At 45.1% G+C, this 288,358-nt stretch overlaps 7 protein-coding genes across 7 annotated transcripts; 3 read left to right on the forward strand and 4 right to left on the reverse strand.

Annotated features, from left to right (window-relative positions):
* Positions 1–2,914: 2,914 nt before the first annotated feature.
* On the reverse strand, positions 2,915–242,259 carry LOC131282248 (Krueppel-like factor 7). The gene is made up of 4 exons (XM_058311660.1): positions 242,136–242,259; positions 23,000–23,960; positions 22,787–22,930; positions 2,915–3,098 (listed from the first exon to the last, which is right to left on the reverse strand). The coding sequence occupies exons 1-4, from the start codon at positions 242,235–242,237 to the stop codon at positions 2,923–2,925; spliced, it is 1,383 nt and encodes a 460-aa protein (XP_058167643.1). The 5' UTR covers positions 242,238–242,259; the 3' UTR covers positions 2,915–2,922.
* On the forward strand, positions 91,316–91,881 carry LOC131282249 (cuticle protein CP14.6-like). Its single transcript, XM_058311661.1, has 2 exons — positions 91,316–91,330; positions 91,450–91,881. Exons 1-2 carry the CDS (start codon positions 91,316–91,318, stop codon positions 91,879–91,881), a joined length of 447 nt encoding a protein of 148 aa, XP_058167644.1.
* Positions 242,260–254,625: 12,366 nt separating the features above from the next.
* Positions 254,626–255,626, reverse strand: LOC131294208 (serine protease easter-like). Its single transcript, XM_058322253.1, has 2 exons — positions 255,301–255,626; positions 254,626–255,226 (listed from the first exon to the last, which is right to left on the reverse strand). Exons 1-2 carry the CDS (start codon positions 255,624–255,626, stop codon positions 254,626–254,628), a joined length of 927 nt encoding a protein of 308 aa, XP_058178236.1.
* A 2,462-nt stretch (positions 255,627–258,088) lies between these two features.
* On the forward strand, positions 258,089–261,515 carry LOC131294209 (protein artichoke-like). Its single transcript, XM_058322254.1, has 3 exons — positions 258,089–258,108; positions 258,200–260,049; positions 260,155–261,515. The coding sequence occupies exons 1-3, from the start codon at positions 258,089–258,091 to the stop codon at positions 261,513–261,515; spliced, it is 3,231 nt and encodes a 1,076-aa protein (XP_058178237.1).
* A 1,334-nt stretch (positions 261,516–262,849) lies between these two features.
* LOC131294210 (CUB and peptidase domain-containing protein 1-like) lies at positions 262,850–264,782 on the reverse strand. Its single transcript, XM_058322256.1, has 4 exons — positions 264,689–264,782; positions 264,453–264,617; positions 263,535–264,387; positions 262,850–263,462 (listed from the first exon to the last, which is right to left on the reverse strand). The coding sequence occupies exons 1-4, from the start codon at positions 264,780–264,782 to the stop codon at positions 262,865–262,867; spliced, it is 1,710 nt and encodes a 569-aa protein (XP_058178239.1). The 3' UTR covers positions 262,850–262,864.
* A 954-nt stretch (positions 264,783–265,736) lies between these two features.
* Positions 265,737–269,164, reverse strand: LOC131283153 (BTB/POZ domain-containing protein Tiwaz). Its single transcript, XM_058312732.1, has 3 exons — positions 268,788–269,164; positions 266,260–266,465; positions 265,737–266,167 (listed from the first exon to the last, which is right to left on the reverse strand). Exons 1-3 carry the CDS (start codon positions 269,150–269,152, stop codon positions 265,737–265,739), a joined length of 1,002 nt encoding a protein of 333 aa, XP_058168715.1. The 5' UTR covers positions 269,153–269,164.
* Positions 269,165–269,232: 68 nt separating this feature from the next.
* Positions 269,233–272,892, forward strand: LOC131294211 (leucine-rich repeat transmembrane neuronal protein 4-like). Its single transcript, XM_058322257.1, has 3 exons — positions 269,233–269,423; positions 271,710–271,853; positions 272,391–272,892. The coding sequence occupies exons 1-3, from the start codon at positions 269,233–269,235 to the stop codon at positions 272,890–272,892; spliced, it is 837 nt and encodes a 278-aa protein (XP_058178240.1).
* The last annotated feature ends 15,466 nt before the right edge of the window (positions 272,893–288,358 follow it).

Genomic DNA, 288,358 nt, shown 5'->3' on the forward strand with positions numbered 1-288,358 from the left:
AACATTGCAGATTTCGTCTACTGTTTTGTTGCCGGTTTTTCCGCTCCTTTTCGGATTTATAAGTTTGTTTATTTTTATTCTCCTCTCGCATGTTTTCGTTCCGTCGCTTAGTTCGATTTGCGTCCGAGTAGCATTCCTGCTGTTACTCACTGCGTACTGGCCGAGAATTATGCTAAATTGGATCTAAAATAGCTTACTCTACGTATGTGCTACATGTTACCAAAATGTGTTTTTCTTTGTTCCGGCCGTGTTTAGGTTTCATTTATTTTCGAGTTCGAACTTTATTTCCGCATACTCATGGTTTCCCGGCGTCGTGATGATTCGTTTGTGTACAAAAATGGATGTTTTTGTTCATTTATTTAGCTAGTGGTAAGAGACTGTTTTGCTTTCAATGACAACTCTCATTCCCTTGACGCAACGGTTAGGATGATACTGTATGCTGTTCATGTAGTTATTTCTTACCGAAACTTTGACAAAATTCTTCTTTCTATTTCTCTAAACCATTGAGCTTCGCGTGCACGTAAATTACGCAAACCAACCTTTTTTCAAACATAACTTACAAGATTGGCTTTTGTCCAAACGGTGTCGAACAATCCACTTTTCAGAAAGATTTGCTTCATGACATGATAGTTCGATGAGAGATGCAGTTATGTATGGAAGTTGTAGAAGTAGATACGCATTTTCTAAGCCTATACAGGATGGTCCTAAATGGAGTATGTGTGTGTGTGTGAGTGTGTTTTTTTTAAGGGAGACAATTTTCGCGGGATACGTATTTAGTTTTACTGGCGGTTTTAGTCCTGCTCGGGCGTGCAGCAGATTCGACAAATAAGGGAACGGCCGGGTGAACGGGGAAGGGAGTGGCAAAAGACGTCGGGATACAACAATTGCTTTAATGATTTCATGATATAATTTATGATATTTTAATGGGTTTCCATTTTTGTCTTTTGTCTGCTCATGGAAGATACTTATAAGTGAGCGAACGGGATTTTGATTGTAGCGATTTGCTTTTTGATTCAGACACAAAATAGTTTAACGTTTCAACATGTATAAGTCAGAATAGATAAATGTGAAGCGGTTAGAAGTAACGCCATAAGCAATCGCTTCCCAGGCAGATGGACAAAAATTGAAAAACTTTCGCAGCACGCAGTTTATACATCGTTGCAGTTTTATAGTAAAGATTTAAACCAAAACATTTAAGCTGACTTTACTTATTTAAAAAATACTTTACCTCCTTCAAGTAACATTCGAACACAAGCGATGCTGAAGGAATTGAGTAAGCGAGCTTGCAGTTTACCGATCGAAACTTACGGTGTACAATCAGAGCTAATGTACAGAAATGCGCGCTTCTGACGCTGATAATTCAGTCGGTCTGTTAATTTGTTCTTTTTACAAAATTTATTATCCTTCCCTGCAATTAAAGTCACGCTGTTGCACTTGAACGGTATTTCTCTCTCTCTATCTCTCTCTTATTGGCAGTGATGTAACTTGACTCTCTTGTTTGTGTTTTCCTTTTGCGTCCCGCTTGAGTTCGATTTTCTTCTCCCTGGCATTTTCCGGCAATCGAGCAATGAAGTAGAGTTAAATTATAAAATGGAATTATTTTAATCATAAGAAAAATCCATCGATCAGTAACCTTAACCTACAAAATGGTACGGTTGGTATGTAAAAACTTATACGAAATTGTCACTATACGTAAAACATCGTTATACTACTAGCCATGGCCACGTTGTTAGAAACGGAAATGCTTAAAATGGTAATACGAGCTACTTGTGCCAAATGCTAACATTAACTAGAAATACTCATTGTTTGCCTCAACCTCTGGAAATGCTTTTGGCGCACGATCCCAACAGTTGGGCCGATACTATCGAGTTTACCTAAATATGTTCAACCGAATAATTGTTTTAAGCTTATACCTATACTAGGAGAATTATTCGCTAAGAAACAAAACAATATTCGAAAGGGTTTCTTAACGCAAAGGACGATCAAAATTAATACAAACATACTCTACTATAACGAAGTAAACATTAACACGAACACAACGCGGCTGGTCGTGGTCGGTGAACGGAAAAAAACTTTTACAACTCTACAAATGCGCTTCTTGTGCGTTAGTTTTATGCTACCCGGTAGAAGAAACATGCTTTGGACTGCTGCTTTCTAATCTGACTCTCTGGAGCGGTTTTTCGTTTGGTTTGCAACGGCGAGTGTTTCGTGAACGGCTGCATTTACTTCCATCCCTCTGGCTCAACGGTTTTTGGTGCCGTTTTACTTATTTGTGTGTGTGTGTGTTTTTTTGTTTTTGTATTCCAAATGTTCATTATCACTTTCTCTCGACGTTTTGTTTCCTTCAACCGAGCGCCCAACTGTGTCCAGGGCTCGGTTTGCGTGAGATTGAGCGATTGCTATGTCAAAGATGACGCTGGCGATGAAGTCGATCGAGATGATAATCGTGACGATGATTATGTTTGTGATGGGTGTTTGTTTTTTTTTTGTAATTATAAAAGTATGATTATGAAGTGGGAGCCCAGTAAAGTGGGGTAGGGGGTGAGGCGAAAATGGGGACTGCTTTCGTGAGCAATTTCGAATTACACTTATGCTGTGTTTCGTGTGGTTTAATGTTGTTTTTAAATCGAAGGGGTATTTTTCTTCTTTACCCTTCCTTTACCTTAAATTGTGACTACCTTTTCCTGTTTTTTTTTTTCAATTTTTTTCTTCGATTCGTACGTTTTACTATCGCATTAAAATTTCCCCACCCGGGATCCCTCCGACGGGTTGGTCTACAAATTAGACTACAACGTTGATCTTACTTAGTTTTCCGACTGCAACAAGCGGAAGTGCACCGACTATAAAGCTCTCCTGGTTTGCTGTCCTCCTCGCTAGCGATTCCCCCCTCCCCGCCCGCGTTGCGTTCCGGGACGGGTCTTCTTAGGTGTGCCGCTTCATGTGCAGCGCCAGATGGTCGGAGCGCGAAAAGCACCGATCGCAGTGCCGGCACTTGAACGGTTTCGCCCCGGTATGCTTCCGGTAGTGGCGGGTCAGCTCGTCACTTCGCGCAAAGCGCCACTCGCAGCCCTCCCAGGAGCACTTGTACGGCTTTTCTCCTGTGCGGGGTCGAAGAGAGAGAAAGAGAGAAGAGATCGATCGATTAGAAAAAAGACATAACGAACAAGCCATGATGGAGGAGGATTTAGTTTTTGAGAAGGTTGTGATGGGATTTTTGTCACATTTTCACATTCGTGCCTTTCGTGCTTGCGGAGAAAATCCCTTGTCCCTTCAAAACGCTAATGGAGCGCCGTGACGTCCCACTGGGTTTAGTATTCCGGGCACGTTTTCCCGGGGCTGCTGCCGGTGCAGGGCTAATGTTGCTGTGGTCAGCGCTTCGATATTTTTCGCTTGCTCGCGCGGTAAAGCATTAGCCTGCAAACAGTTCAAATTTATTCTGCCCGATGGGCGAAAGCTTGCGAATCGGATGGGAGGAAACGAAAAATATTGTGGGGTCATCGCTGGGAATAATTAGATTTTTTTTCCGTTTGGAAACTTTCCAACATGATCGTTTTGATGAGTCGTGGCGATCGAAAAGGATAGCCAAAAGCTCTCATAAAAGTGCATTATGCTTCATCGTACGAGAAATTTATCAAATGAATTTCAATGTTATGCCAGAGACATCTGAAACGAGCTAAACGTAAACAACATGAAGTTAAATAAATTATTTAAAATAGTGTTGAAATTAAAAAATAGGGTGGTATTTGCTTGTGTGATATTTAAGTGTACGTTTTTGGCATATTTACTGCTTTTAAAGGTGTGAAAAAATATTTAAATTTTCATTCGACTATCCTAAAAAGACATGGAAATAATTAAAGGTTCAAATTTTTGGTTCACTCAAGAGACCGGTTTTTGTTAACGAAGACTCTAAGTACGTAAAAGCGAGTATATCAGGTTAAGACAAAACACCGCCTTATACACGGCACGTTTACGATGGGGCACGTTTCCGGATTATGCCCCGTCTCCCACATCCCACCGGTTAGATTCGCAACGGAAATGGTGTGACTGTTTGCAAGGAAACGAACGCATTAGGTCGGAAAATTTGCGGTAATTTATTTATTTCCTCCAGCATCCTTGAGCATGTCGGGGTTCAATTGTGTGTTCCTTCATTCGGTCATATATCCAGTTCCGGCGGATTCGAGGCAACCTCGGGTGAGTGATGGTTTGCCTGATGATCGACCCGGCAGAAAGGCAAACTTCCAACTTCAACTAAATGACTTCTTGCATACATTCGCCATTCGCCATTCGCCAAAATGCTGGAATGCCTCGAATGGCAACCCACCTTCGAACCCGTAGGGCGAGTTAATATTTCCGTCCGAGTGTTTTGCGCTCGGTGGGACGGTGAAAAATAATTCCGATCCCTTGCCATCCTTTAACGGCCGACACTCCCAGCCCAGGAAGGTCGGTTAAAAACCGGGAAGCATCACTAATGGTGCATAATTCATTTTAATTGCAAGATGAAGACATTTCACGGAACCATCCCAGTATGATGCCTTGCGGCGAAGGGCGGTGGGTCTTAGGAAGGATAAAAAGAATGTATGTGTTGCAATATACGAAGTGTGCCCGTGGACGGCGAAAGGTGTACATTTTTCAAACAGAACGTTCAACCGAAGATCCTGGCTCCGTCTGGCTGGCTGCTGCTTGCCTTTCATAGGGAGCGAGTGTGGAAGTCGTAAATTTGTCTCCATTCAATCTTTCCTGCCCGTCAATTCGCTCAGTTATGGTTATGTACGGGAAGCTAAGCTGTGTCGGTTTGAAAACAATGAACTCTTGTAATGCGCTCGGTAATGTTTGTTTAAGGGCGGTAAATGTTATTAACGGGACTTGAGCTCGGGAGGTTCATTAATACAAACATCATCAAGTCTAACGTGGTTCAAGACGCAAGAAACATAAATGTTAATATTGATGAAATAAATTTTCTTGCATCCCTTCATTCAAACGCTATCGTGTTTTGGTAAGGTGATGTATCTGTTTGGAACATTTGCAATTAACACTACAATCCAAATTGGGGTCATTAACATTTGATTTTAATATCTTGAAAACGGTTGAATATTTATTCAAAAATATAAGGCATTTATTAGAATCCAAAGCTTCATCTAAAACCAAAATTTTAGATTTTTCTGCTCGACCAGTTCCGAGAATCAACTTGACTATCCCTAGAATGCTTTTTATGGCTCATTTTGAACCCTATTTGTAAAACGCTGTAACTTCATTATTTTCAAAGATTTTTAAAATCCGTAAACTGTTGCTTTTTAGTATATTTGTTAACTATCTTTCCACGTTGTTTTTCGATGCATTCCTTCATCATTCCGCTAGCTCTCTGTTCCGCAGAAGCAAACACAGAACAAAGCACAGGACAGAAGCAACCCATGGAAAATGTTAAAATCCACATCTTCAAGGTTAATTGGTGGCGTCATATTTTATCTTAAAAATATAAAATTATTTTTAAAGGTGGCCTAATATATGTTTTGGAAAAATTAAAGTTGAAAAGCATTAAAATTCGATTCACATCGATCTTTTTTCGATCATCGAGCTAGCGGAATGACGAAGGGGTACATAAAAAAATTAAAAACGCAAAAAGAAAGTAAACAAATATTCTAAATAGAAATAGTTTATGGATTTGAAAAACCTTTAAAAATAGTGAAATTATAGCGCTATAACGTAAATGAGGGGTCAAAATGACCCCTAAAAAGCATTCTGGCAAATTTCCAAAGCAATGTAATCTAGTATTAAAGATTCATATCAACTCATTTGTAAGGAAATTGATATTTCACATCCGACAAACTTTCGGATAAAAACATACCAATTTAATGTAGATGCATTCAATGGGCATCCGGTTGAAAAAGACCAACTTTTCCCGCACTCATCTGCGATTCTTCGTCCACTTCCGATTAGCAACGGATCCAAAGCTTCCCTCAACACACGCATCATCCCGCTGCGCTTCCGTCCGAACACGCATGTTAATTGCTTCCTTAAATCTTTCCTTCCCATCGGGCAGCCCACGCGATCCTGCCAAATCCCATTATCCTAACTAATTACGTGTTTTCATTTGCAGATACACGGCATAAAGCACGTCCCTTTCGCCTCGTACCCCTACCAGGGCGAGTGAAAGAGCGGTGCCCTAAGTGAAACCGGGTCCGTGGAGTGGAAAAATCTACTACCCGGAACCCGTAGTGCTCGGTTTTTTTTTTGTTCTCCCGCGACGGTATAAGGACACAAAATGGTGGTTAGTTTGGAAGTGGTGCAAAAACAAAAAAAAAACAAGGGGACACCAGAAGGATTATGGAAGGATCGGAAGAGTAAGAGCGCTGGGAAGGATACGCGTGGTGCGATAAAAGCATTTTATCACCTTCCCATCGGCGATCGTCCCCTTTCGGATAGGTGACCGCAGGTTTCGGTCGGGAAATTGACGTGACCAACACAAAAAAGGAAACGAAAGGAAGGAAAGAAACCGTCATGGTGGAAAACACAAGCAAACCAAATCCAGCATCCCGTGCTCCAACACGGTGGAAGTCCCTTCCATTTGACCGGCCAGCCCCTATTTGTACCATTGCTGTGCGTGCGGGCAGTGTCCTGGGAAAACCGCCGGCCCCACCCCTTCTACCGGCAACCCGGAGGATAAAAGTCACCGACGTGGAAATGGAAAGGCGCGCGCGCGCCAGATACATATATTTACATTTAGAAAGTTACCCTTTAACTAAATTATAGACATTAGAATTTATCTGATAACGAGCCGAGTGATCCCGATGCTGAGTACACCGGGTAAGGTCGGCTGTTGTCTGGGAAAATCCCTCCCCCCACCCCCCAAACCCGGTGAAGTTAATGTTTATGGATGAACGCCGCGTAGTGGAACATCTGGGCGCTTTCGGAGTCGTACTTCGAATAAGGCAGCTCGACATCGCGCCGTAAGTGTGTGTAATGCGCGACTTGTTCTTCCGCAAAAGCTTGAGCACTTCACTACTTACGAAGGATCGGAAACGGCGACCGGAAAAGTAAAAGTTCACCGGCGGCCAAAAGAAAAAGGGCGAACCAAGCTGAAAACGCATAATGTAATTACGCTCACTCGGGAAAACCGAACTCGGAAAAGACAGCGAATCTTGCGAACGGCGTATTGCTGTACAGTCACCGTTCGTTAAAGTAACGCTTCTTTACTTCACTTTGGATTTAGTGAAATTGTTCGGTAAGGTGGAATTGCAAGAAAGCAGCCACTTTCGTACTGCTTTTTCTTCCCTCCTGTTTATTGTTGCCTTCTCGCGTTGCTACGAGCAACTCTTCATCAGTTCGTTTCGGGCGTCTTTGTTTTGGATCAGTTTTTCCCCCGATGGTAGGGGGGATGCTTCGCCTTTTCCCTCCTCGAGTCGACGGTATATACGTGTCCGGAATGCAATTCTGGCCGTCGTAAACTTTTGCTGAATTGTAAAACAAGAAATTACGGTACTTTTCCAATTCTCTTTTCCCAATGCCCGACCGCGCTTCGTTACGCGAGTCTCCGAAGCCCGGAACGAGGAGTTCATTGACAATTGAACCGCACATTAGAAACTGTCGGAAAAGTGCCTGGGATTGGTTTATAGTGCTTTAAGTGAGAGTTTTCGATACGTTCAGGTTACACTGAAATGCATTAGTTATTTGGTTAGTTGTGAAACGAACTTTGTCGGCTCGTAGAGGTGAATGAAAATCTAAAGGTGGTGTGGCTTAAGAAATTATTTTACAATTATATTGGCATGTTTTCTCTATCCGCAAAGCATCCAAAAACAATCACTAAAACTTTTAATAAAGCTGCGTTAAAATATGCTGAAGAGGAAGCTAAACGCAAACGGCGACAAATTACAAGCTATTTTCTTCATTAGATACACCAATCAACGCAAACTACATATAAGCCAATTTAAAATTTTAGAGAAACCTTGGATAAACTTCATTAGATATCGAGGACTTCATTCAGAAAATAGGCTAACATTCAAAACACACATTGAAAATTTGTTTAACAAATATAAAAAAAAAAAATCTATAATGTTTCTTGAACCAAAAATCCAAAATAAACTTAAAAAATGAAACTTTACTTCAGAATTATAGTTTGCCCAATTATAATCTATACCTCACCAGGATGGTCCAATTGTGCTCATATTCAGAAACCTAAATTACAACGAATTCAAAACAAACTCCTTAAGGCTATACTTAGAGTTTCTCTTTGAAACAGAACGTCTTCACTTTACTGCATCAAGACTGTAATATGAACACCTTATTCCGAACTTTAGCAAACCTCTGAACCAGCATCATCAATAGATGTGCAGCCAGCATCTATCAAATGATAAGAGATCGTCAGTCCGTAAATCATCAGATCTAGGTTATTAGTCAGTAAGTGTTAATTAGTGCGTAGAATTTATTGATAAAAGCAGACTACTTATCAGCGTAGGTATAGAGTGAATTTAACAAAATTATTGTACTCAAGGGTTTTTTATTTCATTATATTTTTCTTCCCTCATACTTACGTTATGTAAGTTATTTGTTATTAGTTGTTTATTATTTCTTTTGTTGTCTCATAAACAAAACTTACATTATATTATTTCAAAAATATTACTAAGCAAAATCAGCTGTAAAATGTAAATCTTTCTAGAAAAATGGGTTACGGACATTAAACGAATTTATTACACATGAGTTTTTTGTAGTCATGAAAGACAGATTTCAAATCATAAATAAGCCACAACTCTTTCGAGTTAAAACATAAAATCAAAAACAATCCACTTTGTTGCAAACTTGTTTTCAAATTCACAACCAGCCCTGTTGTTTGGATTGCACACAACGAGATCATATGATTGAGTGTGTTACGCCTTGACGAGTTCTAATTATTTTTGGAATCTGTCAAGTCAACATTGGCCGGATTTGGCTACTTACACTGCTGGCCAAGGTTTGATTTGGGTTTTCCAAAAATGGGTCTATTCTGTTGTGCTTACCACTCATACTCATGGCATGGGATGTCGTAACCACTAACATCTACTTATAACAAGATGCTTCTCCGCAATCAGCGCTGATTGATATGGGGAATCCCGAACAACAACACAAAACAGGGTTTATTTTTGCTTTCCGGGAACCATCGAATCGATTTGCCGAACCTCTGCCCTTGAATTACGCGCATGTACACCACGGAGCAGGGAACATTGCTTTGCTAACCATCAGACTCGCCGATAACCTTTGGGCTGAGATGAGGGTGATAGTGGCTTGAGACGTTAGCAGCAGCACACGGTCGGCCGTCGGTTCAATTAACAGCTCGGGGCTTTCCCCGTTCAGTCGAGACCGATATTCCACTTGAAGAGCACATTCGAAGGGCGTCATTATGGTGTTGAAGATTTTGATAATTTGTTGGTGAGATTAAGATTTATTAGTTTACCCCGAAAAAGAAGAAACAAAAAAAAATGTTAATACGGTTTTTGTTCCTTTTCTAGTCTAATCTCGGCTCTCAGCTGTCAGAAGCCGGCGGGTTCAGCGAGTCGTCAACTGAAATTTAACTGTACCGCTCAAACGCAACCCGGAACGGGTTGTATTCTCAGCTCGGTTTCCATCCTTCCGGGCGATGTCGTCACGAGCCCGCCGGACTTTCGTCCATCGACCGAGCGGAAGGTTCTCTTCGCGCAGTCCAGCGTGGCCTTCTTGCCGGTGGCCTTTTTCGAGCAGTTCCCCCAGCTGGAACAGCTGACGGCCTCGACAGTTGCGTTGCAGAGCGTACCCGCCGGCAGCTTCGACAAGGCAACCCGGCTGACCAACCTGGACCTTTCGGTCAACGCGCTGTCGAGTCTTCCGGCGGGGCTGTTCGGCAAGCTGGTCGCCCTCGAGCAGCTGAACCTTTTCAACAATTCGCTGGCGGTGTTCGACGGCGCCCTGTTGCCCGACGGTGCGCCCTTGCGTGGCTTGAACCTGTCCGACAATATGCTTAAGGAGGTGCGCTGGGAGTCGCTGAAGCGGCTGCCAGCACTCGAAACGCTCGACGTGAGCTGGAATCGGCTGAAGGTGGTTTCGGTGACCAAGTCACTGCGGTGGCTTATGGCGAGCAACAACCAGGCCAGGACGATCGAGACGGACGCGAACAATTTCATTTTCGTCCTCGAGCGGCTCGACCTGAGCCACAACGAGTTCGAGCAGGTGGCCGTCCTGTCCCGCTTCGTGAAGGTGACGCACCTCGAGCTCTCGCACAACTGGCTGACGTCCATCGATTTCGGGCTGTTCCGAAACATGAAAGGCCTGGTGGAGCTGAGCTTGGCGCACAACCGACTGCTTACGGTGACGACGACCGGAAACCCGCCGACGCCACCGGCCATGCTGGACGTGTTGGATCTATCCAACAACTACCTCACCGTTTTGCCCGCCGCCAATGCGAGCGGAGTCTCGTCCGCCCAGAGGCTGCACCTCGAGGGTAACGGTTTGGTGAACCTCGAGCTGCACGAGAACGTGCTCAACTGGCCCCGCCTGAAGTCGATCACGCTCGGTAGCAACGACTGGCACTGCGAGTTCGTGGAGAAGATCGGGGCCACGCTGGCGAAGCGCAAGATTGCCGTGGCGGGCGATGCTGCCGAGTGTTCGCACCCCTTCCACCAGAAGAAGGGACAGTTTTGCTGTGCGGAGTTTAAAAATCCCTACCTCGACCGGTTGGTTCGGGCAAGGCAGGCGCTGTTGAAGAACAAGTTGGACTATGAGGATAACAGCTTTCTGTTACATTTGCTGCTGGACCGCGAGGAGCGCCTGCGAAAAAACGTAACAAACCTAGAAGCGTCCAATCAACGGCTTACCACGGCGTTGGAGGAGGAGAAAGCGAAAAACAAAGGCGTTCAGGAGGGAACCAGGCGGGAGGGTTCGGGCACGGATGCGACGGCGGGCTGGAGCAAGGAAAAGGCGGACCTTCAGGCGACACTAGCCCGGACTCAGGGCGAAGTGACCGTCCTGAAGACTCAGCTGGCCAGATGCAGCTCCACCGTCAACCCACGCACGGGTCAACCGGTGATTATTCAATAATTTAAATTGAATAATTGCTAAAAGAATACCCACGAAAAAATAAGTTAAACCAGACTTTGCTTCTTAAACAAAGTCATACAAGGGTTATCCAATGGTTTTAGCTAAATATTTCCAACAAATTATGTTGATCAAAGAGAACAGATCGTTTTTATTAGATGTACAGGCTAGTCCCGGTTTTCGTCACCAAATGGGACTTTGACAGTGACGAAAACCGGCGACGATTATTCCTACGTTTATAATACCTACTCAACACTTAACACAACTCAAAATAAACGTTATTTCTTTTCTCATCTGAATTTTCAGCAGGAAGAGATGATGATGTTCTTCAAACAAAATCAAAGTTTGTGTGCTTTGCCACCAAATCAAAGGCTATAGGTCGTTTTATACTCCGTTTTACTTCTCTGGTTTCCATGCCGTGCAATAGAAATACATTTCTGATTGAACAGAAGTAGTCTGAAGCAGGAAACTGATACTGTCATACAAACAGTATTAAACTCCTGGTTACAGCTTTACGCAAGGTCTTGCGTTTGCGTTTTTGAACTGTCAAACGAGCACAGTTTTATGCCCCAAAAAATACTTTAACTTTTAAAAATCCCAATTATATGAGTTGTCATATCGTCAAATTCTACTTGGAACAATATTTACTATTGACATATAAAAACGCAAGAGTCTGCGGCAAGAGTCAAACTCGTTTGATTTTTAGTACAGGAAACGCATGGTCTTGCGTCGTTGGCGACAGCCCCTATTCTCCCATGCGAAAAAACGCAAACGCAAGACCTTGCGTAAAGCTGTGACCAGGGGTTAACAGATTGACTACTAAGCGTTTTTAGCGCACTTTTTTAGTACAATCGTTTTTGTGAAAAATTTGTTCATAACATTTACTTAAAAGACGGGTTTCGAAGGACAAGCAAAGACTTAGCTTCCCAAAGAATTCGTTCTTTTATATTATGATAGTTTTTTATGTTGCATTTTCATTTATTTACGGGGCAAAGCATTTTTAGAACTAAAATTGCTGTCATCCGCTTTTTGAGTGACATGATAGTAAAAGTGTTAAATCGGTTGAGTGAAGAACAAGGCGTTATATTATCTAACTTCGAACGATTTGTCAAACGGCGCAAACCGAGGCCAACGAAAACCGGGACCAGCCTGTATAAAGATTTAATATTCTTGATTGAAGATTTTGTCTATCATATTGAAAATCGTAGGAAATCCAACTATTCCACAAAATAAATTTGAATCAAAATTTGTTTTCTTCAGCGATCTAACCAACGATCATTAGGAACATGATATTAATTTAGCAGCGAAAGCGCAACTGCACTGAGGCTGGTGCGGCATTTGTAAATGTGGTCGTGAAAAATTTCCCCCGTTTAAGCTTATGATTGCAATCGTTTCGCGCGCTCTCATCACCTTGCAACCGAAGGTACACACCCGGAAAACAGGGCCGTCCGTGGCCGTACCCACGCGATCCCGCATTTACGATACCAACGTTTTCACTTCGACCGTGAAATGCGAGAAAACGGCGACCGGCGGGAGCGTCGGTGAAATATGATTATCCATTAAAAATGTGATAAATTTTATAGACTCCCGCTCGGAGGCAGGGACCCTGGGGGGAGGGTTTGTTGGCGAATCCTCGGGAGGATTTCTGCAATGCCGGGCGGAAAAGGATGGTGATGATGATGTACCAGCGCCACGACTTAGCGCAACTCCATTAACTCCGACACTTTGTGTCGTGTCGGTCGGGAGAAAAGCGTGGTGGACGTCGTATAGAAGAGGTGGAAAAGTTTCATTAAATAGCTATACACACAACAATTTCTCACTATTAATCTCAGCAAATGAACCTTCGCTCGCGGGATGCGAGATTTCATTACCCCATACCTTCATCGGTTAGCCGATCCTATTGCCTATTTGCAAGCGGAAAACTTCGTTATCAATGGTGCGATTGTGATTGAGATGCGGAAACAGTAAAGTTGTTCACATTTCCGGTTAGTTGTAAATTCAAAACCTGCTCAAAAAGCATCCCGTAACCGATTTCCTTTGCTTGAAACAAATCCTCCCCAAACACTAAAGTCGGATCTTGTTAGTCTAACAAATGAAGGAAAATTGCTGACGGTTTATTGAACCCTTCGAATAGCGGCGCTTGTACATAAATTATGAAACCATTGTTTCCACCGCCGGAGAAAGGACCACTTCCACTTCGAGCGAAAGTCGCACGCCACGCCACGGGCCCGTCATTGGAAGAATTATGTTCAAAAAGGATCCCGTTTCACCCGCGGGCACAAAATGCTCCGACTAAAAGCGTTCCTTAAGAGCCGCCGTCGTGAACGACGTCGGCCAAAGTCGGACGTCTTCTGGCAGGAAAATCTCGAAGCGAAAGCGTGGATTTTGCGTGACACCCCGGGTGGAATATAAATACCCGGGAAGAGGAACTCACGGACGCGGGATTATGCTCCCGGTTTGGGAGGAAGGAAAAACGTGCAAGATTTAGTCGGCTGCCTGCACGGGAAGTGGGATTTTTTTTCTCTCGTGCATGACAAAACTTGAAAGTGGTGTTACGCGGCTTTGCGATGCCTTTGAATTGCGTCGTAGTATATCGTTGAAAATCTTCATGCCCAAGTCCAAGTATGATAACCTGCTTGAAGAAGTTCTGAATTACGTAACGTTGGCGAAGACTTATTACTTGAAAGATGAGCGATAGTAGACTCCTTTTGAATTATCAAACGAGTCTGGGTACCCGGTTGATCAAAACGCATCTTATCGGACAAACCACCGCAAAACTAATAGTGGATTCCGATAAGACGGATTTAGGTCATTGGCTTTTCCCATTGCAGCATTTCCCGACGATGGGAGAGGAAACATTACCACCGATGCCCGGACATTACTCGAGCAGTAACAGCAGGAAATCTACTTGCGACGCCAAATTGAAAAGCTTCCACCCGGCGGTCGCCGGACAAAAGCTGACAGATCCTGGCATTTTCCCCCTCCCTCCATCCCTCCCCGGTTCCGAGTCGACCGGAACGGCTTTTCTCCGGGCCCCGGGAGGGGAAAGTTTCCGTGTCGTATCTCCTGACAGCATCGGTAAATCTCCTTAGAGTTGCCTGCTTTTGTCACCATCATTAATCGAGTTGGCAATCCCGCATCGCCCCCTAACAAGCCAGACCCCTCCCAGCGGTGCACAGACAGAAGTCTGGTGCACTTTACCGGACGCCCGGGTACGATGACGCTTCCGCTGCGCCAGAGCCCCGGCCATCGGCGACGAACCGGGAAGGCGCATTATGGAAGAAGTTAATCTCTTCTTTATGGGTCTGTTTTTCGAATCGTAATCCTTTGGGACACACTTTGGGTGGGAACGAGGGGGGTTGTCCAGGCCAAGTGGACCGCCCTTTGTAAGCCGTTTGCTGCGTACTGGTGGAATTCGGGATGGTTTGTTCGCTCGACCGTTGGAATGTTTCCAGGAAGCACAGCGCAGTTTGGCAATTGGGCCGAAAAAGCGATGCTAAGTAATAACTTCCCATTAGCTGTTTTATGATTTAAATAATTTAAGGTGAGCAAGCTTAATTTTTGACAAAAATTCCCTGGTTCCGACAAAGAGTTGAGGGTCTTAAATTCTTCAATTACAAAGTGAGAGTGAGTGGGTTTGAAGGAACCCGAAACAGCTGGAGCGTGAAGTAATCCCCAACGAACGGTGCACTTCATTTGTAGACGAATTCTTCCCCGGGGACCGGGTCGTTTGCCAACACTTCATTAATCCTTTCGCCGATTGATAACGCCAGTACCATTGGAAGGATAATTGCTAATTAATTTTTAATTAACATACTATTCCGGGGTGGCTCTTCGGGAAAGCGCTCGCTTGTGAACGATAAAGTCGTTCGTTTCGTGCAGATCGGGAAAGAAAGTACCATTGAATAGTTGATTTTATATCTCGATCCAACCCTTTCCCGAAGGACCTTCCATCATTGGGATGGACGGTTTTTTTTTCTGTTGGTCGTTTTGAATCGAGTTGAATTCCGTTAAAAAACGAGTGGCTCACCCCACCTCCGACGTTCCGGCCGCTTGCTGTGAAACGAATCGTTTTAATCGCTAATTGAAATCCTTCCCCGGGCCTGATGCCGCGACCCGGGGTTCGGTTTTGGCTTTCGAGTAATAATTAGCGTACCGTTGCTTTTCCCGCCGATGGTCCAGTTTCTTTTTAAACGTTCGGCGGATATTTGCCCGCGATAAACCCGCGTGAAACCGGAGGATAAAGCGCTCCGGAGCGTGGTTCAGTAAATCCGGAAAAGTCGATGCCCAAACGCTAGTACCTCCTTCCTCCCTCGAACCAAAACAAAAAAAAAAACAAACCTCCTGTAGGTGGTCTGCTACTGATTTTCGTAGGCATCTGCCCCGGGCATGCGTTCCGCTAGCGCCACATCAATGACGCACTCCAGAGGGCGAAAGGGAGGACGGCCCGAGCCGTACACTTGTTTCGCCGAGTGCGCGCCAAACTCCAGCAATGGCAACGGAATGGAATGGAATGGAATGGCATGGTACGGAATGGAATGATATGAAAAGCATTCCTTCGGGCTTCCCCTGCTCGCTTCCCCAACCCACCCTCCGCCCCTCGGAAGGGCCGGTGTAATACATTCCACCCCGTGCGCCGGTCGAGAAAAGCCAGGCTACCAGGTCCGTTGCCGTCTAATGAAAAATTCAAAATATTCCTCCTCATTGCGCCAACCGGGGGCACACGGGTTTGCCGGGTTTCGGTTCTTCCGGAGCGGACGGTTTGGCGTCGGGGAATGCGTGGCAAGCGGCGAAGTTCCCGCTGGTAGTGACTTCAAACGGTGCGGGCATGTTTTTGGGTGAGTTTTTGGCAGCTTGCGAAAAATCACGCAGGAATGACACAATGTTTTGGGCCAAAAGTGAGCCGCGGTTGGTAAAGTTGGTAAGAATTTCCTGCACGGTGGAGGACAATCATTCCCAGCCACTGAATGACGTGCAGATATATAGAACTACATTCGAAATAATGGTTTTATATTTTCGGGAGATGATAGTTGATCACATCTGCCTTAATTTTTACTTTAACGCGTTGACTGCCATGTAGGTGACAGCAGAAAACATTTCTATAAAGTTTTTGGCCCATAAATAAATAAAAATGCAACATAAAAATTATAGTAATATTTATTACCAATTCTTAGAGAAGCTAAGTTTTTGCTTAGCCTACAAAAGTTGTTGGTTTAATAAATGTAATAAACAAATTTCATTAAAAAAGATTGTACTAAAACTTGTGCTTAAAACGCTTGGCACTTAACACGTTGACTGCCAAGCGTTTTTAGCACACCTTTTTAGTACAATCTTTTTTAATATAATTTGTTAGTAACATTTATTAAACCAACGAGGCTAAGCAAAAACTTACCTTCTCAAAGAATTGATATAAAATATTACTATAGTTTTTATGTTGCATTTTCATTTATTTATAAGTCAAAAACTTGTTAGAACTGAATTTTGCTGTCACCCACTTTTGGGTGATAGTAATTATATATTATCTACGAGAAGTGGTAATTGGAACAACGTGTATCCATCATAGAGTTTAAAAAATTGCTGTTATATTGTTACTGTTCTACCTTTAAAGTAAAATAAAGTTTGGTTTTGAGTCGGCCTCGTTTTTTTATTTAATTTATTCATAAATCTTTCTGCGAAACAAAAGTTTTGTGTGAACATGCATTGAGCTACTTTCGTCGTTTTCTCCGACGTACCTAATTGCTTTATCCTCCATTTCTAGACAAATACTCTGGGCCGCGCTCATGGAACTGGCATTTCAAAGAAATTTGTACCTTCAAATAATTTCCTCCAGCGGGTGGGCCCTAAATCCGCCCACCGAAAGCCGCGGCTCCGGCACGTAAACATCGGCCTCCCCCTACCCTATTCCGATACGCTCCCGAACGCCGAGCGAACGGAAAACACATGCCCGCGCACCGTTGCGCCAGGCGCTCTGCATGGTCCGGCGCCGATCCGGAAATATGTTTCCCTCCGGGATGTAAATGGCATTTTATGTTTTATGTTTAAAAATTTCTGAGGTTAAATTGTTTCTGCGGTTCGACCGTACCGAGAGACCGGCCGGCGACCGGATGCTGCCGGTGAATGTTCCACCGAAAGTTCCACCATTATTGCACCGTGCCCCCGATTAGCGCCGGGAGGCGGTGTCTTTTGGGGGTGGTGGCTTTTTCCACCCGAGCCGGGGTTGGTTTTTGGGGGCCGACTCCGACAATGGAGTCTGCCAACGACGAGCGCCTATTCTATTAGGCCCAAAAGAGCACCGTTTCGTGCCTTCGAATTTCTGGCCCTACTCCGCGTGGTTCTGTATTTCTTCCGAACGGTTTCCTGTAAGTTATTTTTCCATTCTTTCTTTCTTCGGTTTTGGTTCATTTTACTTTACTGCGCCACGAAGAACCTTCATCATCTCACAGACCTTCCAGGGAGGGGGGGAGGAAGTAGCAAGCGGAGCACCGGTTCCGTCCGAAATGATGATACACTTTTCCAACACACGCCCGGTTCGGTTTGGTGCTGCCGGGCGTACAAACATGCTGCCACATAAAATATGATTTTAATAAGCTCCAGCCAAAAGCACGATGAACTGGACGCGCGAGGCGCCGGCGAGTGGCTCGCGATTGTGCCGTGGCAAAGGAAAATGTATGCCCTACCGGTAGCATCCAGCACCAAAAAACACGCGCCCAACACGCGGTAGAGGAGTGTGGAATTTATTGAAAATCTTCTCGCCGACGGAAGGAAAGGCACGTGCCGAGTGATGCTGCGTCTGGTGGAAGAAAATAATTCACCGTAAATAACTCGCCCGCCCTGGGGCGAACGTGGTGCGTTCCGTGGTGCGGACTTTTATTAAAAACATACTTTGGCGAGAAAGTTTGCCAAGCTGTAGAGACTAAAACAGAATATGTATATTTCGCTTGTTTGAAGATTCGAAGACCAGCAAATTGTTAATTACTAGCTACATTTCACGATCGGTCGGAAGAGGCGAGAAACCGATGTTTGGGTTATTTATAGACCACTCTCTAAGGCAGTCAGCGCTCTCGTTTGGTCCCGAAATCCGAATCATAACTTCGGAACCACACCAAAAAAATAATCTTCCAACTTCGAACGGAAACTGTGCGCCGGCTTATTGATTCCTTTGAACCACGCCATGGAAAAGCCAGGCAGATCGAGCAACATGAAAGCATCGCTTAAAATAACATGTACTTCAAACAGGGCTCCTTTTCACCCTTGGCGAATCGCTCTCGTGTTTTTGTTTTGTTTTTTTTTCTTCTTTTGCCCATTCACATCACGCTGGTCTCGGGAGGACTTTACGGGGATAATTATCGTTGCCCCACCGGCGGCATCCGTCTCCTCCCCAACAGTTGCAGTTCACTGTTCTTCCGTGCTTATCGTGGCGAAGTGGATACACTTCACTTTAAACAACTTACCACCCCTCCCAAATCCCGTAGTCGAGCGTCGTCGGTTGAGGACATACTCCGAGCCGCGCGGTCGGAAGGCAAAACGTTAAAAGTAGCCGCCTTTTAAAGGAGCCTCTTGACGCGCCGGGATGAAGCACCATCCGGCACGAATGGTTGCCCGGAAGCTTGAAGTACGAGGCCGAGAGGTGGAAAACCGGGGGGGGAACGCAAACTTCTTGACTAGCTGCTGGGTGGGAGCAGCACCAGGTCCTCGGGGCAGCCGGAACGCGCACGGAACGCAGAGCGCACATTACGAGCGCTGAAGTACCCCGAAAGTGGCTCCATAAGAGTGATTTAGAGATAAGGCATGAGTCAAAAATTATGAGGATAAATATTTTGCTCCTTTGGCAGCCTCGGAGAGTTCACCCCCCGTTCCAGCCAGGGGCGGGGGGATGGGCGGGGAAAGGGCGGATCGCGTCCTCGCCATTTTGTCGGGGCCCGTGTTAATCAGCGCACCTCGGGGGAAACATATCCTTTTTCGAGTGCGAGGTCTAGCGAGGTTTGCCTGCTTCCCCCGCATTGTCGCTCGGCGATGTTCGCCCTTTCCGCGCGCGATAGGCTCGAGGATTAAACAGAAATTATCATTTAACGGCGTTTCGGGGACCCATTATTCACGCAACCAGACACACGTCCCGGACACGGCTGATGGCTACATCCTGATCGAGTTGCCGGCCAAAGGGGATTCAACCGTGAATAGTGGAAAGGTCCGTCGATGTCGGGAAAAGGTTTGTGCGCGTGCTTCCTCGCTTGTTTTGGAAACTAGAACTACGTGAGCTGGCTGTGAGCACGCAATAGAACTTATATCTGGTACGAAGGAATAAAGCAAACATGGTCCAATTGCTCCCTAAAGCGTTATCAAGAAGGAAAAAGGTTGGAGAAGTTCGTCCGATACAACCTTAATCTAGGAAATTTTATAATTTTATCAAAGAAAGACATTTTAAACCTTTGACTAATTGCAAAACATTGGCTTTAATTGTTTTTTTCCATGGTGCAAATAATCTTTCACACTACAGCTACTAAAACAACTTAAATTTCTTAAAAGTAAAAACCAAGACCAGTAAAAAGAGAGGTCGATGCAAAGCTATTCTCTGCACCCCCATTGTTTTGACAGTTAGTTTGAAAAGTCTTCACAAACATTCTTGTATTATGTGGGAGGTCTTCGCAAGAATCTCTTAGACAAAATAGGTAGCCGGAAATTATGGATCTTAGTGTTTCAGTTATCACTCATGGTCTCGTGGATAGTGCCATGATATAATATCCCGAGTAGTCAAAAGAGCTTCTCGGTGCGAAGTCTTGAGATATGGATCCTGTTGGTCGCCGTGATATGGCCGCAATCAAGTGTGAAGGCCTTGGTCACGAGCAACACTCCACTCAACGCCTCAATTACTTGTTCAGTCAGTGGAATATTCTAAATTTTCTGTTTTAAACAAATATTTCAAGCAGCTCATGAAAGGTAAACAAAGTTCAAAACAAAAGTCAAAAATATTCTCACGGTTTTGGCGCTTTACTCGGTATATTTTGACCTCTTTTTCCGTCGATATTGGGATAAACATTCTACGCATCCCTTTTTATCAGAAAAGTTATAAAGAAATGTTTCTAGTAAGTCGGTTACCTGAAAGAAAGAAACGATAAATGTGCAACACGGATGTTTTATTTACGTGTTGCTATGCAACGTCTGGACTTGGCGCAACAAGGAACAAAGCAACCGTACTGTTATTACAACCGTCCTTGGGAAACTCTAGTTATTCCTTCTCAAGGCGAACCCAAATTACTTCGCCAAGAGAGCTAATAAATTGCAGGGTGAATAAATGCCACATTGCCTCCGCCGTGAGGAAGCTTTTCCCGGGAAACTCCTCCGCCCACCGAAGGTACCAGCATTGTTCGCAAACTGCAACCATGGCATCTTTTCCGAAACGACCGGTGCCACTGTGTGATTGACTGACCGTCGATGTCCCCCCCCACCAGCACCGACGGTGATGATCAACGGACGGAGCTTGAGCGGGCAACTGCTACGGCCATGTTCCGAAAAGTCCAAGGGCACGCCGAACAAGAGACTACGACGAGTCGTAAAAGTTAATCCGGAAAGAAAGACACTCTGCATACGGGTCCAACCTCGCCACGGTCACAGGGTGGTTCCCGCACCGACAGGGAATGGGCCAAAGTTGGGCGGTAAATTAGTAAACCAGGTCACATAAACCTTGCCCGTCCGTTGCAGGACGAAGGCAGCCGGGACACACATACGCACGGCTGATCGCACACACACAAACACACACGCTGGTGCTCGGAAAACTTGCTCTAATTTATTCCAACTTGAATCAACTTTCCCCCGAAGTTTACTTTTCTTTCCGCCGAGCGAAAAGCGGACCCGATGTTTTACGGCAAAAGGATAAATAAGCAGATCCGGCTCCGGTGACCGCACAAAAGCGACCGAAAAACATTCGGATGAGCCATTTAAGGCGGTCTTAAAGGAAAACTTTGTCAACAAGCGGCAATAAGATTGATTTGAATAATTAAATCATGGCACTGTAATAAATACCATAGGTTGTGTCTGCCCGTGCGCGTCGCCGGTCGAAGGAACCCGGCTCAGACCAGACCGGATCCTGCCCTGCTGCGGTGTTGTGGTGAGCCAGCCAAGTCTTTAAGGATCGCCCGTGCGAACGACAACCGGCTGCCCGGCTTCGGTAAGTTTTACTTTTGAATATGAATCATTGATTAGCGAGCGCACGGAAGCGTGGGTCGGGTTTCGAACAGTAAGCCGATCGTTAAGTGGAGCCCCGGACGAGTTCACCGAAACCGCACGAGATAGATAAGATGAGGTAATTTAATTGCCGTGCATTCACCGACTTGAAGGAACGGAAAGAAGTTGGCGATCGTTGAGGATTAAATGAATCGCACGAATTTCCTCCACTCCAGGGAAAACTGCGCCACATAAAACATTTACTGATGATTTGTTTGTTTCAATAGTTTGGATTCAAAGGATACGGTTCAGTTCATTTCCAATCAACGAAGTAGTTTAAGATGTGTATAAACAAACGATTAAAACGAAGACGGCATGAGAAGTCAATGTAATTTAAGCCATAAAACTGCACAAAGTTTGAGCAAATGCTAAGATAAAGCTCTGCTTTAACTAAGCTAAGGTTTAACAGCTATGCTCTGTGAAACAATTGTAACAGGATACTAAAGAAAGTTCTCAATTACCATTGCAAGCAAATAGATTGAAACAAAGTGTATAGCTTCTTGGACTCGGGATGTGGATAAATATTTTCAATGCAATAAGGCTCCTCCCAAATCATTATCCATAATGATAATTGATCGTTCTAAAATTTTCTAATCTCGTGAGTTTTATCCAAATCCGGCGGCAATAACTCGTTAACTGTGTATATAAAGTAACATAATACAAAGGAAAAATAGGAAATAAAAAAACGCAAAAATGATTTTGTTTCGAAGCTGACTTATTTCAATTGCTGAGAGTATGGAGATACCAAGATACTTTAAGACCATTTGAGTAGAAAATTAATTTCAATTACAATTAAAGAAAATATGAAAATGTTTAACACAGTATGACAATAAAATTTCAAATATTTTATCTATAACCATTTCTTTATGTTACTTTACTAATTTTAAGTAGAATCTCCTTTCAAATGGAATCCTCCTTTCAGAATAGTACATTCTGAAAACATCAAATCATCGTTTAAGTTATCCGGCACTCTTTCGGTTTCTTTTTAATCATCTGACCCTTTGTAGGAAGTGTATGCCGACCCCTGCTATATAGCGATTTGAAAGGCAAACAATTATTCGTAAACATCATTGGAATTTCATTTTCGAAATAAATAATATAAAAATGAAAATAGTTAAACCATTATGTAAAAAAAGTCTAGTCGGATAAACCCAACGAAAATATTATTAAATTGTAATGCGTGTAACTCAAGGTCGTAACGTAAAAAAATGTTATTACGTTATTTATTAAATTTTTATTAAATACACATTCATATCAGCAAATCTGTTTTATTGCCAATTTTAAGAAACAGTCCTGTACCTTAAATTGGTTTATTTTCTCCATTTTTGAACTTACTACCATCAAGATCAAGAGACATAACGAAGAAGAAGAGAACTATGTCCGGTTCCGTTCAATCAGAAAATTTTACACGTTATTTTCGCATGTGCATGGCGTGAGTAAAGTTTTCAATATTCCATAAGACGTAAACGCCCATCACAACCTTCAAGCGAAATAGTGGATTGAATCAAACAAACTTTAAATTAAAGCCACTTACCTGTGTGCGTTCGCTGGTGCGCCTTGAGGTGCGAGCTTTTCGTGTAGACCTTTTTGCAGCCGAGAAATTGACACTTGTGTATCCGTCGCTTCGAGTCCGGACTGTGGTCCTGCTGCCGGTGGTGATGCTTGGAGGTTGGTTGTGCTGCAACGGGAGGAGGGAGGGGTAAGAAAAGGGCCCGTCTTCGGGGAGCTGCTGCTCGGGGAAGCTTACCCGTTGCGTTGGGTGAGGCGGGCGAGTGTCGTTGCGCGATGGCCGCGTGCAGCTGGGGGCTGACCTGTATCACCCGCGTTACGCCCGCGACCACGTTCTTGCCGTTCGCCCCGGTTACGCCCGCCGTCGTCGTCAGCCGGACCACGTGCGGGCCCGCGGACACTCGCAAAATCTGGCCACCCTGGCGATCGAGCAGCGCAATCTCCGAGCCGGGTTCCTTCTTGATCGTGGCCAGCGGTAAACTGCTGCCGGTGCTGTTGATCGTGGTGCCGTTCGGGGAGGTGTCCTTGCTGAGGTGTGACTCGGGTGAGGAGGGGGGCGTTAAGGTGGGCAGCAGGTCACTCGTGGCCCTCGCCACGAGCCTCAGCTCGATGCCGTTCGTCGCATGGTGGAGGTGGCTATGGTGGTGGCTGTGGTGGTGACTATGGCGATGGTGGTGATGGTGACTGCTACCGTTTCGACCGGGACTTCCGTTCGTGGTGGGATTCAGGTTGATGCGTGTCGTACCGGCCGGACCGGTGGGTGAGGCGGTGGACCCGTTGCTCGATTTACTGCAGTACTTTTCGCTCGGCTCGTCCTGGCTGTCGGACTCGTCGGGGTCGTCGTCCGGGTCGTCGATCGGTTCCTTTTTCACCATCACGGAGCAGCTCAGCAGGCTGCCACTCCCGGACTGCCAGGGGCTGGCGGTGGTGGACGATGGCGCATGCACTCCATCCGACGACGACGACGACGACGAGGAGGAGGAGGAGGACGAGGAGGATGAGCTGGACTCGGAACGCGAATCCGAGCCGCGGTCGTTCAGGTTGAGCTCGTCGAAGCAGTACGGTTCCACCTCGACCTTCCACGAGCAGGGCAGGGGTCCGGGCGCCGTGAACAGGTCCCAGCGTGTGTCAGCCGGTAGCTTGGTGTACTTCTGCAGCTTCGGTTCGTCCTTCAGGTATCGCTCCATTTCGTAGCAGGTCTGTGGAGAAAGCAAGCGGGAAACCGATGTAACCGGTGAATCAAAACAGCGCATATTAAATGTCAAACAACAGCGTCATTCCCGGTGCATCCCACCGACGCCGGAAGGAAAACTATTTCCACCGGGTATCTTTTTTTTCCAGCTCCACCAAAAGTGTGTGGGGAAAAACACAAACGGTGTGAGTGAGATAGATTTGAAATGAAAATACTTTCGAACAAACTTTCCCCATCGTGCAATCGAGGAGACACCCGTAAGCCATCGTCGGAAAGGATATACGGTATGTTTGACGCACGTTTTTTTTCTATTTTTATTTTCCTCCTACAATCCATCTGCGATACGATGCGGAAAGATTGGAAATGTGCACCGGAATGTCACTTATGCTCGCGCGCGTAACGCTTCCCGCCGTTCGGCAAGGATATATTATCGTGTAATCGTGAGTCGAAAAGTTTTCCGCATGGGAAGGCACCCGCACCCGAAAGCAAAACAAAAAAAAAACAACCCAGATGAAAACAAATGTAAGCAGGATCTCTTTTTTCTCTAGTCCCCCTCCAACCCCGCACCCTTTTCCATCCCTTCCGCGGGGCAATGTGAGGAACTCTTCGGCGCTTGGCACCACCTCATTGAAAAGTCGAAAATGCGGAAAAACTGTCGCATTCGAGTCCCGCCACCGGCTTCTCCTTTCCCGGAAGTGCTTGAATTTTGTCCCTCTGCCCCTCTCACTCACCCCCCCTCCTCAGTGTATCCGGAAATATCTGGTTTCCGGGTGGAAAACTGTGCACCCCGTGGCTTGAGTGATAAACTTTTCCGATTTTCATCTTTCACACTCCCGCGCGAACGGTGCGTCACGGGATGGCGAATGAAAATGCTTGTGTTTTCCCGAACATTCGTTCCCTCCTCCACCATCTGCCTTATCGTTTTCGATGGGTGGAGGGGGAGGGGGCGGGGGAGGGAGGGATGGCAAATGAAGCAATAACAGGAATCAAATTCACACCGACCGAGCCGTCGCTTCGGCGTGTCAACTGTAATGGATATATTTATTCATCTGTTTCGTTGACTGTTCTTTCTACCTTTTTTTTTATTATTATTTTGCTTTTCTTTTGCCGTCCTTTGTTTCCGTTGGAAAGTCGCTTTAGCGTAAAGTGTTTCCCCGTGGGAAATCTTACGCAGCGCTAGTGTTTTAATAATGCTTGCACAAGCAAACCGTAAAGCAATGCTCGGGCAAAGGAATGCTGCGTTTGGAGAGGTAGAGAGGGAGGAAAGACCGGTGGCTGGAGGGGGAGGGGGGGACGGAAGTACAAAATAAAAACAATATCAAAATTAAAAACAAGATATGAATACAATTTATGCAGATGAAAAGCTCCAGTACGCGACACGGGACGGGAAATGGAAAATTTTACCGGAGGACAGAGATGCTGTAAGCGAAATGCCGATGAACAGAGTCCTTTCCTCGCGCCCTTCCCCTGTTCTCCATATATTTTCCTGGCGTACCTTTCGCAGGGTGGGAGGGGGGCATGCGGGGATTAAGAAGCCGGCGGCCGTGGAATGCGGAAGAAAAATCAACGAAACAGCCCAAAGGCACGCAGCAGAAGTAGCAGACGCTCACGCTTACACCGGCTCTCCGCGTTTGCCGCGAGCAAGGAAAATCTGTAAACTTCTTAATTACGAAATACTTTTTACTTAAGCACGGCCTCCGGCCGAGTTCCCTGCCCGTTTTCCCCCTGCGGAGGGAGGGAGGAGTCAGCCAGCCCGGCCTGCCGTAATGGGGTGGTGGATTTTTGGCGCATGTTTTTTGCTCCCGGCTCCCGTCGGTCCGTGCGAGATGTACGGAAAACTCCGTACCCCCCCCTCACAGCCTCCGGGATTTCCTTCGTTTCGCAGCGAAACGTCACGGCCGCCGGAGACAACAATAAAACTTTTGCCGTGGCAAATCCATCGTCGAACCGCGGATTTCCGAGCCGGCTCCACACGCCGCACGAAGTACGTGGAAAATTATGTATATTTAAATTTATTTAATGGGAAAATTTACGTTTAATAAAATCTCCCACTCCACCCCCCACCCCCTCCCCTCGAACTGCGGTGGCATTCTGTGGCCCTGAGGGAGCCGGGGGAATTCACCGGCGAGTGTTTCACCGTGCTTGACAGTTGACATTTCCAACCGTCGTGGAGCCATTTCGGTGACTTTTTGAAGAATGCGAAATTAGTCCACTTGCGAAAAGGGAGAAAGGTCGTGGCGCAGTGGCGGGGCTAAATGGGTGTGAAAATTATTCCGTTCGGCTAGCAGGTAGCATAAGGTGGGAAGCGATGTGAGATTTCTTATGCGGTTTTTATGTGCCTCTTAGTAGGGGATTATTTGCGGTTGGATTCATCGGGCTTCGCGCCGTTTTTTGGTTGGAGTTTTTTGTTTGTTTCTTTTTATTTCATACGTAGGAGTGGCCAAAAAAAACCAGCAGTTAAAGGGGGTTGGTTTCGGGGTGGAAAATTGTGTACACGCGCGCGGATCAACCTGTTGCTTTCAATTTGCGTGGATTACAGTTCCAAAGTCGGGCCCGTCAATTTGGAATGGAATGAATTTGAATGGGGTGGTTTTTACTAAACCGCCGCGGAATTGCCTTACGTTGCCTTGGCAATGGAGGCAAAGGATAATGATGATGCTGGTGATGATGATTACGCTAGCTTTGATATCATTTTTGATGAGAATATAAACAAGTATTCGATAAGCAGTTGAAAGCGAACCAGTGACGCAGTTTATTTACAATTAAATGTGTTTTAGCACAAACGGAACGCTACTATAAAATCCTCGACTTTCCCCATAATTAAAAGGTGTCGCTTGGAACCCCTCGGACCTCCTTCCTCCGGCTCGTTGTAAATAAATAACCATTCGATTGTAACTGTGAGCCAATCAACGGGATGATTTAACACATGACTACCACCGGAATGATGACAGTTATTTATTATTTATTGGGATCCCGTTTGTTGTACCGGAAGTGAAAACGGCCCCCCCGGAAGCCCGGCAGGTATCTGTCGTTTGTTAGCTTTTCACCTAGCCTTCCATTCCCCGCCGAAGGTGGGGTGGGTTTGGTTTTGCCTTTGTTTGGAAACGATTTTTCCTTTTGCACACTTTCCGGGCTTTGAGAGGGACTCGACTTTTATACCTGCCGGCCCCCCCTCCCAGGAAAGGAAGTATACTTTCCCCGAGCCTTCGCGATGGGATGAAAATGGGGAAAAACACGGAACGCCTCAAGACGGTCGGACGGTCCACACCGTAAGCCCATAAATCTCTCTTGCCTCGGCGACAGTTGTGAAAAGCGGAGGAACGACCGAACCGATCCCGTCCGGTCGGCAAAGGGAAGCGACATTCTTTTGGGGAGGGGAGAAAGGAAAATTATACCTTCTCTCCATCGCTTCGCTTCGGTGCGTAAAACCCCGAGAGGGTGGTTGGGGATTCGGGAGACGGGGGGAGAGAGGTTTGGTATTGAAAATGTCGCCACGCCATCGATGACGTTCAGGGAAAGCAGCACGGATCGGATCGGGGAATGCCCAGGGGGGCGAGGAGGAAAATTCTTAATCCTGCTCGCTAATCGACCTCTTCGACATTCCTTCGTCGTCGCCGGCGGCGGCGGCAGCGGCTTTGTGCCTGGTGGCTGCGGTATGCTCGGGCTCGGGCGCCGTTCAAAGCTGAACACTTAACAGATTGACTTATTTATAAACCATTTGCGATGAAGTGGCTTTCTCGAGGTTCCTTTTTTCTATTTTTTTCTTGTTGTCGCTGCTGTGTGCGTGTTGTATTTATGCTTCGCTGCTGCCGGTGGCGGAAAGCGTTACGGAAGAAATATGACGGAACCGAGCGACCGTCAACACGAACAGGTGGATTATTTGCCGGATCGGTTAATGGGTTGTCGTGGCGTAGAAAATTACGATGATTTGGCAAGAATGGGACAACGGCGGGTGACAGGTAGGAAAAGGGAAGAGGGGGGGATAAAAAAAGGAAAAACCCACCCGTCCTTGGGACCAGTTTTTCCGATCGGCACACGCACTCCAAAACCTCTACACACACACATACCCCAAAATGCCTTCGTGAACAGCATAAAGGAGTGAAAAGTGGCGCGCGGGCTTAGAGTAATTTAGGGTAAATGATGTCTGAAATTTGATTTATGCCTCCGGAACACCCGGAGGCCCATTTCGTCTGTCAGCGTTCAGTGCGTGGTGGGTGGGTGGGGAGAGGGGCGGGGTTTTGGCTGTACCCGGTGGGGATGATTTATCGGATACGGAGCCAGCGTTCCGTGACGCGCGTATGTCATTCATTATTTATTGGGTATCACCCTAAACACCTTCCGAGGTGACGATTATCGACAAATGGTCGCGCCGGGAAAAAGCTACACCGGAAGTGTAGGTGTGTTGAAGAAGGCTGGGTACGGGTGCACTGGGATGGGCGTAATTGATTCATTATGCTGACAAGAGGAAAATATTAGCAGCATTAGTCGTTCCAGTTGGATAGTTTAAGTTGGAAATAAATGGCGTTCATCGTCCTGCGGAAATTATAATCATTTTTATTCGCTTTTAGCTAAATTCACAATTGTTTGAAACTTTTATTCTCTTACAATTGTAGACTGCTGATTGTGCGTGTTTTAAAAGAGGACAATATTTCAACATCAACCATCAGCATATTCGCAAATAACCTTCAGCGAAGCGTATTTCGTTTCTTCAGCTCGCCATATTTCATTCCATTTTATTACGACACTTTGCCTTCAAAGTAATGCCTCCCTGCCTCTTGGAGGTGCGGGACACCTCCCCCAAATGTACATACTCCACTCGGCAAGCCTTTTTACCGACACAAACATTTACTGACACCTTTCCATGCCACGGGGAACTTCATTTGCGTGACACAACCATGTCAAAGTCCCAATCATCTTCCGGTTTACATTCCACTGGCAAAAAAAAAAAAAAATACACAACAAAATGGAAACACGCATCACTCGTACGAACTGTGAGAGTTTTTCCTCTCTTATGCCTCCTTCCCGCCCCTTAGCCGTTGATGCCACTTTGGTGAAATGGGCGCCACCTTCGGCGGGCGTAATGTGTTTTTCATCGTCAAATTTATGATTCAATTTCATGATGGATTTAAAAGCTCAATTTATGCGGTGTTTTTGGGGGGCATCCCACCACCACCATCACCACGATTGTACCGTACGCTAGGAGGCATATACACTTAGTCAATCAATTAGTTTGAGTGGTCCCCGTTTTGTTGGTCGATTTTAAACGGGCGAAAGTTTTGCCCAAGAAAGGATGCAAGCCCCCTGGGAAAGGATTATCGGAAGTGAAATGGGGGGAAAGGGGGGAAATGGTTTAAAGTTGAGACGTTTATTTGGGTGATAAAAAAAGAAATCAGAAAGGATAATTTTCGATCCTTTAAACGGGCGCATATAAAATAAGTTTCGTCGTTCATTTAAACGAACGTATAATGGTCGATTAATTTGGGAAAAGCTCATATGTAAACTGCAGAAATGGGTGTAATGAATCTGTATGGAGATAATGAAATCAGTGTCGCGCTAACTCCAATGTTGATGAAACAGTCTGATAAATTTCTACATCAACACTTGTTAAATTGTAAGCTCCAGTAGAACAGCGTTCACCTTCAAGTTTCATCGTACCTTCAAGCATTCCATTGCATTGTCCTTCACACCGGAAAACATCTGTTTTGAAGTAAAAAAAACCCTTTAATACCCTTTATCTCCCATTCCAGCGTGGAGGGGTTTTCCGAACGAGATTGCGTCTCCGTCTACAGTTGCGGTTTTGAAAGGGATTACACAGTTCGGTCATGTCCCTCCCGGGAAAAACTCTCCCCCCCACGTGCCATATACACCTTTGCTTCGAGGGCGCACATTTTGTGCTGACCCTTATATATTCCGCAAACGGCTTCTGCCGAATGAACTCCCCATCGGCTTGGATAACAAATGCGACAATCGGTCGACAGGTCGCTGTCGAAGGATTCGCCTCCCTCGGTTGGGCTTTTGTGGGTTGGCCAAAGCAAGCAATTGCACTCCGACGGTAGCTTGCGGTACTGTTTCGTCCCGATTCCCCACGGTGTGCATGTGTGTCTGTGTGTGTGGTGAAAATGTGCGGAAAGCCTGTGGTCCTGTGTGTCAATCGTGTACTCACACACGGTGGAATTGGAATGGCCACATCACAGCAGGAGCAGCACCGTTGGCAATGACGCTCCGTTGGTGCTTCGTTTCGAGTTTTCCGTGCCACGGCCCACCTTCCGGTCAGTTTTCTCGTCTCCCCCCCGCTTACGGATCGAGATGAAGAATGATTCACGCAAATCCATGGTTCACCAGGACACATTAGTGCCCAACCTCCATCGTTCCGGAGCGTTGACGAAGCTGTGGCAAATGTTTGCATTGCCATTCCGGCTGTAAATGAGAACATACGATACCGGCTGGATGCTTTTCGGGACTCTCGTCGGGTAATTGGGGAAAGTAATTTGCAAGGTTTTACCGGTCACTCGACCACCACAACACCCGGCGCCCGCGTCTTTACCACCCTCAATTTCCCCCTATTTCCACCCTTGACGTCGTGGTGTTCCACCGAAAAAAGGCCGACGAGGCCGAGGCAAAAGTTGAGGTTCCGGTTGAGATCTACATTCGGAATACATGCGGGGTGTTTTCCGATCGGATTAAAATGCCGTTCGAATGTTCTCTGGCATCCCGGCATCATTCTGCCGGCAGACATCAATCATTTTTATGGATCGTGCATTTCTCTTGACGGTATTTTGAGGAAGGCGACACTTTACGATCGGACGATTATCTGGATTGGGGGCAAAAAACTGGAGCGGACAAGATAATCCACACCATGACACCGTTTTGTTTCTCACAATAGTTTTAGCTCGCATAACTCCACCCCGATGGTATCGTTGTGCGTTGTCATTTTCGGCTAAAATATTCCTTATTCCAAACGGGTAAAATAAAACATCCATTTGGAATAATAATTTTCACCCCAAAAAAGAAAAAAAACGAAACGCGAAATGCTTTTTACTCCCAGCGACTCGGACGAGCGAAGGGTGTGAAAAGTGTGCAAACGCTAAGCAGCCTGCAAAAAAAGGAAGTGAGGCTCATTTACGGGTTTTATAGCTCACTCGCATACTAAGTGTTCCCCAGGCTCCTTTCGGGTCGGAGGAAGAAAAAATGTTAAGGATCCGGCGAGAAGACGCTGTCAGAAGAAATGGGACTTGTGCCCGGTGCAAAATAAAAAAATGTGGTGGCAAACGAAACGATCGCCATTCGAAACAACGAATACACAGGCACACAGGGAACAAGCAAACATACACGACATCCGGGTGGAGAGATAAAATTTATGCATGTCATTAAAGTGATGAACGAAAACGAGCCCAACGCGAGCTTTTTTTTACGATCTTCCCCCGAAAACGGAGGGCCCCATAGAATGGGGTGGAAGAAAAAAATAACTACGAGTCCTACGCACACACACACTCACATACCCATAGCCTCAGGTCACCCTTGGCGCGCGAAATGCGGTGGCATCTTTCTTATTGATTTTTGATGGTCCACTTTTTCGTACCCTCTTTGCGCACACGGTTGAAGGATAATGACGGCCCCGCCGGAGACGGGGGTCGGGTACGCCATGGAAACGGAAGCGGAAGCCCGAAGGCGAACACCTCCTCCCTCGATTAGATGGCTGGCAAAATGAAGAAAGAACCGATGGAAAGTCGAGGGTAGAATTTTGATAAACCTGCTAGTCGTTTCCGTTGCTTCGGGGCAGGGATGGCGGAAGGTGGAACCACAACGATGGCCCTGGCCGCCGGCGTCTTCGGGAAAGGACATTTTAAAGCAATCGATTACGTGCGACACGCCGACCAATACGAAATGAAGGAATCGAACACAAATGCCCACAAACACAAAACGGGAAGAGATTGATTTGCACGAAAATGGAGGATGTTTGGTTAGTTTGTCTAAAACGTGGGACCAAACAACAACAACAACAACAGTCTCCAGACCAGAAAGGGGACCGTGAGGTGTGACAATCGGTGACAATTTCAAAGTTTTTCCTTCTTTTCTCACCCCCTGCTCGAAAGCACGATGGCGGCAGACAAACCTGAAGCGATAAATTTTCCTCAACATCACTCCGGCGTCCGTCGAAGGACAAGAGCATTCCGGGTGCGCGTCCCCGAAATTGCGAAATGTGATCCGGGAGAATCTGAAGAACTTTTTCCCCGGGTATAATTTATTTACTTTCGTCCGGGTCTATTTGCTTTGCGTTTCCATTGGCGGCTCGAGAGCCGGGTCGGAACAAAAATAAAAACCCGCCAGAAGCGCCAGGGCATAGGCTTACCCTACGCGATGTTTGTCAGCTTGTTGTCTGTGGCATGTCGGTGGCGGGGGAGAAGACGAGAGAGAAAAAAAACAACAAATAACATCCTTCAAGGGTCCCGGTTGATAAATTTGGTGTCAGAATGGGCATTGAGTCTCGTCTGAATGAAGGTGTCTGGTAAAGATTGAGATTAATTACTTTGTTGCGCAGTCTCTTCCTGAGGAGTATTGATCATTCGGGCACCGAGCGAGCGAGTTTTAAAAAGTGTTTGCCTAAAAAGGTATTTATTCCGGTACGAAAGGAAGCTTAAAGTTTTCATTCGCACTTTTCAGCGCAAGCTAACGATTTTACCTTTGTCTATGTGCGGCTCAACAAAAGTGGGTGACGCTGGGTGTGACACCATATTTCAAACAAATGGCCACTTCTACCGTTTCACTTTTAATTATTACCCCACCGGGCGGGAGGGGTGCACTTGCTTGATTAGAAAACCAAAGCCCACGGCCGAAAAAACAGCCAGACCTGCTGCACTGCGACAAATATTTCTTCCATCGGGTCAATTCATCAACGCAACTCTGACAGGCAGTCGATTTGAACCGCACAGGGAGGAAGATCCGTTTCGCACGGGAAAGGACAAACCCCGAAAGCGTAAAATGAAAAACTGCTCGCTTCCCAAATTACACCAACGTTCGCCAAATACTGGTGGGAGCCAGACGGGTGCCGCGGGAAAATCCTCGCTTCGACACCCGCTTCCCGTGGCCGTGCCGAGGGAACCGGGTGGGAAAAACAAATAAATTTTCATGGTCCTCATTTTTGTTCTTTTTTTTTTTGTATTTCGCGTTCATCCTTTCGGTATGATTTTCTTTTCTTGTTTTCCTTCCTCCCAAATCCACCGGGAATGCTGCCGGGAATGTCATAGTTGGCGTTGGCGGTATTTGCGCAAATCGAACACTTGGCCCCAGCCGGGGAGGGAAGGAAGGGAGTGGGCGGGATGCGGTGTTATGTTACAACCCGTCAGAACCGATGGCGCCATTATGCTGGATGGGTTCAGGTTCTTTTTTTTTCGTCGCTGTTTGGTTTGTTTTCGGACGCGTATCGAAACGGGTGTGTATGAAAAACTACCCCACCGCGGGATGGGGGAGTGTGTGAAAATGTGTGCACCCAAAGAATGGCCGGAAAAATCCCGGATAACACTTCGAACACTGAATAAATACGATACACGCCGGGTTTCCATGCGGTGGGCGCTCCGTCATTCAGTGGTCGATTTCAGTTGGGGCGATGGCTTCAAAACTCCAACCGTGCCAACAAGGATGAGCCACCTCGCTTGCTGGAGGCAGACTGTGTCCCTTACCACACACTTTCAGGATGAATCACGAAAAATGGACACGGAAGCAATAAAATACAACCTTTGGGTTTTTGCGGGAGGAGGGAGGTTGTGGTTTTCTGGGTGGAAAAACTGAAATGAAATGTAGGCCACCGCGACGCTGAGGGTGAACGATAAATTTATGAAACACTGACACATCTGCTAGGTTCATTTGCTTGCGACTGATGCCATTGAATCAGGCCAAGAACAAACAATATTCATGAACGTTGTAAAACTGTTGGATGTTTGAATTCCTATCAACAATGGGCTGCATTTTTATCGAAAAACAAATAAAAGCAAGTCTAATGTTAACTATTTCAATGCTTACCCACGCGGAGCAGATGCTGCAACAAGTATAACTATATGATTAAAATCCATTACACTGATTAAACGTGTTCACAATGAAATGCATCGCAGCAGCAAACGTCGCTCGCGTTGCATCATATTTATCATTATCACCGGAACATCCCGGTCCACGAGCTGGCGCATAAGCACGTCACGTTGCAAAACCATGCAGACTTTAAGCCTCCGAACAGCGACATGTCTCTCCCTTGGAAAGTGAAATAAACTTTAAGCCATATTTTACAATTTCCTCCACTTTCCCGGCCCAAGCGAAGCGTCGGTGGCAGAAGCAAACATTCACCGGTGACGTCCGGTGTGATGAGCGACCATGAGGGCACGAGTACGTGTCCGGAAAAACGGATCCAGTGGACACGGACAAATGCAGTGCACCATTCGGGCAGCACCGTGGACGACCCGGAACCCGGCGATGGATGAGATCAGGAAATGGCGAAGCCGGCAGCCGAGAGATCAACCATCAACGATATCGGACCGACGGCGAACCAGAAGGGAGGGAAGAAGCAGGAGGGGGAGGAGAAAAACCGCACACATGCACACACGGTCAAATGGCAATGGCCGCGATACGGTGAAACGGTGGCGCAACTTGTAATATCCATTTCAATGTAATTTCACACTTGTCTTCATAGGGATAAAATGCGGAAAAAGCTTTTTGCAATTTGCTCTACCCTCTCGTGTATTAGACGGGTGGGAAAACTCCGAGCGGGTGGGGAGTGGGACGTTGGATGATCATGCGGGAAGAGAGCATCCGTTTCATTTATATGCTGCTTTGGCCGAATCTGCTAGGGAAAATGAAAGCAGAATTAAAAAAAACGCAAATCACTGGGAAAACAGGAAACAAACAGTGCAAAAACCGACCGGTAAGGATAACGCCAGAACGCAACGGGTTGAATGGGGGTTAGGCCTGGAGGGGGTAGGCTAATGTTTAGGACATGGACAGGATTTTTTTCCCCCGCTCCACTTTTTGTTCCTTTCCAAATGGTTGTGCGGTGTGTCCTTTGCAGGCCAAAGTTCATCCCTCTTTAAAGATGCAATCAGGGATTTCCGTGCCGAGGCAGAGGCGATTTTCCATGTTGGGAAAATTTTGACCGAAACAGAATAAAACAAAAAAAAACGAGCACACACATAAACTTCTCTTTTCGCTTCGTCCCAACATATCACGGCGCTTCGTGTTGCACTGTGCAGTGTCCTTTAAAGAGTGACGGTAGCTTCTTCCGCATTTTCCCATAACACCGACCATTGCTCGTCCACGAGTCGTTGGGTGGTTTGGACCTTTTCGTGTTACGGGTGGTGTTTTTTCCTTTTCCTTCCACATCTGTCATTTACCAGCACATAACATAATAGGGTGCGCGAGCGTGACTCCCCTCCTCCCCCGAAGGACAAACCAGCTAGAAAAATAAAACCAAGCGAAGATGGGACCGGCGAGATTATTTTGCTTTAATTAATTTTGCTGTTATTTTAACCTTCATTAGCACGCAAACAGTGCGGTAGGGCGGTGTTTTTTACTCTCGAAGCGAAAGTTGCGCGAGTTGCAACCGAGGCTGAGCAAAAGGCGACATTATGATGGACATGAAACCGGGACCGGGATCTATTTTTGTGTAAAAAACGATGACAAGATGTAAAGGGGCCAAAGTATTCGTCAAGTAGGGCTCGTTAAATCCCGCACGTAAAACAGCAATCTGATAAGGGTCGTCTGAGCAAAGTCGAAACGGCTCGGAATGGGAATCGTTTAGGACGCGACGGAACCACTTCGTCTGTTGCCGGTACTTTTGATGCCTTTCGGTGCACGAGGATTATATTGACAATATTTCACAATACTGTGCGGATCATGTCAAAGCATTCCTCTAATCTTCTCATTGAAAAGCAGAAATGGATCCAATGGAAGCCCTCAACCCTGTGGAAGTGAGGCTATGTTTGAAGATTATTTCTTCGGTTTATAACTTCTTCCCCGATTCGCACGGGCTCCTGTACCTGTTGATGTTTCTTAGTATCCGTATAAACAAGGCAATTTTCTTGTTCCGCAGACATTATTTCCATCCTTCCAGTGCAAGGAGTGGAAGAAATCGATGGAAAGGCGGGTAGAGGGGGGAGAGAAAATTCTATTACGGTTTCAACGGCTCGGATTCGTTAGGGGGCCAGATCTAATCGTTCCCGGCAGCCGAGTCGAGAGCAGCCGGACCAGGAACAAGCATCTCCCGGCGGTCCAATCGATTCCAGCCACCCGATAGGAAAATGCAAACTGTGCAGACGATATTCAAACATCTTCAGATTGTTATATTATCCAGTTTAATGAATTTATTTAAGTATCATTATGTAGTGCTCTGCGGCGGTCGCTGGAGTCCCTCGGGAGGAACGGAACGGCACGGTACTAATCACGGTGGAAACATGGGGCGACTCGGGAACGAGCTCGAACAGAACCATCGAACAGAGTCCTGGGAACTGAACGTGCCAGAGATAAGGATGCGTGTGTACCGTGTGTCCTACCGGTCGCCTCGGAAGGTGCTGATCCTATTGTTTGGATGCCCGTACCCTGGTGGCTTGCTTGCTAGCCTTTGACCAAGGACCCGGCAACAGGAGCACTCGACAAACTCGGGCACAACAGACACGGCCCAGCCTGGTTCAATTATGACTCCTCCGGACTGCCGGTGTTGCCGATGGTGCACAGCAGATAAGTCTTTCAACTTTACCTTGGTCCTCTGGGCTGGATGGTGCATCAACCAGGTAGGGTTAGACTCTCGAAGCGAGGTTACAACCGGGCCTCGGACCGAGGGGTTTGCTAGGGTGAGCTTGAATTAAATCTCAATTACCAGACACGCGTTACAAATCGTATTACGGAATGTAACTGATTTTGGCTTCCTGCGTCCGGGTGGTTTCGAATGCAACGAACAATGCCGTTAAGGTACCGGATCGGTTGAGCAAGCACAGAGGCCCAAGCTCGGCAGGAGATTGCGTCAAGTGAAGCATGCAATTTTCGGCTAACGTCCCAGCAGAATGCACGTTCCCGTTGAGCCAGATACTGAACTGGAAAATGCCTTCGACGCCAGCGAGTCGAGCCGAAAGTGACTGGATCGATAATGTTCCTACTGAAGCATTCCGAACCAATGAATATATATATTCTTTGAAGCTGTTCTGTGTGTGTGTGTACAGCTTTAATGTGCAGCCAGAACGTGTTGTTGTGCCGAAGGAAAATTTTCCCATGTTACATGGTAAGTAAATTACCATTGCAAATTAAGAAAAAAAAAATATCCTAAGCTTACAGCTTCCCGCTGCGTGTTACACAAAGTGCTCCTAAAAAGCCCGTCGCATTATGGAATTAACAAACGAGTGCTCCGTTCATGTCAAATCAGTGTTTGCCATCAGATTATGGTTCACTGTCGTGTGCCGGGGGGTTTTTTTTTTTTATATACGCCCAGGCAAATCCACTCCCGCGCTATCAGAAGGTCCCGTTTCCGTCGGTAAAAGCATCTAATTAAATTCTTCTCATCTGTTTTGCGCATTTGTTCTCCGTACAGCATCGCTGTGGCTCGTTGATGGACAAACCCCCGCCCCCGCTTCTTGTACCCTTTTTCTTTTCGAACCAAATTTTCCTGTAAGTTCCTATTTTTAGCAGCTTAAAAGTAGATAAAGAAAATTGCCTCGTATGTGCTACGGGAAGGCACCTATACGCCTTTTTCCAATGTAAATTCTCATACACGTAGCCGGAAGATGCTGTGCGTGCTATATTGTGCCATTTTTGTAAAACATGGTCGCTAGAAAACCGGCGCCGGTTGAGAGGCTTAGGTGGAAAAGATAGAAAATTTGCGGTACGGATGAAATAAGGTTTTTTTTTGGCAGACCTTTTTCCCTAAAATAATTTAAAATAGAACCGACTCATTATTGTCGACATCACTGAAGTTTGGACGTTCGGTTGCGGTTTGTTTTGAGGCTGAACAAACTTTTCCTCTCCCTTAGAAGATCATTACCTGCAAAAAAAAAGCAAAGAGCAAAGGAAAACATGTTAAAGAGCCGTGGAAAAATAGTATATTTGGAAGGCAAAAGGTAATTATTACGATATTTATTATGTTTTTATTTCAAACAATATTTTGAAGTGTTCATGAAAGTTTTTTCTCTATTTTGCGCAATCTAACCGGATCTCTTCGACCGCAAGATCCTCTTTAGTTTTCCAATGGATGTCTGTAAACTGAGCGTATCGGTGCGGGTTTTTTGCACTACGACAGAAAACTTCCCGTTGAAATATGAAATGCTTGATAAAAAGGGGCCATCGGAAACACTGGCCGCAGCAGTTTTTCCTTGCGCTCCCGATGCACTCGGGGATCGGCTACTCCAAGCGAGCGGGCACCTCCGGAGGGCCATCGTTTTTCGAACGCAAACTCGGCCACTAACTCATGCAGGGTGCACACGATTAATTGTAGGTCCCATAAATTACACCAGTACACGCCAATTGGCACGCCTACCGGGGGCACCCCGTTGGCCCGGGAGGGGAGCCCAAGCGGGGAGTTGGGAAAAAGCCTCCCCAGTGTCAGGCGCAGCGTGTTGCAGAGCAAGAAAATGAACCGTCGGCACCGTTGGACCCCCGGACGGCGGCGCAAACCACGGAGGCAAAACCACCAAGAATCTGGCCAGATGATACGGTCAATGGAGCGAACGGGGTTTGGTTTACGAGAGCCAACAGCTTCGGGCCGGGAAAGGCCAAACAAAAAAAAACGAAACGAAAACATGAGAAAATGGGCGGCATCTTTGGGGCCATCGGGGCGAGAAAACACGATAAACGATGTGGAAAAGTTCTGAAAATAATAGTCCGGCATTCCGGTTCCAACCGACCGGCTTCGGTGGAGCCCGGGAAAACAAAGGGAAAGTGTGCTGTGTGGGGGGAGTAGGCAAGATTTGCACACCCCACTGACCGGTGCGCGTGGGGTTAGCGTGGGTTGGTTCGGTCCTTTGGAAGGGCACGAACAAATAGATTTCCAAGATACCGTAATGCCCCGGGAAAGCTACCGCGAGGTCCGTGGGGTGGCGGGGAGAAAAAGTCCAAGTGAACAATATAAAAGCCCGCGTGCCGTGTAAGAAAAATTGAATGCTGCCTTTAGACTGTTAAACGATGAAAATGAGCCTGACCGCCTTTACGCCCGAGCGTAGGTCAAACCTCCGGAGGCACGAAGAAACATCGGAAAGCAGGATCAAGATCGACCTGTACATCCCGAAGTCTTTATCGGGCGCAAAGTTTTACGATCAGCCAATGGCGATGGTTCATTAAAAGTATTCTTACTCTTTTTTTTCAGTTATGTGACTTACATTATGCTCGGCACAAGTTTCTCGGACAAACAGAACACCCTCCGACCACCCTCGGTTGCGTTATTAAACTGTAAAAGCAAAGCATTCTGTGAAAGGACTAAATAGACGAATTTTTAGAGCTTGCTCATGGCGTCATGTATTTTCCCATGTTAGCCGAGAACCGAGCCGAGTTACGGGAGGGCTGTTTGTTTGCTGCCATCCACAATGAGGTACTAAAAATGAATGATACCGACCCGGAGCTGGGTTGGGACTAAATATATCTACGTTCGACAAACAATGAACCTTATCTAACAGGAGGGCGAGAAATTATTTTTTCGTATTGAAAGTTCTTCTCGTGTGGTATCCCGTAAACAGCGATACAGATTTTGCTTGAGTTTTACTATGCAGCACTTTGTTGATTCAACGTGGTTTTAAATAAAAATTTCATGTTTTACTGTTCTTGTTTAAATATCCTTTCAAAACTCACCGAGAAAATTGAAGTGAAAAAGCGAAGTAAGAAAAATACTGTGGTGTTTGAATTTCAACGAATGCTAAGTTAAAATATCAAAATTGAATTTAATTTACAAAAGTGTCTCGCTACGACGTAAACATATTATCTTCTTCTATATCTATCAAATTCTTGTGTTTTTTTAAATTATATCTCACGTCTGGAAAATACATACTTTTTAATTAATTATGATTTTCTATTGTCACATATTGGATTGTTTGAATACATTAAGCAATGACATCTGACTCGAAAGTATAATCAGTTACGTAGCGTGCCTTTTCACAGAGCGGGGTGAGTTCAATTCGAACGAATCGTTTCTTTTCCATAACAAGAAAAACAATCTTTGTTAAATGTTGATACTAATAACACATTTTGTTTAGTTTTAGTATAGATGGCATATGAGTGAATACAAACGTCGAAACAAAAACATGCAAACGGTGAAAAGTTAAATGTTGAAATACAAAACTAAGGCTGAATTTGATATCATATATTTTCATTGATCCAGTTTGCAACTCCCACGAATCTGTAAGCTTTTTGGCAGAGTTTTAAAACTGTTTGATTTTTACAGAGCAAGAATTAACCTATAGAATTAAGAATCAAAAAGTGCAGTCAAAACCCAAATATTTTCAAACATTTCATTCAAAACATGTTCAACCAAGATTATGCCATTCAAAACATGTTCAACCGAGATTCAGCTAGTATTAGAATGAAAACTATGCTCATTTGTTTCATTTGGTTAATTTTACAGTGCAAAAGAAAATTAAACCAGCAGACAAACAACACGAGCAAATGATTGTCCATTAAATGTTTCCGAACCAATTAAAAACACCAAATGAGCACTGAGCGCCACTATGCCACCACTAGAACGAGTGTACTTTTTCAGCCAACTTCCACGATGCGGAATGCTGGAACAGAGAGATGAATACAGGAGCAAAACAACGACGTGCGCCTTTTCCGAAGGAGCGGGACGATTTCCTATCAAATTGAGCCGCAGAACGGTTTGGGAAATGATTAAAGAACTTTTCCTCCCCCCCTCCCATTGTTTCGTTGGCCACGAACGAAGTGATGCTCGGACTCGTTCACTTCGCTGAAATTCGTTCGATGGGAGGGCGAAGTGAAAAATAAAACTAACGGAAGCGATAAACCATCGGGCGTCGGGAAAAAGTGCTGATGACGATCGGTGGGGCCAGGGTGAGGAGACACGCAAAGCAGGGAAACTAATTGGAACAGACACAGACGTGGCCCGGCTGTTTTTTTTTTGCCCCCCGACGACGAGATAAAATTAGATTCCTCGGTTTACCGTTTGAGCGATTGTTGAAATGAGTTTCCTTCCCGGGGATATTTTCCCCAATCTATGTCAATTCGTTCATTCATCAATCCGTGCATTTTTGTGGCTGGGGAACGGGACGCGATAAGCACAGCGCGTTGGTGGTGAAAATCGCAGAGCTTTCCCTGCGTTGGGGGACGGAGGGGTGAAGTTTCCGGGCGGCTTTTCCGGGACCACCCACTGGGGCTTGGGTGGTGCATTTGGTACCACTAATACATCCCGTCACCCAAGGATGCCATTGTCTTCCGCTTTGATTCCGGACCCCAGGACGACGTTCCCAATGAGGCTACGTTGCTGCTCCTCATGCTGCTGATGATGATGATGATGATGATGTGGTAGAGCTGACAAGGACAATGACAACGACGGTGGTTTTATTGATCCCCATCCGGGCAGCTGCCGCCTCGGACTTGCTTGCTGCGGGTGCTGCCTTAACGCGTGTTCGGGGATGCGAGTGATCCACTACGACACAAGTCGGCCACTTCGCCTTCGTCCCTTTTCCCCTTCACCTTCCTGTGCCCGGGAAAGTTCCCTCAAACGGTACGATATCGTTCGTTTCCCGTGGCCAAGCTCACCGAAGGAAGTAATCCGGGGCGGAATGTGCCCCTTAGTTGTCAAAGCGTTCGCATTTTCCGGTTGCCCAATTGAGGACGGTTTCCGCTCGGAAGGAACCGACGCGCTGTGGTGGAGTATGATGCCACATGTGTGTGTGTGTGTGTGTGTGTGTGTGTGTGTGTGTGTGTGTGTATGGGGGGTGAGTTGTACCACAAAATTAATCATTGCTCCGATGAAATTGCTGCGAAATTGTTTTTTTACGGCACATTTCATCGTGTCGCCCTTTTTGTACGTGTGTGTGTAAAATTTGTGTGTATCTGGTGAGCATGGCGACGTTCGATCTCGTTTTGGTTGGTTGGTTGGTTGGTTGGTTGGTTGGTTGGTATACGATGAGTCTCTTGTGGATGTGTCCTTGGCGATGAAGGAAAGCTCTCAGATTTCGGGTAATTTTCACTGGCCGTGATTGATCGTACTCAGTAAGTTTATATTAACTAGTTAATAAAGTACGATAAATAGATGTCTACACGTAAACCCGGACAAACCTTAGTAAAATGTGGTTCATTGTAACATATACTTTGGAAAATTTTATTCTTAGAAAACACACCATCGTAATTGCAAATCAGAAACCGAGCTAATTCCTGACATCGAAACCGAAACACAAGAGGACGCTTCACACTGTCCAGTAACAGGAGTGTCCTTGTGCTTTTATTGACCACATTCCGGTGGTGTGTGTGTGTGTGTGTGTGTCCTGCTCGAAAAACGGCAACAAAAACACCCGATCCCACCCCAAAAAGCCCATATCGAATGGTGAAAAACCCTAGTCGCATCCATCACTCTTGCCTAGCCTGCCATCGGGTTTTCGGTGAAGTGTAGCAAACCCTCCTAGCAGGTCCGTCGGTGAAGGTGGCGTTGGGAGAGGACCTGAAATTTATGCTCACTTTTGTCACGCTTCATGTGACAACATGCGCCGGCATCGATGGAGAGATGGTGATGCGTTCGGCACACCAGAAAAAAAAACAAAATTCCTTCCACGTCCGAGGTCGGGCCGGGTTTGTCCGGAAAATGGGTAACCCGGGATCGGGAACCCTTCCCCTCGAGTCGTGGTTTTGTTTTGACTAGCATACCGTGCGGTCGATACCGACCCATTGGCGTGGTGTGGGGAGAAAGATAAATGCGTGTCAGTCGGTGGTACACATTTTATCGTCGGTTTGTTTGCCGATCGCTTTTGATTGTAAAATTTGGCGTTTGATTTGCAAATTGAATATTACGGCTGGGGTTGATTGATGAACCGGCAAATGGCCGGGCGTGCCCAGGATGGAGCGCCAATCGAGCGCAGGTAAGCGGCAAAGGTTTTTCCGGTTGCGTCCCGCAACGTGTTTGCTTAAAACAAGGGCTGCCTGTTCCGGGGAAAACGGCCCTTTCGAAAGCGGGCTCGGTGGGCTCTGTGGGAGCGATTACGAACCAGGCAGTAAGTTTTACGCTCCATTTATGTTTAGGACCCTAGCTCAAATGGGCTGTGTTTGAGAATGGTCTTTATCTGGCGGACGCCGATGCGGTACGATAATTAGTTGCACATCACCAATCGGATCCTATTAGCTGTTGGTTTGTGGGCGATTATTTGTTGCGGGAATGTAGGTCTTATTTATCTTTGATGTTTGAAATTATGCGAGTGACTGGTAGAAACTATCGGACTGGAAGGTTTCCACAATGCCAGAAAGTAGTTTTACAAAGGGAAAAATAATGAACGATTCAACATCGAGTGTGCTGTTTTGAATAAATCGAGGCTGTTGCGCTGTGACCTAAACATATGTTTTTAAAATTAATGAGCGAAATTAAATCGTTCAACAGATATCTAAACAATATTAATTGAATTCACTGCGATCAATGTTAGCAAATAATTAAACAAAACAAAGTAATTTATCGGTCATTGATATTTATTAATATTTATTTGAACACTAAGTGTTTTTAGAAAAGCAATTATAAAAACAAACTTAACATTACTTACATTAAGGTGCAAATATGTATCGTATTTTTCCGTATTTAACGACCCCCTTTTAGTTAAAAAATGACCAAAGTCAGATTAAAGGGGTCGTTATACACGGGTAGTAACTTTTCGATTCTAGCTTTATGCATTACCGGTCATTTTAAATTTGGACGTTCCGAGACTTTTTTGATAACTTTTTGTATGACAGATTGGTAAACAACTGATTGATTTTTTATAGATTTTTGGTATTCGTCTTCAATGTAATTTAAGCATCATGTCTCCAACAAAGAGAGTTTCGTATGAATCCATTTAAAAGTTAAACGTGATTGAGTACGCAAAAGTGAATGTAAATCATGCGACAGAGAAGCATTTTGGATCACATCCAAGTAGATTTACGATCAAAGAGTGGAGGTTAAAACAGGAACAAAATTGTCAAAACTGGTTAAAAATAGAAAAAAAGAATAGAATTCCTTTATTCACGGAAAAATACGGTATATATGGATTATGGATGTAGGCAATTCTCCGAAAAATATTTTATTCGCGTGTGCAACTTTTTCGTTTTTATTTCGTTACTCTACTTCACATCATATAAATGCATTCCAAAGAGAGTTAGAAAAAATGATAACAGCTAATGAGTGCAGCCTTACTCCACGGAAACTAATGCAATTTTCAAATTATTACCTTTTCATTGGAAATGGTGCGGACAGACAAAAAGAAAAACTTTTTCCCACGCAAGCCAGATCCGTATACGCCGTCCATCAGGCTGGCGATGATTTCTAAAGGCGAGCGCAAAGTTCATTCCCGATTCCCAAAGGTGGGCACTCTTTGGTCAGGAAATCCGGCGGCAAAAAAAAAAGGTGAAACACATTGCACGACGGCCAGCAAAACCGCATTGATAGTTGCAAAGTTCATCAATTGCACTCTCCCTCCGCTCCGTTTCACTCCCTTTCGGCAGCGGTCGGCAACTTTTCCGCACCACGGTGGAAAACTGACCGCCGAAACAGAACCGCAACCCGTAGGGTAGCAGCATTTTTTTCCCGCCCGTGATGCAATGATGCCGAAAAGTGTTTTCCTTTAATCAATCGATCAGATGCGAACACCGATGGGATGTTGGGAAAGGGGGAGATGACGGAAGGGGTTGCCCTATCACACGCCAAAGGAATGCGAACCTTGGACCACGGAGGGGGGGTGGAGAGGACCGGGCATCGCCATCATCACCGTCATCACCATCAGGCAGCTTTTCCTTGGGGCCGCATTGCCAATAAGAGTGGCATCTCACGATTTTCATTTCCGGCGCTGCCTGCTGCCGTTTGCTTCAATTATGAAAGTTGGAAGGTTTTTCCGGCCCCAACTTCGGCTGAATGTGCGAGCGTCCCGCTCCTTCCAACCGCCGTTCGGGTTTTCCTGCGCACTGCGCGTCTGTCAGCAGCCGTCGATGGAGATATCCTGCGGTGTTCGGTCGCGGCCTCAGCAGCATGTACGTGCAATATCTTCCGGCGGGCTCGAACGAACGAACGTTTGCGTGGTTCTTTATGGCTTAGCAACGAAAACCCGTCGCTTTCACCCCTGAACCTGGACCCTGGCAGACCAATCAGCGGTCATTCACGGGTTGCACGTTCAACGACGAGGCCAATACCCGATGAAGCGAGCAGCAATTTTCAATCCCATCCCACCTCCGCCGACCTTATCCCGATCTATACTGTATGAATTTATGATTTTTTTTTGTGGTGTGCATTGAAATTGTGAGGCTAAAATAAACATTTGAAACAGTTTCCCTCCGTCAAATTTATTCGGCTAACTTGTTTCACAAATGGATAAAATTAACCATTTTAAATCCCATTCAAGCGAAAATGGCAAACGTCATGATCAGGATCGTAGAAAACGGTTCACCGGTGACAACATCACAACAACCTCCGGAAGTGAAAAGCGGTTCGATTGAAAAAGCGTTAGTTTGCGATATTTCACTTCCGGGAAGGTGGGTTTTCGTTCGATTCCTCGAGCAGCGATTTTGCCCCAACCCTTGCCCTCGGGGAAAACTAACTCACCGCTGAAAGATGCCGCGCACGGAATCGGCTCGAGACACGGATTGACTCGAGAAATATCCCACCCGGACCGCGTCGGCGAAACCGAAGTAGTTATTTCTCGCTGCCGCTGACAGTCCAGGAAATAGATTTGGTCCTATTGATAACATTTTATGAAACTGTTTACAGAACCTGCTGGCAAAAAGGCACAGTTCAATGGAGGGGGTGTGTATAGGTGTGTGTGTGTGTGTTTCCGTCTGCCTCCAACGATGCACCGACGGTCAATGTTTCGCCCGAGATCGACGCCACAATTTCCGTCCAACAATTTTACACCGCACCGGAGCACAGAGGGTGACAGAGGGACGGCCATCCTGGTGAATGCAAGCAATTGACATGGAAGACACCACTTCAAACACCGAACTCCTCGCCCCAAGTCCCTTGCTTTCAAGAGTCGTGCAATTTCCTTCCTTCACTATTCCGTTGCACCAAGGGAGAGGGATGGACACGGAAGATCGCTTCCCATTTACCGTGCAAAAGGCTCCGAAGGGATAATATTTCACGCACCGAGCATTCCGGATTGTCCCGAGGAAAACCCGCGGTGAAGAAAAAGACGCTGCATAATGCAGAAGTTCGGCCGCGACCGGAGACGATGTCTTGCCCGGTCTTGGGCACCGTGTCTTGTACAGTTAGCGGGACGCATTTCGATGGTGCATTCGAGCGGGAAGTTACCCCTCTCCACCCTACCCCTCCTCCCCCTCTCCACAGAGACCCGGACGGGAAGCGAAACATCATGTGAACTATTTCGTGCTGGTTAGTTAGTGTTCGGTGGAAAATCGAAACCGTACCAGCGTCGGGAGAAGGTAAAGGAAATAAAAAAAATAAAAAAAACAGGCCGGACACTAGAATCGTTTCCACGATTCAACGGCAGAAAACTCCATTCCGACGAGACAGCCTGGCCTCGGCCCCGACTTGGCTCGCGCTCCAGCCGGCAAATCTCCGGGCGAGTGCTTAAATAAATCCTCGGCCCGGCCGGGGAGTAGGAACGGGGTGGCGCGGGAATTTCCAAACGGTGGCACAATTGTCCGCTGCTGCTCAAGACAAACTGCAGACCGCATGGTTGACTCCAGCCGGGTTCGGGTTTTTCTTCCCTTGTTTCGCACGTGCTGAGAGTTTCTTTTTCCCTTCGTTCCATTCCAAACCCGGCGCGGCAGCAGCTGCTGTTGGACAATTTTTCATTAAATATTAAAGTGAATCTTCGTTCCAGCAGGAAGCAACTTCAAGCAGTTGAAGCAAGATGATGCCATAACACGGCATGGACCGAGACCGGGCATCACGTCCGGGCGGGCTTTGCCAGCCAGCATCGGATGTGTCTTGTGACCATGGATGAACGATCATTTGTCTCCGGTTGCTGCACTCAACCAATTCGTGGCGATGTGGTGGAGTCGCCGGGTTTTAGTGGTGGGCGACGTTTTGCTGAACAAAACGCAACAGTGTACAGAAAATTAATTAATATGCTTCGTTGGAGGTGTTTGCTCTGGCAGCGGGAAACAGAATGGCAAGAAGTGTTGCCGATTGCACTGGACAGATCGTGACACTGGTGGAGGGTGTGATTATTATTGCACGCTTTAATGAAAGCTAACGGCGTCGTTCGAGCCGTCGGTGAATCGTCAATTGAAAGTTGATGGACGCAACAATCAAGAATGATGGTTTTAGATTAAAGATAATGTAATCAAAATTGATCGATGGGATGATTCATTTCGAAAAGTATACATTTTAATTGCACAACAAAGTAGGGTAAGTGCGGAAGTTTCGGCCCACGCATGTAATTTGGGCCCAGTAGAATAGAGATCAATTAACACACTGATTTCACGTAAAAACACGCCCCAGTCTTTTTATAGTGTTAACATCGATTTATCCTAGTTGAATGCACACATTTTGAAGCGATTGCATAAGAATTTTAAGAGAAAATCGTTAAAATCTACGAATTTGTCACTTTTTTAATTCATAATGCAGATATTTCGTTCACATTGAAATATAAGCAACGACTACGTAAAAAATTGGATTTAATATCTTTCTTAAATTTTGAGTGCTTTGAAGAATTATCAAAACGTTACTTGAATTTTTTGAGCTCGAGAAACAATTTATTTTGATGACCAAAATAGATGCAAGGAAAACTGGTTTGTACTGAAAGGAAATTTCTCTGCATTTTGACACTGACAGCTGGTTGGGTTGTTAGAGACTTTCCGGTCAAAAAGGCGATCATCGTGCGAAAAAGTGGATACTAAACTTGCGAATTAAGCATTTAATCTCATTTATGTACCAATGGTGAAGGTAAATACCAGTTTCTAAATTATTTAAAAAAATATTCCGATCATAAGTGGGCCAAAACTGGTACACAGGTGCGCCAAAACAGAAACAAAGTGGGACAAAATAGCGACAGAATGTGCGTTCGAAAATTTATAATTTTGCAGTGAATTTTATTGCATGGTTAGATAGCTACCCTATATCACCTTATAAGTTTAACGTTATATGATGGAAACAATGAATGGAACGTTTTCTTTTGTGGTGACCCTCCACTAAGTGGGCCAAAAGTGGAACTTTTACCCTATGTTATCTTTAACTCTCCCCCGTTAGAGAAATTGCATACATTTTGGCGCTAGGGCTATTTAATTAAAGCTAGGCGTCCACTTTTCGCAATACTTCCACGGTCAAATCGAACCGGAAAAAAACCCGACCGGACTAAATTACCATCGAACTTTGCTGCGTGGATTTTCCGGTAGGTATTAGGGATTTATCTGGTTTCCCAAAAAATTGCCCACAGTAATGACCAACCCTTGCCGTTGTTTGGGGTGGGGGCGGGAACAGAAAGTCCTTCCTTCAATAAATAGCCTCTCCTTGGTGCACACACAAACCGGACCGGGGGTCAACTTCCTGGGGACAAAGAAACAGGGCAAACCAACTAGCGTTCTCCAACCGAATTTTCCCGCCCCATGGTCGCCGGTGTTTCGGTGTCCTTCCGGTGTCCCACGAATACAACAAACGTCTTCCTTTTCGCCGCGGCATTGTACGTATTTCATGTAGTTCAGCTAACAAATCCCCATTGGCCCACCCGATGGTCCATTGTTTGGTAACGGTCAAACAAGAGACCGGACCGTGGTGGGCAATGAAATGAAAAATCCTTTTTTCCACATTAGCCGCCTCCTAGTTTCGGGAGGGGGTGGAAGAAACAAAAAAAGAAAACCCTTTAAAACAGGCATGGAAGCTCCGAGAAAACTTTCGTAAGCTGTTCAGGTTATTTGTTTCGGTCCTACCGAACCGTGGTGACCCACGTGATGCTTTGCCGTATTGCTGTTCGCTGTCCCAAAATCTGGTCCACCCGGAAAAACTTCCTCCACCGGCATTCGTTTGGGTAAAGTGAAAGCTTCGTACGATAAAAGTCCCTTTTTTTTGGACTCCTCCTCCATTTCCTGGTGCTGGCTTTTTATTTTATCTATTATTCAATTCTAAACCACAACGTCCAACTTTTGCGGCCGTATAGTGTCCCCTGCCACTACCCCTCTGGCCGGTGAAATGGTTGAGGATCACTTGCGTGCCGCTGCTGCGTATCGAATGACCCCCAAACCGCGCCTGGATATAAACATCCAAAATCTGCCTTTCATCCCTCCGCCCGGCGGGATTTATCCCGATTCGGTTTCGGCTTTGTGCTGAAAAGAAAAAATGCGCAAAATGAAAAACCCCTCCCCAGGACACGACTCGGCGACAGGGCCGAGTTTCCCGGCGGTCGTCGGTAATGTGATTATTGTGGAAATTACAAACAATCCTTAAATTGACATTAATCTGATTATTTTAAACGATCTCGGTGACCCCGAAGACTGGCTGACCGGAGTCGCTGGCCGCTGTGTTGGCATTGTTTTGGGGGTTGGAAGATGGCCTTTAAAAATAGGATCTTCTCGCTGGCAGTCTTGCAGTCGACTTTATTTCGGTCGTGCGCATACCTTTGACCTGTCGGGAGGCCGGTCTGGTTTTAGATGGTATCGTAGGAACTTTCAACGCATTGAAAACAGGGACAATTCGGTCCATAGAATTTGCAAAAAAAAACATGCAGCAGGAAACAGATTGTGAAAGGTAATGTATTTTTGTTGGTTTCCACCTTAAAAGGTCTTAGCTTTTGGTGGTTAACAGGGCCCCAAAAACGAGCCATCTTTTGAAGTCCTTTTCGTTCGGTATAAAAATAAAAACAAAACGGTGCTGGTATTAAATATAAACCGACGAACATTTTGTCCCAACCTGTACCATCTTTTGGGCTGACTTTGACACTCGAGTGGTGTCAGCCTTTCGTAGGAAAAGATGGCTGCCAGCGATAGCGGCATCGCAAGTCCTCTGGTGACATCAAGTGGCGTAGACGAGGACACGATTTCTAATTGAAATGTGAGCAGTCGCGTAAGGCGCGGCGTTTGGTAAATCCGGCCCATCCGATCCTAGTTTCGGCTGGCGAAACCGGTCGAGCAAAAATCTCCAATTCCACCCCCCATCGATTGAGTGGTGCTCGTCCATGATTAAATTGAGAGTGAAGTCACTGATCAGCGCCACTTCGACGCCCGTGGTTCCCGGGAAAAATGGCGCAAGAAACACCGGATACACGTGACGTCCTTCATTCCTCTGCAAGCCGAATGGATTTCCCAGGAATTGTTCAGCGCCGACTGAAAAGCAAGCTCGATGGCATCCCAGAACCGAGGTAGGGAAAAAAACCAAAAGAACCATAAACTCCGCATTATCTTCCAAACAAAATGTCGGCCCCGAAAACATTCAATTACACGACCCGGTCCACCCACAAACGGGACAATCATTGCTATCCGGTGAGCCACCGGGCGCACCAGGGTTGCCGCTATCTGGCGAACCGGGCGGGCAGCAGCAACAAACAAACTTTAAAATTGAATGATAATGATAGGAATTTTCCGAGCGCAAAAGTACGCCTCCGGTTCTGCACCATCTGGTTAGCCGCCCGGTGATCAAAGTGAAATGTCACCGGTTTCGTCGTCGGTTAAAAGTACGCCCGGCAGGCAAGTCATGCGCCATTTCTGTGCTCTGCTTCTTTTTTTTTCGGCCTGGAAAAACCTCGTGGAACAGGCTCGTTTTTCCTCCCCACCCTCCCACTCATCCACCCACTGCTGACGGTGATTGGCAACGGCTCCGGAGTGTGACAGGGCAGCGAGTGAAATGTGATAAGAAATTTAGTCCCGCCATTGTTTGCGGTCGGTTTGTTTGCGCCCGTCAAGCGCAAAAAGGGAAGCGAACAAAATATATCTAAAACTCCCTTTTCCCCCCCCAACACAGCCTAACGAAAACAAAAAGAAGAAAAGTAACTAGCAAAGCCCTTTAGGAAAACCGGGAATGAGAGGCCAAAAACAAGCTTACCGGGGAAAAATCCAGTTGCGAAATCTCATCTCGAGAGTTCCCCTGCCTTTCGGCGCAAAACAAAAAATTGTCGTGGGCCCGCAACGTGGCAAAAGGGGGAGAGGGGAAACTTGTCCACCGGTTCCGTGGGTTCGCTGCTGGTGTTATCGTGAAAAGGGAGAAAATAGCTTTTCCATTACCGTGCAAACAAACGGACGCGGCGGCGACCGAACGCGACAATCGTGATGAAAATGAAAACGATGAGATAAATGTGATTAATTTATGCCCCCAACAGAAGACGAGCAGGGCGCCCACACGCGAGACCGGATTCCCGGCACTTCCGGCCAGTTGAGGGTCGTTTTCGGTGCCACGTCTTGCCGCAGCGACGGCGAACGGCGTTACACGGTCAACCGCAGAGATTCGGCCCGTGCCAGAAGCTGGAGCTTTTAATCTCTCGTACCCCATTCATTAGTCAAGCCACTCGGAAGCTTCATTATCGCATTTAGAGGCGCACCGGGGGAACCCGGCGTCCGACCGGCAAAGGGTTCGCTGGATTCACTCACTTGTCACCGGGGTGCGACTCCGAGAGCGGTGGCACGATAAGCAGTTGGCAACCGTTGAAACCGAGACATGACAGCGAATGGACAATGTTTTTAACTGATTGTGCGGATCAGGTCGCTTGCAGCAGGGTGGGTTTTTGGGCCGGCTCGCGGCTCGCTGGGTCGACCGCAACATGGCAAAGCGCTCATTCATTGGACGGTGAACCGAGTCGGTGCAAAGGGCGCCGCTTTCGGGGACGGCGAAATTGTGTTAGGGAAAATTTACTGCCAGTAGATGAAAGCCGTTGGAATAGAAAGGGGGTTTTAGCGAAAATTGCTTTAGGGAAAATTACCCACAACACGGTTACAGATTTTTGTTTGGAAAATTACATAATTTGTCACTTTATCGAAGCACAATTGTAAAAAGCTTCAACCGAGCGGGAATGAAAATTAGAGGTCCGGGAAATGGTTTGCTAAATAAAAATTCAAACCGCGGGTCGGATACCATAATAAATGTCTTTTTTTATGCTGCAGTGTTTTAATTGTTTGCAGTGTTTTCAAATAGAATATTTTTTCTTGTCTGCCACTATTCAATCTTGACTTGTAACGGTATAATTTTCAAATATTTTTTTGTATAATACATTATTCAAGTTAGTTTTGATTATAATCCAAACAACATATAGAAATTAAAGTGTTAATTTTAAATAGGTTTAATATGTGTACATGAATTTTGTGTACATCCAGTTTCAGATTCATGTACATTGTATTTTTAAAAATAGTTCGCTGGAACTTGCTTTCATGAATAACGCATATTTTCAAAGAATTTAAACGATTGCTTATAGCTCGTAAACAAGCACCGTTTTATTTTATTACATTAAAATAAACTAACGAACGTAACGAAAGTTTATTTCCAGTTCCATTTCTTGATTGTTTTCTTCTTTAAAAAAAATGTCTAATGGTTTTTTGAATGTTATACAAATATTTTCAAACAGATCGGATAAAATTTGCTGACGAGCCGGACATTCCTGACCCTTGGACTTTTTTTTTATGTGGCACGACATCCCCTAATGGGACAAGGCCTCTCTCCGAAGAGAGTTTGTGTGACCGAAAGACGGTATATTATAGATCGGTGGTCAGCCGTTCGTAATACCGGAGGGTGCCAGACTCGAGATTCGATCCCACACCTGTGGTGTGGTGTTTCCTCGCGCTACCGCTGCGCCATGGGCACCCCCAAACCCTTGGACTAGTTAAATAAAAAAAAATCTTATGGAAAACTGCTTTTAAAAGGTATGCGTCAAGTCTGTTTTCAACGGATAAATATAATTAAATCTATACTAGAAATTCATTCATTTGTAGATACAAGTAAAAACTGTAATCTGCAAATGAGGCGTATAAATTAAATAAAATACCTTTGACTCTTCGCGTTGAATTACCATGAATATAGAGTTCCAATGGAACATTGTTCTACCTGCGTAGTTTTTAGAGAGTGGACAACATTTTTATATGAACCTAATTCATACAGCAAATATCATCCACTATTCCAATTATAGTGTTGTAGCCATGGACAGAAGGAGCACGTGGCATACATAATTCAAGTGATGACTGAAATTAATTCCAATTCGATCAAATAAAATCAATTGGCTTGTGGTAAACTCCCCGTCAGTGATATGCCATCGTCCCGCAGTGGATTTTCCGTGACAGTTGGTTTTCGACGCGTGCAGGGTCGGGTGGCCAAATACGACAAGTGGTTGAAAAGCAGTGCTTTCGTACGCAGATCTAATAAACCTTGATTGCCACCGGCTCGAGTGGGGAAAACCCTTAACCATCGTTGGGGATGTAAATGCACACACAAAGGGCAGAAAAGGTGGAGTGGCTTGAGCCGGCGGGAGGTTATAGTTTACGGGATGTCACTCTCGTGTCTATTCTGGCTGCGGTCCAGCGAGCCAACAGGGGTTGGCAAACGTTCAATGGCTCTACCGTATCGATGGTCAACGGCGTAATTGTGGATTGGCGGCTGTCGGGAAACCCATTTCAAATCGGACACTCAGCAAACCGTGGACTGCAGTTGCGATAACGTTCGTCGTTTGCTACATTACGATGATGATGATGGTTGGTTCTAGCACTACCGGATCGTCGGTTTAGTCAAATCTCCCGACGCCTCCGATGACTCCAATTAGGTTTACGTGGTCCCCGTTCGTGGTCACTTTCGAGAAGCGTGTGTTGCAAGCTCTTGCTCCGATGGACCGAAACCTCCCGACCAGACCAGTACCATTTAGTGATTGTTATTAATAGATGGCTCCGTTCTTCAAATGGCAAATGATAAACAGGTGTGACTAAATCGGTTACTGGCCTCTCGAGCCTCTCGAGAAGCCTTCCCAGACGGCCGTTGAACCGGCAGAAAACCGGCCAACCTGTAGCTCTCGGGTGGCATAAATATTTCATAAATCTTCGGGTTCATCGGCGCGGCGGTGGCCGCGTGTGCATTCGGTCGGCTCAAGGACGCTCACCGGTCGCCGAGCGCCAACATCCTACCGAGATACCAGCCTCATTTGCATGCAACGGCGTGCGTGCGCGCCTCCAGTTCCAGTTCCTCGCGGCGCATCATCGAGTCGAGCCGAGATGCTTTGTTGAAGTTACGCCCGCATTTCACATATGCCCCGAATTCGGGACAGCCTCTAACGAGTGATCTTTTTTCCCCATGCCCAGGCCGGGGGAAGGAGTGTGTGTGTGTGTGTGTTGAGTAAACTGTCGAGAAGAAATGTGCAAACATGTGCAGTTTTTTGGAGGGGCTCGTCAAACACCGAAACTTGGGCGCGTGCGGATACCGGGATCGTTTTGTTCGGCGTATAAAAGGACACGCGGCCCGGTGAGATGGTATCAGTCAGCTGTTTGAGTTTGCAGTTCCACAACCTTCCCTGTCAAACGGAGATAAAACATTCCCCCCTTTTCAATCGTCCAAGATGTTGACCAAAATTGTAAGCACCCGGGCAGCGCAATCAGTGGACGGATGGAAGTTTTTCCGCTGACTCGATGTTCACCGAATTCCCGTTCTGTGTTCGCAGGTTATCCTCGCCACTGTCGCCTGCTGCGTGGCCGCGGCCCCACCAAAGAAGGTGGCCCGCGCCTCGTCCGGCGGCCCCGACAGCGAAGCGGTCGTCGTGCAGCAGGAGCAAGTCATCAACGACGATGGTTCGTACAACTTTGTATTCGAGACGAGCAACGGCATCCGGGCGCAGGCGAGCAGCTCCGATGGCGTCCGCGCTACCGGCGACTTCTCCTACCCGGCACCGGACGGCTCGAACATCGCCCTGTCGTACGTGGCCGACGATTACGGGTTCCAGCCGCAGGGTGCCCATCTGCCGGTCGAACCGCCAGCACCCGAGCACGTCATCAAGCAGCTCGAGGACATCCGCGCCAACCCGCCGAACGATCCGGAGTTCAATGCCGCCTTCCTGGATTCGGAAATCGCCCGGCTTCGGGCTACCCAGGGCTAGGAAGCAGCCTAGCGGCCAGCTTGCTCTCGTTTTGTATCTCCCAAATGGCCCCCAAATCGGGCTCTAGTGACATGAAAATTAGCAAAAATTCCTTAGCGATGTAATAAAAAATGTAGCAGAATTTTCTTATAAACGTCATGTTATAACTGAAACCATCGAAAGAAAGTAGCCCACAAATTGTTGAAAAACATAACAAATGGTTTTCTAATTAAGAATATTTATTGCATACCATCAATTGAATGATTTCGAAAACCAAATCTATTATTATTATGAGGGACGATGTTTCCCTCAGAAGAGAGTGTCGGTGACCGAATATACTATAGATCGGTGATCCCCGTTCGTATAATCGGAGGATGCTAGACTCGAGATTCGATTCCACAACTGTGGCGTGGTGTTTCCACGAGCTACCGCTGCGCCATGGACAACTCCAAATCTAACAGTGATAAAAATTGTCCAGTATCAGGGCTGTGTCATGGCTACCGTTTTAGATAACCATCTGTCATTAGTTCTAAAAAGTTCTTGCCCCATAAATAAATGAAAATGCGGCACAAAAACTAAAGTAATATTACAAACTTTGGGAGGCTATGTCTTTGCTTGGTCTTCGGAAACCGTAGGTTTAGCGAATTTTGAATGTAAGTTCTATCTTAAAAGATTGTATTTAAAAAGTGTGCTAAAAACGCTTGACAGTCAACGTCGGGTTAAGAAAATGGGTATTATTCTAAGCGAGCTATAACTTTGACAACCAACGATGGAGTCGTAATAGCATTGAAAAATCGTTAAAACTTCATTGCAGCACTTCTGCAAACAGTGATTAATAACAGTCACATATTTGCCTGCCCACCATGTGACGTTTTAAATTAACTTTCCCTAAACCCGAGCCGCACACATGCGCGGGCTTCCGAATGTCAGCCGGTATTAATCAAGCCAGAAGCAGGTCAACAAAAGTCCACCGTATGCAGAACGAGTGCGAGCTCCGGAATCGTTCCAGGTTTGAAATTGGAAAGATATCTTGATCCAGCCGAGCCCACTGTCCGTCCGGCTGTCTGTCGGTCTGTCTGTCTGTCCCCCACCCCCACCCCCGGAGGCCGAACGGGCACGAACGGGCGGAAATCGGAATCAAACCCCCGCCTCCGTTGACCGGGCCGTTGTCTTTCCTGGGGATATTGAAACAGGATATTCACATTACCCCGGAAGTTAGGGTAAGCGGTCAGGGCGCCGGTGTGATCACGTTCGGCAGACGATGATGATTGTGACCGGCCCCGGAGATGATTGAGGTCAAAGTAAAACAAGAATGCCTGGGTGTGTGTGTGAGAGAGAGAGTGGGCGATTGGGACACATTTGGGTAGTGGCAGGACTATTTTTAAACCGAAGTTAATTTCAGCTTTCGTCCAGGAAATGATGTTCGTTATCGGATTTGTCACTGTAATGGGATACTTTGTGATTCGTGAGCAATCAATGTTATCGTTTAAAAATTCGAGCGGTACAGTAAACAGCTAAAGGCTTGTCACCGAAATACCTTTGTTTTAATTGCTTTTTTTACCGAAATCAACATAGATCGTATTTTACATGTTTGTCTTTAGAAAATTTTCATTTCCAATCGGTGCACTGCAAAGCAATATTTTGTTGCTTGTTTCGGGTAGTTACAGTAGTTCTGGGTTATTCTATGTTTTGAATTGTCTGATAATTTGTTTTGAGTTTTTTTGTAATTTTATATTATATTTTTTTATTTTTTGTGGCACAAGAATTCCACTCTGATGCGCCATGATCTATCATTGGTCTCAGTAGGGACCTTCTACAAAAGAAACTTATTTTGCAGATAAAGCTTGGATTTTTTGTTTTATAAACTTCAAAGACATCTAAATATTTTGTTTACATTTGATAGTTGTGTTTTCGATTTGCTCTTTAAACGCAAGCCGTTTGTTGAAAGTTATACCTAAATATTTTAATTTCGTACTACACGGTATATTTGTATCAGATAACTGCAGTTCCCTGGAAAGGGTTTTCCTGTTGCAATAATGCCGTGTTAAAAATGTTGCTACAGATTGGTTTTGGGTTTATTTTTAAAGTTGTTTCGATAAAACTGCTGATAATAAGCATAATTTTAAATAAATCTGCTATGGTTATTCCAACCCGTGCTTTTTGGAATGTGTTAAAAAATTTTATTTTATTTTATTTTACATAAAAATCAATACTGATTCTTTCATGTACATATTTGAAATCTACTAAAACTTTGAGCTTGTTAAAAAATCACCATCTGCTAACGAGTTTGACGACAGCAAAGCACAAAGACTGTGACAAGCTTGCACAAATAGTGAACAAAAGGGCACCGGCAATGAAATTTAAATAAAAACAGTTCCATCCCATCGCCCGAATGGGACCACATTGGAACAATGGTACTCGCTGTGCACAAAGTTTTCTGTGGTAAACGGTGTAAAAAGTTTGCCTATTTACCACTATTTTGCATCGGATTATTTATATCGGACTGGTGTGTTTGTAAGCCACCGGCGGCAAACGATCTATCACGATGGGCAATGGAAAATGGCAGCCAGTAGTTGCCATGATTTTCCCCGCCTCCAACGCTTGTTTTGGGGTGTGCGGAAAACCGGTGGGAAAACGGTGACACGGTCCCCCCGTTCGTTCAGCTTCTGTTTCCCTTTCGTTTTAATTTCTTCTTTGCCGGGGTTTCCTTTTTTGTACCGCGTGTAATGCGAAACAAAGTACAGAAAGTTTTAATTGGATTTAGGTGGCAAATTTTTGTTTTTATCATTTAAACTGGCACCTCCACCTAGCGCCCGGGTTCCGATGCGCCCTGATGGCGGCGCTGCACCGTTTTATTATGCAGCCGTGGTAAACCGTTCCGGAACAACCCTTCGAAGCGTCTCGGGTCTCGTAATTAATTACGAATGATTGTTTTATTTTCAACTACCGTCCCCCGTTGGTGGGGTAGGTAGGTACGGCACGGGGAGGCGGGGAGGAATATTGTGAACAATACTTTCTGTCTCGAATTAAGGGTTGAACTATTTAAATCCGTGTTTTGAATTCAATTTAGCTTCCCCTTGGGAAAGCCAGCGCTTGCCAACGACGGGAAGCACAGTTTATGAAACTCTTCAAGGGCCAATATTTTTCTCCCGCACAAAATTACTTTTCCGTTCAATGATTAATAAACTGGCTGTGGATTCGAGCTTGTCGGCTCGGGGGAAAGTCGACCGTTGGAAGATTTCAATTACGATTGGCAGTTTCGATTATCTTTGACTTCGACCGGGGCTAAATAAATCTTGTTCGTTCGAGATTTTTGCCGCACCGAAGCGAAAGATGCTCGCCCCGACGAGACCGACTGTTCTGCGGTGAATGAGCGAACAGAAAATCGATAAAGAAACGGGGATTCAAATCGGAGCCTCCGCACCGAGCGTCGGAGGATATACTGTTTGGCGCGTTACGAATGGCAACATCCTTCGACCGACGCCACGGCGAGTACTGACTACCGGCAGATGGGGGGGTGGAAAACAAGATACGGCAACAAGATCGCAGCGAAAAAGTCGGCAAGAAAAACGGCTCCCGAATCAAGATGGAACGAAATATATAAACACAGCGCACCAAACCCCCCGGATGGGAAGCTTACTCACATCACATTTCACCGGGGTTCAAAATCATGTTACGTCGTTCGTATTACCATTTACAAGATTGTAGTTATGCTCACTTCCGCTTCCGGGCCGGGAGTAGTCGCCAGCGCATGCTGCTCCGCTTGCGTTGTAGGAGTCATTTTTCCGAACCGACATTTCCAGGCTTGGAGGTTTTTTTCCCCACTTTTTCACTTAAGCTCTGCCATGATTTTCTCCCGGGTGAACGGAAATTTTTGCTCGGACCCGGACCCGGCGTGGAAAACGGGAAAAAGTAACCTTCCCAAATTGGCTGCCCCGGGTTTGGTGCTGCAGAAAAGATAAAAGAAGCGTTACGCTTTGCAAACGTTCGTTGGCCGACGTCATGCCGTCTGTTCCCGACGACGAACGGGATGATCGAAGGAGACCCGAAGGAAATCGGTAGGAAATGAATGAATAATAAATGGATGTGTAGCGATCCTTGTTTTCTTTTCGAAACGCTTCTCCAGCGCCGGCTTCGTGCATGGTGAATCTCTGGCAAAGCGCTCATTCTTGCGGTGAAAGAAACCTCTCCGTTAGCGAAGAAGGAAAAGCATAGCGAAAGCATCACCAGTCCTTCGATGTGGGTGTGTTTGTGTGCAAGACGCTTGGAAGGGCAAACATCCTTATTTCCACATTCCTCGTTGCCGGCGGTGAGTAAAGAATCTTAACCTTTGCGCTTTTCCGGCGTTCAGTTGAAGTCGAGCAGACATTCCTTATGCTTTTCAACTGTTTTCCTACCGACTGAACCTGAGTGTGTTTGTACACATAGAGCATGCAAGCTAACCGATACTTCCCTCGATGGGCCAAAAGGAGCCGAAACACGGAACTGGATGCGTCTCACAAGGTAGACTTTTTGGTTGGTAGGCCTTTGATTTATTATAATGAGAATGTAGCAGATTCGGTTCAGCTTCTCAGTAAAGTTACGCACTTTACAGTGAAGCTACGATGGGCACAGCCAATGGAATATATTGTTTTAGTTGTGTGAGATGCACAGCACCTGCATAAACGACGTTGCAAACCAAAGGAATTTTTTAGGAAGCAACTATGCTCTACAGATCTTAGAGATTGGAATACCAATGTTATTGAATTGGGATGGGAAATATTCTCCTTAATCCTTCTTCCTAACAATGATCATTAATCTCGCCAATTTCAAAATCTTACATCAAAATGAACACCTTTATGATACTAATTGACACAATTTTATTCTCAATTGACAGTGCATCAATCTCTGTATGCCTTTTCTTTGCTGCATTCTAAAACAATGAAGGACTAATACTCTCAAATATGAATACATTCCGATCGGTTTACTTCTGCATTAATGTTAGGATCGACATGAGCATGAACCGGATAAAAGTAATCAGATGCTTCTCAAGCTGCTACTCGTCGGATTTTCAGTCCCTCCTGAAGACCTTTCCTTCATTGAAAATCGATGATATTCTCTCGGAATGCATATAAACCGTCTCAGTGGAACGTCTACCATCTCCTACTACTGCCCTCCCCCGACTGAAACTGAAAGGCCTTTCAGGTCGTGTAGCCCAATGGGGTCAGGTTTCCCGTAAGCCGATTACAGATAATCAAAAGTCAAGAAATGTTGACCGGTTCAGCAATGTTCACATTTCACCTCGCAAACCCGTGACGATGATGCTGCAATGCGCATATTGCAAAAGGGAATCTAGGTCGATTTTTTTTACACTAAAGACGTGCGAGGGAGCAAAATCTGCTTCAACGAACCTTTCGACAGGCATCATTGCTAAACTTTTGCCCGTTGATAAATCCTTAAATAACTACGGGTAAATCCTTTCGGAGAAACTCACCGGTTGCCGCTTGGAAGCACTTCCCTGAGCCACACACTCCCCGGGAAGTTGGGGTGGCAAACCGTATTCATTCTACCCAAAAAACGGATGTTCCGGTAATCTGTGGACCTTCATCAACCAGACCCCGGATCGGGGCCGGTAAGTGGTATTAGTTTCGTTTTCGGTACGCAGTAGCCCTCGACCTCCGAAACCTCATAATCAGTGGGTTATATTGTGTCTAGTTATCCTTCCAGGAGGCAACGGGGAATACCTGATTCATATGCCTCGGCGGGGAGAACACCGCATACCCATACCGCAAAAGGTCAATGCGGGAAAACGCTTCGACTGCTAGGCATCCACAACATTGCGTTCGGAAGAGGTCAATTTTATCAAAACTCCTGTACCATCGGCCAAAATTAAATCCTGTTTCAACAATATTCCAAACGTTCTCTCACATGATTCTAAATAGAGTACGCCTTAATTGATTCCAACTGGCACAACAACACCGAGCAATTTGGTCGGAAAAATCACAAGGGACGCATTTCCCTTCAGAAGATGCACTGCAGATGCAATCCTAGAAGGGCGCCGTTCTAAGGAAAGGAGAAGTTAGTGACAACCTTACGGGGAAAGTTGGTACGTCGGAAGGGCTTAAGAAGTAATAACCGTAACCATTCGTGGGCTTCACCGGCATCACCATGCTTGGAGCGCTACTGATTTTCCCCCGTTGAGTTATCACCCGTCGGCAACGATCCGGGCGAGATTCCAGCTAGCCTAACAGTCTCCAAAATGTGACGATAGCGTCGAACGGTTCGTGAATCACTTGCCAATAAATACAATACGATTCTCCATCGTTTCATCGACGGGGAGAAAAGGGGAAAAGAAATGCCATCCAACGAAGTGATCCTTCTAGCAGTAAAATTTTCTTTGAAACTCTTCCCAACCATGGTTGGCCACTTTCGAGGTAGAGGATCGACGTGTGCACCGGTGGAAAAGTGGTTTCTGGGTCGGACCGTTGACGACGGAACGAGCCGGAGAGCTTTTATAGTTATACGAAGCACTCCGATGCTATATTCTGCAATGCTGCACTTCGACCGACTATGTTGGAAGTTCTCGTGCGGGAAGAACGACGGGAAAACTTGTGTAAACATCAGTTTTTATTGTGGATTAAATAGACTTACAAAAATGATACTTTAACGATGTTTACCATTAAATTTGATGTTGCCCTGCCCTCCGTCTGCCAGCCACAACATCCCCCCGGTCTTGGATGTGGAATCGATGCAGAACATCGGCCGTCGTCTCGAACCCATTTTCGGTGGAAGCAATCGAGTACCATTTTGATGGCGGCTAGTATCGACTTCGAAATGCGTTATTCAGTGAAGCATCCGCCCGAAGTGGAGGACCACCTGCTTTCTCCGAGCGGTCGAACCTCCTGGCCAGCCCTTCGACCCGGCTTTGGGGGGGGGAGGTTGAACCAATCAGAAAATCGTTCCTGTCATGGCCATCGATTGGATGGGAAGTGCGTTTCACGCTCGTTTCACTCTCGGAATCACTTTGCTGTTACTTGTTGTTGCTGTTGTGCTGCCCGAATGGTGGCACGATCGAACGAAAGAGTGACCCCCGCCGCGTCCTGCCGGTGGAAAATCACTCGCTCGCGTTCGAGCGGTGAGATGGCTTTTTTCTCGATTTATTTTATTTTCTTCGAGGACGGAACGTGTCCGCTCGGGGTCGGGTAACGACGTGACGAGTACCACTACGGTAGGGTATGAGTTCAATTGCTTTCCAGCGTCTAATATTGTGTGCCTTTTATTGCGAGCCTGCAGCAAGTGATGCGCAAACTACTGTACGCACATTGGCCCGGAGTCCCTTTGGAGACGCGTACTTTCACCATCCTTGGTGGAGCGCATCGACGACGGGGTTTTCTCCCATGGCGACTACCATGCCACTAATGACTAACTATGTTCCGAATTCAAGAACATCGCAGGCAGGACACGCCTCATCGACGATGTTGTTTTACAGCCCAAACTACCGTCCCATTTAATGGACAGTTGGACCCCTTTCGGGCTCTTCTCCCTTCACGAACTACAAACTCTCCACCGAACTGTCCCGGTAGTCGACTTCACTTCGGTGCTTTAAAGATCCATCGGCTTGAAGAACAAGAACCGCCCGTGTACACCCCACTAGCGCGTCATGTTGACGAACTTTTTCCTACAACATTTACATCCTCTACACCAGACATCTCATTCTCCTTGGCTCCGAGGCCCAGTGTACCAGACTCGACCCGATATGCATTTGTTTCTCTAATCGATGCCTGAAGGGGGTTTTCCGGCAAACCGTAGCCAAACGATGCCATTACGGGGAGCCGATGCTGAGTCGGGGGCGGAGGTTTGGCCGGAACTTTGCGACGCCGTCGCGCTTGTAACACATCCGGCGTGTGGCTAAAAAGGTTGCTATAGCTATACCGCGTCGCCGCGGAGGGAATAGCACTACCGAGCGGCCGGTGTGTGGCCGATGTTTGTAGCTTAACGAGTTCTCGAGTGTACATCATTACCGTTAGGATGGCTCGTAAGCGGGGGAGGAAGGTGGAGCAGAGTGTGCCGTGGGAGAGATTAAATGTGTCTAGTTTTACCTAAACATGTGTGTCGAAGGATTGTTTCGAAATTGGTCAAAGCACTGCAACAACAGTGCGGAAACCAAGCGAGAATTTACGCTAAGCGGTAAGTTTATTTGCCAAAATTGATGCAATGATTGTGCAAAAATAGCACTGAAGTGAACACAACTATGTAAAAGTTATACAATAAATGAATGAATTTCATCTAATGATCAAACAAGCCGAATTCTTGATAAAGGTGTTGAAAGAAAGATATAAAATGTATAACTAGTGATATTAATGTCTTGGACAAGCATTAAACAAACGCGTTGTTAACAGCATATGAAAAGATAAAGGATTCAATTTGTTTTTTTTTTTTTTTTTTAAAATTAGTTTTCAGTATTAGTATGGCATGTGCAGCCCTGACATCTTAAAAGCAACTAATGGATAATTTAAAATTTTCTTGTAATACAGAGTAACAGAATTTAGTAACAAAACTGCAAGAATGAAGCAACAAAATCTTTAAAATGTGAAGCAGGTATGCTGATGTTGAAATGTTCGGAAAAGTTATTTATTGTCGAGACCATAACTTGTATAGGAGTTAGCCGCATATACTGTTCTACTATAAGACACTCGTAGTATGGTCGTGTGGCATAAAGGACGCCGAGGTGCATTGAATTGAACCATACTCAAAAGAATTTGAGTATCCATCTCGTTTACAATAGCTTTCGCTATAAAGACACCTTGGGCCAAACTACGCTGGTACTCCAATGTTTGAAGACCCAGCAAAAGACATTGTGTTTTTTAGTCTGGGGGCTCATAAGTTTGCCAGTTAAGACGCCTAAGAGCGATTTTTGTGAAGCGGCGTTGTATAGATTCGAGTCTGCTCAAATCCAAATGGTCAAATGTTGTGATAAGATGTTCAGACAGCTGAATTAAATTCGAAAATTACTTTATTCTTTGATTATACTTTGGGTTTCCAAGCTAAAAGCAATATATAGCTACAGCGCAGAAGGGATTTCATTTAAAATATAGGTGAATTTTTATTTATTTTATATCTATATTAAACAATAGAATTGAAAAGAAAAAGCAGTTTTGGTAGCCTGTGGGTTCCAACGATATTTTTGAGTTTTCCACGATGTTATGCTTCGAAATAACCAAACAATCTTAATTCTGGAAAAGAGTCAAATGTTTTACATCTACTCCAACAAGGAATTCGCGATTTAGCGACATACTTGTAACGCCTTCGCCATCGTACAATCCTTCTAAAGGACGCTCGTCGCGAGTTTGACATAGTTCACGGGAACGAGGTCTCTCCATAAAATACCGTCTGCCCCGGTATGTTGTTTCGAGGCTCGGTTTCGCCGCCCGCAGGCAGATGCCTCCCCTCCCACTTCGCGCCGAAAGAACGGTCTGGTGATGATGACGTAAACGATGTCAAACGCGACTCCCAGCTTGGGCGACCTCCTTTCGAAGCGGTGCGGTTATTCAGTGGGAGAACCACCTTCACCGGAGAACCATCTGGTATCTGGAAAAAGCCACCTTACTAGCCGGTTCGGGTGCTTCGTGTAAGTTTGACGTCAACACGTGACGGCGTTGTGGAGGTCTCTAGTATGCCGGCGGCCCTTCAACAGCCTCAGAACAACGACATAGACCGAGAGGGACCTGCTCTTGGAGTGGATGTTTTTCGTGGAGAAAATTTGCAAACTATTTTAGACAAGCCGATATGCGTGTTTCCCCCCATTCTCCCGCGTTGGTGGGACGAATTTCGGAAGCAGCACCACATTCCATTCCCCAGCATTAGCGACTTTTCAGCGTTCTAGTGTAGAACACTGACGAACAATCTCTTGCCGCCGGTAATGATGAGCTTGTGGGTTACATTATGATTCAAGAATGTTAATGTTTCGAAACATACCGATTTTGAGGCACTGATTTGCATCGAAATAAAATCACACCAAATCGCTTTATCACACTCTCGTTACAAAATTACACTATCGTTCTAATTGAAGCATGAAAAGGTCAAAATTATCAACGACCATCGGCACGTTACCCAACACCAGGAGGCGAAAAAGGTGTCGTTATGAAAATGACTTATCTGCTGGGAAGTATTTTTAGCCGAAAAAGTGGATTACTTTTTTGACACAAACAAAAACGAAAAAAAAGACGATGCCGATGTCGCACGAGTAGCAACAAGCGATGCCGTTATAGGCGAGCAAAGTCACGACCGGTTTTTGACCAGGAAGCCCCCGTGGCATACGTGGACCGCTCCGGGGAAGGGGGAAGGGGAAGCGGTGGGTAAATGGTCTGCTCCCAGACTAGGCCAGACTGGAGGTGGCCGAATAAATTTGAATAATCAACCCAACCGGTGAAGATTTGGCAAACCCCTCCCCCCCTCCCCTCCCTCTTCCCTCTTCCATCACCCTCCCCTGGGGAGGTGCATCGTTATCGATCGCAGCCGAGAGCCGGTGATGCAATGGTTTAAGGTCGTCTTCATTTGCTCTCGAAAGGACGGGGGGTTGGTTTGGTTTGGTTTGGCTGGAGACGATAGGTCTCTCCCATACCGGTTCTTACAACCGGTAGAGGTGGATCAGTGCGCCGACTGGATTTGACGACTGGATGCTGCCAGTTTTCGAAACGGTAAACTACACCAGTACCAAACCGAACGCTGAACTGTGTCGTTTATCCGAACGCAATCCTTGGAAACGATGGCCGAGCGCTTAACGCCCTTTCCTGACAATTATTCTTTTTCCCTTGCCCTTAGCGGGGGCAGCTCCAAAATGACATTACGGCAAAAGGAAATTGCAAACCCTGCCCTCGCCAAACCGCACCCCGGCGGGTCGGGTTGAAACCGCGCGGAAAAAAAATACGGGATTTTCCTTCTCTCGTCCACCTAATCCCGAGTGTCTCCCGAGGCGAGGACTTTCACGGTTCGGTAAAATGCAAAATTTCAATCTAACGATGTTTCCCTGAACAAACGAGCAAGATCGGACAGGGCGGGCGATTTGGCGTGTCGAATGAAGACATTTGCGCCGTCATTTTGTTTTCCTTTTTTTCCTCTTTGAAGGTCTTCTGGATTCCGGAATAGATTTTTCCCACCAACTGCCAGCGGCGTCGGTCGGGCGGACGGACGCGTTTTCCCACGGCCGAGGTTTGAGAAAGTTACCTGCAACGAAAGGGAAACAAAGCCAGAAGGTAAAGAAAACATGCAGATGAACTTGTGCGAAGGATAAGAAAGGTACCGCCAAAGCATACTGTATTACTGTTGGAGGGTAATTTATTCGTAAAATTTTTAATTATTCATGCAACGAGTGCCGGCGCAAACGAGGCTAGAGGTTGTTAATAACAGTTTGACAATTTCCTCCCGCTCTGTCATTCCGGGAAATTCGATCGCCCGGCGGGGTGAAGGGCGCCAAACAAACCGAGTGTAATTTACAATTCCTATTTTTCGCAAGGTGCTTTGGTGCGGGGTTCTTTTCGTGGAAAAGTGAAAAAGGCGAAGCCAAGGGATGGGGTTTCCTAATACTTGCTTTAAGGTAACAGAAAGTTCCATCGAATAAATTTTTTTTGATACAATAATTTACTTAATTTACTACATTTTTCGTTTCTTACTGGAAATGTTTCCCATCCCGCAAGAACACATCGCACCCTTTCTAATGGCCACAATTCTACATCTTGTTGTGACTTTTTGAACCGTAATACAATTGACTTTAATCCAGTTTCGATGAATGTTGCCGAAATCAAGCGGACAAGAAAACCTGACCTGCTGAAAATCAAATAAAGAACCGGCTCGTTCATCTCACACACGCTCGGGGGAAAAAAAGAAAAGAAAAGACCCATCCGGGATCTCACACAATGACAAACAGTCGTTGGTCTGTGAAGGTCAGCTGGCGGATGTGGGGGAGGGCTGCTTCCTGGGAGGTGAGCAAGAAAACACAATGTTATTTTCCCCGGACCTGGCCCACATGGGGAAATTTATTTTCATTTCATCGTGTCCGTCCGATGGCACCACGGAGGGAAGGAGGGAGGAGGAGGGGGTGGATTCACTTCCTGTTACTCGCAGATTTGCTCCTCTTTATCGTTGTTATGGGGGGCGGAACTCGTTTTGCTTCTGTGTGCACCGGAGCAGCCACCGCATGTTGAGGTCTTGCGCTCGCCGGGAAAACCGAACGGTCGCTTTCTTGATCCCGGCCCGACCGACTATCTCTCCCCAAAGTCCCAGTGCCAGAATCTAATGAAGTGAAACATTCTCCCCGTTTGGTAAGTATGTGTGTTTGTGTCTCCGGAGGTCCGTTGGTACGGTGGGACTTTTCTTCGACGTCCGAGTTTCTTGTTCTCGGCTAAGGAACTAAAGAACTTCAGCAGACACCGGTCGAGGCGAACAAAGAAACAAACATGTCCCCGGTGAATAGCACCACCACGGAGGGAGGAGGGGAAGGAATTCGGTGGCAAACACCCCCCGAGTCAGGCGACACAACCCTCCCCCCACCAAACCAAACGGAAGAAACCGTCCATACGGAAGCGAACATCGGCCGGGACACATTTCTAGCGCCACTAAAAAGCCATTCGTTTATGCCAGCACGTAAATATTACATTCCTTCGGAAGTGGCGGGACAGCCGAGAGCCCAGGAAGATGGCGGCGACCTCCTTTGGGGGGGACTTTGGCGCTCGCTGCCGGGGTTTGGTTTCGGCCGAAAGTTGGAATCGAATTGAAAAAAGATTGAGTTAAGAGTTACTTTTCCCCGAGGTGTGCACTCCGGGGCAAGATTCCTGTTATTATATTGCGTTGCGCTGGGACCCGCCCGTCCCGAGACTTCGTGGTCCCAAACCCGGGTTTGTCGTCGGCCTGTCTCGTCGGCGTGTTTGTGTGTGTGTGTCCGTCCGTTCGGGGAGTAGCACTTTGATGAAAGTTCTGTGGCAAGTGAAAGTGTCACTTTCTCGCACAGAGATAGCTTGCGTTCGTGTGCGCATCTCGGACCAACCGGAAGGGCTGGAGTCATTTTGGGAATTAAGAAAAGGCTGACCGGCGGTGGAAAGCTAAAACTTTGACCTCCTGTTGCCGGCATACCCACAGACAGCATGTTTCGCCCGTTGTTTCAAGCCCCGGCGGGTCGTAAAAGTAAACGATGTTTAAATGTGTGTCCGATGTACGATTGGTGAGGCGCGTCCCTTGGGGCGGGTGGTGGCGAAGAGAGGGGAGGACCAGGCAACATCAAAGAATATTTAGTGCCCCGGCGTACTGCTTTTGCCTGCTGAGGTTGCTTTACGACTGTTGTCACAAACACGGGCGACGACCTGTGGCCTTTTAAAACCGCCCCGTTCCGGCGGGGGGAAAAACTTTGTAATGCTTTCCCATGGAACAAACTGTGTGCTATGCAAAGAAACAGTTTGACCACCTAATTGGACACTTTTATAACATGTACCTCCGTTAGTGAAAAGTGGCAATTGGAGTGGAAATGCGATTTTCAGCTTATTTAAGTTCTGATAAGTGGCTCAAAGTTAGCACAAAAATTGATTTAAAAAAAACACACATAAAACCAAAACAGTAATTTGCGACGAAACGTTCGAGCAAACTTCTTAAGCCTTTCAAATGGTTTTTCGTAGAACAAAACCATGCCCTTCGTTTGGCATCTCACGATCAGGATTTCAAGCAAGATGGCGTTGAGAGCCATTTAAATCAGACCACAATGTTTGCAACCAAATGTACCCCGAAAGCAAACGATCGCTATGATTTGGTTTGGTGGAAAAAGGTTCACTAGGAAGTGCTCTGCGTTGCGTTCGGAGAAGAAGCTCGCCAATAATATTACCTCCAACGTGCGGAAAGGTGGTTCGTTTGTGGAAAATCGTTTTGTACCGGGTTCCCGTTCCAGCGCGGCCACTAATCCAGCTCGCCTTCTGCCCCAGCTACGGTTCTGTCGTCATTTATGTTTCGAGTGTACTGCGCTACTGTAGCGTATAACCAGTTTAATAACAGGATAAGAATGCGGAACAATTGTCAGAGTGCTGGTGGGAAAGTCCCAACGCTATAGGGAGAGCCCTGGGAAGTGAGACAATTTTTATGGATTTCCACACCCACACCGACCCGCAGCTGAGGCAAAGTTTTGAAACCGTTCCAAAAGCGAACGGGACAGTTTAACACTCTCCCACCATCTTCACTTTCTTCACACTGATTTCCCGCAATGTTTCGAGGCGGGCACAATACTTAGCTTTCACACTGCCCTGAGAAGAGGCGTGAAATAAAATTTAGAATTTTATGATTATCTTTTCCAATGTCAGGGCAGGACCCGAGGGGGGCTTTTGCATCTAACCCCCACGGAAATGGTGTGTGTTTTCGATTAAATTGCCCCAAATTAGTTCCGTTTCCGTCGGAACGGATACATGGTGCTACTCATTGGCAAATCTAGAGCGGATCTCGCCAGACGGGTCCAGGGAAGCTACAAACTGCAACCAACTCCAACCCGAGTGTCCATAAACTGGACAAACAGTTGGACATAAGCTTCTTGATTAGTGTGATTCGAGATTTTAAAGTTTGTCGGACATGTTTTGATTTCTTTTCCGTACCCGACCGCAAAAAAGAACACCCGGTAAAGTCGAGAAATTTTGAATGCACTAAAATGATACATAAAATAACAATGAGAATCATCGCATGAAATCACAACGATAAGGTACATTTAGAGTCGGTCATGTTTGTGCAGTTCGTGTTTATTGATCGTACGTGTGGGTAATATTTATTTCACATGCTGCGCTCACTCCCACCCACAAACGCTAGGAAAACTTATCAAACACCGTCCCATCTCGCAGCCCATCAGCGTGTGGATTATGTACATATTTTTATGGATAATAATTTCTCCAAAAACATCCCCGATAATAATAATTCCATCGGATACGTTCCCTCTCCCTAACATTGCCCAGGACATGGTCAACGTTCAATCCGTTTCAATCGACCGTTTTTTTACCCAAGCTCCAGTTTTTCCGGAACCACCGAACGGGGTTTTGTTTTCGGAGCGAAGAGAAGGGAGTTGATGGGGCCGACAAGCACAAACTGTCTGATTCGTGTTGATTGCATGGGTGAATGGTGCTTGGAAAACAGCTCCCTAGGAGTTGGAAAACCCGGGGAGTGCATGGAAACGATCACTATCCCTATGCCTGTCGGTATCTTTTTCTAGCGCACAAACTCGCACACAGTCACACACGCTGGCCGGCCATTTTGGGCATGTAGATATTGTGCAAATATTTGTCGAGAGATATAATGAACAGATCCATTCTGCAGGACGAGGAGGTCAGACCAACTGACGCGGTGGGGACGGGTTTTTCATCCTTATGATAGCAGAAAGATCCTGATCGGCCCATCTGGAACCCGGAACACGTACGTAACTCTGGGGTGTCAATTGTTTTCCCTGCGTTCGACCGCTCCTCGACAGGATTTTTCCATCACTTTTGCGCTCACGTTTTCCTTTCCGGTTAATATATACGTAGTGTTGATTTTTTCCCATACCAATTCAAGCAAAATTTGTTAAAACTAATTTATGAGAAAAATGTTTTGTGGACTTGTAACAACTGCCAGTCATGATAATGTCCTCATTAAATAAATAAGCCTAAGAAAATAATCCTTAGCATCACCGTATAGTTTTCTTCTCCTAATTTACAGCTGTCGAAACGATGTCCTTATGAAATAACACACATCTGTTTCGTTGTAGAGCACCTCTTAGTTTAATGCTCTTCAGGAAGGACCAACTATCTTCGACAGCCATCCTAGATATCCACCTGGCAAAGGCTTCTGTCAATAACAAAAGTCTAAAAACGAAAGCCGAGCGAAAGAATTTTGATAAACAGTTTCGAGGTGAGGATACTTTAAGGTTCAGGTAACAAGCATTACAACTTTATTAAAGAGGAACTGGCAGGGAAGTTGCCAAGACTGTTGGTGTAAATGATGCTTCTCCGTAAAAAGCTACTTAAAACCCAGCTCAAATGGCTTTAATGGCTGTTAGAGGCCAATGGAGTTGCTGTTTCACCAAGCACAGCAACTTTACATGCAATCCTAAGGGAATAAGCGGGCAAAAATCGAGTGTCAGCAACAGTGGTGGCTTTTGGTCTGTCTGAGAGTTGTTTCGCTAAGGAAAAACAAAAAATGATAAAGATGACATTTACTACAATAATTTTGTAAAATAGCAAACCAAAACTGGCATCTTTCAGATGGCCCTTATTTTGGGTGAAATCACCCTCTGGGCGACATGCTCATGAAGGAGAAATTGACTCATAAATATAGACGGATCAAAATAGACACACCTTAATGTGTTACTCTACTACTCTCTCGAGGAATTTTATAACAATTTCAATAAGAAACCAAGTAAAAATTTTTGAAAAATATTAATTTTAAGTTGCAAAGGCTTTAAATTTCTGTTTAACCGTTGCTTTATTTTTACATTAGCCTGCAGTTTTTGAGCTTATCATGAAACGGCTGTTTGCAGCGTAATAATGATTTAAAGAAGCCTATGTTATTAAATTCATTCTATACATTCATGAATCAATAATCATAAAAAAGTTCCCACAAACATTGACACTAAACGAGTGTATAGATTTTCTGAAAATAGGCTCTGATACAAAATTTTATTATCATTAGCTGCATGATGTTTCCATATTTTCTACTGTTTAATGTAAACCCAACGTATTTCAAGCCTGTTGTGTAGGAAGTTTCCTTGTCGTCGGTTTATTGTGTTCGCAAAAAAGATCAATTACAATATTTCATTGATGGAATTGATACGGTGAAATAATTTATTGAATCAACAATTTCCGCTTCGTTCGATTCACCTGAGCTCTTTTCAACAATCATCATTTTCCACGCCTCCGACAGGCGGAGGCTTCACGGGGACACGTTTTTGTGGCGAAGGAGAAAATTCGTTGTCGATCCTTCCTGTTGCCTTACGGCGACGGGCGCAGCGCCGGAGGGAATAAAAAAGGAAACCAATTTAATTTATCTCAGCCCGAGCAAGCAGCCGCATCCGATGCTCTTTACCGTGAAGGAAGCATGCCCTTCGTGCTGTTTCGTATCCGGTTTTAGCAGTAAATTAGCTTTCAGTGAACCTTGTGCGGTTTCAGGACAGCCAAACAAGAGAAGGGAGTGTAAAAAAGTCATTTCTGAAGCGATGCCTCGAACCATATTAATTGAGAATATATTCAGTAGGTTTTGCTTACATTTTGTGACTTTTGTGTCTTTAAAAAAGCACAACCTTGGGTCTTGTTCGGTAACACCAATAAAAAAGAGATATGATCCTGATTCGATCATTTTATCACAAGAAAAAAAATTATTCAACAATGAGAAAGGCTTTGTTCAGCATGCCCTTGCAAATAATGGATAAAATTAAAAAATCAACGATGATGAGGACAAGCAATTATTTTGGTACGGTTGAGTGTTACGACCTTGTGTACCATCAAGGTGTAAAACAGTTGTGTCTCCTCTTGGCCGCCGCCTTCTTTTTTTATTCAAAGACCTTGCCATTGCTTGAAAATTGAGGTCGACTTTTAACTTTGATAGTAGATTTATTTATGTTGTTTTCAAGCTTCCTCCTGCTTTTATTTCCTTTTTTTTATCATTTTAAAGCCAGAAAGTATATCAGACCAGAGTGTTCGAAAGCAAGAAAGGTCAAGCCATAAGCATGTTTATGCATTAAACATATTTTATTTAGCTCCTAAAACTTTTTTTAAAGTAACAGCCTTCATGAGACAGTTCTGAACAATTGAAAAAAGTACTTGTCTGGGAGATTGCCGTTTAAAGTAAGTGAATTCACCAAAAATGACTGATATGCATCACTTGAATAATTTGTGGCGCCTCCATTACCTTTTTCCTCCAAAACTCGCAAGTGAGTTGCGAGTGAGAAAAACGTTGCTGCCTGAATGTATGCAACACGCCTTACACACAACTCACAGTTTTTATTTTATTCCGTTTTATTTCATTCGCGTCTAAAAATAAAACAACAAACGTTGATAAAGGATTAACAACAGAAAAATAAACAGTCATCCCGACAGATGGTAAATGTTTTGGAATTTGTTATCCGACAAGTGAACGAACTTGTAAATCCTCGACCGGTAAGCCCCTCGCACACCAGTGTGCTTCAAAATCCATCCCGCGTTTGTGTTCATAATTTGAAACTTTCTCTCCGCAAAGGGTGAGTTTGGTTCAAAGTCGGCAGAAAATAAGCCTTAAAACAAACGGTACGATTTTAATTCATACTCAATCGAAGGGTCAACAACACTTCAATTTTAGAAGATTTATTTTTGTTTGCTCTGCCGCCTTCTCGAACGCGCCGGAGGGAAACGGTTTTCCATACTATAAAAATCAAATAAAAAATTATACAAACAACCAAATTTGCATCTATACAAACGTACCGTTCGCTTGCGAAGGAAAAAGAGAGGACAAACCAATCCTACCAGAAAGCCTCTAAGCGCGGGTCGTGTGAAAAGCACCCGGATGAAATCGAGACAGGCCTGCTTAACGCTACGACTAACCTTGAACGCTTTCAAAGTGGCTCACTTTCATCGATTCACTCCATTTGAGCATGGATTGGATGGTCCAAAAAAAAATAATAGGAAGATGAAAAATCGAATCCTTACCGACGAAAATGATCCTCCATCAAGAATCCGGTAGCCCGGGGGAGCCCAGGAGCACGAAACCGTCCTCATGCTATGCCTGATGGCGATGCGCACCGTCGCACTACTTATCGTTCGGGCAACCATCTGCCAATGTTTGGAGAGAATGATTTATGATTCCAATCTTCATAATTATCATTCGTGCTATCAAAATATGCGGCAGCGGAAAGCATCTCGCCTAGGCGGAAAGGAAGGTTCTTCTTTTTTTGCGTATCGTTTTTTGGGACTGGTATTCTTTTTTCATCTTGCCTTCGTCCGGAAACGATTCTGAATAATTTCTTCGGGTGCTTTTCATTGCGTTGCTTTTGAGCGTGCGAAACCAGGGCAACGGAAGCAGATATACAAAATATTAATGGAAGGGAATGGAAAACAAAATCGTACCCACTTTAACCGAACGCGCCAAACATTACGGGAGCCCACTTTACGGATTTTAAACCCTCTTCGGCAGATAAAGGAAATCCGAACGCCTCCTCCGGATTCACCCTCGTCATTGGATGCCTCCCCTCACCCTCCCCCCACCCAATTTCCTCCCTTCCCGAGCGACCATCCACTTTCACGGGCTCAATTTTATTTTACAGTCATCAATTTCGGGAACAATATTTCCACCGTCTCATGGTGGATATTGCCCTGTGGATCATTTCCCGTCCCTTAAGCGCGACCATCTAGCAAATATTCTATTACTCATTTTCGCCCGGGGTTTTGTCGGCGTCCGCAGAATGCCGCCCTGCACTTTATTAAATCCTCCCTTCGGAAATCTTCCAAATATATCCTAGGCTCTCTGTTTGCTCTTCCCATGTTTTATTTCATGAGTTTTTTACCCTGCCCTACAATGCCATTGTATTTAACGGTAATGGCAGCCAGTTTCGTCGAAACCATTAGTTTCGTTGGCGTTTGTTTGTTTGCACTTCGAGCGGTGGAAAACGATTCAACGGAGAGTGGCTACGTGTTTTCTCTGTTAACGGGATTCTACTTTTTGGATGAGTTAAAATTCAATTTTACCGTGTCACCGAAGTCAAAAATCGATACCGTAGCACGACCCATTTTTTGGCGGCAGAAATCATCTGCTTGATAGCCGCAGCTAGCTGGCGCCCTTGAGCTTCCACGGAAGCAATGTACGTTTTGCACACCGTCATCATCATGATCATCACATTTCCGATCCGAGTACAGTGACACCGTTCCGGGATGAACAGTAATTCCACGTGCGAATCATAACGTGCCCTTTCGGCCATTTTCTTTTTTTATTGTTAATAACATTATCACCTCTCTTTCGGAAACGGAAGCTTGTCTGATGCGTTATTCCTGCCCTATAGAAATCAATTGAATTTGTACCAAATAGAAAAAAGGCCCTAATTGGACAAACTTTCTATGTTTCGCAGCTTTTAAATCTACGTTCGTCTCATCGTCTGTACATCGTCGTGTATAGAGCAAAATTTCGGGGATTTGTGTCTGTTATTTCCGGAATAAATGATTCGACTCATGCAATGAAAGATGAGTTCTTTTCTTTTATTCGTGACTTTTTTATTCGACAGAAAAGGGTATGTTCGTTACGTTTAACTGTGACTCAAATGATGGCAACAAAAACTGTTGTTTATCTTTCAGGGAAAATGAATAAAACTTTTCCCGGTACAAATTCAGTTACAATTTCCCAAATTGCTCTGACGGTCGTTTTTGACGTAATTGACTTTCGTTTTAAAAACCGTTTTCATCAACCAATCGCTTGGAAAATTGAGCAAACAATACTTCATGCCATTTATTTTGCTCATTTATCAAGAATCGTCGTCATTCATGCTACATTGAAATGGTAAAATATGCGATGTTGTGCTATTTCTGCAAGTGGCAGAGGTGGAAAAAAATGGTTCACCGATGGTGGTTCCAAGAAACTGAGACATGATTCCATTCGATTGATCAGATGCATTTAAGTACAACTCAAACAATATTTTAACACACATCTTTGCATGCTTTAACATCACGAACTTTTCGTATTTTCATACATTCCGTAGCTCTACGACACATTTACTGATAAAGCTGGCTTCCCAAAGACTGCGTGTTACGCCTCCTTTCTATTTTTATCCTCCGATGAACATAAAATTGCCATTTTACTCCACGTAAACAATCGGTACCAAACTAACTACGCATGTTTTTCTTGCCTCCACGACCCGACCCGGATGGTTCATAAAAATGACCTCGAGCCACGATATCGATCCATAAATTTCCAACCCAAAGTAGCGAAAGCATAAAGGTGATTCCATCGACCATTAACTGCTCCGGTCTTCAGATCTCCCTCCCACCTGCGAACATCACACAATAATCAATGACAGACTCGCGCGGGCAACGGAGGATGACTTCGTGCAACTCGATCCCGGCCCCCAACGCGCTGTTGTGACACGGGCGTAAAATAAAACGAAACTGATCCCGCACCGACACCATTGCATGAAAGGCAACAACAACAAAACAAAAAAATACTCGGCCGCAACATTAAGAAACATGACTCTGCCAAATCAAGGATGAAACTGATTCGATTTTCGCGCAAGGCAGCGGGCGAATCGGAAGATTTTGCAGTGGATTTACGCACCGGAAGCTGGTTGAAGAAAATCGGGAAAAATCTCAAACCAGCTGTGGCAACGCGAGTGTGCGTGCCAAGACGTGTTTATGTGCAACATGACACTCTCCACGCGTCCCCCACCAACGCGAACGGAGGATAATATTAACGACCGAGAAAATCCTTTTTCCGGTAAACCCTCATCCCGCTCCAATCGCGGCCCGCCCTGTTGGCGGATAACTAGGTTGCGGTATTACGATGCCCAATTTTGAGGTTATGCGATTCGGTACGGTGATCGTATCGATACGGAGCCATAATGGTGGCGGTGTGTAGTGTGGTGTTAGTGTTGCGACGCATTGTGGTCATTTGTCTAGTTTTTCTCGCTGGCCACAGCTTTACGCGTACGTGCGGGCTGGGGGGTGGGGCCGGATGTATGTTTCCACAGAATTTTATCTCTCCTAAATCTTTTTTTTTCTACTGTTGTTTTTCTCGCCCGCACGTAAGAATATACTGTTTTTTCGTGTGTGCTAACTTTGGTTACGACATTACGCGCGCGCCCGGTTGGTGGCATAATGCCGAGGCAGCATCAGAAATCGTTCGCCATAATCCACATCGGTCCGCTGGTCAGATGGAAAAACATTACCGAAAATATTACTTGTAAAAATATACTTTTATGTGCGAGCGTGCCGTTTTGGAATGTTGACGCAGTAAAAGTGCCAGACGTCGTGCCGTTCGGGACGGAGACAACATGGTTCATGGTTCACTACAAATGAAGGGTCTTATGCCAACTTGCAAGTGCGGACGTTACTTCAAAAGGATTACTTGCGTTCGTAAAGCCTACACATATATATGTTATTTTCATATGTTTGCAGGAGATTACTATTTTGTCAAGTCATAGTGAATGAATTTTATTCAAAAGCAGTCATAGCATATTTTCCTTTTTTAATTTCGTTTAAACAAATTCTCACCTTATTGTTTTTGATGAGCTACTCATTTCTAAGAAGCTTATGTTCAAAGATACAATTACAGTTTCCTCGCCTTGATGTTCGGTAAATAAGAACCAAAAAGCGTCGACGATGAAAAGCATCATTAATTTCATATTCATACCATGTTCCGTACAATGAAACAAAAAGGAAAGCGAGTAACGGTGTCACTCAAATGTTCGAGAGAAAACATTCGCTCGAATAATTATTGAACGCATCAGTGAACTTTCCGGAAGCTCATTTGTCCGTGGCCAGGACATTTCGGATGGTTCAAAAGCGAACGAGGCAAAAAAAAAACAACCAGCACGTTAATTAATGAAGCCAACGAGCAGCGACCCGCCCGGGGGGAGGAACGGGAACGATAGGCTAGGCAGGTTGTGGCACAATCGCGACCATCTGTAAGGAACACAACGGTGCCACACAATAATGGTGTCCTTCGTTCGACAGTCTCGAGAGTACGTCTGAAGTTGATTTACAACTTTTTAAACAATTCACCACCCCACCACCAACCGTCCCCCGTTGTTGATGGCGGCGTCCGTTTTCCGGCGTTGGTTTTCACGCAGTAGAACAGTTCCGTAAGCGACCGAACTGAAAAGGAACAGCCGGCGCGGTGTCTCCACCGTGGAAACTCCCCTTCGGCCTGCGCCAGCCAGTTTCGGCGCTGGAAGTTCGGGCGGCACGAAATAATAATGTAACAAATGATACTGTCAATATTGCGGAAACAATGTACGAAGCGCGAAGGAAGGGTACGCGGGGGTTGGTGTTTGAGTTTTTGACTGCGTAACTCGAAACGGATCGATGAAGAAAGTGGCACCATGAACTTTTGGCCATTGCGCGATCACGTGCCGGTAAATTGCCGATGGCGTACAGATTTTGGACAAGGAAACTCTTCTTCGCCGGAAGATTCTTTGATCAGAACCTAGGCCAATGTAGCCGCCAGCCGATCGGTTCTTCTCGATGACCCAGTTTTGCGCCAATTACGACTTCACAAGAGAATTCTTTTCTTGGTTTACTCGTAGCATTTATGCTAACATAATAACCTTTTATGATTGGATAACATTATCAATGAAAAGTCTAATAGAATTGGCGGATCAGATAGAGTTGCTACATGTTCGATGGTGAAATCCGTTGTATCTCGTTATCGTGCCTTTTTCTTCGATAATGGACAATTTTCCGAAGTAAAAAGATACGTTTTAAATTTAAGTTGATCCAAGCATTCGTTCATAATTCCTCTTCAACAACAAATGTATGAGTTAGTATTTCTACCTACTTCTTCCAGCAAAACGATGAGGAGTATGCCTGTTGCTCGTGAAGCTTCCTTTTAGATTATCCAATTCTTTGAAACGTACCTGTGCAAGAAATAAACAAAAGAATATAATCAACGAAATTGCTAGAGGAGTTTTAAAATGCAAAAAGTAAATCTGTTTTTATTCTCTCTTTCCTTTGAATGCTTGAATGGGATAATCACAATTTTCCTCCAATTTGCTACTGTTTGTCAATGTGGTTTTTTATTATTATAACAAGTCCCTAAAATAAGTTAAATTAAGTCCCCTATGCTTCTTCATTTGTCGTTTTATTATCCACTCCAGACTGTATCGTGTAATCCCAACGGTTGGCGACCTTTGTTTTTAAAACTTTATGCATTCTCAATAAATAAAATAAGCTCATTTGCAATTTATTACACAAAACCCATGGCTATCCGTTGGATAAAAGAACGCAACTCCTGTTTACTGTTTACCGTTTTCCATGCGATGAGTGCCACCGGGTGAAAATTTACCAACTAAATTATATTGCAAGCCAGTGTAGGCTTCCGGAAAGCAAATTCCCGTAGCAAAAACTCTCACCGTGTTCCGTTTTCCCGCCGGTGGCAGTGATAATGAGTTTCGCAATGTGGTTACAACCGGCGCAGCTTTGCTGGAGCGTCCAACTTTTCTGGAGCCTGCTCGACCCGGCCACCTCAATATCCCCGCCGGGGTTTTGGTGCGGAAGCAAGAAGCTCATCTTTTCACGAGCATCACGCTTTGGAACATCCGGTCGGCAGCCTTAACGAAGGTCGGGCAACATTTTCGTGCCCAGTTTTCCGCAAGTGCATTAATCGCTGCTTCAAACAGATACCAGTCTCTTTCCTCACCCGGAGAATGTGGGGGTTTCGAAAACAGGATGCACCGGAAGGGACGTTGGAGGTGTTCTGAAAGACCAAAGTTAAACAACCTTTACCGGCTAAATATGTCCATCCAGTGGTTTAGCAACAAAGTGCCGCTGTACTCTCTCGCCCGGTTGCCCGGCTGGCCGCGTTCAGCCGTAATTTTGAATCCGGTTTATTTGAAGTAACCAGCTAAACGATGCACCGAGAGCTTCCGGGGGCGAGGCGCCCGGTACTCTATGTACCAACACCACTCGCCAGTTGAGCTGCGCTTCAAACGGGCCAATTTTAAAGTGGGGAAAGCGCTAACTAACCTCTGCCGGTCGAACGACAGCTCAAACAAATTTGACCAGGGCGGAAAGCACACAAACACAAATAATCCAGGGAAAACACGGCACGAACCGAGCGAACAAGGGTGACAAAAAACTGACCGACATTAATTTGACAGTTCCTCAGCCAGAAAAGCTGAAGCGTGTGAAACCGTTTATGCGCCGTTGCTCGAACGCGGCGAACAAATAAAACAGATTTTTGGCGAGCATTAAAATCGTGTTGCAAAATGTGTTCCAATTCGCACATACACGCTCAAATTTGTTCGAAAAGTTTGTCGTGATATGACGCGGGTGGATGGGTGGGAAGAAGGGGGCGAAGAGGAGGGAGGTGATACAATTAAAATGATGCAACTGCACCGAGACTATGGTTCGGGAAACGGTGGTGATGCTGGGTGATAAATAAAACAAAAAAGGGCTTCTCATTCGTTGACCTTTTCCTCCTCGAAAGATAGAGAAGGAGAGCGGCGGAGCGAGTGAGGGAGTTGGGAAAACAAAGGGAAAGAGTGCTTTAAATTGGAGCCTGTTGAAGGGTGGTTTTTCCAAATGGGAACACCGAAGCAGGGATGGCTCGGGGAGCGATGTGGGAAATAACACAAACACCGCACACAAAGTGGCATATGTATGATAATAGTTTTTCATGAAAATCCCCCCACCATTTCCACCATCCCTTGTCGTCCTTAGCGAATGTCTGCCCGGGACACTCCTGCGTGGTCCTGCGCGACCGGCAACGATATTGTCGCCAGACACCGGGCTGCGAATCTGCGAATCGTGCTACAATCGTTGAAAAGCACTAGTTTTCCTTTCATTTCCACATCATTCCGACCCGTCGCTACCCAATTTCCTACCGATCGTCGGTGTGTATGTATAACGCTGGTGTGTGTTCCTTTATTTTTCTCACGTATGCAAAGTTTTGTCAATGTTCTCTCCTAGGACGTGGTAGGACGCCCGGATGTAGGTCGTTGGCAAGGAAGGCGGGAAAAGAAGGAAATTTGACTCGTCTCTCTCCCTCTCTCACATTTCCCCCCGGTGGTGGTTCTCCATTTTCCGGGAAAGGGATAATTTATTTCTGTCGGAATATTTTCGCTCTAATTTATGTTAACAAATGAATTACATTCGAACGTACGATCGCGCGACCCCGAATCCATCGGTGTGCGCCTTCGGCGATGTGTCGGCTAATGGGTTTGCCATCGCCACCTCTCGGTGCCCCTACCTCCCCGGAGGAGGAGACGGAAGCAGCCTCCATCTGCGCCGAACGATGCGCGTTTATCTCGCGTTCGTTCGGCGCACCAGAGCCATCCGCTTCCGAACGGCGAACGCCGAGCAAATTGGGGGCTCGTAAAAGTGGATGGTGCCATTTCCATTTTCGCCATACACAAGCACACACACCTACACGCAGCCGATGGGGGAGAAAACACACGTGCTTGATCTGCACGTGGACGGATGCGAGCGGTTAGATACCGTGGATATGCACACCAGGACACCTTTAGCCGAATTATATGTCCCGATATTTGTTCCCTTCTTTTTGTACTCTTCATATTTACCGCACGGTTTTCCACCGCTTACTCGTAGCATGTTTTCATGCCAAGGGTTTTCGTTTGGCACGGTGGTGCGGTAACACACATTCGTCACTGGCTATGAAAATGACTTTTATCGATACCTGGGGATTATGAGAAATGGGACTCAATATTTTTGGGAGAAAAAAAACCTACCCCGATAAGAACACGGCGTTCGCAGAAACGGGGCAGATGATGTCCGTGCCGGTTGGCAAACAAAATGGTTGATGTATCGCTATTGGTAACGGGGTACGAGTTGCCCGGGAGGATTGTATGGTGTGCGTTTAATCCGCACGCTTATGTAAAACCCTATCAGAAACAATTCATAAATTTAATAGACATGCTCGTTAGATGAGAGCAACACTATGTGTTTAATGTAGATTCAATTTAAAAGAATTATGTAAAATTATCAAGTAAATTGCGAAAATAAGTTGAATGATTTAATAAAATAATCTTTTACTCAAAACTGAAACAATAAAGGATCTTAGCGTCTTATGTCTTTAAAAAATGTTTAAAAAAGCACACATGATACAGCTATTATTTAAGAGCATACCCTTGCTCGCTAACATCGTTGCTTTTCTGGCACAAATATTGACCGAGGTGGAAAACAATAATGGCACAAATTGAACGTACTTAAACAACTTGCAGCTACCACTGTTTGGAGAGTTCATATTTTTGTTTAGGCTCGTTATACGTTATTAATGCTAAATATATCGTTGCGTGCCACGAGCCGGGGCGCTGGTTTAGGGTCTCGCATGGAAAAAAATAAAATAAAATAAAATAAAGCACGCACACAGCAACCTTTTTGGGCAAGAAAAGGTTACTCCTTCGTTAAACAGATTTCCGTTCGCCCGGTACGGCCGGTTACCAGCTGCTCGATCCGGTTCCGTTTCCCGTCTGGGCGAAGTGGTAGGCGTAATGAAATGTTTGTTCCGAAGAACGCTCGCAGCGTTCACAATGGGAGCCTTTCTTCTAGGAATGATGTCTAATGTTTATGATACTGTTATGATAATGATTGCTGCAGGAACGATGTAGAAGGAGCAGATAAGAACGGTTAACAGATACAATAGCGAACAGGATGATACATCATGCAAACCGAATTCGTCTCGTTTCGTCAAAGAAGGGCGCGGGCTGGTTGTGTTTTTTGCTTTCAAGATGGTGCTTCATCTATTTTCATTTTGCTTGTCTTTTTTTACGCTTCTTTTGCTGCTTTTTCCCTCTCCCTGAAGGGTGCGGGTGAAATGAAAGGCAAATAGATGTATCTGAAACCGAATGAAGCATGAATCAAAATTCGCCCTACGCAAGGACATTTCAAATGGGATTGGATTTCTTATTTGCTCGAAACGAAAACAAAGTCGACGGAGAAACAAAGCATCGCTGCGAGCTCATGGGTTTTCTCTCCATTTTTTTTTTTATAAATGGCTCATATGAGTTCAGCTGCTTTCACTTATGAAACCTAACGAGGCAAAGCAACCGTTGCGCCGGAGCGTAATTTTATTCACCATTTGGTCAACTTTTTCCCAACACATTTCGAGTCAGTAAAATAAAGCGCAATCAATACACTACCGGGTTGACGGATCGGTTTATCGAAATGAGAAGAAAAATCGAATGAAAATTCGTACCAAAGGCAGCCAAAAAAAAAGAAAAGGGTTTCGTTGCACGTCCAGGAGTAAAGTGGGCAATCAGCTGCAAAAGGGACAAAACAACAGGCTGGCAAGACGCAATATGCTTTAAGTGGCGGATTTGGCAAATGGGTTCGTCGGCTGACGCGCAGCCTGGACAGAAAATGAGGAAATTCATCAAATCGCTTCATGCTCGCACACCGGGTACTCGTTTCGTTTTTTTTCAACGTACCGGCCGGGGCCAGATATGAGGCGAACACCCACACACACATACACACACATTCCAAAGGTTCCGTTCGGTGGAACCTCCGCTCAAAGGGACGCAAACTGCATATGAAATGATTTTCTATTATGATAGAGCATACAATAATTCATAATAATGCTACTACTGCTACCCTCACCCGTGATTATTCTTTGGCCAGGGCCAAGAAAGGGATAGAAAATGCCGGTCCCGGGACACTTTGTACCACCCTCCACTTTGCGCCCCAAAAGCCGGTCGTACGATGCGGAAGAGTTTTCTCGAGTGAAGCACTGGAAAAGTCACCGTACTCTAGACGATGGAAAAGTGGACTCATATGTGTATGTATATGTTGGAACGAGTGTGTGTGTGTGTATGTATGTGTGTGGATTTGTGGAAATGAATACGATAGGAAAATGAGCACCAAGAGACCGTACCGTGCTCTATCGTTGCTTGGAAAACAGCAGACCGGAAAAACTACCCCGACTGCCGCGAGCACAACCGGTCGGTGGGTGGCAGGGGCGGTGCTAGGGTTAGGGCCCACTGCACCATGTAGTGCCAGACCGTACCGGGCCGACGCGTGGTGTGAGAGAACCGAGCGAACCATCGGAAGCCACTTCAAACACATATGATACATTAAAACGAGGAAATGAATAGAAATAGCTTAGCGATGGGAGGCGGGTGGCACACGATTATTATTATTATTCATCTCCCGGACTTCCTTGGGCGCAAGGAAGAAGTAACAAAAAAAATCGTCTCTCTCTCTCTCCCTCTCAACAAGCGTATCAAATCATTATCAGGAGCCGGTTTGGTCAAAAATGATAAAACCATTCTCCCGTCCCAACGATATAAATGATATCCTTTAGCCCACCCGATTTTTCCCCACATGGGGAAAAAGGCATCCGTTTTCCTCCAAGAAACACGAACTCATGCGCAGAAAAATTTTGCATCGGCAAAGAATGTGCTGCAAGTTTTTTTTTACCCGGATGAAACTTCTGCCGGGCAACGAGGAAATATTTTCCAATGCAGCGACGTGAAATTTCTCATCATTTCAACTCTTTAAGCTCGTCCCAAACGCTCGTTCGCAACCGTTTTCCATTGTTGAACTTTCAGGTCGGTGTCTTTCGCCGATAGCTGCACCACCAGCAGGCACATCGGCACGCTTCGGCATGGGAAGGGCAACACTGAACCGGGCCTGGCAAACTCATAAGTGGCAGAATGGAAAGCAATATTTTCCATCGGACCCCCTTCAACCGGGAGCCGGCTCCCTGATTCCAATCAAGCTGAAGATGTTCTCATGCATACGACGAAACCTATTAGGGTAAATCGCTTCCCGGTGAGGAAGTGTCTTCCTTGCGGGCTATAAACATTAGGACACAGAGTAGTGTAATTGAAAATTTTCAGCAAATGAAGATGATCACACTTTGCGTCACTTAAATCTCGAGATTTAAATCAAATAAGAATGAAACAAAAAACCACCTTCCGGTTACTCCCAACACGGCTTCGGGCCTTCCATCAAAGGACTATCACGTTGGGCGTTATTGGCTTTAAATCGAAGCAGACCCAACACAAAATTAACTGCTAGTGTTTGCGAAAAAATAATCGAGGCAGCATTGGGGAAAACGGAGGAGAACCTTTTCCCACTTCATGAAACCAATTTTTCATCATCAAAAGAGAAATAAATCAATTTCTTGTTTAGCGGGCATGTGAATTCATAGGCCAAATAAAAAAAAAGCGACCGGAAGACCGGGGAACCGGGTGGAAAAAAAAGGTTTTAAACCCGTTGTGAAAAAGAACGAAAGTCTGCGTTAACCAAAACGAAATACAAAAAAAAAACCCCTCAGAAAGAACGTCGTCAATAATTCATAAAGCGTGTTCAAGGCATTCCGCTTTTCCGCGTTTTCCTACCCAATGCGCGCGGCCGCCGGTGGCGGGTTGGGTGCCGATGAAAGTGTGAAAAATGTGAAAAATAAATTGCCCAACTGGATCGATTGCTTGTCAATATACGCTTTCTCGCAAGTGGCTGGTGAGCGGCTTGTTTCGAGAGGGCGCGACAATTTCGACGGGGGAGGGTGGGGGGAAGGGGGGAGGGGCGAGGTTTGGAAAAATCGGGCAATCAATTCATCGACAAGTTTCTTCCCCGGGGGCCAGCACAGGAAGCGCTGTTTAAGGGAGAATTATTTTTCATTTCTTCGATGTCATCCTTTGAAAAGGGGCGTTAATTTGCAATTTCGTGCCGGGATATTGAACGGAAAATCGAAGAAGTTGTGTGTGTGTGTGCGTTTTTTTTTGAGAGCGAATTCTTTCTATTGTCTTAACCGGAAGTCGCGACTTTCTAGGAAGCAATTTTATGCCACCTCATGATAAACTTTTAAAGAGTCCGGAAAAGTTTGCGGCAAAAACGGACTTTTTAATTGATAACCAATGACTTGCCAACTTCTGCGTTTTGTGACTCTCGTATTTCTACACTCGGGGTTCCTTTCTATTTTTCAAACCTTCCCGATCGACTTGGAATAAATTAAAGTTTTTCGTTATGATAGATTTTTCCAAAGCTTGATTAATGAAATTTCGATCCATGGATCTACGGATATCGCGAAAATGGGGAGCCACTTCCGGTTAGTTTATGTCATTAAAGTGGTAGTTATAAATGCTCTGCACGTGTCAAACGTGACTTTGCTGACGGCTCGCACGTTTCGTATGTGCAGCAGATCGAATTTTCCGCCCAATTCGTTTTGATCGAGTCAAATCATCACGAGCGCTTGCCAATCTGTTCGAGGGAAGAAGCAATCGTTCCCCGGAACAGAACCACGCCGATGGCACTTTCTGCAATCGAACGCAGGAGAAGTCGGCCTTCTTACACGTCCCGAAACGGCATACGCACAAGCGTGCGATAGAGTTGTCGCGACTGGTTCGAAGAATTGTGACGAGCTTTTTCAGCGGAGGTCGAATGTTTCCGTTCGTTCTCGTCAGGCGCGGCCAAAAAACACCCCTATAATTCAGCCCATGAAACTAGACGACCAAATGGGTCTTCTGGAGGGTTTTGTTTCTTGTAGGCCGGGTGGATGATCTGACCAAAAAAACAAGGCCTGAAGTGAAACTACCTCCATGCTCCCCAACCCCGGTGAGGAAAATTGCGGAACAGCCTGCGGAAACCTGGGATCCCCAATACTTTTTTTTATGGATTCGTTCCGCTGGCGACCGGTAATAAATAATATCAGCCAAAAATTACGGAAACGTGTTCGGGATGCGTAAGTGAATATTGTTTTCCGAAGCCGCTCGCCCGGGACCCGGGTTGTTTTTCCTTCTCCCTTTTGTCTGCAAAATTTATGAAAAGAAACGGCACGCCTTTTTTGAAGGCACCAGCTCCGTTCGGTCCGAAGATGTCTTAGAGGCGCGCGGTGACTGATGAGCGCTAAGTCTCCACTAACGGCCAGATGATGGGGATCATCTGTTTCACATTAAAGCGACCGTTTCGCGACGATTAAGTATTCTAGTAAGGTTGCGCTCTTTGTTGGGCCTGGGCTCGGGAGATGTTTTGCTATGCTTGAGCGGCATGAAGGTCCATGTGTTACAAGCGTGTAGAATGGTAATTTTTTCTAGACCCTTTTAAAGAACCATTCCAGCTAAACTGCTTCCAACATAACGACATTCTTAGCACTCCATGGAAGGTTATGGGATTTTCTAAGGAATACAAAAACAAAAACTAATATACTGTACTATATTTAAAGTGAAACTTGGCTGGATGTCTTATGGATGAGAAGAAGTTTTAAGATTTAACAATATACATTTTTTCTTAATTCACTTTTAGCACATTGTGAACTGTAGTGCTTATGAACTGTTCATTCTTAATGAATTAAAAATAATAAATAAAACTACAAAAATTATTTATTTTCCTTGTGTGATGTTTTTGTGCATGAAATACATTTTTTCCACAGTTCTACTACAAGATATTTGAATGTGTAAAAAGGAAAGTATAAAGATTTCCACTAACTTACCTATGATATGTTTGCGTATTTTCAAATGATGCGAATTTTAATGATATATTTTTGAAGAATTTCTCAACAAGTCGAATGTTGCAAACATAATTGTATCGGTACACTTCAAATTGTCTCATTTCGAATAGATTATAAAGCCAGAAATTTAATGTATGCATATTATGTTAGATAGGTTGTAAACATAAAAATATGTGTTACTCGAAAGTATGTGTTACTCGAAAGAAAGAAAAAGTTTTAAAATTTAATCATTTTGTGTGCAATAACACAGAAAAAATTTGAAACTTTGAGAATTTTGTGGCAAATTAATAGCATTAAAGCTGTTTGATATTGTGTGCTTAAATGATCAAATGTAGAGGCGACAGGCTTTAATGTTTTAGCAGCTGATATTTCTTACCTCCGGCAATGCGTGCTCATTTGAACGGTTAAAGGCTTTGCAACGGTAGAAACACCCTTCATAAAATAAAATTGAAACCCTTCAAAAAAAAGTTTTAAAAGATAAATGAGCTTAGATGTTGGCAAAATGTTTGGCCTTTTCCAAAGATTCCGCAAACATCGCGCACTAGCCTATAACATCAGCACGGTGGTGGTGTTCATCCGTACAATTTGCACTTCGCCTACATTACGGATCGCCTCGACCGCACGGCCCACGAAATCGAAAGTCACCAACGCGGGTTCGGCATGCTGCCGTTGCTGCTGCTGCTGACGATGATCATGATGATGATGGCCCTGCCCCGACCGCACCGGGGAGCTGGCGTGATGATCCGTGAGAGAATTTGCACTCCTTCCAGCCCCACCCGGCCCGAGCAGCCCGAATCGGACCGACGAGTGGGCCCCGCCATGCGACCGGTCGGGTCGGTTTCGGGATTGGATTGGTTTGATATTGATTTGCAACATTCCGGCCCGGTGGGTGAAAAATTGACGAACCGAACCCCTTCGCCGGCTAATAGTGCACTTAATTGAAAGTGAAATATGCAGCACGATGCCGCCGACCGACGATGAGTCCGCTGCGCCTCCTGCGTGAAGCCACCCCGACCCCCTTGGTCGTCGTGCTGGGTTTGTTGATAGTTCAGCAAATGCTCGCGGGCACTTCTGGGCTCACCCAGCCGGCAACTCAACCGGCCTCGCGATGGTGGCCAGTTTTTGTTGCTATCCCTCCCCCCGTGGGGGATGCAAACCTCCACCCCACTCCAGCCGGATTCCGGTTGGCGCTCGGTGGGTGGGAAAAAGAAATAAAAACGCGGGCCCACAATTAATGTAAACAGGGTGTAAGAGATGAAATTTCCTATCCAACCACGACAAAGATGACGGAGTTGGGGTAGAAGTGAAGAGCGAGAAGTAGGAAAGAAGCACGAGAACCAATTTGTAACGATTAGTTGGAACTCCTCACGACGTTTTGAGCGGTGAGTAGAACAAAGCGAAGCAACATCCTCCTTTTACCCCCAACCCCAAACAAGGGGCTCACATGAGATTCTGACATTTGTACCGCATTTGCAAGGAGCTTTTGCCGGCACGCGACCTTTGCCGCGACGCGCTTTGGTATCTTAATTTTCAAACCTTGGAAAGTTCATTGGAGGCGCGAAGAATGAGTTGAGAAAATGTGACTCTAAATAAAACAAACGCAAACGAAGGCACTAACGTACGTGCTGCGGAAGATATCGTTCTTGAGTTGCGATTCATCGGTACGTCGCCGATCGCCGCCAATCGGTTCCATTCATGACTGACATTTGCAAAACATTACATTTGACCCCTGTTGCGACGCGACCGACACGGTGTTTCCGAAAGCGGATCCCCAAACCGATCTGGGTTGCCCAGGGGTTCAATGTTAGCTGGGAGCGGGGGGACAAAAAGACACTCCGCCGATTTAGTTTCATAGTTTGGTGTGTCAATGTCTTGTTCTTCTTTCGATCCCCGAGCTCTTGATGCGGAGGTCTGAACCTGTCACTCTGCGAACAAATTTCACACGCGATCCACCGCAAAGCATAAGGGCCCTGGGATTGGGCAGTTTGTGTGAGTGTGTGGGCAGCGGCCGGTGACATCACGGATCCATGACTGTTACCCAAAAATTGGGACGACAACAAGGGGAAGGGGTTGAGAGGAGGTTGATTTTTTTGGCTGGTGTACCGATTTTGCGCCCAACGAAAGGTTTCTAAGGTCGCGACGTTGATTAATATTTGAAGGTTGCGAAAGTGGTGGTGGTGGTGGTGGTGGTGCGCAAATCACAAAGCATTGGAGTCCGGGTTGGGATTTTGCTCTCATCCCATCTTCATCGGTTGCACATTTATTCCATAATCCACCCGGAGTTACAGTGACAGACAAACGCCATATTTTCCCACCAGTCGATCGCGTCCGACCCGGAGCGTTGGGAAAACCCGGGTGTGTGAGTATATCAACTCCGTGTCATCCGGTGGCGATGGTTTCGGGCATCGCACATCTGACCACCAATCATCATCGTAATCTCGTCGGGCAGGTTGGACCTCGGCATGTCATGTTGTGGCCGAGACGCTTTTGTCCACCGTCCGGTGGAGTCCAATAATCAACCCGGTGAATCTTCTGGTTGAAGCTCACCACAGAAAAGAAAAAAAAAATAACAGAAGGAAAAACATCAACCGGCAGCTGGGGGCTGTGATCGCGCTCATGAGCAAATTGCGTGTTTACGCGAGTGACATTTAATCGACTAATTTGCCACGCTGATGACGCCGTAGGTGCATGGCTTGAATTCGATCCGAAGGTGTCTCGTATTGCGAGCTTCCAGCTCGAGCTCCACCGGAGGGAACCAAGCCCAAACGACCCCCAAAACACTAGACGGCCTGCTCGCACAGTGGGCCAACTGAAAATCGCTGAAGGTCGTTTGAAAAGTTCAGATCCCTTTTATGGCTGAGCAAGTTGAACTTTGAAATTCGATTGAGGGTTGGAGAGTTTTTGTTATGCTGAAATTTATGAAGCCACGTGATTAACGTTAACACTAGGACATATTCTGATGAAAATTATGGATCACACGTTTGGCAGCTATGGACTATTAATAGATGTGTCATAATCATATTTTATCTATTTTATGAGTGGAGTTTTGAGTACACAAAAAACTTGACCAATACTGCACTAGTGTTGTGCTTTATGAATCTTTCACCTGAGATTAATTCAGAAAGATTCATGAATCTTTAAGGATTCAAATCTTCAACCGTTTATGAATCATTCAAAACCTTAATGGATCTTCATGAATCTTTCATTGGCGTGGATCATACGACCAAAACAAAAAGGGGGTCCTTCTACCCATCACTTCTCATCATATGATGTATCTTTGGGTTTTATGAATCTCTCAATAAAAGATTCATGAATCTCTAAAACGCAAAGAATCATTCGGATTCATGAATCTGAATCAGAATTACACAACTCTATACTGAACCGTATTCTGAAACTTTCCACACATTAAGTTCAATTACTGCAGATGTTGTTGAAGATTTGTTTGATCACTATTTTTTTTTATAAAACCATCTAACTTTTAAAATAACAACTCAGTTTTACTAACACAAGGTGTATTCACCAAAGTTATACTGCAGGGTTTATGCAACCTGGGGATATCATTTTAAATATGACATTATTGTAACTATTAAATTAAGACATAACCCTCAAATAAAGAGCTAAGAATTTAATATTTTTTCTCTAGCCCTTCTTCACAGAACATTCCCGAAACGTTTTTTATTATGATAGAACGAGCTGTATTTAGAAAAAAAGTTTATAAATGTTCATAACATTTCATACACCGCTAACGAACAATGGGAGAAAAGAAGAAATCAAAACAAATTGTTACCATAGGGTAATTTTTTTCGGCAAATCTTCCACTGTGTCCCACTGTGCGTGGACCAGCGCTAGGAAAGCAGTCCACCAGCTGATAGATCGCATGATGAATAAAATTCATCATCATCCTCTGCGCGAGCCCGGCAAAGGTTGAGCCGAGCAGCTTCGCACGAAGCCTCAGGTGCACCACCGACGGAGGTCGGATAATTTGGTAACGCGGTGATCCACCTCCAACGGAACGTCGGACGGCCCGGGTGCCGCCGCGTATAAAAGAATCGACAAGTGCAGGGAACAGTATCAGTCAGTCGCTAGCTTGTTCTGCCGTCGCTAACCAATCGAAAACCCGTCCGCGTGTTGACTGTGATTTGTGAAGATGTTCAGCAAGTTGGTGAGTGTTGTGCGGAGTGGAGGAGGTGGTACCAAACCGCTTGCTTGAGGGCGTTCCGGGAGTGTCATAATGCGTCATGCTCACCTTTCCTCGGGTGTTTGTGTTTCTACCTTACCTAGATTACCCTGGCTGCGTTGGTGGCGTGCACCCTGGGGGCGCCTCAGAAGCGGCTGGGAGTGCCGCTGGTCGGTACGGCCGAGTCGCAGGCGGTGATTCTGGCGCAGGAGCACAACCACGACCCGAGCGGGGCCTACAACTATCGCTACGAGACGAGCAACGGCATCTCGGCGCAGCAGACCAGCTACGACGGTGCAAACTCGGTCGGCGAGTACTCGTACACCGGACCGGACGGAGTGCTGTACCGCGTGGCCTACAACGCCGACACGTACGGGTTCCAGCCGCAGGGCGCCCATCTGCCGGTTGAACCGCCAGTACCGGACCACGTGCTGAAGGGGCTCGAGCAGATCCGCGCCAACCCGCCAAGGGATCCCGAGTTCAATCTGGCTGCCCTCGATGCCCAGATTGCGCGGCTAAGGGCCACCCTCGGCTAGGGTGAAAAAATTGAGGGGGAGGGGAAGGAACGCGGAAGTTGTGTCCCTAAGGGTTGAGGAGCGTAGCTGAAGAGGAGCTACTTCTTCACTGCCACCATACCGTCATCATATGCTACTTGTTCAGCAATTATACACGTGATTTAAAATGATAAAATAAATAGTTTCGAACGATTTTCTAAATGACTTATTTCTGATTGCTTCGTTGATTTTCGATTAAAGAAAATAATTAAAAAATAAATGAAAAACTGTAATATTTATTTCTAATAGCTTCGGTGATTTAAAAAAAGAAAATAATCATACAAGTAAATAAAACGATATTTCTTACAAACGGAGTTGCACGAACAACTGTAATACAAAGAAGTAAAAGCGGATAGTTACACAAGAAAATTACGTAACAAGATCGCAACTGTATGATTATTAACTTATTTAAAATATTATAAACTACATACCAATAACGGATCTAAACCTTCCCATTCTTACAACTCATTTTTATAAAAAATATTCCGACATTCCATTTTACAGTTTAAAGTAAAGATGCAAATAGATGACAGCAGCTTTCGTTCATCAGAAACTTTCGATCGTCTTCATTTCAGTGGAATGAAAGTTTTCGAACGCATCATGCGTTCACACGACTCACAACAAATTAACGTAAACTGTCAACCGACAATCGAGTAAACAAATGATCGAGTAAACAAACTTAATTGTAAATGAGCTTTATTATTTCAACACTAAAACTAATGATAATACTCATTTAGCATTGTGAACCATGCGAGTGAACTTAAATCCCATAAAACGACGGTGTTTATTTTGTCAAACGATCATTTTAAATGGTTTTATACTATTGAGTCCTTGTAGAGCTGTCAGTTGCTCAAGTTGTCAAACAAATTTCATTGGTATTTTTGATTTCTCACAATCGAACGGAAAACTATCAAATATGTATATCTTAGAATATTTTCCACCAGACTGGACACTATGTTCCACTTTAAGCCTATTGATCAACTCCTAACTTTGTAGCAAATAGTGGGACGAACGCAGGGAGCGGCCCAAAACAGTTAATCATATGCCAGTTCGTGGCAGCTGGCAAATAGCATGACTCGATACGATTAGAATCAATACGGCGCTGATTTATGGTCGCCACGGTGCTGCTCCGGCCCCCAGACACTGCATTTACCGCACTGCACCTCGCGTCATCTGCATCCCAAGGGCGTTTCGAGAATGCATCCCAGCGCGTCCCACGGTCGATGCTTTGATCCGCTCGCTCGCGAATTACAAATGGTAAGCCGTTAATTCGATCGGCTTACCTCTTTTTTTCCCTCTCATAACTTTTCCCGTTTTCCTCCCTGACTACGTGTGTGTGTGTGTGTGCGTCTGCTAGCCGCCAAAGTGAGACAATAATCCCAAATTTATTATACGAAATTGCTTTTAATTGATGCCCGAAAAATTGGAACCCATTTTCTCCATACCCGGCCATTCATACACATACGCACAGAGGTACAGTATTATCCGCAGTTTATTTCCCTACCACCCTTCTTGGCCCCTTCAGGCCACCGGGGAAAGGGGACAATAAAAATGCCCGTACGCTATAAACCGCAAAATAATGCTGTTAAAGTGTAATAATTCAATATCGCCGCATAAATACGGCGGACGGTCGGAAAATGAGAAATGGGACTGTGCCAGACCTCTCGCGCAGCGCAGATATTTGACTTTCGGGAGAGTCGGGTTAAAATACAAAAGAGGAAGGAAAAAACCCGCCTGGAGCCGGCCTGAATGGCGTCGCATTGCGCGATGCATTTGTTATGGTCTGCCGAAGGGATTGCCTTTTTCTTTTTTGTTGGACGGATTACAATCGGCCCCCCGAAGCGAAAGGGACGAAAAACAATCAGGATGGAGGATGTTCAATCCACAATAATTCGGAAAATCATTATGAGTACGCGAATTGACCGGTGATTTACGCAAGAGCGAACACCGACCAGGTACTTAATGTAGTAGAACCGGACACGGTGTCAAACCATGAGTGTCGGTCAGGTTATGGCCAAAGGAGTGCGATCATTTGTCACGACAACCCAGAATGCCATCCGGAAAACTGGAAGGAATTTTTGTTCGCTTTTTCGCTCTCCCTCCCTCCATAGTTTTTCTGTGAGGAGCTTGGTTATTCACTTGTTTATCCCTAAAAGTACCCTTATTCTAATTTTTTAACTTCTCCCAACATGTGATTAATTGTGGGGATGTCCTGGCGTTTGGTGGTCACCTCCGAGAAGTACAACCAGCAGCAACGGAAAGTAGACGAAGCCAAACGAACCGACATAAACTATGCCCGGAAAGCTGAACGCCAAAACCACGTTAATAAAGTGCATCCTTACTTATTTACCCTATTCGTGCTAAAAGTGTGCAAAACCCTTCTGGAACAACACTCCCGACGAGTTATCTCGCCGTCTACACGTGAAGTGCGGGTCGTTACAGTTGCACACTCCACATAATCCTCTTGGAGAGGGGGTTGGGGGGGGTTTGGAATGGGCTGCTTTTCCGGCCCACCCGAGAGCGAAATGAAAAATTAACATTCATTATGCTCCCAAGCGGCCCGAGAGTCCATCCCGACGTGCTACAATTAGAGGTAAGGTTTATTTCATAAAACTGCACACATTAATGCTTGGGTGCTTGGGCCGCTAATGGGAAATTAGGGACCATCAGACGGTGCTTAACAATGGGGCTCATTTTGGGAGGAAATTTTTCAACAGGTCGTGTTGTCCTAAAAAATTTCCATCCATTTTTTACTTCAATTTTTAAACCAAAACACAACAGCCATGAGAATGTATATTATAGTATACAAATGAACAAAAAAAAGTTGGCACACACAAATTAACTTAACGTACATTCAAACCATCCACTTCAACCTTCGCTTTCGCTAGGGAATTTTATTTTCAACAAACACTTCATCACTGCTAAAACACTCTTACCATCACACTTGGTTCGACTTCACCAGAAGCCGAGGTGGGAAATGGAAAAATGTGATTTCCAGGAATGGGCGAGAACCATTTTCTTCTGCAAAATGCTTCTTCGCACCTTGCGGTCGCCGGAGGATCGCAGCCATTTTAGTTTTTACTTCCGCTTCACGGTATCCGCACACACATACGTACATGCACAGGATGAAGGTTTTATCGGCGGGTCCTACAACCCGTCGAGGCTGAGGTTTGACTCTCTCCAGCTGGTTCCTCGTTGGTTTGACGTGGGGGGGAGAGAACCCCGGGAAAGTTATACATCCAGGCAGCAGCAGTACCTTTTTTTTAAGTGCACAACTATGTTGCTAAACGAATTACGACAGCGGCGCGTCCGTGTGCTCAACGAGCCGAGCAGCGGAAAAAGGATAGTGGTCGCCCACCACGAAGGTGGCTGAAAATTCACGACTCGTACGTTCCGGTCGACCGCTTTTCCATGCCTGGAACCCCACGGGGATGGGGAGGGACTGCGTTATCCGACGGGCGTGAGGATAACCAGAAAATGCAATAAAACAGTGCAAGAATGGATGCACAGCACGCAAACATCACCAGCTCGAACACACACACACATCCATGCCCACAAATACACGCCGAAAGCTAGCATTCATCTGGAAAAGTCAGCAGGAGGTGTGAATGAAATATTCCCTGACACGTTTTTGGACGGGGATAGGGGTGCGGGAGGGAAAAGAGACGCTGAACGCGGAACTTTTACTTCGCACCCTGTGTGGTAAACCTCGGCTCCGTGTATTTGTGTAGCGCATGCAGATGTTGGCCAATAAAAAAACCCGGCAAAACTGGAAGTTCTTTCCCTTCCAGCGCTCCAAAATTCAAATCTGCAGCAGACATTTTTATTTCGTACCTTTGCCTTATATGAAGAATTTTGTGTGCACTTTCTACGAGCCGGCTCAGTTGTGGGTGAGAGCTAAGAAAAGGAGTTTTCATGAGAGTGTAAACTTTCACCACCGCCACCACCACAACGGTCTTGTGCTACCTCAAACCTTCTGCCCGTGCCATCCTCAAACGCGAACACCAGGCACGTTTGTTTGGGTAATGTTTGTCACGTTCTTTGGACACGACCCAAACTGTCCCTCCAGTGTTATTTTCTAATGCCCCGTGGAAAGGGGCACACGTTTCCGCTGCAGTTCGCTAACCATCCCGGACGGTGCAGATCAGTCTTCCGAATTCTACGAATGCGCCATGCATCGAAGAGAGGAAACACCCAACGGGGAACGTGCTGGGAGCGAAGGGCGTAATTTAAGGACGAAATGTGGTGCATAAAATGCAGATGAGGTCTTGAAATGTAGGATGTAAACCGAGAGATTTTATTTGTGTCCCGATTGGGTGCAGGATGCCCTAGATTGTTAGCAAACGGTGAGTGGATTCGAAAATAAATATTTACTTGCATCACACTTTGCATAACATTTAACATGAAAATAAAAATAATTTCAACCGAAGTGAAAAACGCGAAAGGGTAAAGAAAAGGAATTTTAACTTCCGGCCAAATTGAAGAAACCATTTATAACGATTACCAATGCTCCTTACGAGTACACTTGCACGGACTGGAAAACTTTTTCGACGAAAACAAACGAAAACAAATAACTTCACTCACCTCACCTAGCGGAAGTCCGTTGGTCATTGAATGGAAATGGATAAACTTTCTTATCACAGTTTGAATGGGATTTGTTATTGAACCTGCTTTACCTCAAAAGGCAGTCCATTCAACTTATAATCTCGCCAATTTAAAGCAATGGACTTCAGAATTGAAGTATCTCATTGAACAAGAGCGATGTTTAAAGCCAAAAGTTAACGTCTTAACATAATTGTTGGCAACATTTATGGGTTTGTAAGTTTTCTTCAGTACTACATATACAACACATTCTCATAACAAACAATATCTAATTCCAAAAGGGGTTGATCTATTTCAATGTCGTTTGCCTTTCCTACAAACTTTTCTGTGTAGTCTTTGAAGTCATGAAAAATCCTCCAGCATAATTTGCCACATATGGGAAAAGTCAACTTTACTCTTTGCTTTCAAGCATCTCGTGTTGAAGGGATTTATTTCTTACGTTTAGGTATCTAATACAAACGTCGAAGAATCAGACATTTGGGACATAAGAAAAACCTCCTTTCTCCGTCCCATCATTAAGTTATCAATAAAATCCGCTCCACTGGTCACGGAGGATTTCATTCGGGGGAGTTTTTTTCGTTTTGCGAAAAGTTTGCCCCGAACCGTCTTGGGAAATTAAATTTTGTCATCATCGGTTCGGCGCGGTCAGCGCCGGTTGTGACTTGGAGGTTGTTCATCTCCTTGCGCTGTTGCTTTTCTCGTTCAGTCCGTCGAATGAATTTGTTCAATCGAAAACCTCATTTATTATTTAAAGCCCAGCGTCCCCGCGGTCGAGAAACAAGGGGTCGTGAATTTGTGTTCGTTCGTTTCACCATCGGAGGGAGCGCGTGTGTTTCGCTGCCGATTTTCCTTTCGTTTTCCTCCGACCTGGCTGTAATCGGGGCTCTCAAGAGTGCCCCGACAGTGGTTGATTTCTATCCTCAAGATCCTTGCCCCTTTTGTTCCGGTTGCCGGAGCCACGGACACCGAACACGGTGGAAGTGGGATGAATGAAATCTATTTAGCAATTTAGGGAGGCACCAGGGAATCCCAGCGGTGGGGGGAGGGAGCCTTGTGTTTCGAAGTGATTTCGTTCGGTGCCGGTCTAAATCTTGGATGGCGCAAGGCGATACCGGGTACCAACAGATGGTGCCATTATTTCCACCATCTTATTACGTCTACATTAGGTGCGTGCACCTGAGCAATCTCGACGAGCGCTCGGCAACGAATGACTCGTCTGCACTCCGACTTCACCAGGCACCATGGCTGGAGTGCTCTCGACCACTCCCGCCAGACGGCCGAAGAAGGCCTTGTTTAAAGTAGCGTTAAATGAAGTGGAAGATTTAATTAAATTTACTCAATCAAAAAGGCGCACTCTGATTGCGCCCGGAAGGAAATCCTCTGTGGTTTACTAGCTATTCGCAGCAGTTTGCCACCGTTCGAGGCCATCCACCCAGCAGGAGGATGCTGCTGCGATGGCCATTCCGCGAACAGAGGGACCAGTACGGCGTACGAACAATTCGCACCGCTCCGGGTGTATCGATGTTCGAAGTACTGGCCTGGTCTTGAAACAGGCTTTCGTCCTGCCAGTGATTTGTTCCGGATCACACTGGAACCCACCTCGCTTTTGATCACCTTTCAGCATTATTAACAACATAAACATGCACGGTGTTGTGTCTGGCGCATAATGCCACGGCTTAAGCAGCATAATATATTTGATTTAAGGATCATGGCATCAATGCTTCTGATGGCCATCAATTCAAGCGTACCGTTTTCGGTACGCGATAGACGAAGGCTTTAAGTGGGACTTTCTTAAAGAGTTGTGTGATTCAGATTCAGTTTCATGACTCGGAATGGTTATTTGCGTTTGAGAGATTCATAAATCTTTTTACGAAAGATTCTTAAACCTCAAAGATTTAACAACAGACGAAAACTGATGAGCAAAACATGAGTAAAGGGATTCCTTTTTTTGTCGCAAAAAAATCGATTTGTCAATCCACGCAAATGAAAGATCAATGAAAGATTGGTTAATATTCATTTAGGATTCGAAAGATTTCTGAAAGATGCATCCCGCAAAAGATTCATAGGGCACAACACTACCCTATTTCGTTGGAACAGAACTGACATACTTTCCTAATAAAAGGTTCATTTCGGTTTCGGGATTTCTTCCCGCTCGAGAAACAAAACAATTCCATCCCAAACAAGACTATCCACTTTCTTCATTAGATGGGTTGCTATTTTAGAACATTTCCTCATAACTCTCGTGTGCATTGTGCTCAAGTTTTTCTTAGTTCGAACTAAGACTTTCGTCTTTGGTTCAGCGCTTGTCCGGAAAACTTCCGACAAAACTGTATTCCAAAATGAATAAAAACGAATAGACAAAGTACTGCACTATTTGTTTTAAATACTTCAATTAGGAAGCTCAATACGCCGGGCTCTCAAACTCGCGGCACGGTGAAGGTGAAGGCACACAGTCCGGGGAAAAACAAGAAAAATCCCGAACAATGACGGCAAACGTTAGTCGAATCGTCGTTTGGCAACAATGAGCATTTTCAAATGAAGCATTTCCCACACCGCCCCTGCCGCCTTGCTCCTTGCGCGATACTGATCGTTTGCCAGTTTAAGTTTCTCACTCTGAATGTGGTTCCCAATCGAACGGTTTCCCGCCCGGCACCCGGAAAAACAACCCGCACACGGCGCACACTAACGAAGGCGCAAACTCTTCGAATGCGGCGAAGCGTTAAATAAAGTTTTTCGAGGTTTTCTTGTTCGGTTCGGTGTGGATGGATGTTTTTTTTTCTTGCGTTTTAAGCTAGTGTCTTTCATCAACAAGATGCCCATTGAAGTGAGAACTTGGCGCAGAAAGTGGCAGAGAAATTCATTGCAGAAAGCAAACGTTTCTGAATAAAAGATGATCGTTGTTGTGATGGAAGAAAGTTGAACACAATCTATTGAAAAATGTATCCACTGATGGTGAGGTGATTAATTTTTTTTTTATAAACTACATTAAGATTGTCTCATAAACTAGATTAGAGCAACAGAATTTTGAATTGATGTTTATACATTTGAAATAGAGTTTAATTCGTGCAACGTGGAAAAGTGTATTGCCTTAAAGGTTGTCGTCGCCGTCACTTTGCTCAAATCTTGCTCATCGCAACAACTCCGATTGTTTTTAGTTCCTTTTTGGCTCCGAAACGCGAAAGAAATCGTTGTCTTGTGCTTGAGGAGGAGCCCGCTGCGCGCAACGGATGATGAATGTTTGCCAGTTAGGCGGGAAGTTGGCAAATATTTTCGTTGGACAAATTAAAGTTTCGATTCAGTTTATTTTGCAACAGTGGCAACATTTCGCTGCTCAAACCATCAACCAAGAGCCTGGGATTCTTTATTTGCTCGTACCGCGTCTTGCTCCGTTTCTATCTTTTCGAACTGTGTCACCACCGTTCTACCCGGGGGAAGCCGGTAGGAAAAGACAAACTTCTCCGAACGAAAACATCAAGCACAACCGGAGAAGCAAATATACACACATACACTACACCTAACCAGCACCAGGGGAAAGGGGGACAAATTTTTCAAATCAAGAACGGAAACGCCAGTGGAAAATTGTGCTGACGAGACAGCAAAGACGCAGACGGACAGGCGAAAAGTGTGTCGGTTCGGATTGATACGGATACGGGTGGGCTAAGCCTGGGAACACGGAAAACCGAACCGAAACCATTGACCGACACGGGAAAATAAAAGCGACACCGATGGCAAACACAAAAACAACAACTGGGAAACAGACAAAACAAAAACCGGCAGCAAAATCCGGAGTATCCTTTCATCGATTGATTTTCATTTCCGACGTTCCCGGGGAATGATTTCCAGCCTCTCGCTGTTCGAGGCAACTCTTTGACCATTGACAAGGGGAAGGGGGAGGATTTTCCCGGAGGTTTAGCTTTTTTTTCCTTCGGTAAACTGAGTACCAAACACCGAACGACAACGATTCCGATCGAGGACGTGGGACTGTGTCTGTGTTGTGCCATTTGTATCGACTGCTCAACCCGGCACGATGATGCTGCGTGGGAAAGTCCTGATGCGAGCAACAGTGGTCACCACCATTATTCATCCATCGACGGTAGGGGGGACGATGCAGTATTATGAATAAAATTTTCCGATATTTTCTATTTTCTCCGCGATTGGAAGGCATTGCATGTGAGAGTGTATGCGCGGAGGAAAAGCGTTTTTTATCCCCCAACCCTAACTCCGACATGATGTTTCCGGACGACGGACAAACGGGGGACGTTGTTTTGTTCCTTCTCCATCAAGTACGAGTTGAAAAGCGGTGTAGTGTGGCGGGAAAAAAAGTCGTTACAACAAAGAGAACCAAATTGATTGCAAATGACTGCGGACACTGTGTGAAACAGTCGTTCGTCGGGAAGCACAATGCCCGAGCGAAGGAGGATGCATCCGAGGACCAATGTTGTAAACAAGCGGAGCCAACGTCAGCTGCAAACAATGTGACAAACGGTCGCTCGAGATGGAAAACCTGTTCGGAAGGCACAACCGTCCACGGCTCGCGGGATGAGCCTAGCGCAAAGTCAACCAATGCCTGGGAAAGCCTATTCGGACGTTACTTCTTCACCGGGATCGTGCATTCGGAGGCTTTGTGCCAGGTAAGGCAGAAGCTAGCGAAGCTTATTGACATCGGAAAGCCGGAGGAAAAAGCCCCACGAGCGGTTGGTTTTTTTTCTGCTGGGAAATATTGTCCAGCGACTCTTAAATTTTCCGTTCCATGCCAAGCGCAGGATCCGCTTTTCCACCAAATGGCTTCCAGTGTCCCTGGCATTGGATGCCAGTCGCTTTCAGCGGGAGATAAAATATATGTGCCAATAACAATGCAAGCAGCATGGACATTGAATGGACAAAATCCGAAGTACTGGAGCGTTAACCTCTTCTATCGAGCGATTGGTTTTGTTCAAATAAAAGGATTTGGTGGGCAATTGTGATGAAAATTGAGAAGTGATACAGCTTCAAGCCATAGAAGATAGAGTTCCGTACATGAAGGATATATTTTATCAGATCAAAGCAGCCCAGTTACAATTAAATTAGGTTTATAATAAATTATTCAACAAAAATACAGCACTTTTGAGAACAGAAGCCAAAAAATAACGTTAACAATATAAAAAGGACAGAAAACCACAAATACCTCACAACCACATAGGTGCAAGTGAAAACTCCGCACTGGAAAATCCTTTGATAGTTGCCTTCATCAGTTGGTCAGTTAATGAAACGGTTTGGGAACCTTTCTCGATACCTTATTACCAAGAACCCAAGCGACGATCAGCAACACTTAAATGCCCAAGCGGTGGGTGGGCTTGTGGGAGGTAAAAATGAAAACGCACAACTTCTCGAAAAACCAAAATGCTGCAGGCGATGGAAAATTTCCTCTATTTACGGACCGTTTTTTTAACCGGAAAAGTGTCACCCACGGGTAAATGAAGTGGTCAAATTCGTCACCACCATTTTTTTCCCCCTATTTTGTTTTTCGGTCGGTGAATCCTGTCCGCTTCACTTCTGGGTTTTGGTTCGAAGCTGCCTGCATGCGGGCGTCCGAGTTTTTAGAAAATCCTGTTTACACGGGATCACACTTAGGGGGCGATTTTTTCCATTTTCCATCGAGAGCAGAGAAAAACAAAAACACTACGGCCAAAGTGTGACGGGAGAGAAAAAAAAGTGCCGCAAAGACCAAAATCACCACCAGCATAATACAGCGTGGAAAAGCTGACTTCCGCATAGCAGCCTATAGCAGGATGGAATATTATATTTGGTTGACTGAGCAACCATAGAGGATAGTTGTGAATTAAATGTTTCGTTTGGGTGATGCTCTTCGTTGATTATTCATAATGAATTTTAAAATGGTAAAGATAAAGATTTGTACAATTTTGTCTATATTTACCAACGACTAAATTAAAGCATAAAGTGATTGTTATTTCGGTTGACGTTGTCCTTATGCTGATCGAAATCGTGAACCTTACCTGGAATGAAAAAAGGCAATAAAGAAATCATTACTAAGACGAACCACACAAAGAATAATCACGCACATACTATCCAACATTTTATGTAAACTGAGCCCAGGTTGAGAGCAGCCATATCCATTCGAGCCACCTGGCTCCATAAGGGCCCCGCTACGTCTGTGGTAGTAGCAAGCATCAATAGAAATAAACCGTTAAACACGTCCCGTTACCGTTACCAAGCGGCGCAAGAAACGCATCCGCACACGTCCAAACATTATACCATTAATTGTCCTTCGTTCCCCAACGCCCGAGTGCTTCTGCGTGTCGTTTTATGATTCCTTTCCCTCCACCGTTACGTAAGATGCTCTCCCGTCACCTTCCCCGAGACTCGCTTCTTCCGCTAACGAGGTGTCTTAAATTTTTATCACTTTCCGGCCAATGAGCCACCCCTCCGGCACCAGACAGGCTCTGATGGAATCGATTTGATGACGCGCTGGCTGAAACTGTTGTTGTGGCAGTTCACGCCAGCAAGCACAACCCAAAACATCCACCTCCCTGGTTCACGGTTGTTCGTTTCTCGACGTGAAACACCGGGCGTCTCCATTCGCGTTCCCAATGTAGTCATTAGTAAACCCTGCCCGGTCTTCCTGTCTTCGCCGTTAGTTTCGTCGAGCGTGGATGTGCGATAATACTAAAAAGCATCGTAATTATATTCTCATTTTCAACTACCGTTTTGAGGCTCCGCTTCCGCCGCCGGGGGGTTGCTCTTAGTACATGGGAGACTATGTGTCACCTCGAAAGTATGACGGATTTTTCCAAATCCGTTGAATGATTTATTTGTAACAAGGAAAGCGTGCTGTTTTATTTAAGTTTCGTGTTGAAACGAGTGATTTAATTTTATTTAATATTTAAAAAAGGTATAAAAGATAACAATCGAGTGACAAAAATGTCAAATATACCACATAGTTTTTAACAAACAGTTCGAAGTTGATATATTATTATCTTTTGTTATAGAATACCGTTGATGAGTGATAAGCCTTAGAGTATAACCCAAAAATTTATTGTTTCGTATCTTTGAAATTTTATTGTTACCATTACTAAAGCAAGGCATCTCAAACGATAAATGTTTTTCTACTTTCGGGAGTTTTTAATTTTTATTATTTCCACTGGCACAGTGCTCACATCAGTTTTATTTTGAGCACATCGCCTGACAGAGGTCTTTGCCGAGGTTGAGCTGCACTTGCAAGTGAGGAAAAAACCCCCGGTCGTTCGGAAATTGTGCCTGCCATGGCGTGGTACGAACCGTCGAGCACATCAGCCGGGTGCGCATCATCTTCTGTTTGAGTCTGATGCGAGCGTGAGGAACTCTTCAGAAATTATTAAAAAAGTTTAATTGAAGTTGGGAGCATTTCAATACAAAAATCCAATTAATTTTCATTCTTTTCCCGCACCGACGTACGGTTCGGTGCGCAAGGGCTCAGAAAAAAAAGGTGGGAGGGAAAATCGGCTTGCAAACCTCCGGGAAGAGGGTAGGAGTGCAGCTCAGGACTGCCGAATGGCAAGATGAACAACAGAAGAGACCAGCTGGGTTTCGAACAATAAAAGAGCAAAATAAAAACTCTCCAAAGATTGTACGAAAAAACGTAAATGCTGCGTGTCACGAAGGATGAAAAAACACTGATGTCGTTGTTTCTCGTTGCAGGATCTTCCAGCTGCAAAAGTTTTCCATCAGTGGACTGACATAGATAATGCTACCGTTGCGATCCGTTAGATGCAGAAGCTATGCATCTCTGCGGATGCTAGTGGCAAACAAAATGACGGCCGATGTGAGAAAAAAACCTTTATCACAAAGGTTAATTGAATGCATAAAAAGAAGCATAAAAAGGTTTATACGATCGATAACAAACACAAACTTGGATTTCAAGTTTAATGATAAACGAGATCACTTGAAAACACAAGCAATCTAAGAACAATGGGACGGTTTAAGGAAGGTTTAGATTATTATTATTAAAAAAATATATTTGATTGAAAATTTGCTATATAGCTCATTTATGTAATAAAAATCCGGAAAACACTCATCTTACCCTCACAGTATAGTACCACTTAAACTGCCAGCTTATGCGGTTCAACTTCCTTCATGCACACCAACTACTCACACGCCATATAATCTAGAGCAATAACCAAAAAACCCGAATCCCCTCATCGACACAACCCTAAAGCGAGAAATAAACGATGAATGAAAACTTTTGCGACACTTTAGCCGCCTGTCGAACGGAAAACACGCTAAAAGGAGCAGTAAAAATCGTTCCAGGAAACATAATTTCAAATTTTCAGTGGTTTTCTTTCGGTTCCGTTCGGTTCTTGCCAAAGCCCTGTAACGCATCGGTATCAAACGGTACGGAAAGGGCAAAGCTGGGGAAGGATAATAATAAGAATGATACCGACTAGAAGTCCGTGGTTTTACCCAATTTTTGTGTCAAAGTAAAAGTTACGCTGAAAGCACACGACCACTTTGGCATTTTTTTTTTCTTTCGTTCCTGTTTAGCTTGGATGCTGTTTTGCGCTGCACATCACTTTCATCCTATATTTTTCCAGATCGTTTTTTACTTTCCATATAAAAGGGGAACTCCGATTAGGAGCCTTCGGAAAACTTCTTCCATCGCTTAGTGTTAATGTTGCGAAACATAATTTTGCCACATTTAAGGAACACTGGATAAGACCGACGGGTAGAACCGGGGTTTGGTTAGTGAACCGGTTGATTACTTTTTTGTTCCAATCTTGTGTCTAGCTAGTTTTTAATTGAAAACGCTCTGGGAGGTGTTTCGAAGACGCTCCAATGCAATATGTTGGGAAGGGAAGGCAAAAGGCAATGTTCAAAATGTTAACAAAAGCGTGAAGTTGGATTGTGAAAACAGTTTAACCTATTTATAATGTAAAAGCTATTAAGAGATAACTCGAAATCCTTAAGAATGCTGCAAGATGTGGCAAGGGACACGAGAGATACTCTAAATTACGATGATGAATCGATGATAATTACATTGCGTGCCACCAGACCATTCGAATCCGGAATCATTTCTTCCAACCGCCCCCAAAAATGGGAATCCTTTCTTCGTCCACACGAACACTCGATTGTCAAATGTGTTCACCGAAGTTTTCTTCCCATCCGGCACGGAAGACGAACACAGTAACGCTTCGTAGGAGTGAAGTTTTAAATGGACTTGCGGTAATCAATCAAAATCTAATTAAGAATAGACCCGCGTGGAAAAGTCCGATTCTAAGCCATCGTTTGGGCAGTTTTTCCGAGTTGAAGTCGGAAAAGGGAAAAGCTCGTGCGAAGGGTTTTTGTCGCTCGACGTTCGACCGGTTTTCGGGAAGCACGTATGGAAGGACGAGTCCTACACCCACCCCCCTCTCCACGCACACACACACTCACACAGTCCCACTTGACGGGTAATGTTGACGCGAAGCGGTCTGCGAACCACAAAGACTGACCGCTTCTGCTTTCCCTTCCCTCGAGCATTCCGGGACAATCTCAATGCCGCATCCGGGGATTGCGTGGTGTTCGTGTCTGGCACGGGGCAAAAAGGACCCATTTTGCGATTGCTCTGCCACGTCTGTCACTCGAGTCACTCACCACAGGCATACACAATTCCACACACACACACACACACACACAAATACACGTACGCGTTACGTAACAAGAGGGAAGTGTGCATTGGAACGAAAATTCATTTAGAAGCAAATTAAATTGCCGGTGGCATATTCCCATTCGCCTGGGAAACAATTAATTTAATTGAGTTTTGAGTCTGTAAAATGTTGAAAACCGGTGACGAGGGTGCGAACCGCCGCCCGATCCCCACGCCGTCCCGGTGGCGCCCTCCGATTTCCCCTTTTTCGGCTCCCTTCTTCCGGCGGCCAGAAGCTGACGAAAAGAGGCTGAATGATGAATGAGGTGGCCAGCGGCAGTCGGCGTTGTCGTTGTCGTCGTTGTCGTACCCGTCACCGAATGATAGGTAATTGTGGACAGAGCACGTGCGAGAGCGCAGGAGAGCGCCGGCGGGAGGTACGCGGGAGAGGAAGTACCAGTTTTCTAGCCGAATGCCTTCGCATAATAAGAGTGCAAATTGTGGAAGGATATTCAATTTATCACCTTTTGCTCATCTTGAACGTGGTTGGTTTTGTTCCGCCCTGTGGTGTAAAATATCCTTCTTTGCCTTTTTTTAATTTGTTTCCCCCTCGATATCTCACATTAGGCGCACCGGGGCGAACATAATATGCGGAACTGTGCCGGATACCACCGGGGCGGGAAATATGCGTTATGAGCATATGCAATTAAGTCCAAATGTATTTTTTCACCTATTAGATTATTCGTTTAAAGTATAAAATTATTTTTTAACGCGCAGGTAATATTAATCAAATAGTGATTTTCCACGAACTGTTTTACAAGTGTGTTACCGATTGCATACCTCGCAGGCGTGAGTGTAACGTGATGGTTTAAAAACAACAAACATCACACGTATTTGTACAGTAGTTTAATTAATAATGATTTTTACATGCTGAAAGCATATATATTCTTCAAAAATCATGACAATATCATTGAAAAAATAATTGTGGAAAAAGAGTAAATGAGGCCGCCATGTTTTCGACCGTTCTTTATGAAAAGAAGTTCAAAACATTCAAATTAGGATCTTTACTACTACTCACTAAGAATTGATTCCTGCGATGGTAATATATTTCCTATTGTGGGGATATAAATTATGTATCATAACGCTTTAACTGAGCCACCTCATTAAAATCATATCTCATCGCTTGTTTTATAATGCCCGGTGATTGTTTGATGCTTTGCTTACGTTTGATCTGCTACCGGTAATCGGATAAAAACTTATCCATTTAAAAAACAAGTACCACCTGTGATTGTGTTATTGTTGTGGTTGGTGGGCGTTATTATATCCACCTCAACATATTATGACACAACCGAAACACACCAACACACCCAATCGAGGGTAGGAATGAAATCATAGATTGAATTTCAACGAGTATGGCAGCGAAGCGCCTGATGTTACGGAATCTATTTGAACGCCGTAGAAAAAAAACCCCGTGCAAGAGGACACATACAAATCCCCAAAACAGCAACAGAACGGCACACGCACACCGTCCGGATGTTTGGGGTGTTTTCTTACGCTTTTTTTTTGTCTCCTCTTTCCCCGCCAATATCGTTTTTTCCGGCCCTGCTGTATTCCCGTTGCGAAATGGCGCAAAACAACGGAGCATAAAACCCGAAACGGAAATATCATACATCATCAGATTATCGTTGACAGAACATGCAAGAAATCGGCATCCGGGGAAAAAGACCACCATCGTTCATGGGGCTGCTCCCGACCCTATTCCCTCCGTCAGCCAGCTGTGCGTTCTCGATGTCCCGGTGGAAAACAATCCCGCACACGAGAACTGCTGATGAAAGACGCACACAACGGTCATAATTCTGTTTCACCGCCCTTTGCGATCCCTCCGGGTGCCATTGCCTGTGTGTTTCTTCGGCTCTTTCTCTCTCTTTCTTTCTCTCGTTTAATGTCATGCTTATTTACACTTGATCGTACCGTCGGCGTGTCGCGTTGCGTTCCGGAGTTTCCGACTCCGCTTCCACCACGTGGTTGGAAGAAATCCTCCAAGAATCCCCGATAATGAAAGTAATTTATCGGGCCCAAAAGGTAAAGATAGTCCTTGCCCGAGGGGAAGCGCGTTCCTAGCGGCGTGTGAAAGGGGGCGGAGTGAAAACAAAAATCCCCGTCAAGGCACAAACCGGGAATAAGATTCCCTCGGCCTCGGCCCGGAATGGCCCGGGTTTCTTTTCCGGGCTGCGAACGTCACGACGGGGTTTTCCGGGTAGCTTTCGTGATAATGTTACATCTTTATCAAGGCCCAAGCACCGTGCTCAACTTTTCTCACATCAATCATTCAGCGCGCCGGTTTGTGCGCGCCGGAATGAAACCGAACAGGTCATACATGTTTAATTGCCGAGCGACGTACGGCGTGGGCCGAGCCGAGCCGAACCCCTTTGAAGTTGGTTCATTCATGACGAGTGAAGCGCAGGCACAAAATGGTGTGTACACCGAGCAAGTCATGCGTGCGCTTAGTTAGTAAATCATTACGCAAACGACGTCAGAAAGGACTGATGCATGTGGACGGGAACTAGACATAAAAAGAGGATAGATTTTTGTAATAGTTTATCAAATCAACACGCTTGTACTATTGAAAATAATAAGTTTAAAAAGATCTTGTACTGATATCGGTGTCAATTCAGCGAATGTTCAAAGCATATGGACTTTAAAATCCACGCAAGGGTATCCTTTAATCTCGTCCAGCTGAAAGGGAATGCAAAAATGTGTTATCCCCTCGGTATATTTGCACTTGCGATGCCGAAAATCTAAAAAGCAAACCCAAAACCAGACAGTTACAGCAGAAGTGGAAAGGTAAACAGCGTAAGCCAAGAACGATTCAGCCGCAGGCTGGCGAGGGAAACCTCGAAAGAGAACGTTGTTTAAGTTGATAAAAATTTGCAACCAGCAAATCCCCACCGAGAACTCCGACTGTCTGTAGAACGTTGGAAGGGAAAACATACCTCAAGACTTTGGGGATTAACTTTCAGTGTATATGTGTGTGTGTGTGTGTGTGAAGGGGTTTTTTGCATTCGTCTCGGGTGCTGCAGGAATCTTTTACTCTGCGCCCTTTAATAAAACCTTATCGCCTCACATGGTGTCCCGAAGGCAGACACATTCCGAGGGGCCCGGCTGTTCGTGCAGGTTCTCGCCCGAAATTTGGCCGCCGGTTAAGATGAGCATTTTACTACACTGCGTCACATCCGCTCGATAGCAAAAATGGTCCCTCCGTCGCTGGTCGTAGGGTCGTGTTTGTTTTTTTTTTGTTTTCTCCTTTGGTTTCGCTTCACGATCAGATCCACTCGTTTAGGTGTAAGTTCTGGGTAAGGTAGGGGTAATTTAGTGGCACCTTCAGACGGGCGGCGGGTGGCGGTGGCGACCCGAGGCAGTAAAGATGTTAAAGTTAACTATTGGGGATGTGCTAAATGGGTGGCTTTTTTATGGGGTTCACATAATGCGGCCGAAAGGGCGCTGACCGGTGCAAAAATGGGCATCAAAACAAGAGCAGCTCAGAAAAGTATGGCAGAAATATAAAAATATAAAATGTTAAAGAATGAAATAAATAGTCGAAAACTTGAGACATATGAAATATGGGAAGAAAGCAGGATTAGCATTAGTTTTGTTTTTAGAATTGAAAAGTCACAACTTATGCTGAACTAGTTCTGTTAGCTAGAAATGATTTTGTCCTCAAACATTCTTTTACCGAACAAAACTCTCGTTAAAGAGGAACAAATTCATAGCAGTAAGTAACATTCTCCTTGCTGCAAACAACAACACACACGCGCCGGAAAAGTGAAGCCCCCCGGCGGGGAAATGTGAGCCAATTTTTGCTTCGCTTATCTAGCCGAAACTTTTTTGCTCAGCTTTTTTATCCCCTTGCTGAACATGCTGACGTACGCGTTTCGCTTGGCTTTGGCGTGCCGAAAACACGCGTGACCACAGCACACCCACACGCACTCGGGCCTGCCCGACAGTTGTCCTTTCCCAGGATTTGGGGGAAAAAAACGTGAAGCGAGGAGGATAAAATTTTCCAAACGTGCACAAATATTCGCACCATCGCTCCTCGGTCGCACTTACACCGCCGTTACAACGAACTGATATTGGCAATGTTTGTGCAATCACGCTGGTTAATATTTGCGCCGCCACCTCCCGTTTACTGTTCGCCACCGCAGCTTTCCACCGCCGTGATGCGTCATAACTTTTTCCCCCGCGCACCATCTGAGCCGATCACCGTTTCGCCCTTTTCGGAGGACGTGTTGTCTCAGACGGTGGCGTAATTAATGCTAGAGGCTGTAGCTAGGGTTTTTTTCACTTTCTTCATACACTAGTGGGATGCGCCTGAGCCGGAAAATGTTGTGAATATTTTATCGCTTTGATTCCACCCAAAAAAAGGCTTTAAAAGGTATGGCTTCTAGCAACGCGTCAGTTCGCGTGGGATGGAAACCGGGGTCTCCGCAGAGAAACGAAACGGTCCGACCACAAAGCGGCTTGTCCTTAACCGAAACTCAAACACATGCACTTTACTCGGGCGAAATTAATGGATTCCGGTGAAGTGTCGACCGATCTTGATGGCTACGCTTTGGGAATATGGCGACGACGACGACGAAGACAAGTGGGAATTGGAAACTTTTTGGGTTGAATTTGTTTTTCATCAACAGATTTCAGGGAGCTACGATAACAGCATGTGTGTGGCGCATTTTTCCGCCTACAAACTATTTAATTATTCACAACCGTTTGTGTGTGTTTCAATTTTCAAAGGAAACATCTACTTTCTGGTGAAGGAATATCAATCAAACAAATTTCAAATTAAACGATCCTTCCTGAAAGTATTTCCTTTTAATTTTTAATTCAACAAAAATCATCTGAACTACACCAACTGGCTTTAACTGTTTTCGGTCAGCGAGCAATCATAGAAGTGCTTAAAAAATTCAACCTGCTGCGAGTAGAGAAGCCAATTCAGCTACTAACCAAAGGGTGGGGAAAAACGTTTCCAAAAAAATCTTCCCACCGAAAAGCCCTGACAAAAGAAGTGAAAAAAGAGGCACGAAAACCAACGGGAGTGCAGTAATTGTACTTCTCTCCGCATTAGCATACGGACTTGTCAACCATCTGTGGGAGTCCTTCCTCTAGCGCAAACGCACCCAAGCTATGCAGCGGATCGGATTATTTATTCCTTTGTAGGTTCGGCACCATTCTGGTTCCCAGGTCTTGGGTTAGCCAAAAAAAAAACCTTTTCCATTCAGTTTCTATTATTGTCAGGTGGAAAGAACCGAGTTGAGTTGACAGACGGAGGTCTTCGGATTCGGTAAGCGGCACACTCAGGAATGAAAACTTGTACCGGAAGCACATCGGTATCGAGCGTAAAAAAAAACCGGTACTCACACAAGCCAAAATTCTACTTCCGCCAAACACGGCCAACCCAGCACGAGGTCATTGTGCTTTCCACAGCGTGGCGCAACAAAAAAAAAACGGGAAGGAAGTACAACTTCGGCGTGAAATTTTCCCTACCCGCCGAGTGAGTGTATGCGACCTGAAGAAAAAAAACCACATCCCAAAAGGGAGCTCCCGAAGGGAGGAACCACGCGGCAGGAAGTTATGGAGTTGCCAAAAGAAGGTAAATTCTCAAGAAAGACGATACCGGCGCTCCGTTGGAGTGGAAAGGATGTAATCCTCATCCCAGGGGCCACTTTTCGGAAAACGAACGAAAAACACAACTAGTAGCAGAAGAAAATGAAGTAGCAGAGCACAAACCCAGAAAGCAAAACTCCAAAGGAATCCAGAACATCGCAACGCTCCCGGCATCAAGACTCTGGCTCCCGCTTCCAGTTTCCCCCTCCCCCGGAGCCGTCGTTTGGTCTGGCAGCGCTTAAGCCAGAGATATAAAATGGAATTGAATTTGTAAAGGCCAAAAGCGAAGCGCACCGGGCCGGCATTTGGCAGCCAGTTTTAACTTCTTCCAGGAGCAACTTTGGCATCGCCGATGGGCACCACATACCGACGGGTGGCACGAAGCAGGTAGCGAAGTAAATCAGGGTAGGGAGTGCTGCTGTTGGAACCGGTCAGGAAGGAACCATCCGTTCACCCTCCTTTCCCTTTTGCGGCGTGCGAGAACCGATTGCCAAAAATCTAAAAGCCATCTCGGCTCGGGTCCGGGGCCGCCAGCGGAGCGTAGCGACGGACGCCAGGCACAGGTTGACACTTCCGCGTGAAGTCCACGCCGGCAGGGGCAGGCGGCGAGCGGTGGAAAACCATTTTCCACTTTCCACTTGTTTATTTAGATATGCGCCCAGCGCCGAGGGGTGATATGACTTTCCTCTTATGTTGTGGCGCAGAAGGAGGCAGAAAACAACCCCTCGGGCGCTGGAACTGGGTCAAAGCCTGCACAAGCCACGGCTTGGGTTCGAACAATCTTTAAGCGAACGGAAAGTCTCACAAGTTCATCGAATCTGTTTATTCTTTTCTTATCATCCCCTACGGAGCGGATAAGTTTGGGGCCCGAATTTTCGCCGACCGAAACACGATCCCCTACGGTTCGGTGTACTCGAGTCGTCCCTGCTGGAAGTGACACTCTACCGGCACAGTCGTGCGGTAGGCGTGTTTATTACGGGCAACAAATTTGCTCTAGTACTAAGTAGAAATTACTTCCATGAGTGCTTGTTAAGTGAGATCGATTCGAGTAATATTTGGATATTGATTCTCGAAGCAACCACCTGCGCTTTACGAAAATGGAGGGGTTTAAAAATATGTATTAAATATCATAAACAAAATTATTAAACGAAAAATGAAATTCTTCGCCAAAACGTTTGCTATACATGAATCTTAAGAGAATATTTTATATAGGATGCATCTAACAATTTTTTCAAAACTGATTAAATATAATTATAAAGTTGCCAACCAAGAAACCACCAGATAAACGAGAAAGATATTGTAAATAATGAATAAAGCATAATAAATATAGAAAATATCTTGCGCCTTAAAAATCGAACAAAACAAACAAACAAACAAACAAATTTTGGAAAAAAAACAATTCAAAACAGAAAACAAATACTGAAGAATAACATCAAAATGCATGAATGAAACTAAAACTACCTTCTAGTAACTTGAATATACTGTATAAATTCACAGTGTGGAGTACATTATATAAAAACTAGAAGATTAACTCTTGATAACAACTCCTTCTAAACACTAGTCTCTTTTAAAACAGATTAAATTTAAAAATATTATATCATACATTGAATCAATCCAATTTCGGGCATTTGTCTTTTTACTCCACAATAAAAACAGAAAAAAAATTAGAAAAATATTGCTCACTAGAACTTTAACATCGGTAACTACTTTACTTCCCCGCGCAATCCGTCCACTCTCCCCCTCTTGCGTCAGCGAGGTCAGCGTCGTGCGATGGGAGGATAATAAAATTTCACAGCACATCCGAAAGCGTTGTTATTTCCTTTCTGCAACTGCACGGCGATGACGTACGAGGGCTGCCCTCGGTGGTGCATCCGGTGGTGAAATAAACCAATAGAAAATATTGTCCCGGATTGGCAAAGGGCAAAGTCGTAATCCTATTTCTTACCGTGGGGCCAAAACCCTGGGAAGGAATGATTGGAAGATTGTTCCCGTGTTCCACTTAACGTGCCGTTGTTTGTGCCAGTGTGTTGGTGGGTTCTGATTCAAGGTATACCTTGAGCACGTTTGTCCAGCAGCACACAAGAAACGGAGAGAAAAAGACAGTGGAACAGTACGGCGTGAGGATATTGCAAACCGCACAATTCGTACGTTATTTAAGAAGATTTGAAATCGTTCACATTGCTCGTTTCCCCGTCTCATCCAGCGGAGTACACACTCGTTAGTCGGCAGCTAGTAATTGCTCAAGCGAGCAACGCGAGTACTCCCGGTGTTGGTTGGCTTACTGCATCCGCCGAGGGGACGACGTCGAGTAACCTGGCAGAAGGAAAAAAAACGGCAACGGTAGCAAAATGCAATACAGTGCGCGCCAGACATTCCTGCGGGGTCATATAAAGTCGAACAGGAAGTTGAACTTTCTTTGCTCGCTCGCTCACCTTTTGGCGATGTCGGCGTTCTACAGCATTTAGAGCATGATACTTTTGCGGCTCCGTGACGGTGATAAAAATGTTCCAATGGTAAATTGTAATCTTTGCCCCGAAGGATTTATCGTCTGTCATCACGATTTTTCGACGAAAATTGGTCGAAAAATAGGATGCAACTCACCTTGGACAAACGATGTATTTTTATCCGATACAATATGTTTTTTTTAACTTCAAGGCCATCATACAGCCTTGGTGATAGGGGTATACATCTTTCTACAATTTTCCCAAGCTAGTACATAAATTTAAATGTTAATTTATAACGCCTGATAAACAGGTGAAACTGCTTATGGTAGCCAGAATATTTTTACACATTTCTCTTGGTGGTTACTTCGCTAGAGTGGGTTGCGTTCTCATCCGTAATCTTCTCCCTTTCCCTTCACCAACCCGGCAGAGTAACGCTAACAAATTGTGGCCATATTTCCAGCCACGAAGCGCACCACAATTTGCATACGAAAGTACTTCCGACAACGAGCTGCAACGACATGCGGAGAGTGATAATGAGACAGTTTTTTTTCTTCCGTGGTGCCTTCGAAAAGGATTTCAATGCCTCGAACGGTGCGACATTCCTTTCGTCTTCCCGCTGGTTGGTGGATGTTTTTTTTCTGCGACTGCCATCGGATGGAAAAATAACACACGCGTTTGAAGAAAAATGGTGTTTACATGTTCTTTCCCCACCTAAACACACACACACACCCGGATCCGGTGGATGGTCCGGGGAGTTTCCTGCGATTTTCTTCAAACGACCTGCAACACTATCCGTGCTATACCTTCCCGCTGCCGGTGTAAACATTATTTCTCTCGCATTTTCATGCCCGCCACGTAAGTCCGGCTATTTTTCCGAACTTCCAGCTTATTTCCATGCGCCGTTTCGCAATCTACCGACGGAGCGCCGGGAGGATTGCTGAAATTTCCGGTAGAAATTGCGTTAAGGGTTTAATTTATGGTGCTATTTATTCCCTTCTTTGCACGACAGTTATTTTTATTTTCGCTTTTCCAGTGTTGTGGCATGTTAGTTTGCTTTCGTGAGGAATATCTTTACCGGGGAAAAACTTCTCCGTTTGTGATCGTTTGTACAAAAAAAAAGAAAAAAATGAATGCAATTGTCCTTTAAACCGAGACATGTGGACTATTTATAAAGCTGTTTGTTTATTACTTGCTTTAAAAAAAGTTTCAACATAGTTGAATGAAAGAATAGTAGATAAGCAAATGTTTTCGTATAAACATTTTCCCAACACATTGATCTAACAAACCACTCCTCATCTGTCGGTTAGTAATTGATCGTTCGTGACATTCCAACTCGACGGAACCCCAAAGGAAAGCATCATAAAAACTACCATTAATATGATGTATCATGTCATCCCAACTATAATTTCATCGTGTGTTCCCTCCTTTCTATGGGTTTTTTTCCTCCTTTGAACAAATGAATCGCCAAACACTTTGGGCCTTTTATCCGCGTAAACCCAACCACAGGCCATCTTTTATGTGTACGTTGCGACTACTACATTTTCTTTTCCACTTTTTCCACCATTCTATAGTTTCCTCCGAACGGCAGCATATTTTCCTAATGGAGAACTTTTACGTCCACGCTTTCGGCGATGATTTGCGGAACAAACAATAATTGATTCAATCGGCATAATGCCCGGACTAATCCATAAAATTATTTATGACAGTCATCACCACCGTGTCACCGAGACGCGGAGCACGGAAGCGGTCGGTCAGAACGGGAAAGCTGGAACGAGTTGTCTACCGAACAACGTTGAACGGAGAGTAATCAACACAGCAACGCAAAAAAGTGGAACGATTTCCCATGACCGAACGTCGCCGTCGCCGGAACACACGGATGTTCGGATTCTGGGTCGATTGAAATCCGATGACCGTAATGCGTTTGTGTTTATATGTGTTAGTGTGTGTGCTTGAGCTTTTCCGGGTGGAAAGGAAATGTACTCTCGCTTTGGCGAAGGGCCGTACAGGAGAATGTTGTAGGACACTTTTTGCCTCCCCCGATTCGGTTGTCTCTTTTCGATAGAGGATGATGTATTCAAACCCAAAGTGACAGTTCGATCGGCTTCTAAGTCCGCTTTTGATGACGATCGATTTTCTCGTTTGCAGAAGAAGAAAGAGAACGGTCTGAGTGGGAGAAAAAGTGTACGGAAAGAAGCTACTATCATCAATAAAACTAAAATCCAATTAATTATGTTTCTTTGCTTCCTACTTCTACCGAGGATTGGAAAGAAAAGTGGTATCCAATAGAATAGAAAATTGCTATTCAAACTATTAGAATGTATGTAGCTTTGAGTAGATTGTGTTCCGATCAAGATACAATCTAAAAGTTCTAAACCTCTTTTAACTATTATAATTACTAATATAGAACAATTTCAAATTGATGAAAAAGGAAACTTAAAACTAAAAAATGACTAAACACGAGCTTCCTTTAAAATCTCCCTCACTTTCTTGGGGAACTCGAAACTCGAAGTTGACCTACCTACGGTGACATAAAACAACTCACACTACGGATCCCTCGGGTCCGGTATTGTTCTCCTCTAAATCCTATAAATTACTCCCGAGGCTAATCGAATCATTGTCAACCGGAAATGGTTGTTCAACAATCCCCTTAATGGTTTTATGACTCCTGATGTCGCTTTTTCAGTCTGCTAATGTTTTTTTTTCTTAGTCGTTATTTTGTCTGCCCTTGTGCCCTTAATCATAACCAGACCACACACGCACACACATACATGCGTACAAACAACGTGTTTCCGGTATCACATGGCCAGCCTCCGAAATGGCTGAGATTTTCTTGTTTTTTTTCCCTCCCTTTCAAGGTTCTACCGTACGGTTTCGGGACGGTTCCGTGAAAAACGATTTACACCCCGCGTACGAAGATTCCCCCGGAGACCGGGACGGCGTGTGGGAAGCGTCACGAAAGTAATATAACGTCGCTAGGATCGTGTTTTATGCGCGCGGCTCGGCGACGATCATATATCAAAGTGGTAAAGTTAGACTTTACTTTGCCCTCCGCGTGGAAAATGTGTGTGCATTTTTTTTTTCTCGCTCTTCTACTGTTCAAGTTCCCTTCCAAAACGGGGACGTTTCCCGATGGCATTTTTTTTTTATTTTATTCTTGCTCATTTGAAATTCCTCTGCGGGTGTGATGTTTTCCCGTTTGCCCCAGAGTTAAGTGGAACAACACATCTTCCCCTCGCTACGAACGGTGCGTGAAGATATTCGTTAGAACTTTTCCTCTTCCGTGCGCGTTTATTATTTATTCGACAGCGTAATGCGTGTAAAGTGAAACTTTCTGAACGGTACTGCGAATGGTAAATGTTTAACCGAACACGGTCCGCAGGAAAGGGTGCTCGGTGGAAAATCATGCGGGAAACGCGCTGCAAATCAACCAATATCCTACTTTCCGCGTAACGGAGACATGGCGATTTGATGAGTAAAGTGCTTTTATTGCATTCCGGGAGCTTGAGCTTTCCACTATTGCTTCTGTCGATCATTTCAAATGCGCATCGTCCGGGCACTGAAACTGCAAAAAAAAAACGAATCGTCGACTTTTCCTTCGCCAAGGGTTTGGCAATATTGCGGTTGCTTGCTCGTGCCACTCGAAGACCCAAAGGGCGAGTCAATACATTTGTCAAATGACGCTGGAAAACGTGCCCACGGTGGTAATTGCACACGATTTTCCAACCCCCCCTCGCGGCCAACCGCCATCTGTCCAAACACACGGGATTTCGGTGTCTAATAAAAAGGTTCCTTCAGTGACGTTTACCGCTCTGCCGCTCGTCCCGTTGCGTCCGCCACAAAAACCCCTGCCGAATCCCGTAGTGTTTTTCGTCTCGCTTCTTTATTTGAAAAGTATCACCATTGTCCGCGTCGTTGTCGAACGTGCTTGCGCGTGAAAATAACTGTATTTAAAAGGTAAAAGCAACCGAACCGAAAGGCACGAAGGGCTAAACTCGTTGCGAATCGTCATTGAATACGTGAAGGGATTTTCAGTGCCGCGAACGGATGGTGCCATTCGAAGGTGGCAATAAAAGAAACGGCGACGGTTGTTGTGGAATGATAGTTGCTCAATTACGGTAGGTGAATGTAATGGAGAAATTCCGACGGTTCGGTGAAATCATGGTGGCAACAGAAATTGTATTCAAGTAAATTGTTGGATTTACCTACACAATAACGAATTTATGTTGCAAGTATCAATTTCTTCTATCATTATTATTGAGGAAAATTATAATTTCGATGTATTTACAGCACCTTGACTGTTGTTCACTTAAGTTAACCTTTTTTCCATCATAATTCTGTGCTACTACTCAACTGGAAACATATTGAAACATTCATAAATCAAACGAAAAATCAAAGTGTAGCCCATTCGAACCGAAAAAAAACGCACACAAATGACACAAACGGACCCTCAGATGATAAGAAACCAGACGAGAACGAAGCGGGAAAAACCGAAATCAAAGCAAAATCATAACATGCTTCGGATGGCCGGTAACAAACGAATCATAATTTCTCCGAAATGCCCCAAAGGGCCGCCCCTGTTCAAGCAAACAAAAAAAAAGTGGGATTCCTTCGAAAGCGACAACTTCGGCGAACCGGTCCAGTGGATGTCCTTGCAGCATCCTCTAACCGGGAACTTAAGGACAATCGGCAGTGGGCGAGGGTTTGTTTTTTTTCTTTCACCCCGTTCCGCGTTGGGGGTGAGTCGACTCCTTCCACCCCACCCCACCCATTCGGAGTGCTCCCCGAGGGGATGAGCATTCCCGTCCGCCCGAGAATAAATCAACGTTAATGATTTATGATTCTGTATGATTCCTTTTTTCCCGGTGAGCTGATGGAGCCGAACCTTCGCTCGCTTGACCGGAATGGAGGGGGGAAAGGGAGAGGACCGGAAATGGAGAAAATTAAGGCTAGAACGGCGAGGAGTATATTATGCCGCCTTGAGTTCACTATTGACAGAAATGTAGTTGTTTTCCAGGAACGAAAAAAAAGCGAAATGAATGCTCGGAACTAGACCGGGCAGTGTATTTTATCAAATTAAAAGGATCTCCCATCCATTAACCCACTCGCTGAAGCTTGTTCTACCCCCGAAGCTTGAGTGGGAAGCCACGGAATATAAGGGAGCAAAAACATACTCTCCAAGGAATAATTGAAGGATTCAAGAGTGGAGATTCCGCTTCAGTTGCTTCTGTATGTCAGTGTCGAACCAAAGAAATCTCTTTGCGCGATTCGTGCTTAACAAAACATACGCAAAAAGAAGGTACATTCATCTCGTTCTGGTCTCGTTTGTCCAATTTTGGGCTACTTTTACTTCAATGTCATGCCGGCCTAGGGACGCCGAAGAAGTCCATTAAGGTGAAACGGTGTATTCATTCATAATTCATCCAAAGAAAGAGTGGCGTTTCACCCTCCGCATCTGTGCCTCCATCTTTTTCGACGAATTAGAATTCAAAGGGAAAAATATATCAAAGATGCATTTGGACCGGTATGAAAGGGTACGTGAGAAAAGGTTCTCGCATGAGACACACGAGTTAAAACACTCAAAAAAAAAAACAACTCATAGCATCACGAATGAACGAACCTTGGATGAAGAGAAATAACTCCACCTATATAAAGTATAGTGGAACATTAAACCACACCTAAAATTAACGTCGGCTGTGGTAAAATAGGAAAAGTATAGCACTAATTTCCACTGATTGTAACGACGGGTTTGAGCGGCTGTACGTGGCGTACGCTTTTCCGCATCCTTCTTCCTCCGAACGTCGCGGTTTATGTGGCCCACTCGAAAAATCATTCCCCGCGCGTTGGGTTGGAAACACATTATCATAACTCTATATCTCGTGGTCTGGTTGTCAATGCTCCGGCGGTTGTAAATGTACCACGTGTTGTAATACACTCCGTACGACTCGTTGTGCAGTCGCATCACGTACTGCAATGTATGGTAATATCATTTCCTGTAACATGCCAGCTCGGTTTGGGGCTTCCATTTGCTACCGGAGTGCTACCTGGCCCCCCACAAATAGCTGTTGATGCCCGATGGAAAGAACGTACAGCGATGTTCGAAGCTTTTCTCAGTTTAAAAATGAAAGTTTTCGTTTTTAAAATAAGCGCTTTACATATTCATATATTCACAAATTAGTAAAACATTCGGTTGATCATTTGAAACGTTGTTGAGCAAAACTGTTTCTGCCCGTGGTTAACCAGTTTTGCACACACTGTAAAATGGAGTAAGTTCCTCCTCACGCTTCGGTTGAGCGACTGATCCTTTCGCTTTTTGAGTTCTTTCTGAGCTACTAAATATTTTCCACACATGTTCCGCCCATCATCGGGCCGCCACGTCAATCGGTCCAAGCTAAATGAAACGAAGAAATTTTTCCCCGATACGTGACCGCCAGCCGTGCGGGGAAGATGGATCGAAAAGCACGAAGCTACCGTCTCGATGGAAAATGTTAAGCAAGCATTCCAGGAAAAAAGTTGGTAAGACAAGATATTTTTATCCTTCGTCTGAAATTGATAGCTCGATAGGTATTTTGAGTTGAAAGTTAAGCAGGCGCATTTGGAGGATTTACAGATATTAGGCAAGATAAAGAAGGTTGAAAAGATCTTATACGATTCGACTCGGTAAGTATACAAAACCAATCGTACAGCATTTTTTTTTCAGTTGCGATGAAATGTATATGAACCAAATAAAAATCTATCTTTGATATTATTAGCTAGAGAAAAAAAATAAAAGGTTAACGAAGAGCATCAAAAGCAACAATATGCGTAACGAAAGGTTCCGCCACCGGTTTCTTGCCACCCAAAGAAAACTTTTCTCATTTTTGCCCAAACGTGCTGGTGCGTGTTTTTCCTCCCCTTTTATACCTACGCTTTTTTTCTCTGCACTCGCATTTCCAACAAACCAGAAATGAACGGCCAGCGGTCCGGGCGCAGCTGCGACACGTATCCTTTTTTCTTCTCCCCCCCACCCTCGGCTTGGTTGTTACAATTTCCGTTTTTATGGCGATAAAATTATATTATTTTCCATTTTTCCTCCACCTCGGACACCACGCTTTTGCTCGCGGTTGTAAGTTTATCCATTTTCTTCGTTCATTGCGTTTGCTTCCGGTTCAAGTTATGTTCTATTTTTTTTTGGTCTTGTCTTGTCTGATGTTTTTGTCGTTGACCGTTGCGTTCTTTGTTTTGCCATTTGCACGCGTCTGTACAGCGTCTGCCGGGATGGTTGAATGGTACATTCCGCGCTGACAAGTCCCAGGGTTCCCATAATCGGGGCCCGACTCGAAAACAGACCACATCGGGGAGAAGAGTCCTTGGCGCGGATAAAGCGAAAGAAAATCTTTCCCCAAGGTCCATTCGCCCCCAGAAGGAAGAAGCGACAAAAAGTTTGTAATAAATTCATTTCTGCAATGACCAAACTCTGATGCCGCCTTTTGCGTTTCATCTCCTGTCGGCTTCCGTTTTCAAACTATTGCTGCTGTTTAAACCTACTTATCCGGTTTCTTTACCATTTTCCGCCAGCAGTTTTTTTTTGTAACCAAGGTGGCTTGAAATTTGAATAATGTGCCGATAATAAACAGGGAAAAGAAGCTAACTTTACCGGGCCACCCTTTACCGGAGGTTTTCCAAAACGCGATTGGTACTTTCGGTGAAATTTCATTGACATCTTTTCCGGTTGTTTATTCGTTCCCGAAGTCAATAGAGATGATACCAAAAATACATTCTTTTACGTTTTTCTTTCCAATTTGTCTTTCCGAATTTGCCTCCAAATTGACCAATGAAATTTAAAGGGCTCGCTACTTTACCCAAGATGAACAGTTTTGCAAACATCATCTATTTTTCATCTGCTCAAACCAGGAATTGTCGAACTCTCGGCCGTTTTCTGGCAAAAAGATCATCGCTCGCTCAACGCTTGGATCCCTAATTGGAAAATTTACAGTCAAACAGAGCACGCCCCGTACGTTCGGCTCGAGCGCCAGCCTTTATTGAGCCAGCCTTTCCTCCGCCGGGTTTCGGTAATATGGCGGAAAATTTAATCAATACCCAAGAACTCTCCGGTCGCCAATAATGTGATCCGAAGCTATTGGATTCCACTCCATCCGTGGCAGTCTTTAATTATCATCATATCTTCCATTCCCCACATGACACATGGGCGATGAACTTTGGCCGTTCGTCCGATCCTCACACGACGCCGTCCCGCACATTCTGTCACGCCGCAAGCGCCCGCTCGCTTTCGTTCCGATCGATTATCGACCAGAGGCAGAGAGGAAAGGGTATCATCATTCGCTTCGCACCAAGCACCGACATTCCAACGATCCAGCACCGGCCCTGTCAACGAGCCATCCGGATTGGGTTCATCATCGATCGAGCGGACCCCAAAGGCCTACCCGACCATCCCCGGACGTCGTCTTGGTTCTTCGCCATTTTACTTTGCTCGTCGCCGCTCGCCAACGTCGATGCTACTCCGAAGCGTCACAACTTTTCCACTCACCATCCCGTCCCGAAGCACCCGGTGGCCGGAAAGAGTTTGGCACGGGAAAGAATGGTAGGTTTTCCCCGAACAGCCCGGTGTAGGTACCGATTTTCTTCCTCGGCAAGTTCTAGCCTGACGTGTGCCTCAATCACAGACGGCCACTTGTGCAATCTGCCTGCTACTACTCCAGGACGAAGAAACGAGACACTTGAGGTCTCGATTTCGAACCACTTCCATAACATTTCGGGACACTTTTCCCAGGCATCATGTTTGTTAATTGAAATATTTGCCTTAAATTCCATTGCGGCAGTCGCTTCTTGGCGCTTCTTGAGCGTACTCACACGATTTCCGGTGTCTTACCCGCTGCAAAAGTCGGCAAGTCGACGATGTAACCAACTTCCTACACTTACACGTAAGCCACCGGAAAGCTCCCGAACCCGAAGAATGTAAGTACATTTTCCATTGCATTATCATCGTCCCCATCGTTACCATCATCATCATGATCATCAGCAGCATCTTCAACGCTTTCGCCGGCATCATCAGGATCTTGAGGGTAGACTTTCTTCGAGACGCTGGCAGCGATAGTAAGACATTTGACTACTGGTTTGTGAGACTAGTGCCAGCTCCTTCTTTTCCCCAAAGCGCCGTCCTCCGGCTGTCTGGAGGACTGGCAAGAGACTGCTGTCGTCATTCGTTGTTGACGTTTCCGAACAAACTTGTGTTGGTTTGTGAGTGTGGTCTAGGCGTGGTGAGGAGTGTGGTTTAAGTCTGGGTGAAACAGATTTTGTTCAATCTACCTCTTATAGTGCTCCGTCGACAGCCCCATAAGGGGTTTGCAGTTAGTGGTGTGAAACAAATGACAACTTTGAGAAAATTTGACTCCCACTTTTATCCAGGTTGGTATTCGTTTTTAAAACGTTTAAATTAGTGTTATGGCTTATGAATCTTTTGACTAGATTCGATCATATGAATCTTTCTCCTAAGATTCATTTAGAAGGATTCCTGAATCTTTTGGGATTAGAATTTTCAAACGGTAATAAATCTTTCGAAACCCTAATGAATCTTCGTGAATTTTTCATGGATCTTGCATGGAGCTTCATGATTCTTTCATTGGCAAAGTTCATGGACCATGGAAAATGAACCAAAAAAAAAGTGTATCTCTCTATACTATTTTTTGTACATCACTCATCACCATCATCCATCACTTTTCATCAGTTGACGCATCTTTGGGATTCATGAATCTCTCATTAAAAGATTCATGAATCTCTAGAACACAAAGAGTCATTATGATTAATTAATCTGACTCTGAATTACAAAACTTTAGTTTAAATTTATGCAAATTTAAGTAATAAAAGAGCGCTCAGCTTAGATCCTGATTTTAAATAAAGCAACACATTTAACTAACAAGTTTAAACAAAGTACTCATTTGTAAGTAAATTAAACCGCAACATTTTCCGATCATGATAAATGGTAAGTGGTCCTGCCATCGTCATGCAGCGCTTGAGAGGACAAATAATCTTCCGACGTTTTCCGACCGAACCCCAAAAACTACCCACCGCTCCGAAAACCCGCCGAGATGCAAACGAAGATGCAGTAACATCGTTTCGGGCAACGCCACTCGAGGTAAAATTATTCAAGCATCCCAAAATCGTCGTCCTGCTCCATGCAAGGACCCTCAAAGCACGGCTGTTAGTCGGATACAAGGAACGTACGTGTGGGTTTATTTTTTCTTTATTTACTCGCCACAAAAGTGCTGCTCGAGAAAACCGATGCGGTACCACGCAGCGCTGGTGTTAATATTCATTAACCCAAACACATTTGTCCGGAGTGTCCTCCCTTCCCCCTCCCCCTTGGGTTTTGTGAGATTGCCGGTTGTAAAACTGAAGCCGGAGCCAAAATGATGCCAAGCACCGATCGTGGTACGCTCGTAATGACACCTTCGAGAAACATTCGTTCTCGCCGCATCTGCAAATGGAAATTCTACTGCAGACGATTGGGAAGAAAAAAAAACCCCCCGGCCCATCCCCCTTGCCTTATTAACCGAACACAGACAGGAGAAGCACTTGGAAACACTCGGCAAGCACATACACAAACACCCACCCACCGATCGAAAGCTCCGCCTTTTGCGTCGGCTTTAGATTGAACTAGTTTTGCTTGGTCTTCGAAAGGATGAACGCAAGGTACGCGTTTGTTTGCACCTCACCGCAACGGAAAAGCTCCACTATCGATCGGGAAAACCCGACCGAGCGGGGATGGCTTTCGATGTAGTTGGATGCGTGTTAACATTGATGTTGAATCGTTCCCCACCTGTGCTTGTTTACTTATCCCCCCCGCCCGGTCCTTTTCCCCCTTTCCCCACTTCGACGGTTCCGAAAAAAAGAACGCCGGACAAAATTTTCTTTCCCAACTGCCAAACCTTTTTCCTAGGCTCATTATCATTCAACCGATCGTCGGCAGGAGTGTGTTTCGGGTTTCGGGGGTGGTCTACGAAACACACCCAATCATGGAAATTAATTTCTCTAATGGATCGAGAGTTCGTCCCCATCCATTTCACCTGGGGTCCGGCGGGAAAATTCGAAAGAAAACCCGAAAAACACATCACTTCAGCATCCGATTTTGGAGGCTGCGGGTGGATGTGGGGATGGACCTATTTTCCCTGTATCGGGTATCCCTGCGCCACCCGTTTTCCTTTCGTGGGTGGTTTTCTACATCCGGAAAATCCATCCCCAACTCGAGAGATTTTTACTACCGTTAACTGGGTTCGGAAAGCAACACAATCGGGAAGGGAGGATAAAACATAAATCAATTTGCGCACAAAAACAGGGGAGGCAACAAATCGCCACTTCGGTATGCGTCTGTGAGTTTGAGTGCCTGAGATTGGTAGAGTTTCCCACCCGTGGGGGAGGGGGTGGGAAAGACAATTCAAAATTTTCACACCACACCAAACAACATCGGTTCCCTTACCTGCCCCACGGAACGAGAGTGGATTTGTGGAGGAAAAGTGAAAAATCCTTTTGCTTTCCCACCACATCAACAGCGGTCCGCAAGTGTGTGTGTGTGCTTGTGTGTGTGTGGGTATGTGTGCGCGATAGGTATACAATCATCATCAGTTCTTATCATTTCTGTGCATGTGGCTCCCTCTTCGGTTCCCCTAGCTTGTTTTTCGCATTTCCATTTGCCAAGATTTGCCAAACCGGAAAACGCAAACGCAGAAAAGCGAGGCCAAAGTAAATATTTTGTTTCGAAGAAGATTTCGCCCAACTTCTTGCAGCGCGTTTGCGTTTTAGTTTTACTCCCGGGGAAAACACGCCAGATGGCGTAGTTTTTCCGACTTTCTTTGTGCGTCCCTCTTCCACTCCTCTTCGCCCTACAGATGCTTCCTGGAGGATGCTTTTAAAAAATAAGAAAAATTGTTTAGATTTTCTCTATGGGTTAGTTGAGCGAGAGAGCCTCTTTTTTGGGGCCAAAAACCCAAAAAGGAAAACCAGCCATCATCTATAGGACGAAAAGGGCGGTTTTTATTTTTCGTGCAGTTCACGAGGGAAGAAACTATTTTCAGCGGAATCGATTCCACGAGATGCTGTGCGATTTTTCTTCCTTCCTAGGGTAAATTCTTTCCCCACACCCGTCGCTTCCTCTATTCCGGGCCCGCAACATTCTGTCCAAATATAAAACCCCCGCCCACTTACCCACCCCAACCTCAGGCATTCCGTGGTGCAAAATCGATTCGGAAAATGGCCGGGATGCGCTCGAGCTGAAAAATGGCCCGGAATGGAACGCGGAAGACGGCCGGCTTCGGCTTCGAAAGGGAGAGATTTATTTGTCTGTTAAGTTGAAAGTTTTCTACCAACGGTGGGCGAAAAAACAGGATGGAAGAACCGATCCAGAGCTGAGCCTGTTTCATCATCATCGTTCAGCCAGGCGAATCACAGTTTTGCCCTCCCCACCTCTACCTCCCAGTCTCCGCATCCGGCCGCAGGTGGACGAGATGGAAAAGGGTCGAGCCACCTTCACCAGGCGGTTAAAAATGTCTGCTCCAAAAGGAGACCCGCGGCGTGGCTGGACTGTACCGGGCGGCGGAAAGCGGATGCGGCCGGGACAAAACTTTTCAGCTCGGCTGTCGTGGCGGCTTAGGAACGTTGTCGGAATATGTTGAGCGCCATCCTGCGCTCGGTTCTTGCCTCGCGAGTGCAACTGCACCGAAATGCAAGGAAAGGGGGTGTTCCGGGATCGGTGAAGGGTTTATGGTTTATTTCTACCATTTTCTGTCATATATTTAAAATCCGTTGCATCTTTGGGGCGGCACGGAGAGCGGGAGAGGTTCGCTTCGGAGCGGCCAACATTGGCATAATAATAACGGATTTCACTAAAAGCTTTTCGAGCAGCAGTCGATGCACCGGGGAGCCACTTACCCAGGTGACACTGGCGAACGTGATGGCATATGAGACTTTCGGGTTTTGCTTATATTGTCCATGGTTGACACATACCTGCAATAAAGGGAAAAGGGGTCAACATTAGAAAAATTAGTTTTTGGAAAAGGATATATCTGACGGACATAAGAAAATGTTCGTATTATTTTATCAATTTTAAAATATCATCCACTATAATAAATTGAAGTATTCATCCCTGGGAAACGTTCTATTTGTACGACAGTGTATCAAAAAGGACTCTTATATTCTCATCTTCATGCATCCTTCATGTTTCCTTCGGCCTCGCCTAGGAATGTCCGTCCTTGTCGTTCGAACCCGAAAACACAGAAAAGCTTCTTTCACCGCAAAGGAAACCCATTCCCTTTCCATCAAACACATCTTGAACTTTTCCGGCTCGTTCGTTGCGGTATTTCTTGGCGATGCGTTCTACCGTCCTCCGATTGACGGTCTGTGACCGGGATGCGACGTTTGGCGATGAAAATTTATGCCCAGCCCCGAACTGAACTGCAGCCGAGAAGGAAAGCTCGCTGCTGTACGGGCGATTTTATTGTTTGGAAACGGGACACACATAAGGAGGAGGCAAAGCATGTTGCGATGCAGGAGGGATTTTTTTCCCCCATTTCTCTTATCATGTTCCCGGTAAAGACACTGTCGAGGAACAGAAACGAAGAAAAATGACGATATTATTCATGGTCGGGAAAAAAAATGTGCGCCCTCGTCTCGAGACGAAGACACATCCCGATGGCCGGGAGATAAAAGACGGATCGGTAAAAATGAAACGGACGTGTTGCCACCTCGTCGTGGGAACGGGTGGATTGAAAGTGCACAATGCATAAAAGGAGCTTGGGTGGCTACTTTTCCAAACAAAAAAAAACCCCGACACAAAATGGTTTGCGGCCCGGTTTTGTTGATGGAGCGAATTATTATTTATGCGCCGTCCCTTTGCCATTCCGGGGGAAAGATGTGCAGAATTAAATTCATATTTTTGGATTAGAGAGTGTGTATGCTTCACCCATTGCCTACCTTTAGGGGCTTCTGCACAGCACCGTTGTTTGGGATGAAAGATACAAGTTTTTCCTCTCCCGCACACGCGGGACCACACGGGTCCCGGAAAAGCGGGTTGTCGTGTTGGGGCACATGTGACGACGGAGCAAACTTTTCCCTCCTCTTGTTCCATGCATGCAGCGAATTTTAAAACCGGCATCGCACGAAACGGGGAGAGGCCTTTTGGTAGGGAAAACTTTCCTGCCCCGAAGGGAAAATTCGAGCCATGTGCCCTGTCGTCGTTGTCTGTTTACCGAATTAAGCAAAACACAGCAAAACCCGAACGACATCAGCGTCGTTGCAAGAGTTTTGCGTACCGACGGCCCGTGTATGCATTTTTCGGGGAAAGTGTTTGTTTGACGCTACTCGACGTCTCTTTCTCTCTCCCTTGCTGTACAAATTTTTATCATTTTTTGGAAAATTCACAAACACACGTATAGCTGCACACTTTCTCGACTAAATTCCCATCGCTACTGGGGGGAAGGACTGTGTAGCCATTCCATGCATCAACCACCTTTTCCCCGTCCTATGCATTTCGGCGCTTATCTTAGCCCGGGACGAGAGGCACGGCCAGCTTAGATCCGCTTGTTCATCAGCCGGAACATTCCACGTCCGTCTCCTCGTCCGGCCGCGGAGAAATCCCATTTCGCAATCAAGAAAACGAAACAGGTCCAACTAAATGGGGCTTATTTTCGTTGCTAAATGCTCCCGATGCTGCTTTGTGTTTTGTTTACTTTTTCCGAACTTTTGCCGAAAAACATAAAATTTCATATTCTACTCGCACATACCCGCGCGCAACCAGCACGGAGGCGGCCCCTTCTTCTCGCTCCCGGGGCTCGCTGGTTTGGTTTGCTTTCCTTTGTGATTACGTGTTTTTCCAGGCGTACCAGAAACGAAAAAAACCGAACTGTCTGCATCGGCGCATTCAGCTTATGTTATCACTAGGGATTATTCTTAGATTGTGCAACATTTGCCCAGTCGGTCGCTCGGCGGAAATTGTTGTTGTTATTGTTCGGCGTGCATGTATGATTTTTTTTTGAACATAATTTTCGTTAGAACCGGCACCGAGAAACCGACGAACTTTTAGCTTGGGAGACTGGAAAAACGCCTGTCAGATAAAAACAATTTCATAAAATCTTATGAATAATGCGTTCCCTCTTTTGTAAACCCTTAACACACATTAGGCTCCATTATCGCAAATGGCTGATAACGCATGTCTCGGGAGAGGTAGAAAACAAGGAACGCGACGATCGGGGTTTTCCGGGGTTTTGTTTTTACTTTTCTCCTGATCCCTCGCCCCCGGTACCGGTGTTTCCATTGAATGATGAAGAGAAGTACCTGCTTTATCATTCCAATCGTGTCCCGGCAGGATGCTTCTCCACGCCATGCCGTCAGCCGATCCTGGGCAGGCATTTTTCCCGCTTGACCTTAAATAAGGGAAAACCGGTCCTGAGCGCGGCACGGGGGAACTAACGAATATATGCACATAATTACACGTGTTACAGCTAATTGGAATTTATTAGTTCGTCCCACTAGAGCCCATCATCACCATCATCATCATCATCTTCATCGCCATCACCTGCCGGATATGCTCGTGCCGGGATGGGGGAAACGAGGAAACGGTTTCTTGATCAAAAACCGGATCTTGCTACGCTTTTCTCGCGTGCCTGTGATCTACTTTTGCCGCTACCGGTTACAGAATCCCTGCGAAGCAGGTTACCCTCGGCTCGGGACGAGAGCTCGTGGGTTGGATAAAGAATATAGTAATTTTCGCGCACACCTTAACACACACACCTAGACCTGGCACACCCAATGGCGCAAGCACACTGACACGAACGTTCATAAACACACTCGCATCTCATTAGCTCCTGGCACCGTGCGCGAGAACAACATTGCCGTTGACGAGCTGCACCGGAAGTACACCACCACCATCACCATCCCTTCCGCACCGTGGAAAATAAAGCCGGCGCACGTGGAGCCGCATGGAGCGGAGGAAAAAACAAACTTAATTATTTTCTCCCGTCCTGCCGCCGCCCCGTCAAGCGGCGGCGCTCATCAGCATCACTTAGGGGAAGGTGGCGCCGACCGGAACCTATCGCATAATGATATGCCAGTCACCTACTACAACCAGCACCCGGTTGTTCGCGTCGGGGCCGTGGCAGGAAGAAAATAGTATCGCGCAAATCGCAACTGGAAGACAAGTGCCTCGCGACGGGGAGGGGGAGGGGATGGGGAGCATGGTGGCACAAAATAAACAAGAAACACGACGATGCACCTTGTGCTTTTGATCAACTAGAGCAACCGCAAACCCCGGCACGTCTGTACGCCGCGGCATCGGATGGGAGTGTGTCGGTTGCAAATTAAAATTGCCATTAATAAGCGTAACGAGACCGAAAGGAAGTGTAAGAATTTAATGAAAGCACAACACACTGGATCCAAGATGGGTGGCAGGAGTAGCAATTTGGAATGGATTATCAATCACACTTTAAACATTGTTGTGTCTTGTGCTAATATGTTTCAACAGTCGCTGATGTGTTCAAACTATACTACATTTTTAGCTCTTTGCTAAAAAAACCGTAAGAATCTCTAAACCAAAAATTATAATAGCGATTAAATCTTTAAAAAAACTCTTTAGGTTAGTAAAAGTCAAATTTTAAAGAATTAAATACCTCAAACAATTGTTAAATGTGATTTTTTGATCATTTTTCACAACTTATTAGTCACCGAATCAAAGTTTTTGCAATAAAATCCAGTGGCAGAAGAAAAAAATATCACTGTTTGCATAAATGTTCTGGTTTTTCATTGACTTTGTCATTGTTATAAAATATGATCGGTTTAAAATCGGCGAGCTTTTTTTATATTAGTATCGTGTTCCGTAATTTAACACCGTCATAAGGGTCGGAAAAGTAGTACAGTACATTTTTATTTTGACATTCAACCTGCTTTTATTTTTTGACCATTGATGATGATGGAAATAAATTTCAAAAATCCAGCATTTAACGATCTTCTAAATGTTTTGACAATACTTTTCCGAAACTTTTAGATTTTATTTTGGAACTTTCATGTTTTTTTGTATTTACACCCCGGTTTTCACCACTAAGCAAAGAGCATTGGAAAGCTTTCGGCAAAATGGAAGTGACACGAAGTTTGCGCTGGTCGCCTTTACAAAGGGCTCACAAATTCTAACGCTATCCGAAACGACTGATCCGATTCCGTGTTCTTTCGGCGGGGGGGACGATAGTACGCTCCGCTGCAATGGAACTCCATCCGGAGCGAGCAGCCTGGAAAAATCTATTTATAAATATGTATGGACGAAACATATTTGCTATGTGCATTTATATGACGTATTAAAACATTCCCGGCAGTACGAACTTTTTCGGACACTGGAAACGGCCGCCTTCGCCGCTGGAGAGTGAAATGTTTCTGCCTCCCTTCCCCTCCCACCTACGTACATCCTTTTCTTGTGGGCCAAGACGTTCTTTACGTTGGGTCGCCGAGGACACCACGCAGCGCACGACGCTCGACTTCCGGACGAAAAAGAAAGCACGAACGGTGCACGCCCTGGGGAGGTTTTCTTTTTGAAGAAATCTAATCGCAAGTTCTACAGCTACCGTTCGGAGCGGTGTCAGAAATTTGTCTCTTATCCATTTTGTCCCGAACCACTCCGTTCCGTGCTGCTGCGTCTCCCGGGGCCCCCAAGCCGCCCCAGTCCATGGCGGAACAAAGCATCCGAGCTGCCACTTTTTGGCAGATAATTCAACGGCTGGCTTTACGGGGCGTCGAGAATGGAGAATGGAGAGGCGCGGGAATGGAGCGGTAGGGTGCAAGATCGCAGGAACATTTGTCGACCGAGCAGTGGCGATGGAAACATGGCCATTGCAATCCGGCGCAGTGCACTGTGCACAATCCAGCTGATGCCCGGAGTACGACGTGGCGGACCATTTAGCCATTTACCTTATCCTGTTTCTGTCACATCGGCAAGCAAGCCGAGCTCGCAGATGCACCCGGGCGTGCTATATTTAGGAGCCATTCTATATTTAATTTCCTCCCTCCCCCCGCTCAACCATCGCAAGCGCCATTTTACAACGAATTTCAAGCAACGAACAAGAGCTTAGAAAATGCACTCCAAAATCACTGCAGCAGCGACTCGGTGGATCTTTCCCACTAATGGGAAAATAGATCCTTTCCATTCTTTATTCTTCCGTGTGTGTATTTTTTTCTTCTTTGTGCTGACATCCCGAACATGGGATTGGAAAATCGTTTTAATGTTCGTACCGTGTCGGAAAAATCGGAATAAAATCGCCTCCTACGTACACGTTCCCGTTAACCGTCTCATGTGAGAGAAACGATTTAAAATGAATTCGTTCGAAATGTGTGGCGTAAAAGGATGTCACAGAATCCGTCTTCCGTAGCGATTTCCTCCCCATACATTCTCCCTGCTGGAAATGGGTATTTTCCGGCCTTCGCCTATGCCACGAGGGAAACATTGGCTTCCACTTTCCGTTCGCTTCAGTGCGTTCGCGCGTAAAACCACTAATCGTTCATTCATTCAACGACGATTGCGACATTTCTCACCGTCACAAGCTTTTTACTCGAAGGGCAGGGTCGGGTGGCTGGCATATATAGATGAAAAATCACAAACCCACCAACCCGATGCAACCGAACGAACCTAAAGAATGCTTTATTTGACTCAGTGCGAGAAAATTGGCGAAGTGAGTCGGGCAGCCGGCGAGTGGGAAAAAAGTCGCAAAGAATACCATAACCTGGTGTGTGTATGCGTGTGTGTGTGTGTAAGTATATTTCGTCGAATTTTCATCGCACCCCTCCAATAAGCAGAGGACGAAAAAGTGTTGACAAGCTAATATTTTCCGGCCCCTACGCACGCTTGCTACACTTTCCTTTACACGTGAGAGGTCTAAGCTTACCGTCAACCGCTTTTGCTCGAACATGCCTCGCAGGAGGATGATCAATCAGACGCCGGAAAATTAGCACCCTTTTCTCCGTCGCACAATTTTCCGGAGAAAAAATCACTCCATCATACGTCGTGACCTTCCTTTCTGGTGTGACGGAACGGTAAGCGAGCTAACGCCAACCAGGTAACCTACTTTTCACATGTCCCTTCATGTTTTTTTGTGCTTTCATTTTCCGGGCACAGGCCTATCCCTGTTACCCGCAAATTCATTCGGAAGTCAACGGAAAAGCTCGGCCGGCGCATTACCTGCCCCACTCGGCATAGGCGTAACTTAAAGTCAACCGAAGCATGAATGATACATTGACTTGACGTTTATCATTCTGAGTTCAACCATCGTACCATAAAGAAAAAGAACACCCATCCCGATGGCTTTCCCTCCCGTTTTCCTTGAAACTCCTGGAAGCATCCCGAAATAAAAAAAAATACAACAGTTCCGGTGAGCCGCCGCTGAGAACTCGTTCGGTGGTACTCACTGTCATACACCGTGTGAAATGTGAATGTCAGATTGTATTCAAGTTCAACGAACCGAACGAAGGGAATCAGTTGTCGCAACGAGAAGATGCGAGCAGGACCATTTGCAATGTGTTAGAAAAGTGTTCAAGGGAAATCTATTGGAATGTGCACAAGAACGAGAACGGAGTAGAGGAGGAAAGTGGTTAAATTGTGAGTCTTTTCAAACTGTTTCAAACACGTGTGGGAATAAATGTTTAAAGCCAACGTAAGTGGTTCTTGTTCATTGGGAAGTGTTAAATTCACCGGACTTAGGCGTTAATGGAGGATCCATGTTAACGAATGAGTGGACACGCGTCTTTAAACGAGCTTCTGTTAAAAATGAAAAATAACCACCATACGTAATAAACCATGTCAAATTACTTTAACAATATGAAACGTAAAATTCAATAATACAATTTATTCATTGTGAAAAAATATAACGTTGAATTTTTCCTAGTCCTCGGTGTAATATCTTTGCAGCAGGCAGTTTTAGGCGAGCTCCAAAAATAAATCATGTCCTATTTTGGGGGGAAGAATGCTTCCCCAATGCCGCAAAGAACAGCATCGACCAGAAACCTATTTTTCACCTTCGCAAGTAGGCTTTCGGTTTTCCTTTGCTTGACACGTCAATCCGACATCCTCCACATTACGGCCGGGGTGACACACGGTGACAGGTAATACATTACACCTAATGTGCGCATTTAGGTGAGGCAATTCATCAAAAACATCGAGCGGCGAGGGAAAATAGAACAGATTCGTCGACGTACGATAGAATGGTGAAGGGTAGGATGGGTGAGTTAAGTTATGATCTCGTTTCATTTAATATTTACACCAATTTTTCTCCGATGAGATCGGGTTCTTACGATATGTTTTCCGGAAAAATTGTATTTCTTTCAATTGGTTAACATTACATCTCGACTTATTTATGTTTATCAGACAAAACTAAACGTTACACTTCAACGCTACATGTATTGTTTCTTGTAAAAAAAAAGGAAAACCCGATGTCACAATCTAAGATTGACGAAAGAAGGAAGAAACTTTTCCCGCACACTTCATCGACCGAGGGAAAGATTGATGTGCACGTCAGGACAAATAAAACTGTATCGATTATTATATGTTTTCGATTAATGTTTTATTGAATTACAAGTGACGAACGGAGGCTGGGACTCGCGTGCCGCCGGAATAAAGGTTCCAGCCAACATTTGTTTCTTGTTGCTTTCCACTTTCCCGTAGGAGAAACAAGCGAAGTATGATGATTACTTCCCTTTTTTCCCCCCTGGCAAAGCTCCGGTCTGGGTGTCGAAATGGAAGCACCACACGCATCCCTCGGACCGACCGGCTATAGCGTGCCGTAAGAACATCGCGCGATGTCACGTGGGAGGCTCCACAAAGTGTTCTCGATCGGATTGCCAAATTGAGATTGATGAGTTACGCTTCGAGTGTTGGCCTTCGTCCCTTCGCGTGCCGAAAACCCGGTACGGTGCGTGTTTGTCATTTGCGAATGCAGGTCCAGAGTCAGTGCCACCCTCTGATCGAGTGTTGATGAGTGTTGATTTTGCTCTGTCCACACACATCCACACACACACACACGCGGGCGCGCGCATGGGCAAACACGTGCATTACAGCATCGATTTCCCGTGACGCTTACACCAAAGGCGCGTTTCCATCGTGCCAGGTGTGCATCGGTGTCCATCAACGGATGAAAATGAAACGATAAAAAATGCACTCCGTACCTCTCTCTCTGCCCGATAGTAGAGAGAGAGAAAGCTTTATACAAGGGTGCGATGATAAATAATCAAACATTCAACAAGCGATCGAATAACGTGGTCTGTAGATTTCGTGGTGGTTAAAGGTAGAGCCTTCGTCCTGCCTTACCCTAACTCCCTTTTAGAAAGCCCCGGGTCCGAGGTTGGAAATCTAATGCTCAAACAAAGTCCCCGTAACGACGTGCCCGCGCTGCATCCACGCAAAGCAAATGGCCTATGCTGAACCTGTATCGGTGTCAATAGTTTGTAAATTATCCACAAACACAACGTTGCACCGAACGGTCGCGGTACGCCCTTCGGCCGAGGCTTTCTCCACGACGGTCCGCATGCTAAACGGCTCGCATGATGACTTATGCTAACCCCCCGTTCCCCCGTTTCTGCCCAAACCACCTGTTCGTTCGGGAAGGGAGTTGCATTGATTGCATACTAAAACCTATTCAATCATTTATCAAACACGTCTACACACACACACACACACCACGGTGGGCGAGGCAAGCTCTTGGGAAGCGGGTGCGTTGTGCGGGCAGAACATATGTATGTTTTGATGGACGGAAACACATTAGCGTCCGCCGAGGGAGAAGAAGCTTTACCCCCTTTTTTACGAACGTTTAATCCCAAAGGCGGCGCGCGCGCCTTGCCTAATGCGTTCATTCATCAACGATTATGATTGCTTTTGAGAAGCATGGAAAGCCCTCGGCCAGGGCCGGGTATGTTTACCGAAACAATGCCGGATTATGACACCACCCAGGGGTGGATGTGGTCAAAGGCTGTGCCTCGAATGAATAACGCCGAATCAATTCTTGGCTCATTTACAAATTAGAAATTCAATTTATGCCTATGCCTCTTTTACAAATCACGTCATTCTTTACAAACCATCGGTATTTTTGTGTGTATTGATTGCGACATACTGTGGCATCAAGCATAAAAATACCTAAACCCCAATCGGTTGGGCAACGTCAAAATAAATCCAAACATGTTCCCCGACCCGGTTTCATGTAGAACGCAACCGCAACCGTTGCTTATCGTTCGAAAACCAACATGAACGACGGGCAACAAATTGTATCGTGAAAAGATCGGTTAACAATCGAGAACCCGCACGATGGACATTGCCATCGGAAGCATAAAACCCAACCCCCCGGGAACACGAAACGACACGAACCTTTTTGGCCACTTGGTGGTCGATTTTTCGATAAACCACGCATTCGAGATTCCGCCGCTTGTTGCGATGTCGCATGGTTGAACGAATTTTACTTCGCGACTGCCATGTTTTGCATATTTTCACGTTCCGAGGGACGTGATATTTTTCGGACGCGAGGGGAAAAATTTGGTGCACACACAATCGATCGCCCTAGGAGGAGGGGTTTTTTGAGGAGGCGCGGACAGAAACCGACCAAATTCCGGCCGATCGAAGCCGAAATCTCGGCCACGCGTGGAGCGTTTAAGCTATTATTGGTTTGCGATGTTTTATTTCGAATCTGCGGATTGGCTTTCCTCGCGAATTTGACTCACCTTGTCGGGCGCGTTACCGGAACACGGTCTAGTTCAATTAGTTTCATTGCTCGCATGTGTGGCCGAACGACGAGCATCGATCAATCTTGCTGTCCGCAGCGGCGAAACGAAAACTGGGTAACCGAAACCACGTGGGAGCTTGGTGGGAAAAATCGATCACCCACCCGGCGGATGGTTAGTGGGCATCAATTTTCAAAACATCAACAAGCCTGACAGCCTCTGACGGTACAATGACTTTTGGCGATGTCGATGTCAATGCGTTAATAAACTTTCTTCCAACGTCAAATACAATTTAACGATCATCTTATTAACGGCATGTCGTTAAAATAATGGGAATTTTATTGGACTAAAATGAATCAAAAGCAGAGAAAATATTACTGTTTTAGCTGAGTACATTGCCATTTTTAATTACAAACCAATAACGTTTGTTGAACGGTATAAGGTATAGTGGGGAAACATGCCCTCCTTAGCCAAAACACATTTTTTTCTTACCCAAAATTCATTTAAAAAAAAATCTTATTTTTTGTAGTTGAATTGCTAAGCATCTCTTTTATGTATGAAAAATAAAAAAACAAAAACACTTCAAACGTATCAATTTCATGTTAAATAAGGTTTTCGAAGGACCTTTTGGTTTTGACTCCGTTGACAATAGTGGGGCAGCATGCACCCCAACATAAACATGTGGCAAGACGAACCAAAACAAACAGAAGAAGGACCAAGGTTCCTTGTTGAAAGGTTAGTCGATGCAAAGGCACGAGAAAGCTGTCCGATATTGAATTCATATAACCCACGTTGTCTAGAATTTTGTGGTGTAGTATTCGAAAGGCTGTTAGGGTCTGAATTCCTGAATAATTATTAAAACTTTAACGGATCTGTTTATGGCCTTTTATACAAACCGACTTGGCATAACCTTTATAATTACATCAACCTTGCAGGAAACGCTTCTGATAAAGTCAAAGTTTGACGTTTTGTATTCCACATGATCTATGATATGAAAATACAGTCGAACATTACAAACTGTTTACCCAACTTTCGTATCAAGACCTAATAAATATTCATTACTATGAAACTTACACCACATGTGCAAAATAAGACATATTTAAATCAACAATGTGTGGATGCGTGCACCCAATTTTGAATTACTTTTGTTTTGATGGTACATCATTCCCCATTGTTTACATTTTGAATGCTAGGGCATCTTGGCCCAGTGTGAGGACCGTTCGTATATTGTCTTTTATTCAAAATTTTGAGATTATTAAAATAGTACTATAAGAATGCCTGGATGGTTGAAAAATATAATTTTAACACTTGCAATACCTTAAAAAATAGTAGCAAAATATTACATTATTTAGCGTCAATTTGTTTTTCTCGTTTTCATTGTCGTGCCATAAAATTCACATAGGATTTACTAGATACGTTAATCAACACATTACATTACTTTTTTTCTTAAATGGCTTAATTCCTCTAAAAACATGCCAGTGCATTTACGCCACCGGGGCATCATGCCCTACTTTACCTTACATTGAAAGCGCAATCAATTTTGTTTGAAATCCTTCGTTATGTCAGTGCGTTACCTAGATTCTACCGTGTTTGATTCCTCTTGGACTAGTTCAAGTTCAAGCTATCGATTTACACTCGTCATGAATAACAGTACAGTTCTATATCACGGCACACCCGAGCATATTTGTGGCGTACAGGACCAATCAGTGAACCACTCCACCCCTTTTGGGCAGTCGACACAGGATGCTGGTTTTTGTTTCCCTTTATTGTGCGCAAAAATCCTCCGCGCTGAATAATGTATGAGCAATCGTATTTGTACGGATTTGTTCGGCTGTCCGGTAAGCTCGATCATATTTTACGTACGTATCGTTCCCTGGTTGGACGTTCCGCGTCCGAGGGTCTCTTAGGGGTTCCGTCCACCGACACTCACACGATCCATGAAAATGCAGTCCATGTGTTAGAATTTAATGGTGTTTCTTTTCTTCTCGATTGCGTCAACGGCGCACCACGCAGCGATGACGTTGGAAAACATCATGCGCTTCCGGTCGGGGCCCTTTCGCTTCCTCGTATGCATGTATGATGCGGTATGCGCTCGTATGAGTGGATGAGATTTTCACAAGCATTTTGTCCCCGGTCCCGGGTGCGTTCACCCAATATAGAAAGATGAATAAAGTAGAGGCAAGAGGCTAACAACAGCAGCAACAAAAAAAAAACATATGCTACGTATGTTGGCGCTCCCGGATGCATTGACGGATGCATTCAATCGAGGCAATCCCTTCGGGGGATGAGACAAAAACGGGTTGTTCGTCAAAAATGCAAAGCCATACCAGTTTACGGCAGTGTTTTGCTGCGAGCTTTCCGTGCGTTACGAGAGTTTGAATTTTTAACACTCTCCAAGGATACCGGACTCATATAAGATTCAAATGAAAAGCGCAGTGTCAACAATTGCAACACCCGATCGAAATCGCTCGTAGAACAAGAAACATGTTTTGTACATCAAATTGATTCATATGGAAGCCTTCAACAAGATCCCAGATGTGATTAGCTGAGGTAGAAATTCCTGCATGATCTATTTCAACCACGAAGCACGGCTCGGCTCTTTTGCACTCTCTTAACCACCGCAACGACCCAACCAAGTACCACCTGCCAATCTATGGTTGTATTTATGTTTAATTCGCTGTAATAACAACCATTACGCTCACCATCGTTGTTTATAAATGTCTGATAATGCGAAAACAGTTGTATCCGGTGCGCCTGAGCCATCGATGTCGCAACGTGGCCTTCTGTTCAGGTGAATGGAGTAGGCTAAGAAAAGAAAAACGCCCCCTGTGGAAAGTGGCTCAACATACTGCTCGGCACGAACGCTTAATGTTGATGGAGAGAAACCCACGAAAAAAAGCTACATGTACACGCGGTAATGCGCTAAACATATGCCATGTTCGTACAGACGAGGGAAAGATTTTCTTGCTCCGTTCCACTCCGGCACTACTTCGGGCCGGGTCGGGGGCAGATAACGGTCCGGCAGATAAAACAATGTCTCTCATATGCCGGTTTTGGGGTGTAAAAACGAAAAAATCACTCCCAGAAACAGCACAAAACCCTATTGGACGCGGTGCAATTTCCTTACCACTGTTATTGTTGAAAAGCGCGCTACCGAAAAGTACGCGCATATTATTACGCCATTAGTTAGGCGCGTGTGTATGCATGTGCGACTGTGAAAACCTTTTAATTCGACTGCAACTCGCGCGCACCACCCTCCCGGCGGAAAACATAAATTATAAAACAACAATGGGAAAACAAAGCCTCACTCGCATGCGTTAAGTGTCACCGGAGCGAAGGGAAGTTATGTATATCTAGAGAGCATTTTATTATTGTCACACACCGTGCATGACTAATTGAAGGTTTATAAATTGTTTCTACGGGATGCATGGGAAATAAGCTGCCTTCAAGATGGTTGAAGTCTGATGATTTCAAAACCCTGTACCTCGCCACAGAAATGGGAATTTTTGTTTAGTTTATTCGTCTGCAATAGAAGTAATAGCACATGATTTATTTTGTATTAATGCTTCGGTGATTTACATCATTTATAACATTTTTGGGGGGTGCCCATGGCGCAGCGGTAGCGCGAGGAAACACCACACCACAGGTGTGGGATCGAATCTCGAGTCTGGCACCCTCCGGTATTACGAACGGCTGACCACCGATCTATAATATACCGTCTTTCGGTCACACAAACTCTCTTCGGAGAGAGGCCTTGTCCCACTAGGGGATGTCGTGCCACATTAAAAAAAAAAATAAAAAATAACATTTTTGTAATGGGTTCACTTTTATTTTCACCATTATTTTTGAATACCTTTTGGCGTTGCCATTTTGAATATTTGAAGAGCATTGAAAAGCGTATCGTAGAAAAAAAAAGAAAAACAAACCCTCTTTAAAAAAATTTAATTACATTTCTTTAACCTAAAGCTTAACCTAGCCTAACTTATTACCTTATCTCATATGCAGGACAAGTTGATTTATAAAATTCATGTTGCTCATTTCACGCTTGTAATAATAGTCGTAGTTCAGATTCAGAGCTCCAGAGTTCTAGGAAGTCACACCGTGCACAATTAATCCAAACTGGACATGCGTAACTAATAACGGGACGAACGAATTTTTTGTAAAATAGAATTTTGATTTTCTGATTTAGTTTCGAGTTTCTGCTTAAAAAGGGACAAAATACTTTTGTCAGTTCATCTATCCTATTAATGGTGTTGCGTGTTGAGTTTTGAACGTCATCTGTTTCTCGAAGTTAATCCCCAGATATTTGATATCATTTTTCTAGCTTATTTGTCTGTAAGAATAGTTAATTTTGTCTGTATCAAACCACCAAACATAAAGATGCGGATGATCATTATGATTTTTCATTCTATTGATTCATACTAAGATCAAAGGAATAGTTTATAGTAGTAATATGAACTTAAATAAAGTTTATCAACTTATCAAGGCTCTTCCTCGAATCATTTCGTCGCGATACTTGCTCATGTATACCACTATCCTTAATGCATTTCTATTTAATTTCTATTCCAAAGCAACGTAAAGTCAAAAAGAAACGAAAAAGGTCAACTGCAACAGAAAAACGAAATCATCTCCGGAAAATGAACGAAAACAGGCACAACTCCATTAGCGGTGCATTGTTTCAGGGAGTCAGACAAATCACAAGAGCATCTGCGCGGAGGGACGAAATGGTATTAATGCAAGGTTGATGTAGCAAAGCTAATTAGGCAGTCACTTTCAATTACTTGCTGCTTCTGACAATGACTATTTTGCTGCTGACAGAATTGAAGAATCCTTCAATAACGTAGTATTTTTCAGGTGGAGTTGAAACAAGCATCCGGTTGGAAGTGTTAGGCTTTTGGAGACAATAAAAATCAAACTGCTCCACAAACGGAGTCTGTGGAAATTGGGTTTTCCGATTTAAAAAGGGTAAGTCCCACTGGAAACACCGCGAAAGAAGTCTAAACTGCCATGGATTTATCCATTAATGTACGCCAGGAACGCAGGATGCTCCTCGAGCTTTTAGTATCCGCCATGTTAGAAGCATCCCAAGCGCTAGAGCGTCCATCGCCATTGTTGCGTCGCATCGATGCCAGATTTACTGTGTTAGCGGAACCGGCTGGAAGCGGACCCAAACACACACACCCATCGCGCTGACGCAGTACGAAACGCAAATTCAATTAACCCAAAACTTTCGCGAAACATGAAACATGACCCGCACACGGGAAGCTGGCTCCCTTTTTGCGCGCTTCCATCTAGCCAACAATGCACAAGGTTCTGTCCAGACCCGAGGGTCAGTATTCGGACTCCGAGGCACTCCCGACCCACTCTGGTGGTGACTTTTCGGCCCGACGTCCTGTGGTGTAATGAAGTTTGGAACTAATTTTCAATGTTGAAAAAGTTACAACAATTAGTGCGTGTTCCGTGCAGCCGAACGGTGATGGAAATTGGTTTACGTTTCCGGCATCCTGACAGGGTGGACCACCGTTATACTGTGTATCGGATGGCGTAACCCACGGTAATGTGGGCCCGATCGAACATTGTACGTAAAATAACGATAGTGTGACGGGGAACTTTGATCTAACGGGTCAACTATACGATATTTTCCTCCACAACTATCTCAGCTTACCAAAATGTCGATGATGACCCGGGGGGCATCCTTTGTGCCTCATAAGGTATAGTACCATTGACAGAGTAATTTGGTAAACTGTGTTGTGACTTGCGGTACCTCCGAAACATCAATGTGTTTGAAACAAAATTAAACGCAACAGTCCAGAACGAAATGTTATTCAATTATTTTGCTGCGCAAATTTGAAACATTTCAAACCGAGTCGAAAACCCCATCATAAAAAAAGGCAAACAACACTTTAAATTTACATAAATGCTTGCAAACTCTTACCAACTCAATGCAGCCATTGCTCAACTCGGTGGTCCCTTCCTTTCGTCAAACCCATCGGAGCGTTTTCAACACATCGTTCCGAGAGATAGTTTTAATTGCTTGAGCCGATCAATGTACACACGATTTGCATTTCAAATTGACTGCTAGCGTCCCATTTTCGGCCCCGTTTCCCCCGGCCATCGCACGCGACCAAACGGCCATGCAGACACATAAGCTCAATTGCACTCATTACTACAATCAGCGCTCCGATATTGATACTGCTGCGGATCGGATAATCCGTTTAAGTTCAACATTTATGCTTCATCCGCGTGGTAATCCAGACGGGGCTGGATGACAGAGTGTTAGTAGATTACCTTTCACTCGAACCGTCTGTGCAGTGGTGGTGGTGGTGGTGGTGGTGGCGGTGTGCGACAAAGGATACCAGAGAGGTACTCCCACATGGAAGCATTATCTAGTCGATACCTGAGTACTCAGTAGACTGTTTTTTCCGATCGATCGAAAGTACGTCGTAAAAACGAACCCATTTGTTCCCACTCGAACCGGCCATTAAAAACATTTTCAGGTGAAAACTGCTGCACAGCACGAAAAATGGGTTTGAAAATAAGATGGACTTCGCTACGCTTGTTAAAGAAAGGGCAAAAGTTGTCGGTCGAGCTTGGTTTCGCTCTTAATTAGAAGATTATTAGGGATAAAGATGATACTTGCTTGAAAAGCGGTACCTTTATGCACTCCGGGGAAAATAGTATCTACTACCGAGAAGAAACTAATCAAAACTATCGTGTGTCCGCTTTTCTGCCCGGGTCTCGTCTCCATTTAGCAACCTGCTGAAGCTAGCGCCAAAGTCAAGCCAAGAAAACCCCCGTACCGCAATATGATCGCATAATAGTGTTTCGAGATTTATTTCACCCCATAAGTCTCCGATTCGCATCACATTATGCAACTAAAGGCACTGGATTATGCTGCAGTCAGCTGCGAACCAGCTTGGACCGGGTATGTCCTGCTGAGATCTTTATCGCCCAGCTAGGTTTCTTCCAGCTTTCCGCTTGGTCCGTTAAAGACAGGATTTATGCCGTAAGCCCAGCGTAAATACTTGCTACTGTATTTTCTTCGTCCCCTTCGGTGAAAATTTCCAATACACTATTTTCGTCTGCAGCCAAGGTAATAGTTTTCGTTGCCACGGTGAAGCTGAATAGTCGTTGAGGAGAACACATAGCGTTTGCATCTTCGAATATTTTCTCCAAGATTGCACCGGAACGGTTCGAGTTTCGACGCCACGCCGTGTTGCGTCGAGGAAATCAGAGGACGCACATTTCCCATGCATGCATCCATTAGAACTCTTAAGAACATGCTTGGAAACTTGTCGAGTGGTTGCCGCCGAGAGCCGAGTCAAGTGAAGGAAATCTCATTATTAATAAAGGAGTGAAACGTCGCCCCAGCGCGGCTCGAATGGAGCGACCTCGGAATGGGCTGGTACATGTTAACAGGACTGAAACGGGGGTACGTGTTTCTGTCCGCGTGTAAGTTAAAGCAACGATGCTTGAGAGCTGCACTGATAAAATGCGGATGAGGTGGAAGCTGCGATACGGTGGACGCCACTGAGACGAAGATGACAGACGGAAGTGTGAACCGGCAGCAACTTGACTCAAGTCGAGCGGAAGTTGATCACCGTTCGAGTGTGGTGCAGCGGAAAAATTTAATGCAGTTAACGGAACCCAAGAGGGACTTGTATCGTCTCTCTGTTGTTCCTACACTCTTGGGAACTGAATAGGGGAAGTGGGTTGGCAGGCGAAAGTTGAAATGCTCTGGATGCATCTCTTCTGATGTGTTTTGATGCAAACACCGAACGACTGGAGAGCTCATCGAAGCAGAGAGTCGGTTGACTAGACAGTAGCAGCCTGGAACAAAGCAGATGCTGTGTAGTGGAAATTTAAATCGTTACTATTACATTGAACGTTTTCTCCACTGATTAACTCTGGTGCTGTTTGTGGTGCACAATATTGATGCAGTTTTCCACCGCATCAGATGTATCACGTGAGTGCCAACTCGTGTTCAGTATTGATTCACAAAGTTCGAGTAATTGCAGCAAGTATTTTAAAATGGAAACATACTTTATAGAAACCTCATATCACATTTTTGCCATCACTTCATTTTTCCTGTTTTGGTTATAAAAATAATTAAACATAATGGCACTCGTTGCTTATAAACGCTATCAGTTTGTCCCTTGAGTACCCATTAAATCCAATTGGTGTCACACTATCATGCAAAACTGTGCGGTTAACCTATACAAATCCCACCACCATAAAACATTCGTAGATATTTTAATGTAGGAAAAACCAGAGATATCCCACACTCTCCGATGATAATTTGTCGATGATTCGCAATGAGGACTCAAATTTATACCTCCAAATCCAATCATTTGAATCGGTGTACTTCTATAAATGTTTTCCAGAGACGCGAGTTAGCTGGTTAACGAAAGATGTATAAAAAGTTACGTAAAAAAACCTCATTTGTTAGACTGCAATAATCTGCAATAATCAAAAAATAATTTGTTAGTCTGCAATAACATGTGGATTTGTTAATGTTTCGGTTCTGAATAGAACAGAAAAATACATGTAATCAAATTACTGCGACAGAATCAAAGCTTCAGCAAATGCTCTCCTTCAATGTAGATTTAAATTGCCTCCACCGAGTGATGCGGTCGGGAATCAGAATAGTTTGTAGGACCATTCTGAATTCTAGTTTTGCGAATCGAAAGCGACATTGCAATTAAAGCTAATGCTCTCTACGTCGCGCTGTGCCGCTTCCGTGCAGTTCAGTAACGGTCTGCATAAACCAACGGTCGCTGAAAGGTTCACCCTGGGTAAATGAGTAGGATATAAATTTTTGAAAATGCACCCCAGCAATGGGAAAGATGAGGACCACTTTCATTATGGATATTCTTTTTTTGTCATTCTCGACCACGCACCATTTGCTTGCACACTGCATTACATTGCGCGTACTAATGGTCCAACGTTTTTTGGACAGAGCATTACAATTTCGACTAATGGAATGAATCTGTAAGGGAGGGGGGGTTGGCTCAGGTGGAGACAAATATTTGTTCGCCCTTAATTGATAGTTTGAACGATACTGTAACGTGATGAAATGGAGTCCACGATCTTTTTAGTTTTTTGTGCAATGGCTTCCATTTATCTTCATTTTTTTTGTTAAAACAGCAAACATTCCAAAAGAAAAAGATTTTAGCAAGATTAAATTTATGTAATACGGCATAAATAAAAAATTATTTTCATTCCGAAAACAATTGGTATTCAATTTCCATTTGCTGTGTCAACTAAGCGACCATTCGTCAACCAATAAAGGTCGTGCTTGGATTGGAACAAAAAAATTTACACATATTGTACCACTCACAGCGTTCGCCATCTTTAATATTCCACTTAAATGATAGGCCAATCTAGAGAGGTGTACAACAACAAGAAAACAACAAGAAAATCGTATTCACACTTCATCGGGAAACGTTCCGCGTTTAGGACGACACCCAAGCGAAAGCGGCTGTAAACTCGTGGCTTTTGGCAAAACCGAAAACCATTTAGATCATCAATTTGCAAAATTCAATAAACAACAATCATCGCCGCTCGTAGAGTGGGACTCGAAGGACCCCGCGAATAAGACGAAGGTGGAGGTGTAGAAGAATTGGAAGGATAATATGCTCCCGATGGTGGACTTTCGCGGGGCTTCGGAACACACTTTCGAGAAATTTCAATTTCGCGGACCAAAAAGCCGGTGCTAGGGATGGAAGGGAATGGAAGGAAACCTCTACTCCCACACGGACCGGAGGCACGATGAAGCATTAGAACCGGCACAAGATGAAGCGTGGAAAAAATGTTGATTCATAAAATTCAATTGAGAGTGAATGAGTCGACATCGGCTTCCTGTCCTCGAGGTTGCGGCGTTTTGCCATCGTAAGGCGATGGCTGAAGAAACGGCTCACCGCGGTATCGTCGGCTTCCGAAGAAGATCTTCGTTCTGGCCGTGCCTGGGTCCCACGTCGTGCCTGTGTGAAGTGGAAGGAACCGAACAAATATTGACGATTTCTCCCGCACACCGCACGCGGTACGAGGCTCTCTCTCTCACTGGACCATTTTTCAAACAGGATCGTTCCGTGGTCCTCCTCCCACCGGATGGCCCGGCGCCACGTGCAGACGGATGCAAAATTTAATTTCATCTAATTTAATTGGAAATTTGCGTGGACCATTCCGACCGAGCGACCGGGTGGGGAGCGGTAAAACCACCTACACACCTACCAGAGCGAAAGGGGCTTGGAAAATATAGCGGCTTGAAGAGCCGTTCAAGGGCTCGGAGGTGAGATTTCCTTGCAGCGCGTCCTTTATGCGCACGCATTATCGTGCGGTGTGATAACGGTGCAGATTAAACTCATCGGCGACGACCACCGCACTGGTGTGAACCGTTTATTTGCCGTGGTAAGAGTTTTGAAGCTCCATTATTGTGGTTGATGGAAAATCCAAACCATTCCACAGAAAACTAATGAAAATATAATTCATTTCTTTAGAGGAAAACAAACCAGCTGAAAGAGAAGTTCTCAAAAAGCTAAAGATCGCAAAAGCTTAAAGAAGTAAGTCGATGAAAAACGATATTTGATGTTCGCTTTTCTACCCCTTTGGGTTATTTTTTTTTTTTCATTCCTACTGACACACCCACATTCGCTCGGCATCATTTCAACGAGATTTTCCACCCAATCGAACTGCTCGCATGCGTTGAATTTTCTTTTCCAAGCGAACGCTTGATGCGCCTGAAGCCCAGATAGGGTTTCAGCTAAAATAAAACAGAAAGGATTCCGAGTTCGATAAAAAAAACCTTCGCAGTCAGAAAATCACTACTACTCCGGCAGTAGCATTCCGACGGTTTTCGGTGGAAACCCCGCTTGGGCTTTTGTTGTCAAATCAAATCGAAACGATTCGGTTTGGCATTGAACAAATTGATAGCTTAATATTTGATGAGCCCAGGTGAGACACGCACCCTCCCCGACGTTATCGAGTCGACCGAATGCAAATACATGCGAGACAAGAAGAAAATTCTGCGAAAGGATTGTCGGAACGATCATTTGGTAGATCTATTTATTTTTAAGTCTTTTGTGGAAGCCTAATAAAACGGTAGGAAAAATATGATTCGTAGAAAACTGTTTTGCTTATCTACTAAAAACCAGTTCATTTCGGACAAAATACGCAGAAAGTATATTTCAGGCAATTAGGATATTAGAGGGACATTTATCAGGAAATTAGAGAGGATATAAAATAATGCCCTCCTAAATAATGTTCAAAATTGTCCCTAAACGGTTTGCCAAATGGGTTACATATATTTAAAATCTCCCAAACTGCTACAACCGTATTGTAAACATGCTCAAAATTTTCCCAGAAGTAAGTATAAGCCAAATCGGTTCAAACACTATTATGTTTGATGAATCCCACTAAGCGACACTTCCCAAAAATACAGTATTGTTTGCAGTGTATCAATTGTTGGTGTGCAAATTCGTCTGCAGCTTGCATACAATTGGTTCCATCCACATTAACTATTTCCCGTGTTCAAACACCTTTGAACATCATTCCAAGCGCAGACTGTTTGAGGGCGAGAAACAGAGGGCCGCGTGAGGGGAAGATAAGCACAAATTGCTGTTTGCATTATTCATTTTAATAGGATTCCATACCAATACTCCCATGGCGCGTGTCTATTTGAGTTTGTTCACCGATTTTGAAGCCCACCACGCTAGGAGGTGTCGGAAAATCCTCCCACTTCCCGGTAAACGAGGGGAAGGCGTTAGGGAGCGAACGAAAATACTTCCGGACTGGAGCACAGCGTCCCGGCATCAATTGTCCTCGATGCACTCGACACCGGTGGATGGTGGAGGTAATGCAATTATCCGTTGGCAGTTATTAAATGCAGTTAACAATGGCGAAGTAAATTACCCCGCGAAATATATTCAATCTCGCCTGATTATTGCCCATTCAGGCGTTTCCGCTCGCGGTGACGTTGCTGCCAAAGAGCGCGCGACGAGTGCGTCCTCCGGTCCGGGTTTTTTGGGACATCGGAGGAATCACTGACATTGCAGACATAATTATCCTCAGCGTGAGTTTTTCATGTCAATTTAATTAAAAGGAATTTTTATCCAACGACTTGCAATAAAAACACCGGAAATATTGTAAACACAGTAGCAAATTGAGAACAACGTACGAACAAGGTGTTTGCGCGACTCCACCGCATTACTGACACGCTTTACTTGTTTGTGCATTTCTAGACGCGGCCAGATGCAGAGAAAACCAGAAACGCCACGGTCAACTTTCAATTTCAATCGTGCTGTTTTCGATCGAACGATAGTGCGAAAAGTTTCCAGGCTCGGTTAGAACGCGGTAAAAAGAGGCCGTCGCGATTTCCGACAGAGCGCAAGGTAGTAGAGCGCATTACCATAAATTTATATTTATACCATCGAACCGGTTCCCGGTGGAAAGCAAAGAACCCGTTCTTGGTTCTTCGCAACGTTTCCCTGTACAGCTTTATGATCTTGTCCCCACCATCGTTGAAATTCCTACCCTTTCCAGGCTGACACTCGAAGGAACTGGTTTATTGGTTTATTGGACGGTGGGTAGTAGGAACTCTCCAGCAGGCAAAAGCGCAACCAAATGCAAGTCCCGAACCGATGGCTTTCGTCCCCTCATCAAGAAATGCGAACGTTCCATCTTCTTGTTCATCATCAATATTCCTCAAACGGCTTAGGCGAGCGAGTTAGTTTTGTTGGGAAATCGAGAGTTGACGACGACGGCAAAAAAGCACTCAATCGAAATGAGATGCAATTGCACCGAAAGAATGCTCCACCTGCCGCTGCAGAGCCTGCAGTCCTTGAGGGATGGCGCCTTTTGGCTGCACTTGAAACTGTTCCTTTAGGAATGCCGCGGAAAACAGGGCAAATAATTGAAAGACTTTTGCAGCAAAGTGGAATGCTGCTCAAACCGGTTCGATAAATGTATTCTCGATGACACTCTCAACAAACCTATCCCACCGAGGCTGAGTATCCTCTCGTCCCCAGCTCAACCTTCCAAAAAAAGATCAACCTTTTCGTCAGATTCAGATTTTGGCAGCCCACGAGAAAAGTCGTGCTGCTGTGAAACATGACGGCAAAGGGGGAGGGCGGCGCAAAAGCAGGAAAATCCCGATCCCCTACCGGTCTGTTTGCCTGTCCGCCCCGGGGCCGTTTGTATCAATCCGGCGGATAAGCGGTGCGGAGATTATCGGCAAACAAATTCAATCGATCCCCGAAGCCGCTTCCGAAAGATGAATATTCAGTCAATTTTGCTCTTGAATTTCTTTCACTTCAGGGTGAGCCAAAAGGGACTCGTCGCGGCTCGGTTCCTTCATCCTTCGCTCCGCCGTTCGAAAAGACAAACACACCCGCACACACACACACACAGAGTGATAAATCATTCATAAAAAACCGAAATCCACCTCCCTATCGATATTTCTCGGGCGATCTCTCTCTCTCTATATCTCTCCTTCCTTTATCTGCTTCTCCCTCGGGAGCCTCCGATCCTTCCTCCAGAGTATGTTCATAAATTCCATCCCGATGGGGACGATAATAATTCTCAATTACTGCGCCCGCTGATGAATCCGTCTCAATCATAATGCCGACGCCAGGGATGGCGGCTGTCGTCGATTTCGCTTTTCGCATTCGGATCGAGATCGGGAATGATGAGAGTGGTGTGCGTTGTGGGGGTGAGGGTTGGAGGGCTCTATTTAGCACATTTCCCTGTGGCGTAATTAAGACCGGCTTCCACTTTGTGGCTGGGCACGGAGAAGGAGGCTGGTGGGGGCAACAAAGTTCAACATGCGATATAAAATGAATAATTCAGCATTCGAGCGCTGAAGAAGTCCTCGAAGGAGTCGAACGGGAACGATCGCTCCCGTTTGCAAACGGACGGGGTGGAGGGTGGGCGCGCATTTGGGTTGGATAAACAGTGAAAACTTAATAAAATTTTAATGGGAAAATAAATTCTTTTGCTCGCCCACCCTCCCCCCGGTCCAACCATCCAAGAACGTGCTGCGCCTGTTCCAATCAGGCGTGCTTTGTGGTTCTCGATTGATGCTCGTGTTTATTTTTCCGTCCAATTCGAGGTATGCCTCAAAGGAATTGATTTACTTACAGGCTTTCGACAGGTTTTCCCCCCTCGATCCGGTGGGCCGCAGAATTTGTGAAAAAAAAAGCTATTAGAAGACACGTCCTTCCCCAGAATGTTGGCGTAACGAACGTAATTCACTATTTCTGATGGCGTTAACTAGACAAGGGAGTAGCAAATAGTCCTGAACAAAACGGCAAGAGCAAAAAAAAAGGACCTCTTCGCTACAGGGAGTACGTGAGGCCGTTCGCCAAACGTGTCCAGAGCCGGTTGTTTGCATTCGTTATTTGTTTCCGCGCAATATTCCGCTCCAGACTTACCGCTCCACATTAACGGGCCGCCCGAAAGCTTTTAGACCAGAGATGTCAAACATCAACGTTGATCAAACAAGAACGTTTGATGGGGCCTGCGACCCCTTTGAAACAATACTTATGGAATCCACATCACGCCGACATATGGCGGTTTAACACAGATTTTGCTAGATAAGGGAATAAATTTAATGAACTACAAGAGCTGACAGTTACTTGAAATGAATTGCAGATAGACGAACAGAACAGATATTTTGTTGATTACTATGTCTTAGCGTGCAGAGGAACTTCTGTTGTAACGGAGAATAAAGACCGCGTTTTTTAAAACGTGACTGGCAAATGATACTAAATTAAAGTTAGCCTTTTTCATTGTACATCTGAGTTCGATACAAGAAATATGATCGTTAGTTATCCATAATTTAAGTTTTGATTCATTTGAATAAAAAAGTTGCTCAGGATAAAACGATGTTTCTCCAAAGTGGATTAAAGGTTTACGCCTAGGGGGTCCGCGACAGCCGAGCGGTAGCGCCGATTAGAAAATCGGCCCATGAGCGCCGAGGCTCAGCACCTCGACGGCAAGGGTTCGAATCCCAACCGAGACCGGACCCTCCCCTGTACGAGAGGACTGACTATCCACGTACAACAGGGAAACAAGTCTCGTAAGCCCTTAACGGGCAGGCATGACCAAGAGGTCGTTACGCCAAGAAGAAAGCGAAAAAGAACCTATTTTCATAAATTCAACCAATGTTACGTTTTGGCGCGCAAACCTATCTTGGGAGGAACTGCGGCCCGCGAGGTCAACTGAGTTCGACACCACTGCTTTAGACAGATATTTCACTTTGCGTGACGGTGGAAGTCAACCTTCCAGTCCCGGTTGCGTCACGGTCCGGGAAAGCGTTCCACTGGCATGGGGCTCGGCTCAACACGTTCGGCGCGAAATTTGCCGAACTCAAACAAACGCGAACGGCGGGGTAGGGGACGAAAAAACCCCCACCACTCTCATGCACGTGAGATGAAGACGTGCGTTGATTGAACTCCTGTGGGAGGCGAGTAACTTGGTAGGTGGCCCCGTCGTTTGGGAGGGGGGGGGGAGGGCGAGCGCCAGGGGCATTAATATGGGTTGCGGGATACGCCAAACGCGATGAAAAGAACAACCAGGCACAACCGAACAACAGTGTGGAGTGGAGTACGTGTTGGGAGTTAATTTCTCGTCGCGGCCGCTTTCGCCGCAGCGCGCCCATCCGAAATGTTTCCGCCGTCGCCATATTGTTTACACTCATGAATCCTTACTGCCAACAAGGGTGCGGATGGGCGGTGGGTTCGTAAACACCCCGTCGGCGTAACATATGGTACACGCATGTTGCGGCAGATGAAGTCTCCTTGAAGGTTGGTTCCATGTTCTTCGGCATCCCTTCACCCAACCCCGACCCCCCTGGTACTCCTGCGCACGTACGTACGTGAACAGGGGCATTAATAGGGCTAAAGGATGGCTTCGGTTGGCTGTTCAAAAACCCGGAGACCACCAAATCGACGCACAGCCTGCCAAGGAACGAGAATGTCAAACCGGCTGGCTCGCCGAAACGCCGAAAGCGTTCTTGCGTCGTATTAAATCAACAGTCTCACGCGCAAACCGAAGCAATTTGTCGCCGTCGGAAAGCCGGGCAAGGTGCCAGTCGGGAAAGTAAAACGCGACGAATGGAAAGCACCGTAAGAAATTGTTGATAAACAAACGTGTTCAATCGATAAGGCTTCAGAAAACGCCGGGCGTGTGTGTGTGCTCCAGTTCCGGTGCTAATTAAGTGGGGAACAAAATTAATTTCCTTCCTCCCACAACGGATGAATCCTTTCCGCCTGACCCGACACATCCGGCGTACTTGGCACTTTTCGATTCGGGGACTCCGTTTTTCGTTTCGTTTCTTCTAGCTACTCACGGTACACGAGACATTAGACACGACGGCCGGGAGGGGAGTTCCAGTCGGAACCGGTTGTCACGGCCCCTCGCTTCCCAGGGCCAAGCTCACGTCATGTTTCTGCCCGAGCGAATGAGTCATTTTACCTGCAAAATAGGAAAAGGAAAGAGATTAGCAATGCAAATTAGTAACTCACCGCAGAATGAATAGTACGTGCTCCGTGTGCGATGGCTTCTGCGGAACGTATGTGTGATACCCTGGTCCCCATGGTCTGGAGAATATGCCAATTAAATGATACCTATACGCCATAACCCCACTCCCATCCATTCTCTCTCACTCTGAGGACGTAAAGTCTACAGTAATTCTTATTGATTTGTGAAATACCTACGCGTTGACTTGGAGGATTTAGCAGAACCACTTTGCGACGGATGACGTTTAGTAAAATTATTTTTGACAGCCCACTGAAGGAGTTTGACATAATTGGAATGTTTCTGTAGTAAGTCAATCCCTGCCGCAACGTGCTTGAAAAAGTGATTATTGATATACATTTTTGAAAACGTTTTGAATATCTTCTTACATCACTCGAACTAAATTTGCCCAAAATTATGCGCTGTTATTCTTCCCTTTAGTCGGTCATTTGATGTTAAGTAGAGAATTTAACTGGCAAGCAGATGATTTAATTCAATTTAAATATTTAATCCTTTTCCTTTTAATCCGAAAACGCGGCAGCTTGCACCGTGCAAATTCAATCAGCTCTTTAAACTTGTTGCCTGGGCAAAGGGACGTTAAAATCTGCAAAAGAAACACGCTGCATTGTACTCACTGCATGCATAATTTGAATGCAGAAAAGTGTGCGGCAGGCAAAACTAAATACAAAACTAAACATTGTCGTTTCCGGATTTTGATCGCAAAAGAAAGGCCTTTGCGAGTTGGCGATGAGGAGGGTATAAAAAAGGGTTAGTTTTTTGTGTGGTTTTCGTTGCGTTTAATAAAGACAAAAACTAGCTTATTCATATTCATAAGCCTAAGTGGGATCGGGATGGAAAGTTCTGCCGTTTGGAAATCAAATCAAAAATCAAATGTTTTGACTGCTTGCAATAAAACGGTAAAAAATAAATTAGTTTAACAGAATGTGAACATAGTCAAGTGAAATACGGTATATGGACGCATCTGTGACTAACATTTAACAATTTGAGAAAATAATAAATTTTCAAGAACAAATTAACAATTTTCTTGACTTGAATATTCCAGTAATGCATTTAAAATAAGTGCAACAATCTACCTAAAGAGGATATTCCAGAAATAGAGAGAAGGACCTAAAATTGCCAATCTTTCCTGCTCGCCAAAGCCAAAAACCATCGTCACCGTGGGCGATTGTGTGTCATTGACGCAATCGTTGTCAAGATCACCTCAACAGCGTGTTACGGTTTCGGTATGCAAATGCGGATGGCTGCGACTCCGGACGCTCCGCCGAGCGGACATTCTTCGGATGACGGATTCCGAGCACCGCGCCGGATCGTTATTTTATGCTTTTTTTCCGGTTTCGGCGCAACCCGTCCTCTCAAGTCACTCCGGAAGCCGGCAGCGGCAAGCTCGAACGCGGGGGCTGCATCATTTGCATGCTGCACACTGGGGTTCGCCCGTGGCATGACACGCGACGGACGCGGACCACAAAACTCGACAGTCCACCGCACGACGATAGCGCCAGCAGCATCCGATCCCAGACGGAGCGGGGTGGCGGAAAAGAACACGCGAGGAGGCGAAGGCAGTTTGCATTATGAATGAGGTTGTGAGGTTGATTAACATAATAATAAAAAATGATGCGCCTGCAACGAAAACTGTCATCCCGTGCTGACGAGCGGGAATTTTCGGTGGAACTTTTTGGCAATGGTTTCCTTTCTGCGCCGGAGACGCCACCGGTTTTAAGAATTCCGGACACGGCACCGAACGGCGAGTTGTTCCCGTAGAATCGATACGGCGCGGTTGCAAAAAGCCAATGACACGGTGGCCTCATGCCGATCGATAGTTTTCCGGAGCCAGAAGATGCAGAGGAGTGGTAAATTTACGTCCAATTTCATCAACGATCTCGTTTCGGAGCAATTTGTAACGTATGCTGCTACGGTCGGGAGGGTTGGAAAAACAAACTCCTGGCAGGCACTAGGTGGAGAGTAGAGTGTAGTTGTTTGCTCCTTGGAGGTGTTCACTCGAGCCCGAAGAGGAGAAAACAGACTTCCTCGACCTGGAAAGCGGGTGTTCTATACTTTTTGATCGAAATTCCCAGGCACTCTTCTAAGGGACCCTCAAATATGCAGCCCAAAACTAGGGAGTGCTATACGTCAAAACGATGTTTCCACTTGTACGGCTCGACCGTGTGGGGAAAGGGCCGTTTGCGTCAACGGCGCACTACAATGACAAACTCGCGGGCATTCTCGAGAATATGGAAGGAAATGTTCCGTAGAGTGCAGTTCACCAGCGACTACACACAATGAGCTCAATTCCATTCGAACGGCGGTCCCCTGCTTGGTGCTCCTTGCTGGGTGAGTGTTATTGCACACACAAGCTGGAACAACTCCGATGCACGCCACCAAGCACACACATCCACATGCATTTATGCTTCAATAGACTGCAATCAAAATACCAAGGACCGACGAAGTACTCCATTGTTGTGTCACTCGTCTCGGAAGACCTGCACGGGCGGCCGAAGAGAGAACCCGCCGGCGGTCACAGTAAAGTTGTTTTTATTCAATGGCGAACTCTCGACCGGGGAGGAAAAACGTTACTTCCGGCGCGCGGGGAGCGCACGGGAAACTCTTCGGGGAGTTTGGTTTTGTTATCTTGAAGAATTAGATAAAATATGCAGAAACGGGAAATTGAAAGGATGCATTGAAAAAGATGGATGGGTGCATGTGTACCCATGTGTGTGTGTGTGCGAATCGTGTGTTTGTGTTCGAGACCCTGGAACACCAAACATACCGCAGCGGGCACAACTCGTTTGCGCTTGCAATCGTCGGCACTCCGGGAACCTCCAGTCCCGGCAGGAGAATACCAAGTCCTGGAATAATAGAACCAACGTCGACGCTGCCTTTCATACACATCACATTCAAACCTGTTCGTTTCGTTCGTTCACCCATTTGTCTCCCGATTGCCTCAACGTCCCTGGATGTGTGGTCTATCCCCTTCTGGGGAAAGAAAAGTCCCAACGACTCGCTTGGATAAGGCTACGAATCAGTGCCGGGCAAAGGTGAAGCTCTCTGGCGCGTGCTGTAGTAGATAGTTGCGGTATTAGTTGGACGAGTGAACCATTCGACTCGATGATCTGAGTATCGATTTTGGTTTGGAGCAACTCGACGGATTGCAAGAGAATGATAAGATGTAACTGTGCAAAGTCCGGGAGGGCACAGGATGAAGGTAATGTGATTGGAATGTGTCTTCTTTGGAATCTCACAACGGAAGACGGGGAGTTTCCAGAAACAAGCCTTAATTATCAATTGAATGCTTAGGTGGTTAAGGACGCTCGATTCGAATTGAAGGCTATGGTGCAAAACTGCTCCACAATGACTTTCCACTCTTCGCTACCAACCATCACCCGAAGCGAGCCGAGCGTCCTCTAACAAAATTTGCAATCTGAGTAGAACGTCTGGCGACCGACTTTACACACGATGTAAATAAGGTCAACGATTCCGGTTGGCAGACACTTTCCAACTCCCTGCCCCGCCTGTTCCGACCGAGCCACGGGTTCCCACTGTTTTTCTAACAAACTGCCAACGCCTATGACAGCAACTATTACGATAAAGATCTCGAACACTGCAGCAGCGAGCGGTGACAACAATGGCATATTTGACATGTTTTCTTGCAGCCAAACGGGGGTGGGGGGCACCTAGTCCGGGGAGTCACTTGTTCACGTCTCAATCATTTGCAGCTTTCCGGACATCCCACACTCTGCGTCACCCGTTGTCGAATTGTCGAGCGAGGACAGTGGTTTAAAATCATCTACGACACCGACCTGAGTCACGCCCCTAGAGCGCCATCCACAAAGTTTTGATACTAGCTTCGGTGCGTCATATTCCAGCGCAACCAGCAATCCGGCAACTGTACGCAAATCATGCAGCGGAGCGGTGGTTGGGGTGTCGACCACACAGTGTCGAAGCTGGCCCGGTAAACGATCCTCCTCCTCTGGCGTTGGTCTGGTGTACGTGTAGGAGAACTTTTTCTATGGCAAGCCATGTTTGCAAGATTGCATGCCACCAACAGGCATGGGCTGCTCGAGCGACGTGCAATTGTCGAATGTTGAACAGCACCACCAACAAAGGGGGCTAACATTTTTGGAGAAAATTAATGACTGGCGATGATGCTAGGCGAAGATTCGCTCGAGGTCAACAGCCATCAAGTGTCAATTGGTGATGGAGACTCTGTGCGTGATCGCGGAGTGAACGATGGAGCGGCTATTGATGGCGATACGCTGGTGTGATGAGTCACTAGGCGAGATTTCTGGTAGCCATCTTGTCTGATGGCCATCGCAACAAGCTCCACAAAAACTGAGGCGAACTCAATTTCTCAACAACAACCCTTAAAGGTGCTTGAGGTTCGAGATGTAGGTATTTCAGAAGTACCTTGAGAATAGTGAAACATTCATCAAATGACATGGAATAAGCTGAGAGATTTATTTACAAGCTATGAATTTTAATTCAATGAAATAGAAGCAATAGGACAGTTATCATGTCAACGTGATTTGAAGATATTTCAAACTTTGCAGGAGCATAAAATGGTTATTGCCAGAAGAAACCCATAATTGATGACATCATTCGGTTTCATTTCGGAATGCGGTTTTTCCACCGGGGCCGGGTAGTGGTGTTATGATGCTTCGACAGTTTCGGAGTGGTGTCGAAGGTTAACTGAAGTAAAATTTACCGATCCGTCCGACCAACGGAGCCGCCGCTGCCGAGTTTCGTAATTGTCTCCCATCCCTGCCCGGGTCGGTCTGCAGTGGAACCTCACAAATTCTGCGTCGTCGTACCGCTTAACTCTTCGCACGACTTCGAGACGGCACGGCAGAGACGAACTTTTAATTCATCACACATGAGCAGTGTTGAGAACGGTGACGTTCATCGACATTCAATTGCTGACATTCATTCTGTTTGAAGCTCTACATTCGAATTTCGTTCATTCACTTGACCGTCACGTCAAAAAATGTCATTTGATACGACGACATTTTCTTGGTGAAATCCTATGACACTAATTTTTCAGGGATTCAAATGATCAAGTTAGCATACGAATATCCACCATCCAACATTCAGTAAAACCTGTCATACGATTGTTTTGGTCTCATTCTTTGTGCGTTTCCAGCGCTAGTGCTAAGGTTTTCTTTTTGAAATACAAAAATATGTGTGTTGTGATTAACACGTTAACCTCGCAGCGGTAAAACGAAATGAACTGGACAGAAAGAAATGAAGAGAGTGCATGAAAATGAAGCACACTGGCGGACCGACACTGATGGACCGACACTGGCGGACTGACACTGGTGGACCGATACTGGTGGACCGACGTGACCGACGTGGCGTGAACAGAAACTTTACCGTCAGTCCCCAGGGACTGACATGGCGGTTAACGTTTTTATAAGTTATTTTTATATGTTACGCTTGTTTCACGATACGAAATTAAATTTGACTATAGAAAAAAGTGATTTACATTGCATACGAAAAATTCAAATGACATTCACAAGACATTCATTTGAACGAGGATTCGATGGCGGTAACTACAGCAAATGAATGTCGTATCATTGAATGTCGTTGACATTCATATGCTACTACGGTGATAGTCTTAGACGATTCATGTCACAAACCCACAATTCGTTTCATGATCGAATTCACTGTCGTTGATAAACAATGATTTCGACAAGTAGGCTACAGCGAATATCAAAAAAAATGTCGACAGTTTACAACACTGCACATGAGTGTAATCTTCTGCACATGCAAACATGTGTGGATGCTGCAGCATATTACATTCGCAAACGTTCCCGTACCGTCCCGAGCTTGCCGCTCTGACGGCTGGAACAATAAATTATCTTCAACGTTCAAATACATTAGTGCAATGCGAACAAACAGGCAGCTACTGTGTCGGTTGGTTTCGAGCGCCGAGTTGCTTATGCTCGACCTTGCCGCTTGCATCGTCATCGACCCGAATGCAGTCTTGCCGGGCTCGGATGCAGATACGAAGACGTTTATGCTGCCAAGAAGCAGCCATCTGGGCGAATGATGCTGTTGAAGACTGTTTCTTCTGCCCGCTCGAACGTTTGTGGGTCCCCGGGTGATCTCTTCGCCTGACTGGTCGCAGTAAAATATTGCATGCAGCCATGGCCCCCCGGGGGGGTGACGATTACTGCGCCAGACGAAGGCGAAGGTTATTAGGAATAAGTGATGCTCGGGAGTTTGCCTTGTTGTGCATCAGAATGTGGGGAAAAAGTGAAAACATGTCCCAGTCGTCTCGGCACGGATGGCAGCCACACCGGGAATCGGGACGACGACAGGCGAAACGGAGGCGAGGATAGGAACTGGTCCAATTGTTTGTACGAATGGTAATCGTTTGGAAAAGAGTCAAGAAGACGCTCGCCGAGCTGCTCTTCTACCACTGGTTAGTCTGATGAAGTTTTCGAGACGAGAAAGTTACACAGCCCAAGACGCATCCCGGGGGGGAAACAACGCTGGGAGACGGAGGGCCGATTGAGTTACATTGGAATCAGTTGGGAGACACGGAAGTACTTCTTCCTCCAGAACCTTTAGCGCAGCCGTACTTTTACTTTCCACTTTTCCCCTTCGAGTGCAGTGTGCTCTACCGGGTTTTTCGCAATTGATAACAATTGCATTCGTGTCAGTGCAAGTGAATGAACTTGCCGCGTGAAGTGAGCACGTTCCGAAGTTTTGCGAAGGAATGTGTTGGTAGGCAGAAAAGTTTGCGCACCGAGCAGCACGCCACAAGTGCTGTTACAAAACTGATCCCGGCCAAAGTTTTGATGCATCGCTTTTATCACACTTGAAAGCCATCTTTCTAAACAAGGAAGCAAAGAAATGGGGTTGGTATGAACCGTTTAGGGGTAACTTTTAACCACTGAAGCAATTTAATGATGGATCGAAGTAGTTTTCTTTAAGTCGTACTAAGATTTCCAAGTTATTGCATAACTTTTTCCATAAATGTTTGAGTATAGCAATAGAAACTAAGTAGAAACTCAAAACAAACATAGAAAGTTGGGGTTCGATATTCCAGTTAAACGTAATATAAGTGTTTCCCAGTTTTATAACAAATATAAAACTTCTTTTTGTGCCATCCTCAACATTCAAATTATTTTATGAATGGCAATCCTTAAGCAATTTGTAAAATTGCAGATAGAAGATCAATGAAAAAGAGGTCACAGGATACCATGTAACGAGGAAAAAACCCTGGGAAAATGTTTGACTGTTGGTAGAGTGTTGGTTAATTTTGTTTACCTCTTACGAGCAGTCAGGAAAGTGGGGTAAAACTTCAAATTTGGTATGTTTTATCAACAGAGCAAGCAATTGAGGCATTCGGAATATGTTGTGGAAGTAGACTACAACCATCACACTTTACCAATCATCAGGGTTCATATCCCATGACTTCACACAGAAGAGCTTTTTATATCCGAAAAACCATGGACACTGTGGTCCAGAATTTCCAATTACCTATTTCGCAAAGATTTTTGCGAAGATCTCCCACAAGTATAGAGGTATGTTTGTAAACACTTTAAACCTACTTTCACAACTATGGCGGAGTAGAAAATAGCTTTGACCCGACCTGTCTTGGAAGTGATCTTGAGTAAGCCTCAATTTTTAAAACGCAAAGTAGGCCTCTCCCAAATAAATGTTATTTAAAAATGTTCCAACTGGGTAATTATTACAAACTATTGCAGATGAAAATCAAGTAAAAAATAAAGTTATTGCCATGACCATCAACAAAAACACAATTTAATTAATAATTTCTTTTTATATGATCGCAAATGCAAAAATTCAGGTTCTACAGACTTAAAATCTTCTTCAACAAATTCACAACAAGTGAAAAACAGAAAGGAAACCCATAACAATGAAAACTGAAGGCAAATGAGATGAAAAGTTCACAATCTCCATCGGTGCCGGTAGACTTCGGTAGAACATTCTTATCGATTATCAAAACTGCGTCGCCGTAAGGCCTCGGTCGGGCTGCGTAATCACCAACAAGCTATCGCTACAACGAGTCGGCAATAAACCAACCGAAGCACCAACCGTGAAACAATCGACCGATGGACCGAGGGCAAGAACGTCCTGGGCTAGTCGTGCAGCCAAGAACGGTTTGGAGCCTTCGGAAGGAATTCAACTAATTAAAGTTTCTCTTACCATCACTCCAATAATACAACCATTAACTCAATTTAAATTGAACACAATTAATCCCACCCTCCGGAGCGCAATGGTCATTCCGGTCATCGCTGATCCGGTTGCGAGTCACCCCTCCCCGGAGGCATCACACGGCCGGGAGCCCGAAGCCAAAGGCCAGCCGGGCCTTCCATGAGAACGCGCCACGAGAAAACAACAAACGCTAATTCGGGAGCCGAGGAGACGTGGATCTTGACGCGACGTACCAGTCCATCTCCATCGCCCGGCCGCGGCGTCCCTGGCTTCTTTTCACCCGGTTTTAATTACCAATTATCAGCACCGTACTGTAATTTACCGCCAGCATCATGCTCGGGGCGCGAAAAACCGGCCGCTTCAGCCAAAGGAGAATACGAAAATGGGCATTTTGCTGCTGCCGTTTGATGGCGGTTTTTACGGGCGAAACATTAGCAGAGCAAGCAGCCGGACGAGGGATTACAATTACCATACCGATGCTCGACCCGAGGGAGACCCCCGTTTTGGCAGTTGACCTCTTGAGACGGTCGTTCAGTTTTAGGGCTGCTTCGCTTTCGTTCGACTAATTTTCGGTCATTAGCAGTCCGTGCCCGTGGCCCGCGGCTGCCGGCGATGCCGAATGAATCATCTTACAAGAGGCCATTCCCGGCAGGCCCCCGGCAGGGTCGGGACAGTGTTGTGAATGAAAACGAACTCGCGCGCCAGCCTCCTCATTTTTCTCCCCGAACTCCGATGATCAGTCAATTGAACAAACGACACGCTTACGGTTGCATCGCTAGTTGCACTAATTGTTGCGATTGTGGGGCGATGAAGTAGCACAGATAAAAAAAAAAACACAAACACAAAAAACCGTGGAATCATACCAGTCAACAGCCTTCACCCACCGGTACACGTTGCATTGCAACTTTTATGAATGGTCCAGCGTCGTATCGTCCACGTCATCGCCGACTGGGTGGTTGAAGGGGCATAGGAACTATTAATAAACTCAATTACCGCGACTCTTGGCGCGGAAATGTGGAGGACACGAGGGTGACAAGTGCAAAAACGCTGACTTCACACGAGAGCAACCGTTTTTCCCAGTTCGCATCGAAAGGCGATTAGAGTTGGTGGAGAGTTGGATGGAAAAGATGGTGTCATTCGGGAAGCAGAGGGAGTAAAGTTGACTTGTCGCTAGTTGCATCATCATTACGTTGCATTGTACAGCGTCAGGAAGTAGGTCGAATTGGACCCAGTGGGTGTCTGCAGCAATTCATTTAACGCCAACCAGAGCAGCCTTTTTCAATTCCTTGTGTATCCGAACGTGGAAGCTGAGACAAAATTCAGAAATCCATACATAAAAAAAAACAAAACTAGACAAAACTAATCAACTTAAAATATTTGAAATGCTTCATGAAACGTCTTTGTCAACCCTGAAGTCTTTTAAGGAAAACCAAATATATTTTTATCTGATCATCGTAGATGTTAGAAGCCTTGAGTTTAAGGTAAATTGAAAACATAAGTTAAACCAAAGTTGAAAGTGTGAAAATTTACAAATGAAAAAGAATAATTTTGATTTTCTGATTGACTTAGCCCTGGCATGCTTTCCAGTATGCAGTAAAGCAATTAAATATGAGAGTCGAATGATTAGAAAATAATATTGCAGGCATAAAAACGTCTACCTAATAAGACAAAAAACAATCATAACGATATTATGTTTGAACTTTGTTTGGTTTAAAATAAAACAATAGCCGATTAGCTGGTAGTGCCAAAGCACGAAGTTCTTGTAGCATTTCTTCTAGCAATGGCTTTGGATTTCTTTAGGTATCAATTCTCATATGCTCAGTTTTTTACTGTGTTACGAAAGAGAGGGTTCTACATCGTGCCATTTTTTTCTTGTGTTAAGCATCTCAGTTGGATTGTTCAAGAAAGCAACAGCACTTAAAGTCCTCTCGCTGGCATAAAATAATTTGCAACGCATAGACGAGCAAACATTTGTTCGTAATGTCAATCTGGAAGGCGTCTATTTGGCGAAATACCTACTCATTCACCTTGATCTGTCACGAATTAAAAGCCTATATGACACGGATTTCAGATTCCTGTTTCCCTTGATATATTCCAGGCTTCACATAATAAAATCAATTAAGTAGATGAACAAAGAGCCGGTATTCTTAGAAAAGCTGCTTGCTTGAGCTTTCACACAAAAGTCTTAACAAAACTGCATTGGTGCGGTTATTCCAAAAACTAGAAAATCTTGATATTTAGATCTATCGCATAATGAGTTGGTTTTCGTGGAACTCAATCAGAAACGGATCAATCTGCTTATAAAGATAACGGCTGATACACTTCAGCCATTCTAAGTAACACTAAAATCAAATACCTTGAAGAAAGGGCAACTTTCTGGTTAAATTTAAAAAAAATATCTATGCCTCATATCGATTGGGATTGTGTGAAAATTAAACATTTTTCGACAAAGTTTCACCCCTTTTGATTGAATTTAAAGCTACAAAATGTCCAGAGGCATACATTTTACGCTCCGATCATCCATTGTCCCAACCATAACCGGAACTTGATGAGGAAATTAAAAAATTAAGAATTGCCTCTCAGAAGATATAATAACTAGAAATAGAAAAAGAATGGAAGTATCGCGTACGGAAGATGGGATTTGTAATTCAATTAAGAAATGTGTTGGATCATTTAAAACAACGTCACGAATTGATGGTGAAAGAAACTCACAGCGATGCAAACGGAAAAGAAGAAAAAATTAACGGCATTCAGAGTGAGGTCGAACAACTGAAAACAAAGTTGGGAACCAAGAGGAGTCAGCTGGAGAAATATTAACAGAAACAAATGCAGCAAAACGGTTAAACATTAGAAGCAAGCAGATAGAAACACACAATTTGTCGGTCTAAAACAAGACAATAATTGTACGAAGGCCTTTCAAAGGTAATAATCACATTTGACTGATGCTTGAATGTGTTGATGATAATTCTTAAGCATATCTGTGTGTTCAAGAATCACTTCTACTCTTTAAACAAAGCTGAAGTTGACTTTTCAGCTCGATTCCCCACAATTTAGTGTATGTTTCGGACAGTCATGGGATGCACCTAGGTGTCCGAGTTGGCAGCTGTCCCATTTTTCCCGAGACTGGCCTCAACTCAATCACTTGCAAATGATACTCCTCATCCTCAGCACACACACACACACACACTGCATCGGAAGCGGAACACACACGCTTTAGCAACCGGTAGCCGATGGAGAATTGTTGCTTTCTGTTGGTGCTGATGAATTTTCTTTCCACGTTGCATGTGAGGAGTAGGTAGGTGGGTGTTCCTGTTTTCCGCTTTCATTATGACAACCGAATGACAGCAAATATTGCAACAGATGTTGTTTGAAAGCGGACAGGTCTCTGTCAACAGCTCGGAAAACTGGGTGAAAATGCATGCGCCCAGCGTGTTTCGATTCACACATCGTTTTTAATTCAACGATGGTTTTATTCATTTGGTTGTTCAACTGTAATAACTCCCGTACCATTTTATTATTAATTTATTCAATTTTCAATTTTCAGCACAATGGTTTCAGAGCTGATATGATCCTTTGATATCTCGATTATAAGTCATCAATGCCGAAACCATGTACATACATGTAGGCAATTTGTTATCACTGATAAAGGGCTCAAAAAAGTGGCTGCTAATTCATTGCGATCATCACATCGATGCATCATTCCCAAATCAACCCTGATGGAAGGTGAATGTTCTGCGCATAAACATACATATATCGGACGGCCACTTGAATCTTTTATTGCACGGAATGATTGAAACCGTTGCCCAGTGTACAGTCCACTTCCATTTTCCATCAACCTTATCGATTGCTTTATACTGTTTCCTCGCTCACTTTTAATTGTTTGCGCCGTCGGATTTTCCCGCCCAGCGAACTGTACGCAATGTTCACGCGGGCACTTTAAATACCGTTCACTGTTGTTATTGTGTTTGTTTTGATTTAATTTCCGTTCTTTTTTATTCCCTCCGTCCCCTCCGGGCATGTATGTTGCAGGGCGCATAGTTGCCGCCGTTTGTGGCTGCAACGCATTCATATGAAAAATGCAACACCGGTTCTGTGAGTATGTGAGTTTATGGACGCGTGTGGCTTTAACCCTGAAGCGCTTTGATTTTCCCGCGGCGTACGCCGTGCATTCCATTCAATTTCGAAGCGCGATTTGTCGCCAGCACGATGCGGGCGGGTTGTGCAGAGTGCAGTTTAATGTGCGATGCCGTCCTTGCACATAACTTAATTGCCGCCACTTGCCAACTCCCTTCCCCTTCCTCCACCAAGCTGGCACCACTTTGAGTGGCATTAGCTCGCAAGAAACACAACTCAACGCCGAACTCGCGTACAACGCGCGCATACGAGCCGGCCCGATTGTGGCGCTAATGCTGCACCGGCAGCATGACACTGGCAAAGTGGGAATTTGTAAATGATTATTTGATTATTATCCCTTGCGTTCCGCCCTCTGCGCCCCGGCGACCCGCACGCGTTTCCATGACGGTTTCCATTTCTAAATACATTTATTCATGATCGTGTCATTAAATCATATTTAATGCTGTCTGCCCCCTGGGTTCAAGCTCGATTGCAGCTATGCACCCGCCGGCAGCATCCCACACCACTATGCCACACATACAAAAACATAAAGCATTGCATTGGCGACGAATAAAAGCCTATTGCATCCTAACATTCGCCTTTCTCAATCGAACGGGTTCAATACACCACACACAAGAAAACGGCTCGACCCGGGCGGGATGCAATCAGGCGAGAAACATAAGACGGCTCATAAAAAAACAAGGGGTCGTAAAAAACGAATTGCCTGCAATTTGATTTATTTCTTTTTTTATTCATTCCATTACTAACTGAAGCCTCGTGCAGAACACGGGACTAATCATGCAACGAGACTAATCATTCTTCAGATTTCGATATCGATTGCGACATACAAGTGAACTCCACTGAACTCGCATTGTTTCGAGTCTGGTTTTTTTAAAAAACGAGTGGGAAGGGGTGGTTTAGAGGGGATGCCACTGGCCAACGGGGTCACCGTGGGTCTAATTGCTTTCATATCGAGATTACTACAGAACCCGACAGACGACCCCGATGACGCAACCGTCACAGCTAATTTGTTGTTTTTATTATTGGCAGGGGGTGGTGTCAGGAAGAGGGGAGGCCAACATCACCCAATCATGCTGGTCACCCGAGGTTTCTGGAAGAAAACATGATCTAGGTTCTAACAGTTCGGCGTTCTTCTCCTGCGTTGTTCTTTCCCAACCTAGCCAACATACCTACACACACGCACACACAGACATTTTCCCTTTCCACGATGAAACGATGAATCTGACTGATGGCCGGATGCCGAGATGACGGACTGGCTGGCTGGCCCTTGGTGTGCTGGAGCTCCGGATTTGGTTTTCCGAATGAATTATTGCTTTAATGAAGCCTTTATCTGATTACCCGAACTGGAGCGTAAAACGTAGTGCTCTCCAACTGTCCTCCACTTCAGTCCGGCGTAAGATGATATATATTTCCACCCTCCGTACGGTCCCTCCAAAAGACTGGGTGTCCACCAGGGTGCTCATTAATTATTGCCAGCATCGCGTACTCAGCACTCAGTTGTCGTCCGGGGCGGGGACGAGGGGGGAGGGGGAGAGAAATTGGTCCATCCTGAGGGGTCACAAAAGCTCACGCAAATCCTTCACGGGCCCAGCGTCCCACGTCTGAAGTTGATGTACACATTTATCTGCTTCGGAGAGTGGCTGTTCGGGAATTTTCAGCAACGTTTGCCGAATCGAACCGCGAGAATTTCGGTGCCCTCCCCCCAAACCTTGTAAAGGATACGTCTGAGTGTGTGTGTGTGAGAGAGGAAGGGGGAGGTTATCAGTATCGGTAGCATAAAATTAATATAATTAATAGTTAATTTATTGGCCGTAAGCCACAATACTGCCAATTACACCGCGCGCTCGCCCCATTCGCACCGAAAACTATAAAATAATCCCGCGATCCTGGAGCGGGGACTGTCTTTCGGTGGAGCTGCTGCTGTTGCGGCGAGATTTAACGAGACCCTGACAGACGGCTGACAGAAAGAGGTCCCCGCGCACACGCACACACACACGCACGGAGGCTAATTTGTATCTCAACCATATGCGTGCGGCCAGGCACCGACCGGCAGCTTCGGCGCTCTATCGGAGCAAAGATCAGCAAAGTCGAGCAATTTGTGAGCCCCTCCCCCTTTTCCTCCCCCACATCCCCATGGTACAACAATGCAAAGGATGTACCTTCGAAACCAGAATGATGATATCGAGTGAGCGCGTTTGTGGAACGACGTGAATCCGCGACGAAGGAGAAATGGCTCCCCGCAACGAAGGCTCCAATCAGCAACCCACGGAAGCGGGGTTGCCGGGATGGATGGTGGTTTTCCACGGTTGTTGCCGCTCGCCTGTGCGTGTTATCTCATTTCGCTAATGGTTCCGTTAATAGGAAAACATTTATTCATCCGCCGGCGGCGGCGCGCGGGATGCCAACCCTTCGCCGCGGAATTCGGTCCGGAATCCCCGTTCGGTCGCAGGAATGTACAGTACATGACGCAATAATCGGGTACGTGGTGCTTTCCCATTACGCTGAACATTCTACTATATATTGAAGTCTTGAATTGAGCTACAAAAATGTTAGAGTGCGTTGTATTCAAACCCAAACAACATAATCCGGTTTTGCAGAGTTGCTCCAGGAAAATTCTAATCGTACGCGAATCTAAACTGAAAGAATTCTTCAAGATCCAACCGACAAAACGCAACAATCAGAACCATAATTTGGTATGTTCGTGCAGGGACTTCCTGAACGTTGATGCTCCAAAGGGAGCAAGCATTCCTCAACTATAATATTTATACAAGCTGCGATCGGAAGCGTGCCGTTAGTTCCTATCACCGGCCGCCATCTCGTGCCTTTTGCACGACTGTGGTTTAAAATGAAATGTTAATCCAATTCCAACCCTCGTGCGTGCGTGCGTGCGTTGTCTTCGGCAATCGCTTCAATCATAATTAGAAAGACGCGCGCGATCGCGGGCCCAAAGTACAGGTTTCCCCAGAGAAGGGAAGCCCTTCTACTATTTGTCGAATGGGGTCGACCCTCGGTATCATGCAGGCGGACCCCCGTAAGCATAGGTATAGCACAAGCACAACCCACCACCTCCCAAGGGGAGGATAAGGGAACTGGGATCGGATCGGTTTCGAGAAAGCGCAGGTCAAAAGGTGCAATAATAACATCTAGATTGACTGCCGGTTGACTCGAAGGAACCTCCGACTTTGGCGTCGTAATGTGATCCCGGGCAGAGCGTTCATCGATACCCCATGCGGGCGATAAGTCGTCGTTTAGCGCGCGGCACGTCGTGTAAATGGTGTTTCGTTGGCGGGTCTGACCCCTCGGTTCTGGAGCGGAGGGTGTGTTAATTATCTTTAATATGGTCAGCAATTGATGGGAGGGAGGTTGCTCATGCGTACACGCACCGTGTCTACTCCTGACCCTTGGGTGGTAAAATGGGTTTATGTGGAAGGGTTCTTAACGAGCGAGCAGTTCTTGAACAATGGTAAGATGGTAATATTGTGAAATATTTGCCTCCACTTTGCCTGCAACTTGAAAGCATACGAAACCGAAGTAATACGAAATAATGGTCCCAAGAATGGAAGCATCCGAGAGGTTGATATTTTTATTGTTTAAATATTAGTAAATTTAAGCGAATGAAGAATTGGAAATATTAAACATAAAAAAAGAATTAAGAATGTGTTACCTCTTCTAAAACTGCATTTGTATTAAACATTTGAGTTATGAAATGAAATACAAAATATTGAATTCAAATCTTCTTAACACTAGAATCCAAGCAACGGTAATTTTAACCGCAATTTTTGATTTTAATATTTGGAAAACGGCAGAATATATTTACAAAAACCTAACAGGTTTCTTAAAATCCGAAGCTACATGCATCCAAAACAAAAATTTCAGACTTTTCTGTTCAACCAGTTCCGAGACCCAACTTGACTATTTTTAAATAAATGCTTTTTAGCTGTCATTTTGACCGATCTTTTTAAAACCTTCTAACTTCGTTAATTTTGAAGATTTTTCATATCCGTAAACGGTTACTTTTCAGTATATTTGTAGATTATATTTTGACGTATTTAGTTTTTCAATGCACCGCGTCATCATTCCGTTACCTCGATGTAAAGCAAAAAAGATCAAAATTGAGTTTATTTACATTTTATCTATTTAAAATGAACAATTTAAATCTAGAAAAACATGTGCCCTAGAAACCTTGTGTATTAAGCGAAAATTCATAAATAAATCATACTTTTCCGATTACAAATGGCGCCATAAAAGGGCCTCAAAGATCGAAAATAACGCCAATTCCCATAGTAATGTATCCCGCACAACACAAATATACTGAACAGTAACTATTTAAGGATTTGAAAAATGTTAAAAAATGACGAAGTTGTAGCGTGATAAAAATAGTGATCAAAATGACCGCTCAAAAGAATTTGGGCTAGATTCCATAGTAATGTATTGTAGTGTTAACCAACAACATTTTTTGGAAGCCTAAAACAGTGAAATGTTCGAAATGACATGGCCAAATAAGTAAAGTTATATTACTTTAAAGCGAAAGAAAATAACGTTTAGTTGGATAAAATCGTTACAAAAAAAAACCTACAGTATCCTTTAAAAATTGATCAACTCAACCAGGAAATTTGATCATATGAATGTATAATTCTGCCAACATTTCAGCAATGACGAAATGCGCTTCGTCAATGTTGGCCTCGCACAATTTGCTAACATTTCACCAACACCAACAAGGACACTCGGTTCGTGTATAAATTCGTTAACTAATTTTTTCTTCATCACCCCCCTCCTTCGTCACCCACAAACCACACCGTACAACCGCCGAGCGCCGAAAATCTCATCGAAAGAGTGTTGAATAATCCTTACACAAAATCACCCAAAACACACTCGCGTTTATCCACCGCAAAAGGACCTCCTGAGGCTAGGTGGCAAAAGGGGAACGGGGAGGGGGAGCTGCAGAGGTGGAGGGTAGCTTTTCGATATTAGCATATTAGCAACGACGCGAAAATTCACACGCCGCCCTGGACTGGATACATCGGCCTTTTCATCGGCAACCGCAGCCGTTCTATCGATCACCCCGATTAGAAGGGAACGGGTCGGAAGGGGCAGGGAGGGGCCGGGAGTTGCGTCGAAAAATGAATTGATGACATAGTTTTCCTCTCCTTCCTCCGGCATTTCTTCGCCTGTATGATGCTGTATGATCCGAACGCGATTCGCGACGTTTCTGCGATGCGTGGAATGTTTGAAGCAAAGCGAGAGTGACAGAAGAAACGCCAGCTCCAAAGCACAATACAGCAGAGGGGTGCAAAGAATAACCTCACACAATATCCATCGTGAACAAAAACCGGTGACATGAGCTAGAGGGAAGGTATCTAGAAAGGGAAGTTTGTTTCATATAACAACAACAACAACAACAACAACGCACCGGGGAGAAAAATTCCCCAACAAACTGGACCTAAAAAATCGCTAGCTATTAAATTAGCATATAAATATTATTTCGACCTCGTGGCACACGCATCTCCACTGTGACAAACATTCCTCCCGAGAGGGTATGGCAGCCAAAAGTAAAATAAAAAGAATAACATACGCGAATTCTCGCGCCACAGACACACAAACACACACAGACTCACATAGCCGCCATCAGAGAATCGGGGGTTGCGTAGGTAAGGTTTTTTTTGTCCACCGAATTTGACTGTTTTGACGCATCGACTGTTCCTCACAGCACGCGCGTTGGAAGGATCATCGTGCGCGGGGTTTCGCGCGGCATGCGCTTTAGCATACAATACATTTTTTATGCACACTCACATATTAAACCATCTCGCGAGCGAGGCAAGGAGAGAACTTTTGGCTTGAACCTCCTAAACACTACTAGAAGGAACAAATGGGCAGTGGAATGGCCCGGGGACGGGAAGGATCGGAAGGGAGGGAAAGCACAGCATGGTTTTGGTGAACATAAGCAAACATGGCGGTGGCGAGACGATGAAGCTGATGTTAAGCCACACTAGCAAACACACACATACACACACACGCTCACAACCAATCAAAATCAGACCCAAGGATGGGGGAAAGAAAGGGCGGGTGTGCGAGTGGTTTTAAAAACCCCGACAGCGGGCGAAGGGAACGCTGAAGGGAAGGCGAAGGGTGGTAGGCAATGTTCTCATTTGCATAATTTTCCTTTCATCTATGCTAATATCCGAGCATGACACTTCGTCGCTCCGACTTTGCGGCTCCAGAGCCTTTCCCCCCGCCTTGTCGTTTCGTTTCCCCCACCGAAGGGAGTCCCCGAAGCGATGCTGTCCAGCCGGGGCCATCGCCACGCTTAGCAGGAAGCCCAGGCAGAGTGCTCGTGACGTGATGGCCTCGGAGGGAACCAAGCGGGAAAAGCAAATCAAGAGCCGGAAAAGATAAAGCTTTCACGGCTCTTGAACAGTTCTAATCATTGGCATACTAATATATTCGTTCTTTTTTTATCATTTACTACTTTGTCGTACAGATATTGGTGTGTGTTTTTTTATATTTCTTATGCTTTGTCTGTTTAGTTTGTAAACAGTATTGGGTCAAAAATAACATTTGCTCAAAGTTTCATTTTTTTCACTCTATAAAATATTTTTTGTATTTCTAACACACAGTAAAATTCAAAACAATTAGAACTAACGAGTGTTTAGAGTATTAAAAGATAAGTTTTCACACTCTCGTGCAATATGAAGAAATCTTGTTTGATTATTCCAATCGAAATTAAATTTGAAAAAAGAAAATAAAACATCAAAAACTAATCGCCAATCAGGCAAACAAAAAGGAACAATAGGAAATACAGAAAACTAACTAAGATTATTCCTTTACCCTAAACAAACAAATACGAAACAATATTGTTTGTTGGCAAAAATCAATTTAAAAAGATGTTTTATTTGCATTCTAAACAATTTGTACATTCTCTGAAAAAGTTTTAAAAGTGATTGTAAATTTTGTAATTATTATCGTACGAATTTCGCAATTAATTGAGGCATGTTAACGAAAACGCACAGGAATTTGAACATTATAACTAGGATTTGATAATTATTTTTCTTTTTTAGATCTATTATTTACAGCGAACATGCACCAGCCTGCATAAACGACTGCTAATGCGAGTGAACAGAAACCTTCATCTGCACTCTCTTACGAACCGCATTTTGCGCTACATAAATTCCACTACAACTGTGTGTTTGATTAGACGAGATAATTCTGTCCCACAGCTAATTATCCAAAGCTAATCCAAAGAGGGGAAAAAAAGGTTACACCACATAAAACGCTGCCTCCGCTAATGGTACTGCATTTGCATAAACTAACACTATCGCCAAATCCATTGCAGCCACGCGGGCCGGGCAAATCAAACACTCACCCCCGCCCCCTTGCGCGTTCCTCGTCAGCAAATAAACATGCAATCAAATTCGGACACTTTTTCCCGACCATTATGCTTTGTTTACTCGCGGTCAGTCCGCCTCGGTGGACCGGAATCAACACGAAGCGGGTCCCGTATGACAAGCGGAATGTTTGGGTGAACTTTTTAGTGAAAGAGAAACCAACTTTACAACATTCAAATCACACAAAACCGTGCAAATGCAACGGCGACAACAACCGGGAACGGTGATGGCAGATGTGTTAATTTTTTGCCCAAAAATGATGCTAGCTGATGTGTTTGTTGATTTTACGACGAAGGTGGATGAAGGATGATGATGATGATGAAATAAGAACACGCTTTATGTTGGCTGCTGCGATGCCGTCGAGGATTCATGTTTTTGATTTCAATCAACATCAAACCCAGTGCACTGAGTGGAACGAATTTACATACACACATGCAAGCACACAACCCGGTGAATGCAAGCCGCAAGGTTTAATAACGGCCAACCCGGCCGAGCGCGCGCTTCACGCTCCATCAAATGCAAACAGTGAAGAATTTATTGATGTTGCTAAAATTATCGCGCAACTTCTGCCCGTTCCAAACGCACCCGGGCGGTTTTGCTGTTTTATTCAATAAACAAACGCACGGAGCGCTCGTGGTGCAGCATCGACTTGTTGTTTATTATCCTGTTGCGAAATGGGAGGCTTAAATATTTCCCCTTACTGCAGCTCGAGATGGATCGATTGATGGATTTATGGTTCGGAAAGGCCAGCAGGATGCATTCATTAAAAGTAACTCATTACCAATTGGAACCATCTTGGCCGTGCGTTGTTTTGCTAAGCATAATTTCTGTCCCGACCTAACACTGGTGGGTGAATCGTTTGTATTTCATCTTTATGGATGGGGATTTAAAATGTTTTATTAGTTCTCAAGAAAATGTACCCAAGCGACGGTACAAAGAGAGTGATTGTTCGACAGCGAAGTGCTTCCATTAGCACACAAAACGCAATCTTTAAGACCGGTGCTGTCGGTTTCAATTTATCCTCTGCAGTTTGTAACGTTTTTCTCCGTGCCTCTCTGCAACTGACCTTATTCTTGGTCCATCAATCGATGGTTGTCTCATTTGCACAAGTCAAAAGCGAAGAAAAAAACGAACGCAAACACAAGAAAAGTGAAGAAGAAAAATCGTTCTGAACCAACGTCTCACATTAGCAAAATCATTAGCCAACACTGCGCTTCCCCTTCGGGCGCTTCAAGGGTACAAATATCGAGAGCACACACACACACATACACACACGGACCTATTTCACAAGCAATGCATTCTACTCGAGCGGGTTGGCATTCTCGGCCCACCGATCCAGTTCTATTACATCGCTGTCAATCCGCCGACGAAGTAGCCCGCGCCAGAGGCTGCAGTTACTACGTTGGTTCTCTGGTGCTCGTTACTCACTTCCTTCGTCCTCGTCGTTCGTCCCCCACACAATGGTTCTTGTTCCCTGCCACCCGCCCACCGTCCACATAAGAGTACACGTCAAAGTGCATGTTGCAAGCGTTGAAGCAACAAATTGGACCGAAGTGCGCCCAGATGGTGCTGCAGTTTTTCATTTAGTTTTCCCACTCGCGCCAGTTTCCGTTTCTGTTTTCTCCTCTTTTTAACATTGTCACTCGGCCGCGCGTTCGTTCTCTTTGGTTCCTTCTCCCCCCGAACGCCCGAAACGTTGGCTAGGCAAATGATTGATCCCTAGATGGATAGCTGATGACACTCGTGGAGAGAGGCACGCTTTTGAAAAAATAAATAAAATAGAACCTAGAGAAGGCGAACAAGCAAACGTCAAAACGGCAAGAGGCGGTGCATTCCATCAAGTGCATTCTCGATCGAGTGCATTCCATTATCGTTACTGTTACTGCACCGAAAACGGGGATGGCGATACGCGGCGACGGATGCATCGGCAGGCTTCTTTGAAGCAAGTAACACTAGAAGGTTCTAGTGTTGGGCCTTTCTGCGACGATTCCAGCTAGTTAAGCGACGACCCCGTGATGGTTCTGTCTCTTTTCCGTCCGTTTTCTTCCTCGCAAAAGCGCATCCATGTTTTTTTTTTGTTTCATTTGTGTTTCGCGGAGTTCGATACGCTATTTAACATCGTCGACGTGGAGGTGACGCCACCGCGTTCACACACTTTGGTCACCATTATAAAGTGTTAGTTCCCTTCCCCTCCCGAGCCCCCGTCGGCGTTGATGACCTCGATATTTTGCTGCACTGAGCACGATGTGCACAGGCGCCTCTGTCACACTGCTGCACTTCGGCTGACCACGGGGGTACTTAGATTGCCTGGACACGTCCGAGCGGTTGCGACCGAGCAAAACAGCGTACCAAGCGTCGATGCAGTCGGCGAACATGATGACCAATCGCGGAGATATGTATGTACGAGAGCGAGGTGAGCCGCCAGCGTGCACAAGATAAAGCTGACAATAGGCTATCCCTTGGTGGTGAGGAGGAGAATACATTCGAAGTGCGCACAGCAGACGTCATAAAGTAAATAAAAAATATTGACAAAAAAATAAAAACATACAACATTCCATGAAACCGGGCTGTTACAAACGCTGCATGTTACAAACAAAGTGTTATGCAACCGATAGGATGAAGTGGTGGTTCGCTCGAGAGGAATCGGCAGCAGCTGTTTACTTTGCACCCATGGAAAGGAGCAGCTAAATGCAAACGGTTCCAATTCGTGTACGTAAAACTTTAAAGTGGCTAACTTCTGCACTTTCAAAGCACAATCGGGAAAAGTTTCTAATGCCCGGTGCATTTAATTTTATTCAAAAGCATTTCTACCAGCGAATCTTTGGGATACAATCTTAGAGGTAGAGATAACAACATATCAAAGATAAAATGATATACTTGTGTAATTAAGATTCAGATTCATGAATCTAAACGATTCTTTCCGTTTTACAGATTCGTAAATTGGATGATGAGGGATCAATGGATCCCAAAGACATGATATGTATAAATTCAACACTTAACATCATCGGTTAACAACTGGGTTAAAAAACTGCGTGCCCTCCTTATTTTTTTAGTTGCACCATGGATGAATCATGGAGAGTCGTGAAAGATCCATGAAGAATCATGAAGATTCATTAAGATTACGAAAATTTTTGAAGATTTGAATATAAAAGATTCGTGAACCCATCTGAATGAATCTTAGGTGAAAGATTCATATGAGTGAATCTTGGCAAAAGATTCATAAGGCAAAACACTATACAATACTCCTTTTCTAAAATTCCTCTAAATTGTGTACAATAGTTTTAAAATCTAATTTAATAGAATGTTGTTCGTATCGTGTTCACACGAATTTCAGTATCTGTTACGTCAACTAACACACGATCTGCAACTTGAAACCTTAAATATCCTTCAACACGTGGACTGCCAAGCGTGTTTAGCATACTTTATTAGAATAATCTTTTTTATAAAATTAGTTTATGTTTATTTGTTAATTTAATAGACCGACGGTTTTCAAAGGTCAAGCAAAGACTTAGCTTCCCATAGGACTTGTTTTTTATATTACTATAGTTTTTATGTTGCATTTTCATTTATTTATGGGTCAACAACTTTTTAGAACTAAACGTGTTAAATGTCGTGAGTTTGACCATAAACCCTGACGAGTAAAATATCAATTGCTTTAACAAAATGGTTTAAGTTTGATGATAAATGCATGTACCTAATTGCGGAAAACATCTGCTGCAATTGATCCAGCTGTGAGCTCCATTTTGGTTGTTGTATGTACATTAAACTGGCTTACATGCCAAGCAACGTAAGCTCGTAGTGACTCGTTTGTTAGAACTGCTTGTCAAGGATGAACAGATTTTGCTACATTGAGTCAAACTGTTTTTTTTTCCTTCTTTCTCATCTACAATGCGAGATTCTTACCGCTTCCAGAAGGTATCAAATGCGCAAGAAGTTCTGCTGCTGTTTGTGTGTGTGTTTGCGGAACATGACTGCCAGACATTCGGTCCCTAATTAGAGCCTAGTCAGCTCGATTCGCTACATCTCGACCAGACCACCGTCGACTCGGTGTCGGGACGGTTGCAGCGTGTCACCTTCACATTCCTGCGTCCATTCTGCACGCCGCAAGCGTCGAACCGAAGCGTTGCCCGATAGCTGTAAAGCTGTTCGACATCACCACGAGGCGGACTGCACGGACGGCTATCTCAAGGACGCCATCGGACATCGGTCGGTGCAACGGGGAAAAACGTGATTCATTGGTTAGCCGGCAAATGTGCCCCCCCGCCAGCACTTGCCTTACGGGGCTTCTTCCTTCTCATCCGAGCCGTGTGAGATACGTGATGATTGCAGTTAAATGTTTGAAGATTAAAATGGTTACGGAGAAAAAAAACCCTCGAGCACACAAACATCGACAATCACGACGGTTTGCAAAAAGAAGCGAGCGAAAAAAAAAACGACAGATTATAAAAAAAATCCACCGACCGAGCTCTAAGTCGACCAAATGAATGCGCGCAAAAAAACGGCAGCGAAGGCGGTGGGGTGGAAAAATAGTAAAACGTGCCGAACTTTGGCACGTGAGATGTGGTTGCAGCATCGGAAGCTGTTTATTACATTTGAAAAAGTTGCACAATGCAATGCCCGCCGCCACTACGTGCGCGAAATCGCTCGATGGACGGAATGGACACCGTTGGTGCAAGGAAAGGACGAAGCGAAAAGCAGGAAAATTATGCCACAAGCAAACTGGATATGGGTTGCATTGTATTTGTTAAAGTTGTGCAACTCGGTGGCAGCTTTTCAAAGTATCGTTTTGCTAAACAAAATTAGAGAAATAGATTATTATCTTCTTTTAGCACGATTAACGTACATACATACAAAGTACATATTTGTTGTCTAACGAAAAAAGTTTTCCAATGCATTACAATTTTGCGAGAAATTAATTATACCTTCCAATTTAATGGAATACAAACCAGTGACATTGACAGTACATTTCCTATGGTTAATTTTGTCTCCTCCACAATACATTGTGGTCCAACACGAACGAATGAATGAGGTTCTTAGAAGGAAAATTGCATTTAAACCGTCCTCGGTTAACCTCAATTTGTCTCTTCACTTTCAAAGCGATCGAAAAAGAGGCCGCACATTACAAAAGCGGCTGGGGACTTTGGCGCACAACTCCGACGGTATGCGTTTGCCCGTGATCGATCTTTTTTACACTCGGAACCGTTCCGTTGCCTTCTCTGCCGACATGTGCCTTTTTGTATTTTGTTTTTCCGTTCGCTTTTCCATCCGGGCAAGAGAAGAAAAGCCTCCTTTCGCTGTCGGCACCCGAGCGAAATCGTATTTGTCATTTTGATTGATTTTATTTTGCATTTTTGTTTCCGCTTCCTGGGGGCGGCAAACAAATTCGTACACGCGCAGGGTGGAAGCTGGGTGGGAAAAGTATTATTGTTGTGCGAAGAATTTTCGCATTCGAACCGCACGATGACGATGCTACCGGAAAATGGGGAAAAAAATACGGAGAGTAAAAAAGGACACCGTTCCGCCTTCCTTTTCGTTTGTGTGTTCCGATGATCTGTGGAAAAAGCGAGCCGAAGGAATGTTTTCCGAGGACGAAAAGGATGCTCCCTAGACGACGACGACGACGAATGGCGTCGTGGCGGACACACGTGGTGTTTTTTTGTCTTTCTCTTCTCTCTTCCAAGGACGCAGACCCCGGTTTCGGAAGTAAGAAAAAAGCGGAGAAAACTTCCCAATCGGCCGATGATTGAGTAGCGGGAAGGAAAGTGTTCCCGGCAGAACGATTGGCACTCCACAATCTCCACAACACCGACCGATCCAGTGGCAACTGCATCGGAATACCAGGAAGCCCGATGCCAGCAGCCGATGTTGATGAAAAATTCCTGCACGCAGTAATGTGTTTCTAGCGCCGTTCCGTTTGCTTCAAAGGAAAAAGGCCGGAGAAAACACCGCACCGTTCGATCCCTTGTCACTTGCCGTTGCAGAAAGGAAGGAGCGAAATGCCAAACGGAAAAGGAAATTCAAGCCAACACGTCAACGGCTGCAGGCATCGGTCGTGTGCGTGAAAGGACAATCGTAGGGTGGCTTAAAAAATGTAATACGAAAGGCAAACATGCCATTTGCTTTCAAAGTTAAAGCGACGGGCAAACGGGTACCACGACACGTGGAAAACCGTATGGGATAGCCGATGCGATGGGCGAGCTTTCGGATGCGAAAAGTAATGAAATATTTATGCAAATGTGACGCTCAATCAAGCATCCGTTCGGGGACACATCCCGCAACCCTTCCTTCAAGCGTCCCACAGCTAAGGCCAGCGATGTTTGATTTTTGGCAAACCTTAAATTTCCTCTATTCAATTATGTTTCATCAATAAAGATGGTTATTATTAAACCCTTGAGGTAAAAATTATCATATCTATAAATGAAACCAAAAATGACATGTTATGTTTAATTTTTCCAAAAACTTAAAATACATTTCCAAGTCGATCAATGCGTGAGGAAAATTAAATACGAAATAAAAACCCGTAGAACCAATAAACAAACCCCCGCACACAAATAAAACAAACTAGAGCAAAGGAAAAAGACAAACACAGAGGCCATCACGGAAAATGGTGTGCATGCAAATTGAAAACGAAATGATCCGTGAATGATCAATCTGTTTCGCTCAATTTGGTGCCCCGTTTAGTTTCAACATTATCGCCCTCTTAAAAACCATTTCTTTCGTCACTTATGCGTCAACATTAGCATAAGTAGCCCCGGTTCCCGAATGGCTGAAGTGGAAACCGTTTCCAACAACCTATCGGCCCTCGGGCTCACCTCACCGACCCCGTCCCTGTACGCACACGGGCGTGCCGGTGCTCGTAAAATTTGGCGTTGGGAGAACGGAAAAGGGAGCTTTAAAGAAAAATTAACTTCCCGCTAAAAGGAGCTTTCAAACAATTTCCGAGAAGTTTACCAAGGTGCTTAAGTCGTTTGGCAGCGCGTGTTCGTTGTTCGGTTTTCCTCGCCATCGCCGTTGCCTTCGTAACCTGACGTTTTGGAGGGAATCGATAGCAATACCATTTTAGAACCGACATCGAGAAGGTGCCACGTAACCGAAACGTGGAAACGCTCAGAACGGTTTTGTAACTTTTTCGTTGGATTCATCTGCGCTCGTTCGTTACATAGCTGTGGTTCGAGTTTTCATCAACGAATCGCTTCTACTAGAAATAGGGCATATTTTCGAGCTTACAGCAGAAGGTAAACATAGACGAGCGTGCGTGCGAAACCATCGATTGGCTTTGGGAAAGATGAAAGTTAGAGCTACTATTGAATACCCAAAAAAAGATTATCGCTGTCGATCCGTTTTCGGCTTAATAAGAAAGTCCTCTCATCGCTCCTCGCCAGCGAACCTCCAAAAGCACACACCATCGAGTCGAGTGATTGGATAATAATCTATCATTAACACCTCCAAAGCCAGAGCTTCAGCAGAGAGAGGTTGTTAGCGTGCAACCCTAAACGTTTACTAGGGTTTTGCGGCACGAATCCGTTCAAACGTCGATTTTCGACTGCGAACGCTACTTTTGACACCCTTACGACCGGAGCGGAGTTGCTTGGCGGTGGACAATAACATCACAATGCAACAATCGGGGCCCGTGGTGAGCTGCGGTGGAATGATTGGACGCCATTTTGAGCAGCACGTCAACGTGAACTGTTTGATGTTCGGCTGAAAATACCACTGAAATGGAGATTTCTCGTTGCGGCAAGCAAAGCCCAACGAGGCGCATCTATCGGCAGACGTAATAAATACTTCATCGAGAAGGATTTAACCTTTGAATGTGTGGTGTTATTTTGACCACACAATAACTAATTCAGAAATTCAATTTTTGTCATATCTGTTTATAGTTAAAGATTATTTAGAGATACCAAAATGAACGATAACTAAAACATTCTAAATTCTCTCACAGGAATTTGATTCAGGATTTAACAGGAACCTTTGTGGATTTTGGGGTGATTTTGTGAGTATGTTTTACACTTAGATTAATTATTTAACGGCATTACATTAATTCAATTTGTAACTGAATGTACATGAGAGCACTCAGCATGAGAGCACTCAGAGATATGACAAAAATTAGTAAAGTTTATTTGATACCTTGAAATAAATTTAGATCGAGGATTGCTTAATTTCGCAATACTTGAAAATGTTGTCACCTGAGTATTATTCACCCCATCCAGACTCCCTATTATTCGCCCTAAACATGACTCGAGTATCCACTCGTGGTGTTATTTAAAGACCACTTACCCCAGAAGGGTTCCGTAAGGTAGAAGCGTCTCACTTAAACTTGCTGGAAATCGTTTTGGCACGGATTCGGAAATTATTTTACACGGTAATGTAATCGAGCTTAACGAGCTCAACGTTTCATCCGTCGAGTCTTGCACCATCCAAACCCCGATGTGGCAGGACCACATGAATGCAAATAAACGGCACCGAATCCGTAGGCATCATTCAAATCTAGCCCCTTGACGCCTCCTCCACCCACCGGAAAAAGGAAAGCATCGGCAAGCAAGGTAGATCTATTCGTCCTCGTCTTCGTCGACGGGAAAGGAACGGGAGGCAGCATTTTGCGAATAATTGCACCATTTAAAATTCCATGCACGAACACATCATCCCAGGGCCCCTTTTCTCGTGGGATTGATATCCTAAGCTGCATCCGGCTTCGGGAGTGCCGAAATCAGGGGCATCCTACCCCCGGAACACTTTCGTTTCACGTCCGCCAGCTCTATCGGTTACGTAATTCCATTAAAGTTGAATTCAAATTTTCCGTCCCTCGATCGCAAAGGACACCAGGGTAGTGCTGGGACACTTTTCCCCTCACGAGTGTGCCAACACGGTAGTGCTCAATCATTTTTCACTTTCGTATTCATCAACTTGACGTACCTCCGCCGGGTGTACGGAGGACCAAGGGACAAAAGATCCCGTCCCAAAAAAACCAAAAAAAAACGAAAGCGAATGTGTGTTGCAATAAACGTTTTATCTATTCCTGCAGCGAATTGTGAATAATGTGTCCCATTTCCCGGGGAAACGGAGAGGTAACGCTAAGGCTGGGTGGAAAACGGTTGTTTTTGTGATCCGGTTTAGCAATTACCACCATGTAGTCATCACTGGAAAGGACAGAACTCCAGCAGGCGCCCCCTCCCGCAATTGTAGCCGTCCAGCTGGAAGAACTTTCCCCACGGAGCAGCGTTCTCGGGTGACAGTTTGGGGGTGATGCTCTGCGCTTCCGGACTTAGAACGACCGAGATTGCAGCTTCGTAAGGATGCTCTGCGACGGGCGAGGTGTAGGGTTTGGAGGGCCGGAGAAGACTGTAATTAAGCTCGCATGGAAACAATAATTACATTTAAAATTCAAACCAACTCCGAGTACACATCCGAAACCTCCCGGTGAAGCGCGCTCCGGTTTCTGGCGGGACTCTGTTCGGATCGTTCCGGCGACGGGAGGCAAGACAAGTGGGAGGTGTATCGCATCACGGTGGAATGGGTCAGGATACACATAAATCTCAAAACCACATTAAAGTGCAAACGATACGGCATCTTGCTTTCGCTAGAAGCGCTCTGCTTCACCCTCAAAAGAACCGGTGGTTGGAAAATGTGAAAGCCAAACAAAACTTTTCCACAATCGGTACCGCGATACTTTTCGGCTGTGTGTGTGTCAAAGAAAGAGCCTTTAAAGGCTCCCCAAGCCGGTTGCCTCGGGCGAATGAAGAAGTTTGTCCTTTCGTTCCAAGCAAACAAACGACCCCAAAGCCGCTTGATGGGTGTTAAAATAGTGAAATGGCGTCGGCATCGTCGTTCGCAGCGACAAAACAATGCCTACCCCTGCTAGAGCGTTGCGACAAATCACACGCAAATCAACGTCGTGTATTATCCTTCGGCATCCTGCGAGCCGGTAATAATCCGCCTCGGAGCGTGAGTTGACGGGACGGTTGTCTTCTGCATGTTAAAAAGTATATCCAACCTCCGGAATGGTGTCGGCTTGCCGTAAGAGAAGTCACATCGGGAAGACGAAACGAGCAGGTTGTTGTCGAACCTGACTAGGCCGGTCTGGGTTGGGGGGGCTCCCCTTCAGTGGACACCTTTTTAAACTGCGCCACCCGGTTGCCCGGTTTCGGTTGAAGCAATTCATATTTTAATTACAACTTTATTAATAAGATTGTACCTTTAATCTATATGCAAATGTAAATAGGTGCACACATAAACCATATTCTCGCCACACGGGTCCTTCCGTTGGCGCAGGAGGTGCTTTAGTATGCAACAGTCTGTGTGCCGGTAGGTGGCTGTGTGTGCGCGTTTCGGTTCAATAGGTGAGTGTCGGGAATTATAATCCTCACAAGTAAGAAAGTTTGTTTCACGGTCCCATTCAAAAAATCGGAAGGGCTTTCCACGATCTTTTAATTTCCGTAAGTAGAAGAAATTATTAAAGATCCTTAAAATTTTTAATGGTTCATGCAACATTATCATTTGTATTATGTTTTCTCACACAAACACATCTATAATACCCTTATTAGACGAGTAATGTAACTGTCATATTTACTGTCAAATCGCGTTCAACAGACACATTTCTTCCTCAAAAACCGAACCTAGTATGCCTGACTGTTTTACACAACTCATTTGACAGAATACTTGTTATCACACAAGCTGCCAGAATGTTTATGTCAATCGCCCTGCGAGAGCCTATTTTGAAAGCAAAATTCTAGGCAAAGATGACAGCAAAAGTTCTCGTCTAATAAGGGTATGATGGTTGTGTAAAATACTAGTTGCAATTAAAATTAGTTTAACAAGCTACATTACCTACAGCTGATTATTTTTTAATGAATTTGCAGTCAGACTGATTCGTTTTCTGATTCATTCTTTAAGGTTTTAAAAATTTCCAATGAATCTACTTAATTAGTAAATGTTATTTTTTGAGAAGCTGTATTTATATCAATAGATCTCTTTTTATGTTTTTTTTTATAATCAAAAAGCAAAAGGAACCCTAAGTTGAAATTACTTTGCGATACTTTCTGAATATTTGGCCTTTCAAAATTCCCAAAATATAAGTTGATTATATTTAGCGTCCTGCATGTACTTTAAAGCCCTTTTTCCACTAAATAGAGTCAATGAGATACCGAGAGCTCTTTGTATTTCTTCAGTGTAATTCAGTACCGGATAGAGCAACATTCCGGCAGGTGGTGTAATGGGCAGTATCCTTTTTCCCAAATCCTCACACTACCGCACTCAGATCCATGACGATTGCACTGCTGGCGAAGGGTAAACCGGGTGGAGAGGTGGGAATTGTACTTGGAACACCGTCGGAGTAGCACTGCGGGCGGCAGTAAAGGGAGTCCATGAGTTATTCAGGGGTATGCCTTACCGGTTCGGGGCGAAAAACAACAAGCGACAAGGGACGGAGCATAACTTCGTAAGCTACCTGATGATAAGCTTGTGCTCAAACTTTACCAACCTCCACCTGTTCGCCTCCGCTCCTTAAGAGAGTGACCAGGTTGTGGATAGGTTGGATAGAAAATGTTCCTCAATGACAGCCTAGCGACAAAGCGGCGCGGGAAGGACTCTTGGTGACCGGAAACGGAAGTACGGTTTTTCCGGTATACCACCCAAGTCCTGGAAGGAGTAACTCCGAGCCAAAGCTGGGCGAAAGTGTGAATAATGTTTCGGTAACCTTTTTTTCTAGCACTTTAACGAGGGGCGGTAAAAGAAAGTGGAAGGAAAACTAGCTGCCTCGAAGCGTGGAGTTTGTGGAAGAAAAGGTCGATAGAAGATAACCTCTTCCGTTGCCCGAAAAGCAGCTCCAGCTCCGGAATGCTAACCCCAAGGCGAAGTGCGACTCGAATTCTGTCCGTTGAAGATATTTCAAAAATGTATTCTTTCGTATTCCGTCTTTGGCACATTCGCATGATGTCATCCCTCGAGTGAATCTAATTCGTGTGATCATGGCGATGGCGGCATTCACAGCGTTCGCGTTCCGTTTCTGCCAACTTCCAGCAGTGCAAACCGGCTCGGAACAGTGTCTGAGTCATGTCCTTGAAAAAGTCGTAATTCCAAAATTATCATCCACCATCACCACCACCAAATGTTCGCCACTTCCCGCGAAACTCACAACGAGCAGCGTGTGCTCACCGCGATGTTCATGTTGGCAACACTCACACACACACACACCCAATCGAGTTTGCAAATGTTCCCCTCTGCCGGCAGCCAATGTTTGCTCGCGCCGATACCATTCGTTTGTTTACTTTTCCATGTGCTAAACAGTATTCCGGGCGTATTAGATAATCATATGCAAAAAAGGGAAACAAGAACCTTAGCGTTCGGCTTGGCCTGCAGGCGAAACGCGGCTCGCGAGGGCAGATAAGAGCATCGACGAGCATGAAAGTGGGTGAACGTGGAGGAAAAAAATACACCCGAGAGAAGCGGCCAAGATGTAAATGAAACGAAAAGTGATACAAGAATCTCGAAGAAAGCCGGCAAATGTTTACGCTAAAAAAATGGCAAAAACTCGTTTCGTGGGGCAGACCGGGCGACGGCGTCGGCCTATCAGCCTGGTTCGGTCGGTGTGGTTGTGTTGCTTGCTGTGTCCCTTCTTCCCTCCCTTCTCCCTCCGTCCACCTAGTAAGGCAGGAAACATAGCGCCCCCGAATGATGAACATGAACTGACGGTAGGCTGACACTTGTCTTCCGAGCTTCATCAACATCATTACTGTCGGTGGTTGTGCTTGTCGAGATTACGCGACATGGCGCACCGACCGCCCGGACAGGTGAGCCATTTTACACCCGCCCGCCCTCCCTCCCTCCGGCTTAGGGGTGAGATGCCGCTTTCGAGCCGTTTTCGAGCACAGTTTAAAAAGCACCATAACCTCAACCGATGCATCCAACGGGGAGGGCGTGCGTTAGCGTTGGGATGGGAATTGAAACATGTTAAACAACGCTATTTGCGCTCCTACGACGACAACAAGAGTGTACACCGGCACCACACTACAGCGCAACGGGCTGGAAAAGTTGAAATATTAAAGCTGCCACATTGGCCGCTCAATGTTGCGCTAAAACCGATTGCTTATTCCGGACTGCAAGTTAGTGCTCGGTCGAGTGTTTGCCGCTTCCTCAGCAGCAAAGTTTGTCGCAGTTTTTCTGTTAGCAATTTCCTTCGGCTCACTCGCATCGCCCCGGGCCCGGGTTTTCGCTCTCCCTCCCGAACCACCACATCGTCAGCAAGGGTAAATACGCAAACAGACAAATCCAATTTGCACCGCAGCATTCGCGACCTTGCACTTCCCCCCTCTCCTTCCCCGGGTAGCGGCATGGATGAAAGCAAAGACTTCTTTATCCTCTTCTCCTTCTTCGTCTTCTTCCCCCCCTCCCCCTTGTTTTCCGGTCCGAGAAGTTTCCCAAGAGTCGAACTGCGTGCCAGAGCTTCGTTCAAAAAACTTTGGCCAAGAAGTTGTTACCAACAGCCGTTAGTCTGGAGTGGAGTAAAATGTTTCACGATTATCGTGAATTTCTCGTTCCCGCTCTCTGCTTGGGTGGGTCGGATCGGATCGACACTTTTAAATTGGGTCGATTTCGATACAACGCGGAACCGGAACGATCGATCGATCGGGAAGTACAAAGTTGCTGGGGACTTACCAAGGATGTTCGAAAAGGATGTTTTTAATACAAGCATGAACGTACCTGGAAATAGAGAAAAAAAAATTTGTTACAAATATTAATATCGGTTACTTTTGCAATGTGAAAAATTATACAATGACGGCAAGCTTTCTTTCCCATTTTTCCCCGTTCCTTTTTTTCCGGAACGAAGTTCAATCAATCTTGGACCAAGTATGATTCCGACCAATCCGTTGGCCTGAAATTATGAACCACGTTGCGCGGGCACGCGTCGGAACGTACCGGGCAATATAATGTATGTGCGGGATCTTTTTCCAATGTATTTTCCCACCCTCCGCCGCTTGCCCTTCCGGTACATCCCCCAGCAACCCCCGCGAAAGGTCGCGATGAGTAATGTTGAAATAAATCTGCACGTTCGCGTTGTTTTTAATGAACTGAGCCAAAACTGGCCCCGACCCTCCCGATTGCCAGCTGTTTCGCATTCGTCAACGGAAAATATGGCGCGCGTGGTGTCGGATGCGGGCGAACATTATTGCTGCTCGTACCGGCGGTGCTCGTCAAATGCCTAGGCACGGGTTGGAGCCCGCGGGAGGGGGGAGGGGATTCGGGGAATCTCGGAAACATTATTGCAATGCTTCACCCGAAAATGGGCACGAGAAGAGTCACTCATTCATCCGAGTGTAGTAGCTGCGGAAGCGGTGGAAAAGTGCATACAGCCGGTACGGAAGCCGAAGTGCAATTGCAAGCTTAAGTGTGATGCATCCCAGATGTAGCTAGCAGATGACGGTTCCGTTGCACGAAGGGGCCCTTGGGTGGCGAACGATTCGAAACAAATTGAAATCCCACGTACACCCACATATGGGTTTCGGGTGATGGCTAGTGCGCAAAACGTGACTTCAGGACCTTTAAAGCGCAACGCAAGCAGGGGGTTTTATGTATTAACGAAATGGAATGTGAGTTGCACTGTATTAAAGATATGGGAAGAGTATTGTGCAATACGAATTTCATTCGTTTAGTAGTGAATTCCATGTGCATACGAAACCTCTCGATTTTTACTCTCAAAACAATCAGATTCATTCGTATCTTAAAGAAAATTCATGATCGCCTAATTCACTGAATACGAAAAACATATTGGATGCAATATGTAGCAATTATCTTTAAATAACCAATAAAAATTATAATTTGAAGTATTCTGCAGAAGATACATTTATTTATTCCAATAATAAACAAATTCAATATTCATGTGAATTTATACAATATCGTGAAAAATTCACAATATTTTTTTATAAAGCGTATCTCACAATAATGCTGATTCGGTAGATGTGTAGAACATGTTAACCTTCAAATATGTTTCTAACACTCTCGATTTCAACTTTTCAACGAATTGAATTCATTCGTATCGTCTAAACATTCATCAAATGCGAAAAACATTGCATCAAATTTCATGTAGCAAATTTATTATATCTAGATGACCGCAGTAGATTTGCAATTTGAAGCATTCAGTATCTCAAGATAGGCTAATGTAATCCAATAATAAACCAAATCAATGTTTATTTTAATTTCCATACAGAATCATTGGAAATTGACAAAATATTTTTATAAAGGGTATCTTACAATAACGCTCTTTCAAAGGCAGATATTTTAACACGTTGACTGCCATGGCTATCATTTTTGATAGCCAGCTGTCATTAGTTCTGAAGTTTTTACGCATAAATAAATAAACAAGCAGCATAAAAATCATCGTAATGTTTAGTATCGTCATTAAACCTTAAGGAAGCTAACCCAAGAAGCTAGCTTAGCCTAAAAAACCGTCGGTGTCATAAATGTTATAAACACATTTAATCAACGTGTTAATATCCTTACTGTCAAAAAATCATTAAAAAACAAAAATTACTCGTTTAATACATATACACGCATACAACTTTAACAAAATTGTTATGCCCCTAGCCACACTGGTTAACCCCATGTCCTTATGCGAACATATAGCCTCGCACATTGTGTGAGGTTCTACCGCGTGAGTGAATATTGACGTCCTGCACCAGTAACCGAATACCAAACCCTGAAACCCGTTCTCAAACTCCTCACCTCGTGGAGAGTTGATGGTCCGAGCGTTCCTTTCCCTGCGCTCGATGTCAACGATCCCGCACGAATCCGAAACCATACACCAGTGCGGGCACGACGAAACGACGACGGTAAATAATGAATTAATCAAAACATCCAATATTTATTTATTTCGGATTGCGTTGATTTACCCACAAAGCCGCACCCCCTTTCGGAGCACGCACCGAAACCAGAGCACCAACAATCGCGGGAACGTGCGGGAATGTGTTTTTGTGCCCGTCTTCTGCCGTTTCCGGTGGGCCTTTGCCAGTTATCGACGATGCAGCAGGCTGCAACGAAACTGCACCTCTGTGCCGTTGGCGCTTCTCTGTTGGCGAAAAGTGTGAATGGAACACACCTTGGCAAACTGGATCGCGAAAGCTCGTTGACGGTGTTCCTCAAAATTGTTGCCCCCAATACTCTGACGTTGGTATCGGGCAACGAATGGGACCGAACGGAACGATCCTTTCCGAAAGAAGAGAAACCCTCCATTCAACCACGCCAATCATGGAGGAAAAATCCGGCTAAATATGGATAACATCTCGCCCCGCGGGTCGCTGCAACGCCGGCCGGGTGGAAAACGGACGATTTCGAGCTGCAATTTTGATGTGAAATTGTCACGCACGTCAAAACCGGCCGAAAATTGACTTGCCTCGCCCCGCACTTGATTTCCGGTTTGGAACGAAAGGCCATCACCAAGGTTTTCCTTCGACGCTTTCCACGCGCTGTCCGAGCCAATCTTCGAGCGATGCCAATTTTCCCTATTCTCGCCACTCTTTTTCGAGCCGTACAGCGAATCTGTTTAGCTGTACGCCATCCGAAGAGGACGGCGTTCCGTTCAGTGTTCGGTTTTTTTTTTCTCTCCCGGTGTGTGCATTCCATTTTCGCTTCATCTCGCACATCCACTTCGCTGGATGGTGTCAGCCTTGCTTTCCGAGAAAAGAGCGAACGAAAGTGTGTGCGTATGTGTGTCCGAAACAACGTCCGTATAAACAATCATATTTATTCCCCGACGCTGATCCATATGCCGGTCCGGTTTTGCCCACTACCGGGGGCGATCGTTTTCGGCCACCAACCAGCTTTCGGGGTTTTCGGCATGGTTTCTGCCGAGTTTATTTATTTATCCTCCACAACGTGATGCGATTTTCCGGTCTCAACAGTGGAGGCACGATGGGTTAAACAATGTCTAGGATGCAGAAGCGTCCAGCGGGGAGTTGAGTGTTTGTGCATGTGTGTGGATGTGCGTGTGGGTTGTTAAATTTAGATTCCAATTCGACGGAGGTTGCTGCATGCTGAAATGCTACAAATATTTCCGGTTTCATTTTCCAACCCATCGGATTGATTTTCGCATTCGTAACTAATGCATGAATGTTGCATATTTGCATGATCACTAATAATTGAAAGTGAATATTTAAGCTTTTGCTATTCGAAAAATTTGTTATTTCGCCGCTAATCACGGATTACACTGAGTACAAAATTCTACCTCATGTAATTCGTGTTTTTGGATATGAATTAACGTCATCCACCATGCGCCTCCATTTGCGGATTTAATTGAAAAATACTATCTATATCTATAAAATTCTTGTGTCACGGTGTTAGTGTTCAAACTCCTCCTAAACGACTGAACCATTTAAACTCAAACTTTGCACACACGTTCCTTAGGTATGAGAATAGGCTTTTAACTATATCTCATATCTGAAAAATTTATACTTTTTTAATTAATTACAATTTTCTATCGTCATACATTGGTTTGTATGTTTTGTTTACATTCAACAATGACACATAAAGTGAACTACAACAAGTATAAACGGACACACCAACATGCCTTTTGACAAACTGTGGTGGTGAGTTTAATACGTAGGTGGTGAGTTTAATTCAAACAAGTCGTTTCATATAAGTGACGATAGTAAAATCTTTGTTAATTTTTGGTAATAATAACTAATGTTGTTAATTGGTGGTAATAGAATATGTGTGCAAATTATTGATGCTTAGAGCAGTGAGAAAACCTTCTCATTTAGGCTGGTGTAAGTGCTTTACCGCACGATCTTTTGACAGGCGAAAATGTATGGGATTTGACAGCTGCAAGGTTCGCACGATTTCTCCGCACGACAAAATCAAAATCATTTGATTTTATCGGATGGACGCATCCGATTTTATCTGTCAACAAAGTTGGACTTTATAAACTCGGAGTTGTGGCTTTCATCTAAGAAAAATAATAAAATTCATTTAATCGCCTTAGAAATTGAAAAATTACAGGAAAATTGGCGGACCTGTCGTCCGACAAAACATCGTGCGGTAAAGCAATGACACCAGCCTTACCAGTGTTGTGAAAACGAATTTCAGTATAGCTACTACAGCGAGGCTATGAACTCGCGAATAGGGACGAGCATGCTTATTCGTCACGTTTACATGCAATCCAACGTGGCGTAAGTTTTACTGTTACCAGGACAAAATGCGGCGCATAGTCATGATATAACAAAACGTGTGTTCAAACATTAATGTCGCTAATAAACTCTATTACAAAACTACATGTATTTAGTCCAACACGCTATGATTAGTATCGAGGATCTTTGCATGGTAATTGAAAATTTGCCGTTAAGTTATTATTATGTTTTAAGTTTGCCGAATCGAAGTGCATCTAATTTGATGGACACTGAAATAAGTCGTGAACTGCAGCATAATATTGCAGTCATGTTGGATATCGTTTCTCACAACGTATCAATGTTGACTGATGAACAAGCATATGTTTACGAACGCATTATCATGGCAGTATCAACGGGACAAAGTGGTATCTTTTTTTGGATGCCCCAGTCCGAACTGGCAAAACATTTCTCATATCGCTCTTGCTTTCCAAAATACGAGCAAACAATGACATTGCAATACCAGTTGCTTCATCTGGAATTGTAGCTGGAAATGGAGGTAGAACGACGCATTCATCATTTAGGCTACTTCTAAACATCAATAGGAACCCAAAAGCCGTATGAAACATCAAAAATCAATCACTCATGGCCTAGGTCATGGAACAGTGAAAAATAATTATCTGGGAAGAATGCACCATGGCAAAGAAGCATTCTCTTGAGGCGCTGTACAGAACACTCTAAGACGTGAAGTGTAATAAAGATTGTTCCAGTAATACAGTAGGTCCTTGCAGTACGCTATTCTCGATATACGCGAATTCGCAATACGCGATTTTTTACAACTGACAGCTCATAGGGTTGCTCGATTTCTGATTACTCAATTTTACTTTGTTTTGGTAGAATGAAGTTTTTAATATGCACTTTTTAACAGAGATATAATGATACAATAGAAAAAATGGAACACTTATTAGTGATTTGGATTGAAGATATGTTAAATAAGCGGTTCCCTCTCAGTGTCAACTCTTCAATAAGAAGTATGTATAAACGATATGGCAGAGGAAATCCGCAATACGCGAAAATTCGATATACGCTATTGCGTTCGGTCCCAAACATTCGCGTACTGCGGAGACCAACTGTACTGTGTTTCTCCTCTCAGGTGATTTCAGGCAAACTCTTCCCGTAGTGCCACGATCCACCTATGCTGATAAGATCACCTGAACTTGAATAAGATCACCTTGAACACCTCTCAAGGGTGTTGTGGAGCAATTTTGAAAAACTTTAGCTAAGCATAAACAGGCACGTCCAAATGCTACAGGACCCATCTACTTTCTCCAAACAGTTATTAGACATCAGCAATACACCTTAGCAGATTCTTAAAAAGCTCTAATAGAAACCCGATTTACAAAACTAATATGTACGTCATACATGGCTTACCAGGCGTACATAAAACATCGTTCATTCAATTGGTCTGCTTGATTAATAACAAAATAAGGATGATAATCATTAGCAGCCTCACTACAAGCTTATTACGACGTAAAAACTGTAAATACAATGAAATTAATGTACTTAAGAAATATAATGTGACCTTTAAACCAATTTTTAACAACGTCAAACGGGTCAGCTAGTGTTTGTATAAAAAATCTTCATTGCTAATGTGTTCATTAGAAAAGAATGTAAAACAATATAAACACGGAAACTCGTAGAACGATATAAAAAATACCGTTGTCCCTGGAAAAGAGGAACTCCAAACGTCCATCAGAATATATCCAGTGGAAATCCCAAAAAGAGCGAGGAAAACAAAAACAGCTTTTAAACTCTTTGTCTCACTGATGGAGCATTTTGCCGCAGTGGCCGTAGAAATGGAAGCAGACCTTTATCCCTATGCCACCGTCCAATTTCTCTTGCTCATCAGCTCCACGTTGCAAATCTCAAAATGCAGAAAAAAGAAGACGGTGGAACATAAGAGTAAAACGCCGGCATTTTTCAAAACGATTCGTTCTCTGCAGTGTTTTTGGTCTCTTTTGCCGTTTCTTCTGGAGTTGGGAAGAGTTACTACCGTTTAAGAGCGCAAACACCAGAATCGCGTGTATCTTGCTTGGCCTTTAAAGCACTTTGGCATGCATGTGAGCATAGCGAACGGCTCACATGGCGTGTCTATGGCGAAACACCGAAATCCTCATCTGCAGCAAATCTGGAGACAACGGTAACAGCCGTAAGGACACTTCACCTCCGCCACTCAACTGTCTTCTCATGCGCCTCCGAGCCATGCCTACATCCGGGTTTTTGTTTAATGCAATTAGGTGCGCCTTCAAAACTCCCCCGGCCTGGACCGAAGAGCGCGTGGGGACGCTTAATCCACGGGAAAGGCGGCTTGGTGAGATTTGGCCAAATCCTTTGATGGTGTTAAAATTAATTAGACCGGCAACACCTGCTGCCGCGCTGTTATGGTGCCAGTGTTCCTTAAGATTCGCCGCACGCTCGCCTAAAGTTTGTCCCGCCACTTTAACTCCACGGCGGGCGGGAAGGGTCGAAGACGTTGAGCTTACTTGCTGCAGTTCGGTTGAATGGGCAAATGAATGAAGCGAACTTTATCTCGAAAATATTCATGATCCTGTTCGGAGTCCATATGTTTCCACCGATCGCACACAATACGAGAACATTGTTCTACTCCCTTCCCGCGTGGCTGGTTGGCGAGGAAAAAGGTCAGGACCGTTGAAAAACAGGTCATTTATGAATATTTAATTAAACCGTGAAATCAGATAAGCATGTCTCATGCGAAAAGCCTGCCCGCGCCTATCGATAATTATTGTTTCGGCACAAAATATCGTAAATTTATTCCCTCCAATCGCTCAGCCGACGATCGACGGGTGGTTGGTAATTTGCGTATTCAAATAATGCGACAGTTGTGTGAGCGTTGTTTTAATGCGTAATCAATCGATAACTAATCATACAGTTAAAATAATTATCCCCACGCACACGACGTACCGGCCGTATCGAGCGAAATCAGATTAAGCGCCAGGCAGCGCGGTTCGACAAAACGGTTCCATAGTTGTCGGTGGGAAAATAAAAAAATTCAAACACACCCCGTCCCTTCTCCTCCGTAAACGGCCAGCCAACGGTGGTTGCGTAAATAGTACATCAAAATTTCGCTAATTAATTGCCACCTCTCAACCCGGCGACCCGACAATCGCCACACGACTCCAACAGCAAAGAAAGCATTTTCACGCAGCCAGTCAACGGTTCCTTTGGCCGCATAATAACGTGGCCTAATAAATATGATAAATCAATTAGCATTCCTCTGACTCGACTGATTATTAATTGATTACGATCTATTCTCGGTGGAGCTGTTCGGTGGATTTTCCAAACCCGGATGTGAGGGAACGGGCCACGGTCGTTGATGGTCTATGCATTTCTTTTCCCCACGATAGACGTCTAGAATTTTGCTAGAACCACATTATGTTTGTTTAAATCGCTAAAATATGCGAATTTTTTGGATAAAGAAAGAGAAATCGGAATATTACAATACCTCTTGGCTCTTCCACGCAATTTCTACGGTGCATATTTTCCAGCGATAAAAAAAACAATCCAAAATTTCCTTCATCCTTTTATTTTGCCCCCATTTACATGCTTATCCCGGTGGAAAGCGCTACGCTAATGACTACGGGTTTTTTTTTACCTTCCAACTGGATTTTTTTATCCTAGTGGAACGGTTTGACCCCATAAAGAAAAACCATACCACCAAATAAGTCACACAGATCCCCCCCTATTTCAGCCCTTTTAAAAACCTTTGCGTTGGAGTTGAAAACATCCTTCGCAAATACATTTTCAAAAATGCAACCAAGCATGGGAAAAACGGAACGGATGCACCGTGGCGCATCGGCGAGTGCATAACAAAGAATGCCAAAACCTCCATTCCGGGTTGCTCGCTTTGTTCCACGAAACGGTTCAGGGGGGAATGAGGGAGTGCGCGATCGGAGACAACCGGGTTGTTGGAAGCCAACTGGAACGCGCCAACCAGGTTAGCACGGTTGCCTGCTCGAAATGCAGCGAAGCAAGGGACAGAATACAACGGACCATATACATTCCTGGCCGTCTTTGTCCTTGCATTCCCCAGCACGGATTCCGGATGCATCGGAAAACATGCACACACCGACCGGGAAACTGCGCGATCCCTTCGTGGGCGATACGCTACTAAACACTGTGTTAAGTCACCCCATTAGATTGGTCAGCACTACTACTGAGACAAGGATCCGGACTGCACGCATCAGCTGCACGAATGAAAATCCACATTCGAGGAAATAAAACGAGAGCGAATCAAGTTTCCTTCAACCAAACACATTCCCATACCAGCAAAGTTGGTTGGAAAATCATGATTTCAGCAGCTGTTTGTATCTCAAACTTTAGAAAAATCGGACACCTGGTTCATGCAAAAGCAAAATAACACCACGACACATTGGGCTGCTCGTCTCATTTGTTCCCGAAAAACCCGGTTCAAACAATGCCCATGGACTTTAAGGGACATCTTCCTATGCACAACGAGGAAAAATCAACCAAACAACACAGCGGTCCTAGAAATCTCTCCCGCTTGCGGCTATGCAACCCACCAGCATTCACAGGGAGGAGAAGGGAAAAAGTGGAAAATCTTTTGTATTAAATTACACGGCATTAGCATGTCAAAGAAAATAATTTACCATAACTGCCCATGACATTATTCTCGCTGGCCCCCAACAAAGTGAGGGTAGGAGTAGCAATCGTTTTTTTTTTCCTTCCTTCCTTCCATCCCCCCGGAGGCCATATGGTGATGTCCTTCTTGGTTTTCAGGACGGCAAGGGAAGTGCGGGGGTTTTCAGGTTTATTTGTTGGGTGGATTTTCCGGAACAAATGGGAGGCGATTTGCGGAAAGCACAAGTCGCAGCCCGTAAGCTAAGCTAAGCGAGGGAACGGTGGGTGGAAAATGTGGAGTGGTTTTTCCTGGAACACTCGAACAAGCACGATGGCTAAGGATGTTGTTGTTGTTACCTTTTCGGGATGTACACAATGTTCTCGGAGCACTAAAGAAACTTCTCGAAAGTACGCTTCATTCATTTGTTTAATTATAACCATGAGCTTGCTTCATGTGTGTCTTGATTTCACGAACCATTTCTCTTTTTTCAATGTATATATACTTCCAAATTCGACTATTTTTCCTATCTAGCTACTTTTCTTTATCCAATCTCTATCCACTCTAGTCAAAATCAATCACAACACTGATGGTTCAATTTTTTTCGTGTTTCAATGTCTGCTTTGTTCCATCTTTTTCAATACGCAGATCCATCTCGGTTCAGTAGTAGGCCATTGTTCTTTCAAGTTTCGTTGCCAACTATCCAGCGAATGATTTCATTTTTAATTTTTCGTTACCTTGCATTCAAATTCATTCGTTTATAATTTCGATCAATTCGTTCATTATTACTATTTTTCTAAATATCCATCTAGATCGGCTTCGTGCAATTTTATAAAAATTCAGTGAATTCTTCGTTTTATAGGCAAAATTGATTTGAACGAGAAAATAACCCTACTATGCGAAAAGATTAGCAATTTATTGTTTTGCCAAGAGGTAAAGTATGTTGGTTAGTTCAATCTATCGCCATCATTTGAAGCTGCCACGAAAAACCAACGCTCAAACGAAACGCATACGAAAAAAGAACAAACATTAGCAGTAAACCGACTCAATTTCTTGCAGGTTCATCAAGAAACTGTGAATATGAAGAAACACGTGTAAATGGAGCTCTTTGTTTCCATTTCGAGCTGGAAAATTTGCGTCGCTGCGTCAAACCCGCAGATGATTTGATCTTTCCTTCTGCTCCGCCACGTTTCCTTCCCCAAAATCGCGTTCGTCATTTCTTCGCGTAACTGCACGTAACGATCGGTGCGGACAGCACGGTCAGCATTAAGGGCAGCGCAGCCCTACGCAGATGTCTGCGAATGATAATCCTCATTTGAATAGCAAAATAAAACGGTTTCTTTGATGGGAAAGCGTGCGGCCAACAGCTGCGGTCGGGAAGGCCACCGCTATTTGGGGCAACAGCGAACCACCGTAGAGCAATGTTGTTTCCATACATCCATCCAACCATAAATGTGGTAACGGTCAGCACTAACAGGGTAATGGTAGCAATGTTTTTTTTCGCAAATTTTGGCAACAATCAGAAGGGAATCAACAAATTATATTTAATCTGGATACTTACAAACAAATTTGAGAAGAATTATAGTCGATTAGAAACACCTTCAATACAGTTCCGCAACCAAATTGAACTGCCGCAATCGCAAAATCCTCACGAAAATCGACCGTTTCAGCACAACTTCCATGCCGATTTTTCCTCGGAAAATAGCATCATCCGCGGGCAGTAAACGTCTGTCGGCACCAAACAACTGTGCGCATTCTGCCTTTCGGTGCCGTTCGCAAAGTTATTGAGATGACTAACCAACCGCGGCCGTTGCTATTTGTTTCGCTGACGCTGGCAGCGGAAAACATGTGCTAGTCATCGGCTCTGACACATTACGGTGCAATGTTTAACCCTGGCCCGGTGCGGAAAAACATACCGCACGAAGCGGCATATGCAAGAAACACAGAACGGAAAGCTGCCGGAAGTGGAAAAATGCATCGCACGCGAAACAAATCGCATCCGGACATCGTTCAAGACGTTCTCGACCTGGAGCGATTCCTTCCACGCTAACTGGCTTGGGCACGCATAGTCTGGTGCAATAAAATAGACCGGTTTCGGTGCGACTTCGCGAGTCAGGAAGTTGCACCGTCGGTGCTTTGTACAATGTATTTGCGTGCAAAAAGCGCCCCCCCTCGTGCAACACTTCTCGGTAATTTCCACTACATCTTGGGCTCCATCTTAGGTCTCCGCAAGATCTAGCAAACGGAAACGGTAAAGCTGAGTGCCATAAACAACTCAATAAAAATGACTATCAGCTGCAGCTGCGGCGGGTTGACGCACCCTCAAGGTGCCCCGTAACGGCATGCCATTGATTTATTGTTCGAATTTAGGCTAACTGTAGCACAATTGCAACCGCCGCCATTTGCAAAAGGTGCATGTCCGGGTGCGCACGGGGTGTGAGAGATTAGGAAAAACAACAATCCCCCGAACCTCAGCCTCGGCCGAATTCCGGAGCCCGTCTCGAGCCCTGGTCCTGGAGCCCTCGAGCCATTTCCAAAACCACAAGTTTGATTTGTCACACCACTGAACACCGAGAACTTGCCGAGAAATCGCGCACGACAACATTCTAGTTCCGCAAACGCCATATTAAATTCCACGCTGCCCAACCGCGCAACCTTGGAGCCCACCGAAAGGGCAGCGTTAACCGACCGGCGGCGTCGGTGGTCGCGAATCACTCGGGCTTAACCGCCCTTTCCCCGCGTCCGTTTGAATTAACGATCGATCGGAACCGTTGCGGCCGTTTACCGACTTGAGGTCAGCCGGTGGTCCGGACAAACCGGTACGCCGAGAACCGCGAACCCGACCCCGCTGGTCTGGGAAGCGGGCGAGAAGTCAATAAATCCTGGCCCATGCCCTGGGTACGGCTGTTGGGGCAAACCATTTGAGCATTTGCTGATTGGGTTAGGTAATGCACATTGCGGTCAAGCCCCGGTTTGGTGGCTTTCAGTGTGGTTGGTGTGCAAATTCCCACCGGGAGTATGGCCGTAATCCTTCGAAGGCGATCGGTTTCTTTGCGTTCAATATTTGTGCCACACGTTAACCAATGCCAGAGTTCTCATTCTTTGAGTTCTGGGGAATGTTTGGGGTTTCCAGAAATTAAGAGGAGTGGATTATTTTTATAGCTCATGAATGTTTTGGCGAAATACATTCATATGAATATTTCACCTAAGATTCATTCAGATGCATTCATAAATCTCTTCAGATTCGAGTTTTCAAACATTAATGATTCTTTCGAATCTCTAATGATTCTTCATGAATCTTTCATCGATCTTTGACGAATCTCCACGATTGTTTCATTGGCGTGGATCTTGTGACCAAAAAAAAACAAGATGGTCCCTCAACCCAGTTTTTGCTTATAAGTTTCAGTTGATCTGTGGGTTTCATGAACGTCTCATAAAAAGATTCAAAGATCTGTAAAACGCAGAAAAATCATTCAGATTCATGAATCTGAATCTGAATTACGCAACTCTAGAGTGGACTCTGTAATCCCTTTTACGCGAAAGAAGTCACCGATCAGTTTTACCTACAAGCTTTGCTACACTGATCTTTCTCGCTGCGATGTTGTACGTGATCTTGGCGTTTTACTAGACTCTAAGCTTTGCCTAAACGCACATGTGGATGCTACCATACTTAAAGCGAACCAAATGCTAGCATTTTTGTGGCGTCCGTGTAAGGAATTCCTTGACCCTATGTGTCTTAAATCTTTGCACTGCCCGTTGTTGAATTTCCGTCAGTGGTGTGGTTACCTGTTACCGTAATGTTTTTTTTTTGGTCTATTCCAGCTTTGGATCTGACTATGACTGCTGATTCTAAGTGTAGTTCTAAGATTTATTCAGATCATAAGGTCAGATAAATTAATAAATTGAAATTGAAATTTTATAAAAAAGACTTTTGTTCTTAACCTCACTATGGAAGTGATTAAAATATTACTAGACAACAACCGAATGTTGAAAGCCACAGATCCCTCTCATCAAACTCCAAGAGTGCATTAAATTCACATCCTTATTCTCATCGTATGATATTAAAAATTAATTAAATGGTAGCATTAACGGAAAATATTTTCCAACGGGTTTTTAATTTCATTGTTATAACACACTGTCCCTTCATCGCGAAATTACCTTCACCGGTTCGTTCGAGGCTGAAAACCGAAATCCTCCCGAGTTCAATCTCGCATTCAACCCATCCGTGTTTCATCGCTTCATTATAACGCTACACTCTCCCAACAGGCTGGACATGAAAAATCGCACCCCTCCCCACCCTGTCCCACCAAACGCCGATGCATGTCATCGAAAGCAATTAACAGACTCTTTCCTCCCCACATTGATGTGCAAAATTATGGTTCCCAATCAACGGCACGAGCGCTCGCTGGCGGATTCATCCCTCGTTTTGTTTTCTCTCCCCAGAGGAAGGGATGGCTTTGAAGAAAAAAAAAGTGAAAATACAGTGGACCGTACATGTAGGACCACGTGGGACAGTCAAGTGTCACGAAGGCGAATCCGTTGGGCGACCAACGCGGATCGGCGTGAGCAGGTTTAATTTTAATCGTCACGTAAACCGAATTGATATCGGACGAACGCGCCTCGGTGGTGTTGGTGCCGATGGCGGCGATGATAGTACGATGGCTGGCTGGCGGGATTGTAATGAAGCAGATAAAAGAAATCGGAATCGGAAAGGCCTCTGGGAAGCGGGGGTGGGGGGCAAAAAACCATCCCTACCCCCTCCGAGAGTCCGAGCTGTTCCCATTTCGTTTCGTTTGGACACACGGTCAGTGTTCCACACGTTTGTCGAGTGCACTTGCAATGTCGACAATCTTCGATTTCTTCCCCAACCCAGGGGCTTCGTGCTTGTCCGGCGGGGAGTATTTATGGCTGTGTGTGTGTGGGAAGGGGGACGCCATCACTAACGACGTACCCCGGCACGGTCGGCACACTTCCGGTGGACGTAGGAGTCTAGAAGTCCTTCACGGCGGACATTATCGCAACGGACTCGGCTCGAACGTGGTGGTGGTGGTGTTGCTTGTAGGGTGTGTGCACGCTCGGAGATAAATTTATATGGCAATGCGATAAACTGCGAAATCACGTACTCGCATTCTATTCTCGGTGAGTGCACATAATTGCATCCGTGACTGCTTGTTTTCGCCCTCTTCGTTTTGTTTTTATTTGTGTTTTCTCTCGTTTTACTTGTCGCCCTGGAAGCACGCAGTTTTCTCTCTCTCGCTCTCCTTTTCCTTTTTTTCTTTTCCATTTTTCATTTTAGTGATCTTCTTCCCGTCAATCGCTTCTCGTGGCTCAACTTCCTTCCGCCCGGACCAAGCGTCCCTGTGACAGTTCTTTTTTTATCTCCCCAACATACCCGGCGGCAACATAGCCCCCGGGGGCGCTAGCAAAGACCGCAAAGACCTTTCAGAGTGTAAAGTATGGCCGGCAGATAATGCGGTCCGGCCGTAACGTCATCGTCGTGCCGATGGTTGGCCGCTTCGGCAAACACACTTCAGAGCAAAGCGTGCAAACGCCGGACCAGCGCCAAGAAGCCGCGTAGCCGGAAGGTTGAATGTCTGGTAATCAATTTTTTCTTCTCCTTCCGAACAAACGAGAGAGAGCAATAGAACTAGTCCGGCCCGTCATTTGTTGCCCGCCCCTTGAGGAAGGTTCACGGGAAATCACTTACTTAGAACGCGGCTACCCGGCAATGACAGGCAAAGCAGGAGACGGGCGCTCGCCCAAATGCGAAATGGGCCTCCGAAAAAGGTAGCATATTTATGCCTCGGCCGGGGCAGGGCCGGAGGACACGGGCGGACGGGACGCGCGACGATACTTGACGCCAGAGTAATTGAATTTGCCGTGGTCCATATGGCGCTCCGATATGGGCCCGATGCCGCCGAGAGGGACCGTCTCGAGACTTTATTGATCTTTTATTTGCTGTCTGTTTTCGCTCACTTTACATCGAGTCCGGCGAAGGACTGGCGAAGGAGCCTCTTCGAGGTCGTTAATAAAATTGTACATTAAAGCTGGTTGCGGCATTATGATCGATTTGCAGATAAGAGGGTTTAAAGTTCGATTAAGTATACGATGCTTCCTATAAAGCAGCTTTAATGCTAAACAGCTTGGTTAAAAAATAAACCAATATGTAATATTTCTCAAACACATTTTTTCACTTTCAGCAATTCTTCATACCATTTTAGAAGGAATATTATTTTGAGTCCGTCGTACGATGTTTTTTTTAATGTTCTGAGGATTTGATGACTAAGATCGTTAGTAGCACATTGGCTTGGAAATGGAAAATAATCGATTTCGTTTCTTTAGGCAGAACAAGATTGGAGTATCTAAACAAAATTCAAAACAAGAAAAATAAAGTGTAATCATTATAAAAACAGGTTATATTCAAGGAAAGAAACTTTGTAATCCGAATCAAACAAATAAAAACGAGTAACGACTCTTTTGTTTTTGTAGAACGTGCTTCACTTTAGAATGGTGAGTCAAATAACAAATTATGTGCTCTTTTTCAAACCGTGAGTACATACGGTATAAAATAAAATGAAATATCTAAAAATATGGAATATTACCTATTTACAACACATCTTTAGGGTAGTTAAAAAGCTTGAAAATGATGTCATCAGATTTATTCCATTTACTTAGAACTGAAAAACTTCTGGAAATAAATGTTTATTGTTTTTACTGAAATTTTGATAGTTTGTTCAAGAGAAGTGAAAAATGGATCAGTTTTCAAATAAAAAAGGCAAACTTAATAATTTTCTGAGCAGTAAATTGAAACAAACTATATCATTATAAACTAAACAAACTGTTTGATGGCGAAGTTTTGAAACGGTGTAGCAAACGAGAAGAGACTTTAATTGATTTTAATTTCTTTGTCGTGGCTATGTGAGTCCTTGCGAAAAGTAAACAGGAGTATTTATTTCTAGTATATTGCTGACGAGTTGCAGAACGGGCTCACGAAAGTTTCTTATAAAAATCCAATCAACAAAGTTGCCTCAATCTTGCGTGCAGCGTATCTTAAAGACTCGCTTGTTTGCTTGCCGCTTATCAACTTGTGCAATGCGAAGTGACGCAGGGCAGCGCAACTTGAAGCATATCGAAATGCCGGCTTCCCGGGAAGTCGATTCCCATCCCCCCCCCCCCTCCCCCCTCCAATATCGTCGTCTGCGCCTTCCGTCCTTCCCCACTCGACGACTCATCAGCCAACGCATTATCAAACGATTCTGCGCTGATGATGCGCTCCGGCGAGGGGTTTTCACCGTCCGCGCCTTTGCTATCGGAGCGTTCTATCAACAAATCGCTTATCGTGCACCTTCCTCCTCCCGCCGCCTTCCCGAGCGATGAGTTTCTTGCACCCTTTCCTCCGCCACCCACCCTAGCGTAATCCAACACCAACCAGCGGCACCTTCATCTTTTCGAGGAACCCACGTCGAGCTGCTCGATTTACACCGAGCGTCACCGAGTGAACCGTCAAGTAGTGAAACCTTTCCCTTCGCCACCGTCGTGCGACAAAATCCCGGGAAAATGCGATTTCTTATCGAGCGTCGAGGGTTGTTACGAAATTTTCAGTTAAATGTTACAACGTCTCAATGCTGTGTGTGTGTGTGTGTTTTCGTCCGGGCGAGTGTAGCCCTTCAAGAGCACAACTTTGAGTGATTTTATCAATGTGGTTCAGGTCGGATCAATTCGCTTCAAACGCCACGAATAGCTATCGTGTTCGGGTGCCCGAGGATGGTGAACGCTCTTGCAGGGTACAATCTCCCACCGAGGAGCGGTTGCTAATGGTGATGGTTTGAAGTTTGCCATCATCCACCCCCTTTTCTGCCAGCAGCGAGCGGGGGCGCTTGCGATATGAATGCAAATATCGCTCCCGAAAGCTGACTCCAGCAGGCAACATCACAGGGATCCGACCTTCCGAGCGCAGGAAGCGGGGGTTGGCAAAGTTTTGGCAGCAGCGACAACCGAACCTGACTTGTAATCGCCCATCGCTCACTCTCGAACGAACGAACGAACGAACGGTTGGAATTGATTTCTTATCGTCTTACGAAATGTATATGCAGGATAAGCCGCAACGAGCATCATCACTCGGCACGCAAACGGGGCGGCGGCCTGCAACAAAGGCATGCTTGCGGATGCAAACTTCATAGAACGGAAAATGATGTAGTTAATGCACGGCAGAGAGCGCACGTCCCGGACAGTGTTCTGACTTTCTTCGCCCGAAGAGAAAGATGAGTTGAGTCCCGTTCGGCCCTTCGATGTCACCGTGTTCCGGTTTTCATCCACCCATTCATCCAATGATAAATTAAGTTTTCAGGAAAGTATTAGTTGACGAAGTTTTCGCCACGGGGTCGGGCAGTCCAGTGTCCCCGTGAACCGAAAGAGACAACAAAAAAGAAAGGCATAAGTCCATCGGAACGGGAAAGTCTTTGCCGAGGCAGAACGTGACTTTCATCAGCACCAGGGTAGCAAACTTCGGCAGCCTCTTCATCCCGGTGTGGCTGAAGAGAGCGACGGGTTGGGGGAGTGGACATTAATCAACCCCGGGAATGGCTTACCGATATGCCCCCCCTCCGAATGCCGGCGGACTCGGACACGTACCCTCCATTAGCTGGCCGGGACGATCCATTCCCGGTGCAGGGAGACGATAAGCCGACTTCGTGACGACTAAATACGTTTCGCGTCCGTTTTTTGCTTACCCGGTTTTCCGAGTACCGGTTTTGTTTTTTTCATCCACCGCGTCCGGCGTCCATTAGATGCGGAAAATTAACATCATTATTCCGCAGGACGGCTAATGACTCGCGCCAAACGGAACGACAGGCGCGAAAGGGAAAAACTTCAGCCCTCAGCAGTTCGGCAGACGGGTTGTAATTAATTGGGGAAAATATTGACGGCTTTGTTACGCCGCAAGTGGAGAAAAACAGCTTCGGTTCGGTGGTAAATGCATTCAGAAAACATTGTTTTAACTATTATTTTCTTCTCTCTCCCCATGATGGGCAATTATGTTCACTGTTGTCGCATTTTACGTTCAGAAGTTATTTTTCAAAAATCAAAGAAAATAAAAGAAAGCTTTTCAAGGAAAATATAACCACCACCATGCACGTGAAATACAGCCCTTGCTGGCAAAGTTTATCTTGGAGGTAGATGATTTTAGCACCTAACGCACTTTGTTTTGAACAACTTCTTTAACGTTTCTAGAATTATAAAAGCTTGGAATAGCTCATAGAATTCTAAATCTAACCCATCTGACTTTGTCTCTCACCCATCTGGGTTTGTCTCAAGCCAAAAACCAGGGAATAAGCAAAGTAATTGTGGTTATGCTACATTGTCAATGTAGTAAAACTCCAAGAACAAAAAACTTTATTATTTTTGTGCGCTTTGAAGCATTTTGATTTTCCGTACAATTTTGTGCAAGCAAACGTATATCAACGTAAGTATGTGTTTAACTCAGTAGCACAAACGCATTTGCTTAGCTTAATCAATGTCACTTGACCTCTAAGCAAGTGCGTTTATGCCATTGAGTTAAACACCATAATGCTACCTTCGTATTTGACATACCTGAGAATGCAGTTATAAAAAGTATACACAAAGTTGTTCGAAAATACACAAGAATAGCTTTAATTCATACAAAAATAGTAATGTTCATCACGCTTGGAGTGTTAGAATGTAATGTAATGTATGTTTAAAACTACTTTCAATAAAAAAAAGAGACACAGACTCTAGAGAGAAAAAATAGAAAAAGACTCTAGACGTGTTCTTGGCTCCGTCATAATAAGACACGACCGGCAGCGTACGTCGGAAAATTGTTTCATATAGTCTGCGCCGCTACCGATGGACAATTTTATTAAGCGAACTCCGTGCAGCACCGGGAGCACATCATTTGTTGCCTCCGTGCAGATATCCGAAGAAAAATAGCAGCACGTAGCGAACGCGGTCTGACACTTGCAGGCACTCTCATGGAATGGAAGCTAAACTGCACGCTCTGGAAGCGGTGTCGCGGAAAAGGGAAGCATACCATGGGCCCGTGGGGCAATCTTCACACATGTCCCAGTTCGGTATTGTTCGCATCGGGCGCGGACAAAGGCAGTCGGAAAAGCACCGGCCGTGGAAAAGCGCCGCGGGACACCGACGGCACAAACACGCCTCGAGACTCCCGCCGAAGAAAATCACGCGCATCACACACACCGGGCGGCCGCTCCAGGACACGGCCTATTCACAGCTAACCATCCGCGTCCACCAAACCTAAGGGGGGTGGGGGGGGGGGGGAGGCCAGAGTGTCAGGTTCTGTACCCAATCAGGGACAGAGGGCGGGAACAACAACGCAACCAAGCCGAGGGAAAGAAAAGTGATTTCTCAAGCCCACGTCAGGCCGGGCCGGTTATCGTGCAGCATCGGAAAAGTGAATCTTTTCAACCAGGACCACCGCAAAGTGTAAGAGGTTTGAGGAAGCGATGGGACGAAGAGAAAGGGAGAGGGAGGGTGGTAACAGGAGTGGGGGGACATTGCCATGAGCAGCTGACGAGAAGATTGTGTGAGTTGTGAATAAACAAAAATGGGATAAGTCGACGTCTCACACGCAAACAAAATCCCCTCCCCCACCGATCCACCCCTCTTCCTCCTCCCCCAGTCAAACCAGTGAAGAGAGGGATATCCTTTTTCCTTTCTTCCACTCTTTTTTTGTTCTTTCTTGCATCTTTTCATTCGCCTTCGCCTTTTTTTCTCGGGGGCAAATGTGAGCAGTCAAGCGACCAAAATGAGTGCCTCGGTGTGTGAAAGGAAAGCAAAAGTTCATACAAACACACCCACACACACACACAGAGCGGGAGTCACACAACGAGGCAAAAGGATGATGAAATATGATATCCTTCAATGGCACCAAGTGTTGACTGCTACCGCCAGGGGGCGCCCGGACGGTCGCTAACGAATCATCTTGGGGTAAATCCAACCACGCTTCGCCTTCTCCGAGAGGTTGGGTGAAGCGTTTTTCCGCAAGCGGCAGGGGGGAAGGGGGATGGAAATGGCATTATTTGCGTGTGCCATTTGCAGCCCACCACAAGCCAAGCCAACCACCCACCCACCCGCGGGCGAGTGGCGGTGACGTTCGTAGCAACCGTCGCAACCGGCGGGAGATTGTTTTGTGTGCGCTGGTCTGGAGTGGGGTTGGGCGAGGCAGGGAGGTGGGTGCGGGCCGGGACGAGAAAAAAAGTAAGTGACGGCAGCCTGAAAGGTAAAAAGTTGTAAAAGATGGAAAAATCCTGCGGTTAGGAATCACGGACGCCGTCACGGTCGATGGCGGATGGATGATTTCCGGCCGTTCTCGTAAACAGCCGCCGGCCGTTTAGCGAGTCGGTAAAATGAGGAAACTTTTTTCCCCCACCCCCGCAAGGGAAGGAAATGGAGGAAAAAAATGCGGAGCCCAGTGCCACTAGTTTTGGCCAGGAGGGAAAATAGGATGACGATTGGAGGTAACGAGCGGTTGCAGCTTTTCGCGGCTCTTGCGAGACGGGGCCGCGCATTACAGCACGCTAATAAGTCGCTCAAGGGCCGCAAAGTTGGCCTATTACTGCGAACCATTACTTCAGTGTGTCAATGTTACTGTTAAGAGTTTAACCACAAGTGGTTAAGTCTTTGAAAAGCATTTCCAAAGCTACACACGGCTTCCTCGTGCAGTGCTTTGTCCGGTGTGACAGCTTCAAACAACTTACAAAACACACCAAATGCACACACTCGCCCAATGTCACCTGTGTCCACAAGTCAAAAACTTGTCCTCGTTTCCACCTGACCGAAGGAAAATTCTGTCACCAAAAGTCCACTCGCCACTCCGCGGGCATGAGATGAAGCACGTGCCCCGGGTCGCCTCCTTTATCTCTGTCCTTGTGTGGCCTTTTTCCCGCTCGGAAATGGGACTAATGATGCCGATTATGAATAAAGCATCAACCGAGAGCATGAAGCAACGTTGGAAAGAAAGCAAAAGGCACAACAAACGTCCTCCAAGTGCGCGGGAGAGGGTTGCATTCCGAACAGGGATGCCTGTTTTTGCACTAACGACCATTTGGTGCCCCCGAACAGGCACAAGTACGAGCGCACAGGGTTTTTCGATCCATTTCTTAATTGCACTACTTTTAGTGAAACGTTCCGATTCGACTGATTCAATTTAACCATTTTATCAACATGTTTTACTGAGTTACAATCTCAATCAGTGGTTATAAGTTTCTATTTCACAGCATAAAGTGACTTTCAATTTGTTGTTTCAATATTGTTGATACATGATTCGACAGATTTAATCTAACCATTTCATCAATATGTTTTATTAAGTTCCAATCTCAACCAGTGGTTATAAATTTCTATTTAACAACCTATAATGGTTTTCAATTTGTTCTTTCAATATTGCTTTATCCCGTTATATTTTATTATATTGCATTGCATCATGATTAAACAGATTTATTTTTTCTATTTTATCAATATGATTTATTAGGTTGCAATCTCAACCAGTCGTTATAAATTTGTATTTAACAAGCTATAGTGCTTTTCAATTTGTTGTTTCAATATTATTGATATATGATTTTTCTTATGTAAATCTAGCTTTGAGCGCTTTAAATTTTCTACATATCCGCAAAATGGAGAAATTTTAAAAAACATACTCAAATTGTGTCTACACTATCATTCGATTAATTTTTCATAAGATTACTACAATTCCTTGCATTTTCATTTCTTTCATTTTATTATTAACTTATTTTACATTTTACGTTTTTCTGATATAAAAAATTAAAAACATTGCATCATTAACATATTTTCATAAATTTTCATACCAACTGGGCTATTATGGCATTACTGATGGAAGAGTTACTAAGTGCAGTAGCCAAAGTTTTTGATTGTTTGAATCTCGAAGCTATACTTTGCAAGTTTATCTACAACCTGGCACCACTAAAATCTTTTACTAGGGTTTCAATCACAAAATTAGTTTGCCAAGAGACTCTAAACCAAAAAATTTCTGGTATTCGAACAAATATCTCAAAATGAAGTTCATGATAATATGAATTAATAAACAAAATAAATATAACACGAACTAATAAGTTTAGGAAAATAAACATGACATTACAATTAAAAACATGAAAAAAACCCTGTACTCCTTACCCGCCATTCCATGCACAAACCAAGGTCGACAAGCGTGTGATGAAAGGATACGAAAGGGCTTTCGCACACAAAAAGGAATCACTTTGCGGAGGCACATTTGCACAGAAGTAAATATCTTCCTAACGCGGTGTGCCGCATGGAGGATTTCCTAAGGATTCTGTCACCACCACGCCACTTCGCCACCGGGGTTCGCTTGATCTCTCTTCCTCCGCATCCTGCCCCCTCCTCCCGATGCCGCTGGTTGCGACGACATAAATAAGAGCATATTACGAATGCGCAAGTAGTGCTCCACCATCAGTCGTGTGCCCGCGTGCTGTTTCATTACTTATTTACATCACTTTCGGCGCTACTACTTCTTCCACGGGGTGGAAAATTTTCCTTTCCCAAGCGGAAGGATGGAAAGCATCGCGCATTTTTGCATTTCCTTCGCGCCGCAAATCGGTCACCGGGTCGGAGAGTGGTTTTGGGGGTTTATGTGCGTCTGCTAAATAACAAACAGCCATTTTTCGACATTACTGCTCACATGGTTTTACATGATTGCCTCGGGACAAATTGGACGGCAGTCTGTGTACGTGTGTGTCTCTGTGGGTACCCCACAAGTACGTTCGATTTCTCTTTTTAACCCCCCCCCCCCTCCCCCCCCGCATTCGTGCTCCATTTGGCACAGAGATAGCGTAACCTTTACTCCAGCAGCGCCAGTTATCGTCTTGTCGATATTTGTACCGAGATTCGTCCGAGAACACCCGGAAGCCCGGTTAAGATTGGAGGACGAAGGTCGAAAGTGTGTCGATATACACATGTTTGTGTGTGTGTGTGTGTGTGTGTGTTGTTGTGCCGAGAAAAAATAGGGCAAAGGAATGGAAAGGGGGACGTAACGATGCAGACGATAAAAATCCGCCCGGCCCGACGGCGCAGGATATCGTCGGAGTAAGCCACGGAACTTTTACGGATATATCGAATCCTAGCCGCACTGGCGTCACGCAGCCAAGATGGTGGACGATGACGGCCAACCGATAAGGTCAGTCCCTCGGTTTAAGAAGAGGGTGTTTATGTGTGTGTATGCGCGAAAAAGAAAGGGCGAGTTTGCTACTTCGTCGGAGAAAACTCTCTGCAGTTAAACCTTTCCTTGGCCGAAGCGGGGAAAACATCCGGGGCGGGAGGGCGCAGGAAAAGAGGCGGCGAGTCATAACAAAAAAGCCGATTCAAGCATTTAGAAACACAATTCCGAGACCGCTCGATTTGGTGGGAAGGGGCCGGCGACTCGATGTTCGAATGTTAGCGGGTCAAGTCAAACTGCGAACGCGGTTGTTGTTTGTCATGTTTTAACATTTTGGGGGGAGCAAAAAAAAAAGCCAAAAGTCCAAAGAGGGAAAAAAATAAATGTACCACGCTTTCCCGGAGCTCCGAAAGCCTCACGAGTTTTCCCCGCATGGCGCTGTTTGATGGCGATTACCGGGTTACGGCCACGTTCCTCGAGCAAGAATGTTGCAGCAGTTCGGGACTTCTGTTTACCGATGGGATTAGGGTGATGTTGGGACGGAAATATTTTGATCCAATTCCGGGCAAAGGTTTTTCCTTTTCTCCCCATTTTTTTGTGGGGGCGGGAGAGGGGGTAAAACTCAAGCATGTGGTATGCACGCAAAATTCCACTCCCTCCCTCGTCGCGAAGGTTTTTTTTCCATCCATCCCCTAGGTTTGGAAGTTTGCATGAGAAAAGAACATGAGCTTTTCTCCTCGGTATCATATCGGTAGGCCGATGGGCAGTTCGGAAAAACAGACCTTCAGTCCGAAGGCATTTCCAGCGGCCATCGAGCTCTCTTTCCAGGCCGGCCCTCGCTAAACGGTCCACAAACTAGGGATAATCCGATACGGGTTTTTCTATTTTCTCCACCCCCCCTCTCTTACGCTGCACGCCTCTGAAAAGCAAAGAAAATTGAATCAATTTCCCTCGCTCCGCCACAGCAGCACATGCGTGCGAATAAAAAATAACAACAACAGTATCGCTTCGGACAAGCCACCGGACACGGATAACTCGTCGTGGCCTCGAAGGATCGGTGAAATGGAGGCGGGCAGGCTTATCGTACGGGGAAAAAAAGAGTACGGACCCGTAAAAAAAAGAAAGGAAAAACCCCGGAGAACGAATCATGCGTTGCCTGGACGCGAAGAAAACAGCAAACCAGCGATTGGCCAGGGCCCGATGTTTTGATTCTCCGGACTCCGGACGTTTCGAATGGACAAACAAGTACGGCCGTGTGGTGTTGTGCGTGGGTTGCGGGGTCTTTAATCCGTGCTGGATATCGTTGCGGGGGTTTTCCCGTTCACTGATCTGCAAGTCTGTAAGTGAGTCGTTAAATCCCGTCGTTACGCATTAGGTGAAAACAAGGTTTACCAGTACCCTTAGCAACGTACATTTGGTCGATTAATTTTCTATTTTCTCTTTTTTTTTTACAGAAGTAGTAAGTATCTTTTTACTTCGTTGAATAAAACACCATCTTCAGCATACTTCCCCGATGACGTAATATATTCAAACCGTTAGGCCCTTCGTTCGAATCTTTCCCGCCAAAAGGCTCGCGCGCTCCCATGACGAATGAAGCCGGTCTCGGGTCCACGCGTCGTGATGTAACCGCAGGAGAATCCATCGGCAAAACAGCATTCCAAAAACAGGTTTCAACTGCCATATACGTGTCCGACGAAAGAGAATCCAAAACAAACATCGAAGAACTGGCAACTGGCCGAAGACACAAACACAACCCCAGGAAAGCGCGTTTTCCCAGCATCGCGGTTTCGTGCGCTGCTTTTTCAAAAACGCAACCGTTGCGATCGCCAAAAACCGGTTTCTTCTGCAAACCGATCACGCGCGGGTTTTAAAAGCAAACAACAACAACATCGGAAGCGCGTCGGTATTTCGCCGGGCGGTGAAATTCGGTTCTTCTTCCTGCGGGGTCGGTTTTTAGGCGCGGAAATAAAAAGTCAATCAAAAGCCGTCGGGCCCGGGGACTGGATGCAGATTCGCACCCCCGTTTTCCGCTTTCCAGGAAGGGCTTGCCGATTATCGGTGCTCGGCGTTCGGATTGCGAAAGTATAAAGTAATAAAAACGAATCACAAATTTATGGAGCCCTTCCACCAAACGCGCCAAACTCCTACACAAACGGCCGTGGATTTGGGGAGAGGTTGCAAAGGGGAGTGAAGGCTCCCAAGAGGGGAGAAACGAGGGTATAATTAACAGGCGAAAGGATGTACAACAAGTTGGGCTCGCAAAACCCAACCCAGGTCCATCGAGGGAGCGAGAAACCCGTTCCCAACGTCACTTCGTCCTCGTTCGTGGTGAAAAATCCTGCCAAAACTTCACCAAATAGGCTTTGGTTTCCCCCTTGGGAAGGTTGACGGTTCACTCCTCGTCATTCGTGTGGGCTTTGGGGGATAATATAAATAGAAAAAAAACCATGGTAGAACACAAGAAATTGCCTTTCCATTCAACACGCAAACCGTGGGCAGCTTCTTTCATGTACGTTTCCGACATTTCGCGACGCTTGGCTTCTGCAAACGACGGCCGCAACTCAAGCCCAGCACTGTTGCTTTCCACTGGCCGGCCGGGCGTGTTTTCCCGGGCACACAACGGGGCCCCCAAAGCTGCCTGCTTGACGTTTGCATGCCAAGCCGAAACAATCGTTATACTGAGGCCACCGCCCACCACCGCCCTCTCCCCCGGGCAGGATGGGAGATGTCAATTTTAATTTTCAACCAACAATCAATTTCCCCAGCGGACGGCGGGGTGGAAAAGTGGCGCGGGAACGACGGCGATAACAAACAAAAGTTGTTGCAACTTGTTGAAAAGGTTGGTTGGTGAATTTTTAATACGACTCGGGAGAGAGTGCGGCGTGTCGGTCGAAGAAAGGTCCGCTCAACAGTTGACTATGAATTCATTTGCGAGTTTCAGTTCAAGGTGGTCGAAGACCGCAAAGTTTTTCAAATGGAAAAAGTACCTCAAACCCAAGGTTCCGGAAAAGGGTACCGCGCGAAAGTGTCTTCTGTGGAGTGAATGGAATTTAATAAAAATTAAAATAGAAATCCTTTAAATCATATCGATCGTTTAAATTAAGGTGGGCAAACGGTTGGGACTGCATTTAATAGGCGCATTTCCTCCCCTCGTTGGATGAATTATTTCGTCCGGAACCCACGATCGATTCGCCTGATGAACTCCACGCTTGCCTGCGTGACGGATAATACACCAACATCAACTCCACAAAATGGCCGGCCATCCGGTCGTCAGGGACCGAGCACAAATCCGGGCATCCAGGATATGGCGCGATAATGCGACCGACTTTTGCCGACGCAGCCATTCGGGCTCGGGGGCTCAACCTCATTTTAAATTATGCTCCGGATTAGTCAACCGATTCTTCCGCTTTCCGAGCGCAGTGTGGATCCCGCAACAGTCGGGAATCATTTTGGGAACACAGGGAGCTTGGCGAAGGCGAGAGGCAAAGGTCGTGGGATGAAGAAAAAGTGCACCCGGCACGTTGTGCGGTGCAGCGAATATTTGGTGGATTTCTCGAATAGCTCCCGCCCTCGTGACCGTTCGATGCTGACGCGGCTAATGATGAGCCTTGGCATCGGTGATGGGGAGAATTTCCGTAGCGACAACGACACGGAACGATGATGATGACGGTGGCGAGATAACGTTTGCCGATGATTACGTGTTGCTAATTGAATTTCGATTTATCATAGTCGTTCAATCACACTCGCTGCTGCGCCCGAATAAAGTGCATCCCGGGAGAGCTGGAGGAATGCGCAATTTGTTTGCAGCGGCCGGGAAAATTTGCCGAAATAGGCCAGTTTTGGGGAGGTTGCGAACGGTCCGAGCACAATTTTCCTGAGCAGGTCACAATGGGTCAACATGTCAGCAGATGGCTGGTTAATGCTAATCTGTTGCTGACCGTTCGGTGAATATGTTGCAAAGCTTTCGAGATGCACTCCGTTAGTCCTGATGAGATTGTGATGTTTTCAGTCATAGAACCCGATTAAAATGTGTGTACAACATTCCGTGCTGGTATTCGTTTTAAAATTGCCAACATCTAATACTATAAGCCATATCGAACCAAACACCACTTTCAATGCGAGCCACTCATCTTAGCTTTCAACCGAGAAGCATTACAAAATGCAGTCAGATTCCCGAAATAGCACATGATTGATTTGCTTCGTTGCGAAACGAAGCCTGAACTCGCCGTATCTAAAAGAGGCGCAGTGATCGAAATTGTTGGTACTGATAACGATGGCGAGGTTTTTATTGCCAACCAAGCTGAAGAAATTCAACGAATCTCGATTGGCGATAGTAAACGCTTCTTCACCGATGATTTATGGCGGTACGGTATCTGGCCTGAAAAGAAACGCCAGAGCATTAATTTTTTGAAGAACATAATGTGCTTGCTTATGGTTGAAACATTCAACAAAATGGTTGGAACTTAGTCTTATCAATTGTTTTTATTCCTTGGGTTTTAGTTTTCGGGTAATTATCGACATAATTATTCATTCGCAATGTGTTAGTGCGGATTATTGAGTCCAGAATCATTTTTAATAAACACAAAAAAATGAATTTCCTTAAACTAGAAGTCCAACAATTTCTGAAAAAAAAATTAAAAAATAAGTCCAACAATTACTGTAAAACTCAGTTTCATATTTTTCTAAGCTATATTTTTCATATTGATTCCGCATTGTGATTCAGTTTTTAGTCAAATTTTAGTATTTCATCCCCACTGGATTGATTTTATGCTTACACTTTGACCTAACATTCACCACAAGCATAAATCTAAAATTTCATTTAAACATTGTTATTGAGCTAGACGATGTTGTCAGGCATTTTCAAAACAACATATTTAATATATTTCTTCATATAGCAATAGTATCTATACGAAAATCACCTTATGTTTCCACAGCGCCAAGTCGTTCTAAGTCTCACGAGAAATAATATTTGTACAATTTTCATCTCTTCGCTAAAGTGCTTTATTAGTAGCTGAAAACCCCCGACATATGTGGCCAATGTGTGTGCGTTTGTGTGGTTGTGTATAAATAAACATATTTGCCCCGAAAGCATCCGTGTATTGCTCTTCATTCGAACAGCGCCGATCAGGCACCAGCAGGACAAAAAAGGGCCAACAATTAGAGAAAGGGAACAACTTTCCAAGCCAAGGGGTGGCACAACATCGCCTCCTCCCTTCACCGCCCACCCCCAAAATACCCACTCTCTCACCCGAGAACGCCACACATCTTTCGTCACAGTTAGTCATATTTGCTATCGAACCCTTTTCCGGTTCCTAATGAACAGCTATTTTCGAAGAAAACAACTAACCAAACAACACACCTAACCCCAGCACGTTGTCGTGTCCGACGTTGTGCCGTGTCTTTCCCCCGGACTCTGTCGCAGCCGAACTTTCCTTGGCAGCATCGCCAGCATGGAGCTCAGCACAGGAACCTCCCCGGGATCCCTGCCAGAAGCAGGTCTAAGTTGTGTGCCGTTCACAGGTTCGTTCGAAAAGCCGACCGGAGTAAACCGTGGTGGGGGGACGGGGGCGGCGTGACAAGGAGGCTCGCAACTCGTACCAAAACACAATCGATCAACAGAAGAGGCCTCCGAGCCCTAAGTCTATTTGCTTTCCGCACTTTTGGCCGGGAGAAGTTACGGCCATCAGCCTCTCTTTTCTTCGGCGACGCCACAGCGTTTTACGATTATTTACCCGCGTACAACATGCATGTAGCAGGTACGTGACCTCTTAACACATTACCCTCTCTCCGGCGAACAAAACGGAGCTCATTAAGCTGCCGCTAACTTGGAAGGCCAACAGCAGACCCCTGGCAAGGTGCGTTCCCCGACGTCACGAAACCCGGCCGAACACACACACTTGTTCTCAGGGGGGGCTCCTGAATCGATGCCTTGTCCCTTGTCCCCCTGGAAAAAGGCGACAATGAGCGGGAGGGTAAAAGGGTACCTTTTCTTAACCGACAAAAAAAGAACAGAAAAAAGGAGGAAGAAACCCGTTCGTGCGGCCAGCATCCGCACCGTAGTTTTCCCTCGGATAAATTACAGAAACACGTTTTTCATGAAATTTTCGACCGATTAGCACTTTCCTGAGGGTCCCCCAGTTTACTCCCCGGTGGTTCGCGTGGAAAACCTTCCCTCAGCAAACGGAGAAGGAGAAGAGGAAAGTACTGCGGGTGGTGAAGGGGATATAAAATCATCCTTCCCTAAAGTCCCTTTCCCAGCTCCGGAACTCCAGGCTTGGAAAGTCTCCGAAAGTGCCCGCATTGCGGAGCGGTGACAGACCAATTTACGGATCCCTGTAAATGGGTAAGGCAAATAAGCGAACCACCATCACCACCACCACTACCAACGAAATGAAACCTTTTTCCCGGCCACACACAGCAGAACGCACAGTCGACTGCCGTACATCATCACCTTATACGCCATCTCTCTCTCTATGGAAGTCTCCCTTCATCTTCTTCTGCCTCGATTGAACACTTTCGTGAACCAGTCACGTCGGAAGATGCACCCTGAATAGACAACCGAGCGACCCAAAGAGGCAAGAGTCGAGTCTGGCACGCGGCGGCATCCAGGGATTCGATGTGGCCACGTAGCGCATACTTCGTCGATAGTTTACTGCCGACGACGAACCTTTCGGTACAGTTCCAAGCACGATTCCGAACCGTTTTCGGAGGCAGCTTGTCGTCGGCCAGTGCGTAGGCCGTACCGTGCGACGCCAAAAAGTGCGCCCGGCCGGAGATCTGATGGTCGATTGTTGTCTGGCGTACCTTCTTTTCATATCGGTACGTTATGGAGTCGTCGGATGTTGTTACGCCTACGGATGGCGTGCACGGCGTGTCTCTCAATTGAAGATGGTACACGGGCCGTTGAACCGGCGGAGAAGTAGCGGGGACAGTCGTACGGCTTCCCAACCCGAGCGAACCGAGAGGGTTCGTCCCGCAAGACGGAACTTTAAGAAGACGAAAAGTGAAACCATCTCCCTTGGTTTGTTTTATGTACGCATCTTCCAACCTCTGCACATTGCATCGGGATGCACGATCGTAAACTGACGAAGAGAAAAGAACAGACCTACAACCTCATGCCTGAAGGATATAATTGGTACCGGATGGCAAAATGGTTGGCTCGAGTAAGTCGTGGAGTCTCATTATACCGGCCGTGGGATGGACGAAAAAAAATCTCCCCCCGGAATGAGGGAATGTAAAAGGGCAACCGCAAGAACACATTCTGACCTCGGTAATAGATCTCCGTGGAAGAATTGGACCAAGTCTCCAGAAACGAACCACGAGAGATAGAGGTCGCCCTTGTTGTAATGCAATACGGTGACGAGGGAAAATTTTCAACCAGTGCAAATTAAAGTGGAACCAATAAGTCAACTGTAGCGAATAAAATGATCCACAACATTTTTCAGTTTATTACATGCGGTTTTGAAAAACAAAGTCAGTTTTCTTTTCTTTGAAGATGATGATCAAATCCACCGTTTTGGGAATAAACCCCGTAACGAGGTTGGAGAAATACTGTGGAAGTCTATTTGAAGCGGAAGTTCTCGAACAAAGTTTATATTTTCAACTAAAACAGTTGAGTTCTTTATCGTTTCTTATACAATGTGCATTTTTAATTTTATTTTAAAGAGGATAGACATTTCTAGTGCCCTAAATGTTTAACTTAAGCAAGCGACCAAAGTTGGACTTATTTGTTTTATCCATTATACATCTTTGCAGTCTGTTTATCTGTAGGAATGAATTCTAAAAAAGTATTCTGTCATTTTTGCTGTTTCAAATACATATCAAATACATAACGAATGTTAAATGATATACTTGAGAAATATCATGAGAGGAATTTAAAGTATTACATTACATCGATGGAAGCTGGTTTGATTTGTTCTATAATTTCTGATTGTATTTCAGTTCTATATTCATCATATTCAATAAAGTAGGTTAATAATGTCTCTACTGCCCGAATCATGCTGTTGATTATGGCCTCCAGATCCGCAACCGAAACGCTCTATGATTTTTTTTATTGGAAACCAGTCTATTTCATACTCATTTTCATTTTATTCTGTTCTACTACTAATAACAAATTGAAATCTATTCTATTGTTGATAGTATGTAATACAATACACTTGAAACCGCTCTCCAATTATTAAATTAAATCCTTAATAAATGCGGACTGCGATGAGGAAAGTAATTTGCATGGGTAACAATACATACTTTGCCCGTGAATCGCTGGCACTCCAAACGGAAAGATTAGACTGAAACAAGACAAAAGAAAAAAATCTACCAACGCTTTAAACGTAAAAATTTACATTGATCAAACAACCTCAAAGTATACCAAAAATCTACATAGCAAAAATATGTTTGATCTCGTTCGGTATCCATGTCCATAAGTGAAAAATATAATCTAATAATATCGGTAGTTTCTGAGGCAGATCAGCTTTTGGACTAGGGTTCAAAATATTCCCCGAGGTGTCTCATTCCCTTCTCTGCCTGACCAGTATGTGTTGTAAAACACGCCCCTTCACCGCATCGTTAATTATGCACATTATAGCTGAAATAGCTTTTCAACGTGTAGAGAATGCAATTCCGCCACAAGCGAAAACAAGTGATTAAAGCGTCGAGCGTTCAATCACGTCCACCAGCTGACTCATGATCTCGTCGAACCTCGGAGATGGACCCCTGGTACTAAGTAACACATCTCCCAACACTTGACACGGGGAATAATTACTGGAGCTGATTCACCGGCGTACAAACAGCGCTGACCGTCACCGCAGCAATTACACTGCAAGTCTTCCGCCGTCGAAGCGGAAATAGCGCAACAAACCAACTGCGGCCTCAAGCCGTGATTCTCGCGTCCGGCGAACTGATTGAGTAACAATTACCGATTCGAGCGGAGTTCGGGCTCGGGTGCGGGTGGGGTGGTTTGTTTAACTCCAAGCGGGCGCGTGCAGGGATGCGCGGATGAAGCCGTCGGCGAACGAACCCCGGGGTGGTGACCAAGCGTGAAGCACAGCCGGAATGCCGCCGAAAAACGTAAACGAAATGATTGATCGTTGTTGGGAGCGATGTTTGCAGCGGGCGGGCGGGCGGGTCATGTCACATCGTCACAGGTGGCGGAGGTGGGAGCTATCAAAGGGTTCACTGAATTCCAAACACCGTCCGCCGCCCGTAATCTCGCTCGCTCGTGGTGAAAAAGGAAAAGTTAAGCCTTTTCTGTTTCGGTTCGACCGGTGGACTTGCTGTCGAGCACGCAAGCATCTTGCGATGGCGTAACAAGACAGTGATTTAGATAGTGTCTCACCGATAAGATAGCCGCCTTAAGAACCTAGCGATGGCGCGCGCGCGCGAACACAAACATAGACGCACGAGAACCACACTCCGGGAACGCGCACTTGAACCGAAAACCCGGGGGAGCCGATGCCGGCTTCACACGCTTTTCCCGCTTTTTGCTGGCGTAATCGCGGGATATCGAACGGTCTGACGCGAATACCCGAACCCTCCGGGTATGGCCGGGAGGGTGTGCGAGTTGTTTATGTTTACTCCCTTCACCCCCCTCCCATGGACGATGATGTTGCATTCGATTCCCAAACAAACCGTAGTCCCCGCCATCCATCGCTGTTTGCGAACGAGTTCCATACCATGCTGCCAAAAATGAAACAAAAAATTGCTTAATCGTTACATTCCGAATAGAAGGTCGAAGGAATGTCGATTCGAATGGCAATGCACAGTAGACGTATATCACACAAAACCTGGTATTAAATTACTCCGACCAGGTGTTGCATTTTTGCCTTGTTGTTTTTATCCTAGATCTAATTAATTACGTGTTTTCGTGAAAATTTATGGTTCTGAAAAATGAAATTTGCAAAATTTTACTATCCAATATTTCCTTGGTACATAAAAAGCAATACATAGTTTAAAATATAAACAATAATTTAGCCTACTATCTCAAACGCAAATATCGTTATCTAAACCAAAAAATCTATGACTTTTAATTTTTAGGTATAGTATTCGTCGGCACAAATGGTTCCTTCTATGACATACATTTAGATAATTAAATTAAAAAATATAAATTTAGCAAAAAAACGAATAAATTCCGGAACTGTACAAATAAATAATGAGCAGAGGGGTTTTTTCAAACAAGTTCCATTCTGTTCCTTTCTACTCTACCCTGCTTTTTAATGAAGGCTAACATTAGTCACCGAGGAGAGAGAAGTTCACGACTTCGAGATCAAAATTGATGCGTACTTCACAATGACTCTTGACTAAGAGCCCATTAATGACTTACAAATAAATGACTTCACAAAAAAGTTACCTTAGGTCTCATATTTGAGAATTAGAACAATGTCTGTATGACTCATGCAATTATACATCGTTCCTACTGTGCTTAGGGTTGTTTCACCGGCTGAGGAATTGGCAGCTTTCTTAGCGATTTGAAGCCGTCGGTTGGTTTATTGCCGGTGGCGATAAAAAACACGAAGTATGCTAATTGGTTACCTTCGCGCGATAGTGCGATTGCATGGCGCAAAAAAGCCCCGAGCCACGTCCCTGCCGGCTATGACTTGGAACACAACGAAAGCCAGGAAGAAAGCCCTCTCGAGAGATGTGCGCGGTGAAAGTCACTGACCATTTTGGTAGTTCCACCATTTATGGTCACATCCAAGGGATTGGCGGAGATTGACACGTCTCAGTCAGGGCCTAAGGCATAACTTCGGTGACCTGCGGAACGCCGATGTTTCGCGGAGTGTTTGTGACACGGATAGCAATGTTTGACGACCCCACAGGGCTCGCACAGCAGTGTTGGCGTGTCTGAACCAACAGAAAACCCTCCTCGAAACGGGGATTGTGTTTCCGTGCACCGAAGCGATGCTAAGTAACAAAGTGGCAGATTCTGTCAACACACATCCCGAGCCGCTGCGAAACCCATCCATCTGTCAGCTGCGCAATGCTAAACAACGGACAAACACCGCGCAACCTGCCCATCCTATTTAAGGGAGGATTCGATACTCTAAAATTTTAAAGTAAGCGTAAACCCAACGCAACTGTCCATTTGTTTACCTCTCTAGGGCCAGGAAGGGAAGTTCGTAATAAAACAACATGTCGACAGATCGCCCTAAAGGCTTACGGTAAGGTGTTTGGGCAAGTGTTTTCGCGGCAAACAAGTCCTAAAACAGCACTACACATTCGACGCTATTCGGTCGAGCCGTCAATAGGTCTATCGGTTCCTAAGTATTTGCTCAGATGGATCGGAAGAAATCTTCCGTTTTCTGTAGACGTTGTGGAACCCCAAAATTTCACATGTGTTGATAACATTCTTAAATCGAATGAAAATAAATAACTGGCACGCCCGACAAGGCTCGGGACTTAATAGTTCCCGACCAGCTGTGTAGAACCAGAACCAGAATCCCCCTGAGAGTCTCACACAACCACACGCCGCCTCACTAAATTACGCGCTACCTCAACGAAGCGTGGTTTTACGTGGGTAACATCATACCTTCACGACGGGCCACATCAAGACCGGCGCCAGTTGCACGGGTTCCGCGAGGACCCGAAGCGATATGATAATGGCGCCACGGCTAGAGAGCCTTCGGTCGGTTTTAAGTGTTCCACCGAGCGCACACTAAACACTAGATTGCGGTAATCAAACCATCCGGCAGTGGTAGCTCAGGTTCCGCAAGCCATTCTCCCCGGCTGGAGTCCGCTCTTAACCTAGATTTCGCCCCCCGAAGGGTAAGCCAGTGTAAATACGAACCGCACACCGTATGGCCAGAGTACACCAGTGTGTGTGTGTGTATGTCTGGGAGACTTGGGAGCAGAACCAGACATACCGGAACGGACCAAAACCGACTGCCAAGGATCTTGAGGCACAATGGAAAGAGCCGGAAAGTATGTACTACCAATGGGGTAGGTACTTCATCGTTTCCATTAGTTCGTAGGACATAAGACTTCTTTTTTGTTTCGCCGCCTCATGCGGGACGGCTCGAGGAAGTCCTCGTGGTTTCCGCAACGCTTCGCGGTTTCCTGAACTGTGTTGAAACTGACTGTGTGTATGTGTTTTGGTAAAAGACCTGTGCATGTGAGGAGGAACAGTCCCACCAGCACTGACCAGAAGCGAACAATCCGAACAGCGCACGTATGCTGAAGCTGACGGCCTCGAAAGGAATTCGCGTCCCGCGCGCGAAACCGAAACCCGGCGGAGGATGTAATAAAAATTTATGTTTCAAAAGCACCGAAAAGCTGGCAACTGGCATGTTTTATGTATATGAAAATTGCACCAGTGCAAACATTAGTCCGAGTCCATTTTCCAAGTGCACGTGAAGTTGGCCGGAGGCCGTACGGTCGCGAACAGCGGGGACGTTGACACTGGACGGCCACCCACTCACGCCTACCGAAGCCTTTCGGAGGATAGTGGACCGCAGTCCGCCGATAGTCAGGAATTACGCCGGCTCACCGACATCGCGCGAAATAAAGGCTCGCCAGGTTCACATAACTTTTCATATTTTATGTTCCTGGGCCCGGTCACGCCCGATGTCCATCTATTGTTCGGCAGTGGGTTGGAAGAGGGCCGGGGAGTGGGTGGGTTGGTGTCAGATGCAGCAGAACGGAGCGAACTAATGGACGCCAGCCGGCAAAAGGGTGCGAAAAAAACACACACACACACTTTTGAAGCAGAATGTAATACCCGTCACTTACAAACTTTTCAGCACCTCGCAGGCCACGAAAGGGTGACGCCGTCCAGGGAAGGGGAAAAGGCAGAGAGTGCACTCAGCCTCCGGTTTGATGATGGGTTTTGGAGCTGGTGGTTCTGTCTTTTTTTTTTTGGGTGGGTTTGGTTTGGTTCACGCCACCAGAAACGAAAGTTATTTCATCACCATCCACCAACATGCAGCCGATTTTAACGATCGCTTGTGGTTTTCTGCCAAAAACAGGTTGGCGTTGCAGGCTTGGCCGCCTCTTTTCCGCACCACCATCCGAAGGCAGAGGCCACAGTTTCATTACAGGATCCCTGTACCTTCCGCACTCCAATGCCACAGCAATATTTATTTCGCTGTCTGCAGATTGGGATGGACTTTTTTTTTTATCTGCGGCCTTCCATTTAATAAACATCCGAACCCGAAACGAGTCCACGCGTCGTGTGCGTCAGTGCGATCCGCCCTATGATGGATGTGCCTGAGAGTCCGGGTGGAGTATTATTTATTTTACACACAAATAGAGCGGGCTGATCGTTGGGTTCGTCACCGCCAGCGGAAAGGTCACAGGATTGGGTTGATCTTTCCTAGCGCGGGAATGGGACACGGCTGATGCAGGATGCAGCAACATGTGTGTGTGCAGAATCCTCTCCAGTGTTGTGAGGTTGCGCATTGTAATCCGATACGGGCCTTTTAGGTGTTTCGGTGGGTGGTTTTCTTTTTTTATCGCTTCCCGCACAGTAACAAACGAAAGCTTGTCCTACTCGACCACTCATTGAAAGAGCTTATTTGTATTTTTTTATTATATGATTTTACTTTTTTGTTTTAAAATTTCCAACAATGTTCATCCTTTTCCCAACGAAAACAAGAGCGATGGAAAATGGATTCTAGCTAGAACTTTAATCACATCCAACCAGTGTGTGTTTTTTTTTGCTTCCAACAATACAACGCCCGGCAAAACATAAGGGCTCCCATTGAAGCGGCAGATAACAACGGGATTAACAGCAAAAACCTCCAACAAAAAGTGCCAGCCACCATTGAGCGTTGATTTTCCGGCCAACTACTTTCATTCCACTCATTATTCATCGATCGGGGGAAAATGGATCAGACAATCAGCGTCGTGTTAAACGTTGCGGGTAATTTTTTAGTCGATCTCTCCTTCATAAAGTGATGATTTTATCGAGCGTGTGGATCAAATTATGGGAGATAAATTCGAGTGTGGACAGGTTCAAACTGTTGACCTGCGGTGGTATTGCTTCTCGAAGCCCAACGGCTCACAATTAAATAAATAAATTAAAAGAAACGATGTAAATTGTTGATTGGTCCGAAAAGTTGTATGGATCTGTCTTTTATTTTCAACGTTCGTTTCCTAAACAAAACACGGATGTTTGGCGTTGGGCAATCACCAACATAAAAAAGGTAGTTGGTAAACCTTTCCTTTAGCTTCAGCTTTTGACACCAATTTGTTGTATTTATGTTCATTCCTTTTTTTTTCTTTCGTTTGCAACGAAAAACTCATTGCCTCAATTTAGCCTAATGACCTACAATGTGACCGAAACAGTCATTGTGGCAAAAAAAAAACAGCTCACTGCTGCCTCCAATCTGACCCGAAACTAGCAGAATTGTCAAAAGTTTGCCGAAGAAATATGGCCCATTCGAAGCCAGGCGAGCAATTAAAGCAAAGGAAAACCGCTGCATGTGACTTTCGCAATCGCACCTTTTTTTTTGGGTGATCGAATTGGGGATGGACGAGAAAACCGGTGGCCCTTGCGGTGCGCTCGCTTGAAATTGGAAACTCAACCCTGAAAATATACCATTTTCGAACCGCCGGAAACCGAACGCCCGGAAAACGGGAACGCTCCGTAAACGTTGGGGTTCGCTTTCGTTCGATTTTAGAACCATCTGTTGACCGATGATTTAAAAACCGCTCGCCACCAAAACGGTCAAGCGCAAGTGCGCACCAACACATGGCCGCAGCAACCAGTATTGAGGTTGCATGCCCTCCCCGGCTGCCACTTTTGCTTCGTCTTTCTCTAGAGTATGCAATTCCGTACGAGGTGCATCGTAAGCGTCGAACTGGTCGGTGAGTCAACGTCCAAGTGGTGCATTCGCCTGGATGAGTTAACAAAATATAAGAACGACGAATAACGACCGGGGGGAAAAAAAGTATCACCCCCTCGAACGTTACTGAGAATTGCAATTGAGTCACCCAAACCCTATGCGAACAACAACGCGTTGTCTTTCCATATCGTATCGGCGGATCAGAACACCGGGCGAGACAATCGCGTACTACTCAGCGTCGATCAGGTCGAGTAGCGGGAACATAATTGCATGCAAAATAAAATAAAAAAAAACTACAACGAGTTAAACATAATAATCAGCATATTCGAAAGGGTGCTGGGGTGGAGAAACCACCGCCCCTTAGGGTGGGGTAGACGCTCGGACAGTGACATATAAATGCACGAGCATAAGTAATCGAGATTGAAAGTGCGACGCAGTAGCACCGTTGCGGTCAACGTTGTATGTGCTGGAACGGCTGGAAACGAGGTTGTTTATTATTTCGGTTTAATTATGCTTTTCCTGTGGTATCGCGCCCGAACGCGTGGTCTCCAATGGCAAACAAATTTTGCATTCAAAATGGCCGATCAACATTTTTATTAAACGTTTCGGTCGCACCTCAACCTACTTTGGCTGGCTGGCAGAAGTAAAACAAGGGTGTGTGGCTGAATTTTCGTGTATCGTTTTCTTGCAGTATGCGTTAACCCTTGAAGTCGCATCAAATCGATCGTTTCCGATTTTTCCTATCTATGATATTATCCAATTCCAGGTAATTGTGCATCGTATATATAAAATTGGATTTATCATTAAAATTTTAATAATATTTATATTCAGATATAACAGTAGGTGGCGAGTTTGCATATTTTTTCTCTTACATTATGAGAGGACTGCCATGCCCTCAATCATAAGCCCAACGACTTACTTCGTAGGTTTACTCTACTTTTACACCAAACCACGTCATTCAGAAGCAAAAAAAATACAACTAGTTTTGTGCTTCATGAATATTTTGGCGAGATTCACTCATATGAATCTTTCATCTGTTCTCATTGATGGTCTCTTTTCTGAATCTTAAAAATTAACAAATCTTTCGAAACCTTAATAAATCATCATGATTTTTTCATGATTCTTACACGAATCTTCATGATTCTTAGATTGACGTGGATTAAACGACAAAAAAGGGTGTCGTTTCCCAATTTTTGGTCCTTACAATTCCTTTCGCTTAACATGATTCAAACTTTGGGATTCATGAATCTCAAAAACGAAGCATAGAAGCATTCATATGCATGGATCTCAATCGGATTCACACAACGACAATTGAGTGAAACCTAACTCGTCAGATGGAAATCACTCGTGGATTCGGCCATTCCAACCAATCCAACGCAATATTTATGCCCTTGCTTAAGGGTTTCCAGCGATGTTTCGCGTGACCCCGAAATTCGGTCACTGTAGGTTTTTATGGCCACTTGTCGACTTTTGATCCGTGTTTCAGTTCAAGGCAGCGTCCACTGTTTCGCGGGCGTAAGGTAGTTGTTCGCGTTCGGTCCGGCATGGGATGCTGCGAAACGCAGCTTCGGTGCATTAAAAATACATTACACATACGCATACTTTATTCATGACTTTTGGCTCGCTTTCCGCTGGCCAACGGTCGCCGATCAATTGCATCCACCAACTCGTCGTCGTCGTCATCGTCTGCCTTGGCTCCTACGTTCCCCCCAACGTCCGTTGGACATTTTGCACTCGGCAAGGACCGTTTGTTGCAGCGTGCAACATTATCCGCCCCCTCTGCTTCCGGGGGACGGGATCGGCACAAAGTATTATGCACCCAGGTGATGCTTGTTTTGCTGCTCAATATTTTATCGCACCCATGCTGAAGGTTGTAAACACCGACAGTGGACAGTGGAGCGCAGGTGCAGATAAACTGACCAGAGGGGTCTACAACCGTTACATGGCAGCAAACACAACAGCACAGCATTAACGCCGTCTTACGGCTTCGTATTATGCTTTGTGTGAAGTTTTCCACACCATTCTTTCCGTTGTTTGTTGTTGTTGGTTTGTTTTATTTATTTATCGTTCGCTTATCGCCGGCTTACATGCATCTTTGATTGCTTTGTCTAGGTGAGCATGTAAATCCGACACCTCGTGACAAGTGGGATCGCACTTGCAGCGATTTGTTTTCCATGCAGGTCGCGTGAGCGTTGGAGCACCACGGAATGCATTTGTTGTGAGCTGCATCAAATCAAAAGAGTTTCGTGTTATTGCTTGTTTTGAAGTTTCAATTTTATATTTAAGCTTTTTGTTTGCAAGTTTTGTATCTTAACATTCAACTCTTCGATGCTTGGATGCTTTTGTTTCGTGTTTACCTTCAGTCATATGTAATAGATACTAATACGAAACAACATTTGTTATTATTGCCGACAAATAACATAGATTATTTTTCTCGTTATTGCAAAGAATCGGACTGTTCCAAATCAACTCATCACGCTTTGTAAAAAGGTATGTTGTTATGGCTGTTTATACTTGCGAGTTGAGATTACATGTCATATGTCATTTCTTAGTGTAAACAAACAAGAAAACTTTTTAAATTAATTAAAAAAGTATATAGTTTCCAGACGTGAGATATAGATGAAAAGCTATTCTCATGCCAAAGAAACATGTGTGCAAAGTTTGATTAAAATTAGTTAATTCGATGAGCTTAACCACTAACTCCGTCACACGGGAATTTTATTTTATTTTACATTTTATACATAGATTAATATAAATTCCTCATCCAAAATACGTAAAATGCAATTTTTAAATTCATGATTTTTGTAACTTTAATGAAAAGTTTTTCGCAAAAATCAATTTTACTGTAAAATGGCGTCAGGTTACTTTCGAAACCAGGAAACGATAAAATCACAAACAAACACGCTCTGTCATTGTCCTGCCGGGTACATTAAAACTCTGTATGGATGGAAAAAAAGTATCAACCGAGCGAAATGGCGGGGGGGAAATACTTAAAACATCAGCCACACATGACCAGCTCTTCGGCAAAGGCTCGACCGGCTCGGCAGGTTTTCATTTCAATTCGCAAAAGTACCATTAAAAGGCGGTCGACTCTAATTTCTACTTCTACTGCACCCCGACGGCTCGCTTCTGGCCCGACGGGCTTCGGACAGAGTGTCACGCAGCGTGTCTAGGGTCTCGGCGATTCGATCGATCCGTCCCCGCGTACCCACGATGACGTGGCGTCGGTCGATTTGCCGGCGACTCCGGCCCCCCCCGGCACCCTGCCGGCGCGGCCACACGGGGGGGAACCTTTTTATTCATGGCCCTGACCATCGCCGTATTCGATTGCAGTGCGCGTAACCTCACCGAAAAACCCCTAATGGGTACCGCAAAATGAGCCTCGCCATCGAAGCGGGAAGGGTTAAAAAAGACGCCCGGCAAGGACAATAGTGTGTGTGTGTGTGGGGCGGAAGAGCGGAAAGGGACGCTGGAATTGCAGACCCCTTCGAAATATAAAACCGGCGCCACACGCAATAGCCGGACTTAGCTAGGAGGGGGAGATGGGGAAAATCGGAATGGCGAGAATGTGGCAGAAAGTTTTCATAAAAGGGATTTCCCGCCAACAGGCCAACACACACAGTGCCTTTGGAAATGCTTCGGTCCTCGGGGGGTCCCGTATATTGCAGCGAATGTGGGAGAGTCCTGGACCGTTTTGCACCGCCACTTTTTTTCCTTTTCTTTGCTTCAATCTTTTTCCCCCTTTTTGCGGAAAAATCGCCCTCCATTTCCCAACCAACCCAAGCGCTGCAGCAGCTATAAAAACTAATTAAAACGATTATCCTACGGAATTACAGGCTCAGGTAGAAGTTTTGCCCCGATTTTCTCCTCGAACGCCCGAGAAGATGGTCGAGAATGTTTCCGTATGTCTTTACTTCTTAACCTTAACGCTTCACGCCCCAACACGCGAAGGTTTCTTCAATTTAAACTCTTTGTAGGAACAACCGAGAAAAAAAGCAAACAATTGCCATTTACCCGGTTTCTTCTGTATCTTTTAATGGTTTAAAGATGAAAAAAAATGGTAAACGGGAGGGGGAGTTCTTTTCGTTTGGGATATTATTATTTTTGAACTTAGGGTCACGGTAAAATTTCCTTAACCGTACCAAAACGGCCTCGGAAGTACAGAAAAAATAATATAGGCCACAGTAAAAGAAAGCTTGCGACACAAAACACACACAAACAGTACGAGGGAAAATAGAAATAACAATGGAAAAGGATGAAAAGCGGCTGGAAAACTCCTCCAAGTGATGTTTTCCCACACCAAACATTTTAGGGTGATGACACAAAAAAAAGGCTTTAATACACATACACACACGCACATACCGTGAAAAGTGGGTGAAATCAAAACAAAAACATTATGTTGTTTGCCCATCTCATTTTCCGACGACCACCGTTCTCTCCACACCTTCGGAAAAGGAAAGGTTTCCTTTAAACTGACGCCTTTTCTTTTGCTTCGTGTCTACGAAAGGAATCCTTCCCCGGTGCTTCTTGCCATTGTTCCGGGCTTTTCTCGCCCATTGTTGGGCAACGATTGGTAACCCTTTTTTTTGCTTTAGTCTCCCCTGCGAGGACTTTGCTTTCTTTCCCATGGCAGCCGTGAAAGCATCCTCTCTTCCATAGGAGAAAAACGATTTTCCCGCAAACCATTTCCATTTGGCGAGTTTCAGAAAAATTAAACTCAAACAAAACCCGGAAAGGATGGAATCCTTTTTTCCACTCCGAAGGATCCACACAAAATAATGCGTCACCCTTGCGCCTTGGGGTGGATGTGGGTGGGGGAGAAAGGGAGGGAGGGAGGAGAGAGTGTTTCAAATGAATACCCGGTTTTTTTTTTCTCCAGCGACTTCCTGGGAAGAAGTCGCGCGAAACGACACGCTTTGGAGAAAAAAACGCTTGTATGCACACGCAATTATTTCTTCTCGCTCGCTGGTGCGCTTATGTCCTTTATGCTTTCGAAATGAAGCCAACATAAAAAAACCCGAGCACGGAACGCGAAGACAATGCTTCTCATCATCGATTCCGCGGCACTTGTCGTGCATTTCCGTCGAGTCTAACTTACGACCCAAGGCAGAGGAAAAACGTTGCCAACCATCGGTAAAGCGCGAACTTTAAAACCACGAAAGAAACCTCAACTCCGAGCTTACACTTATTTTTAACTCAAACAAATCCTTTCTTCTTTTCATCGCCCGCACGACAAAGCGAGAACTATTGACAAAAGGTACGCGAACCCGACGAAAGGAAGCACCACTCGAACGGGTCCCGGCGTATGTGTCTGTGCGGCTGGAAAACCCCGACCCCCGTGGGACACACGAATTTCCCTCGGCGCACTTTTCGTCGAACCAGAAGCTCCACTCACTCCATCCAAGTGTGGCCGGGAATGTAAAATGTACCTTGTACTGAAACTCGTTCGGAGTTCTTATTGTGTGGCCAATCACGGTACCAGAACCGAACGGGGGGAAATGGGAAACCAGCGGATTCGGCGTCGACGGGCTGACTCTGGTGAGTGTTTTCCAGTAGCGCCCTTTTTCCTTCCGTTTTATTTTTTCTTCTCCTTTATTTTTGTTTTTTCTTTGTCGTCGGCACCCCATTCATTCGGCAGAGGTTCCTCCTCACGAGACTAATTTCCCTTTTGTCGGGGCGCCACAGTGCCAGACAGTGAAATTCGACACCAGACGTCCTACCACCGTTTTACCCTGGCTTCCCGTTCGCCCGTTAAACTTGAACCACACAACAAATAAAACTGGCACGCAACCTTTGGCCCTTTGGGTCGGCTCCATATCGCTCGGATCTGGTTGCTAAGGAGGGCTGCTATCGAACGACCTATCCCGAGCCGGGAGTGCTCCCCCTTTTACAAGGGCCCCAAACCGAACGATTCGTTTGCTGTAACGCGGGGTGAACTACTCGGGGTGAAGACAAAAAAAAGAATGCCACACACAAACACTGGGACCTGTTGTTGACTGTGGAGTACGGAATCTCACCCACTGGGTTGTAGTGGCTGGAAAAACTACAAAGCCCGTGTGCGAAACACGGCGGTAATGGAAAAGCTTTAAGCGCAATTGGAGCGAAAGGATATTCACATGAGTGTACGCCAACGGTACGGTTGGTTGAACGGCAGTGTTTCGATTCGATTGTTTTATTTTCTACTTGGGTGAATTGTTCTTTTTTGGTTTATTACCATCTCGCTATGGAACTTCAAATTGTATTCAGAAACTAAGAAAAAGCTTCGATCGTCAGCTCGTCCTTAAAAATTAATCCATAAATTAACCCCATCACAGTTTTGCGGATGGAATTTGTACTGCTTCGCCTAGCTCGGGCAATTTTTTGTCGCACTTTTTGTTTCTACTTTCGTTGCGCATCGTTTATTTCGAACCCACCTACTTCGAAAACACGTTATTATGTGTTTGTAAACTTTTCTTTATATATTCTACACTAATCAATGCAATTGAACATTGGGTTTGCTTTATATCGCCAAATTAATGCTGATAACAACCACAAATAATGCATATGCAAACTGACCATCATTTAATCAAAATATTCCCAAAACTTTTAGAAAAATATGATTTGTTCTTCGGTTATAGCTCAAAAACTATACACAAATGCAAAAAAACAGAGTGACAAGTTTTTGAGCCATTTTCTCAAGTTGGCTAGACTGTGAAGGGGTTAAAACCATAATTTAAAGTATGATTTACACCTACATTGAAATGCTGGTGCATATTTTGTGCAAGATTTCATTCGATTGTTTCACTTCCAAGGATTTGCAATGCGTTCAATTACAAACATTTACATTTACATAAAATTATTGTTTCCTTGTAGTCATAAAATAATATGTGAAATGTTAAAACATTTAATTTTGACATGATTCAAAGATAGACATAGTTGCATAGAAGGCAACACTCAACAGATGTTGGAAGAGAAACAAATTCCAGATCATAATTTACAACCAAAACACAAAAATAATAATTTCCAATTTCGGAAGAAAATAATTTTGTAGTAGATAATAACATAATAATATATTTGTAGTAACAAGAGGGTCTTGCAATAACCTTAAAATTTGCTCCATATAATTCCAATCATCTTTTTCCACCTCGCAGTGGCAACAAACAACACTTAATTTCACCTTTCCATCGCGCAACAATGAAAACATTAGTGCCTTCTTTTCAATCGCCGTTTTTTTTAGCTTCAACGTTGGTGTGATGATTGAGTACGATTGTTGCCGGCAAGGTTTGCAAAGGTTTTCCCGGCCCATTTTCAAAACCGGAGCAGTAGCCCCACGTCGGTGATGCTAGTGGTGGTGGTGGTGTTGTAATAAAGTGTCCCATTTTTGGTCTCGATTGACCCTTTTTTTTCTCCTCACCATTCCATTCTGTTCGTCCAGTGATTCGAGCATTTCCTTTTATTTTCCTTCCAGGGCCCCTCGCCTGGGCGCGAACTCCATTACCTTAAATTCTACATCCCATTACATCTGATCATCGCCACGCAATCCTTTTCCGGCGCCGTGCAACCGAACCGGGAAATCACCGAACGGCGTCGGTATACAGTGCGGATCCTTTTCCGCTAGGAATAAAAGGAGAAGAAGAAAAAAAAAGGTGTACGAAGCGAACAACAACACGGAAAAGATCCGGTTCCTATTTGTCGAATCTCATCTCTTATTTAACATATTCTGTCCGGCTCTTTTTTTGTACGCACTTTCCAATCGGGAAGGCAAAGGCCTGCCTCGAACGCCGGGACAATAAATGTCGTAGGTGAGGGAAGCAATAGCATGGATATTGCGATGCGTACAAATTGAATGAAAAGGTGAACCCTTGCCGTTTTTCTTCCACCCCCGGGAAGGGGCCGTGTTCCAGCCAACAATAAGGAGGAGGACCGAAGGAAAAGAAGGTCAAGTGTACTAGGGCACCCTTACACCCGGGGTTGGGTTTCAGGCCAAGCAAGCTACAACAACAACAAAAAAATAAGGAAAAAGATTCATTGAAAGAACCTACCCACACGCTTTCATCAGCCATCATCGGAAAATGGGGAAAATTGACGAACAAGTGTGCCCGGTAAGGAGCTCGCCGGAAAAGGGACATCATGGCGAGCGAAACATTCACGCGCAGAAGGGCTGTAAGTGACACTCGTAAGTGTTTTCGTTGTCACGACACCATTGGCTTCGAGAGAGAAAAACCCCGGGAGAAAAGAAAAACCCCCCACCCCGCACCGGCAGGAAGTTGCTAGGAAACGGGTTCAGGAGTTGGTGCTAAGGACGGCTTTCTTATCCTCACCTCTTGTTACCCGCAATTCGTCACGAAGAACCGAGAAAAGAAAAAGCAAGCGATCGTTAAATATAATAAATCATCTCAATTGAATACACTTCCTGTAGGAGCAGCATCTCCTTCTCACCTATCTTTTTTTTCTTTGGTCTGTTTCTTTCGACACCATTCTAGATTCCACCGAAAGCGTTAATTTAGAACCCGCACCGTAGCATAGATTCGTTCGATCGAAATGGACACGCTCGATGCACGAACGTACGAGAGATTTGCCTCACGCGAGGCGGAAGCGACCCGTTCTTACGCACCGAACCCGACCAGGACAACGTCCGACGTGGGACGAAACGATATCGATCGGATGGGATAAGGGACTTGTCCTCTAGCTTTGTTTGACATTCTTGCCCGATCACATTTTTCTCCGCTTCGTTCCGTGGGATTTTCTACGTGTCATTTAATGATCTACCGAATGCGACGCTTCGAACTATCTCCTCAGCAAAACCGACGGCGTCCTTCCACGCCGCTCATCGGTAATTTATCTCACGTCCGTTTCTGCCCCGGTGTGTCCCGCAAACAGTTTCCATTCAGCTTTCACCGCACCCACACAAATCTGTTTGTGTACAAGAATTTAGCGAAACGAACGTAAACCTAATGTTACGTTGAATAATTATTCCCCGACAAGGGCAGGCGGGGGCCTGAGACGGAGTAGTAGCATCTCACCTGCCAGCCTTCTTTCCCTACGGTACGAAAATAGAACCGGCCTAGCTCAAGTTCGCCAGACAAAAACACTCCCGAAGAAGAAAGCCCCGAAGGAAAGGACCAACTTTCATTTCGAACCCCCAACAGTGGAAAACAACAACCACCCACCGAATAGAAAAACCAACACGGAAATAAAACAAAAGCTGCCGGGAGAGTCTCGGCGGGACAATGAAAGATTGTCAACGTCTGCGGCCGAAAGTGCCGGAGGAGTTTCTAGACCGCCCTACGGAGAGCGGGGGAAGGGAAGTGAAGTGGACGGTTGGGAAGTGTTCTCGCCGAGGAGAAAGTCGATTTGTCACCATAATGGCAGTTGTTTTCTGTCGGCTCATGTTACATAACCTCTCGTAGTTCGTCGACGGTCCCTACCTCGGGTCCCCGGTCTCGGAGCTGAAAAAACCCGGCAACGATTCCGTCCGTTCACCCCACCCTCTCCCAACAAGAGTACGTCAACCTCAAAATGAACGATCGCAAAAGGCCTACGGAAAAGGATCCCCGAGTTTCCCAAAGTCCAGAGCATACCGATGATGATGTGTGCCATGATGACGATGACGATGATTAGAAGTGGTCCTCGCTGCCTGGTCGGCAGGAAACGGCACCGGAAGCGGAAGAAGTTTTACATCACAACCACCACCACCACCACCACCTTCCGGTTGCCCACCGTTTTCCCAGGAGGATTCTTTGGGATTCCTCGGGAGAACTATTTGGGCCGGGCGGGAGAACATTTCCCCGGAAGTCGTAGTTTTATTGATTGCCACCCTTTATCGGATCAGCAGGACCAAATCCTTCCACTTCCCTCCCTCACCCTTGGGGGTGAAATTAGATAAAATGATTTTAAAGGGATTTATTTAGCCTTTTCCACACAGCGTCGGCCTACGGCGTCCGACTCCCCTCCGTGGGCACTCCTGTCAGTTCGGGTGAATTGTGGTGGAAATTAGCATTCATCTTCACTCGGGTGTGGAGTTGTCTCGAAGTCCTGTCCTTACTCAAGTGGTTCCTTTTTCGTCCAGAATAACCGGATGGGAAGGGGCGCAGCTTAGGGGATGGAACTAACCCGGCGTGGATGGATGTCCCTTTTGCATGATTTATCCATCCACAGACCGCAGCGCTTAAGCACGCACACATTCGGGGCAGCAATTGTCCGGAAGGCCGCGACCCCACAGAAGCATGGTTAACCACAAATCGAAACATCCTGAGACCTGTTGGTATCCACGCCTTGGAATAACCGAGGGAGAGAGCGAGAGGCAAGGTGTTTTCCCCGGGTAAGCTTAACAACTATTAATTCCATCGAATAACGCACGCGCGCGGGGTGGTCTTGGAAAGCGCTAATAATTGATCAGAATTTATCGGTCCCCGAAGTCGGCTGAGTCGGACGGCAGTGGAAATGAAAAGCCCTTCCTCCCGACCCGGATCGAAGGTGGGGTTCCCTTTGGGAAGAGATGGTGCTTAAACATGCACCATACGACGCGCTCGGTAGAAGGTCGGTACTAATGGTACATAAATTATCCATTTATTTGACAGGAACCGATGTTCGAAAAACCCTCGCGTTTCCAACGGGAGTGATAGGGTAAGGTTGAGAAAATTAAAAACCTATCCACTGCAGCCTCCGCTCTTCATCGATTCCACTCCGTATCCGGTGAAAAGGAAACCCTTTTTGTCACGAAACTGAAACCTACCAATTTCCCTAAGAGTCAAAAATAGCGTTGAGGGGAGGCATGTATATAAAAAAATATCTTATTAAAACTTTATCACCTCCAGTAATCATCTTCACACTATTACTGTCACCGCACGCATCCAAAGTGACGTGCGAGAAGAAGCCGGAGAAGAAAAATACCTAACGGAACTTGAACGAACGAACCTTCTATTACAAAACCCCCCATGAAAAGAAAAATGTTTTCCCAATTTCTTCCACCCTTGTGGAAGTGACGGCGTTAGAAAACAGGGAAGTAGGGAAAACTCCTCGAAAACACAGATTCTTTTCGGCCCTTTCTTAACCCACGCCCCGCCGAGCCGTTTTTGTATGCACGCCGTGTATCGTGGTGGTGAAAGTTTTCCAACGGGCACGGTACGGAATGCATGAACCCGGCGGAAAGGCGTGGAAAAAAGGGGTTAAAGAATAACTGACGAAAATTATGTGCGGCAGACGCATGCGGAGGAGAAAAAAAAATCTGTCAGCTTTCCACCGGATCCTGGCGCTTTCAACCACCACTCCCCCCCCTACCGGGTGGTTTTCCCCACGCAAAGTTTTCCACGCTTTGTCCGTTGAATAAACTTCTGATTAGCTGTGATGGGTGTCTGTCCTGTGGTATCACGAGGAATGAAAAAAAATAATGGTGGTCACTTCTCAAAAGAAACGGAAAATCCTCACTTTCCTTCCCCGTACTCGCGAGAATGCAGCCTCATTTTATAACGCTCCCACGTAGCCGTTGGGGGAAAAAGGAAAGAAAAACGGTACTCCACCACGAACAAACCTCGAACGCAGTCGGAAAAGGAAGCAGCAGAAGAAAAAAAATACTAGCCTTTCCCTGATAAGGTACAATTGAATTTATTATAATCCACAATGGCATGTCCTGCAGTGCGCGAATCCTGTTTTTTTCATCTGGAACCTACGCTACGCGGAAAGTTCCCCTGGGTGAAAAGCTAACGTGGCCTGGGAAGGCGTGAAAAACGACCAAGTAATTCCATTACTCCCCACGTGCTACAGACGGGGGAAGGATGGCGGGGAGGGGGTAAGGAATGCTTTTGCACACCAATTTGGGCTGGTTGGAAAACTCAATTCGGTGATGCTATCTGCCAGTCGCTTTACCATCGAAATGGTTTAAAAATAAGCACATCACTGATGCGCTGGTTTTTACCTCCGGTTTTCCTCACCTCATGATCAATGCTTTCCGAACAATGCGCGCCGGAATGCTGCGCTAATTTGACATTCCCTCCCCCCGGTTCGGATCGATTCCTTCCGGGGAGCGGAAAATCATTATCAACATCTTCAACGACCATCGGCCTTCCGGAAAACGCCGGTGCCACTGTGCACGACAGGGAAAACCGCCCGGTTCCCATTCCGGCGGGTTCGTTAGCCGGTGCGGTGCGAAAAACTTTAATTGAATTTCCATCCTTTGCACAATCCAACCGTCATCAACGGGGAGTGTCGCGAGAAAAACTAGGCAAAACCACGCAATGCAATAAAGAAAGGTTCACCGAAGGACGAACGGCGTCATTCCTCGGTGCAGTTTTTCTTCGGAAAAATCATTTTCTTTCCCGGCTACCGGGTCACATCTTTCTTTGAAGGGTTATTTTCTCCTACCTGAAGGGAAACACGCAGCGAGATGAACACATTTTCCAGCTACGCCACATCGTGCGGTTCGTGACAAATGTTTTTACTTTGACAGATGAGAACTACTGATACAATGTTGTTACTATTACAAAAGGCAAACCCAACAAAATGATTATGGTTTAAGTATGATCGTATTTAACAATACTGCGTTTTATTTCCTATTTGTGCAGGACAACTTTGTTCTAACGTTTCAAAGAATCTTCTAAAAGGAACAAATAAAGGGCGACCTCGATTAACAAATGATTTTGTCAGCGGAAAATTCTTGTAAAGATTAAATTTGAGAGCGATCCATAACTGTTTACAAATCCAGTTATGTATCTTGTTAGCACAAATGAGCAATTACGATACGGGCAGGACCTTTTATGAAACAAACATGCTGATTGGATGGAAAATTTTACAAACTAAATTCCACTCCAAAACATCCCTTGAACGTTCGACTCGTTCGATAAATTATCGAGATAAGCTTCGTTTTAACGGGAGCTTCCATTTATGGAAACCAAATAAATGGAAAATTAATTTCGCAAATACGCAAACCAAAAACGGTGCGGCTTTTCCCGGGAGGCGGGTGCGGGGAAGGTGGAGCAGCAAAACCAATAACGTTCAGCTATCAGATGCACTCGGTCTCGTTATGGTTTTCTCAGGGTTTTTTATTTTCTTTATTTCATTCTTGTTTTTCCTCTCACGTTCAATCGAAGCAGCTTGAGCTGTAATGGAAAATTATGATAATCTGAAATCATAAATTTATGTACTCCAATCGAAACATTGTTTACGTTCATCTACGTTCTCCGTCCGGCGTTCAATAGAAGTATAAACCTGGGGCGGAAGTTTTTTGCTTGGACCTCAGTGTTTCTTTCTTGCCCATCGCACTGAAAACGTCAAAACGGATGTTTTTCAATGAAAAACCAATTTTCCGTCCATGAAAAACGGCACGGCTCGTGTATACCCTGCACACTCTAGCCAAACAAGCCGCGCAACGGGGGTTTGGGGGACGAAAAATAACAAAGTAAGGAAAAATAACCTGAAAAACCCCCGTAACGAGAAGCTTGTTCCGAGAACGCGTTGCTCCGGGAAACCGACAGCACGGCTGGCCAGCCAAAGTAAACCAAATGAAGTGACCGGATCAGGATCATAACTGCCGGGCAGCAACTGCCCACCCCCCAAAACCGACCGGCACCCGGCACAAGTAGAAGCAACACCACGGCTGACCTCCAGAGCACGAAAGCTCGTGCAAGTCGTCGTCGTCGTCGCCATCGCGGTGGGTTTTTCCTTCTGCTTGTGAGTGGCCATATTTTTTCGACGCCCCCTTTCCACCTACCGTTCCACCCAGCCATGCGCCGGGGGAAAACACGGCCACTGTTTACTGCGTAGCGCGTTTTTTCTTTGCCAAAGATTTTCTGTTTTTTCACCCCGCCCGATTTTCCTTTCCGTGGCTCAAGTTTAAGCCCACCTTGACAGCAGGCGCGAGGGACGAGGGAGGGTGTGGAAAAAAGCCCCGGCAAAATATTGGCCAACAGAGCACACGGCCGCCGGAAAACTACCGAGGAGTACGAAGAAGAAGAAGAAGCAAACAGCCTGGGCACACAAACAACCCACCCACCCCCCGTCGTGCCTCGCCCGGAAGGTGGAAAAAGCAAGTACCGACCCAGGGCGCTTTGGGCGACCGGTACGGATTTTTCTTTAAGGTTGCCAAGGTTGTCGGGACTCGAATTGGCCCCTTTGCCGTACCGGTCGTCGGTTTTCCGTACAAGTGTGTGAGGGGCGGAAAATCGGAGGGAAAAAATCCAAACCACACGCTTTTCCGCACGGCGAGGTGCGTGACAAAACCCGATGATGCAAAGCGGCAACGCGGAGGACCCCGGTGGAAAAGTAAACAGCAAAAGAGCGGAACCCCACGGAAAATATTAAGGCAATAAAATATTTTCCTTAAAATAGACTGCTACTGCATGTCGGCGCCGCGCAGAGGCAGGAAAACTGTCCAGGCCAGCAGGAGAAGAACGGAACGGAGCAAGAGAGAGCGAGAGAGCAAGTGTAGAGTGGTGGAAAAATATTACCAACGAAACGTGCGCGAGGGAAAACCTTAACGAGCACCGAAAAGGAACAAAGCGGTAGCAGAAACTCATGGAAAATGCGAGCGCGAAAAGCGTGGATTTTCCACCATCGTAGACGGCTGGGGAGGCGGGTCGCTTGCGGAACCTTATTCAAGGGACCGGAAAATGCGAAACACCGTCGGCGGGGAGGACGAAGGAAATTTCGTTTGTATGCGACGCGTGTATATCCCTGCTAGATTTGATCGTATCAACATCAACCAACCTTCGGACGGTCTCGGAGGGGGGCAAGCGAGTGAAGGGAAATCCAATGTAGATCCCTCCCCCACGAGCGTCCTTTCCCGAGCCGTGAATTTCCAACGTACGAACGAGGCTTCTTCGCGTTCGAAACGATATTAGCTTCGAAAAAGGCGCTCGAGGTTTTCCGAGTCCCGTATAGAGTTCCTTTCCGGGGAGGGCAGAGCGTAGAAAACCACCCCGGAGCGAGTGGTGGTAGAGGGGGGAAAACTTCCAGCCAAAGCAAAGAACCGAAGACACGGTCTCGGTAAACAGCGCTTTTCTATCGCGGCTGGCACAAGGAACGCATTTCCACGTGGCCAACGTCTCCGATGCCGGCGGATGGAACGAGGGAAGGAAAAATCCCAAAACCAGCAAAAGGAACTCTTTGCTTGCCCCGGGGGCCAGGAGGCAAGGCAAGGGGTAGCAAGCCGGACCGGGTCTGGTTGCGAAGCGGACGGAAAATTATGGCTTGTTTAAGGAGTTTTCTTCCGCGTTCAGGCTGGAGCTCTTAAACCAAACCGCCAGCCAGCCCGTCGCCGACGTCCTTTCCCCTTCTCCCCGCCTTGCAGACGGAGCTCACACACTGGTACAATTTTGCTACCATGGAAACGTCTTTAATTTTCCTACCATCACACACTCCATCTTGCGTTTTCCACCCCGCGAAATCAAGGGATTCGGAAAGAACGATTTTCTTTTCTTTTTTTGTACACATAACGTCGATGATGCTTCTGAAGCTGACGATGTTGGTGATGATGGTGATGCTGTTCCGCTCTCTGACCGACTTCCGGTTGCTGTTTTTCGTCCGCTTTTTTTTTTCTCCCCAGCAAGAAGACGAAGGAACTCCGGCCAACGATGGAAAGCCCACACTTGGGAAAAGTGCGAAACCGTGAAGATGGCGTAACGCGCTTTTCCGGCATCCATCCCTCCCCCTCCTCGCCGAAGGATCCCATTTGCTCACGTAAGTTTGCCCGACAACCCCCCCCCCCCCCCCCCCCCGCCTCCCTGGTCTGGTCCATCCGAAAACCGTTTTCGTCTTCGCTAATGTCGCAGTGGAAGAGGGAAGGCAAAAAAACCGGCAAGAAAAAATGGGGGAACACGGAGGAAGGGAAAAAAGGTACGACGTCGGCGGGAAGAATCCATTCTTTCCGGAACCATGTTCCGCAACACTAATGCGCTTTCGGACAGGTGCCTTTACGTGCACGTCATTAGGCTCAGTATGGTGCCGGAAGTTGCCGTTCCGTGCCGACTTCCGTTCTCGTACGCGATATGAGGGAAAACCGCTTCCGAGACCAAAGGAAGAAGTAGAAAGCAGAAGGTAATATCACTTCCACGGATAGTGGTGGTGATGGTGAAAGGAACAGATAACCGGTCAATCTGGGCGAAAACACTCGGACAACGGTTTTCGTCCCAAAATGGAAACGATAAAAAAAATCGAAACGACGTTTACATATCGTTCGCAAACGTTTATCAGTCATCATTGCTTAATGCTGCAAACAGCAAACGCTGCCCTGTGCGTGAGCAATCGGTCCGAATGCCGGCCGAACGATAACAGTGTCCGGGTAGAAAACATTTTTCAAAACCCCAATGATTGCAGTTTGACTCACTTCATCAGACGGCACAATCGTTTGCCATTTTCCCGAACCGTACAATCTTTTTGCATCTTTTCCGCTCCCCCTCTTGGAGCGGCAGCATTTTCCATCGTTAGGCAACATTTTCTCCGCTCGTTATGATTAACTGCTGCCGGGGAAAATTGTTACCATCTCGACCACTCGAAGGGCTTGAGTTTCGAGCGCTTCGGGTTTCGTGTTTCCAAATCCAAACAGAACCTCGGGGTGTGTTGGGGGTATTGAGCCTGGAAAATATCATCTTTTCCAGCAAGAATTTTTTTTTCTTTTTTGGATGGTGAGTGATAAACAACAGATTGGAAACAAGAATCCGGATCTGCTCAAGTGGACCAAGGAAGTGGCAAATACACGTAGTGGGTAGCGCAACCGTAAAGAAACCGGGAATATGTATATTATTTATGATCGGGAAAGTTAGATTGCGTTCACGAAAATTATTTATCACGTTTTCCAATTTCTATGCTGTGTTTGATTGTTTTTAGGAAACATTAATCATTTGTTATGGTTTCATGAGCCAGCTAAAACTGTGTGCTCTGTTTGCCTTACATTTCTTTTCTTTTCTCTTTTAATAAGTGTTGTCATAATTGCTCAGTATGTGTTTTAGTTTTTACTTCACTGTCTAGTAAAAAAAATAACCAAGAGATTAAACTTTGACTTTGGTCAAATTTGGTTGTAAATTAAGCGACAGTTGACCTAACCCGTTCAATGCAATCAGTCATAGTTTAAATGTGCCAGAACGTAAACAATTTGCTTTGGTAAGCCAACTTTATAATCACTAAACAATAAATAGCCCGCAAACGAAGTCTTAGGTTCAGTGACTCACTAACGCTCTGATAACGGTTTGTGCGTTAGTAGCTTGCTTTCAGATGCTCATGCCACCGTTGATAAGTAAAGTTACAAGAAAGAAGCGGAAAAGTCAATGCGTTCCGCTGCCAAACAAAACGTTCGCTGAAAGTGGTAAGGAATGATAATCGACTTGCACGTACCTGTTGCCACTGATCCTCGATGGAAGACTCGGACGAGAAGCATCCGGTTTCGTGGATGATCTGCAGCTCCCGGAAGATACTTCCACTCGGCAGTATATCCATCGTCGGAGGGTCAAGAGGGTCGGTCCTTGCAGCAACCGGAACCGGAATCAGCAACAGCAACCACAACAAAAAGCACCTCTACACGCGGGTATCCTCACTCACACGATTCGTGAAAGCACTGAAAGGGCAGAATATGATTCTCCTTTCTCTCTCTCACTCCCTTCCTTCTTTTCTCTAGACTTTCTTTGCCCTCTTTTTCTTTTTTCCAAACGCTGTCGAACTCTGGGCTACACTCACTCGTTTCCACTCGCGGGGGGAAAAGCGCGAAACACTTGTGCGGAAAAATCAACCGAAACGACCACAGACACACGGTAACCGGTACAACACAGGCACACACCGCACCCCTCCACTCGCCTCGCGGAGTGGTCACGCGGGAAAAGCGAACTCGAGAACTCGGCGGAAAACTGCTCGATGATGATTAATAATGGAATCGAACGCAAACGAGCTGCATTCCGGGAGGCCGAGCATCCGGCAGGGGGCCACTTTCAACGGTTTTCCACTTGGGGAGGATTTTTTTTTTTACTCTTTTTGAGGAACTTTTCCCTTCCGCTTTGCGCGCAGCCCGGGCGAACTCACTTAACACGGTTTCTGATTTTTCCCTCCGTCCGCGAAGAAACTTTTCGCACCAATGCCGAGGTTCTCAGTTGTAACCGATCGATTGTGTTGTATGTGTGTGTTGCGGAAAATGGTTGCTCCGTTTTTATTTTCCGCCGACTACACCAACAGATCGGAAAAGCGTATGTGCCGATGTTTTCTTTGCCAAACCAAATTTTCGATCTGTAGATTATCGATTGAGCACACACTTTTTTTTTCCTCAATATTTATCACACTTTCTGCTGCAACTTTTGCCTGTTTCCTTCTGCACGAGTATGCGTAAACGGTTTGCTCGATCACTTTGAGCTAACTTTTTCGTCTCCCAAAGCCCTTATCGTGAACGAAAAACTTCCAACACTTGAAACTTTACACAGAATCAAACGCAACGCGTCGCTATTTCTATTTTAATTCTGACACATGTTTTGCATCACTAAAGGATAACCATGGTACACTCATTTTTCGCGATACATTTTCACGCCAATATGCTGCTGCATTTGTGCACGCACCAATATGACGACATCACCGTCACAGGAAACGGTTTTGTTTAACTTATTTTTCCACATAAAAACACACTGCCCACACGGTCGGTGCCAGATTTGCTGAGAACATTGGTTTCTTTTTCGTTTCGTTTTCGCAACATGCAACTTTTTTCTCTCGGGATTTGTATTGTGTTCACACTCTTATCAACGCACCCCGTGATGCTGTTCCAATCAGCTGTGATTTATTTTCGTACACCATTTGTTTCTCCGTTGATTGCGTTCACAGGAAAGCGCAAGCCTTGGCTTATCAATTCATCGTAGCCATGGAACTTTTCACTTTGCGCTCACTTTTATCGGAAACCGCTCGAAATCTGGACACGGGACTTGTGCAAAACAGCGCATCGGCCGGCCACACAACACTTCGGCTCACTTCCTCGGGGATGGAATTTTCCACACCACAGCACAGGCTGGGGAAATCGTCGTTCTCTGGTTTGCTTGTAGAACTTTGGTTTAGTTGATAATCATTTCTCCGATTGACGAGTTTTGTTTTGTTTCACGGTACACAGGAAAAACGTTTGGTAAACGGTGGGGAGTGGTAACGTTCTCTATTTTCTTTCAGCAAACTTCCACGTGAACCTGCGAGGGAGAAATACGAGGATAAGGAAAATAATTAGTCGAAATTGAAACCGAAAACCGCTTACGGTAAAGGAAATCAAGTTCCTTATGGATATTTTCTTCTCGCCAAGAAAAAAAACAATCTCTGCTGTAGAACGATCTTTAAAACCCGAGTTGGGATATCGGAAGCCACATCAACATTTGACAGCTCACCCGCACACCATGAACAATGGAGGCAATCCACTGCATTTGTTAGTGGGAGGAATAAACCTAACCAAACAAAACAAAAAAAAGTGGAGCCACAAGAGACAAAACAACCGGCTCGAAATCACCCGGTCACGCACCCTCGAGAGATTCGATCTTCAAAAATAAAAGAAGAAGCGATTTAATAAAACGATTTTCCAGTCGGGACGAGCGCGAAACACCCCTCCGATATCCGTGATGTGGATGATCTATTTCGGGAATTGTTGCCGTCTAGAGTGGAATGGAAAAAAATGGTAATAATAAGGCACAGAAAAAAAACCCTCCTCCTCACGAACCGTGCGTGCAAATGGCGGAAATGATTATTTATCTAAATGCATCACCACGCAGCGGGGTGTGTTTGTGTGTGCCTGTGTTTCTATGTGTTAGGATAGGGCAAGAAGAATGCCATCACAATCGAGGTTCCACTCCAAGCTGCCTCCTCCATTCTACCAACATCTCCTCAATCCACTTCCAACGAAGAATCTTTTCACCCTTTTCACACTCCAACACACGCTGCCTTCCCGAGGTTATGGTCAACATCCCGATCCGGTTCTACGGCCGTACCATAGACCGTTCTATACGGTGAAAGAGAAAGTGATCTTGACCCTCTCCCAAGCGAGCCAGGGAGGGTCGGTTGCCATCCCACGAGGGATGGACCAAGCACCAACGCAATGTTTTTTTTTTTATCGGTCGTCCGAGGGGAAGGGAAACCGCTCGTCCGGAATGCATTCTTTTATCAATTGGATTGATATGTACTCACTAAATGCACAATGGGTCCGGCGCGATTTGACGCCCAAAGGGACGGATTGGTCGCTGTATCGCGCGTAGACTCGCAGAAGCGAACGGGAAATCGATGGGACAAACAAGCGAACGACGCTCGAAAAAACATCACACGCCCGCACGAACCGGCATCCGTACGATCACTGACTCGCGCGCTGACATCACGCTCACGCTGGAACCCCTCATTCTGGTTTGTGTTGTTGTTTTTCCTCCCTTTTTCCCCGTTCCGTGACCGCTCGGCCCGGCGCGGTCCAAACCGCGCGGCTTTCTATCGCAAACAAACGCGCTACACTTGTTTCGACAGACTCGCGTGGAACACCAATACCAGCGCGATGCTCAATACCGGCTTGTATGCGCGGCTTAACAATAGGAGAAAGCCGGGTAAGATGCACCCAAGGCGAGGTAAAATGCACCAGCTTGTGTTTTACCTACAATGACAATGGTTAACCATATCTTTTAGTAATGGAAATGAAAAATTGGAAACAAAATGAAAATTAACAAACAATGTAATTGATGTTTTGCGTTGAGTTGTTGGACTTACTGAATGATGACTAATATCTGTTAAGGTATAAGAATATAAATGATGTAATGCAGTTGAGCAGGCATTTTTCAACAACTCAAAAAATCATCACGCTGTTTTTTTTTGTGTTTTTGTATAGATTTTGATCTAGAACCGTAGAGAAAAATATATGTTACAAAAAATATTTGATTTTTTTTTATTAAATGATGATCAATTTGCACATGCATTGTTTGTGATTGTAATCAGCAATAAGTTGTTGATAATAAGCTAAACTTTGGTTCAATTGCATAGATTAGTTTCAATTGTACATAATAAAAGTACGAACAAAAATATGAAACAAACCCAGAAGAACGTCTTTTCCAAGGAGGTGCACTCGAAACAAACGTACGACAAAAAACTGTCCGAGCCAGGCTCGTCCTAAAGCAGTACAAATTCCATTGGCTCGCCCGAGTCGGGCTCATGCAAAACTGTGCAGGGGTTACAACAATTTTGGTTTGAGAAAAAAATAGCATCCATAGTTAAGCGTACTAGGCTTCAACTGATACACTATGAGGCACAAATGCATCATTAAAAGCAAGAGTTTATTCTGCCATGACAACTCATGCATTATTTATTTGTTTATGACATTTACTGGCGATATGTTGCCAGCTTGATTCTAATAGAGGCATTTTGGATCCTATTCTGATAGTCGAACCGAGTATCGCTATCACTGTCGAGTAAAGTTGAAAATATTATCTCAGAAGACATTACCTTCATCAGATTTAATTTGGAATTCCTTTGCATTTTCGTTTATCTGAATATGATTTATTTTTTATTTCATTCATCTTACTATGAAATTACAAAAACAAACATATTGAACAAATTTATCACACCCACCTTGATGGTTTGGAATACGAAATCGAGCACAGTGATACTCGACTTGACTATGGGAATAGAACCCTATTTTTGCATTTCATACATCCATAGCATAATAAACACGAATCTCTACAACGTTTGCTGCTAGAATTATATAGTTAAAAAGGTGGAAACGATGTTGTACAAAGTGGATTGAAAAACATTTCGAGTGCAAAATGCCTCACGTTACCCTACCAGCGCAAGCGAATGCGTCATCGCTATGCAGTTATCGTGCGCGGCTTCGAGGAACGCGGTTCCCCCGCCCTCTCTTCTCTACCTTCGCCACACGCTAAGCAGGCGAAAAGGATATACTTCCAGCGAGCGCGCGAAAGAGCGAGAGGCAGAAAAAACATAAAATCAGCTAAACAAACTGGTCAGAATTGACTTTAAATGATGCTTGCCGTGAAACTGTGTGCGCTTCGCGCCAGATCGCGATCGTGTTGTCGCGCATGTGGTGGAACAATCACGCACACATGCATGCAGAGGGACAGCACAAGAAAGATCTTATGCGACAGCATACGCATAGACCGCGTCCGATCAACAGCCGCGCGATGAAAGTGATAACCGACACGGGGCAGTTAAAAATTTAATCGAATGACTCACGGTATTTAACGAAATAAGAAAAACACACACACACACATACAAATTAACGAGAAAAAGCATATTCGGAAATTGACCCGGAATGATGTTGTTATTTTTTTTCCAAGTCTTACTGGTTCTATTTACCACCCCGCGGGGTAAAACGGTCGAGGAATTAATGGCCTTTGATTTCCTTTTGGCTGTGACGGCGTAAAGATAAGATAGTAAAACATATTGGATGCCGCGTTGAACCGCGCGTTTCGATTGTTTGATGGCCTCAGAATCGTCGCGAAAGTAATGGATGTTTAATTTCTCGACCGAATGCACAGCTCAAATTAAACACTTAAAGCCATTTTTTCAAAGACTTCAAAGCAAAAAGTCACATAAAATGAATTTCCCTATGACGCAGCATGCCGTGAGTTTTTTTTTCCCAAATTCCGCCAATGGCGTTGTGCATTTGGGAAAGCAGCAGTTCAAAAGAAATCCATTGTTTCCAGCACCCCAAGGGTCAGAGGGCTTGTGAGCTGCACGGTGGGCATTCCATCCCCCAAAACCGTGGGGAACGGGAACAAGTGCCATCGAGAGAGTGGAAAGGATTGTAAAAAAGCATGACCTTTTCCAAAACATAAAATCAAAAACATAACAAAACAAAGGAAAAAAACGGACAACGGAGGAAGGTAGAAGGAGAGACAGCGTGGCTTTGTTGCTTCCCTTTGGAGGGGAAGGGCTCCCGAGCGGTTACGGTTGAGTTGTGGTGCAAGGAATCTCCGGAAGTAGGGAAAAAGGGCCTTTTATGGTGCGATGCTTAGGGTCGAAACGCTGGTCGGCAGCAGGAGCATAAGCGCGCACGATGCATGCCGTGTGACCCACTGGCACTCGATGCTGGCCCACCGGGGGTCAACGAGCCCGGCCGAACCACTGCTGCGGGTGACGTAGCATAATTGCTAGACATTATTATTTGTCGCGACGACGCTGGGCTGGCCATCGGGAAAAAAGGGCCCTCGAGGTAGCGGCCCGACACCTCGTCCATTATCGTAGCACCCACGCACGCACACAACGGAGGGACACCCGGGGAGGGGGGAGAAACACAAACACAAACGTCCACCACGCCGATCGAGATCGAGGAACCTCTCTCTCTCTCGAGGAGGAGGAGGGTCGGGGCCATATGTATTTATACGAGTCAGCAGCTAAGCACACCGGAGAAGGTTGATGTGATTTGACTTTTTAATTAGTTTATCGCGCCGCGTCCCGTCAGGGTCTTAGAACGATCGGTTGCGAAGTTGCTGGGGGTGAATGCGGAAAAAGCACCCCTCGAGGGGTGCAGGAAATGAACCTCTCCGTGCAGGGGCTCGATCACGTCCCCTATATCGACGTTACGTTTCATCGCATCCGTTACGCGGAGTACATCTTGAAGATGGAATTGAAACAAAAAGAGAGGAGAAAATATAAAGCCATCATCCAGACAAGAGTGCAAGTGCACTAAAGGCTGGCTTTGTCAAAGCAATCGGGTAGAATGTCGATGCGCGTTCGATGTCGGAACAAGAGCTCGCACCAGAAAAATAAAAACAGACGCAAACGGCAGCATAAGTTCTCACAGCATGTGCATGACATCATGATAGCCTAGCATTCTGGAACTCGATCTTCAACGAACGAACACACCGAAAGCGTCGGTAGCGTTCATCATTTTGAAAACCCCGCGCGAGGTCGTAACTCTTCCACTCAAGCGAAGCGAACACGGTTGCATTTATGGCCGGTCCGGAATCTTTCCGCTTTGTTTCTTGAAATTTTTCTTTCCAAAATATGTTTTTACGAGTTTCGGCTCACCCAAGGGGCATGCAAGCGAGTTAAGGTTACGCTGCGCCAGATCGTGTTATGGGAAGTCACTGTTTCAAGTGGAATCCATCCCTTTTTTTGGATCGATTCTGTTAAAATTATATTATATGGGTAAAACTGTGGATGATTTTGAAAAATTATCCTTTTTTATTGCAAAAATTTTATTCGAATACCTAAGTTGAGTTCGATAAGTTTTCCTTTTGCCAATTAGATTAGATTTTTTCCTTGTTTTTATGGATGGATTTTGAGTTCGTGGCCGAAGTATTGGAAATCTTTTTTATTTTCAAAACGGGATAAAAAATATCTCTCACAAACAGTTTCGAGCTCATATTTCTACAACCTCGCGTTTTCTTACGCTATATAACACACTGGTATTCATGTGGTTTTGAGATAAACGTATTTGAAGAATGAATCACTTGCTTAAACTTTAATAAAAACGAGTGTTTGCTTGTTTTCCGCCATCTTTTTCATTAGCACAATCAACCACATGTTCAAACTTTTGATCACATCAGGCACACACTTGCGAAAAACTATTCTCCTAGGATCTAAACAGGGAGATCCTTGTTCTACAAATTAAATTTTCCACTACCACTGTTCCGGGAAACCCCGAGGGTTGAATATTCCACCATTCGGACGCAGATAGAACTTACTTCAAAGCGGTTTCGCTGCACAAAGCGGCAGTTTTCACATCAAAACAATCTCTCCTCGACCAGCGCGATGCAGCATTGCCGCTTTTCCGTGGAAATCGACGCTTCCGCTTCCGGCCGGAAGGAAAAACTGTACATTCGGCCACCGGGCCGTAAACCAGTTCCAGCGGGTTTCGCACATACACACATACGCAAAAGCGCGCGTATGGCTAGACCGGGACGCACACCGCACACACACACTGCACACACCGACACACACGCGCGCGCGTACACAGGTCCTGGAGTGTGTCCCTTCGAGAGCCCGGCAGCTTGCCAGGACGCGTAAAGTGCCCGAGATGGCGACGGCGACGTGCAAAAATTCGATCTGCCGGCTTCGAACGTCCACTCGTGTCTGAGCGCGGAGCGAGTGCGACGTCCCCGAGACGCGTGTGCGTTCGCGGCATTCGGGGTTTGTTCGGGCCGCGAGTCCCTGACCGGGGGCGGACGGGGTGGAAATCCCTGCGGTGGAGCCGGGGCGGGCAGACCCGGTGGCAGTCAATGAGCCCGAAAGGATTTTCCTCCCGAACTTGCGACGCGTTTCGGTTCGGCAACCGATTGCTTTTCTCTCTCTCTCTTTCTCTATTTCTCGATCTCGTTGGCGAATTTTCACAATTTTTCCTCTCTCACACTGAGTGTTTCTATCTTTGTTGCTCCAGGAATGATTTTCCATTTTCCTTCGAGCGAAGCTCCACAAACGGAAAACTTGCCAAATCTCTCCATCGAGGAGCAGCACATTTTCCTATGGAACGCTTTTCATTCTCACGGCTCTCTTCATTTCTCAACCAGCTTTCGCCGAAAGGGAGTGAAAGGGACGGTGGCGCGAATGGAGAGAGTTTGCGCGTGCCATTCCCCACTGTCCCCCGTGCCGCGGAAAACCACCCCACGCACCGCAGCATCCGGAAAAGCGATTTGTTTATTTATGAAACGACGACGACGACGAGGACGATAACGACGACCGAGTCGGTCGATTCGCCGACCCGCCGAAGCTTCCGAATACGGCTTGCGATGCTTGCCGGTTTTATTACGGGCCCGCGCTGCCAGGACAACCAGCAGCAAGCCACCCTCCCGGGAAAACCCCATTCCTCCGGGCTTTCCTCTCGGTTTACCGGCTGCATGCCGGGCGTGCGTCGTACGGACGGACGCTTTTTTTTTGTCTTTCTGTTTGCCGTCAAAGCGTCCACTTTCGGAAGCTCCCAAACAACACGGGTGAAGGAAGGGAGAAGGAGGGGTGAAGAGGGTTGGAAAATTATTCTTCCGCCCCCGAAGGCTACCCGACCCGTACCGAGTGTACGGCGAAATGGCGTCCTTTTGCGGCTGACGCTTTGAGAAAATGGACGAACACAACAATCCACACACAATCGGACTCCATTCGAACGTGCACGCACAAACATCGGCACAGGCACGTGGACGTATGGAATGCACATTTCACGTGTGGTGCCGATGGGTGCATCCATTCGGGGAGGAATGCTGCTTCGCCGGTGAATCGGAGGAATTTTACCCTCCCGTGTTTGTAATCCTCACGGCACGCTGCGTACAAGGGTGAGATTTTCGGAAATGTTTCCAGAGAATTCGAGCTTTCCCGCCATCAGGTCCACCGGAAAAATGTGCCTACCAGAATGGGTAAAGCGAAGGTACAGGTACAAAATAACTCCTCGCATTGCATCGCATTACAGTGCAACGAGCACGTTTGGATGTTCGAATTACACAAACGAAAGCTTTGCAATAGTTGGGAGCTTTTTTTTTCAGCAATGAATGCGCCGGGAAATTTAAATTTTCCATCAAAATTATAACATTATCTTGGAAGTATTAATTGCAATCTTTGGGATGGCAGCCTCCGCAGAGCTCACAATGGGATAAGGTTGAAGAATCAAGCGGACACTTTAATTTTTTAAATGTTTTTTCTTAACATTTCAATTGTTTTTCAACCATCACTGCATGCAGCCAAGTGACGCAACAATTTTATGTGATATTTGAAAAAACTATGTCTCTTGTCTTTTAGCGTCTTTTTTATATCCCATTGATATGTACCATAGCTGTGGGTCATGTAATACTGCAAGCTGCGGGCGGTGGTAGCATATTTACTGAAAAGGTTGAATTTCCTAGGTAAAGGTGGGTTTTGAAGTTTTTTTTTGTAATCATTACCAAATTTTTAAAACCTTGTTTTTTCCTTTTTAACCAAAGGCATGTTATTTCAATGCTTGTAGCTGTTTCCTTTACATAACCGAACGTTATCTTGAACCGAACACAGGTGCAACCGGAAAGCCCCATTTATAATATTCCACTCCAAATAGAAAAGTTTGTATGCTTAATCTTAAAAAGTAGAACAACAAGTTGTTTTTTAATTATTCTTCGTAATAAAAATATCATTCAAATGAAATCTCTCTCTTTCTCTGCAAAAACATTGAATGTGATCGAACCTTATCAAAGTCAATTTTGTTTTCTAGTATGTATCACAAAAATTGGTAGTATAATTTGATCGTTTTGTGTAAAATCTTCAATTGATGGCGCAGCATACTCCTCCTCCTTCACGACCGTCCATCTGTGCGTAGCAGAGGTTAGTTCTTCTCAGGTGGATCATAGGGTAAGCTAATTAAGCAGCTGCAACTTTTTACGCATTGTTTTATTTTAAATTTCAATCCTGAAATTATTTCGCCACACAGTTCCGTGACTTTTCAAATGCGTGACGAGTTTAAGAATTTACTTCGAAATAAAAGTAAAAACAGAATATGAAAATGTAAGAATTGTATACCTGAATTATCAGAATTGAGTTTTGATGAAGAGAACGAAACCAATCGTCGCCATCTCGTGATTTTGACTGAAAGCAATTTTATTGAAAAGTAAAAAAAAAATCATTTTTTATTTTCTTGATAGAAAATGATGCCATGCATTTTCTTCGATTGTTTTTGATGATATCGCAAGAAATAAGCAAAATAAAAGAAAAATTCCATTGAATAAAAAATTGAAGTGAATTTTAGTTGAATCTAAATCTTGATTGAAATTTTATTTATTTATTGAGGTATGACGGACGTTGCCGTATTGTTAATGATTGAAACTTTATGACTTTTAAAACTAAACAAATGTATGATGAATACATGTGTACTTCAAATTATAGTTGCTTGGAGCCTCTAGAACGCCTAACCCGCCTATGACTCTTCTGTCCCCGCGCCATAAAATCCCATCGGAGGCTCCATCGATCGGGAGTTGTAGGACACTAGCAGGGAAGATTTAGTCTATACAACACACGGGCAACGTCATCAAAGGATCCCAATAAACCATTTTTCATCCATTTTTTTTAAACCCAAGTAAAATAAGCATGTTGCAGAATGGAAAGTGGATAACTTCTTTTACCATGGTTTCTTATCTTACACAAACCATTACCTGAAGCTGTACGTCCGACGAACTGGTCAATGGACGCCATCGGTTCTCAATCTCCCATCGGGGTTGATTTCATTTGAATTAATAATTAATAGGAACACTTCGCAAAGGAAACTGTTTGAAATAAACGGAAAATTGTGATTGAAAATTCAAAAGTTAAAAACCAAAACGGTGTTTTCTGTACCTTGGGCTATCTGTCTAAACCTTGGGTGAACCGGGCGAACCGGAAAACTTGACCTTAAGACCGTCGTCTAGCGGAAGGTTTTGAAAGCATTATTTCAATATCCCCCTTACTAGAGGGCGCTAGCAGTACAGTATGTCCCATAAAAAAATGCGAAAATTTTCAATGCTTTTTTGGGTAACTTAAAACGTTATTTTTACGGTGGTCATGTGTGTGTGTAATCATCTGGTAGTATACTATGAGAAGATGTAACCAAAGAAGTGATTCTCGAATAATAAAGTTGAGAAAAATGTACGTTAATACATTGTGATTAGTTTACTGCTCGCCCAAATGCCCGTAAAACAAATTGTATCGATCGCGGGATGCCACCTGGCTTCTGTTTACCGTATCCAACGATCACCCCTTGATGGACCACATCCCATGATGCCAGGAAGTGGCCATTCACGGTCCACTCGCACGCCAAAGGGCATCAGATCAATGAGAGGTTGAGTGAGACAAAATCGTAGCAGATCGATTAGGAAATCGGCTAAGGAAGCCGATATTTCAAAATCTACCATGCATCGGTTGATCAAACATGACTTGAAATGTTCGTCCAGAGTCAGAGTAAAGCGTCACCTTGTAACAGACCGAATCAAACAACTACGGCTGGAGTTCTCGACACGTTTGGTGTCAACATCAAAACAAAAGAATACCGTCGTCGTATTCTCTGATGAAAAAATGTCCTTCGTCGATCCCGTGTCTAACACACGTACAGACAGGCTTATAACACCCAAGAAGATTGAGGATGTTCCAAAGACCCTGAAAATCAAGTTTATAACCAAACTTTCGGCCGGAGTCATAGATTTTGAGACCATTTCGCCCAATAGCTTTAAAATGCCATCAGCATTCATCAAAGCTGAATTAAAATTTAATACCGAGGTAATATGAACATTTTGTAGGACCACGTTCTGCCATGGATAAAAGCAAACTTTGGAGCACAAAAACACATCATTTTTCAATAGGTTTCAGCCTCGTGACGTACTTCAAAAAGGACTCAACTATGGCTGAATAAAAACATGGAATTTTGGGCAATTACATTTCACCTCCCACCAGTCCGGACTTGAATCCTTTGGATTAAACAACATGGGCACATGCTCAGGTTAAAGCCTGTGAACGTTCTAGCACCATCGTTGGATCCCTGACAGCTACAATTGCCAAGGCGTGGATCTCGAAAACTGATTCGAGGCGGGCGATCAAGAAAAATGGTATACCAAATTATTAATGTAATCATTTAAGGCTTAAAAAACGATTCCCTTCCTTAAATTACAATTTGTTTGATTATTTTGTTTGAAAAAAATTATTTGAATCTAAGGTACCGATTTTCGCATTTTTTTATGGGACATACTGTAGTCATACGTATTCGGTTCGATGACCTCTGCCTCGTTGAAAATTTGACCTTCAAATTCCCGGTTCGCGCAACCAATCAGTTGCAGCTGAAAATTTGCATTTGCATTTGGAAGATGACGAAATATGTTTTTTCCTATGATTTTCAGAGACATGTATGTTGTCGTATGCTTCAACAGATGCTCCTGTTTTATTTAATCGCTTTTCTTACACTGTCGAATGGCTTCTAGGAGATGAGGATGGTGTTTTTGATCCACTTGGTGGACCCAACAAGGCTCACGAACACCTCGGTGGCGTTCGGTCGGCAGTGCGGTAAGCTGAACATCATCAGTCCGGCCAGGAAGTAGCGGGGCTTCTGGTCGACCACCTTGATGTACTGCAGCGGCGATCCGGCGGCGTAGTTGTGACAGCGGCCCTTCGCGCGACTTTTGTACTGAGCGCAGAGCATATCGTCGGCCGAGGGAAGGTCCAGCTGGAGCGCACTGTACTGGTTTTGGCACTGGGCGGCCGAGGAAATGTTCATCGCGTCCTGCTCGAGCTTCGGGAAGAGCCGTTTGCTCCGCTTCCAGCCGGTCAACGTCACGCCCTCCTCCTTGTATTCGTCCACACTGGGCAGACAGATTGGAAGGACGTTCTCTTTGCCCGTACCGGCTTCGTGCTTGAGTTTGATAAGCGCCAAATCATTGCTGTACAGCGGATTATTCATTTGCGGGTGAGGAAGGACCTTTTCAATGTCGACAGATTGTGATGTGAAACTTTTGGCTGGTACCGATGCGTCCAAGTCCTCCGGCGTATTGATGTTGAATTCACCGACACGTACCGATGTCCTTAAAAAGAAATAAATATATTTAAAAGATTAGTGTATCTAACAAAACATAAAGTGACAGAAGTGAACACTCACAGTTTGTACTTGCTCAACATGCCTGTGGCGCAATGTCCCACAGTCAGCACATAGCGAGGATGTACCAACACTCCGCTGCAGGTAAGAAGCTGCTCAGTGGAATCCTTTCTCGTACGCGTGTACTCTAGAAGCACGTTCCACGGATACTGATTGACCACCGCCTGTTCGATCTCGTTGGTGTAATTATTTTTCCTCACAGCACCACAACTCGACTGCTTGAGAAGGTTCTGCTCGCCGATAATCTTATCACGCTCGTCGATCCAGCCCCTGAACTTCGCTACGTCGGTGTAGAAAGCGGGAAGATCGGGATCACAGGCACTGACCATGCCACTCTCGTGGTCTTTTCGCGGTGAAAAACTGACCAGCCCTTTCAGGAACCATGTAACGCCGTCGTCGGGTTTTACCGAAATGTACAGCCCACCACCACTGTCCCCTTGACACACGGTGGATTTTTCTCCGATACCACATATCTTATTCTCATCCTCCTGCAGGAATCGGTTGGTTTTTGTCAAAAGCTTTGTACACTCATTTCTGGGGAAGACGGTTATGTTTGTATGCTGCAAAAATTCACTGAATTCTTCTCCCTCCGTTTTTCCAAATCCAGCTGCGATTCCAACCGATTTTTTTAGCAACATTTCCAGCAGGCTCGAATCTTTCTCCGGCCATAAGCAAATTGGTAGTATTTTTCCCGTTGAAAAGGCTATCGTTCGATCGGGACGGACCAAGGCAATGTCGTTGATGAATTTTCCTGCGTCATACTTCGGATGGATGATGATTTCGGCAAGATCATAATGACTCACGTTACGATTGGTATCATTGTATAGTTGGATTACTCCGGCTTTGAAAAAATACATATAGGGATGTTTCTCCCCGAAGCAGTGGGCAGCTGAAAAACAAGTTACTCTTATGTCTTAGTTTTGTCACTAAATTTAAATGAAGGACTTTACCTGAAAGCACAAAATGTTCGCTAATAATCGAGCCTCCACAAAGATACTCCGGTCTTTCGAGCTGTTTCCTGAAGAGCGCAACATGCCATGGCCATTCTCCCGGCAGTGAGGTAGTTCCTCCGTACACCAGCAGTGTGGGGTCGAGTTGCCGTATTCCGCATTCTTTGAACGTTGGAGAATTTGGACATGTTTTGGTATTGTACGATTTCTTCCAACAGACATACGCCAATGATTACTATACCGGTTTGTGCTCGGGCTGGCGTTGCGACCATGAGTAGAAGGAGCAAACTGGGGATTCCCCAGCGCTCGATGATAACCTTTCCCATCAGCTGAAACCTTTGGACACGAACAAATTGAACACACGATCGCGCACTACTTTACCACGTCTATTCGGCACCACGTTGACTTCGCGACTGAGGCCTGCGTTCTTAGATGAACTGCAAAAACGAGATTTGAATATTCGTTAGGCGGAGAGTTCTCGCAGGAGAGACATTGATTAAAATTATGGAATCAGAGCATATATTCATATGGCATCTTTTTTTTTAACGCTCAACGAAGATTCTCGTCGTTTTCTTGTGGAGCAAACGTGCAAGCGGGATTTAATGATTTTTGTGAATTTTTCCTGTTTACGATAAGTCCAAATAAATTTTCTAGGCACTTACACCTAGCTCAACAAATATATTAAATATTGCTTTGACTTTTTTATTTTATCGCTTTAATTGAAAGGCTTCAGCAAAACACTTCGTTATGTTTTGTGTTTTCTCAGCGCGTTTTTGTTTATGTTTGAGTGTGTTGTACGATGGAGAATGATGGAGTCAGGGACAGTCGTCGATTAGAGAATCACCCCGCCAGCGCTGGGGATCTCCATTGAAGGCTCGAAACTAGAGTTGTGTAATTCCGGTCCAGATTCATGACGCAGGCTGATTCTTTGTTTCGTTTTTGAGATTCATGAATCTTTTAAAAAGAGATTCATGAGCGACAAAGATTCATAAAAGTTAAATGAACAGAAAAGTAAAGCCCATAAAAAAGCAAAACAGGGAACGAGAGCCCAGCGGTCCCGCAGGACGGATCAATGCAATGTTGTTAATGACTTCCAGAATATACTTAGGATAGGGGATGATTTCAGCCGCATCATAATTGCTCACATTTCGAGTAGTATTATTGAGCAGGCGGATTACTCCGGCCTAAAAGAAATACAGCAATGGATAGTTTTCCATGAAGCAGACGACAGCTGTTACACAAAATATCACACGTATCGGAATAACTGTCTGTGAGTTTCCATCAAGTTTTTGCCAAAAACTGAACCAGAAAACACAAAATACTCGCTTATAACCGAGCCTCCACAAATGTTGCTCGATTCTGTTAGTCATTTCTGTAAAACGATTTCTTCGTGTATCTTCGGGTATGTTTCCTCAGGCGGCCGCATTCCGGATTCTTTCATCGAAGGACAAATTAAGTAATCTTTGTTAGCCCAATGCAATATAATCAGTTAGTAGTTGGACGTAAAAGCCACATACAACATCACAACACAAACACAAGTCGTCGAAAGTTGTATGAATTTAATATGAAATCAGTATATTTGGAATCGGAATGGCATACGATTCTTTGTTGCATATGATACCGATTTCGATTTACATAGAATATGTGATGTGTGGGTTAAGGCGGTCATTTGACCTTGCCAAAACGAACGATAATGATGCTGTAACCTTAGCAGCTTCTTGATACGGTTGTTCTAGTTTTTGTGTCCGTTCGCGAATACTAGGTGTAATGGTCATATTCAACGGTTAAGACGTATCAGTTCCGATCTGGTAGCGAGTAGAAGCAGATCGTTCTGTGTGAAAATGGGCTTTGCAAGAGCAAGGTAGTTTTGTGGATTGAATAAGCTATGTGTAGAAGTGATTTTTGAATTAAATAATTAAACATGTTTTCTGTTTTCCTTCCCCTTTCTCTAGCACACTGATAGTTATTTTTGTGTTCGTTTACGTCACAATCAGTTTGGCAAAACCTTTGTACGAGTGTTCTGATAATGAGTGTCGCTTTGAGGTAAAACGGGATGAAGTCATCACGGATGGAAAATCGACAAAATTTGCTCTGACTGCTGAAGATGGGCTTATTAGTGTGGAGTTTTATGATTCGAGTTTGCCTACAATTCCGACATCGCTTTTCGATGGTGAAAATGGTAACAGAATAAACGAATTGACCGCATCTAGATCGGGTGTGTTGGCCATACATCCAGATACATTTGGTCAGGCGCATGCGTTGCAAAGGCTCGTCTTGGATGAAAACCTCATCAAGGAACTGGACCGTAATCCGTTTGCGAATGCAACAAGTTTGATAATCATCCGAATTCGGAGCAATCAGATCGCCACTATCGGCGAGTCCACCTTCCAAGGATTGTCGAGGTTGGAAGACATTGATTTGGATAAAAACAACATACGAAAACTTCCTCCCAAGCTGTTCGCTGGCCTAAGAAATCTGCAACGGATATCTTTGATTCAAAATCGCATCAGGAATCTGGAGGAACATCTGTTCGACGATCTGCTATCGTTGGAAGAGCTTTACCTGAATAAGAACGACATCGAAAATCTCAGCAACAAAGCCTTCGTTGGTACACCGCAGCTTATAAATCTCGATTTGCAAGGGAATCGGATCACTTCAATCGATCCGGAAGTGTTCAAGCCATTGGTAAAGTTGGACCATATGAATTTGAACTCGAACAATCTGAAGACTCTCTCACCGGAAACATTCTCATCGCTCCGTCTGCTCACTTATCTGGACTTGGGAAATAATTTGTTGCAAGAACTGCCCAAAAAATTATTTCGTGATACAGTTAATCTTCAAAGAATGTTCCTGAGCAATAACGCAATTACTCATCTTGATCCTGACACTTTTAAGACATTGAGAAGCTTACTATCATTGATGTTGGATTCCAACCGGTTAAAAACATTACATGTGACTTTGTTTAACAGCCTGACCGAGTTGGAGTACTTGCGGTTGGCTGACAACGATCTACGTCACATCAAACCCGGCACATTTGATCATTTAACGAAGCTGAGAATACTTGGACTAAAAAATATCGGTATATCGTCCATAGATGATGGCACGTTCCGGGAACTCGAATCCGTTTGGACACTTAAGCTAAGCAACAATCATATCAAAGCTTTATCAAACCGCTCTCTGGAAGGATTGAAACAACTGTGGTTACTCGATTTGGATGGTAATGAAATCAGGACGATCGATGAGGGTGTTTTGTGCGCGCATGAACTATTGGTGACCGTAACGCTCAAGGGAAACAAGCTTAGTCATGTGCCCCCCGAAGCATTCAACTGTTTAAAACAGTTGGGAAACCTCAACCTCAGTGGGAATCGTCTGCAAAACATTTCGTTGTCGCTCGAAAATCTAGCCAAGCTCGACATGTCCAACAATCGGCTCCGCAACCTATCGGAAGATCTTTTTCTGGGAGTGACAAATCTTGAAGAGCTGAATATGGATAATAATCATCTGGAGGCCATCCCGAACGGAATAACGAAACTGTCGTCACTGAAAACATTGTCTCTGAGAAACAACAAAATCAGTTCAACCACTGTTGATATCGAATGGCGGTCTTTGTCTCGACTGTACCTGTCAAATAACGAGATTGAACACATTTCTGTAACACAATATCCACACTTGGGGTTATTAGACCTCGAAAAGAACCGCATTACGAACATTCCGGAGGGTACATTTGCTGGAACCAACTTGCAAGAATTGAATTTAGCGGAGAACCGACTAACTGGACCATTAGAAAACAGCTTTGTACCTGGTATGGAGAGCCTCCGTTTGGACGGAAATCCTATTAATCATATTACAAATGGCTTGTTTGAAATTGTAAATCATAAATGGGGACTGTTGTCGCTGAAAAACACAGGCCTGAGCAGCCTCGGCAACGATTCTATTGAAAACCTATCCATACTGGACACTCTGGATCTATCTGGAAACACAATTTCCGAAATTACAGCTAACAATTTGGATGGCATTAGTGGGTTGACAGGATTCTACTTAAACGACAATAATGGAGTGAGCATTGAAGATTTGAGTGGTTTAAATAAGTTCAATCAACTGGAGGAACTTTCGATTTCTGCGGATAGTTGGATAGTTCCCAATAATTTTCTGAGTAATAAAACATCGCTCAAGAAGCTGTACATGCAGGGCTCCCGATTTTCCAGCTTGCCAGCAGATTTCTTCCAGGCCTGTTCTATCTCATTAGAAGTTTTAACGATATCAAACAACAACGACCTATCGACGCTTCCCACACGTTTCTTCAAAGATGTCCCATGGCTTCTGGAGCTGACGCTATCAAACAACAACCTGACCACGTTGGAGCCGAAAGTATTTGATTCTGTGTTTAAACTGAACTATTTGGATCTTTCAAGCAATCCGTTGAAAACGTTAGACAAAGATTTGTTCCAGGAAACCAGCAGACTCGCGACTCTGAAGCTACAAAATATAAAGGTTACTAACCTTTCGATTGGCATTTTTGATAGTCTTGACCAACTGATCACCCTGGATCTGAGCAGTAATCAACTATCTACACTGCCAAATGGAATCTTCCATAATCTGTTCTTTCTAGAAAGCCTTTCATTGGAGCACAATGCTATCGAACAGTTGGATCCTGGCGTTTTCGATGGAGCTTTGCGGTTGAAGAGCATCTTCCTCGGCTACAACAAGTTAAGCACTCTTCACCCTCGCCTGTTCAGCAACTTGTTGCGAATTGACACACTAAATCTGGCATACAACAAGTTCGTGAGCTTCGATCTGACGACCACAGACTTCCAGGACACACTGAAAAACCTCAACATAGATGGAAACGGCCTTATGTCGCTGAAAATCTCACCAACCCTTGGGATTTTATCAGCAGCTGACAACCAACTGTCCGCGATCGAAGTTAATCAAACGAGCGGCTTATTCAGCGCTCTTACCCAGCTTTCCGCCCAACGCAATCGGTTCAACAACTTTAACAATTTTGTGCAGTTCAAATCTCTGGTCGATCTGGATGTCTCCTTCAACTACTTTAACGAGCTGGACATTGGCACTATCTCTACGAAGCTGCAGGATCTTCGCAAGCTGAACGTATCGAACAGTCGCGTACAACAGATAATATCGGATGGAATCAACACTCAAGAGAATCTTACCCATCTGGACATTTCGAACAACAATCTTACGAGCCTGGAATTGAATGCATTCGAAAGGTTCTCCTCGTTGGAGCACTTTATCTTCACTGGAAACTAATTCGATCCATTCTCTATGCCCAATCTGCTCGTGAGGAATAATGAAACATTTTATGCATTTTATTTTCAACCACATGAAGCAAACAAAATCAAGCAAGTGAGAGGAACATTTGTAAGGGATACTGAATAATAAATTTGAATATGTAAGTTTGATTAGTTTGTGTTCCTTCCTTTAGTCTAATAGACCGTTGTTATGGAGTGTGGGAGTGGGAGTTTCGATGATCAACATCGAAAGTTCGATTCCTTAACACGATCCAAGAACTATCCTACATGGAACGAAAGAAAGTTGTTGTTCCGACCCGTGGCTACTGTTGTTTCCTTCATTGCTTCTTCTGTATCCGAGTTTTTTGGCTTCTCCAGTTTGCTCTTGTCAAGATGAAACGTATACATTTCGATGCTTTCTTTAACGAATTGGACAAAATTATCTCTATCAAGAAGAAAAACACATCCGAATCAAATTCACCAGTATACCAGTAGCGTAGTGAATTCCTCTTACTGACATTGTGAGACGGCACAGTAAATGGTGCAACACTCGTCAGTCAGCTAAGTCGATACATTGAAACAATTAAATGAACCTCCTTATTATGCCATTTGTAATTTTTTATAACAACATTTGATTGGAGTAGTAGCAGAGCAGTATTTACGCGTAAGTGTGAATTTACAACAACAAGGCGCATATATATGAAGCTATCATATATGAAGCTATTCCGATCAATCACACGATCGCTGTTGCCAAGGATGTGGATGATGTGATTGGTAAAACGGTGTAGCATTTAATTATGTTAAAAAAACTGTACATCACCAAACATTATTATTTCTGAATAAAATACATTGTCAATTAAAAAAATCACTCAATCGAAGTAAAGTATGTCAAAGTGCATAACTTTGAATTACGACTTTAAGTACAGCTATCGTATCACATAGCAAGAGGAATGAGAATGTCGGATCATATAGCAACATAATCAATTAGTTGAATTTACCTAAATAAAAAATAATAAATTAATTTTCTTTATTAACAAAATAAAGCAGTTCTAACTGGATAAGGTAAAATTACATCATCAAATTATCAAAGGCACCGTTTGTTTTGTGGGCAACGTTACGGTACGACTAATATTAGAATAACTCTTCGAGTCTTTTAACTAAGTTTTTCACCCAAAATAGACAAACGAACAAGTGATCTGATAACTGAAACACTTTTATGTTTTGTGCAAGAACATTAAGTCCTATAAAATAACAAGACTCAATTCTAAGCTCGCCGACACTGATGTGTATTTCGAATAATTTTCTAAAAACTTAATTATGAGTAGGATGTTTTGGTACAACATAAAAGAGCTGCGATCTTGCGCAGCTTCATCCGATCACCGTTTTCTTAATCCACTCGGAGGCCCCAGTAAGGCTGACGAACACTTCCGACCCATTCATACGGCAGAACGGAAAATTGAGCACCATCAGTCCGGCCAGGAAGTAGCGGGGCTTCTTGTCGACCACCTTTATGTACTGCAGGGGCGATCCCGTGGCGTAGTTGTTGCAATTGGCCTTCGGTTGATCCTTGTGGAACGCACAAACCATATCATCGGTGGCCGGTAGATTGATGCCGAGTTTCTTATACTCATCCCGACATTGGACCGGCGAGCTCAGATTCATCGTGTCTCGCTCGAGCTTCGGAAAGACGAACTTATTTCGCTTCCAGCCGGTCAGTGTTAGGCTTGTCTCTTTAAAGTCGTCCAGACTGGGGAGACAGATGGTGCGGATGTTGTGCTTGGACAGTGAGGCATCGTGCTTCAGCTTGACGAGTGCCCAATCGTTGCTGTACATGGGTTGGTTTATTTTCGGATGACGATAGTACGTTTCGACGTCAACAGATTGTGTTGTAGTTGCTTCTCCAGGCACTGCGGGATCTGTGTCATTCGTTGTGCGTAGGTTGAACTCTCCGAGGCGTACCGATGCACTGAAAAGAAGAATAGTTCGAGATGAGAAGTTGTTGTTGGTTAGTACCAAACGGGTTGGTTATGATACCTACAGCGAAAAACCTCTTAAAATTCCATCCAGACAGTGCCCTACGGTCAGCACATACCGAGGGTGTATCAGTACTCCACTGCACACCAGATGAGTTTGCGGTTTACCGGCCTCTCGGAACTCCAACAGGGCATTCCACGGATACTGGTTGAAGATCGGTTTCTTGCCTTCATCCGTAATGTTGTCGTTCCGCACCTCACCGCACGAGTCATCCTTCAGGAGGTTCCGTTCGTCAAGAATCTTCTCGTGTGCGTCGATCCAGGGTCTGTACTTCGCCACGTCCGTGTAGGTGGCTGGCAGTGACGTATCGCAGGACGTTTGCCCATTGCCAAGGTCCTTTCTTGCACCTGCACTTACAATGCCGCGCAAGTACCAAACTTTATCGTTCGCGTAGTAAAGCCCACCGCCACTGTCACCGGAGCATACACTCGATCCGCTCTCCTTGCCGACGGCGCAGATTTTGCCCTCATCCTGCGCCAGATAGTCCAGATGATCGGGCATCATCTCTATGCAGCGCTGTCTTGCGGTCAGATTCATTGCCGCCTGCTGCAGGAGATTGCTGACCTCGTGGTTTTCGTTGAATCCGAAGCCGACCGAAATCCCCGACACTTGAAGCACATTAATCACATTCGCTTCCTCCGACCAAAGGCAGATCGGCCACACGTTGGTACTCTTGAACACGATCTTATTTTCCGGCCGTAGTAGTGCGATGTCGTTGTAGAGCTTCCGGTCGAACTTTGGATGGATGATGATCTCAAACAGTGCGTAATTGATCGTATCAATGTCAGAGTTGAGGAGATGTACGCCCGTTTTAAAGGAGTATCTAACCGGATTCGGCTCCTGAAAGCAATGTGCGGCTGGAAAAAAAATAATATTACAATACTATATTCCACCAGGAAATATTTATTACGCCATACGTTACCGGTAAGTACGAAGTACTCGCTTATGATCGAGCCACCGCACGCGTACGTTGGAGTTTTTGTATTTTTCCCATCGTAAATGGCAACATGCCACGGCCAGTCACCCGGACGGGCATCCTGTCCTTTCACTATCAACCCGATGGCGTCCAGCTTACGCACGCCACATCCTAAAACCGACCGATCGGAAGCAAATTTCTCTACAGCTACAGTCGATGCAATAGACCGTGGATACTTTTACCTTCAATGGGTACACTATGCGCTGGCCCAGCTGGGAGCAGTAGTCCAACGAATACGCAGAAAAATCCCCGCCAGTTGCTGATAACCTTTCCCATCGGGGCTAATCACGGTGATCGACACAGACGCGAAGGAACGATCCAACCGCTTCGACTGCAGCTTCAATTATGCGATCGCGAACAATAACAGAACCGTCTCCGGCGGATCGTCGCGTTGAGAAACCTGTTCTTTCCGGACGGTGCTTCCCGGAGAGTGTCCGCGGACTTGATACCTCTCGCCGGATGATCATGCCGGAGCAGCATACTCTATTTCGGATGAGAATTTGAAACCCCTCCCGGTGGCATTATGTGTGGCTCTACTCTCAGCGTGTGGTTGGGAGAATTAAGTCGTTTTATTTTTACCCTTTTGATTTTCTTCTTCGCCCTCCTTATGCTAGAAGAATCAATCTCACCGTAAACGAAACAATGCAGCAAACGCTTTTCGGCCAATGTTGGGTTAGATTTTATTGTTTAAATGTTTTTTCGTCACTTTATTTACGGCTCTAGAGCTCCGAGAATTACTTACGAATTACAAGAGGTAACATAAATGTATGTGAGGGATACCGCTACTAATATAATTAACTAGATTTTATGCTAAGTTTCACTTACATCGGGTTCTTACTTACATCGAATATTTGCGTACGTATTTCATATGTTTGTCCTGGGAGGATGGTTCTGATGAATGGGAAGGAATGCATGTGTGTGTGTATGGTTGTGACATTTGCGGGCCTTTTTCTGAAGCGGCCTCGGGACAATGATACAGTGATACGACGTCCGTCTTGCGGAAGGAGAACATTGTTAAAATTGAGCCGTTCTTAGCAGACTTCACTATGCGTGGGGGTTTAGACTTTAAATGTAACGATCATGGCGATCACGATCCCGGCTGCTATTGCGATCTGTCCCATTCGTGAACGGTGCGATCGAGCAGGTGCGTGGGATCCTGAAGGTAGCGGACCTCCCGTACGACGAACGGCCAGCCTTGCCTGGGCAGGGCAGCATGGCAAATGGATTTTATCACATCGAACTTTTGCGAATCAGCAGATACTCGGAGAACTGCTGCGACTCGACGCCCCCGCCCGTGCTGGCCTCGACGCTGAAGCCGGCGTTCAGTAGCCGGGTCAGCACCTGGATGGAGTTCAGCTTGCAGTAGCCATTGAGCGGGAACCGTATCACCTGCCGGCCGTCGAACTGGTTCCAGGCGGCGCCGGTCCGGGCGTCCAGAATTGCCTGGTTCGTCTCGGGGAACACCTCGTCCAGGACGGCACGCTCGGCCGAGATCAGGATGCGCTCGCCGAGGTCGGGCGAAACGTGCAGCGCCACCACGTCGTGGTTCGTCGTGTCCTGCGCCCCGGCCTTGCACTTGCTCCGGCTGCCCCCGAAGGGCGGGATGCCGTTCCCGCTGCGTTGGCGTTCCTTTTTGAGATGCTCTATCTGTTTGATCATAGCTGGAGAGAGGAAAAGAAAAACAAAGCGAATCAGTTTCCCATCCGACAACACACCGAATCTATGCCACCCAGGAACGCATTGTTATACTCACGAACAATATCGAAATACTTGGCCTCCTCCAGGAGCAGCTCGAGGTCGGGAAAGTCCTCCGACACCAGCAGCTTGGAGTTGCGCATAAAGTTGAGTATGTGGCGGAACATGCCCCCATCGCGGTCGATGAAGTAGTGCTGCTTCAGCGAGTCCAGCACGATCGGGATGCAGCCGTTGAACAGTTTCGCTAGCCGCGAGTCGGGATATCTGTAGGGACAGGTGATCGATTGAAACCGTATTAACATACCACACATAATCACGTCAAAGCGTATCGTAATAATTTAATCTGTACAGTCTTGATGAGTTTATAATGTCAAATTTGACGTTGGGTTAATTCATGCAATTCTAATAAACTGCTTTTATACATTGTGTCTCCAAGATTTCATTCAAATTTGTGCAAAGGATTTTTCTTTCCGATTTTTTCGTATTTAAATCATTTTTACGTACCAAAACTATTACTTTTTATATTTTTTTTATTGCTAGAGTTTGATAGCATCTACTATGAGATCTTTTTATGCATAAAATTTATTAAAACTCACAAGAGCGACCTAAAAGAAGTAACAATCGAAAGACACATTGCAACATGTTGACTACATGATGGAAGGCTCTCCATCGCACCCTCAATTTATGTGGATGCTACTTCATCAGGTTGGAGAAGAATCTTCCCAATTTAATAACTATTTCAAATGGAATAAACAAGGACATTCCAAACGTTAACCCTTTGCGCTCGAAAGCATTTTCGCCTGCGCGAACCAGCAACTCGAGGCGAAATTGACCAAATTGGTAAACGCAGAGGCGGATTTAACGGTGCTGGGACTAAGCGCCCGCGGTGGGCCCCGAGCTCGCAAGGGGGCCAGAATCTTCAAGGGTTCCCTTCATATTTAAACAAAAATTCTATAGACTTCATCAAATTTCCTCAAAGATCGACAAGTACTAAATTGCAACCGGTCAATAACGGATAATTTTACTGCATCCTATAAAACTTATTGCCATGAACCATGACGAAATAATGAAAGGATGGTCCGGTATATAATCAGAGTTGAAGAGTGTCAATTGTAAACAAGCATGCATTTGCATAAACCCAACAGAATTTTCGAATATATCAAGCTTAGGCAGTTTCCATGCAAGCAATGCGTTTTTGACATGTCCTATTAGATGTTGCCACATATTTGAAAAAGCTGCAAATAACGTAAAATAAGTTTATAATTATGTAGTTTATTCATTAACTCATCGTAAATATAAAAATGTCACTTTGAACGTTGAAGCGCATGGATTAAGAACTGCAAATTGAGTAAGACTTGATCGGCTTACCAGCTTCAACCGGCTTGGCGCCGTAGCAGCGCCGCTCGAGTTGGTGCTACGCTACTGCTGGGCGCCGTATCGGCGCCGCTCGAGTGGAAAGGGTTAAAAGGACTCAACTCTGAAGAGTTGAGCATGTTTTGGAGCAAGCAACAATCAAGAAACGATGCCACAGGAAGAAATATTTAGAAGTCATCGGCGTAGAGTAGAAAACCATCATAAAGAAGGATAGAAGTAAATCTCAATCATTAATAAATAGCAAACAAAAGAGGACTAAGAACACCACCTTGAGGTACTCCCGAAAAGTCAATAGAGGATTCAGAATCAACTGGAGAGCACTCTGACCTTATAGGATCTTCCATATAGGTAGGACACCAACCAAGAGAGCAGGTGGCTCCCTACTCCAAGGTTTTCAAGTTTGGCCACTAATAAGTCGTAGGGAACACTATCGCAAACTGTTTTAAAGTCCATATAAATAAAATCCGGTGGCCGAAACCCATGTTTTTGAAAGCGGACTATATTACGACACATAATGTCACAGGAAGTAACCATGTTGGCGAGGAGATAGGTGGCTTACGATAACAGGAAGAATAGAAGAGTGGATAATGGATTCTAGTACTTGGGATGGGGAACAGAGTATTGAGATGTCATACTTTGTGATCATGCTTTATGTGGATTGGAATTAACCAGGCGGACTTCCAACTGGTCGGGAAGGAGCCAAGAATGGATCTGTTAAAGATAACCAACAGAAGAGGCGCAAACACTTTGTTGAGATTGACGCAGGGATCCCGACAGTACTGGGTGAGAAGGACATTTTAAGCTCTTCGACAACGAACGAAGTACTGAAGGGATATCTAAAGAAACATGGTTTTTTTCTTTAGATGGGGAACATGGTTTTTTCTTTAGATGCAAAAGACATTGCACGAGGTGAAGGAAAGACCATCTATGCTGGGAGTTCTTTTGATAGGATATGAATGTTTAAAAGGCAATTTGCAAAAGGGTATTGGAAGAACTCGGGGTTAATGGAACTTTTATTTTAGACGTGCGTCAAATCAATCTGGTCTTTTACTGTGATCCGTGTTCGGTTTACTTAAGTTATCAAAAATATACTTAAACATTTTGATTTAAACGATTTAATTTTGATAAATTTGGTGCATATTATCAAAGAAGTTTTATTGTCGACACGTGAGGTCAAATTACGGCAGGTAGTGTCACTCCTTTGGTACGTACTTGGTTAAAGTTTCCAACGAGCTGGTGTAGATCGTCCCGCCGACATCGATGTGCACCGGGGCCGTGTACTTGGACGCGGCGGCAACGCACGGGATGCCGGTGATCTGCTTGTGGTTCGCGTGGTGATACCCGCTGCCGACGCCGGTGACCGCGGGCGAGCCGGCCGGGATGGGCGGGGTGGGCGTGGGCGACGACGAATTCGAGATGGTGGGCGAGGTGGTGGGCGAGGTGCTGATTTTGATCTGCGTCGCGGTGAACAGGCGCGTCGCGGACAGATCGCGCGGTTCCAGCGGTTTCACGTCGCGCTCGGTCACGGCGTTGCGATCACGCTCACGATCCCGGTCACGATCACGGTCCCGCTCCATGTCGCTGTTACATTTCCTTCTGGCGAGCCGCGAGGGAAACGGAAGAGAGAACGGGAAAAGGGAGAAAGAAGTTAGTGAAAATGGATACGCAAACCGTCACTTCGATGGATAATGATCGTACGCGGTACGCGGGTCGACACGATCGGCAAGTGTCCTTAAGTGTCAACGACAGGGAGAACACGGGAGGCACGACCCTTTCCACGTCCTACTTGACCATCCGACCAACCTCGACGTCTTCGGAGGTGGAGTCAACCATCCCGAATGCCCTCCGGTACCAGGCCGAAGATACTTCCAGTACGCCGTGTTCTGTTGTCAAGTTATCAAAAATATAATTAATACTCCTTTTGCTTCCCCCGAGGGAGGTGGAATTTCGTCCCCGTGCGTCCTTTCCCAACCCGACGTTGCCCAGCTTCCGCAGGGTGAGCAGCTGCGAGCCGGTGAGTGTTGGTCGTCGTCGTCGCCGTACAAATCCGTGACCGTTTTCGGTACATTAAATCATGCCAGCACTACTTTGGGCGAAATAATTTTACAAATATATTGCATTTGCTCCGTCTCTCCACCGGCGTTCGTTTTGCCCCCGGGGGCCACCGATGCGGTCGGTTTCATGCGTTCGTTTGACAGCGGCCCAACGAGCGGGAACGAGCCGAGCGAGGGCGAGAAAGGAGGAGCACAAAAAAAATCCTTTCCGCCCAAGGTGGTACGCAAAATCACGGATTGAATCCCCCTCCACTCATGCAGCAAGCATGAAGTTAAAGTGAACATTCAAGTCTTGAGCATGATTAAAAAAATAATATACACACACACATGGTCGACCTATCGCTCGTGGCCGTGTTGGTGCCGGGTATCCTTTCCGGTGACTGATCGTGCAATTTCCTTCGGCACCGAAGATTTCGGCGAACGGTCCGGCGACTCGGCAGTGTTGGAACCCACGGACACACCGTATGCAATAACGTGGACAGGATCGCAGAAAATGATTTCGATTTTTTTTGCGGCCCGCCGCTGGGGCCTCGAAGTCAAACACTTTCTTGCGGATGCGGAGCGCGGATGGCCAGCGTTGGGAGTTGGATCGAAGTGACAGGGCCCAGCTCATCATGTCCGGGCCGCTGGGCCGTTGCACTCGGGTGGGTTTTCGCGTAGGACGCATGTTTGTCAAGACCCCGAGGGGGTTGAAAAGGTGGTCCCGAATGGTAGAACCGTTATCTTTTTCGGGATGCGTTGCTCCGAGGGAGGGGAGGTAGATGCAATTCAAGACAATTTATGCTGTATTTCTTCTTACTTGTTTTTGCCTTTTGATGGGCAGAATAGAATGATGCAACTTTTCTCAACGACTGATAATACTTTTTTATTTTAATTTGATCAACTAGAGCAGGGGTCGGCAAGTCCGGCCCACCAATTGATTTTATCTTGCCCGTAAGAAAATGTTAATGCTTCATGAAAATTAAGATTAAAAATGATTAACAAGGTGTTCCTGTTATATGTTGAAAAACAAATAAAAATTCAACGAAAATGAGTATAAAAATGTTTAAAAAATTCATCGATCAAATTTTAAATATTTCATCTTTTATCACTTTTTATGAAACTTTACTATTAAGAAAGTTGACATACCATTACAAAGGTTGCCTTTTAAACATCTGTCTCTATTTGGGAAATGTAAGCCGATCCCTGAACTAGAGCCAGAAAACATTTTGCATCAGTTTTACTACATCATTCAAAAAATTTGATGTACCATTCCTGGTTTCAATTTAAGCCGCAAGGAACTTACAATCTTTTTTTTGAACATCGCATAAGCAAACCTTGTTGTTTATTACTGTTAATCTTACTTATCCCCCTGCCTTACCTTTGCCCTCGCATGGAACTGGACGTTACTCATTACTAGTGTTGGGCCTTATGCATCTTTAGCCGAGATTCGTTCATATGAATTTCATAATTATCACCTAAGATTCATTCAGATTGTTTCATGAAAATTTTGCGATTCAAATGTTAAAACATTGATGAATCTTTATAAATTTTAATGATTCTTTCATGACTCTTGTACGAATCTTGGTGATTCTTTCATTGGCGTGGATTAAGCGCAAAAAAGTGTCTCGTACCATTTTTTCGGGCATTAGTTGTCTGTTCCTTTAACATTAAAGAATCTTTCATTATTTATTCCTTTATTTATGATTCTCTCATTTCAAAGATCTCCAAAACGAAGCAAAAAGTGATTCAGCTTCATGAATCTGATTGGAAAGTACTCAACTCAACACAATACGTACCGTTTGGGATTATATTGCCGTTAATCTTTATTATAGAAATCAAGGAGCGATAAGACTGGTCTGACATATTCTTAAACAACGGTTGCGATTTTCAGCAGGTCTAGCGACTCATCTCTTAAGTATGATTCATCCAAAGCCTTATCACGTTTGACCGTATTGTATGGTCCGAGTAAACGAATATTACGATTGTATGATTCACAATGTTTTCATTAACGAGAATCAATTCGACATACCCTTCGGCAGTTACAATGCTAAGTTTAACAATCTAACAAGGCTTACGTTTGTGAACTCTACTATTCAAGTATTACGAAGAACATTGGTGGATATATTTGCAAGTGGCTTTACCTCGATTTCAACTACATCGCATCGCTTGACCCAGGAGTCTTTGATAATCTGGTTGCACTCGAGGTCCTAGCCATAACTGGTAACAACCTATCCAGCATTCCGTATAGATTGTTCAAAAACACGAAGAATTTAGCAACACTTTCCCTCGCAAACAATAATCTTAAACGAATAGAGGATCATCACTTCGATCATAATATTCAATTGGAACACGTTGATGTAACAAATAACCAGCTCGTTCACTTTGATCTGTCGCGCACCAGAAGCCTGTTATACGCAGATGTTAGTAACAATAACCTTGAAAAACTCAAAATTCCGCCGTTGATAGAAAATTTGTACGCTTCGCATAATAATATTAACGAAGTGGTCGGGGGTCCGCGACAGCCGAGCGGTAGCGCCGGTTAGAACATCGGCCCATGAGCGCCGGGGCTCACCACCTCGACGGCGTGGGTTCGAATCCCAACCGAGACCGGACCCTCCCCTGTACGAGAGGACTGACTATCCACGTACAACAGGGAAACAAGTCTCGTAAGCCCTTAACGGGCAGGCATGACCAAGAGGTCGTTACGCCAAGAAGAAGAAGAAGAAGAAGAAGAAGAAGAAGAAGAAGTGGTCGGACAGTACGACAATCAACTATGTAGACTTGTGTTATCGTACAATAACCTTAACACCACTGCATGGTTGAACCCGTTTAGGGTGCTTGAATTTCTCGATCTATCACACAACAAGATTGAGGACATCACATCAGAGGATTTCAAGCGACTGCAACGATTAAGTATCCTTATGCTGGGTAACAATCGCTTGTATACATTCGACATGAGTAGCGATATCCTAAGATCGCTCAAGGTTCTTGATTTATCATCTAATGAGTTGGTATATGTAGAAGACAATCAGAAACAGTTTGATCTGCTGGAAGAGCTACACCTCGATCATAACAGTTTAATAGCACTACAACCAAGTTCATCGTGGAAGTTAAAGAATATTACTTTGTCTTATAACGACTGGGATTGCGTTAAAATGGAGCGTTTGTTACGAAGTTTCCCACCCAATGTTAGCATCGACTTCAAAGCGGAAACCTACTGCCCGAGTGAGTCTACCGCAAGGATTGTGTTGTACAAGTGGAGAGGAAATGCCTTACCGTGATCGGTGGATGAGAAAGGTAGCTGAAGTAAACAGCTATGAAAAGATGGCTCGAGCTAACGGTCAATGCAATGCCATTGAACTGATCTCCTCAGCACGAAACCTTTCTGCCATAGTCACACAACCCGACTCGCTGCCAAATACGATGCTTTTGAAGGAAATAGACATGTTAAATACAGAGGTCCAGTTGCTGGAGCGGCAAATAATACGCCACGTTTCCCTCTCGAACAAAATCCATGAACTCACACGGAAGTACAATATTTCTTATCATGCGTCCGAAAATACGGTGGCAGGATTAACGAAGCTGCTGGATTTCATCGAAGAAAACCACAGTAAGGAGAAGGATACAACTCTCTTTACCAGAGCTTCTTCGCGCATGAAAGAAATAGACTTGAGACTCCTACGGTCATCAAACAAGAAGCTTCAAAGTGGTTTAAACAAAAAGAAAAAACAATATGATTATATCAAGGCAACTATTGAGCAAATGTTGGAATAAATTAGTGTAATGTAAGGATAATTGTATAAATTCGAATCCCGACCGAGACCGGACCCTCCCCTGTACGAGAGGACTGACTATCCACGTACAACAGGGAAGCAAGTCTCGTAAGCCCTTAACGGGTAGGCATGACCAAGAGGTCGTTACGCCAAGAAGAAGAAGAAGAAGAAGAAGGATAATTGTATTGTTTTATGTAACGATGCCATAAGGATGGGTTTGTCTAAAATCGAATGTAAAATAAATAAAAACTATAAAAAAGTTCATTTAAAATAGTAGAGTAATAACGGACGGATACAATGTTCAAAATCTTGCCATATTCCTTTCTAGCTAAGGCGTGAGTGTAACGTTATTGTTATAACGTTTAGAGAGGTTGATAACAGAAAAAAGTTATTATCAACAAAAACAACAACTTAAAACGACGGTTTAAGCAAGCTCCCAATACGATCATCATTTATTTAAGAAACATTTCGCCCAACGATTGTTCTAAGAATTCATCGTTTAATAGCAAAGAATGTCTTAATAAAATAATTTTAAAGGGAATGTAACAACGAGTTAAACTCTCATCGAAACTTTCACCGAAAATTCAACACCTTTGCATCAGTTCAATGATGGGTCTAAACGCCTGCATTAAAACTTTGGATTTTTTTAAATGTCTAGATATGCCGAAATAGAGTTTTGATTCGATTTCAATTTCGTAAAATCATGTTTCAAAACTTATCTATTACTTAAAGCTATCAATTTTATCTGTCTATCGAAAATCAGTCAGTGGCAGATCTGTCTATCGAAAATCATATAAATCTTATACGAAAACGATAGACGAAAATCAAGACAATTTCCTTTGTTTTCAATATTTCCTATGACATTTCGATAAAACATTACGCTCCGGGTTCGGAGTGGAAAATAACATTTGGCATCAACATACAGGTTATACCACACCGACACAAAGACGTAGACGGTGTGCTGCTATTTGATTCGACCATTTTCAAGGAAAAAGGAAAGGAAGGAAGAAAGTAAAACCGATGCTTCGATCCTTGAAGGGAAGAGTTTTGTTTTAATTTGTTAAAACTACCTCCCTGAGTCACTTTCGATTCCTTTTGTTGCCCCTCGCCATCCTGTTGCTGGCAATGGAAGATGGATACCCGGCATTCTCCTTCCAGAGAATGTCCATTTTTCTTTGTCGAAGACTAGGGCCAGAGAAAGAAAAAAGTACCTACTAATGGGAGGGGCAGTTAAAACTAACCATCAATAGTTTTCTCTCTGGGAAAACAAAACCAAGCATTATGTTTGGTCCAAAAACATACCGTTGGGAAACTCGGAACTGAGTTCGTAGAATGCTGCCGTACCGTGTGCTGCACAAGCAATTACTACATGCCGATTGTATTTCCCCGGAATGTTTCCTTTTCTTTCCAGGCGGAGGAGAACTTGTTGTTGTAACGGTAGGAAAAGAGATTCGAACCTGCACAAATGAAGCGTATGCTGTCCGTTGCTGTTAATGGGTTCGGTTTGTTTTGGTGTGGAAGGTGTGGTGGGTTGTTTTTAGGTGCAACTTTGAGTAGGATAATATTGAAACTATTCCACTCGGCAAAGGGTAGGAACAACACCTGTCTCGTTCTCATAGTGATGGAGGAAAGATACGAAGGATTGATAGCATAGGAAAAAACATAATCGAAGATAAACCAATCTCCATTTACAGGTGATACAGTTCTTTTTGTTGAAAACACTTCCCGAACACTGGAACTAGCCTATTAAAAAATGTATTCATAGAAAAGAAATAAGAGAAAATTTACACCGCACAAAGCTGGTGCGCTCAGATTAGACAACTTTTGGCTCGGTTGTTCATCAGCATATTGATTTATTGAAGTCCCCGCTCATCGGATCGAAAATCGGTTTCGGAAGCGGTGGAAAACTGGAATTCGTGTCCATTTTCCAGCCACACGCAACAACTCCCCTGTCTCCTTGGAAGCCACAATTTCCCATTTATTGAAAAACCACCACCCCACTCCCATCCCAGCTTGGTACGGATCATAATTTAAATAGTTTTAGATGCAGAAACCAGCCGCGTCCCTAGTTTTGGGAGGTCTAAGCGAAAATGAAAGAAAAAAAAACATGGGGCCATCATTTTCCACCATTTTCCATCGGTGACCCACGGGGGGCGGAATGAACGGTTTGCGGTGGCATTCCGGGCGGTTCGAAATTAGTATGTACATCCGAAAAACAGGAATTTTCCAAATCGAAATCCAAGCGAGTTCATCGACTGTGTGTGTGTGTGTGTTTGTCTGTGTGTGTGACTATTTTCCCGGTTGTTAGGAGAAAAAAATTACATCAAAATGGCGGAAAAGGGCAAGCGGCAGCAAATGGTGAAGGTCGTGGGGAGGGGAGGGCAGGATCAACCAGACAAATTTAAATGGATATTTTCGATTCCGGGTGGCCACGTTTTTCCAGGCACCTATGCGCGCCTTTTCGAAGCTTCCCGTACGCTTTCCCGGCAAAATGCACGTTTGATTTCGCGCTGTTGACTGCGCGGTGCACTTCCCACTTCCCTTCCCCTCCCGTTATGTTATCAATCCACCACCCCCCTCACGCTTCCTTTGATTCCAGCGAAATGCATATTGCAAATGCACTCTCCAAAATTCATCTGCGCGATCAGCCCTTGTGTAGGTATGAGTGTATGTGTGTATGTGGATGTTTGTGCCGGTGCGCTATGTGACTTTGCATAAACTATCGCCATGTTCCAAACCCTCTCGTAACTCCTTCCATCCTCCCTACCCGTGCGCCAACCGTGCACCGTCGTGTGCATTTGTTGCGTGCGCGTATGTGTGTCTGTGTGTGTGTATGCACCGGCTCGCTCATGCACACCAATAAATAGTGCATGATAAATTTGTACATTTTAGATTATTTATTCAAAATATATTACCTCCGGGGGCGGAATCGAATGGTGAATTATGGCTGAAAAATATTTTCCACCGTTCCTTGCCAACGCCACGGCACTAGGGGGTTTCCCGGGCCACACTTTTCCGATCCCCCCGTCCTCACCCTCTTTGCAGGGCAGGAGATTTTCGCGTAACCCGCTCGCCGTTCTTCATCCCACCTTGCTTCGTCCCTACAGTTCCAACTCTCGCGGATGAGATAGGAACTCGATCGGCTACTGTGTGAATGGGTAAATTTGTGTGTGTGTGTAGGTGTAGGTGTGCCTGCCCACCATTTGACCGGGGCGGCCCGGTCCCCGGTTTCGAGAAGAACACCGTCGCATTGCGTTCGCAGGTATGTAAGTTCCACCGCACGCGAACCGCCACATTACAAACGCGTTCCCTTTCCGCCGATCCACGTGGCGTTTCTCGAGTTTTGGCGCTTTCTCGATTGAATTTTCCCTTCACCCGGTCGTAACGGTCGCGACCGGCGGGGGTGGCCACCGTTTGCGGAATAATAAATCCTAGCGCAAAATCATACGTGACCGAGTTGGGCCCGGGTTAATTTTTAAACGCGTAAGTTAATTTATTTTGTATCCCACGCAATCGAGTGCGGTTTTGAGCGTGTTTTCCATTTCGGCCTGGTGAATGTGCGGTAAAGCGTGAAACAAAATGTACCCTGATTCAATTTTGGATGGATTTTGGTGCACCATCTGTTTTTTTTTGTGTGTGTCTTTTATTTGGGACTATCGGGTTTTTTGAGAACACTTTTCCGTAGAGGAAACATAAACTATGTTCAATATGTTCGTAAGCAAACTTGTACGAATTTACTTTTAAAGTGAAGGTATTTTTTATTATTGAACACATTCTTTTGTGTCCAGTAGTTCAAACCGATAAATTGCAATTCTTGTTTTACTCACATTTCCAATTATTTTTTGTTTAACTTGCCTCGTTCTTACGATTTCCATTCACATAATAAATTTCCATTCACATTGCCAAAAATTTATCGATAAAATCCGTATTGACAATTCAATTGTAATGAGTTCCATATAATTTTAATACGAACGATTCAACTAGGGTTTCTTTTATTGATTTTAGCATTTAATTTATTTCCGAAAGCATGTGCATGAATATCATCATTGCATTCCGCCTGATGTTATTTATTAAACCGCAAATCGGCCAATATTGCTGAAATGTGTCTTCATAAGTGGAGATGAAACAGTTTAATTTTTTTAAACAGGACAATTTTGAACAGTTTTACTTTAAGATATGCAGTTTTTGAAAGAATACAATAAATATTTAAATATCATCTGAATACAATAAAAATCTAAAGTTAGAATTATTTTGTTTTTAATTTCTTATGTATTTTCGCACCGTGTGAATGACTTTTCGCAAAAGAAAAACGCGAAAAACGTGTAACTCTGGTTCCGTTAAATGGTCAGTAGAGATGGGTTAGTCTAATGTAGGGAACAAACATCCATCACAACGCTTTCAACAAAGTGTTTACCTTTGTTTGAATCCCTTCTCCTTTTCAGCTTCAAAGTCAGCTGTCATACTAGCCCAGTGTCCCGGAAAGCAAGGATGTAGGTTTTTTTAATATTTGTTTTTTTTTCATTCCAACATACAGCACGCATTCGTACGGCTCGGTGAGATTTTGAAGGTTTACCTTCCGGCACCAGCAATGTACCATAGGACCGGTCCAAAGAACCAACAATTCGCAGTGCGTGCGGCACCCGTTTGCTTTCCTTCGCGAACCTACTTTCTCGCGAACTGGCGAGATTTTCCATCCCATTAAGAAAAAAAAAAAGGATCACTGGACAAACTGTTGCGTTGCTAAATGACCGCGCGGTGCGATTTCGGAGCGTCGTGAATTTTGCAACGCACCGTCGTCAAAAAGGGTTTCCCGCTCGGCATTTGGTCTCCATGTGTTTATTTGCTTTCCGGGAAAACAGTCCGGCACGGTCGCGCGTACCTCAAAAGCCGATCGGAAAGGGGTTTTCATTGAAAGGGCTCCTCCTCAAAAAAACGGACCCATGTCACGGGGCTCGTTTGCACTCGCATTTGCTACCCCAATGCCGACTAATGCAGGTGAAATGGCCCAATTTTTTCCGGCATAAAAACCAAAAAAAAAAAAAAAACATATCCGAAAGGGTTCCACCAATGCGGCGTGGGGATGGTTTGTTTGTACTTTTGTATTTGCGGCCGCACGAAAACAAATGCCATTTCTCCACTCGTGGGTTTTGGCAAAAGAAAAGTCGAAAGTGAGCTGGCGCGTATGAGTCGACTGAAAAAGTAAATACCACACACACACATACACGTTCGCAAATTCAAAATAAAAAAAAATCTTAAAAAAAGATCCCATAAATTCGTCCGGCTTTCAAAGTACGCCAGCGGGATCGGGTCACGTAGCGCGGTAGAACCGAAAAAGCGAACCGAGCCGTACAAGTGTCCTGGACGGCTCGAAAGGGGGTGGGGGGGGGAGTGGAGGCACAGAAAGCCATTAAAATAAATGTAAAAGCCTACGGCCACCCGAAAGGACCCTACCCGGCCCCGTCCACCCACTCCCCAGCACCGCGCGCGCGGTGGAAAAACTTGAAACCCACCACCGATGGGCCCGACCACTGCCGGGGCTCGGGAATTAGTTTTGCCGTGGGCTGCGTTGGCGCGAAACTTGGCAGAGCGAAACTCTCGGCGCGCAAACGGTCCCTTGGACCGGACGAAACGCAAACAATATCCTCCGCGACTCGGTTCGACGTTCCGTTCGTTCGGCCGTGGTTCGGGCAAGCGCGATTTTCACTCGCCAGTCGCCATACGCCGGCGGGCTTTTCCGCGCATTTGGCCCAACCTACGTGGTGTGGGTGGGTAGGGTGGAGAGGGGATGGGGGGCAACGATGGTGCCCAAGGACCTCTGCCGGGAGCGATCGGTGCGCGTATCAGCGTCCGAGCTACGGGAACGCTGTCGATAATTTATCATTCGCCCTGCGAGCGGCGGATACGATCGGCGAACTCGGTCTTCCTTTCGGTTCGGCCGCGCACTTGACACACACACACCAGACATCGCGGGGGGGAACACACTGAGACGCGGGCGGAAGCCGGCCTTCAGCGACTTCCGCGCTCGCCGGAACGTAGAACGAAGTGCACGGCACAAGTTTTCCTTTCGCACACAAACATCACGGCTGATCTCGGGTTGACTTCTCAGAAAAGGCACCGGCTCGGCGAAGGAAAAGTTGCGCCCAATATGCGCCGCGTTGCAGCGGTAGCGGTGGAAAATTTATCATAGCTTTGTTATCTTTCTTTGCACTGCAGCGAAGCGCGCACCGGGCAGACGGTTGGCTTCGGAGCGTATGTTGATTAAAGGCCGAGTGCTATTTGCTAGCCCGAGCCCGAGAACAATATGCTACGAGCTTTCGAACTATAAGACATGGTGAGCCTGGTGGAGTTTGCTCTTCAAGAAGTGTTCTTGGAGTGTACTCACTGATTCTTGGCTTAACCCTTAAAGGGCTCACCAGGAATTTATTGTTTATGTATACATTATTTTCGAAACGTTCGAAACAAAACCGTAAGCAAAACCTTTGATCATATATAAATTTGATCGGTTCAACTTTTTTTTTTTACATATTTTCTCATTTTAGTGTATCCACAAGTATTTTTTATGTGACAACTTTCGTTGCTTTCAAATATGTAAGTATTCAATTTGATAATATTTGTTTATTTATAGTATCGATTGGATATTGGGATATTTGATTAAAACAAAACCTAAACCAAAAAAGAGAAGGTGCGCATTTAACCTAACATGATAATTTGTGCTTGAGGAAATCGTACACAAAACCAATGGGTCATGAATAATACGTATTATAGAACGTGTGTTTCCTCATTTGTTTACGTCTAGGTTTTGTAAAATTTTTTGATTCGATGGCTGATTATTGTTAGAAATTTACGTTGAGTAGTTTGCCTACATCCATCAATACAGTTTATCTACGGAATAGGAAAAAGGATCAAGGAACGAGGAATAACAAAACATTAGAAACTGAGAAGTATAAGATAAGCCAAATAAATTTGACAGATGAATAAAAACAGCAGAAAACTGAAGCTCGTATGGTGTAAGGGTGTAAGGTTTTTTACTACGTGAAGACCATCCGACAATTTTTGCAATAATAAAAAAACTTTTGATAACTCACCACTCAACAACATAATACAAACAAATACAGTATTGAAAACCTTATTCATATGATAAACTAAACTAGAAGAAAACCTTCTGAATATGTTTCTTAATGTCAACACATATTTGAGCTAAAGAAGGTAATTCGCCGAAATGATACCCAAATGTGTTTATAAAGCGAGGATGGATTCGGAAAATTGGCTTTAAATCCTTGTTGTTCTTCAATGTCCTAGAAATGCATGTTACCTTTGTCCGACAGTTCCGGAAAATGCAGCTCAGGCCCTAGTCTTACGGTCTTTTAAATAATTATCTACTTCCTGGCATCGTCAGCGGGCCGGAAATTATGTGTAACCATAACAAAAGTGGAGCAGATACATTACCGGACCATGCTTCCTGCAATCTTCCCAGCTTCCCCGTGGATGGTGGGTTAATTCGTGTTCGCCTTTCCCTTAGCCGAGCATCCGAGATCATTTGCATCCACTATCCATCATCTTAGAGCGCCCGGATTCCTTGGAGGGTTGTTCGATTGTGGAACACGCCGGTCCAGGACTCGTTGCAGGTTCAACCGGCAGGAGGCAAATATCTTCGCCCAGCGTTACCAGGGAGACCACCGGGCGAAGAAAGCGCCGGAGTGGGAGCTGCGAACGAGCGAAGGAACGACCGAACGAACCCAAACGCCGGAGGGTCTTTTTCCTTCGGATCGAGCTGAAAATATACGTACACGGCACGGCTCGGTTCGTCCATGTTCGCTACGCCCTCGGGCGGCGTTCACGTGGCTTTGACTTTCTACCCTCCCGGTAGGCTGGGAAGCCCCACGCACCCACGAGTGGCGAGGATTCGAGAGGACGATCGAGTCCGATGGAGAACGGGCGCTTATATTCTATCATATCGGCCACCGTAAGGCACGACGCATTCCGTTCCTGCCGATAAACGATAACGGGCCGAGCGGTCGAGGCTGTCCGAGACGGCCCGGTGGGGACGGGACCCGTCTAGAGCTGGACCGGGACCTTTGGGCCTTCGAGCCAGTTTCGCCGGTGACTTCCGCCAGACTCAAGCGTGCCACAGACCAGAGGGCTCCTTATCGTCGAGGGCCGCGCCAAAGACTGCGCCACTGACTCCGAAGGCGGTCGGTGCATGAAGACGAATCAATAGTTTTCCATGCCTTCCACCACGCCACGCTCCCTACCACCTTCCTCGCCACATTATCCTCCCTCCAAACCCAAGCAGCGTAATGTAAAACAAGACAATCAGACATTCTATATCTCACTAGCCGGCGGGCCCTCGTCGGTTCATGGCCCGCGGCTAGATTCGAAAATACGCTCTCCTTTCGAGCACAGCGAGCCCTCACACTCTTGCTTCCTACCCCCTTATCATCCCCTCTCGTCCTATGCTTTGAGCAGATCCTTTTCCCCGGTTCGCCCTCGGTTGTGCGCTGAGATCCGTACGAAGCCAACTCGAAGCCCCGGCGTGGGACCACCGGTCGGAAATGACTCGAAGCCATTTTTGCGTCTCGTTGCAGTGCATCCTGCCTGCCCTCCCTTCGACAGCTACGCTTTCCGCGGACTCTAATCGCCCAGTCAAGCCGCTATTATTTGGTTCCTGTTTTGTGTGCATAAACGTAGAATTTTTATCTTACATTGATCTGCAGCGATTCCTTATCATTAGCTTAAAAGTAATAGGTACAATATACAGTACAATATATTTTACTGTAGAGTTGAAATAGATGTGACTTAGAAATAATTTTGAGTGTCCAGAGAACAAGAGTTGTTCCAGGATTTTTCACAGTACGACGGAGATGTCAGACTATGAAACAGATAATTATTAATCCGAGAGAACAAAAACAAAACGTGTTGACAAACAGACAACAAACAGAGTGCTTGGAACTAGAAGCTATGAAATAAATAATAACAACAAAACGAACGACTTACGTAATACAAATTTATTTTTTCATTAAAAAAAAGTATGAACAAATGGCAACAATGTAATGAGAGCTACTAACTAGAAGATATGAAATAAAAAATAACAAAACAACGAACGACTTACGTAAAACTATTGTATTACTTTATTTATAAAGTTTATTTAAAAAGTATTAATAAACAAAAAAAAAGTAGTAATAAATTACAACACTAGGTACTAAATACAAACTATTAAATAAAAAATAACAACAAAAAGAACGATTTACGACAACAATGTTATTGCTTTGTGGCTTTTTTATATAGCAATAAAATTGTTGATGAAACGAGAAAAAAAAAACAATGGAACGTTGAAGGCCATGGTCGAAACACATATTTAACAAAATACATGGATTCAACTATTATTATGTGGCATTAAAATTGTCGATAAAACAAAAACATTTAATAATGGAACGTCAAAACCACTCTCCAAAGTTTCCAATAGAGGGAAAGGGTCGAGTTTTGAATTTAAATAGACTGTTGGATAGCTAACCCCGTGTTCGTAGAATATCTGCCTGCGACGTGTGAAGCATTAAACACACCTCATTGGATCTTATCCGCTCGTGCCAAACATATCATGCGTTTCAACCCCCTCTCATCCCGCCAACCCTCCAGAGGACCGGTCAATGCCAGACCAGGTAGTAGAACTTTGGCTAACCAGAGGATTTTTACCAAAAACTTGCGCCACTTGTCAGCCGGTTGATGGTAAAATCTCTGACGGAACCGGTATTTAATTTCAACCTAATTAGTCAAACGTCAGCATAACAACGGCAGCCTAAGCGCTTTCCGAACGGGGGGGAGAATCCTCGATGAAACCTGTCAAACTTTCCCCCGCAGTATGCGGGGTTTGGTGCGATCCTGGCGATGATGAGCGAGTTCCGGAAAAATGGTCCAACTTGTACGCTCCAACGTCAAAAACCCCTCTCCCGATGTTGGAAGGGTTGGAGTTGGACCAGGATCTCCGTTGCGTCAGCGTGGGCATCGTAGATGTTGTTTTTCGAACATAAAGTTACATAAGAACCGAAAGTAGCATCAACGCACCAACGTTGGTGTATAAGATCGAGACCCTCTACTGCAAGGAAACAACAACACCGGGTCTAATTCTGATAAAAGGTGGAGGATATTTAGGACATTGTCTATTGTGGACGGCGTAATGCACAAACCTTCGACCATTGTTGCCCAAAACAAGGATGTTGTGAGATGCCGGCCAACGATTCGGTTCTTCCGCTCGACGTAGAGTGACGTACTTTTTGATGTGTGAAAAGCCCTTGACTTACTGGAACGGTCCAGCGAGAGCATCTCCCACGGTCTGAGGGTGGCCACCCTCCTGCCGAAGTACACTGACCACTCACATCCGTAGTTAGCTAGTGGACCGTTCGCATTCGCAACAATAGTTGTACCAACCATCCTTGTCCGAAAAAAACTCCCCTCCCTCCTCTCATCCGAAAGGTGAACCCTTTTGCACGTGCTGGACATGGGCAGGGTCCGTCGCCACCCGTTGCCGAGAGCATGTTCTCATAAAACACCACACGATTTGCTCGGGGAGCAATTGAAAAGACTCGAGACGTCGGTTGGCGAAGGGGCATCGAAAAATTCCAAACGAAACTTCCCAAACCGACGGTCGTGTGTCATGTCACGAAGAGTGGCGACGGATTGGGGAAGAGGGAGGGGGGATTGGCTTGAAGTTGGCCTGAGTTATCGATGGACGGGCTGGAACACGCCAGTGCTCTACTCTTGACACCGACGGCAAATTTCCCGGCACGGCTCGATCATGGTTCGGGCCTCTGACGCATTTCGCCGTAGGTGAACTCAGACGATGGCCGAGAAGTTGTAAGCGTCGGGTCTTTAAGTTTCTTTTTTTCCACCCTCAACCCTTGCGTATGTGCGAGTCAGCGGAGCTTGGTTTTTGTCCCTCCGAAGAGGGAAGAATGAAGATGAAAATTATTGTAATCCCGCTGAAGAGAAATACTTGTACCAGGGGAAATGTTTTAATCGTTTTTGTTTGACGATTCCCACACCTTTCTTTTCGTTAGATCATCAGTTGTTAAGAACTATCTCATAACAATAACATGTGAAAGTAAAATAAATAAAACATTAATAAACAAACAATTTTAAAACATGCAGGAAAATCATCACTAGTTAAAAATTGTTTACAAAAAATATTAAAGAGTAATTCAATTGCATAGATCCTCTTGGTCTTGCATTCGATTAAATAAAATCATTTTTAATTGACAGGAAACGTTCACGGAGGTCATGTCAAATGCTCCGGTTGGAATTTATCCCCGAACCCAATCCTTACATCATCGTGGGCGATGGCGCGAAACTTTGTTTGAAGGGAAACCCGCCTTGCTCGAATTGCATTCCCCTTTGGCGTACGCGAACGCATTAATGCTCGGATATGCGTTTCGCACCATCACGGACCTTATTTGTTCGTGTTTTTCGTTTTGTATTCTGCATCTCTTCTTCATTCCATCCACCGAAACCCCCACCCGACATCGATCGGCGAAAGCGGAGCGGAGCGCGGCAGAAAGAAACACCTTTTCAAAGCAGCGAAAGCGCCTCTCGTGATCGCCTCCCAGGGCGGAAAAGATATAAATTGTCTGGGAAAAAATGAGATTTGCGCCAAGCGTGCCGATAGCTGCCATTTAGCGGGACGCTACAGGAGTGGGGATGGAGGCGGGGAAACATGATAACGAGTTATGCTTTACACGGTCGATAATTGAAATAAACCTTCGCAAACTGTCAATGCAAGCGAGCAGGCGGCTCGGAAGAGAAAGATTTATGGAAGGAACAGAAAAGTGTGAACATTATTTCACACCTTTTTTGTGGTAGAAAAATGTGACTAAAAATTATATGACTATACAGTTTTGTTGCAAAGTAAAAGATAATTTTCATATTTATCAAATAGAAAGAATGGAAAAGTTTGAACGTGTTAGGAGAAGGTGAGGAGAAGATATAGTTTTATTCAATAGGGATAGTAAACCTTAACATACTATCAAAGATTTCTCATTCCAAACAAAAGTTAAAGATAATTAATCAATCATTTTCAAATACTAGATCGAATCAAAAACATTTCGTACTAAGTAATTCAGTAGAGAAAGATTTATGGAAGGTACGCAAAAGGGTGAAAATTATTTCATTTTCATTATATTTTATGGTATTAAAACTTAACTTAATGTAATGTAATGTGTACAGTTTTGTTACAAAGTAAAAAATAATTTACATTTTAATCAAATAGAAACATTGCAAAAGTTTGAACGTGTTAGGAGAAGGTGACGAGAAGAAATAGTTTAAAGATAATTAATCAATCATTTTCAAATACTAGATCGAATTAAACAGGTTTCGTATTAAGTAATTAAGCAACTTACAGTATAGGGTGTTCGTTCAAATTAGCCAACTATTTCGCTATTAAAGATGTGTAAATGACGATCGTTATTTTCACAGAAGTCGATATTTTTTAGTATCGTTTTTTTGGTTTTAGTTTGTTGACTAATTTAATTTACTTGAAAACCAACCATTTCAGACCTTTGGATAGAAATAATAATTAAATCGAATGGATTTTTAATAAGCCTTCAATATCTTCTTTCGTTATGTTTCTTGCAAGAAAATAATCTTAAAAGAAGATTGTCTGACAAAAAAATTTCATTTCAAGTATTTTTTACGTCGTCAATAAAACGGAACAGTAAATTTGAGCTTTATGAATTTGATGAGTTCGTTTCAACACTCTAAAAATCTACCAATTTCAAAGTATCTTGATCTTTTCAACAAACATTTTTTAAATTCAAATTTCCATTAGGACTAGAAGCGTTCAAACCAAACCAAAACAAAATGATTATGGAAAAACTGTGCGGAAAACCGTTTCCCAAAAGCATAAATAAAACAACTCGTCCCTTTTTTGTTTGAACCTTTCACCCAAGTACCCCGCGGTGATATGTCTGTGTGAATTAGATTATTTCCCGCCGGTATCGGTTAAATGTGCACCGAGCGTTTGCTTTGCCGTTCCGCTTGGTTGCACAAAAACTAGAACCGCCACGCAGGCGGAACAGTGCACGCAAATTGACTTTCGCTGCAATTTCGGTGCGGGGACAAAACTGCATTAGCATCCCAGCGTCCAGGGTATGGGGGGCCGGGGAATATTTTAACCCCGCGTGCAAAATGTGAAGCGATGCATGGATATAGATATTTAAAAACAAACCCTACCACACACGGACGATCAGGTGGTGGGGGAGAAAAAAAGACGGAAACCAGAAATGGGGTTTTGACGAACTAGCGGGTAAAACGGTAGAATCGCGCGTCCACACTTCCATGTTGATGAAGCGCCCGAAAGCGGGTGGGTGGGGTTGGGAAAAAAAAAGTTGTACGTGAGCCACGAAGTGAGCCTTTTTAATAATGTAAATAGAGCAGCAAAATTTAATACCGGAGTTTCATGTAAACAACCCGAGCAGGATACGGTACGGCCTGGCGACCTCCGGCTGCCAACCGCCCCTTGAGCTTCCTGTTGCGCGCGGGCCACCCTTCCCGCGGTGGCACGGGACGAAAGGTTAGGAAAAGCGTCCCGACCGAGCGAGAGTTTCCGCCGACGCCGACGACGACGACGATGATGATGCCGGCGATGATCCCGAAACGGAACGAATTTTCCCATCGTGTGCCGACCACGGGGTAGGTTAAGTAGGAAAAAAGTTTACCTTCATCCGTTCAACTCACACACACACACACACACTTGCTCCCAGAGAACAGTTCCAACGATCGTATCGCGTGGCGAGGGAAGCACACACACAGGGGAGGGAAAAACTCATAACATGCATGATATGATCGTTAAATAAATATTTTAGGAAAAATTCGTATGAATATTAAAAAGTGAAGTGCAAAGTGAAATTATTTGCCACATGATGATGGGGGAAGGGGGGGGGGGCGGGGGGGGGGGGAGAAGAAAAAAACCTCCAACCGTACCCGGGAAAGTGCCCAACGCGTGCGATGCAACATCACCATGCTCCGAAGGACGGAACGTTCAAAAGGACGAGGTGGCGCTTTTTCCCTCCTTTTTTTTGCTGGGAGAAAGTTATACGTTAAACGTGCATGTTTGTGTAGGAGAGCAAAAAAAAAGGGGGAAACAAACACGTAAGGATACGCAATTACTTACCGGGAAAAAAAGGTGCCAAAAGACTTTGATGCACAGTCGAGTGCGGTGAAAAGATGAGATAAATTAAGAGGAAAAGCGGTTGGCGAAGTTCGGTTTGGTGCAGCATAAATGTATGAAATAGGCAAAGTTTTTAATAAGGCTCGCGCGGGTGGCATTTTCCTGGATGGATTTCCATGCAATTAACCGACGAATGTTGTTACCTCGCGTCCTCTAGACGTAAGGTAGTGTTTTTGAGGTCGGAAGAAACGGTATTGGGATAGGGAGGGCTGAAGTTTTTGGACAGTTCACAAGCCGCTCGCGGTTTCGCTGTCGATAATGAAGGCACGCGAAATGATGACGTCTTGGAATGCCGATGACGGCATACTATTACACGCCTCCCCTACCTCCCCCTTCTTCCTCGCGTGCCCCGAAGGAACTGCGCCAATCAGCGGTACGAAGGGAGGAGAACCGACCGGCGACCGGAGAGGGTAATGTTTGGCCGCCGGCAAGTATTCCATTCCTCACACGGAGGGTTCTCGTTCGTGGGCAAGTGTCATGGGAATGTTTGAGGGTGGGTGGACGACGGGGGGATGATGATATTACTGCCGGGGGCGTTTTTAATTTTAGTTTCGTTGGGTCACGACGAAGCTGTCGGTCGGTCGGTCGCTGAAGACGAACTTACACACACACACACACACACACACACACACGTGTGGGAGTAAAAGTGAACCGGTTCGGGGGTTGCGCCAAGGGCAGAGCGAGGGAAGGGATCGAGCCACGAAAATGTGGAATGAGTTCTGCCGTTCGCCCGCGAGCGTCATAAGCGGACCCGACCCG

Source organism: Anopheles ziemanni, chromosome 2, assembly GCF_943734765.1.
Source record: "Anopheles ziemanni chromosome 2, idAnoZiCoDA_A2_x.2, whole genome shotgun sequence".
Classification (NCBI taxonomy): Eukaryota; Metazoa; Arthropoda; class Insecta; order Diptera; family Culicidae; genus Anopheles; species Anopheles ziemanni.

Bases quoted from the DNA above. Each gene is read 5' to 3' on its own strand.
- LOC131283153 (XM_058312732.1), bottom strand. From the start codon at position 269,152: ATGGAGCGGGACCGTGATCGTGACCGGGATCGTGAGCGTGATCGCAAC. The intron at 266,466-268,787 runs GTACGTACCAAA...CTGTCCCTACAG, and splicing joins TCGTTGGAAACTTTAACCAA to ATATCCCGACTCGCGGCTAG. The intron at 266,168-266,259 runs GTGAGTATAACA...TCCTCTCTCCAG, and splicing joins CAAGTATTTCGATATTGTTC to CTATGATCAAACAGATAGAG.
- LOC131294210 (XM_058322256.1), bottom strand. From the start codon at position 264,782: ATGGGAAAGGTTATCAGCAACTGGCGGGGATTTTTCTGCGTATTCGTT. The intron at 264,618-264,688 runs GTAAAAGTATCC...GGTCGGTTTTAG, and splicing joins GCATAGTGTACCCATTGAAG to GATGTGGCGTGCGTAAGCTG. The intron at 263,463-263,534 runs GTAGGTATCATA...TCTTCTTTTCAG, and splicing joins ATTTTAAGAGGTTTTTCGCT to TGCATCGGTACGCCTCGGAG.
- LOC131294208 (XM_058322253.1), bottom strand. From the start codon at position 255,626: ATGGTCAGTGCCTGTGATCCCGATCTTCCCGCTTTCTACACCGACGTA. The intron at 255,227-255,300 runs GTGAGTGTTCAC...TTTCTTTTTAAG, and splicing joins ATGTTGAGCAAGTACAAACT to GACATCGGTACGTGTCGGTG.
- LOC131282248 (XM_058311660.1), bottom strand. From the start codon at position 242,237: ATGGATATACTGCCGAGTGGAAGTATCTTCCGGGAGCTGCAGATCATC. The intron at 23,961-242,135 runs GTACGTGCAAGT...CTTTCTCCACAG, and splicing joins TCGAGGATCAGTGGCAACAG to ACCTGCTACGAAATGGAGCG. The intron at 22,931-22,999 runs GTAAGCTTCCCC...CTCCCGTTGCAG, and splicing joins CGCCTCACCCAACGCAACGG to CACAACCAACCTCCAAGCAT.
- LOC131294211 (XM_058322257.1), top strand. From the start codon at position 269,233: ATGGATACGCAAACCGTCACTTCGATGGATAATGATCGTACGCGGTAC. The intron at 269,424-271,709 runs GTACCAGGCCGA...CTACTATTCAAG, and splicing joins ACCATCCCGAATGCCCTCCG to TATTACGAAGAACATTGGTG. The intron at 271,854-272,390 runs GTATAGATTGTT...TCAACTATGTAG, and splicing joins AACAACCTATCCAGCATTCC to ACTTGTGTTATCGTACAATA.
- LOC131294209 (XM_058322254.1), top strand. From the start codon at position 258,089: ATGGGCTTTGCAAGAGCAAG. The intron at 258,109-258,199 runs GTAGTTTTGTGG...CCCTTTCTCTAG, and splicing joins ATGGGCTTTGCAAGAGCAAG to CACACTGATAGTTATTTTTG. The intron at 260,050-260,154 runs GTATGGAGAGCC...TGAAAAACACAG, and splicing joins AGAAAACAGCTTTGTACCTG to GCCTGAGCAGCCTCGGCAAC.